This window comes from Podarcis liolepis, assembly GCF_965112155.1.
Source record: "Podarcis liolepis genome assembly, chromosome: 13".
Taxonomy (NCBI): Eukaryota; Metazoa; Chordata; class Lepidosauria; order Squamata; family Lacertidae; genus Podarcis; species Podarcis liolepis.
In genome coordinates this window covers 20,971,422-21,252,905 of record NC_139573.1, presented here as the reverse complement: position 1 = coordinate 21,252,905, position 281,484 = coordinate 20,971,422, and the positions used below count along the sequence as shown (strand labels likewise).

At 47.7% G+C, this 281,484-nt stretch overlaps 11 protein-coding genes across 32 annotated transcripts in view; 6 read left to right on the top strand and 5 right to left on the bottom strand.

The window, feature by feature from the left end:
• LOC310691857 (GTPase KRas-like) overlaps positions 1-2,214 on the bottom strand; it is a 6,955-nt gene extending 4,741 nt beyond the window's left edge. Inside the window, exons 1-2 of the mRNA XM_083472078.1 lie at positions 2,008-2,214; positions 26-158 (exon numbers count right to left, since the gene is read on the bottom strand). Coding sequence (XP_083328204.1) covers positions 26-136 — 111 coding nt within the window. The 5' untranslated portion in view covers positions 137-158; positions 2,008-2,214. The remainder of the gene's footprint in view (positions 1-25; positions 159-2,007) is intronic.
• A 90-nt stretch (positions 2,215-2,304) lies between these two features.
• LOC310691860 (galanin peptides-like) lies at positions 2,305-15,057 on the top strand. Of its 5 annotated transcripts, none has more exons than XM_083472085.1 (7): positions 2,305-2,363; positions 7,023-7,191; positions 8,877-8,960; positions 9,533-9,587; positions 13,010-13,135; positions 14,217-14,291; positions 14,471-15,057. In XM_083472085.1, exons 3-7 carry the CDS (start codon positions 8,877-8,879, stop codon positions 14,530-14,532), a joined length of 402 nt encoding a protein of 133 aa, XP_083328211.1. In that variant the 5' UTR covers positions 2,305-2,363; positions 7,023-7,191; the 3' UTR covers positions 14,533-15,057. The 5 variants fall into 5 exon arrangements, with proteins under 5 accessions (XP_083328211.1, XP_083328210.1, XP_083328212.1 ...); XM_083472084.1 differs by lacking the exon at positions 2,305-2,363 and adding an exon at positions 2,402-2,666; XM_083472086.1 differs by lacking the exon at positions 2,305-2,363 and adding an exon at positions 2,402-3,080 and having other exon boundaries at positions 13,043-13,135.
• Positions 15,058-21,605: 6,548 nt separating this feature from the next.
• PTH2 (parathyroid hormone 2) lies at positions 21,606-25,472 on the bottom strand. The gene is made up of 3 exons (XM_083472079.1): positions 25,438-25,472; positions 25,245-25,359; positions 21,606-22,199 (listed from the first exon to the last, which is right to left on the bottom strand). Exons 2-3 carry the CDS (start codon positions 25,346-25,348, stop codon positions 21,788-21,790), a joined length of 516 nt encoding a protein of 171 aa, XP_083328205.1. The 5' UTR covers positions 25,349-25,359; positions 25,438-25,472; the 3' UTR covers positions 21,606-21,787.
• On the top strand, positions 22,037-34,342 carry LOC310691853 (uncharacterized protein). 3 transcript variants are annotated; one of them, XM_083472074.1, is made up of 5 exons: positions 22,037-22,097; positions 31,547-31,705; positions 32,270-32,435; positions 33,296-33,372; positions 34,070-34,342. In XM_083472074.1, exons 1-5 carry the CDS (start codon positions 22,091-22,093, stop codon positions 34,210-34,212), a joined length of 552 nt encoding a protein of 183 aa, XP_083328200.1. In that variant the 5' UTR covers positions 22,037-22,090; the 3' UTR covers positions 34,213-34,342. The 3 variants fall into 3 exon arrangements, 2 of the variants coding, with proteins under 2 accessions (XP_083328200.1, XP_083328199.1); XR_014518579.1 differs by lacking the exon at positions 22,037-22,097 and adding an exon at positions 30,777-31,009; XM_083472073.1 differs by lacking the exon at positions 22,037-22,097 and adding an exon at positions 30,777-30,977.
• A 2,101-nt stretch (positions 34,343-36,443) lies between these two features.
• Positions 36,444-50,064, top strand: GFY (golgi associated olfactory signaling regulator). Its single transcript, XM_083472045.1, has 4 exons — positions 36,444-36,541; positions 45,852-46,277; positions 48,565-48,741; positions 49,701-50,064. Exons 2-4 carry the CDS (start codon positions 45,878-45,880, stop codon positions 49,964-49,966), a joined length of 843 nt encoding a protein of 280 aa, XP_083328171.1. The 5' UTR covers positions 36,444-36,541; positions 45,852-45,877; the 3' UTR covers positions 49,967-50,064.
• A 3,009-nt stretch (positions 50,065-53,073) lies between these two features.
• On the bottom strand, positions 53,074-82,563 carry LOC310691796 (excitatory amino acid transporter 2-like). Of its 4 annotated transcripts, none has more exons than XM_083471909.1 (12): positions 82,419-82,563; positions 80,016-80,149; positions 73,714-73,876; positions 65,262-65,414; positions 62,706-62,956; positions 62,396-62,573; positions 61,238-61,364; positions 59,176-59,409; positions 58,003-58,197; positions 57,264-57,398; positions 56,150-56,363; positions 53,074-54,181 (listed from the first exon to the last, which is right to left on the bottom strand). In XM_083471909.1, exons 2-12 carry the CDS (start codon positions 80,091-80,093, stop codon positions 54,089-54,091), a joined length of 1,821 nt encoding a protein of 606 aa, XP_083328035.1. In that variant the 5' UTR covers positions 80,094-80,149; positions 82,419-82,563; the 3' UTR covers positions 53,074-54,088. The 4 variants fall into 4 exon arrangements, with proteins under 4 accessions (XP_083328035.1, XP_083328036.1, XP_083328037.1 ...); XM_083471910.1 differs by lacking the exon at positions 80,016-80,149 and adding an exon at positions 79,521-79,787; XM_083471911.1 differs by lacking the exons at positions 73,714-73,876; positions 80,016-80,149; positions 82,419-82,563 and adding an exon at positions 66,065-66,281.
• Positions 82,564-83,121: 558 nt separating this feature from the next.
• On the bottom strand, positions 83,122-92,025 carry FLT3LG (fms related receptor tyrosine kinase 3 ligand). 3 transcript variants are annotated; one of them, XM_083472055.1, is made up of 8 exons: positions 91,855-92,025; positions 90,170-90,292; positions 89,288-89,341; positions 88,425-88,571; positions 86,613-86,766; positions 84,774-84,928; positions 84,012-84,072; positions 83,122-83,478 (listed from the first exon to the last, which is right to left on the bottom strand). In XM_083472055.1, the coding sequence occupies exons 1-7, from the start codon at positions 91,888-91,890 to the stop codon at positions 84,040-84,042; spliced, it is 702 nt and encodes a 233-aa protein (XP_083328181.1). In that variant the 5' UTR covers positions 91,891-92,025; the 3' UTR covers positions 83,122-83,478; positions 84,012-84,039. The 3 variants fall into 3 exon arrangements, with proteins under 3 accessions (XP_083328181.1, XP_083328182.1, XP_083328183.1); XM_083472056.1 differs by having other exon boundaries at positions 84,774-84,910; XM_083472057.1 differs by lacking the exon at positions 84,774-84,928.
• A 30,522-nt stretch (positions 92,026-122,547) lies between these two features.
• ALDH16A1 (aldehyde dehydrogenase 16 family member A1) lies at positions 122,548-170,247 on the bottom strand. Of its 2 annotated transcripts, XM_083471782.1 has the most exons (18): positions 168,985-170,247; positions 165,582-165,967; positions 162,716-162,818; positions 161,142-161,268; positions 160,135-160,313; positions 159,871-159,948; positions 158,488-158,672; positions 157,713-157,865; positions 156,560-156,757; positions 155,724-155,822; positions 153,443-153,579; positions 152,515-152,620; positions 152,218-152,387; positions 150,720-150,887; positions 135,610-135,814; positions 134,621-134,806; positions 126,789-126,914; positions 122,548-122,823 (listed from the first exon to the last, which is right to left on the bottom strand). In XM_083471782.1, exons 1-18 carry the CDS (start codon positions 169,799-169,801, stop codon positions 122,647-122,649), a joined length of 3,600 nt encoding a protein of 1,199 aa, XP_083327908.1. In that variant the 5' UTR covers positions 169,802-170,247; the 3' UTR covers positions 122,548-122,646. The 2 variants fall into 2 exon arrangements, 1 of the variants encoding a protein (XP_083327908.1); XR_014518561.1 differs by lacking the exon at positions 135,610-135,814.
• A 364-nt stretch (positions 170,248-170,611) lies between these two features.
• PIH1D1 (PIH1 domain containing 1) lies at positions 170,612-182,371 on the top strand. 10 transcript variants are annotated; one of them, XM_083472026.1, is made up of 12 exons: positions 170,612-170,760; positions 172,057-172,214; positions 173,307-173,411; positions 174,214-174,280; positions 175,034-175,219; positions 176,250-176,311; positions 177,120-177,204; positions 177,425-177,521; positions 178,267-178,317; positions 178,989-179,079; positions 179,196-179,339; positions 180,474-182,371. In XM_083472026.1, the coding sequence occupies exons 3-12, from the start codon at positions 173,325-173,327 to the stop codon at positions 180,519-180,521; spliced, it is 918 nt and encodes a 305-aa protein (XP_083328152.1). In that variant the 5' UTR covers positions 170,612-170,760; positions 172,057-172,214; positions 173,307-173,324; the 3' UTR covers positions 180,522-182,371. The 10 variants fall into 10 exon arrangements, with proteins under 10 accessions (XP_083328152.1, XP_083328159.1, XP_083328154.1 ...); XM_083472033.1 differs by lacking the exon at positions 170,612-170,760 and adding an exon at positions 171,079-171,324 and having other exon boundaries at positions 173,314-173,411; XM_083472028.1 differs by lacking the exon at positions 170,612-170,760 and adding an exon at positions 171,279-171,324.
• Positions 182,372-196,432: 14,061 nt separating this feature from the next.
• Positions 196,433-255,780, top strand: SLC17A7 (solute carrier family 17 member 7). Its single transcript, XM_083471920.1, has 12 exons — positions 196,433-197,284; positions 237,149-237,401; positions 238,514-238,632; positions 239,358-239,472; positions 239,736-239,823; positions 240,724-240,810; positions 241,337-241,479; positions 242,451-242,600; positions 244,311-244,443; positions 246,375-246,485; positions 248,927-249,054; positions 252,248-255,780. The coding sequence occupies exons 1-12, from the start codon at positions 197,223-197,225 to the stop codon at positions 252,605-252,607; spliced, it is 1,749 nt and encodes a 582-aa protein (XP_083328046.1). The 5' UTR covers positions 196,433-197,222; the 3' UTR covers positions 252,608-255,780.
• Positions 255,781-263,209: 7,429 nt separating this feature from the next.
• On the top strand, positions 263,210-276,094 carry LOC310691833 (trans-1,2-dihydrobenzene-1,2-diol dehydrogenase-like). Its single transcript, XM_083472023.1, has 7 exons — positions 263,210-263,392; positions 267,300-267,411; positions 269,362-269,525; positions 272,048-272,300; positions 274,293-274,417; positions 275,472-275,622; positions 275,859-276,094. The coding sequence occupies exons 1-7, from the start codon at positions 263,300-263,302 to the stop codon at positions 275,966-275,968; spliced, it is 1,008 nt and encodes a 335-aa protein (XP_083328149.1). The 5' UTR covers positions 263,210-263,299; the 3' UTR covers positions 275,969-276,094.
• The last annotated feature ends 5,390 nt before the right edge of the window (positions 276,095-281,484 follow it).

Genomic DNA, 281,484 nt, shown 5'->3' with positions numbered 1-281,484 from the left:
TGCCAATATTATAAAGTTCACATACCTCTATAGTGGGATCATACTCGTCCACAAAGTGATTCTGAATCAACTGTATAGTCAATGCACTCTTCCCAACACCACCAGCACCCACCACCACCAGTTTGTATTCTGTCATCTCTGCTGGGTTCCAGAGCAAGCTGCACAAAGAAAAAGAAAGTAGAATCAATCTCTAGCAGAAGACACAGTGTCAGTTCCCCTCTGTGCTACCAAGAATTTGCATGAGTTTTGGCCACATCTTCCTAGATATTTGCTCCTAGCCAGATTGCTACGTCCATTCTATTTGCAGGAAATCCTTTCAACACTTTCCCCAAAAGCAGCACTCTGAATTGGTCAATCTAACTAGAATTCTTGCTTTTTCTAGGTAGATGAATGTCAGGTCACTTTATCATGAAGCTGGGATTGGTGTTAATTGACTCCTCATACAGCTGCTAGAGAAATCGCAGACAGTAGGACTTCAAGTGTCAGGCATGCTTATGGCTGCCAGCGTTTACCACCACCACCATCACCCTGCAACCAAAAAATCAACAACAACAACCCTGGACGGGGCCACAAAGGAACTGGAAGAGGAGCTACACAGCTCAAAAAATATATGGTGGATCAGAGGATTCAACTTCGCAGGTTTTTATTGTTCATTTATACAGCATCAACTAAGCACACAAGACTTTTAGCAAAGTGTCTCTGTCTCAAAGGGCTTACAAAATAAAACCTGAGAAAGGAGAGGATATGGAAGTAGGGAGGCATATGCATTTGTTTCAGTTACATGTAACCTGGTTACTACAGCAGGATGTGGGAACTAAAGGGTTGCAGTAAAGGCTTCTCAAGGGTCCTGGATTATGGGTGGTGTCTGGTGGAATTGAGAGCTGAGACTCTGGTCACTTGATAGAACACAGCTTCGCTTGCTGCCTGCCTGCCTGCCCCAGTACTTCCTGCAACTTAATGATACAGCATTTGCCTTGCATGCAAAGGGTCCTGGGTTCAATCACTGGCATCTCCAGGTAGAACCCTGTCTGAAGCCTTTGAGAGCTGCTGCCAGTCAATGCTGATAGCTGTAAACCAGACAAAACAGAAGCCAGCTTCCTATGTTCTTAGGCAGGCTGAATCAGTACATCTGATCCACACCAACCACGCAGGATCCCTGCCCATCCCCACAACGACTGTTGCTCGTTTCAACAGAAGTTCGAGAAGTAGCAGGTTCAGTTCAAACTTTGGACTCTCTTTCCCATTTCTGCGGTCTACCAGGGAAGGTACGTCCGGCTAGAGACCTACACCCTGAGATTTCTACTCCTTGCTACAACTCCACACACACACCCCGCCCGCCCGCGCGCAATTTGCTGGCCTCACTGCCAAGCAACCCCAGTTCTGTGGAACGCAACCCAACCCACCCAATCGCTCCATGCAAGCAGAAGTCAAGATTCCTCCGTCAGATGCGGCCCACCTGGGGGAAGAAGCAGGAAGGGATCGCGGACGCTGGCCAAGGAAGAGGGGGGATGCGGGCACAAACCACGCACGTGGGAAACCCGGGACGAGGCAGAAGGCTGGGGCTTGAGGGGAAGAGGCTGCCCGGGAGGAAAGAGGCGGCGGCGGGGATGGGTGGAGCCAGTCCCGGGCTCCCTCGGTCGGTATTGCAACACGCCTCGCGCAGCTGCCAGCCCTCTTTCAGCCCTCGTCCTCCCGCAGGCAGGCAGGCATCTGGCCTCCCGGAGCCCTACCCCGGCTGCGCGCGCAGAAGCAGCCACCTTGCCATGTTTATGCACCGCTTTTGCTAAGCAGGTGCCCCACCCTGGCGCAACCCCACAATGGCTGCGCGCCTCCAGGGGCCGCGGACCCAGCGCCAACCCGGCGGCCCTTGCAGAAGGGAAGCCCCCCCCCGCCGCGCCCTGCCCTCTCGCCCTCCGCTGCCCTTCCAAGCTCTCCCCCCCCCCGCCCTGCATCCCCTTTGGGGGGGGCTGCTGTCAATCACCCGCCCCCTCGCCTCTTGGTACTCACCCGCCCTACGGGGAGGGGGAAGACGGGCTCGGGGTCTCAGGCACCCCCCATGTGGGAGGGAAGGGGGGCCAGCGGCGGCGGCGGCGCGCGCTCTCAGGGCCCTGGGCCGGCAGCGGAAAACCCCTCCCTCCGCAGCCTGACAGCTCCCCTCCGCGCCCCGCCGGGCTGAGCCGCCCGGCCAATAAGAGCGCGCCGCCGCCCCGGATTGGCCAATCGGAGTCGGGTGGCGCCATAGAGTCGAGGGGAATGGGTGCGGCTAGAGAAGCTGCCGGATGGGCTGGAGGACTTGGGCGGCGACGGGAGGGAAGGGCGTCCGCCGGAGGTTGGCATGGACGGGCTTGCGGGAGGCGGGGCGGGTGAGATTTAAAGGGCCAGCGCCTCCCCCCCCCCCGCGCGCGCTCTCTGTTTCTCTCCCTCCCCGGGGAGGCTCTGTGGATTCAGGCAAATTTGACGGCTGGCGCTGCAGGTTGGCTAGGGAGTAGCCCCATGGATTTAACAGAGGCGGCGTTGTGTCGGGATAGCTGGGCGGTGGGCATGTGCAGAATCATAGAACTGTGGCGTCGGAAGGGACCCCGGGGGTCATCTAGTCCAACCCCCTGCAATGCAGGAATCCTTTGGCCACTCATGCTCTAACGACTGAGTTATCCAAAGGGAAGCAGGTTAGACTTTGGAGAGCTTACCTCTGCTTATTTGGGCTTGAATAGAGGCCGTGGGTTCCTTTCCTGCTGCGGATCCTCATTAAAACACCCTTGTTATTTATCCCATCACTGCTCAGGGCTGCTGCAAAAGGGCCGCTTCGCTTATTTCGCCGACACTCCTGCTCCAACTGAATTGTCGTCCCTTCTCTTGCATTTCATTTCCCCTTGAGTCCGCGGCTTAACATACCCACTCTAAAAACTACGTGTCTGTATCCCTGCAACAAAGGATTGTACTTTATGCATCTGATGATGGAAGTGACTCTGAGTCCACAAATAAAGATGTATTGCCTTAGACCAGGAGCAGGCAGGCTGCAGACTTGGCATAACTATGTTTTGTTTTGAACTAGAACATCAGGATCTGCCAGCCAGAACAAGGTGAGGAATGATGGCATAGAGGACTCATGCACACTTTGAACCAAGTGCCAGGGTGCCCCTGGGCACATTTCAGTCCTGGAATTTGTTTTCTGACCCAGAACTGGATCACACAGTCCTTTCAAATGCGAATAGTTCCTGATTCCCCATCCCCAAGTTTTCTTCATTTCAGCGATTTATTTCGGAGAAGGGATGGGAGGAGATGTTTTGCTGCTGCTGTCATTAAACTCTTGGGAGTCAGAAATGCCTGTCGATCATCCTGAGATCTAGCAGTAAATCTTGACCTACCTTCTCCTCATCCCTGCCTCTTGCCTTGCCAGGGCTAGAGGGCAGCCAGGGCTCCCCAAACCAGCATAAGGACCGTTGTTGCCCTAACAGTGCTATCATTTTGACTTGGCACAAAGTATCTAAGACGATTAGATGTAGCCTGCAGTTGCATCCAGATGACCTATTTACTGAGCGTTCATCCTGATTTGTTTGCAGAGTTTATGGAGAGGCTAGGCGACATTGGCTCTTATTGAGCATCGATTCTGATCTGTATGTGAGGACGTTATGCTACGTGTCAGACAATTGTTCTCCCGTACCTTCTGATGAATTTCCTCTTCATTTTTCACAAAAAGTCTGCTCTTTTGGGGGAAGCAGGTATGTTGTTCAAGACCTCCAAATCCACTTCAGTTGGACAACCTGAATTGGTCACTGTGGGATGGAACCCCACTTTGCAAAGAGCAACAGTTCTGAAGTGCCCTAAGAGAACTCCCAGTTTGCATGTCCCACCTCTTCCAGGTTACAGGGGGCCAAACTGAAATCCTGGAGCCAGCACTGGCCTTGGAGATACATGAAGCCATGTGGGAGTGGGGGAGACCAGGGCTTTGGGCTATAGGGCTTATCCTAGCTGCACGGCAGCTGGGAGAACAACATTGTGATCCAGTTATTAAGAGCACAGTCATCTTACTAAGAGCAGGGTGGCACAATGTGTTTGCTTTCACAGTTTGCATGCACAAAGCCCCTACACACACACACACAGACACAGACACACACACACACACACACACAGACACACACACACACCAGTGTGATGTCCATGGGTGTAGGCAGAGAGGGGCAGCTGCCCCCAATCAATAAAAATCAGTAAAACTCATGGCTAACTGAAGTTCTGCCCCCCACAAAGGCCTGTCCCCCAACAAAAATCCTGGCTATGCAATGGTGATGCCTTAGTACACATTGATGCGCTTTGATAGTGCACATTAACAGCAAGAAAGGCTTGGCTGAATCTTTCCCTCCAGCTTTGCATTTTTCAGTTCTATTAGGCCACAAAGGTAATATTCTGGATGGGTGCCAGGAAACTCATTTCTAAGCTCCTTCCCGAAACATGGTTGGCAATCAACAAATGTCCCTGCGAACCCAAGAGTCCTGGATGCCACCCTGAGAATCTTGATAATCTACTTCAGTGCTCCTTTCAAACCACCAGCTGTTACAAACAAGCAGTGAAAAATGGATGTACGCAAATACGCTTTTTACATGTTACAAGAAGAGGCCTCGAGTGCCTCTTTCCATCTTTTGATGACCTATTAGTTTCCGACAAATCAGTTCTATATTGGGTACCACTCCCCTCCCAGAGCAGCCTGGAATCCTGACGTATTGCAGATGCCTCTTCATTCCCGAAAGGTCTTCAAGATCTCTAATGGGGCCATTAGGCTGAAGGGCCCCATGTGCACTTAAAGCAGGCCAGATACAGATGAAAGTCCTTGTCCTAAAGCCCACCAGGGTACCAATTAGATTCAGAGGGCGAACTGTGGAGGGAAAATTACAGGATGCTGTGAAGAAGAGGACTTGGTGCAGGAGTGTCATTTAATGCATTAAATTGTGCTGGAAAGAAATCTTAAGTAGCTGGGGTGGCATTTGCCTCCCATATTCCCCTGCATCAGTTTTTAGATAGGAAACTACAACAGGACACAGGAGTGCTTATTTTTGTTCAAATAATCTGTAAAGCAGCCTTCCCAATCCCCAGCCAGGTGGTGCCCTCTGTATGGCTTGGAGCTGATGGGATTTGTAGTCTAAAGCCTTTGGAGGACACCGGCAGCTTGGGGAAGCCAGCTTGAAGCATCACATATGCCGATAACACTGTTGTTGTTGTTAAGCACATACAATGCTTCAAGCAGGCTTCCCCAACATGCCGGTGTCCTCCAAAGGCTTTAGACTACAAATCCCAATCAAACCCAACCATACAGAGGGCACCACTGGGTCAGGGAAGGCTACTTTACAGTATTATAACAAATACTGGCTAGGAGCAGGATCTCTGAGGTCCCTGGAGATGGAGCAAGGCTCATTTGGAAGCAGGGTTGCCCATTTTTATAATAGGCCGTGTTCCAGGCCTTTAAAAGCAGTCTGAATGTAGAAGTTCAAAGATCAGTCCACCATCTCCCCTAGCAGGAAGCTAACGTAGTGGAGAATTAAAACTTTATTTGTATGTGTCCGACTGCTGCAGAAGGCGGGGAGGCTAGGCCTATTGGGGGAGAAGAAGTTGGACGCCCTCGCTGGGAGTTCCAGCTGCTGGTTTCTTTAGGGGTTCTGGAGTGAAATTTGGCCAGGAGAGCTGGAGAGTTTGGGTCTGGTGCAGTAGAATCTGTCTTGAAGGGACTGTTCCCATATGAGCCTGCCTGAGCCCGTTATTCAGAAGTGAGATGGGTGTGGAGGTGACAAGGGATAGTTTTGGGATCTTTTAAGAACATAAACAGAGCCTGCTGGGACATGCCATGTCTGTGGGAAGGCTGCAAGCAGGAGTGGTATTCAGGGTCACACTGCCTCTGAGGGCCTGTCCACATTTTGGTTTGCCCTGTGGTGTTTTCTTCCACTTGTTCTAGAGTCTAGAACAATCTAGACACTGTTCTGAGAGGCTTTTCATTTGTCCCACTGTTTTCCCCCAGAGAAGCCTCTGTTAACTGCTGAATCGAAACAAATGCCAGTCTGCAAAAACCTGACTGACGTTTGTTCCAATCCTGTGGTAAACTGCGGGTTTCCCCTGGGAATGGGGCAGGACAAACAAAGAACCTCTCAGACTTGTGTCTAGAAAGCCCATGGCAAACCGCAGTGTGGATGAGCCCTGACAGTGGCTGTAGAATATTTTCTGTCATAGGAGCCAACTCCTAGGGGTCGTGGGGGCTTTGGCCCCAACAATAAAATATTTGAGGCCCACAAAGTTGATGGGCATTCCCGTTCAAATGGTGTGTGTGCACTGTATCATGTGACCCATCAAATCCCATATGTGGGGTGGGCCTTACCTGGGCCCCCTCAATATTATATTCAAGTTTGCACCCCTGTTTTCTGTGGTAGCGCCTCGTCTCTTGAACTTCCTCACCAGAACAATTCACCCTGTGCCAATGCTAATAACATTTGGGCCTCAGCTCCAAACTTTGCTTCCCTCCACCCCAGGAATTAATGTTAGATTGACTGAAGCTCGCCCAGCAATCTCTGTTTAATTGTGATATTTTATAGCAACTGATTTTAATGCCTCGTTTTGGAAGCCGACCTTACAGCACAAGGTGGGGTGAACGTGTTTTAAATAAAATCCAGTAATAATGAACGCACACCAACCCTCCAGAGTGGGCCTCCTTGGAGCTAGATCTCCAGATTTCTCTCAAAGATGTGATTGTTTGGAAAAGCACTGCAGGGTGAATAATGTACACAGGTGAAGTGGCTGTAAGGAGGGCAGCGAGATTAGAGAAGAGGCAGCAGGGCACAGAGTTCTCTGGCCTCAAAAACAGGAAGACCTCTTGGCAGGTGTCTACTTCTTGCATGGTTGACCACCCTCCTCCAATTCACTTTGAGGAGTCAATTAGCTCTAATTACCCCCCACCCCAATGTTCCATCAATTTTCTGACAAAGGATGTGAATAAATTGCGCATTAAAAGAGATTAGTACATCTCTCTCTCTCTGTTCCCCATTCAGCTGGGTTTCTGGGGGCCATTACAGTCAATTACACATATGTTCCCGCCGCCCTGTGTCTTTTGTCTGTGGAGTAATGACGCAACCCGACCTGTGCCTTCCCCCTCTATAAATCCTGGGTCCCCTACTTTGTGGGGAATCAGACATCCAGCGGCTCCTGACAGGTTTCAAGGTATGAATTCCTTAAAATCTATGATGGAGGTTTGGGATTTAAGGGTGTTGGTTTGGGGGTGTGGGGGTAGGACACCGGCTGACAGACTGTTAAGAGAGTTTAAATGGAGCAAGCTTGTTTTCTGCTGCTTCAAGAGGGTGGGACTCAGACAGATGGATTCAATTACAAGAAAGGAGATTCCGACTGAACCTTTCTGACAATAAGAGCTGTTCAACAGTGGAGTGGTCTCCCCTTGGGAGGTGATGGACTCTCCTTCCTTGGAGGTTTTTAAGCAGAGGTTGGATGGCCATCTGTCAGGGATGCTTTAGTTGAGATTCCTGCATTGCAGGGCTAGATGACCCAACTCTCCAGTTCCATGAAATGGGGCACAGCAGGGGTGTCACTGTCTTTTGCTCCAACGGGGCAGGCAGAAATTCAACAGGTTCGTTTTTTTGTGGCCTAAAGCAGTGATAGAAATGTCTCCACCTGTTGAATGTATGGCTGTTGTGCAGGTGCCAAGAGGAACAGGAGCCCTGTCAGGGAAGATTTGGCACGCATGTACCACATTTAATGCGCCTGCATCTTAAAAGCACCATGAAGTCGTCGCTGTTTGAGAGGGTTGCGGGTTATTAGGGGCTAGAGGTCACGATGCGGTTGGGCTTTGAGCTGAAGAGAAGAGGCCTGCAGCTCAGTTATCTTTTGGGGAGGTACCATCCAGCACAGTTTCAGAGCGCATGCAGACCATGGGGCGCTGCCTTATTCTGAAACCAGCCTCTTGGGCCCTCTAGCTTAGTGCAGATACTCTGACTTGCATCTGACCCTTCAAATGGCCGTGCTTGTGGAGGGATCGAATCTGGGAACATTGCATACAAAGCATCCCCTCTGGCAATGGCTATTGGCAGTCTTGCTATGAGGATTTGCTGAGAGCATCATCCAGTGAGTGGAGTTGGAAAGAAGATGAGGAGTGTGTGTTTGTGTAAGCAGACAGCGCTCTTTTTCAAAGGCTTGAAATTACACTCAAGGTGCCCTTGGTGCGCACTTGTATCCCACCACAGACCATAGCCGCTATGTGACTAGTGGCTATGGTCTGTGGTCAAACAGGTTTTGAAGACTTCTTAGTGCTTAAAACACTCCCTGCAAAACTGGCAACAGGCAGACAAAAATTGTATACACATCACCAAGGGAACCAATATTACCAGTATATATTTATCGTGCCTCTTGGGGAGCTCTCAAGAAATAATGTCTATCATAATCCTGGTATTCTGGGTGGCTCTGTGGTCTAAACCACTGAGCCTCTTGGGGTTGCCGATCAGAAGGTCGGCGGTTCCAATATCCAGAATGGGGTGAGCTCCTGTTGCTCTGTCCCAGGTCCTGCCAACCTAGCAGTTTGAAGCACGCCAGTGCAAGTAGATAAATAGGTACTGCTGCTGCGGGAAGATAAACGGCATTTCCATGCACTTTGGTGTCCCATTGCACCAGAAACGGTTTAGTCATGTTGGCCACATGACCTGGAAAGCTGTCTGTGGACAAAGGCCGGCTCCCTCTGCCTGAAAGCGAGATGAGCACCACAACCCCATAGTCGCCTTTGGCTGGACTTAACCGTCCAGGCGTCCTTTACTTATTCTGGATTGGGAATGTGATTTAGTGGGGGAAACAGATTCAGACTGGAAACCAGAATGCTTCCTTGATTTCTTTCTTCCCCACAGATGATGTGGAGCTCTCAATCTGTGCTCTGTGCATCTTTGCTCCTCTGCGGGCTACTTGGGGAATGCTGTGGAACCGTTCTGGTGGTGAGTTACACTGCCCCCCCACCCCATCAACCCTACTTGATAGAAAGCTGTCACTGGCCTCCCTGTGTCCCTCCTGATCACCAGCATGGCTGGGCTGGTCCTCACATGCAGCAGAAATGAAGTGGCAAGATGGAACTGCATCGGTTCAGACTGTTGCAGGTGGCGCAGTTTGTTTGTTTTTAATGTATATAGGCTTAATTTCAAAATAGGCTTCTAAGCAACTTGCTAAGCAGGTTCTGCAGACATATCATGCATTTAAAGCACCCCCCCCAAAAGCTTGGGAACTGTAGTTTGTGAATGGTGTTGTGAACTGTAGTTCTGCAATGAGGCCTTCCACCGTTCAGCTTCCGTTCTTAGATGGAGGTAAAATTCGCAAACCGGGACAGTACTTCTGGTTTTGTGGAGTTTATAAACCGAATAGTTCATAAACAGGGCTGTTCTTAAACCGAGGTACCGCTGTACTGGCATGTATCCCTCCATCCACAGAAGTTTTCTCCATAGCAAATGTCACCCTCTGACTCACTGTTGGCAGGCTTAGTTTCAGGGTACTTTTCCTCTTGTTGCATGTGCAGCCCAAGGACAAACGCGGCTGGACCCTGAACAGCGCTGGATACCTCTTGGGACATCGTAAGTCAAGTCAGGATTTGCTTGGCATGAGAAGGATATGGCCACAGACCCTCCAAGTGTCCCTGTCTTCCAGGGACGTCCCTGATTTAGAGAAGCTGTCCCAGTTTCGGATTTGATCCTGGAATGTCCCACTTTCCCTTAGGATGTCCCTATTTTGATTGTGGAAATGTTGGAGGGCCTGGAGTTATCCAACCCCAACAAACCGTCTGAAGGCAATCCTGTATAGGGAAAATTTTCAAAATGTTTAATGATGTTTTTATATAAGTCGGAAGCTGCCCAGAGTGGTTGGGGCAACCGAGTAGGATGTGTGGGGTATGAAATCATCATTATGGAATGGGACGTCCCTATTTTCATCAGAGAAATGTTGGAGGGTATGTGGCTAAAGGGCAAGGGGAAGAATGAAATGATATTGGAAGCTGAAGTTACCTTTCCCTGGGGAATAAATTCCATTGAACTCCATGATTGCACTATAAGGTATCTGCCACCGTATGTGGAAGCAGGTCCAGGAGTTGTCATTGTGTGTGTGTGTGTGTGTGTGTAGTAATTTTATGTTGTGAACTGCCCTGAGATCCTCTGGTATAGGGCAGTATACAAATTTAATAAATAAATAGTTAATAATAAGGAAGAACAGAATAAGAGGCCTGCTGGATCAGCCCAATGGCCCATCTAGTCCAGCATCCTTCACAGTGGCCAACCAGGGAAGCCCGTAAGCAGGACCTGAGTGCGAGAGCAGCTCCCCCCACTTATGATTCCCAGCATCTGATGCTCAGAGGATGCTTGCCGCCTTTGACTGTGACAGCCAAGCAGAAGGCCTGCGAGAGCCACCATTGCTTGCGGAATACGCCCCCTTTTCGTCCATGCCTCTGTCCTCTCTGCTCAAATAAACCTTTGCTGGTTTATTTCCCCGGCGCTTCAGAAAACCTGCAAATCCTGTCGGATTAGAGATGACATAACGATGCCTTTAGCATAACCACTTCAGCTTTCAGGGAAACATTTCTCTTGTTAGGGATGCCACCTTCCAGGCCTGGCATGAGCGTGCAGCACCCATGGGCAGCTGCTGGAATGCCAGCGCAGATGCCTCTCCTGGGAAGGGCTGTAGCTCGGAGGGAGAGCATCTGCTTGGGATGCAGAACGTCCCGGGTTTGATCCCCAGCGTCTCCAAGTAAGGCAGGGAGGGACTGAAACTCTGGAGAGCTGCTGTCAGCTGCTTCAGGCAGCACTGAGGAAGATGGGCCAATGGTCTGATTTTGTAGGGGTGCGGGGAGGAATAAGTTGGGTTTTTAATGCAAAGCTCCTTATTTCACACTTTCTGAAATACCGTATTTTTGCTCTATAAGACTCACTTTTTCCCTCCTAAAAAGTAAGGGGAAATGTGTGTGCATCTTATGGAGCGAATGCAGGCTGCGCAGTTATCCCAGAAGCCAGAAGAGCAAGATTGATTGCTGCTTTCCTTCACAGCGATCCCTCTTGTTGTTCTGACTTCTGAGATTCAGAATATTTCTTTTCTTGTTTTCCTCCTCCAAAAACTAGGTGCGTCTTATGGTCTGGTGCGTCTTATAGAGCGAAAAATACGGTGATCTTTGAACTGAAACACAGCTATTACTCGAAATACGCACTTTTCCAAATTGCAGGATGCGTCTCTCCAATCCAAGCATGCGTATACTGTTATTATGGGATGGGAAAGTGTGCCTAAAAATGCATGTGTCAGTAAAAACTAATGTATAAAAGGCATGATGTCTTGCAGAAATGTGTATATTGGGCAAATTTGCATATAAAAAAATGTGCATTTGAGGCGATACTTGCACCGATACGCTGGCAACTTTCCATGGGGCTCATAAGAAATTGAGAATGGGCAAAATGAATGAATGAATGTGTAGAACTGAGAAAAATGAGAAACTGAGGGAACTCAAAATCATGGACAGCTTTGTCCATTCATATTGGCTAGCTCTAAGGCAACTTCCTTAGGGGAAAGAGTGCTGCTGCAGCCATCTCCTGCCTGCAGCTTCTGTCTGGCCACTGTGAGAACAGGATGCTGGACTAGAAAGGCCCTTGGTCTGATCCAGCCAGGCCTCTTCTTAGACAGCTGCCCAATGGGTCATTCCACATCAAATCAACGCAAAAAACAAGGGTTTTGTCACCCACCATCTCAGATTTTGATGAAACTTGGTGTACACCCTTCCCTTATGGTTGAAAGAAACCCCCTTAATTTTTTCCCCTCTATCTCAAACGGTTTGAATTTTATACCACTTCAAAGTTTCATGAAATCTGCATTTCTGTCCCTCTTTTGATCTTTGGGCTTGTGTACATTTTATTCTTTCCCCCCATAACCAATGATCAGATCTCTTTGAAATTTTACACAGAGCTCAATTACAAGATGAGGACTTGAGGAAAAAATACACCAGCACTCAAAAGATTTTATAAAGGCCTTAAAAATGTATAAATGTAGTTTTTTTGGTGGAAAAACTAGGTTTAGTAAACCTAAATTTTCAGCGTGTGGGCATGATGGAATCAAAAGTTTTTGATGGTGAAAATTATTGCAAAGACATGCTCTTTCTCAACAAAGAATAAAATTTATGGGTCTTTTATGTACACAAGGCCAAGGATCTCAAGAGGGACAGAAACGCAGATTTCACGAAACTTTGAAGTGCTATAAAATTAAAACCATTTGAGATGGGGGGGGAATTAAGGGGGTTTCTTTCAACCATAAGGGAAGGGTGTACACCAAGTTTCATCAAAATCTGAGACGGTGGGTGACATGACAATGTTGAGCTGATGTGGAATGACCCCAACGCTGGTTGTTTGCAACACTGCTGCCATCTGCCACTGCCACTGGTCTTCACCCCGCCCCCCCCGCCCCCCCGGAGTGGGCCCACCAGAAGATGCACATCTGAAGGCCTCCTCAGACTTGGAGCTGGACCAGCCATCTTCTTGTTAGGGTAAAAGAGGCAGGGTGTCAAGGGGCTGCATGTTAAGAGTAACTCGGTGCTATTGATGTACAAGGCCCTTCAAAGAGTCGAAGAGTAAAATTGGACAGGTCTCTGCCCCAAGGAGCTTGCAATAAGTCTTTGGAGGAAAACAAGGAGGGAGGGAAAATACTTCCTATCCGTCAGCCTTATCATCATAAATTCCATCTCCTCGCTCTTTAAATTAGTTTTCTGTAGTGTAATCCAGACAGTCAGGTGTGCAAGTTAAGTCTGCACAAGTTGCTAGTCCTCAGAGATTGCTACTGGTCCACATAACCTCCCGGATCCATGTTACTTCGTTTATAGCCCGTTGATGGCGTAAGAGGAAAGAACAAGTTATATTCCAATGTATGAAAACGTCCTGTCTGGTAGCTAAGGGGTGATTCTTATGTGCCACTAGCCAAAAGGCTGTTCACAAACCTGATGTAATCTGTATTTTTCCCCCTATGTAACCTGCAGCACTTCTCCCCTTGCACTCTCCTCTCCCCAAAGCAGATGCTCACCAGACACTGTCCAACAAAGGGAGCCTGGCGCATAAGCGAGATGCTATGGAGGACTTGTATTCCGTAGGGCAGGATTCCTTGGGTGAGCACCCTTTCACTGACTTCTCTGCCCTCTCCCCGCATGCTCCATTACGCTTGTGTTATAAGAAAAAAAAGCTGCTATTTTTCCCTTATGGGGTATCCAAGAGCCCGTATAGAATCCTTAGGTGGGTTCCCTATCGGAAGGAGAAAATAACTGAGGCCAACCAGAGAATATTGAGAAGCAAAGCAGCCAGTAAGCCTGATCTTTATTAAACTGTTGCAACAGGGTCCCCCGCTCACCCCACGCAGGGAGGGGGGAGAGGAACCACAAACAAGGGTGTGCAAGCCCTTATATAGACTTTTGAAATTGCCCACCTTGTAGTTCAATACCACCCCCCTGAAACATCACTGAAAGGGACGGGAAATCCAGCAGAAATCCTGTCTGGCAGGATACTGATACAGTGGTACCTCGGGTTAAGAACTTAATTCGTTCTGGAGGTCTGTTCTTAACCTGAAACTGTTCTTAACCTGAAGCACCACTTTAGCTAATGGGGCCTTCCGCTGCTGCCGCGCCGCCGGAGCACGATTTATGTTCTCATCTTGAAGCAAAGTTCTTAACCCGTATGTAACCTGAAGCGTATGTAACCTGAAGCGTATGTAACCTGAGGTACCACTGTAATGGTCATGGATTGTTTTACCTGGGCAGCCTGGCCATTCCTTTTGAGATGCTAAATACTTAGTTCCAGATCACAGGCTCACCCTATTCATACACAAATATGCCCTTAAGACAGGATTTGTGAGCAAAGATGCAATGGGGAGAATATTTGAGGTTACTGGAAGAATCAAAATGGCTTCAGGATGGTTCTCCTGTACTATTTCAGGCATGTGATTTATATTAAGGTTACCAGACATCCCCGTTTCCGGGGGACAGTCCCCAGATTTACAAATAAGTCCCCATACAAAATCCATTGAAGTTGAAAAGTGTCCCCGGATTCATTGAAAAAATCTGGTCACCTTAGTTTCTATACTTATGTATGTGTTTGCCTTGTAAATTTATGAACATTTATTTTTTTATATCTAAGACCTTAGAATTCCTATAACACTTGCCTGTCCCCATCAACTCCATTTCACCTGTCTTTCAGCACATGCGCTGCGCTCCTTAGATGACGGCGCCTTTCAAACCCTGATGGATTTTCTAGCCTACCTGAACCCCCAAGGTATGGACAGATGCTGGATTCTCTGGGAGAAGAGGGGCATTTTTTTTTAGGGAGTTGGGAAATCTGGTTCTGAATCTTCTCTGCTTTGGAACAAGGAATGCTGGGAGCTCTGTGTGGAGCAGGGCAGGATAGGGCTGGAAACCTGGAAAATCAAATCTCTTCTCTGTTGTCTTTTACAGATCAAAGAGCTGTTTCACGCCTGCCCTTCTTGCTGTCGGAGGAAGAGTCCTTGCGGCAGTAGTGGCCTGGCCTCCAGCCCGCGCCCTTCGGATTTGCTTGCTGCTGCCACCACCCCTCAGACTCCTCCCCATCCCCCACACATACAGGATTCTGCTTTATTCCTGACACAAAGTCACCTTCATACAATCTGGTGCCCCAAACAACTGTGCCTGTTGCACAGCCATTTCAGAGCTAAGCGCCCCCCTCTTTGAGAGAATCTCCCTCCCTTTGACTAAGCCACCCCAGAGATATAGGCTATAAACACGCCATACAGTTAAAGCACATGACTTCTCCCAAAGAATTCTGGGAACTGTAGTTTACCCACCACACAGTCAACATTCTCAGCATCTGCTTCTCAGCAGTGACGCCCTCCCTGTGGGACGCCCTCCCATCAGATGTCAAGGAGATAAAGAATTACACAACTTTTAGAAGACATCCAAAGGCAGCCCTGTATTGGGAAGATTTTAATGTTTGACATTTTATTATTTTTTATATTTTGCTGGAAGCTGCTCAGATGGGTGGGGAACAACAACAACAACAACAACAAATACTACTACTACTACTACTACTACTACTACTACTACTACTATATTCAACAAACTACAGTTCCCAGGATTCTTTGGGTGGGGGAAGTCACATGCTTCCAATGTGCTTTAAATATATGGTGTGTGCAGAGCTATACACTCAAATTAGCTCAGCCTCCCCCATCAGCACTACACCTTTACGCACTCCTTTCTAGAGACACACATGTATATCCACGCACAATCCTGTATGCATCATTTGTAATGTGTGAGTTTGTATAGGAAGAAATGTTGGAGTGTAGATGAACACATGCCCACATGTGCTCCTTTGGCACCTGCCCAGTGTCGCACCCTTGCCATGCTCGTGAACCTTAGTAGGAATAGCCATAGCTCAGTGGTAGAAGACATGCTCTGCACAGAGAACACACAAATTTAACCTTCTTTTCTAAGCCTAATTGTTGTTGGGTAGCATACAGTGGACGAGAAAACTAGAGATGGGGAGAAAGAGAGAGCTCTGCTTGCTGTTGTGATCAGTTGAATTCTATATATCTATATCATCTATATATCTATATCTATAAGGGGCTCCTGCACCTTTGTGTAGAAGCTCCCTCTTCTGAAATCCCCTCTGCTACACATAACACTTAAAGGGGCAGGAGCCCTGTCCTCTTTTTCACATCAGCACCGTACTGCTATCTTTCACCCCAACCAACTTCCCTATCCCTGGAACCAGTGGCGTAGCGTGGGGGGTGCCAGGGGTGCCGGCCGCACCGGGCGCAACTTCTGGGGGGGGCGCGAGTCCAGAGGGAAGGGGAACGCCCCTCGCTCAGCCCGCGCATCCCTCGCCCGCCGGCAGCTTCCCCTCCTCGCCTCGCTCAGCGCCGCCGCCGCGGATGCCGTCCAGACCCCCCAGCGCCCAGGGCCATTTCCCGGGGAGCCTCCTCTGGCACATGCCCCGCGCAGGAGGAGGAGGAGGCGGCTCCGGGATGCTCCCTCCCGCCCCGGGAGGCAGAACGCAACGCACAACACACACACCCCCTGTCGCCCCCGCGGCAGAGCAAGGCAGCCAGACGCGGAGCAGGGAGAAAGGCTCGGGCTCACCTTGGGGCAGCCTCCGTAGGAGGAGGAGGAGAAGCCGCCGCTGCCGCTGCCGCCGCCTCCGTGCACCCCCAGCACCGGGAGAGAGGCCGCTGGCCGCCCGGCGGGCCGTGGTTCCTTCCTCCGCCGGGCGCCCAAGTTCCTTCGGCTGCCTCGGCCCGCGGGGGCTCCACAAATAATAAATTTAATAAATTCCTTTTTTTAATAAGATATTTATTAAAGTTTTCAATTTTATACAAAGAGAAAAATGCAAAAAAATTAGAAAATATATATATTAAAAACACATAAAATTCACAACTTATTTTTCAATAACATATTTCCCTGACCTCCTCATACCTCCCCTTCTTGTTTTCTAGTTCAAATTATTTGTTCAGCAAATCCTTATCTCATAGCATTACCGCTAAATAACACCTTATTTTCTATCCAAGTTCTTGAAACTTAAACTTTTACTTTAAAAAACCATTTTTTCATAACCTTTTATACCATTACAGCTAGAAACCACTTAATTTCAATCCAACATCATTCAACATTCCTTAATATTGCAGTATTTCTGTAAATAGTCCTTAAATTTCTTCCACTCTTCTTCTGCCGACTCTTCTCCCTGGTTGCGGATTCTGCCAGTCATTTCTGCCAATCCCATGCAGTCAATCAACTTCATCTGCCATTCTTCCCGTGTGGGTAAATCTTGCGTCTTCCAATACTTTGCAATGAGTATTCTTGCTGCTGTTGTAGCATACATAAAAAAAGTTCTATCTTTTTTTAACACCAACTGGCCAACCCAGTGGCGTAGCGTGGGGGGTGCAGGGGGGGCCGGCTGCACCGGGCACAACATCTGGGGTTAGGGCAAATCCATGGGTTAGGGGGCGCAAATCCACAGGTTAGGGGGCGCAAATCCATGGGTTAGGGGGCGCAAATTACTTGCCTTGCCCCGGGTGCTGACAACCCACGCTACGCCACTGCCTGGAACGGAGCCCCTGATAATTTTTAGTCTTTCAATGTTGTTTTGTTTAAAATAGACCCCCCCCCACAGCACTGCAGTAGATGAAACAACTGTGCACACCTACTTTCTACCCCTAGCTGTCCCCTCATCCCTGCTGCTACATTTTCACTCTGAACAAGCGTATTCACCCTGCTTTGAAAATGGAGAGATCAGAATGTGGGGATGTGGTTATGGACAGGAGACCTGGGAACAGGGGAGAAGAAGCCCTGTAAATGAACTGAATGAATAAACATTTCTCTTCTGAATTTGCTGGTCTCTCTAGCGTTGATGTCTTTGATCAGCACAGGTCCATGGGAGACGGGGCTCAGAATCTACAGAGGGAGGTGCTACCAGGCTGTCTCCATTTTGGGGGTGGGATTCAGTCACAGCCCAGTCACAACTTAAGTCAGTTTGGGGAAATAGGAGCTATTCACAAAAACAGGATCTGCACAGGAGTGTCAGACCTAATGATCTCCAGCAGGTCTTGCCCCTAAGAAGCAGGTGCTGAGACTGCTGGCTCGCTCCTGCCAGAACAGGATTTTTGTTACTGGGCCTTTAACAGCAGCCTGACATGCTAAACTAGAGGGAAAGGGATGAGCTCTGCGGTCAGGACATCTGCACTGCATGCAGAAGGGCCCAGCGCTCATTCCTAGCACTTCTAGGCAGGGCTGGGAGAGATCCCTACCTGAAACCTGGAGAGCCAATGCCAGCCAGCCAGTGCTGGGCTAAATGAACCAGCAGTCTGACTTGGCATAGCACAGCTTTCTCTATCCCTAAAAAAAGAACGGAGGCGATGCTTTTTGTGGCAAGGAGCGAAACAGGATCCCCCTGCTAATGTGCCGCAGATCGAATGGCTGCAAAGGGGGCAGCTGCAGTTGTGGGTTTGTGAGAAGGCTAAGAGCTTGGATAGATCTGACCAAAGGTTTATCTAGTCTGGCAGTCTGTCTTGTGTGCATCAACAAACCAGGTGCCCACAAGCAAAACCCAGAGGAAATAGTCCTACCTTGCTGTTCTTCCACAGGTTCTGAGCAGCTTATTGCTTCTGAGTCTGTCTGTGTTGGGCTGGGTACTGCCATTTCTTAATCTTTTAACAACCCATAATGCAGGAAGCCGTTTAGATGGGCTCCACAGCCACCATTCCTGCCCTTTTGTGATGCTGGCGGCTGGAGCTGTTGGTCTGCAGGGTGCCAGAGAGCACAATTTTGCTCTCCGTGCTACTGTTGTTCTCAGCGCTTCGTATCGTGGCTAGCTGAAACCATGGGGGGGGGGGTCCTTAGGTGATTTGGCACAAGGGGTTGCCCAGCTCTGTTCCCTGAAACATCTGAATCAGGAGAGGCTGCACCTGAATGCAGTCTAGTTAACTGGAGCTGAAGGCACTGTACATGGTTCCTCTTCCTCCTCATTTTATCCTCACAACTACTCCATGTGGTAGGTTAGGGCTAGACTGAGAGTGAGTGACTGGCTGGCCTGAGGTGATTCAGGGAGTGCTGTGGCTGAGTGAGGATTTGAACCCCGGTTCAATGCTCTAACCATTGCACCACACTGCCCCATACATAGTACTATCTTTCTGCCTGGCTTGGAAGCTGCAGCTAGTATAAAATTTAGCTACTAGGGTGCTCAGGCGGACACCCAGCTTTACACATATCACAGTGGCGTTGAAAACTCTGTACACTACTGAGCCAAGTTCAGTGTTTTGCTGCCCTAAAAAACTTGGGAACAGGATACCTAATACCAGAACACACCGATTTTTAATATATTGAAGAGATCCTGCTGGACAGTCCACAGCCTGTGGCTTTTCACTTGTTGATAATGGAGAAGTGGGCCTTCTTGGGCCTTTTACATTCCCTCCCTTATGCAGTACATTTTTTTCTAAAAATAATGTTTAGGGGTACTCTCATTTTCCTATTCATTTTGAAATACGGACCCCCTCAATGAGGCCAAACTTAGATTCACAAAATGTTTAGGGGTATGCGTACCCCTGCGTCTCCCCAGAAAAAAGGCACTGCCCTTATGTAATTCATGAAGTGGACACAGAAAACCATAAACGCCTGGACTGAGACTTTTTAATTTTTAGTTTGCCATTTTACACATTGCCCTGTTTCATATAGTTTTGTTGTTTTTACTTAGCTTTTAGGAAATTCTGTTGAATACAACTGTTTGCACTTTTGGTATACATAAAAATATTAGGAGGGATAATTTTTTTAATAAATAACTTGCGAACCCTTTCCCTGGAGAAACCTCGTTGTGCTGTTCGTTCCCACCCCCAACAGAGGAAATACAAAACAAAACAAACTAAAGCTCATATTTTATTAGAACAGGAAAAATAAAACAGCCAAGTGGAGAGTGTGAGATACAAGCACGGAGGCTTTCCTAAACTTTTCTGTATCCTTCCAATTTCAGTACAGATGTTGTTGAAGTGAACATGAGAGTGTGTGAAACAGATGTTCAGCAAAGGGCAGAGGCAACCCTCTTGGTGACCTTCCTGTGACTTCTCTTCTCCCACAACCCTGGCCAACTGGCAACGCAAAGTGACCATCTTTTCTAGGAAACCAAGCACAACTGCTGTCTCAGACAGCCTTTAGTGAGGCTCATGCAGTATTAAATCCGCCTGCTACGCAGTCTCAAGACAGACTTGCTATTTGTCGCTCACAGGACAGGATGAGACCAAGTGGGTGGAATTTGCAGGGAGGCAGATTTTGGCAGAACGTTAGACCCTTCTCAACTGAAAGACGTGTTTTGTATGTGGGATGGTCTGCCTTAGGAGTTAGCGGGCTCTCCTACACTGCAGGTGTTTTAAGAGGCTGGGTGGCTATCAGCCAGGAATGGCATAGTTCAGAGATGGGGAACCTTTGACTGCTGCTCCCATCATCCCTGTCTCTTGGTTGCACTGACTCCAGCTGATGGAAGATGGAGTCTATCAGAATCTCTGGAGGGTCAGAGCTTCCCCTTTCCTGCTGTAGTTGCAGGTTTCCTGCCCTGAGCAAGGGTGGATGAGATGACCTCTAAGGACCCATCCAGCTCTAAATTATCTTATTCAACCCGATTCTCTTTTTCTTCAAGGGTTTTTACTGCAACAGACCTTCTACATTTCACCACCTAAGGGCTGAAGGAGAAAATCCATTATTGGCTCCCCAAGTGTTTCCCCCCGCTTCACTTTAAATCAGCTATGTTATGGAGGCAAGGCTTAATCATTTCCAATGAACCATTTCCCTAATCTAAATCACATGCACCTGCAGCTATTAGACCTGCATATGTGGGGCAGGCAGGGAAGATGCTGGTACCTGCATTTTCACCCACTGTGGACCTAATAGCAGCTCAAAGAGGGTGAAATGACCCAACCCCGCTGTGTTTTAAGCCAGTTATGTGAGCACAGCCATAGTCTACTCAGCACACACAGCTTTGTACAAACAAATGAGGATGAATGTTGAATAAATATATCATCTGGAGGAGCCTAGCAGTGATTATGGGGGTTGGAATCCTACAGGGTCACCAGCTAGCCATCCCAACTGCAGGGGTGAAAGAGATTTCGCCTGGCTCTCAGCTAGGGATAAATCACTGAGCAACTCAACCCTGAATGTGTTTTGGGTGTGTCCGAGTTTCCTGGCATCAGGAGCTGTGCCGGAGCACAAGCGGTAAAAAGCCTTTTAGGGTGGAGGGGTGGTAAAATGCTGCTTCCAGACTTCCAATTGCCTATTCCTGTTCTAAATGATCAGTTGATACACTGCCTACCTCAGAGTGCAGGAAGACCAGAAGCAGAAACCTTATTGTCAGTTAACTCTTGTTTTGTTTTGTTTTTTATTTATGTACCTAAACCTAGATTGGTTATACAGTGGTACCTCGGGTTAAGAACTTAATTCGTCCTGGCAGTCTGTTCTTAACCTGAAACTGTTCTTAACCTGAAGCACCACTTTAGCTAATGGGGCCTCCTGCTGCTGCTGCGCTGCGGCCGCGCGATTTTTGTTCTCATCCTGAAGCAAAGTTCTTAACCCGAGGTAATATTTCTGGGTTAGCAGAGTCTGTAACCTGAAGTGTATGTAACGTGAAGCGTATGTAACCCGAGGTACCATTGTGGGTGTGTGTGGGTGTACCGGTAATTTATTCTGTGTTTGTCTAATTGTTCATTTTTGAATTTACTGACATGCTCTGTATTCCGTACACGGGCAAACCTCGGTTCCCGAATGCCTCCATTTTGGAATTTTTCGGCTTCCGTGTACGGAATACAGAGAGTGTCAGTAAATTCAAAAATTACAAAAATGGACCATTAGACAAACCTCGGTTCCCGAATGCCTCCGTTTTGGAACGTTTCGGCTTCCGAACACCGAAAACCCAGAAGTAACTGCTCTGGTTTTCAAAACGATTTTCAGAAGTCGAATGGCTTCTGAGCCACATTTTCCTCCCCCCCCCCCCTTGACTTTGCAGCCAACCGATTGATCCTTGGTTTTCGAACTTTTCGGAAGCCGAATGGTCTTCCAGAATGGATTGAGTTCGAAAACCGAGGCTCCGCTGTAGTTGTTCTGCTTTGGGCCCCGCTCCTTGTGGAAAAGCAGCACGTAAGTAAACTCAGTCACTCAAGCAATGCCCTGGATTTGGTTCTGAGAGAGGCGAAATGCAGCTGGCTTGACCCTTCTTGCACCTCGCATCTCCCTGCCCACTCTACCTCCTGCCAATTCCCCCACTTCCTCCTACTCAGAGTTCACCACCAAAAGCTTTTGCATGTAGGAGTTGAGCCATTTCTGCCTCTCCATGGCTGTCAGCATCTTGCTTTTCTCCCTGAATGCGGCATCATCCGCTAGCACAATACTTCGCTTCCCGCCCCAACCTGGAACCCAGCTGGCTTGGTACAGCGCCACCTTCTGGCCCCTAGGAGACGGAGCTTCCTGTCTCATTGGGCCCCACAGGCGGGACTTCCTGTTTCGCCCTTCATCTTCATTGTCCTCAGCCCAGGGGGCGGTGACATCTGAGGACATCCATTTGAGCATCCAGTCATGCAAGGTAGTGGATGGGATGCGGAGGCTCCAGGGAACAGGGGCTCCTTTGAGGTCAACGCTGCCCCCTGCTGGAGGATACTGGGACACTTCACGTCTCCAGAGCCTGCTGGGAGAAAAAGTATAGGAAACCTGAGTTCTCCAGAGGAGGGATCAAGTAGATTGGAACCGAGGAGGAGTCCTAATATTGCCTTCTGAAGGAAGCACAGAACAAGTATGGATCCCTCTAAGGTCTTGCCCACACAATATGCAATCTCCAGAAAGCCACCCGTGTTAGCCTGTTGCAGCAAAAACAAGCTTTTGGGCGCCTTAAAAAAGACTAAATATATTTATAAAGATTTAGGCTGCGTATACAGAATACATTTACAGCGCACCCACCCAAAGAGTCCCGGCAGCTGCAGTTCATTACTCACACAGCTACAATTCCCAGCACCCTTCACAAACTACAGTTCTTTGACGAGAGGGGAGTTGGGTGCTTTTAACTCCTGCTGCCCCTGACCATTGGCCCTGCTGGCTGGCGCTGAAGGGAGCTGCAGTGCTTCAAACGTGAGCTCTGCGGGTTCCCCAATCCTGCGCTAGTAATTTGATATAGTGTAACCTGGCGGCTGTTAGTTCGTGGGAAATAATGGAAACTTAATTAATAGGCAGGAAGTGGAGTAAGAAACCCATAGTCTCAAGCCTGATGGAAGACACCTAGGAGCCACCTCCACCAGTAAGGTCCCTTGAGGGGAGAGCTCAGATTCGGGGGGGGGGGCAGCATTGCCGGCTCAGTGTCTGCCTACAGCATTCTGTCCCTACCAGGCAGATGCCTCCGGGATGCTCTCAAGAGAGGCAAGGAGGGGACAGTCATTCCCTGTTATTACCATATGTTTTGCTCTATAAGACTCACTTTTTCCCTTCCCGCATCTTATGGAGCGAATGCAGGCTGCACAGCCATCACAGAAGCCAGAACAGCAAGAGGGATTGCTGTTTTCACTGCACAGCGATCCCTCTTGCTGTTCTGGCTTCTGAGATTCAGAATATTTTTTTACTTGTTTTCCTCCTCCAAAAACTAGGTGCATCTTGTGGTCTGATGCGTCCTATAGAGCGAAAAATACGGTAATACGGAGGAAGGGAAAGGAGATTGTTAGCCGCTTTGAGACTCTTTAAAGGGAGTGAAAGGCGGGATATCAAATCCAAACTCTTCTTCTTCTCTTCTTCTAATTCCCTGTTCTGTTCAACTGTTCAACTAGGCATTTGATAGACTTTGGGCCCCTCCAGACATCTGTTTCATTGTGCATTCTCACTGAAGTACTCTCGAGGCAATAAGGTTGGCCATGCATGGTTCCGCTTTCCATTCAGTGTGCCTGCAAAAGTTTTGGGGCAGTCATATACTGCTTTGTCTACAATCAGTAATAATCCTGTATCCTGTCACTGGGATCCCATAACTTTCTTTATGCCAAACATTCTGGTTTATTTTTGTCCTGCTTTTGTCGTGCTTTAGCCCCTTCAGAAAGCAATAATGTCATAGCATCAAGGAAGCGTTGAATGACAAATAAAGCGCTGAATGACAAATAAAGCGTGAAGAATAAACCCACTACTGACACGTTATGATTGTGTCAGGAACATGTTGCAGAATACACCCGCAATAAAACACCAGTCTGAAGAGGCCCCTGTTCTCTGTGCCTTTTCAGCTCTCTTCTTCAAAACTGTCATTCCCTCCATTACTTATGTCCAGGCTATGAGTTTCATCGTTTATTTAGACAAAAAAAAAGCACCGCCTCGGCAGAAGAGGGAGCTATTGTGGACTCAAGGAAACTGCAAAGTTTGCACAAGTCCGAAAACTACTTTAAGGGGGGAACAAACCTAAGGAGAAGGGAACCTTAAAAACAGCCCAAGCACTGAGCATGCTCAGTGTGGCTACGAAATACTGAGAGGCAGTTGAGGGTGGGAAATGAAAATATGGGGTGTTGGTGGTGGAGAAGATGGCCTCGAATCTTGAATAGAAGCACTCCACAAACACTGCAACATTTTGTTGCAGGCCCCACATGACTAAGAAATTGGCCATTACATTGGAATTCTTGTTGAAGAATTCCATGAGCAAATTACGGACAAAAATGGTGGAGCTAGTTCTTAAATCAATAATAGAATTGTGGATTATTTGAGCACTTCTTCCAGACAACCTGTTTGTTCATCCTGGTTTGTCTGCAGGGAGATTGGACAACCTTGACTATGAACCTTCATTCTGAGCTGTTTGCAGGTTGGTCACATGGCAGTTGTGTCAATGCAAGTGCCGACCCCCCCCCTTCCCGGTGAATTTTCCTGCCACTTTCCTTACTGCAAAACGTCTGATCTTTTGGGTACGGGGTTTCTTGTGCAAGGACTCCCAATCAATTGTAATTGTGAGATACGAGTCTGCGGGTATGTGAGTGAATCTCATCTGAAAATAGCGACAGTCTGGAAGAGCCCTAAATCTTTCCAACTCTAGAACCTCTCATTATACTTTGAAACAAAGCCCCTGCTCCATCCACATTCTGCTTAACCCTTCCCAGCCCCTCTTTCCCCTCTCCTGCAACTACAAACTTATCCCTTTGCACCTTCTTGCAGCCTCTTCTCCCAAAAAAGGGATAAAGAGTCAGTATTAATGTCTTCTTTCCCCAGCCTGGCTTCTTTTGGAAGAGAAAGAAGCAACCAGCAGTTGAAAAAGTGAGAGAGGAGGTTCCCCAAAAGGTATTTCCCCTATTTATCCCACTACCTATATTGGGATAGTCAACTTGGTTCCACCAAGATGTTGTCCAACTACAACTCCCATCATCCCTGACCATCGCTCACATTGACTGGGGCTGATGGGACGACGCTACACTGGCTGCATCTGGATGGCACTGTGTTGGCTGCCCCTGACCAACACATTCTTAAAAACTATGCTGGGTGAAGAACTTTCTCCTTTCCTTTCCCAATCCCCTTCTCTGCCACATTCTCTTTTGCAAGACTTTGGTCATGTTACTAAACTTTAAATGCACGCACCCCCCCCCTGCCATCCCTGCCCAATCTTGTCCACTGTAAATCTGGTTCAGATGGAAAATGACTCGCGTGGTTTTTAACAGATCTAGAATGACCGATGGAAAAGGTGGTCAGGGGAAAAACCCCCCACACACAAAAAACCCCTTCAACTTACCTGCCTGAGTTGTGCACCACAGCCCCTGAAGACAGCAGCAAGCAAGAACTGAGAATGACTAAGGTGGCCCTGGGACTTTTGCAGGCTCCAAGCGCTGCTTCCATGGCTCCTGAGGCTAGGAGGGAAAGACAGGGAAAGGGATTGGCGTGTGAAAAGGGCAACTCCGGCAGGCTCCCGCCCCTGGATTCCTTACCTATGTATGTTGGTGACACGGCACAGGGGTTCTTGTATCCCAGCCCTCTGTTTCCTGCCTCCAGCAATCTCCCTCTGGTGAATTTATACCCCTCTGCCTCTGCTTGTGACATCAGCACAGAGGGCAAGTGGAGGCGTCCAGGCTCCAGATCAATGGGAAGACGATGCTTTGAGGCGGGAAAAGATGGAATGGATCGGATTGGAATGGGTTGCCCCGGGTCACTCTAATAAAAGAAAATAATGAGGCACAGCAAGGAATGGGGTCAGAATATGGACTGTGGAGGGGAAAATACGAGATAGGAGAGTAATTGTGAGAGAGAGAGAGAGAGAGAAAGAGAGAGAGGATTTTTTAAAGTGTGACTGAGAGAAATAAAGGATGGGTGATTAAAGATGATGGAACTAAACAGAAGGATGGAAAATTATTGTGAGGGATAGTGGGGAGACTTTGGTGAGAACACACTGATGTTAAAAGTCCATAGGCACAGACAGAGTGGAATTTTTAGTGCAAAAAAATTGCAGGTTTAATATGCATTTGTGGTGTCTTTGTGGAGGGGGAGGGGCCCTCAGCCACACTTCCCTTTGCCTGCAATTTCTTCCATTTGGTCCGGGGCTTCTATGCACAGGTTCAAGAGGTTTTCTTTTGTCCCGCTGAAAACCTTTTGAACTTGTGCCTAGAAGTCAAGGAGCAAACGGAAGTGTGTGTCTATGGAGATGATGTGAATGTTAACAAGACAGGGAAATTAGGCTGCTTGTGTTCTTCTCATTATCAGAGCAAACGCTATCGGATCCCCTTGACCCCACTTGGAAGGTCTCATTCAGCACCACCGCTAATGAAACCTGCTCCCACACTATGGCGTGACTCACCGCTTGGTTGTCGATGGAGGGTGGGCGGCTGGGTGGTCTCACTTCCCTCCGGGCCTCATTAACACAAGGCTCGCTAATAGGCACGCAAACAAGTTGCAGTTGATGTGACTGAGGGTAGGGCAAGGAGACAGGCCTTTGCGTTGGGCAGTGGAAGAAGTGCATCCTGGGTCACAGCAACTCTTGAGAAGGGACTGTGCATCAAGCTCAAGTTGGAGTGCAGACATGAGCCAAACATGGCCTTTGGTATTTGTCATTAGATCCACCATTTCCATAGTGTTTGCAAGAGGCAATAGTGCTGCCTCTTGCACACATACCTCACAAGTGTCCTGGAAAAACTGGGACACCCCATTTTTTCTTGCAAGAGAATGGCAGCCATTTTGGGTGCCATGATCTTGCATGATTTCGTGCTGTAATTTCCCCTTGAAAAAGAGTGCTTTTTTCAGGGTCGCAATCTTCTTGTGTGGCACCACAAAACACACGCTTTTGGTCTGAAAAAAGCATTGGGGGTGGGGTTTGCAGTGTGAAATCGTGCAGTGATCACATGGTCACTGTCCTCTTGTGACAAAAAATGGGAAGATGGCGTCCCAGTTTTTGCTGTTTGGATGTTGGAGGGTATGTACATATTCACTGAGGTCTGCTCCACCAGCCTGGTTGAAAGCAATTGTTGTTTGGAGTTCCTCTTCCAAGACTGTCTCCATCACCTGCAATTCTACTTGGCTGTGTCTGAGGGAGAAGAAAGACCTGCCTTATCAGTCATGCTAGATGAAGCCTTCTCAAGAAGTGTCCTTTCAAAGGGCCTTCCACCTGGCTTCCCTATATGGGCCTAGCTGAAACCAATGGCCATTTGGCTTCTCTTTTCCCAAAATAGCTTCCATCAGCAGCCATCTAACCAGGATTGTTTAATAACAGGCTACCAGAAGAGAAGGAAGATGGACACACCATGAAAGCACCTGACTTCCCCCAAATAATCCTAGGTACCTCAGTTTACCCTTCACAAAGCTGCAATTCCCAGAACCTTTCACAAACCACAGTTTCCAGGATTCTTTGTATAGTAAAAGAGCAAGGCCTAAAATGGCAAAGTTCTTCCCACCAAGAAGAACTTCGATTTTAGCAGCCCTGCTGAATTGCCAGACTGAAAGCAGCAGTTCTATATTCCTGAAGAGACCCAGCTATGCTCCTCAATTTATGCCATGGGTCCACAAGCAGAACCCATATTTCAATCTTTTGCATTTGTTGTGGAAAGAGGCAGGACCTTCTGGTTCTGGGGGAATACAGGGTCTAATGACAGCAGCTTAATTCACGGCTGCTTCCTATCTACAGATATCTCGATATGGGGTATATCTGGACCAGGCTGCTGAGAGCACGGGACTATACATTTAAAAGGACCTGGTGGATTAAGAGAGGAGAAGGTGTGGGGAAGAGCAGACTCTGGGTTTTGTCAGGGAATATCTTAATCAGACATTCAGATGCCGACTTTGCTGGAGGGAACACAGCGAGGCGTTGTCGTCGCTGAAGTTATCAATAGCGCCTCAGCTGCCAGCACTGACCCCAATGCGGCTAATTGGGCGTCAGGATCAGAGACGCAGAGCTAGATGCTCAATTGCTTTCGTAAATTAACGGAGCCGGGCACCCACCCCCACCCCCGGGTGCACAAGCCTCTCAGGATGTGCGGGCTTCTCAGACGTAGCCAGTGCTCTCAGAGGTGGCACTTGACTTTAATCCCAGCACACACAAACAAACAGAAAGACATAGAACCCTCAGCCTGTTGAGATAAGGGGGTCTAAACCAGGAGTCAGCAAACTTTTTCTGCAGGAGGCCGGTCCACTGTCCCTCAGACCCTGTGGGAGGGGGGCAGACTATATTGTGAGGAAGAAAAAATGAATGAATTCCTATGCCACACAAATAACCCATCGGTCCATTTTAAATAAAAGCACACATTCTACTCATGTAAAAACACACTGATTCCCAGACCATCCACGGGCCGGATTTAGAAGGCGATTGGGCTGGATCCGGCCCCCGGGCCTTAGTTTGCCTACCCATGGTCTAAACATTCCAGTATAAAAGCAACACAGGCCTTTCGCAGATGTGAAGCAGATGCTGGCAACTAGTTTGGTGTGTGTTTTGCGCAAGAGATGTTTGCCTGAACTTGAGAAGGGTTCAGTCATGGGCAGGGAGATTGCCCATGCAATGCCCTGAGGTGGGGGTGGGGTGGGCTTTTTATTTTGCTGCCTGACTGAGGCAAAAGAGCCAATGCCCACCCCACAAGTCAGGCTATGGTGGTTATCTCCTGCCTGCACAGCTGGAGGCAGTGATGTTTCTGAATCTCCGTTGCTGGAAACCACAGGGGGAGGAAAGAAGGCTCTTGTGGTCCTTTCTGAGAGTCCCCCCCCCAAGATCTGTTTGGCCTCTGTGAGTACAGGATGCTGGACTAGATGGGCCATTGGCCTGATCCAGCAGCCTCGTCCTTTGTTCTCATGATGTGTATAGCACCTAAGGTTGGCTAAGTTGTTATTGATGCCCAAGGCAGACAACCCTGCAAATGTACTGTATTTACTTGGCAGCAGGGATGGGGGAGAAATTTGATTCGGTTAACATTTGAAGGGGAACCTACGTAACCGGCTCTTTCTGAAATGATACGGGATTTGTTAAGTTGTGGGTTGACATAGCAGACAACACAGCAATTTCTCCAAAGCAGCTCTTTATTTGTAAGTTGGAACAGAACTGAACTGAAGGCCTCAGTCAGCCTGCTTATATAGAGCTCCAGTACCTTGTTACTGTAACAACTTTCTAAAACTATCCAATCACTGAAAGTCACTTTTGATTCTTCATTTGCATACAAACTATCCAATCACTGAACATCACTTTCGATCCTTCATTTGCATAACTATCTACAGTATCCCCCTGCTGGCCCAGGGTGAGAACTTCAGTACATAACAGGATTCAAAATGCCATCCTTTGAAAACTGTGCTTGTAACTCAGTTCTCCAACCAAGTAATATGTACAAAAAAGAGAGAGGGTAAGGTGTGCTTAGAAATCAATATATTAGGCAAAATTTCACACAAACACATTTCTATTAGGAGCAGTAGGCAGGTCGGAGCCAAAGAACAGTTGAGAGGCGGGAGTCCAAGTAGTATAAGGAAACAGGGTAATGCTGATAAGTTTTAAAGAGAACTTAAACGAAATGCGAACTTGATGCGCAGTACTGAATTTAAGACTGGGAAAATGAGTAAATAGAAATGGACAAATTCACCCATCCCTGCTTGGCAGCAAAAATGCAGTGGATTGTATTCAACATCAGTCATCAAACAGGCCCATTGAAATTAATGGCCACAGCTAATTTAGGCCCAATCATTTCAACACATCTAGAATTCAGCTGGATACAATCCAGTAAGAATAAATTAAATAAGTAACAATTTGCTACCCTTTCATAACACCAAAGATTCAGCCGCCTCACTCTGTCCTATGGTTGGGCTGGCCACGCCTGCAATTCATCTGGAGGACTATCCGCACTGTTTTTACACAAGTTGCATAAGGGTAGGAGGTGGACAGAACACAGAGAGCAAGACGAAGAAAGAAATGCTGTTGAATTCAGTGAAACTTCTGCATGAACAACTTTAGGGTAGGGATTTTCTGCAAGCTCTGTTGGTGAGACGCAACAGTCCTTACCTGGCTGGCATCTAAATTTGTTGCCACTTTCCAGGGCAAGAGAAAAACATTTTTATTCATCAAGGCATTTTAATTCAGTGTATGTGTGTGTTTTATTGCTGCTGTTTTGCACATTTGTTTGAACTTACGTACTTTTTGTTAGCCTAACATTAATTTTCACCCAGGCGGTTTTTATTTCCTGCTCTGCTGTTTATAGATTTGGCAGATTGTTGTTTTTTTAAGTGCATGTGATTTGATTTTGTGGCATTTATAATTCCACCCCCCTCCCGAAAAGCCACGTGGAAGATGCTCGAAGGACACAGGGTTTTCGTTTATCAACCAAAAAAGATAGAAAGAACAGAACAGACTGAAATCTTGTGCTCAATTACCAGAGAGTAAGTCTTCTTGAGTTTAACAGGACTTACTTCTGAGTAGAGAGGTCTAGGATTGTCCTAGAAATATTTTTAGGCGAGATGCATTTACACACACAGCCAATTCAGGTTGCACAATGAAAGCTGATTTGGCACTCTTTGGTAACAAAACCCCCCGAAACTGCATTGAGTTAAGGGTGCTGAGAGAAGTTAGGAGACGCCAATTCTCCTCACAGAGCTACTTTTCATGAAGTGGCTCACAATGAATCCCTGTTCACAGGGAACTCTGTGAACTGTAGCGGGGTGTGTGTGTGTGTGTGTGTGTGTGTGTGGTGGGGTGACTCCTGACAACCCTCAGCACCCTTCACAAACTCCTGCTCCCAGAATTCTTTGTGGAAGAAGCCGTGACTGTTTAAAGTGGTATCATAGTTCTTTAAATTTAAAGTTCTTTAGGAGCTCATGTGGCCTGAGTCTTTTCCCCTTTAAATATCCCTGTCTGCTCCTTCCCCTCTATCTCAGATCAGTTGTAGCTTCAGGAAAGCAATCTTTATAGGCTTTGTGGAGGGTTTCCTTTATCCTGTTTCAAAGATGAAGGGGGCAATGTTATTGTTTGGCATAAGCCTTCTGCTATATGGTGGATCTGCTTCTCTGCTGGTACTAGGTGAGTGACTCAGGCTGCAACCATACTTAAAGGTAAAAGGACCCCAATTGTTAAGTCCAGTCGCAGACGACTCTGGGGTTGTGGTGCTCATCTCACTTTACTGGCTGAGGGAGCCAGTGCTTGTCCGCAGACAGCTTTCTGGGTCATGTGGCCAGCATGACTAAGCCACTTCTGGTGAACCAGAGCAACGCATGGAAACGCCGTTTACCTTCCTGCTGGAGCGGTACCTATTTATCTACTTGCACTTTGACGTGCTTTCGAACTGCTAGGTTGGCAGGAGCAACCTTCAGGTATACTGGGCCGTTTAGGGCTTTAACCTTGAAATGAAACCATGGGAGATTGCTGAATTTTGGAAAGGAGAAGGAGCTTATGCTCATTGGATAAAGGATGCTGGGATTCTGTCCCTCTGGGAATTTGGGGTGGGGGGGGCATAAGGAGGCAATACAGTTAGCTGAGAGAAGTGTGATATAGAAGCTATAACTTCCAAGCACTGTGTCCTTCTTTTCCTCAACTGCTTTCCCATCTGCCTGTATTTGTTCCCTTTCCCTCCTTCCTCCTTTACTCATTAGATTACCCTGTTTCCTTATACTACCCGGACTCCCGCCTCTCAACTGTTCTTTGGCTCCGACCTGCCTACTGCCTGTATGAACAGTGGACCAGAGAGGACTTGGATCCTAGCCAGGCCTCCCGGAAGACAGCTACCATAGAGGTGGAAGTGAAACCAGAAGGTAATGGAAGTGGTGAACAGGTAGAATAAAGCAAAAAGTTGCTCAAGAGTTTTGTTGATTAAGTTGGCACTTCAAAAAAATTCTCCTTCCAGTGCTGTTTTGGAAAGCGCAACATCCCTGACTTGTACAGAAACTGTGGTGCTCCGTTCCGTATAATCCTGAAAGTAATTAGTCCTTTGTTTGTCTCTCTTTATCATTTCCACCTTCTCTAGGAAGAAGCTGGAGGGAAGGTTGGGTCAGTAAACGTTGAGAACATGGACTAATACTTGGGGAGATGTGGGTTAAGATCTCCACTCCATGAAGCTCACTGGCTCAACCTGATCTACCTTATAGGGTTATTGTAAGGGGGGAGGGAAATGGATGTATTATTATCTCTTTCCAAATGTACCTAATAAAACCACCTGTTTGGAGAGGCTTGCCATATTGCTGCTGGGTCTGGCCCTACTGTTGGGCAGTTGGCAGATGCTACACTGTATATCAACATCTATCACTAAGTAATTTGAATCTCCCGCCTCTCCTGGGTTCTTAAGAGAGAATAGATCAGATTCTTCTTTTTCCTTCCAGGACACAACCACACTTATAAGATTGGTAGGAAGTTCCCTATACCCTATTGTGGCCCAGTGACAGAGGAGCCTTTGATCACAAAAGACCTTGCTTATGAGGTGGGGCCCACCTTAGTTTGCCTCCAGGAAAACTGCACAAAAGCGGTCCTTCCTGGGCGAGGGTACAGGTGAGAAGTTTATTTGGTCTCATTGGATAAATATCTTATTTACAGAGGAATGGTGTCATCTGGGTCTCAGTTGCATGCCTTGCCCTCCATGAATTTGTCTAATCCTAGCTGGTAGCCATCACTACCTCCTGAGGGAGCGAGGGAAAGAATGCGCAATAAACAATGCCTGTTGTATAACCTCCCTACAAACTTTGTGCAAACGAATCAGGACGAATGCCTAATAAACAGGTCATCTGGAAGCAACCAATATCTTTCCTGCTCATAGTTCCTCAGGAGAATAATAATAATAATAATAATAATAATAATAATAATAATAATAATAATAAATAATAATAATAAATAATAATAAATAATAAATAATAAATTTATTATTTATACCCCTCCCATCTGGCAGGGTTTCCCCAGCGACTCTGGGCGGCTTCCAACAAAATATTAAAATACAATAGTCTATTAAACATTAAGAGCTTCCCTAAACAGGGCTGCCTTCAGATGTCTTCTAAAAGACTGGTAGTTGTTTTTCTCTTTGACATCTGGTGGGAGGGTGTTTCACAGGGTGGGTGCCACTACCGAGAAGGCCCTCTCCCTGGTTCCCTGTAACTTGGCTTCTTGCAGGGAGGGAACTACTAGAAGGCCCTCGGCACTGGACCTCAGTGTCTGGGCTGAACGATGGGGGTGGAGACGCTCCTTCAGGTATACAGGACCGAGGCCACTTAGGGCTTTAAAGGTCAGCACCAACACCAAGAGAAGGATAATAATCTGAAAAACCTCTGGGGGAAAAGTGGGCTTTATGTGTGTGTCCCATAAAGCATTAACCATGTCATGCCCAAATCTGTTTTTCTTGCCCTTCCCACTTTGGACAGTGCCCGGTACCTTCTCTACAATCAAATCCAGACCCTCCTTGCTGCAACCAACTGGTCCCAGCCTTTCTACACACGAGGTGACATGCGGGGCAGAGGGGTGGTGGTGGTACAAGGGGAACTACAGCTTTCAGGCATCTTGGTAGTCCAGGTCCAAGATTTATAGAGGGTTTTTTTGTGGGGGAGGGGGGATAGAGGACTGGAGAGAGGCTTCCTTCCTAGAAGAATGGTGGGGAAACCTGTTATCCTCCAGAGATACTGCTGCACTACATTTCCCATCATCCCTGACCATTGGCCGTGTTAGCTGGGGATGAAGGGAGTTGGAGTCCTGCATCGTCTGGAGGTCCAAAGGTCCCCCACCCCTTCTTTAGAGTGAGACCAACTTCCTACATTTGTCCTCCAACAGGCGTTTGAGAAACGGTGCGGTGTAACGGCTAGAAGGCTGGACTTCAGAGTCCTGGGTTCAAATCCCAGTTAGCCATAGAGGTTACTGCACGACCTGCTTGGGCTAGCTACTCTTGGCTGCCAGCTTGTTGTTAGGATAAAATGCAGGGAAAGGGGAACCCAGAGTTCTTTGGGGGAAGAGAAAGCGTGAAGCAATTTAAGGAAGCTCTTCTCTCTGGTTGCCTGTTGAGCAACACCTTGTTTCCAAAATATAGTAAAAGCACATGGTTTTGGCTTTAGGTGCAATCCCCAGAACATGACCCCTGTGCGTATTACAGGCTAACTACATATACTAAATGTGTCTCGTCTCTTTTCCCTTTCCTCCCATGGTAGGTCTACCTATCAGTTTCCGTTCCATGGATGTTGCATTCGGAGGCCTCTCAGGAGGGCTGGTGGCTGTCATAGTCCTGCTAAGCATCACCGTGTTCCTACTTTTGGGGGCTGCTTGGTTAATCGTGGCTGGGTGGCAGCAGTGATCTTCCCCAACTTTGTGAACCGGAAGCACTTAATCCTGACCCAGTGTAGGATTCCAAGACCTGCCCACATTCCAGTGTCATCAACGTTCTTATTGCAGCCTAATAAACGTGCCTTGCCTTTCGATCTTCTGAGTGCTTTTGCTGGGGGTGGCAACTCACAACTGTTCTGGGTGAGGCTGATGGAGACGAACATCATCTCGAGACCCCCAACTCTTGAAGTCTAGAGTAGGTCAGACTCAGGATTCAACAGCTTCACATTGTTAAACTTACCCCACCTCTCCCAGCACTGTGAAGTTACATTTCCTTTGGCAGGGGGTCGCTGGGAGCTTGTGGAGTTTTGTAATATTTACAAATATACAGGCTGAACATAGGTGGTGGAAGTAAAAGGTAAAAAGGTAAAGGACCCCTAGATGGTTAAGTCCAGTCAAAGGCGACTATGGGGTTGTGGTGCTCATCTCACTTCCGGCCGAGGGAGCATTTGTCCACAGACAGCTTTTCCAGGTCCTGTGGCCACCATGACTAAACTGCTTCTGGCACAATGGAACACCGTGACGGAAGCCAGAGCGCACGAAAACGCTGTTTACCTTCTCGCTGCAGCGATATCTACTTGCACTGGTGTGCATTCAAACCGCTAGGTTGGCAGAACCTGGGGCATAGCAACGGGAGCTCACCACCACCACTCAGATTCGAACCGCCGACCTTCTGATCGGCAAGCCCAAGAGGCTCAGTGTTTTAGACCACAGCGCCACCTGCGTCTCTAGGTGGTGGAAGTACCATTTTAACAGCTCCCAACAGACAACCGTATCCACCATCCCACATCAAATCTCCAGAGTGAAGTAGCTCAGTGTTCCCTGATGCTGCTACTTGCAGAACCACCCAAAACCAGTACTGATTTTTATGGGTGTGTTCACATTACCACCCTAGAGCACAGTGAAGTTGTGGTCCATCTCACAGCTCTTCCTCCTGCGACTTCCCACCAGCTGTTCATATCAGCGCTGTCAATTTGGCATTGGCAAGGCTGGGGTGTTCTTATGCAGGTGTGTTTTCACACCTTGGCTGGAGAGGAATTGAAAACAGCTCAAGGACTCCCATGGATGTGAAGCTGGTTTGAGAAACAACACCTCAGACAATACTATATTATAACAAAGTACAGGATACATATGCGTTTTGGATAACACTGTGTGAACACGGGTTAGAAACCCAGCACTGTAAATGGAGTGAGGGTACAGGAAATGGGAGTCAGAACACAACCTGTGCCTTTCTAAAAAAACAACAACAAAACACTACTAGCTGTTTATTTTCATAGATACACGGGTTCCCTCCCACTGGTCACTAGTTTGTGGAAGGGATTAAAGTGCATACCATGAAATTTAGGTTTGCACAATTAAAATGTATTAAAAGTGCTCTGTCCCCCAAAACAAATCATTAAAAGAAAGAAAGAAGACAACACAATTTTTTTTTTTGGGGGGGAGCCTGGTGCAACAAAGTTCAAGATAACATTGACCTATATATTTTGTTACTAACTTTATAGAGATAAGTCAGTGCTAGCATAAGGCTGTAAATAATAAATTATAAGCACAGTCCTTTTTTAAAAAATATATAAAAAAGCCTTTTGATTTGATGCGTGCTATATGTAGCACATCATATGATTATGTATTATATACGTGCATATATGCCAATGTGGTATATTGCAGACAATTCTCAATTTGCCTGAAAGACTGCACAAATTTTGACTTCTTCTAAACAGAGTTTTAAGGATAGAGGATGATATGCTATGCAGTGGAAAATGGTTATTAGCAGACTCCACGGGGTGGGGGGGTGGGAAGGAAGTCTGAGAATTCGGAGAATTCTACACTTTTTGATTCTATTTTATGTGTGAATGTAAAATTAAATTGTAAAACCAATAAAAACTTATTACAAAATTTTGACTTCTCCCCCCCCCTTTTTTAAAAAGGAATCAATTTCCCCTTGCTTTCAAAACGTGGGTGTGTGTTTCTAAATCTTCATTTCCGAATAAGGGAGGCCCAACATTAGAGCTAACATTTGACCCTCCAGACTGAACTCTGACAGCTGCTACTTCCAGCCGTTCATAAAAGGGATGCAGTGTTAGCTACAACCGTGTTGCTAAGTCGGCTTCTCCTGGGGCTTGTGTTTTGTTAGCTGTTTCTATCCCTTGTGGGGAGTTAAGATGTTTTGGGTGGGGCCTCTCATTCTGCTCCGATGTTGTTGCATTTAGTGGCAAGCGGTTCCTTTGAGCATCACCGCGCTCTAGTCCCCTTCCTTGGGCGAGTGTCCAAACAGGAGACCCCTCCTTAACCTACACTGGATGGTAGGTAGATCTTAAAGACTTTCCTTCTTGTTTGTTACGCCTTTTGAAAAGCAAACCTAGCAGAAAGAATTCAGGTATCTACAAATCCTCTACCAGGAGGAGCTCAGTAATTTTCAGCTGGTTTCATTTTTCATTTTTTAAAAATACGGTACCTCTTGTAAGTTATTTGTTAGCCTCCTGCTTTTTAGGAAATTCATTTATTTAAATGTTTATCCACCTGAGATTCAGAAAAGGGCAACCAAGATGATGAAGGGAAGGGCGGAATTCCTTTATGCAGAAAGGTTGTAGCTTCGGGGATTTTTTTAGTTTAGAGAAAAGACGAAATTAGGTGACATGATAGAAGTTTGTAAAACACAGCAAACAGTGAAATTGTGGAACTCACCCTCGCAGGACAGCGATGGCTTTAAAAGAGGATTAGGCAGCTTTGTGGAGGAGAAGGCTACTAGTCCTTATTCTGAATATCACTTGCTGGAAACGGCAGGAGGGGGAGGGTCTCTTGTGTTTAGGTCTTGCTGGTTTCCCACAGGCTTCTGCTTGGCTGCTGAAAACAGGATGCTGGACTAGACAGGCCATTGGCCTAATCCAGCAGCCTTTCCTTATCTTATGCCAACTTTTTGATTAAATATCTCCCAATGCATCCTTGTTAAACTCTTCATAAGTGGTGGAATTGCAACTCCTACCAGCCGCAGCCAGCATTGCCAACCTGCTTCCAGCAGCTTTGCCACCTCTGCTGTAAAGCATGGAATAAACCTACATGGATAGATAACATACACACTCTACAGCTTTAGAATGGGGTCCCTTTTCTCATGCTTTCTGTATCGCACAGTAACGTTCCAGTTTTAAATGCAGACTCTGCATTTAGGTTATGTGTGTGTATGTGTTTAGAAATTCACACTGTGCTTTTTCTTTTGGTAAAGCAAACTCAAGCCAGCTTGCAAACAACAACAACAAGAACAGGAAAACAGTCCAAATTTCAAATTATATTAGTCAAGAGCAGGGTAAATCAATCAGGTGGAAACCCTGGGGCCAATGGTTTAATCTGCATTGAAAGCTTGGCAGAATAAAGAAGTCTTGCTGTTTGCCCCGTTGTGTAGTTCACAGTCAGTGGCAGGCTCCCTGAGAACGTCCACAGCATATACTTAACAGAGCTTTCCCCCAAAGAATTCTGGGAACTGTAGTTTGTTAAGGGAGCTGGGTGTTGTCGCTCTGTGAGGGGTCTCTTAACCACTACCAGCACTCTTAACAAACTACAGTTCCCAGGATAAACTGTGAAGGAAGTCATGACTGTGAAAGTGGCATAAAGGTGCTTTAAAATATATGGTGCAGGTGTGAGCTACAATCCTGCAATTCTTTTTGACTGAAGGAATGGCCAAGGAGCAATCGAGGGTGGGCGGCTGCGCCTTCCATCTTCTTTATGCGATATCTCTTTGCTCCCGTCAGAATAGCATCCGCCTTGCAACAAGGTCTCCGAAGTCGCTCTGCTCTGTCGAATGGCTCTTACAAGTAAAATTGTGTTTGCTTGATGATGATGGGGAACGATCAGTATTCAAGAGAGCTGTAAACAAGGGCTTCCCTGTGGACCACGTTGACACACAAGAGAGTTTGACCCGCTGTTGCGTATCTAGGGTTGTGCCACAGCTTTGTCAGAGGCGGCTGTGAAAGGAAAGATTTGTTGCTCATGGTTCTCCTTGAGGGCTTGTGGGCAGCCAGATGTTGGGAAACTGCCAGGGAGATAGTGTCCATCATGAGCCCCCAAGCCGGAGTTCTGGACGATCCATCGGCCTCCCGTAGACAGGCAGATCCAGCAGTTAGCGACACGAAGCCTCTGGAAATTCCTAGCCACATTCCAGGGCTGGGTGTACACTGTTTATCAGCAGAAACACAGCCAAAAGCTTGCACCGCAGAAGAGCATAATTTACAGACTTTATTAGCGTTTAACAGAACAAAAGAAAACGTGACCGTTCTGTGTCAGCATCTTCGGCCAACTGAAAACGAAAGGAAAAAACAGCAAGCATAAACATCCTGTGAATAGGACATGCGCAGACTCTGTTGCTTACAAAAGCCTGCTCCCTTTTAAGGTGGAACGGAAATATCCTAACATCCTCCCCCTTTCCGTGTAACCTGTTGTACCTGTGGTTCACCCAATTGCAACTTTTGTGTGTAAACCTTAAGTTGCTCTTTGTTAACAACCTTAGACAACAGATCAGCAGGAATTTCATTTCCTGCCATGTAGGACACCTGAATCAGTCCTTTCTGAATACACTCTCTTGCACGATGTAGCTTAATCTGCAAGTACTTGGTTCTCTGCTTGCAACTCTCGGAGTTCAGCAAAGCCAAACACGATCTATTGTCTTGATACACTTGTACAGGACATTTCACAGACACCCTGATGTCCTTAAACAGTTGCATCAACCATTCACAATCCATGAGTGAAAATGACAGAGCATTGAGTTCTGCTTCACAGGAACTTAGGCTCACTGTTGTCTGCTTCTTGCACAACCAGTCAAACAGGCAGTGGTTGTACATGTAGCATACTCCAGAAGTGCTTGTACCATCCGTGGTGTCACTTCCAAAACTTGCATCAGCAAAGATTTCAAGACCTCCAGTCTTCTGACTGGTGAACCTCAGCCTGTAGTGCATAGTCCCTTTCAAATAGCGGGCTATGCGCTTCAGAGCTTTCCAATCCTGAACCGTAGGATTGTTGGCATGTCTGCTAAGCAGATTACAGCTTACAGCTATGTCAGGTCTTGAACATCTGGCAATGAAATTCAGCTTGCCTAGAATGCATCTGTATAGCGTTGTGTCAGAAAACGCTTCAGCAGTACTGTCTACCTGGTAACCTGTCACCATCGGTGTGTCTGCTGGGTTTGCATCAACCAAATTCAACCTGGTTAATACATCAGCAATTTTCTGTGTTTGGTGTACCAGAAAATTACCTGCTTGGTCCTTCTCCACCTGCAGAGAAAGATAGTTGGATACCTCACCAAGATCCTTCATGTCAAAGTGCTCCTTCAGCTGAGCTAGGGTGCTTTGATAAAAAGCCTGATTCTTCCAAAACATCAGAAGATCATCAACAAAACATAAACAATACAGTTTGTTTTGCCCCTCCTCCTTGACAAACACACATGGATCAGCTTTGCCCTGGTGAAAACCTAGAGAAAGCAATGTCTCAGTGAGTTTTGTGTTCCAACACCTGGCACTCTGCTTGAGACCATATAAGGATTTCCGCAGTTTACAGACCATACCCTTCTGTATCTCCATCCCATCAGGTGGAAGCATGAACAGCTGTTCATTCAAAATCCCGTACAAAAAAGCTGTATTAATGTCGTGGTGGGAAACATGCAGTTTCTCCTCCGCAGCGATCTTGAGCATCAGCCGAATGCTCTCATATTTGACTGTGGGTGAGTAGGTCTCGTGGTAATCCTGTCCTGGTACCTGTGAAAAACCTCTGGCAACCAATCTGGCTTTGTGTCTGACTACCTTGCCATTCTGGTCTGTCTTGGCCTTGAAGACCCATTTGCTGCCAACCAGTCTCATTCCTGGGACTACCGGTACCAATTCCCAAGTTTGGTTCCTGTTCAAGGAATCAACTTCAGCCTTCATGGCATTAAGCCAAGGCTCAGCATCTTTAGAGGTTAACTCCTGAACCTCTTTGAAGCTTGAAGGTTCCCACACCTTCTCTGAGCTACTAAGTACAGCAGTTGCTGTCTTAGCAAACTCATCAGCATACCTCTTTGGAGGTCTGCCCTTGGTCGCCCTTTCAGATCTGCGTACTAGACGCAAGTCTTCTGGACTCATCTCCTCTTTCTTAGGAGAAAAGTGACCAATGGTGAACAGTGGTTCTTCCAGTTCATTGTCAGACGCATCAGATGGTCTGACTGAGGCTTTTGCGCTCTGGTAGTCTGCCGTGTCGTCACTGTCACTGACACCAGCAGCAGCAGCGCCGCCCACTGAACTGGAATCCGAACTCTGATCATCATCATCATCATCATCATCCTCATCATCATCCTCATCAGCAGCTTCCTCAGCTTTAGCTGTTTGCTTGACATCACCTTCTTCCTCCTCTGGGTAACTCTGGAAAATTCCCACATTTTCCCCCCACTTAGGATTGTACTCAACACTCCTTGTGAACTTTATGGACTTAGAGTCAGTCATCCACACCCTGTATGCACCTTTCTCGTACCCCATGAACAAACCATGTGCCCCACGCTTCCCAAGCTTGTTGGTTTGTTGTGTGCGTACCCACATGTCCGAACCAAAAATTCTCATGTGTTTGGTGTTGGGTTTCTTGCCAAACATCTTCTCATAGGGGGTACAACCAATGGGTGATGACAATCTGCGATTAACGGTATAAACCAAATTCCCCAGAGCCTCCCCCCAAAACTTATCAGGGAGATTGGCATCATGCAACAAGGTCTTGATTCCTTGCAGCAATGTTTGATTTGCTCTCTCCACAAGCCCATTCATCCATGGCGATCTGGGCGTTGACATGTCATGCTGGATTCCCTTCTCAGTCAGGAAAGCTTCAAACTGCTGAGAAGTAAACTCCCCGCCCCGATCAGTAAAAAAACAAGAAATACGTTTACCGTGCACATTTTCCAACCAAGCACAGAATTCCTTAAACTTTGGAAACGCTTGCGATTTCTGTTCGAGCAAATACACATGAATGTACCTAGAAAAAGAATCAATCAGAATCATGAAGTACCTTGCTCCTCCTATAGAGGGCGCTAGTGGACCAACCAGGTCCGCATGCACTAGCTGGTAGGGCTTGGAAGCCTGCCTGCTAGACTCCTTGCCTTTTGGAGCAACCTTCACCTTGTTCTCTGCACAAGATACACATTTCATGTGAAATTTACAAGGTTTGATGTTCAAACCTTCAACCACCTCTGGCATCTTGGCCAGTGCCTTCCAAGAGAGGTGACAAAATCTTCGATGCGCATCGTGAATGCAACCTGCATGAAGAACTTTGTTAGTTTGTGCAACACAACAGGAATCAGCATTAGATACAACAGCAGTGTCCTCATAAGTTATATGGAACAAACCATCCATAAACTTTGCATGCAAATAGTCCTCTTTGCCTTTACTGATGACACAGACGCTCCTCTTGAAGGAAATCTGAAAACCACGCCCAGTAAGCTGTGGGACACTCAACAAGTTGCTCGCCGCTCCTGGAACAAAAAGTACTCCGCTGATGGTTGTGTGCAAACTTGCAAGTTTCACAGTCCCTTCTCCAGCAATTTGCAACGTCCTTCCATCAGCCAGGTGGATCTCACCTTCCTGAGGCTTGAAGGAGATAAAGAGATGCCTGTCCTTGGAAACATGGCGATTCGCACCTGAATCCACAATAAATCTGCCTTTGGCTGTTGGAGCAGTCCTTACAGCAAGCAAACCCTTGTTCTCCAGCGGTTTGGGCTTTTGCAGCTTGCCCCCCTGCTGCTCCTGGCCAGCAGACGTGCCTTTAGCCTTTGGTGAAGCTGTGCCAGCAAACATCGCTTTGCTTTCCACTGGCGTGGGCTTTTGCAGCTCGCCCCCCTGCTTCTGGCCATCTGCAGACGTGCCTTTAGCCTTTGGTGAAGCTGTGCCAGTAAACAACGCTTTGTTTTTCCCTGGCGCCGCGGGCTCTTCACCCTCCCTCTGCTCCTGGCCATCTGTAGGCATCTGTTTACCTTTGCCTTTCCGGCCTCTGCAAAGGCGATGACCTTGGTTCTCACGAGAACCAGAGCTCTCAGCTGCCGACTCCTTGGCTCCCCCTGGAGGCTGGAATGCTGCCTGGGATGACGTGACGGTCAGCTCCCCCTGCAGCTTGCAACTGGTGCCCTCAGCATCCCTGCACTCATTTGCAGTCAAACTCTGGGCTGGGATTATTGGCTTGTGAGCTTCTTTTAAAGCAGACCACATTGCACGTGCAGTGGTGTTGCCAGCCAGCGTCTTAATTTCCTCAAGAGATACGGATAAGACTATTACGTCAATGGCTTTCGAATTCTGGCCTTTCCATCTCTCTGTCAGAGGAACTGGGGGGGGCTCACTCACGACATGCCATACCCCAAACTGACGCAGTAAACTCTCACACCATTTTGCCCAGGGTTCATAATTCTGCCCATGCAACTTAAGGGACTGGGCATCTCCATCAGCTTGAAAAAGCTCCATTCCAGCTTTTACTTTAGCCGCGAGTCTATTTTAAGTTGAAAGACTCCTTATCTTGGCAGCCATTAATCACGAACTCTTTCTGGCTCGGCTCCCAGGCCAATTTATCTGCCGGAGATCAAAGACTCTTTGCCGAGGTAAAACAGGAAAACGTCCCCTCCTTTCGCTTTCCCCACATACCTCAAACGCAGTCTGTTGCAGCTTTACTCTCCTGTAGGTGCCGTGAATCTGGGCCCATAACCTTGTTGTTGGGAAACTGCCAGGGAGATAGTGTCCATCATGAGCCCCCAAGCCGGAGTTCTGGACGATCCATCGGCCTCCCGTAGACAGGCAGATCCAGCAGTTAGCGACACGAAGCCTCTGGAAATTCCTAGCCACATTCCAGGGCTGGGTGTACACTGTTTATCAGCAGAAACACAGCCAAAAGCTTGCACCGCAGAAGAGCATAATTTACAGACTTTATTAGCGTTTAACAGAACAAAAGAAAACGTGACCGTTCTGTGTCAGCATCTTCGGCCAACTGAAAACGAAAGGAAAAAACAGCAAGCATAAACATCCTGTGAATAGGACATGCGCAGACTCTGTTGCTTACAAAAGCCTGCTCCCTTTTAAGGTGGAACGGAAATATCCTAGCATCCGCCTTGCAACAAGGTCTCCGAAGTCGCTCTGCTCTGTCGAATGGCTCTTACAAGTAAAATTGTGTTTGCTTGATGATGATGGGGAACGATCAGTATTCAAGAGAGCTGTAAACAAGGGCTTCCCTGTGGACCACGTTGACACACAAGAGAGTTTGACCCGCTGTTGCGTATCTAGGGTTGTGCCACAGCTTTGTCAGAGGCGGCTGTGAAAGGAAAGATTTGTTGCTCATGGTTCTCCTTGAGGGCTTGTGGGCAGCCAGACTCAATTAGATCCTGCGCTTGGACTGGGGAAGCTGTTTCGATGGCAAATGCTTGGCCAGGAAACATGTCAGTGAAGAGCGCCTCTGAGAATGAGCAGAGTGCATTTCTTTAAGCCCCAAGGAGCTTTGCAGGGCCTTGCAGGTCTGTAGCTAGAGTGCAGGGATATCCAGGTGGCCTGAATCCCCAGCTCCTGTTTTTAAAATACCATGCTGTTTGTGAGATTGCTGAATGTCTGGCAGGACTGGGGGTCTCAGTTCCCAGCTTACCAGAAATGGATTTAGGGCAACATGACCGGTTCCCCTGTGCCAAGGGAGCACCTTCATGCTTCGTTCCTAAAGCCTAGAAATGCTTGCCCAGTTTTGGGAAGGAGCTGGAAGGGCTCTGGGACCCTGCCAGAGCCTGGCACCTCTGTGCTGGTCCCAGGGGGAGGTTACCGTGGGGCGAGGTCCAGGACCTGAGTTGAGGGTTGGCAGACAGTCCTCCACGGGCGAAGCGGGGCCCAGGGCGAGGAGCAGGGCAAGGACAGGAACTCTCGAGGAACAGGACAGGGTGCTGGCCGAAACAGCTCTTCAATGACGTTGCTCCCGCAACCTTGGGACCAGGCTGACTCGCCTTTCTCTTCTCTGAGGCCAGGGGCAGTCCCGGCCCCCAGGAGACCCACCTCTCCTGGCCTTAAGGCGAGCACTCCTCCTGGGAGAAACCAGTTCCCTCCGCCTCTCTGCCCTGAGCCTCTGCAGCTCAGGAGAGGCTGGAGGGTTACTGGACCCAGGGGGAGACTCACCTGTAGGCACTGAGTCCTCAACTACCTCCAGAGCCAGAGTGGATTCACCTGGTGCCTGCTCCTGAGGATCTGGCACAGGTGCAGGTGCTTCAGAATCAAGGCCCTGCCCCAGTTCAGCTGGCCCTGGAGGCGGGGACTCCTGTGCAGGCTGGGGTTCCTCCGGTTCAGCCTCTGAATGGGATTCCCAGGCCATCACAACCTCCTTCCCAAAGCCTGGCACCTCCCTTACCCAGCTTTGGGAAGGGACCATGACGGCTGGGAGGGGGGTGTCAAATTTTGGCCTCCCACAGGACGTCACATTACGAAGGTCCACCCCTGCTATTGCTTCAGATAAACGTCAGACACATTTTGCATATGTGTGACATTGGTGGCAACATATGTATCCAGTACATGGCTTGCTAAGATGCTCAAGTTTCTAGTCCTCATGGAACTGAGAAGAGGTTTTGCGCCTGTGTCGGCTGCATTTGCTAGGGTCTCAACGATCAGGCTTCCTAGCACAAGTAGTGGGAGGCTTGGTGCTCTGCATGGCTACGTGTGCCTCTTCTGTTGCACCTACAACTTTCAGTCTCGCCACCCGCTGGTCCCCCACCATGTGTAAGCTAACGTGTTTTGAGTTTCTTTTGGGATAAACAAGTGCTCAAGCTATACATTACACGACAGGCGCATGCCAAGTCTCCTCTCATGTTGCCTCTGCACAGAGTTTTCTTTTTGGACAATAGGGAGAAAAACTGTTATTTCTTGGTGGATGGGGATATGTTGTTGTTGTTGTTGTTGTTGTTATACATAGAATAAAATCAAGTTATAAACCACAAAATACCTAATAAAAATAAAAACAACAACCCAATAGCCCCCCCCAACACATTTTAAAAGGGCATAGGATGTAAATCAGGTCAACCAAAGGGCTGGTTAAAAAGGACGGTTTTTGCCTTGTGCCTTAAGATGCATAATGAAGGCGCCAGGCGAATTTCCCTGGGGAGAGCATTCCACAGATGGGGAGCCACTGCAGAGAAGGCCCCTTCTCGTGTTGCCACCCTCCTGACCTCTTGAGGAGGAGGCACATGAAGAAAGGCCTCAGAAGATGATCTCAGGGTCCGGGTAGGTTCATATGGACTATATGTACTATGCTACATATAAGGTTTCGATGTTCCCCTTAGCAGCTCGGCAGACCAGACACAATTTCACTCTCCATCATGGGGTCCTGTGCACTGGTGGGGACCATCTGTTTTCTGTTCACTCCTGTGCCGCTTGTATTTTTGTGACCACCAAAGGTTTTCAACAAATAAATCTGACTAAGGCAAACCTACATTTCCGGTCTGCGATTGAGTCTCTTCCACAAAACAGGGATGGTCTGGAGTTGGCCTTGGTCTTTGGGGGTGGTCATGGCTTTCTTTTCCACGGACGTCCCACTTGCACTCCTGGGTTTATGTGTGGAAGGTCTCCTTGGTTTGTATTGTTCCACAGGCCAGCATTTTATCTTCCTCTGCAGAGACTCCCTGGTCTGGCAGTTTGAAAATGGATCTGAACCACCTTCTCGCTTGCCTGCTGCTGCTGTTCCTGGGTGCAAGCCACGCTACCACTGACGAAGCTCCCAGCACGCCCCTTTTCTCCTCTCCTTCCCCTCTCCCCACCACCTGGTCCTCCACCCCACAAACATCTCCCGAATCCACGCAAGGTCCCACATCAGATGCCACTGAATTGACATCTTCGCCCAAACCTTCCCTGACGCAGCAGGACAAGGACCACAAGGAGCCCTTGGTCTCCAGCCCACAGACAGAGAAACCCAGGCTTCCCCAAGAGAAGATGGAGGCTGCTCCTTTCAAGTTTCCTGAGGTTGACATCGAGGAGTCTGGCGGAAGTCAGCAATGGGAGACTGCAGCTCAGGGAGTGGCCATTATGCTGATGAAACCCAAAGGTGAAGGTGCTTCTCCTGGGCTTTCAGAGAGGGGAAGGGCTGTGAATCATGGGTAGAACGTCTGCTTTGCATGCAGAAGGCCTCAGGTGCAATCCAGGTAGGGCTGGAGGATGAGGCATCTTCCTATGCCTGTGTGGGGTTTTGTGGAGGGATTAGGTAAAGGTAAAGGGACCCCTGACCATTAGGTCCAGTTGTGGCCAACTCTGGGGTTGTGGCACTCATCTCGCTTTATTGGCTGAGGGAGCCAGCGTACAGCTTCTGGGTCATGTGGCCAGCATGACTAAGCAGCTTCTGGCGAACCAGAGCAGCGCACGGAAACGCCGTTTACCTTCCCACTGGAGTGGTACCTATTTATCTACTTGCACTTTGATGTGCTCTCGAACTGCTAGGTTGGCAGGAGCAGGGCCCGAGCAACGGGAGCGGGGATTCGAACCGCCGACCTTCTGATTGGCAAGCCCAAGAGGCTTAGTGGTTTAACCCACAGCGCCACCCGCGTCCCTGTTTGTGGAGGGATTAGTTGATTGCAATTCCAATCCTGGATTCTCCAGAAGGGCACTGGGGTCGAGTAGCTCACAGACCAGTATGAAACCATGGACCTGGGAGAACTTGTGGCTATTGAGTGACCCTAAGCAAGCTGGCATCTCTCAGCCTCAGTTGCTATATCTGTAAAATTGGGGTTAGAATGGACTAGACCCAGACTCAGGCCCCATCCGCACTATGCATTTAAAGCTGCATCATACCACTTTAAACAGTCATGGCTTCCTCCAGTGAATCCTGGGAGCTGCAGTTTGTTAAGCACCCTGAGAGGAGACCCCTATTCCCCTTGGAGAGCTACAATTGTATGAGTTCCCTGGGAGGAGGGATTGACTGTTCAACGCTCTGGGAACTGTAGCACTGTAAGGGGAATAGGGGTCTCCTGATAACTCTCAGCAGCCTTAACAAACTACAGTTCCCAGGATTCTCTGGGGGAAGCCATGACTGTTTCAGGCGGCATGATGCTGCTTTAAATGTAGATGAGGCCTAGCTTGGCTGCTCACATGTAGTCCAAATGAAGTGCGTTGTCAAGAAAGTGGACAAACGAGGATACAGGTTTGCATAAAAACTGTACACGCCTGCTGACTTATGTGGATAGACGCAGCATTAGAAATAATTGCTATTATTTATATAGGAATGCAATACATCTGGGTCAGTGCGTCTGGCTGTTAACCAGAAGGTTGGTAGTTTGAGCCGCCCCAGGGATGGCTGTGGGCAGGGTTCCTGCATTGCAGGGGTTGGACTAGATGTCCCTGGGGGGTCCCTTTATGGATCTAGGAATCTCACCATAGTAGAGAAGGTGACCTGGCCTGCTCAGCCTGCTTACAGGGTGCTAACTGTTAACTGGCAATTTCAAGGCAACTTATTGTCTTCCAGTCTTAAACTTGACCTGGATGAGACAACCCTTCAAACAGGCAAAGGGATGGGGAACTTTCTGCTTGTGGGCCTAGCAAGACTCCACATGGGTCTCAGCTTGGCCCATGGGGCCATTTCCATGTCACACCCTCCTGACTGTGCCTTGACAAGGGAGGCTTGCTAGGACTGGCTCCTCTATTTCATAGATGTATTATGTTTGATGTATTATAGTATTTTAATATTTTTTTGGAAGCTGCCCAGATGGGCGGGGTATAAATAATAAATTATTATTATTATTATTATTATTATTATTATTATTATTATTATTACCTTAGAAGGGAGGACTGTGTTTCGTAAAGTAGGAGACATGTCCATGCTTTCCACGAAGCTCTCTGTGTGGGCTAGGGATGAGAAAGATCTTTTTATTCCAGTTTCTCTCCGTTTCTCATTTTCCCAGTCTTAAATTCAGTTCTCCACATTTTGCAGGCATTTGTGTGTGTGTGAGAGTGTTTTTAATGAAAAATCCTTACGAAAATTCATCATCTTTTTAGTGCAATTTTTCTTTCTGAGAAACACATTTTTATATGCAGCTTTGACTAACATACGCGTTTTTGCAAAGCAATTCCCCCAGGTATAATGCATTTTGTGTTTTCCCCGCCCCACTAACACCTTCATTTTCAGGGATGCTACACACACACACACACACACACACTGCTGCAAACTTTGAGGACTGCATTGCAAAACTGCGAGAAGTGCGAACTTCTGAGGAGAGCTGTATTTTGGTTTGTGTATTGTTCCATAAAGTGAGGACTTGATAAGGTTTGGCTTTAAATGCGGATGGGACCTCTCCTTCACCCCTAGTGTGGGCCACATGATATCATTCTTCCTTCTTGCACAGGGCAACTGTCAGCTGGGGAAGCCCACACCGCAGCTAGCCACGCCATGGGGCTGTTTCTCGCTGGCTGCGGCCTGCTGCTCTGCCTCTTCATCGGGGTCTACTGCGCCTACAGCCGAGGATCCAAGAAAGAACCGTTTTCCCACCATCGCTTGTATGAGGACGGGTTTGATGACCCTGGTAAGCGATGGGTGGTCTTTGGGAAGGAGAGTGAGTGGGACCTGGTGGGCTAGGATTGAGGAGAACAGTGCAGGCGGATGGACAATGCTTTGATACCAGCTGCCTGTCTGCGCTGTTGAAAGGGAAAGATCAGGATGGAGAACCCATGATTGGACTGCGGTCCCCATCATCCTTGGCTGTTGGCTGTGCTGGTGGGGGCTGATGGGAGTTGGGGTCCAAGACCATCTCAAGGGCCAAAGGTTCTTCACAGCTGGGGAAGATCATCACTGGTTACCCCTGCATACCCTCCAACATCTTGGAGGCCAAAATTGGGACGCTCCTTTATTTGGTCCCAAGAGACCAAAATACACCCATTTTTTGGTCTCGCAAGGCCAAAAAACAAGTGTCTTCTGGTCCAGTGCTCTGGCAGAAGCCACCAATGGGACATTCCTAGATCCAAACAGAAGCCAGGATTGGCTTCTGTAATTCCGGGATCTCCCGCTTAATTCGGAAGTGTTGCGTGGTCTGCCTATGTATTTTTTCTTAACGTACTGTAATAGGTTACTTGAATGGTACCCTTCAGGGCAAAGATGAGCAGGGTGGTTTAACCTACACACAATTGTAAGGTAAAAGGAAGTAAAAGGAAACAACAAATAGACCACCAGTGACAATAACTGAATAAGATGGTGACCTGAGTAGTAGAAGCCTTGAGAAGTGAAACACGTCGATGTGGGTGTCAAGTGAGCCTCCCTAGGGAGAGAATTGCCTAAATAAGGGGCCACCACTAAAGGGACCCTTTTCCCCCAGCTGCAGCTAACAGGTGTTGAAAAAGATTTTTTTTGCCAGTCAGCCAATACCAGGCAAAACAGATTGACTCAGTGAAAAGCAACTTCAACTGGCACCTGACATGGTCATGTGATGCAATGGTCCATGAATGGGTTAATTTCTTACTCCGCTCCCCCCCCCCATTTTCTTCCCAGCCCTCTTCCTGGACAGCCCAAAGGATTACGACTGGTTCTTCTACGAGACTGACGGTTACGTCTACCCAACGGCTTCCCAAGCCCAGACTCAGCCAATCCAGACCCTCTCGATCCCAGCTCTCAAACAACCCCCCTCTGCTCTCGATGGGTCGTCAGGGAAGCTGGCGTCTTCCGAGGTGGGACAAGACTCCAAGCAGCCCCAAGCAAGCCCTGTGAAGCTGGAGTGCCTGTCCCCAGCCAACCTGCGCACTGGGAACTTCATCTGAGGCTCTGGACCCTTTCCAGAATGAAATATGGGCTACGTGCAAATCCCTCTCCCCACTCCTGCAGACTGAATTCTCTAGGCCAGGGTTAGGCAGAAGGTAGGACAGCCTATTTACTGATAGGCTGCTGCTGGAGAATTTGCGGTAGATTGGCTCCCCAAAAAAGTAATGAGAAAAAACCCACCCCTTTCCCAAATATAGATTTATTTGTTTTTTAGAAGTCCTGATCTGTAGAAATGCAGATGCTGCTTGGAATTTTTGATATATTCTTCCCCTGCATGGGTTACGGGTGCAGGAAGTAGTTGACTCCATCTCCACCCCACACCTCAAGTCACTACTTTGCTCCTTGCTCTGATTGGTGGAGCTCAGCTTCCTAGTAAAGCAAACACCAAGCAGATCTTGCAATCCTGAAGTTTGCCCACATGTGCTATAGAGCGCAGCGTATCTCCAGGTGCCCCCACTTTTGGAAGTGAGGTAGGCATTCTCACAGTAGTGGATCCTCATCTGCATCGCTGGTTTTGAATGCTGCCAGTTATATTTCACTGCATTTTGTCCCCTAAAAAATTATGTGATACGTGTTTTTAATGCGAGGTGTTGTAAGTCAATTTGAGAATATGTATGGAAAGGCGGAAATATTTTAAATAAATAGAGACATGGAAACCCAAACAGGAAGCTCCACTTTCTAAATAAATTTTAAAAAAACCAAATCCCTGTCCAAACCTTGAAAGCATAGAGACTGGCTTTTGGGAAGTGCTTTTGGTAAGTGCACTCTGCACATGCTTAAAGGTACCCTAGCCTCCTGAACTTCATGCATTGATAGGGGGAAGCTTCCAATCTTTAGGAATAGGGCTGCCAACTTTTTAACCAGCTGCTGCAGCTGTGTCTTTCACAGTAGCCTGATCTAATGCATTCTTTAAGGTGCCCCAAGACTTCGTTGCTTCTGCTGCCATCAGCTGCCATGGCAGTTTCTCTGAAATAAGCTTGATTTGTTGACATCAGGCGATATGGCTTATATCCATGATGTGAGAAGTCTCACCAGCTGATTGCGGCACCTCCAGTCTGCTGGTAAAAGCACGTGAGCAGGCCTGTCTAGATCTGCTGTTGCTTTTCTAGTCAGTTGGCAACCTTACCCTGTAACAACCATTTGTGGCGTGTGACCAGTCTTGCCAAAATAAATCCAGGGAAAAGGTGTAACTCTCAAGCTAAACACTAGATGGCAACATGGGGTCAAATATCCCATCCTTGCCTGGTGGGGAAATCTGAGGTCTACTCCTGACAAGGGGTGGGAGAGTTAAACTGCGATGTGTAAAGTTCCTTAACCTTTAACCGTGGGCTAACCAAGTAATTTGAAAGTAAATGTATTGCATGACCTTGCATAACCTCAATCTGATATTTCAAAAATGCACACGCACAAAATATACATCTCGGCCCATCGTGCGTACACACAAAATCTCACTCCCCTTTTCGCCAGACTGCTAGGCAGGGGGAGAGAGCCGCGGCTCAGCCATTGTGCTGGATTAGGCCAGCTAGCTGAATCCATACTGACGAAGCCTCGCTCTGCGTCATCACCTCCTGCCAGTCCCCAGACATTGATTAAATTCCTGGCTTTCGGCTTCTTAAGCCCGACAGACAGACGGCGTCTCCTTCTTTCCCTCCCTCCCCATCTCTCTTCAATCTGTTCTGTCTCTCTATCTCTCTCTTCCACCTCCCCTGAGATAGGTACAGCCCTGCTTCCTGTAGCTCAGATCCAGTGCAGCTGATGTTCCTCCTGCCCCCTGGCCTGAGCATTCCCATTGTGCTTGCTTCCCCCCGACTGCTGTGCAGTAGTGAGATGTGCAAAGGTTAGGCCAGGCTCTCTCCAAAATGCATTTTAGGTTGCTGTAGGGTAGAGGTGGGAACAAGGAGCAAATGTATTCCCTTACCACTGGGACACCTGTCAAAGATTCCCCAGGATTTTTTTTTTAACATTTCATCACCCCCAGTTGGGGTTAATGCTGTAAGAGCCAGAAGGCATTGCAAAATAGTGAATGGCAAAGCCACAGTTATTGGACAGGAAAGGAATTCAGAATTACTCCAGAAACGTTTGGTCGAGTTGGCATTGTTGCATATGCACCAGTTTTTGTACCCTCTTTTTAAGATAAACATGCAGGGCGATTCACAGTGTGCTGTCTGAAGAGCAGTTAAGATGGGGGAGGGATTGCTTACCTTTCAGACTGTGAGCAAAACAGTAAAGCACTTGTGGGAACAAAGTGGGACAGATCCTGGCCAAAACCCACTGAGACGACCGCTCTTTCCACAGATTGACCAGCCTGCCTACTACTTTCAGATACGACCCAACCTTGCCTCTGTTCTGTTCAGTTTCATAATGGGTTAATTAAGGTTTATACACACCTTGGGAGCTGAGCTGAGAACATGGAAACAGAGTTCCGCTCTTCTGCAAGTTAATTAGGATAACCTTGTCGAATCTGAGCTTCTGAATAGCTCAGATCTCTCCAAGGCCTTGCAAGAGCTGCTTGCCCAACCTTAGGTCTCAGTTACATAGCTGTTTGGGATTAGGAAAGCTCTTTAGTTAAAAAACAGCAAACTAGCAGAAGATTCCTAGACTAAAATTTACCCAGTGCGGAGAATAAAGCAACAGATTGTCAATAGATCATTTGGCATTGAGTGTTGTTTTTAACAGAGGCAGGAAGGTTATATAGAGCTCTCACAGTCAATGAAGGAGGTAATGATTGTGAGGCAATGGAGGCCTGAAAAATACCTGAAGAAACTAGAAGAGGATAAGATTTCCTCATTTACGAGGGCAGTTTTGGCAATGACAGAAGTGGCCAAAGCATGTATGAAGTGTTATTTGCTGGAAGTTTTCCAGAGGAGGAAAGACAGGCATTTGGTATTTATGTGAATTTTACCCTGTTGTGGGACAGGGTGGAACTGATCCAATGGGGATATTTCACTCTAGGTTGCTAAATGTCTATGACGCTCTGTGAGAGGGAGTGTGGATATGCATGAAGATAATAATAGTAATAATACTTAGTATTTATATAGTATTTTCCCCCAAAGTGCTCAAAGCGCTTCACTTACATTTTCTGCATAAAGCTCACAATACGACCCTGCAAAATTGGCCCAGAATTATTATTTCCATTTTACAGATGGGAGAAGGGAAACAACAAGGCTTGTCTCGGTTCATGGCAGAGCCTAGAAGCTCCAAATCACACGCTCGGTCTCTGAAGGTGAATGAATAGATAGATGCGCATGAAGGGAATTGAGGTGCAAACCTCAGTGGCAGAGCACATGCTTTGAGTGTAGAAGGTGGAAAGCTTGTCCCTGACCTCTCTAGTTAACATGAACAGGTAGGAAGTGATGGGAAAGACCTTTCTCTGCTGAAGACTCTGGAGGGCTGCTGCTAGATGGACAAAACAGTCTGACCTGGTATAATGCAGATTTCTATATCCTACGAGAATCTCAAAGGTGGAATGTGGCTGTGTAAGAAAAATAGATCCCCTCTTCCCACCCCCAAGCAATCTACAAAAGGTATGTGCAAAAAAATATACAAGTCTATGTATATGTGTACACACACACGTACAAGACAATGTGTAGATACAGCAGCTGTGTCTCTCTGTGTGTGGCTGTTTAAGTTATCCAGGTATCTCTCATTCACAGCTGAGGTTGCTGCAAAAAGCAGGTTCAGGTATGAACTGTGGAACTAGTGCTCCTTGGGACTGGTTGGGCGGAAGGCAGGGAGCCCAACAGTAGGTGGCGCCATAGAGCCAATGGCAGGTGGAGCCAACTAATTCTAGTTTTGTCAACGTCCCCCGTCCTTCTCCTGCTGAGTTATACAAAGGGCAACAGGGAGAAGAAAGAGGAGGAAACGGACAGGCAGTGGCTCCTCCTGGACTGGTTGTTGGGGTAGGGGTAGGGGCAGGCTGAAGGCAGAATGAGGTGGGTGGGGCAGTTGACCCACGCACCTGAATGGACCAGCCTTCCATTGGGTACAATATTCATAAAGATAATAATCAAATCAGTTTGGGGGCCCCTGCCATTCCTCCTGCCCCCATCTGTGTTGCTGATGCTACCAGTGTGTGTGTGTGTGTGTGTTTGTGTGTGGAGTGAGTGGGGGAAAGGTGCTTATTATTCTTCCTTTTTCTTCTCTTCTTCCTCTTCATCAGGCTCCTCCTCATCCTTCTCACTATACTGCGACGCCGCATCCATTTTTTCTGGAAGCTGGAAGCAGAAAAAACGGGGGGGGGTGTTTGGGTTATTATTTATTATCTGGGCATGTGTGAGTGTGTTTGTTTGGTGTCTAGACTTCTGTGCTGAAATCTCTCTAAATCCCTTTGATCAGCAAACAAGGATTCTGGGGGCTTTTCCTTCGCAGAAGCTCCTGTGCTAGTAACATCGGCATGGCAGGGAGCACAGCAAAGCAATACAAGCACAATAATGCGGGGAAGAGCAAAATACCGTATTTTTCGCTCTATAACACGCACCAGACCATAACACGCACGTAGTTTTTAGAGGAGGAAAACAAGAAAAAAATATTCTAAACGAAATAGTGGATATATGATTTTTGTGGTTCATGCTGTGGCCGCAGACATGTGATCTGACAGTGAGTTTGGAGTAGCCCAATGCAAAAATCCTGAGGATCCATGTGGATCCATGCTTTGTAACCATGGAGGAGGGAAGGAAGGGGAACCATGGATCCTCTGCTCACGACTGCAGCAGATTCCCCCCCCCCCCGCCATCCGCAGGCATTCGCTCCATAACACGCACAGACATTTCCCCTTACTTTCTAGGAGGAAAAAAGTGAGTGTTATGGTGCAAAAAATACGGTACCTGTTGAATTCTCTGCCCTGAACTGGCTTGGGCTTCTTAAAATAAGCAGGAGTCTCTGCCAAGCAGCGAGCAAATTCAGATCCTGCCCTCGATATTGCAAATCAGGAAAAGTTTATCTAATTAGCTAGATTTGCATGCAGCAGGACTTTCACGTTTATACTTTTTTTCTGAACAGGTGCTGGAGCTAAAGTCCATTTTGGAACGGAAAGGATTTCCACTGCACATAGCTGTCAACTTTCCCCCTTTTTTAAAGGGAAATTCCCTTATTCTGAATAGGATTCCTTGCAAGAAAAGGGAAAAGCTGACAGCTATGCCATTGTGTGATTTTAGCTTGCAACACAGAAGTGAATTGACTGTGTTTAACCCAGTGATGAGAGAAATTAACTTTGTACATGCCCAGGGGTTCACCTTACTTCACACGCCCCGCAGCTAAATCCAGACAATGTTCCTGATCCCTGGCTCAAATCAAGTCTTGGCTCAGAGTTACAGGGAACAACGGAAAGGTAGGTCACCGGGGCTCAAAGATTATCTTCCTTGTGAATAAAGGCTGACAGCAAACATCTTAGTTTAGAGAAAAAGAGGGTGGAGAAGGCAGGAAACGCAGCACACGAAGAGGTTTGGGAGATCACGTACAGCAGGATTTGGGAACCTGTGGACTTCTGAATGTTGTTGGGTGCCGACTCCCATCAGCAACAACCAACATGATCAGGGAGGATGGGAGTTGGAATGCAACCACGTAGAAAGGGCCACAGAGATACACAGGGATGGAAATAATGAAGAGGAAAAAGTGATTTGCCCCTTCTCAAAAGCAGGTATTCAGGGGCCACCCACTATAATCAAGGCAGTAAGGTAAAGGTAAAGGGACCCCTGACCATTAGGTCCAGTCGTGACCGACTCTGGGGTTGCGGCGCTCATCTCGCTTTATTGGCCGAGGGAGCCGGCGTACAGCTTCCAGGTCATGTGGCCAGCATGACTAAGCCGCTTCTGGCGAACCAGAGCAGTGCACGGAAACGCCGTTTACCTTCCCCCCAGAGCAGTACCTATTTATCTACTTGCACTCTGACGTGCTTTCAAACTGCTAGGTTGGCAGGAGCAGGGACCGAGCAATGGAAGCTCACCCTGTCGCAGGGATTTGAACCGCCGACCTTCTGATCGGCAAGTCCGCAACCTCAGAGTCGGTCACGACTGGACCTAATGGTCAGGGGTCCTTTTACCCTTTACCTTTACCAGTGTGCCTGAAGGAAGACTATCCTGAGCTGTGTGGGCTCAGCTCTCATGTCCAGATGTTCTTATGTCCCCAGTGACTGTTGGCTTCTCCCAGGCCCACTGAACATTCACCGGGAACGTTCTCCTCCTCACCTCTTCCTCATCCTGGCTGGGCAAGACAGTGTAGCCAGACCCGATGGAGCCCTCCTGGTGATTGGCCAGAGCCTGCAGCTTAAGGGTAGTGGGGTCAAGCTCAAGCTCCTCCCCCCTTCCATCAATGAGTGCCAACTCTTTCTGGGAGAGGAAATGGACGATGCCGGCACCAAAGGAGTCGCCTACCACGTTGATGGAGGTCCTCATGCGGTCCCTGAAAGGAGGAGGGAGGAAAACAGGGAGGAGGCGGTTAGAGCAGGCTTCCTCAACCTCGTCCCTCCAGATGTTTTTGGCCTACAACTCCCATCATCCCTAGCTAGCAGGACCACTGGTGAGGGAAGATGGGAATTGTAGTCTCAAAACATCTGGAGGCCTGAGGTTGAGGTGGCCTGGGTTAGAGTGACGTGGTCAAGGCCTACCATTGCCTTCGCTTCCCATCCTGCCATTGTCGTTGCTTCCCACCTATCTGCTTGCATGGGTGGTCATTACGTTTTGCCATCGCTGGAGCTCTCTGTCCGTTGGACAGCCTTCCAGGAAAAGAAGACCTCTCTTGAAGGAGCTGCTTCGCAGAAAAGCCCACATCATATTGCCTCACACTTCCTTGGGCCAGGCCTATGCAAGTTAATGGGACTTTGGCAGAAATAGGCAAGGACTGGAAATGAAGCAGTATGACCACCCTGCAACTTTTGCAGGCGTGAGCGGTACTGAAAGCGGGATTGTGTGTGACCGCCTCTATAGGTATAAATTAACATATGCAAATTCCACACATTTTTCTAAAAATAAACAAATTAATGCCTGAGGAGATAAAAAGGCAATGGATGAGGTTCTTCCCCTTCCCATTTTATTTCCACAACAACCTTGGAAGGTATGTTAGGCTGAGAGGCTGTGAGTGGTTTAAGGTCGCCAAATGAGAGCTTCACAGCTGAGTGGGGATTATGAACCCTGGTCACCCAGGGTCCAGTCCAACACACTAACCGCAATACTGCACTGTCTCTCAGACGTATTGTGGGTTGTTGTTTTTTGAATGACCTTGAAGGGGGACATTGATGTCGTGGTTTGACCACACTCCACTGCTGCTTTCCTAGACCAAACCCCTGCCCTTGACGTCACTCACAGTAGCCAGTCCACAGCAATGAGGAGGCTGATGTCCTGGGTCGGGAGCCCCACGGCTGTCAGGATTAAAAGCATGGTGACCAGCCCCGCACTGGGTATACTGGCTGCCCCTACACTAGCCAATGTGGCTGTTAGGCTGTGGGAACAGAAAGGGAGAGAAATGAGATGTCCATTCACATTTATAGGCCGCAGAGCATCAAAGCAGCTTACAAAATTCAAAACAAGTAAACAAAGCCATTATTAAAATAAGCAACGTAATTGCGGAAGGCAGCTGTAGCTCAGGGCCAGAGCACTTGCTTGGCATGCAGAAGGTCCCAGGTTCAATCCTCTGCATCCACAGGTAGGGCTGGGAGAGACCCCAGTCTGAAACCCTGGAGGACTAAATGGACAAGTGGTCTGACATTTGGGGATGTTTTTGCCCTCCAAAACTGTGGAAAAAGTCTTGGACAAATGCTTTGGAACAGTGCTAGCTTTAATGGCTCAAGTACGAAAGCCCTGTAGCAAAGAAGCTATGCAAATCTTTGCTGGAGGGAATTCTACTACCAAAAAGGCCCTGCACTCTGCCACTACTACTTTTCTGAAGGCTGCAAACAAGGACTGTGACGAACCGCTTAATAAGTGGGCAACTTTGTATGTGAAATGAGATTGACTCTCCCACCCTTGGGGTGAGTTACATCTGACTTGGGCACCAGCCAGCTCATGAGGGGAAAAAACAAACCAGGCCTACCGAGTCACCTCACCTGACTGTTGCGATCTGTCCGCCATCTAAGTGTATGCTGTTCATCTGTGCAATGAAGATGGCTGCCACAGCCTCATAGAGAGCAGTGCCGTCCATGTTTATGGTGGCCCCAATGGGCAGCACAAAGCGGGTCACCCGCTTGTCGATTTTCAAGTTCTCTTCAAGGCAGCGGAAAGTGACAGGCAGCGTCCCGGCGCTGGCGTGCAAAGGAGGCGGCAGGGGTAGCAGGGACGTAGGGAAAAGTCATTTTAAAAGCTGCGTGTCCATACGTAATTTCTCCATAACTCCCCTTCCTCCTCATGCACCCATATCTGGACGCATTGTTTGTACACCCTGTAGCCACCAATCCTAAAGGCCCAATCCATACTTAATTTGAGTAACATGGCTGCTGCTGAGGTTGGCTGCTCCTCTCTCTCCAAAGAGAGGAATTCCATCCTGAGGAATTCCACCCTGAACACTGCCTGGCAAGAAGAGAAACGGGGGAGGCCAGCAAACCCACCCGCCCATCACTACCTGCTGACCTTGAGGCCCATATTTCGTTAAATTGGAACTGCTAACTTACGTTCTTGTAATTCTGCTCGTTTAGCGTATGACAGAATTTCTTAGTTGCCTATGGTCCTGTTTATATGTCTTTTTGAAATCTTTGTATGCTATTTTTCTCTGTTCGTTTGCATTAACTTTGTTCCCTTGCTCTGGGACTGAAAACATTCCATGAGGAGGAATAATAATAATAATAATAATAATAATAATAATAATAATAATAATGTATACCTCGCCCATCTGGCTGGGTTTCCCCAGCTACTCTGGGCGGCACCCAACAGACTATTAAAAATACGATAAAACATCAAACATTAAAAACTTCCCTAAGCTTCCCTATAAAGGCTGTAAATAAATAAATAACAAACAACTATATATACACACGCACCCTGAACATGTTCCATAAACCATGTGCCAACATACACCCAAGTTCATAAATTAACAATATGCTTAACTGGTAAGTATTTTTTTAAAAAAGATAAATACTATTTTATGTAAACCACATAGAGGTTTGTTTTTTAAAAAATAATAATAATTATGTGGTCTATAAATTTTCCCAAGTGAGCAGAAAATGAAATGTCCATCACCACATAAACAGTGTCTGCTAAAAAGGAAGCCACGCGAGAACTGCCCGTACCTGGAGGCTGTGCCAAGAGCCGTAATCCAGGCCTGGAAGATGCCGGCGTAGAAAAGGAAGGGGTTCTGGCGCGTGATGACGAAGAAGATGAGGGGCAGCACCATGGCACCATGGATGACCAGCCCCACAATGACCGTCACCATGTACATGCCCAGCTGACGGGCCACCATCTCCAGGTCTTTGATACCGGCAATCTTGCCACAGATGAGGGAAGCGATGCCAAACGGAGAGTACCTACATTGAGGAAGGGGACGTTCAGAAGACTGTCAGATGCTGCCGCAGCAGCCGAATGAGCAGTGCACAGATAGACTATGGAACTCCCTCCCACAGGAAACAGGTATGGCCATTGTCGTGGACTAGCTAGACACAGAGGAATGGGGGGGAGGCACCAGCTGGGGAGCCCCCTGAGGGAAAAAGGCTCAGAGCCAGAGGATTAGCGGTGGGGGGACGACGAGTGGTCAAAGGGAGAAGACTGGGATGAGTCGGAAACTGAAGAAGCAACAGGGTTTAGTGAGCAGGAAGAGTCTGTGGCAGACAGCAGTCCAGAATCAGAGCAGGGACAGAAGCAGGAGAGGAGGGAAGCCAAGAAGCAGAGATGAGTCAGGCTGGTGAGGAAGCAGTGAGAGAAGCACCATTGCTCAGGTAAAATCCCATCCAGAGTAGGAAGCCTTGATGGCTAGGCTGGACAGGTGGGGCCACTTCAACCCCTGGGAATCCTTTTTGCTTCGCATGTTCCTCTAGTCTACACCCCCCCAGCTCTCACCACACGGGGGAGTTGTACATGGAGATACAGGAGCTCATTTCTACGTCTGGGTGGTGCTCGAATTAATAGGGGTGCAGGAGTCAGAGGGATCTAGGCCTCCCTATCTTTCATGATGGCCCCATTAGTGGAAGGGCACGGGGGGAGAGGGAATTAGTGGTTAGTTTGAGTGTGTTTCGAAAAGGGTCCCCTAATTCCCCCCCCCCCATTATTTGATCACTGCCTTTACAGTGTTTCTCAACCTGTGGGTCCCCAGATGTTGTTGGACTACAACTCCCATCATCCCTGGCCACTGGCCATGCTGGCTAGGAATGATGGGAGTTGTAGTCCAACAACATCTGGGGACCCACAGGTTGAGAAACACTGCTTTAGAAGCTTCCAACACCTGCTTTGAAGACAAGCACTTTCTGGGTGCCTGGCACAGCCTGCTCGACTTGTATGTTTGGAAATAACCAGGTACAAGTGTGACCTGCAACTCAACACTTCTTTGTGGAGGTCTCCTCCTTTAGGGTTCCAGCCAGCCATGCCCTTTGCAGGGCACTCCATTCCAGACTAATCCCTCTCCCACACCCTGGCTGGTATCCACCCAAGCTTTTTTAAATCTGCTATTACCTCCCTCTTAACTATACGGACCACTAGAGTTTTCCCAGTAGTGATGTATGGAAGTGAGAGCTGGACCATGAAGAAGGCTGATCGCCAAAGAATTGATGCTTTTGAATTATGGTGCTGGAGGAGACTCTTGAGAGTCCCATGGACTGCAAGAAGATCAAACCGATCCATTCTTAAAGAAATCAGCCCTGAGTGCTCACTGGAAGGACAGATCCTGAAGCTGAGACTCCAATACTTTGGCCACCTCATGAGAAGAGAAGACTCCTTGGAAGACCCTGATGTTGGGAAAGATGGAGGGCACAAGGAGAAGGGGATGACAGAGGATGAGATGGTTGGACAGTGTTCTCGAAGCTACCAGCGTGAGTTTGACCAAGCTGTGGGAGGCAGTGGAAGACAGGAGTGCCTGGCGTGCTCTGGTCCATGGGGTCACAAAGAGTCAGACACAACTAAACGACTAAACAACAACATTACCTCCCTCTTACACTTAAATAATGCCATTTTGGCTACGTAAGGCTCAGCATTCAAATAATGATTTTGCTGTTGCTATCTCTGATGGCAAAAAACAACAGCAATAAACCCACAAGACTGTAGTTCTTGCTTCCATACTTACAAGGAAACTGGCACTGATTATAATTTTTTAATAAAAAAGAAATTAATCTCTAGGTTGCATATCTGTATATGAGTCTCTCTTACCACATGATCATAGAGACCAGCTTCATGATGATCTCGTTGAGGATGTTGAAGAAGTCGGCCATGGGCTTAGCCTGCTCGCCCATCTTCCCCATGCAAATGCCAAAGGCAATGAAGAAGCCAATCAAACCTGCAAGGGAGGGGGTGAGGAGAGAAAGGGGGAGTCAGGGAGAAGGAGGGATCTCTGGCCAACCCTGTGCTCTGTCTCCCCAATACAGGATGCTGAATGAACAGGCAAAAAAACCACAAACCCACCTACCTCTCGCCTCTTACCTGCACACCAGATGCAGGTAGGAGGAGGAGGAGAGGTGTGCTTAATTTATGTTTATTATTAAAAATGCTAAATTTCAAAATTGAAAATGGAAATATTGAAACAATGTTGAATTTGAAAATTTCAAAATTCAAATCTGAAATACAGAAATAACATTGAGTTTGAAAAACATGTAAAACATGTAAAAATGAGTCTTAACCAATCACTTTTGAAGGCCAAAAAAGAGGAATAAGTATTAATGTGCCAAATTCAATTTCTTCTCTGCTTTTCTACCCCTCCCCTATTTTATTTATTTGTTTTTGAATTAATGTACTGCCCAATTAACAGTGGGGTTTTTGTGGGAAGGGGGAACAGCTTTAAAAACCACACAATTAAAACGCAAATAGCTAAGGCCTTGTCTACAGGTGGAGAGGAAGGTGTCCGAATTCCCAGGTGGTAGACTGGGCAGTACCATTTCAGACAGCAGAGGGGAGATCACAGTTGCGAATGCTCCCATATTATAAAGAAACAACCTAAAGCAGAAAGCACTCACAGCAAAGAGAAGGTTGAGACAAAACCTTTCCTGCTGATGTCCTGGGTCCACCCCGCTCCTCTTGTTTGTGTGGTTTTGGCAGGGAGTTTCCCCCCTGGGGAATAAAATGCCATCCTCTACCTGCAGCCTGCAGTGGTACGGTCCTTAATTCCCACCATCTCAGGCTTCTACCACTTCATTCTGCTGCATGAATAGCATTCATGATGGAGGACATTCTAAAAGCATGCATATATAGTTTTGAAATTTAAAAATGATTCCACGTGGTGTGGCTATGAGTTGTTTGTCCACAGCACCCTCCATATTTGCTCCCAGCCTCTCTGCCGAGCTCTTCCAGTTTTGCTCTTGACCAAAGTCTCACCCAAAACGTTCATTCCAGCCTTGAACTCCAGCTGCTTCTGGGTCACGGTGCTGGGACCCACATTGACCTCCGTGATGGTGGTGTTGAGCACTGACCCACTGGCGTGGACTATCTGACTCACGTTTTCCTTACGGACCACAACTGGGGGCACAGGGATCTTCGTCGAGACGGTTTGGATCTGTGTGAGAAAGAGGCGGCATGGTAGGTGGAGAGGGTGGTTTGGAAGCAACCAACCACTGCCAAACCACTGTCCCATCCCCTGCTGGCCTTTGCCTCCCTGATCCATACATGGATTTGCTACGTGCGTTACCTGCTGGAAACAGGCTTGGACCAGGTTTTCGGGGAACAGGTTCCTGATCAAATCCAGAAAAGCATCCAAACTGGAGACTTCCTCGTTCCTGGTCATCACCGTGGGGGCTTTCTTGAGTTTTGGGTTGCCGGGGTGGATAGACAAGACCAGAATGACGCCCAATATGGCCGCCACCACAGTGGTGGACATGTAATAAACCATGGCGCGAGTGCCCATGCGCCCGCTGGATTTGGCATCGAGGCTGGCCAGACCTGCCCACAAAACACATCACAAGAGGTTACGGGGTCAAGGGATGGAGAGAGGCCACCCTGCCTAAGCCCATCCTCCATGGAAGTACGTAAGAGGTGGACAGACCAAACAGAGAGTCACAAAGAAAATAATAGTTGGAAGGAGGCAGTTGCAGAATGGTGTCTCAGGGAGTGGGACCAGCTTCCTTCTGCTGCTCATGACGAGTCATACACTGGGATAGCTAAAGGTAAAGGACTCCTGATGATTAAGTCCAGTCAAATTTGATTATGGGGTGTGGCGCTCATCCCCGCTTTCAGGCCAAAGGAGCCGGTGTTTGTCCGCAGACAGCTTTCCAGGTCACGTGGCTAGCATGACTAAACTGCTTCTGGCACACGGAACACCGTGACGAGTGCCAGAGCGTATGGAAGCGCCGTTTGCACTGAGATAATGAGCATACAGGGGATGCGGGTGGCGCTGTGGGTTAAATCACAGAGCCTAGGGCTTGCCGATAAGAAGGTCGGCGGTTCGAATCCCCACAACAGAATGAGCTCCCTTTGCTCAGTCCCAGCTCCTGCCAACCTAGCAGTTTGAAAGCACGTCAAGTGCAAATAGATAAGTAGGTACTGCTCTGGCGGGGAGGTGAACAGTGTTTCCGCACGCTGCTCTGGTTCGCCATGCTGGCCACATGACCTGGAAGCTGTACGCCGGCTCCCTCGGCCAATAAAGCGAGATGAACGCCGCAACCCCAGCGTCGGCCACGACTGGACCTAATGATCAGGGGTCCCTTTACCTTTACCTTTACCTAATGCGCATACAATACAATAACAAATCTGCATCTGATGTAGAACAAATTGGGGTTTCTAACACAAATCTCTTATTGGCAAAGAGAGGTGTACAAAGACCTGGTCAAGGAGAGAGCCAGCGTGGTGGTTACAATGTCAGATTAGGATGTGGGAGACCAGGGTTTGAATCTCACTGAGAAACCTTGGGCCAGTCACTCCCTGACACCTTAACCTAGCTCACATGTAGAGCCCCTTCACACACCAGTCAAATGCACAGATCAGGTGGCATGTTCACTGCATGTGTTGATAGTGATAGGGGCTGGTCTCCCACAACTAGGGATGGGGGAGGAGTTTAATTCAGTTCACATTTTAAAGACGTATATTTACGAAATAATATGCAAATCAAAACACAGCTGTCCTACAAAATTCACACTTATTCAGATTTAGCAATGCGGTTCTCCAACCAGTGTCTACAAAAATTCATATATAGGGCAGAGTGTGTGTATAAAAATGAACATATTAGTGATGATGGTGCAGTTGGACATAACTATGCATGAATGCTATTTAGTGCACAACAGGATTAAGACTGGAGAGTTCTGTTCCTATACTCAGCTAAGCCATGCCCCCTCACTTCCACGAGGGAGGAAGTGAAGCAGCTTCTCTTCCTCTCACTCTTTCCATGCCATTTAACTGACCAAGGATGATGTGTCTAAGCAAACTGCAAGCTTAGAACACATATTTTAAGCTTTCTGTATTTTCTACCCAAGAGTATTCTGCCTGTGTTCACCTTGCTGCTACTAGGATAAATGCATGAATCTGGCCTTTGGAGCATTTTGTAAGTAAAACATTTAAAACTTACTTAACAGTGTGTGCTCTGATCATTGCAGAGGAGTAGAAAATGGGTGAAGTGCTGTATGCAACTAAACAGGATAAAAGGGTCTAACAACCTATATTCCTAATGCTATACTGCTGCTTGACTTTTGTGAGCTTAAACTCTACTCCTGGGTGCTCCCGCCTGCTGGAGAGTGACTTTATCCCTGTGTTTTCAATCTGGGCACCCAGCTGATTCTTTTGTTATTTAACTCACACAGGGATCACAGGGACTGATATTTTCCTCCTACAAATATAACATACAAAAATGCATTAAATTAGGGGAAATTGCTTGCAAAAATATGTTTGCCAGTCAAAACTGCTTATAAAAATGTGCTTGTTAGGATAAATTTGCTCTAAATTCCTGATGATTTTTCATTATTGCAGAAGTGTGGAGAACTGAATTTAAGACTGGGAAAAGGAGAAACGGAGAGAAATGAAATCGACCGATCCTTCCAACCTTTCCCACAACCCTCTCTTACATTCTTTCAAGGCATGGGGGGGGGCTCTTATGAACTCACCTTGGATGCCATTTCCCCCACAGTTTCACAATTTGTTCCTTGTTCCTTTCAGCGAAAACCCAATCTCTTGGAAGGCCAGCTAAGCTATACAGAGGCTAGCGCCCCACTTCTCAGGTTTGGGATCTGGAGCCATTTCTCCCCCCTCCCCCTCTCACCTGAAATGAGACTGGATATCACAAGAGGCAAGATCAGCATTTTCAACATGCGCATAAGGATGTCCCCAGGAAAAGAAATCAGCATGATCAGGTCGCTGTCGAGAGGTGGGAGCAACCTCAGGAGACTTCCAAACAGAGATCCCAAAATCACTCCTGAAATGAAGAGGAAAAAGAGAAGGTCCCAGGATACTTCAGAAGTAGCTGACACCAGGTTGAGAGCAGGACTAGGCTCTTTATCGACAGGGGGTCCTTTATCAGTAGTAGCACTAGGGTTGGGCTTTGGGGCAGATGTCCAAGGTCCCATGGAGCCTAATGAAAAGGAGGGTTCTCCCAAAGGACAGAGAAGTAAATAAAGTAATTCCTGTGACCTAATAATAATAATAATAATAATAATAATAATAATTATTATTATTATTATTTATTTATACCCCGCCCATCTGGCTGGGTTTCCCCAGCCACTCTGTGCAGCTTCCAACAGAATATTAAAATACAATAACCTAATAACCTATTAAACATTAAAAGCTTCCCTAAACAGGGCTGCCTTCAGATGTCTTCTAAAAGTCTGGTACATCTGGTGGGAAGGTGTTCCACTGGGCGGGTGCCACTACCGAGAAGGCCCTCTGGCTGGTTCCCTGTAACTTGGCTTCTTGAAGTGAGGGAACCGCCAGAAGGCCCTCAGCGCTGGACCTCAGTGTCTAGGCAGAACGATGGGGGTGGAGATGCTCCTTCAGGTATAATGGACCGAGGCTGTTTAGGGCTTTAAAGGTCAACACCAACACTTTGAATTGTGCTCGGAAACGTACTGGGAGCCAATGTAGGTCTTTCATTTACCACAGACCCCATTTACCACATGTCCGCTCACCCCTCTTGGTGCAGCGGCATTGAGGGATGGCAGAGGCTTCACTGGGGCCCTGATGTGGGAACTGGAACTGCCATGCCCTTCCTGATAGGTGGTGTGTGTGTGTGTCAGAAGCCTCCCCCCCCCCAATCTATCATGAACTGGATCCTAGCTTGTATCCTGATTTGGCAAGAGGGGATACAGGCTGGGACTTGGGCTGTGCCAGGGGGTGGAGCCAATGGAGCGGGGAGGCTTTCCCTCAGAAAGCTAATCATTATTAATAATAATAATCTCTAAAGATGGACACCCTGATAAATCCATTACGTCAGAGTCTAAGACCACTGTCCCATTAAACACTTACCTGGGAGGAATCATAGAATTGTGGAGTTGGAAGGGACACTGAGGATCATCTAGTCCAACCCCAGGAATATGCAGCTGTCCCATATGGGGACCGAATCTGCAACTTTGGCGTTGTCAGCACCACGCTCTAGCCAACTGAGCTATCCAAGTCCCACCAAATTCAGTGAGGTAATTTCCATCTGTTTTAGTGTTTTAACTTTTGTATGTTTAAAAATATAACTGTGATTTGTTTCTTGGTTTTACTGTTTTATCTTTAGTAATCCACTTTGAGGTTGTTGTTGTTGTTTACAATCAAGCAGTGTATAAATTTCATGAAATAAATAATAATAACAATTAGGGCTGAGCGAGCTCAGTTGTCATGGAATGCTGACTGAATGTTGGGTGTGGGGGTGACAACTGTGTGTCTGTGGGGGGGGGGAGGGCATTTAATGGAAATGAGTGCCTGGGTTCCTGAGTGGCCACTTGCCACCTGCTAAAATTGGCACACCGAGATGCCATTAAATGCACAGGACAGAAAGCGGTCCGTTCAGTTTGCAAAACTATCTGAAACTGGATTGTAGTGCACAGATACCGCCCCCCACGCAAAGCCGAACTGCTGCTCTAGATGCTGTGTGGGTGTGCTAAATTCAAGCATTCAGGGCAGGATCATGATGATACCGATTTCTAAACCGTTTGGTGAAAACCGGATCTTTTCATGGGATCTGTTCACAGAGTCAGTGTCCTACTTGGAGTAAAGCCAGGCTACAGGGGTTCACGCCCCCGAATCCTCGCTGGGAAAAGATCCAGGATAAAAATTGCTGGATACTGCCAGGGCAAAGTCAGGACAGCTGGGAGGGAAGGAAGGGCAATAAACCAACCCTCTCCTGATGCTACTTATTATATCCAGTGCTGCAGACACCCCCTTATTAAACTTACTGGAGGTCTTTTCATTGTTGTTGTTGCATTGAAACCCATGGGTTCTCTTGTCCAATGAAACGACGTTCAAAGCGAACTGTATAAATCAGAGAAACTGGTCCAGGTTTTATTTTGAACTACGTCTAGAGGTTTGGCAAGGGTGCATGAAAAATTATTTTAGCCACGGAAAGGAGAGGTGAGGGGCGACAGAGAAATGCAAATAGGGAAGGGTATTATGAATGCATAATGCAAAAGCATTTTGTTCTAGACATTGTTTGCATTTCCCACAAACATTTTTCAACAGCGCTGAGAGCTAGGAACTTGCTCAAATGGCAACAGCAACAGAAGCCGAGATTATCTAGGGTATGCATTTTGAACCATATATGGCACATGGTGTGGTATTATGCACATGCAGGTATCCTGGAAAAAAAATATGAATAAAGGCCAGTGTGTACAATTGCCAGAATCAAGTGATATAAGGCTTCAGCCTCCTGTATAAAGCCATTTATGAGGTTTGGAGCAGCAAATGTTTTATTGTGTTATCAGTCCAGGGCTGGTCATGAGAAGCAGAGCTGGAAATGAAGAACCCCAGCACAGCTGTCAAGCACCTTCCTTTGGTTATTGAGATTGCAGACTGCTCTTAACAGCTTCAGAGGGCAAGACTCATGCCTGAGCCCCCTTCATGGGGGGAAAAACCCCTCTCCTTGGACTCCTCTAAATACCACCTCAGTCAGATGACCTAATCTGCGTGTTTCGGTTTCTCCAGTTTCCAATCTTAAATTCGGCTCTTCAGATTTCCACATCAGTTTTTTAATTTCTACCCCCCCAAAAAAAGTCCTGATGACAATATCAGCATTTTTCTCTTCTAATACACACATTTTTGCAAAAAAAAAAAAAAAAAAAAACCAATTTCCCCCTAATATGATCCATTTTTGCACACATTACCTGCACTGCAATATTTGGAGAAGTGCGACAGTAACTCAAAGCGAGATCTCCCTCTCTTTCACACACACACACGGCCAGCCCTGCTGGCATTTTGCTCTGTGGCACAAAGCTCCCTGTTCCCTTTTGCTCAGCGCATGAGATGCTGGTGTCCTCTGGACCCTTTCGCCCTCTCCTTCAAGCTGATTAGGAGCTGTCAGTGGACGCAGGGAGGGTGGGGTGGGGGCCTTGGGTGAAGCTACAGGGATTAGACCCTGTTTAATTTTCTTTCTCCAGGGCAATGACGTAAAAGAAACAATGAGAGACTAATGAAATCCTGGCCTTTTACCCTGTGCTACGAGACTGGATGGGTAGATGGAGCGTGTGCGTTTTTCCCTGTTTGAATGTGTACGGCGATTTGAGAGAAAGACAAGTTAACCATACAGATATTGGTCACATGCGATGTATAGTTGAACTGTGGAATCATCCCTTTCCACGAGAGCCAGCAATGGCTACCAACTTTGGGGTGGTTTCGAAAGAGGATTAGTCAAATTTGTGGAGGACCAACCTAGCCGTAAAAGGTGGAGCTGTGGGTTAAACCACAGAGCCTAGGACTTGCTGATCAGAAGGTCGGTGGTTCGAATCCCCGTGACAGGGTGAGCTCCCATTGTTTGGTCCCTACTCCTGCCCACCTAGCAGTTTGAAAGCACGTCAAAATGCAAGTAGATAAATAGGTACCACTCCGGCGGGAAGGTAAACGGCGTTTCCGTGCGCTGCTCTGGTTCGCCAGAAGTGGCTTAGTCATGCTGGCCACATGACCCGGAAGCTGTATGCCGGCTCCCTCGGCCAATAAAGCGAGATGAGCGCCGCAACCCCAGAGTCAGTCACGACTGGACCTAACGGTCAGCGGTCCCTTTACCTTTTTAACCTAGCCGTGGCTACTAGCCGTGATGGCTATAGTCTCCCTCCTCTGTCAGTAGCAATGAAGCCTCTGAATACCAGTTGGTGAGGATCACAGGTGAGCAGAGTGCTGCTGTGCTCATGTTCAGCTTGGGCATTTGGTTAGCCACTGTGAGAAGAGTGTGCTGCACATGACGGGCCATTAGCCTGATCCAGCACCGCTCCCCTTATGTGCTTATGTGTTTATTTGAATTTTGAAATACTTTATTGTCACTTGTACAACTTGTATACAGTGAGATTACACAAGCACCCCCCACGCAGCTCTCTTAGTCTTAATTCCCCTCGTTTACTGACGCACACCCACCAAACCCAAAAGCCAGTTGCCCTGTTGTTATCTTTTCACTTAGCAGCCTAACAGCCCATGGATAGAAGCTGTTCTTTACCCTGTTGGTGCGACTAATCAGGCTTCTATATCTTCTGCCTGAGGGCAGGAGATCAAGAAAGTGCCAAAATATTATGAAGATGTCAAGGAAGGAAGGAAGGAAGGAGCCAGAAAGAGAATAACTGTGCGGCTGATAATGTTGATCTTCTCTTCCTTTTTCAAAGCATCTTTCCATCATTGTTTTTCATGGATTTGGACTGCAATAAAGAATTGATTGATTGTATTCCATAGAACCATAGAATCCTAGAGTTGGAAGGGGACCCTGAGGACCATCTAGTCCAACCCCCTGGAATGCAGGAATATGCAGCTGTCCCATACAGGAACCGAACCTGCAACATTGGGGTCGTCAGCACCACGCTCTAACCAGCTGAGCTATGATGTTGTCTGTATTGTTTTATATTGTTAGCTGTCCTGTGCTCATTCGTGAGGAAGGGCAGGGAATGCATCCAGTGGAGGAAATAAACCAGTTATTAAGCTTCTGTTCAAAGGTACACAAGCTTGTGTGTTTGCAGCCAACGAAGAACAGACAAAGAGGTCTGTGGGTGCTTGCGTACTGCTGCACACAACAGAACTTGAACTTGATAGCAATTCCACACCCTTTTCCTCCTCCACGTCTAAGAAATGGGTCCTTTTTCTTTAGCTCCTCTGCCCTCTGCCTATCGCTGAAGAGGTCATCCAGGGCCAAGAAGCCAGCCATGCTGCAGGACGACGAAAGGGTGTGTGTACGGCTGCAAGATATGGCAGCTTGCCCAGAGATAGGAGATTAGATGAGGGGCTATGGAAAGTTACTACCCAGATGGGTATTTTTAAAAGGAGAAAGTAGCCTCATTGACAGACAGCTTGCTTGCTTCATTTATTTATTTATTTATGGATTTATTTATTTATGGATCAGAGAGGTAATTCTAGAACAATCACAAAGTCTTTCTGGAACCATTCATCCCCTACCCCCCCATCAGACTTTTTACAATAAGGAAAATGAGTGTAGGTATAATGGTGACTGAAAGTTTATCTTCATTGGTTTGCACAAATTTTTCAGGGAGTTCAGATGATAGCTACTTATTGAGCATCCCTTCTGATTTGTTTCTGAGAATGTTGTACGACATTGTTCTCCACACCTAAGCTTCAACCCAGACGGGTGTTTCATTGTGGATATAGCCTGCCACATGTTCTTAACACAAGAATATTGCATCAGCAGTGGGTTTATCAGCGGTGGGTTTATGCCAATGCAATTCTGGGCTGCATCAATAGGAGTATAGCATCTAGATCAAGGGAAGTAATAGTGCCACTGTATTCTGCTCTGGTCAGACCTCACCTGGAGTACTGTGTCCAGTTCTGGGCACCACAGTTCAAGAAGGACACTGACAAACTGGAACGTGTCCAGAGGAGGGCAACCAAAATGGTCAAAGGCCTGGAAACGATGCCTTATGAGGAACGGCTAAGGGAGCTGGGCATGTTTAGCCTGGAGAAGAGGAGGTTAAGGGGTGATATGATAGCCATGTTCAAATATATAAAAGGATGCCATATAGAGGAGGGAGAAAGGTTGTTTTCTGCTGCTCCAGAGAAGTGGACACGGAGCAATGGATCCAAACTACAAGAAAGAAGATTCCACCTAAACATTAGGAAGAACTTCCTGACAGTAAGAGCTGTTTGACAGTGGAATTTGCTGCCAAGGAGTGTGGTGGAGTCTCCTACTTTGGAGGTCTTTAAGCAGAGGCTTGACAACCATATGTCGGGAGTGCTCTGATGGTGTTTCCTGCTTGGCAGGGGGTTGGACTCGATGGCCCTTGTGGTCTCTTCCAACTCTATGATTCTATGATTCTTTGATTCTATTCTGCTTTCATTTATTCCGTGATGCTTCTCCAAGGCTACCTCGTTATTGCTATCAGGAGGGGCTGTAGCGGAACCAAAGTGGGGTAAAAATAAAGCAGGATGTTTGTGGTATAAAAAGTTACAGGATTTCAGCAGGAAGTTATGGACTAGAAATGCAGCAGTGTGACCTCTTTAAACCTTTTGAATGGTATTGAAAGCGCAATTGCAAGTGACTGCTCCAATAGCATCCTCCTGAGCACAAATCATAAAAAGGACATCTCTGGAGGGACCCTAAACTAATTGCACTGGCTCAAGTGCCTTGCAGATCAGGTGTGCTGCATATGTAACAAGACAAGGGATCAGCTCACAACCTGCAACACAGGATGGGAGACAGCTCTGAGTGGGGTTGTTACTGTTCGCAGAGAAGAAAGAGACAATTAAGAAGTGATCGGATAGCTATCTTCCAGTACAGTGGTACATCGGGTTACATACGCTTCAGGTTACATACGCTTCAGGTTACACACTCTTCTAACCCAGAAATAGTGCTTCAGAATGAGAACAGAAATTGGGCTCCGGCGGTGCGGCAGCAGCAGGAGGCCCCATTAGCTAAAGTGGTGCTTCAGGTTAAGAACAGTTTCAGGTTAAGAAAGGCCCTCTGGAACGAATTAAGTACTTAACCTGAGGTACCACTGTACTCGAAAGGCTACTGCATAGGACGATGATGCAGCACACTTGTTTTCTGTAGCTCTAGTGAGGGTGAGGCTTTGAACCAAGAGCTTCTAATTATAAGAGAAAGGATTTTAACCGAAGCGTAAGAAGAACTTCAAGATGATACAAGCTGTTTCACAGAGGAACTAGCTGCCTTGGAAGATGGTGGGTTCTCTTTCTTTACATGCTCTGAAGCAAATGCGGTAGTGGTCTTCTAGCAACAGCCAGGGGGTGTTGAGCTAATGACTTTCAAAGGCCCTTCCAGCTTCAATAATCTATGGACTCAGCTACATTAGTCAAGAAACAGCATTTTGAATGCGTTATAAACATGCAACACCACATGGTGCCAGAGAGCAAAACAAATTTCTAAGCAATTTTCCACAGTGTTTTTTCTTTTGTTATAACGATTTAATTTTTGACTGTGTCCCCCCCCCCCATTTGTAGATCCACCCTATGAGCAGTGTAGATCCACCCTAGAGCAGTGGGGCAAGTAGATCAGTTGATGGGTCAAATAAGGATAGAGGCTAGCAAGAGGCCATCCCCTCCTCCTCTGTCATATCACTGTAAACACCATACAGTGGTACCTCACGTTACATACGCTTCAGGTTACATACGTTTCAGGTTACAGACTCCGCTAACCCAGAAATATATATCAGGTTAAGAACTTTGCTTCAGGATGAGAACAGAAATTGTGCTCCAGCGGCGCGGCGGCAGCAGGAGGCCCCATTAGCTAAAGTGGTGCTTCAGGTTAAGAACAGTTTCAGGTTAAGTACAGACCTCCGGAACGAATTAAGTACTTAACCCGAGGTACTACTATATTGGCAGAATTCCAGATCTGGGACAGAGAAGGCAGAGTGCCAAAACTTAAGCATGTGAGCACACACACAGACACACAGACACACAGACACACGTCTGTTTTGGAAACTGCCCCTTCCTATGGGAACATCTGGTTTTGAAGAGAACGGCTACAGTTAGAAAGGTTGTTTTAATCTAATGGGCTAACTGGCAGATATTTCTAGGCCATATTTCGCTCACAGCCCGTCAGTTCCCGACCACTGTTTTGCTGATCTGCCTATCGCACTACTACTATTTGTCATTTGCAGACTGTGCTAGACGCTGCACAAAACCTAGAACAGATGTCACCCCTGCCTAGAAGGACTTAAAGGAAGATGGAAGTTACTTCAGGCATGAAAAACCGCAGAGAGACAGAAAGGGGTAAACAGAGACTAAGGAGGTTGTTCCCAGGCGGAGGCTGTGTGTCATTTTACCAATTAACAGCTTGGGACTAGTTTACTTGAGGGACCGAGCTTGCACTTTCACAAGTGCCAAATAATCTGCATTCCGTACCTATGATAAAGCAATCTCTAAGTGTGTAGCACCTGCAGTTTTACAGTTTCAGCACCAGCAAGTCCATCCCAACACCTAAGCCCATTGTCTATAGTTGCTTTCAAATTCTGTTGATTTTTATCTGTATTTTATGGATAACTATCCTCTTTTATGTGCACTGCTTAGAGATGGATTGATTTTTTTAAAAAAATAAGTGGTTCAGAAGTCATCTTAGATAGATAGATAAATCTTACCAACGATGGTGAGGGTCAGCAGCAGGTTTCGCATCAGCCACCCACAGTATTTATCCAGGCAAGGTTTTGGCAGCTCTTCCAAGCTGATGTGGGGCCCATCCGCCATGGGGACCTCCACATGGTTAGTCATTTCCGGGGCAACTCCCAAAGCCCCTTGTTTCGTCTCAAGAGGAGAGGGGAGAAAACAAAAAGTTAATTTGGATGGAAACAAAACTCTGTTTTTCCACTTCAGAACAGAGAGGGGCTGGGGCACAGGCCACTCTGGAGGGCACCCCCCTTTGACCCAGACGACAACAACAATAACAACAAAAATTAATAGAAGAACCAGGTAGATTAATCAATTAGCAAGACTTTTAATTTACTAAAAATGTGCCCCTGTTTAATCAGGCAGCATTTTTTATTTATTTTAAAAATGCATTATTTTTTAACATGATTACTTAACAATAACAGCAGGCCTCTTCCTTTTTCTCGTAGGTAGGAGCGAAAGCCTCTACAACAGAAGAGCATACATAGAGATGGTTCCATATACCCATCCTACTGAAAGCAGGCCCATTGAAGTCAATGGGAGTACTCTAAGTATGTTGGGAATCTAGATCTGACCCATTATCTGAAAACAAAGTATGTTTTTTTGCTTCAGAAGTATTCCCCCCCCCCCATATACAAATGCATGTGAATTTAATTGACTGGCTAACAGATTAATCTAATTAAATATAAGATTAACTGAGATTTATTTAATCAGGTGAGAGAGAAATGACAATAACAACAATAATAATGGAGTTTCGCCTATGTGGTGCATTTCAAGATTTCAAAACACTTCACAAACATTGGCTCAGGTAATGAATTGGGTTTGCTGCTGGCAGCCCTGGAGCCAAATATGGCCTCTTGAGAGTGCCAGCTAGTCCATCAGTTGCCAACTTGACTTCTTTTCTTCGCCCAGTGCCAGAAATAGACTTCTAAGGAATGAGGGAGGTGCTCAGGGTAAGTTCTGGTATCTCTCATCCTAAAAAAATAGCACTGGCTGTCCCCTTAAGGGCAACATGACCTCCTGATTCCTATCTCTCTTCCCGGGTGACTAGGGGAAACCCAGCCTGAGGCCTGTGTTAAGAACCCTGCTCGTGAGCTGTACGAAACGGCACAACCAACACCTTTGAGGAGCCTGACTCAATAGCAAAGCTCAGCAGGCAGCCTACTTGGCAGGAGTATGGTCCTATAAGGGGATAAATTGGGCCTGACTTCCTCAATACACCCTCCCTTAAAGGAACCCTCTTTTCGTTCTCCGTCCAAATGGAATAAATGCTGAGATACTACTGGGTGGTGGTGGGTTGGCTAGAAAGGTCTTCCTTGAGACTGCCCTGACTTTGATTGCGGGACAATCCTTCTGCTCGAGCGAGGGGCCAAGAAGAATATTTGGCACCGTCTAGCTGGGAAGCGAAGAACTAGCCGGGAATGGGACAGACAATCTGGGCCCCGACTGATGAGCCTTCCTGCCGTTAATCAGCTAGGGGATAATCAAATGGACGTATTGGATTTTGGTCACGGCATCTAACCAGATCACGAAACTCCGTCCCTGTTAAGCGAGTGGGCGTGATCCGCTCTGCAGATTTAAACTGGCTTAACGGTTTTATTGGTTCCTGTGTGAGTCACTGATACAGGCACCATAGGACCAGGCCATTCCTTCTTCTCAAGTAGTTCTCTCGGCTGCCCCCCTCCCCCAATCACATTTCCTGTTATGGTCACAATAATTTCTGGAACACAATCTCAGGCGCAACAAGTAAGGCGAAGGTGTCGGAACAGGTTTGGTGTGCCAGCCATGGAAAATCAAGCACAAAACAGCACAGGTCAGCAACTAAGCACAGATGCAATGCCAGCTGATCAAAGCCTAGAAGGGTTAGGAACAGTATAAGCAGCGGCGGAGGAAGTCTCTTGGGCATCTGGGGCGGTGTGACCAGAGGCAGTGCGAATTGCCCATAGCGGGTAGGGATGGGGTGGAGCTAGCACCCCATTTGCTCCACCTCTGAGTATGTCTTATACTGAGTCAGACCATTGGTCCATCAAGTTTAGTACAGCCTACACTGACTGGCAGAGGCTCTCCAGGATTCGGTGCATGGTTCTCTCACAGCCCTACCTGGAAATGCCAGGGGTGCTACCTGGGACCTTTATCTGGTGCTGTAAAACTGAGCTACGGTCCTCATGGTCCAGGAAAATTAGAGTTGGTCTAATCCAATGCAGTCCCATGGACTGCAAGAAGATCAAACCTCTCCATTCTTAAGGAAATCAGCCCTGAGTGCTCACTGGAAGGACAGATCGTGAAGCTGAGGCTCCAATACTTTGGCCACCTCATGAGAAGAGAAGACTCCCTGGAAAAGACCCTGATGTTGGGAAAGATGGAGGGCACAAGGAGAAGGGGATGACAGAGGACGAGATGGTTGGACAGTGTTCTCGAAGCTACCAGCATGAGTTTGACCAAACTGCGGGAGGCAGTGGAAGACAGGAGTGCCTGGCGTGCTCTGGTCCAGGGGGTCACGAAGAGTCAGACACAACTAAGTGACTAAACAACAACAATCCAATGCAGCACTGCTTATGGTTTTATGTATTCCATGCATGAATTCCCATGTCAATCATTAAGGCAGATTTGGGGGTTCAGAAACATACAGGTTTCTTCCATGACACCTGCCAGTTCTGTGCAAATGGACCTACAGGACTGTCAGAAGGTCAGAGTGTGGCTGCAAATGAAAAAGCACTTCATACCAGGGGAACTGGTCCCCTGCGGTGAGATGGCACCAAGGAGTCCTTTTAACCTGGACTTGGCAGGACACTCAAGTGGAAGCGTCTGCCGTCAGCTGCCTCCCTGGCCATGTTGCGTGCTCTAGGCAAAATCAGAACAGTTCTGCTTTTGGGAAGAAGGGAAACTTCTAGAGACCCGGAAGGTGGGGCGGAAATGACAGCGCTAGCAATTCACATCAACAGGAGTTTAACAAGGCAAAACAACAGGAAATAGGGCAGCGGTCAGGGACAGGTATAAAAAAAAATAGGGGCCTCCTTCCTTCTGAAGGTTGCCTGGACACCTTTCCAGTGAGAAGAGGCTTGTCAGACCAGGTGAGAGGGAGCTGTGTCTCAAAGCACATTTTGGACATACAGGAAGCGTCAAAACGAACAAAATCAAGCGCTAGTTTTCTTTTCTCCTGTGAGATTTCTCTGTTTGTTAAAGACAATTCCCTCTTCCCTTCATTCGATAAAAATCACACTATGCAGAGGGAGATTCTTTTCGTTGACTCATGCGTTTCCCAGGAAGCTGTGGTTTTCTGTCTCTCCTACAACTCCCAGGATTCTCTGGGGGATGCCGTGACCGTTCACTTAGCATGAAACCAGGTATAAATTTGTAATGGTGAGCAGATCAATAAACCCAGTAGTGTAAAGGCCATTTGCAGAGGAGAAACAGATCCCTGCCCTGTACGACAAGCAATGCCATTTGTGCAAAGATATAGACATAGGCCCCAATCTAGCGCCAGCTGTACACGAGTGAATCTGAGTTGCGGGCGTATATCTGTGTTAAAGATGAATCTGGCCAGTTCACTGGGGATAGAGTGAGCACTGGGGCATGGATGCAAATTATTAAAGGAAGGATTGGCATATCACACAATGCAAGGAGATGGTGCAGACAGAGAATTATGGGCCCAAACTTTAGGGATGAATCTCTCAATTAAGGTTTCTCTCTACAGTCGTACTTCAGGTTACGAACACTATGGGTTGCGTGTTTTTGGGTTGCGGACCGCGCCGAACCCGGAAGTACCAGAATGGGTTACTTCTGGGTTTCGGCGCTCACGCAGAACCACAAAATGGCGTCACGCGCATGTGCAGCAGCGCTGAATTGCGTCACGTGCGTGCGCAGATGCAGCGCTTCAGGCTGCGAACTCTGCAGGTTGTGAACATGCCTCCCACACGGATCACATTCGCAACCCGAGGTATGACTGCATTTCTAATGTTTTCCAATCTGAAGTTCAGTTCTCCACATTTCCACATCAGTCTGACTTTTTAAACTCTTCATGAAAACCCACCAGCATTTTAGTGCGAATTACTCCTAATATATGCATTTTTATTGCAATTTTGACTAATATACAAATATTTGCAAAACAAGTTGGCCTCACATCATGCATGTTTGTGTGTTAATTTCACAAGTATATGTATCTTTATGCATCCCACAATATACTTGGCTGGAGAACTGCATTGCAAAATTCAGAGAAGTGTGAATTTCAAAGGCTGGCTAAGTTTCGGTTTGCACACTGTTTCAGAAAGTGTGAATGAGGTTTGCTTAAATAAATGTGAAGTGAATCAAATTTATCCCCTATCACTGGTCCACACATACATTTCCCCCTTCTGCATTTTGTTCGAAATTCTCCTCTCCCCTTCTTCTGTTGACCAGCAGCTGGCTCCCATACGTCGAATCTCCTAATCCATATTAACTTGCAGGATTTGGAACCTCTGGGTGGTTCAACGATTTCAGTCATGAGAATAAATATAGAAAAGGGACACATGCAAAAATTCATCCTTCTCCTCTTAATTAAGTCACAGATTCCTTTCCAACGAGGGGGCAGTGGAACCATTTTAAAAGTTTTTTGGGGGGCTTTTTAAGGATGCAATCGGGTTTAGATTAAACCAAGAAAAGGCAAGGATTCTACATTTCTACTGAGCAAACCAATGCAGGATCAGAGGCAAAATCTCATAAAGGTGAACCCCCCCCCCGCCCCCAGCCATTTCCCAACACACACACACACACCTTTTCTGGCAAAACTTGGCAAATTTGGGGTTGAAAGGAGAAAGCAGATGCAACAATATTTTGCTTTTTAAATATTTTGTTGGAAGCTGCTCAGAGTGGCTGGCGAAACCCAGCCAGATGGACAGGGTATTAATAATAATAATAATAATAATAATAATAATAATAATAATAATATATCAACACCATCATCTTTGATTGATGCAAGTGTATGCAAGAGTTTGTGTCTCACAGGATTCTTCTTCAGGCAGTCCTGATGAAGACAAAGTGTCCCGCGGAACTCAAAAGCTTGCACCATCCCTCAGCACCATGCAATAAAAAGATACAATTTCATCTGCTTTCTAGCTCCTATATTTTGGGATCACCATACTACCAAAGACACTTACAAAAGCATTAACCCCTTAAATGGAAAAAGCTCTATGTCTTCCCATGTTCATACAGAGTACATACAGAAATGACCCCATATTCAACTTATCTTTTAGTAGTCAGTACTTGAGTAGACTCAGGATTCCCCAGAGAGAAAGGAAAGGCCAACAATTTTTTTTGCCCCTACCCCGTCATTTCTCAGAGAACCCTCTAAGTTGTACACGGGTTGCCAAATTCTTTTAGCTGCCCCTGCTCCTGTGCCTTTAACATCCAGAAAATAAGTGGGTGAAGTTTTCTCTTTATGCCTGTGTTCAACACAGCGGCAGGACCTGCTTAGGAAAGCAGCAGATCTACATTGGAAGCATTGTTATTTAGAATTTAACACACATAAATTATCCACTGCCACCTCAGAAATGCTGGCTTATACCCCCCCCCAAAGACTACCCATTTTCCAACTCTCTTCTGGGATGAGTTTATCACAGAAGAGAGGGCAGCTCCCTCTAGAGGGGAAATCTCCCCATGACCTTTTGTTCAATCTTCTCTCCCCCCCCCCCTTGTCCAAAAGAGCCCTTGATGAGGCTGGGCAACATCTGCCCCCTTATCTCTGCCTCCCTGCACCCCTTCTTGTCCCCTGCCCCCCACCATTTCCCCTGGCTGCCTTGCTCCTTACCCCACGTAGGGAGGGGGGGACGGTGCGTCTCGGCGGGAGGCGAAGGGGGATCTGAAGACAGCAGGCGGCAAAGGGGGAGACTCTGGTGGCTTAGTGCCCCCGTCACTCGACGACGTCAAAGAACAAGTGTGGTCAGGCAAGGGGGGGGGAGTAAAGAAAGATTATGAACAGAAAAAGGAGCAGAGCTATGCAAAGGACAGGAAAAATGGACATGAGGATAATACCCCTAACTGGGGGCTGAGCAGACAGCGCCGTTTAATCAGCGGCCTTTAAAAAGAAAAGGGGGGGGCAGGGAGAGTCACCAGAGGTGGCAGGTTGGGGTAGGCTCTCACAGTGAAGAATTTATTTTATGAAATACAGACTTGATCCTACTGCAGTTTCACAGGCAATGTGGGGTGTTTTTTTTGAGGGGGGGTCTGTTAGCAAATGCCATCTGTCCCACAGAGAGAGATTTAGTGTCATTCCAACCACTGACGTTTCGTTGTCCTAACTCACCTTGAACCGCTTGCCACACCAGTAACTTGATTTCGTTTTTAAAACATAGGTATTGTTACCTCCTTGAAGACAGATCATTGCTTGTAATAGGACAGAGAACCTTGGGCCGGCCCCACAATTTAATAGAAGTTAAACTGATGATCAGAGTGTAAAAAAAAAGGGGGGGGAGCTTTAGAGTTACACAGTACCCCAGGCAGAATGGAAAAGTCACTGATGTTCAGAGAGAGGGAGAGAATATGGCGGAACTGTTTTACTAACAGTACTACACTGGTAAACGCAGAACATATATTTAATGCTTATGAAGGCTCTGCAAAGTGACTTTCTCCAAGGAATACAGGAAAGTTGCAAACCATTCTAGAAGCATGGGCACCCATAACCCCATATTCCCAGGTCCTTTCTTCTTCTTCTTTTCAAAGGGGAGAGTTTAGAGCATTTCTAAAACCTGAGATATAAGGCAAAATGTGCAGGCACTGTTCCTTCTTTCTCATTTGTGTGTGCGTTCCCCCCTTTCAGCATTTGCTTTTAAATAAAGATAAGCCACCCTCAGCCAACAGCTCTGTGAGGTAGGCAGGCAGCTAGGCAAGTAGGTAGGCTAGACCAGTGTTTCCCAACCTTTTTTGGGCAAAGGCACACTTGTTTCAAGAAAAAAATCTCGAGGCACACCACCATTACAGCCCCGTGACGTCAGCGCGCAGCGTCACGCCGGGAGGGACATGAATTGCTAGCAAATTACATAATCACCTCCTTGAGGGCTGGCTCATCTTCTCCGAAGGCAGAACCCCATTAATTAACAGCACAGACTCACACCATAGCCAAGACGAGGGGGGAAAACCTCAGTCATGCACAGTCATGCATATGTGGGGGCTAAATGAGGACGAAGACCGGGCAGAGAGCAGGGTTCAAATCACCCCACCTGGCCAGGACAATCCCTGGGTGCTCCCTTGGGCCACTCGCCTGACCCACCTCGCAGGGCTGTTGTTGCGAGGATAACACGGGGAGAACCACACGCGCCCCCGGGAGCTCCTTGGAGGAGAAAGCGGGCGATGAATGCAATGCACAAAATATATGAGAGGCGACCAGGTTTTGCAGGTGAGGGGCCCCCGCCAGCCTCCGCTTCCAACACCCGGCGCAACGACGCCGAAGTTTCCCCCCGGGCTCGGCTTGGGGAGCAGCGCTGCTCCCCCCGGCTCCCCTTCGCCCTCCCGGCTCTCTCTGCCGCCCACTGGGGACCCCCCTCACCTGCCAAGTCCGGAGCGCCGGTGGAAGTTGCATGCATGCATGCAGGGCGCTGCGTTGCCATTGCATTGCACTGCACTCCATGCAACGCCTGCACGCATGCATTGCCTTGCATGCCCGCCAAGGGGTCTCCCCGCGGTCCGATGCGTCCCCTCCGGCGCGGATGCAGCATTGCAAAAATAAAAAACCCCCGCGCCGGGGACGGAGGGGGAGAGGCCAGGTGCAGGGATGGAGGGACGGGTGGGCGAGCGAGTGAGTGGCAGCCGCCAAGCCTTGGCTGAGAGCCAGGAAGGGCCTCCCCGGAGGAGGAGGAGGAGGGAGGCGCAGAGCGGGAGGGAGGGAGGGAACCCCAGGGGTCATCTAGTGACGGCGCCCCAATCGAAAATTTGACTTTAAAAAAAAAAATCTTTCGAATTTTTTAATTTTTCCCGCGGCACACCAGGCAACATCTCGCGGCACACTAGTGTGCCACGGAACAGTGGTTGGGAAACACTGGGCTAGACTGAGAGACAGCGACAGAGAGAGTGACTGGCCCAGGGCCTCTCAGTGAGCTTATGGCCAAGTGGGCTTTGAACCCTAGCCCTACATCTGACCCTCTGGGCCTGATCAATACAGTGGTACCTCGGGTTATAGACGCTTCAGGTTACAGACTCCGCTAACCCAGAAATATTACCTTGGGTTAAGGACTTGGCTTCAGGATGAGAACAGGAAATCTGTGGCAGCGGCGCAGCAGCAGCGGGAGGCCCCATTAGCTAAAGTGGTGCTTCAGGTTAAGAACAGTTTCAGGTTAAGAACGGACCTCCAGAACGAATTAAGTTCTTAACCCGAGGTACCACTGTATGGGTGCTTGCCCCACAGGAAGCTGCAGTCTGGGCACGGGGAATTTGTGGGCCCCACATGTTGTCCCAGCTCCCATCAGTCCCTCCCTGGTAACATGGCGAAAGGTGGTGGATGATGGAAGCGACTTCTGGAGGGCCACAGGCTCATGTAGAGCTCCTTCTTCTGCAGCTCCATCTGGTGCCCAATTCATGTTTCCCCCTCTTCCCTCCCCATCCTTTTTACCTTGCAGGGACTCCACTCTGGGAGCCTTTTTTTGACTGAAGAGCTGGGTACAAAAGCTCAGAATAAATAAATAATACCAGTATGGCACAATTCAGGCCTACTCACACGCAACAGCCGCTGGTGGCCTTTAACTGGGGAACCCTCTTGCCTTTGGGGCGGTTTGGGCATCTACGTCACAACAAAAGAGAAAAAGTTACTGCTCTCTGGCAGAGACGATGTGGCTGAGGTGATTATTGCCCATAACGCTGAGGTGATTATTGCCCATAACGGGAGCAAGCAGATTTTCCTCTTTAGAGAGAACTCTCCCTTCACTCACGCAGATTCCAGAGGTCAAATCTCCAACAGCAAAAATAAATATAGATATAAAATATAAATATATAGCCTTGGTGGCCCTCCACAAAGTCTGAAACATTTATCGTGGTGCCAGGTTTAAATGGGGGCAAGCGCTCACTTCATCAGGGGGTGATATACTCCATGCATTTCCTGAAGCTGGTCCACAAAAGCTTATGCTAAAATAAACCTTTGAAGGGCGAGAAGACTTTATTGTTCAAGTGAGGTAAGGCCATGTAAGCCTAGAGGTTCCTGTTCCAATTTGAGGGGCACCACCTATATCAGTGACCCTCTGGCCACCATTTTAAATTTCCCCCATGAGCCCGAGCAACGCTACATTAAGAACTCTGTGGTACTTTGTGAGGAATTCAAAAAGGCAGGGGGCTGTCAGGTCCAGCTGCCCTTCCCTGAGCAGGCTAGGTACTGAAGCCAAAATTTCTTTTGGTGTCATGCTACTTAAATGATATGTTCACATGGCTACTAAACATTTTTGTTTATTTGTATTTTATTTTTATACAAAATAATATATATACATATATATATTAACAAAAAAAAACCTGTGCATGTCTTTCTCCTCTCATACTTCTCAATATAAAAATGGCGGTGCAGCAACACCCAGTGGCAGAATCCGGAACTGATGCCCCCACAGCTCCTACTCAGAGGGATGCTGCAGATGAGTCTCTCTCCCCACTGCCTGTCTCCCCCCAATAGCTATGGAAGTCCAGTCCTCCAGGGAGAAAACAGTGGGAGCGGGGCATGTGCTGCTGTTGATGGTGTGTGAGCAAAAGGACGCCGTCCCATTCACTGTGGAGGGGGCCATTCATGCCTGAAGATGCTGTGGGAGGAAGATAAGATGACAAAAAAATAAATTAAAAAAAATTGGTTGGGGCCTCGGCAGAAGAGAAGCCAGGAGTGAGGAGGTTGCAAAACACCCCACAAATCATTTGGTCATTTTGCAATATTCCCCACTAGGTAAGACCCTGAAGCTTGCCCTGGAGTCTAATTCTCACTCAGGTGTGCCAGGCAAGTAACGTTTCAGAGTTCAAGCGTGGAGCTTATGTAATTGGTTGTTCCTCCGTAGGAATGGATGAAATCTGTCCATTTGGGGGCTTTTTATCAGTTTCTCATTTTTCTAAACTTACGTTCAGTTCACCACATATCCTCATCGGTTTAGTTTCATTAAAAAAAAAAAAAGTCCTCGTGAAAACTCACCGGCATTTTAGTTCAAATTTAATCTTTGCATGTGATTTTATCGAACGCACGTTTTTGCAAAGCAATTTCCCCCAACAGAAATTATTTTCTGAGAAATTTATTTCTATGCGCCTTTTGCCACAGAAATACGTAAATACAGGAAAGTCTTACCCTTACCTTTATTTCCCAAAGGTGCTCTGAAGGCTCAAATGGGTGTTTCCTGAAACCTTGGGAGCCTCTGGGGGATGAAATATGGATCTATGATTACATCTCAAATTGACGGATGTGGGTGGAGGAGATAATAGTACTACTGGTGATGGTGGAGCCAATGTCACACATAGTGCTGAAAGGTGAGGATTGGGCCCATGCGAGAGTGACAGGATTCCGTGGTTACCTATCCTGGGATGATTGATCAAAGGCAGGGGTGCTGTGCGCCCCCCCCCATGTATACTGCAAGCACAAACATGCGACTCTAGCCTAGATAAAATTGCATTATTAAAACTACCCCCAAATTATCTTTGTCTGAGAAGAGGTAAACTCTCAAAAGGGGCATGCGATTATTGTTAAGTCTGGGAAACACTGCATTTTCGTATGTTATTTTCACCAATATATGCATTTTTAGGGATGGTTTACCCCAGTGTATGGATTTTCGTACACATTTGCTGGGCTGGAGAATTGCAAAATTTGGGGAAGCGCAAATGTCAAAGGGCGGCCATGTTTGGGTTCTCAGATTGCTTCAGAAACAACGAATCGAATAGGTTTGCCTTTAAAGACAAACTGAATCGGAACACCCCCAATCCTTACCTAGGGCAGTATTTCCCAACCTCGTGCCCTTTAGAAACTTGGGACTGCAATTCCCACCAGATCCTTGTCAGCCATGGCTCAGTGAGTGCCCAGAACATAATATCCCAGAGCTCTTTGAAAAGGCTTCTTGCTTACCTGAAATAGGTTCCTTAATGGACGTGTCATGATGAGTAGAAAGCAGGAAATGGGAATGAGAAGCAGAAGTAGAAATGGTCCCCAGTGAGATCTCTGAAGTGGGGTTTGCTGAGACGAGTTTTCGGTGACTGGAGAGTCTGCAGTACAGAGAGAGACTGACCTATAGGGGCAGATTGAATGCCTTCTGGTAACAAGCGAGGGGCAGAGAGCAGATAATATTGAGAGGATACCCACAGAGTCTTGCTGAAACCACCTTTTTATGACAACAGATGCAGAATATTGCATTGGTTTCACAAGAAGCGGATGCTGGCCTGACATCAGGTGATTGCCACTACAATATTTTGTTTTGTTTTTTAAGGGGAGAGTGAGAAAAAGGGGGAGAAAGTCAATGGGGAGAAGAAGGAGAAAGAGCGAGAGCATCTCTACACCACAAATTATTAACAATGGTCCACTGGTTTAATTGTCATGGACTCCCCCACCCGAAGCAATCATGGGAATTGTAGTTTATTGCAGGTGCTGAGAATGCTGTTCAGGGCCTCTAAATTCTCCCTCTGCTAAACTAAAACTCCCATTATTTCCTGGGGGAGAGATAAACCAGTATGGGTCCTCAAGTGTAGATATGCCTTGGGAAAGACAGAAAAGAAAGGGTGGGGGGAAGAGACAAGAGAAAGAGAGATCAAATTGTAAACCACTTAAGAGGTTTTGATACAAACCAGAGGTATATAAAGTTTGTTCAATAATTAAAGTGAGCCCTGTGGTAGAAACTAGGGTTTCATGCAGTCCTGGGGCTGCAGAAGTTGGTGACACTGACAGCTGGGGGTGAGCTGTAAGTTGGGAAGTCCTGAGTTCAAATCAGACCACAGCCACATACTCACTCAGTGGGCTTAGGCAACTGACTTTTCTCTCTGCCTCAGTTCCCCCTTACTGCAAGCTGGGCATGATAATTCCAATTTTGTAAACAGGGGCAGCTTCAGGTCTGAGGGGCTCCCTGGCAAAATGCCCTCTGCTAAGCCTCTGCCCTTGAGCTTACTTACCAACAGCTGTGAGTTGCCATTTTAAACTTCCCACAATGCCCCTGAAGTCATGTTGGTCTGGGAAATTCTGGGAAATTACAGTGGCAGCCACAGGGAAGCCACCAAGGGCAGCTATTTAAATTTACCCAGAGTGGCGCAGTATGCCAAGGACCTATTGCAACCAGGTGGGCCTAGAAGTTGGGAGACGGGCAGAAGTGTTGACGTTGGGCCTGGTTGTCATGGCTACTGGGATAATGTTTGTGAAGCATTCTGAAATCTCCAAAGCACCGTATGGATGCTAAGTATTATTTCTGGCGGAAACGAACCTTCAGAGCATCCATGCAACCACTTGGTAGGCAAAGCATTTGTACCCTCCTGCCAAGAAAGCGAGGCGACTTTCGCTCGTTTTCCCTGCCCCCCCCATATTGTTCACACTGGGGTGAAACCATCCTCTTTGATCAGCTCACCACTTACAGTTTCATACACACCATGGCAAGTTGTTCACCCAGCGGAAAACAGGAGCAGCTGGGGCAGTGGGGCAGGGCTGCGAAGCCACCTTCTTAATACTGTCATCACTGCCACTGACCGGGTTGGGGTGCAGGGAGGTGGTGGGGAGCTCAGGGCTGTGTGGGCACAGATTGGCTCTGCTCCAAGTTTGCCACCCCCCTGCCATGCCAGTGAATCACCTTGATAAGCAGCAGCGATGCCAGTTTTATGAGGGCAGCTCCATGGCATTGCCCCACTGTGTCAGTCCCCCATGGCAGAAATAGGTCCTCTGTATCCCCACAGCCTTGCTCCCCCACACCCTGACTACCTGGAATGTTACCTGGTTGGCACTGAATAATGGTGCAATTACTGTAGTCAGCAGACTCTTTCAGTTCGATGAGTTTCTCCATCTTGTCCGCCAGGTTTCCGATGTGGTAAGGAACTGGATTCAAGAACTGAGTGATGTTTGTCCCCACAAAACGGACACAACTATCCTGTTAAGGCGCAAGAGAAAAATGTCAAGCCCAGCAGCTTCGGCCTGATGTATAGTGAGCCCACAAGCCATGCCACCACACCTTAGGAACTGGGGCCAAATTACACGTGAAGTTGCGGCACTTAAATGGGGCTACTTCTGTTTTGAAGACAAAACAGCCGCAGGCCCCTACTCTGGATCAGGGCCCTGTGGCAGTTTCCTGCTGAAAATCGCCCTCTTCCTCAGCTGTTCTTTACTCCTACTGCTGCTGCTGACTGCAGGCATTAACTCTGGAGCCAAATAGGTTTAAAAAGCTTGGATTAGGTAGTTTTGAATGAAAATGCAAGCAAAACTGGATTTCTCCATCGACCTTAGGGGCCGAAGGTTGAAGAACACCAGTGTCAGGTGAGGGAGCAGTAGGAGGAGAGGCAGAATACGGTGTGAATCTTCCTGTGGACTTACTGTACCCTCTATTGCTAGAAGGGGACCCTCCAACCCCTAAAGTGAAAACCTGAGCATCGTTTTTAAGGCCCCATTCACCAGCGTTTTGGGGGCAATCCTACGGCTGGGATGAACAGCTTAGGATGCAGCAGATCTTTGGTTCAGCTGCAATAATTCTGAGCTCTGGTTCAGTTGAAGAAACACCAGTTTAACTTGCTCACCCTGACTGAGCCAGGGCTTAGTCAGCTGAGCCAAGGTGTAGGTCCCACCCCCCAAGGGGCATTCAAGGGGTCTCGGGGGACGACTTGGGCTGGATCCTAAGCCTGTTCAGTTTGGTCATGTGGCCTGCCAACCCAGCACAGAACACTAGTTTAAAGGCTTGTTTTCATTCTTCCAGAGCAGCAGCAGCAATCCTACTGGTAAATGGGTTTTGGATCTGGTGTAACTTTATGCCAACTGACTTTACACTAGCTTGGTGCCAATGGAATTGCTCCTTCGTTGAAAAGGTCTCCTAATATACACATTTTTTTCTTTGCAATTTTGCCCAAGATACACACTTTTGGAGAATACTTTCCCCTGTAATAAATGCATTTCTGGACATTATTTTCACAAGTTCATGCGTTTTTGGATACATTACAGTCGTACCTTGGTTATCGAACAGAATCCACTCCCGGGAGTGCAGTCGACTCCCAGAACCGTTTGAAAACCAAGACACGGCTTCTGATTGGCCGCAGGAGCGTCCTGCATCCAATCGGAAGCTGCAGAAGCCGTGCCAGACATTCGGCTTCCGAAAACCATTTGAAAACTGGAACACTCACTTCCGGTTTTTGATTGTTCGGGAGCCGAAATGTACGAGTTCCAAAATGTTTTGCAACCAAGGTACGACTGTACTTGGCTGGAGAGCTGCAGAATTTGGAGAAGTGTGAATTCTGAAGGATGGCTGCGTTTCAGCTTGTATTTTGCTTTGGAAGTTAGGTAAGTTCACCTTTCAATGTGAACTTAACTGAAATTCTTCTCCATTCCTAACTGGCATGAGCAGGGGCCTGGCTTAATCTGGAGGGAGGAGCACCTTGTGGTATTTCATTCTGATCCAAATTTTAACTTAATTATTTTTACATATCCTTAACAAATACAAATAATTGCTAGCGTTTAGGACTGGTCAGGTTCAAAACAGCTATTAGATGAATAAATAAGAGGGGGGAATGACCTGTGCTGCCTTCCAAAGCACCCATGACCTACCTCAATGTTACATTCTTTAATAAAGGAGACAAAGTGATCTGTTATACTGAAGAACATTTGCTCCAGTCTTCTCCCGGATACGCTGGCCAGATACTTCAGCTTTTTGTTTATGAGATGAATTTCCCATAATTCCTGGCAGAATCCATCCTGGGGGAATTATTGGGGGGGGGGATATATGGAAGGAATGCATGATTAGGAAAAAGTCAGGGGTGTATTCTTTTTCGAAACCACTAAGAACATACAAAGCTGCCATAGGGCTCATCCAAACTTACCTTTTGACCCACGTTTTCCAGGCTCAGGTCCACACTTTAAAGCTCTGTGTCCAAGCACTCCCCCCCCCCCGATATTTCCCTGTGAAAACCTGCTCTTTGAAGCAGAAGTGCAACAAACAGCAGTTCAGGTTCCGCTCCCCCCCCCATTGCTGTTTGCTCCAATTCAGCTATAAAGAGCAGGGTTTTTTTCCCCCAAGGAAAGCTCCGGAGTGGGGTGGGTGGGAAAGGGCACCTGGATACGAAGTTTTAAAGCATGGACCATTTCCTGGAAAGCACAGAGAAAAGGTAAGTGTAGGTAAGCCTTTATAGTGAGTCAGACTTTTGGTCTATCTAACTCAGCATTGCCCACACAGGCTGGCAGCAGCACAATTGACATAAGAGGAATTGTCTTTCAAATCCTTCCACTCCTGGTGGAACTTCTGCTTTTTGTAACAGGAGAGGCAGCGCACATTTTCATCTCCACGCAAAAATTCGCTCCTGAATTAAAATAATTGCAACTGATCAGCCCTTTCAAGTAACATAACGACATGATGGTAGGTAACATATGTCTAGTTGTTTCCTTAGTTAACAGGTTGTTTTTTAAGACTTTACCGGTTTCAGGTTGGATGGCATATCTACTGGGTAATTGAGGAGCAGGTACTGCTTCTGCGGAGAGAAAGAGACAGGCCTGGGTTGAATGAGGGGAGAGGATGGATTAAACAGAAAGAAAAGTCTATCCACAAAATGTTTCTAAATAGGCTTTAAAGGTCCCTCTAGGTCAGAGGTTGGCAATCTAAGGCCCATGGGCTGGTTCTGGCCCAGGAGCCTCCTCAAACCGGCCCACGGCCGTTCTGTGGATCGGCGTGGGGAGTCCATGCTTTTTTCCACGGCACTATTTTTCTCTCACTGCAGGGATCAACTTCTGTCCCAGAAAAGCGCCAGAAATAGCGTGTGCGCATGCACATGGGTGCTCCTCACCCAGAGGAGCGCCTGTACGCATGAGTACGTGCTATTTCCAGCACACTTCCAGCACAGAGGAGCACCCACGTGTATGTGCACACGCTATTTCCGGCGCTCTTCCAACCTGGAAGAGCACTGGAACTAGCTTCAGCACATATACAGGCGCGCACACGCCGGCCCACCAAGAAGTCTGCCAGGGAGTGGACCAGACCAGCCTCAAAAAAGGTTGCCAACCCCTGATCTAGGTTTATCTAGATGAGCCTTCATCACCCTGGCACAGTTCTCCATGTTTTGGACCACAACTCCCATGAGCGCTGCAATGTTGCATTTCCACCTGCAGGGCCAATTTCAGGTGGTAGCATGGGATGATTGGCTCAGCCCCTTGGCAATTAAACTCGATGGTCCCTACAACACTTTATCACATCCCCAATGCTGTTCAACATCTATTTGAGGGAGGTTCATGGTGAGTTTGGGCACCTATTTTTCTAGAAAAATAGCACTGCCCTGATATAGTCTGCTCGAGGGCACACTCACCAGTTCTTTAATTTTAGATAAAAAAAGCTGAGTGTTGTTCGTTGACTCAAACGGAACATGTTGAAAGACGCAATTCTTGCTTGACTCACATTGGGTGAGAAACAGCAGCAGCAGAACAAAGACCTAGAAGGACAGGAAAAAATTCTTTGGCTTATATAGTAAGTGAAAGCTCAAAAGAACTCTAAAGCATCTCTCAGTTAGCATGCAATGCAGACCCAAACTTCCATCTTCAAATATCTAAAGACCTGTCACATACATGACAGAGCAAATCTGTTACCTGCCTGATCCTCTTTTAAAGCCATCCAAATCTTACCCTCCTTCCTTTACAGTAGAATGGGAATGTTGGCATTGGACTTTCCCGAGAGACAATGGAGTGTGACTCCGGGGGTGAAGTCAAACTACTGGAGAATCATAGCACTTGCTGTGGCTGCAGAGACCACTGAAGTAACTATTTCAGCGTGCAAACCTAGGCAATGGAGTTCCTGGGCTGCCCAGATGACAAGACCCCCTCTCAGCCTCACTGACGTGGCCCAAAGGAAAGCAGAGCAATACGTTTGGCATCAGTTTGGCTGCAGGAGTTGCTGGAAGGAGGTGTACAAGGCAGCATCCAACCGCCTTAGGGACTCCACTCTGAATTTGTGTAGGGCTTAAAGGTAAAGGGACCCCTGACCATTAGGTCCAGTCATGACTGACTCTACGGTTGCGGCGCTCATCTCGCTTTATTGGCCAAGGGAGCCGGCGTACAGCTTCCGGGTCATGTCATAACTAAGCCGCTTCTGGCGAACCAGAGCAGCGCACGGAAACGCCGTTTACCTTCCCGCTGGAGGGGTACCTATTTATCTACTTGCACTTTGACGTGCTTTCGAACTGCTAGGTTGGCAGGAGCTGGGACCGAGCAACGGGAGCTCACCCCGTCACGGGGATTCGAACTGCCGGCCTTCTGATCGGCAAATCCTAGGCTCTGTGGTTTAACCCACAGCGCCACCCACGTCCCTCAGTGTAGGGCTTACTCCATAGCTTTTTCTTCTCCCGAAGATGTTTGCAAGGCCAGGGGTATGGCGGGTTTACTCCCAAAACCTTTCTCACGAATGAGTGTAGCCGCAAGGCAGCAGAGGTTGAGAATCAGAGTTTTCCTTCTCCCAGGTGAGCTACCTTCCCAGGTAGACAAGCCCCATCTGCTCCTCATTTCCCTCTGCAGCATGTCATACTGCAACATTTCTTGCGGGTCCCAGTCATTTGTTGCTAATAGGTAAACTCTACAGCTCAGTGGACTGGCAGCTGGAGAAGCGAAGACTGAAAAGGTGGCGGCGAGGAGAATGGAATAGCCTGGAAGAGGCTGATTGCAGAAACATTCCCCCCGTCTGCAATCACGAGGACAAAAAAAACTTTTAAAAAAGGGAAATCTGCGTTGCTCAAAAAGGCAGTGAATGATAGAAAGGAAATTGCTTTCTGAGTAATTTGCTTTCTGTCATTCACTTTCTTTTTGAGCAATGCAGATTTTGAGTGCTGGAAAGCATGCATTGAACTAAGGCCACCTGGTTCTGGGGAGATAATGGTGATGCAATAAGGAGAGGTCCAAAGAACCTCTCTCTCTCTCTTCCTCTCCGGCCACCATTCCTGGACTAGTATATCAGGAGAAGATGAGGCCTCTTCCTTGATCCTGCCAATTGTTTTTGGAAACTTACCACAAAAGACTCTGGGGTTGCATGGCGCCAAATCATCTCCACATGGTCTGGTGGATGACCAACATGCTGAGGATTACCCCTCTAGAAGGGGGGGGGGAAGCTGTGGGGATAAAAGAAAGGATGGTTAGGGGTTAAGAGGCCAAGGAAACATGGGCTTGGGACGTAGCAAAACCAGCATTTACCAACGTGGGGCCTTCCAGATGTTTTGCGCTACAACTTATGCAAAATAATGAAAAATACCTAACATCAGGGCTTCTTTTGAGCTGGAACTCTCCAGAACTCGCCATAATTATAAGGCAACAAGGGAGGCACTCAGGGTGAGTTTCAGCCCCTCTTTTTCTAGAAAAATAGCACTGGTTCACATGAAACACTGTTTATTCATTTATTCATTGCATTTATCTTCCAAGGATCTCAAGGTGGTGAACATGGGTCTCCTCCTCCCCATTTCATCCTCACAACAACCCTGGGAGGTAGGCCAGGCTATGAGATGGTGACTGGCCCAAGGTCACCCAGCTGAGTGGGGATTCAAACTCTGCTCTCCAGGGTCCTAGTCCAACGCTCTAACCATTACGCCACATTACGCATAATGATTCTTCTGTCATCCACCATTTGACCTGTAGTGGGGGATTTCAACATCCACGCAGGGGCCAACTTGATGGAGCAGCCTGGGGCATCAGAGCCTCCATCACATCCATGGGGCTGTCTCTGTTGCAGTTCCCGTGTGTGTGTAATTCCACAGGTTACGGAGTCAGCTGCGTGGCTGTATCTGTGTGGGAGAAAGGCCGGCTGGAGGACCTGCCTGCGGGCAGTGGAACTCGCTGGTGAAGGAGGAACTCGCTGGTGAAGGACGCCTCTTCAGGACCAGGTGTCAGGATCTACTGAGCATCAGTGGCGTAGCGTGGGGGTGCAGGGGGGGGCGGCCGCACCGGGTGCAACATTTGGGGGTTAGGGTTAGGGGGCACAAATCCACGGGTTAGGGGGCGCAAATCCACGGGTTAGGGGGCGCAAATCCACGGGTTAGGGGGCGCAAATTACTTGCCTTGCCCCGGGTGCTGACAACCCACGCTACGCCACTGCTGAGTGTGAGTAGGCTAAGCCCTGGGGGAGAAGATGACGGAAGTCCAGGAGTCCTACACCGTCCCATTTGAGGCTCAATGGAGGACTGGTCCCGAAGCACGTTGCTCTGGTCACAGTTTTATTGTTTTACAGCAGCAATTACAATCAGCAGCCAATTAATCGGCTGCTGATTAATTGCTGTTGTAAAATAAACGCTTCTTAGATTAGGAAATAAGCTGCGTACAGAGACTTTTCTGCATGCTTGAGTAATCTCTGTTAAGTTGTGGGTGAACATATCAGACGACACAGCGATTCTTCAAACAGCTCTTGTTTATTCACAGGCCAGAACAGAACTGAACTGAAGGGTTCAGCCAGCCTGCTTATATAATAATAATAATAATAATAATAATAATAATAATAATAATAATAATTTTTTATTTATACCCCGCCCTCCCCAGCCAAGGCCGGGCTCAGAGCGGCTTACAAGCAATAATAAAAACAAGATGAATGATTACAACTTAAAAACAAAAATAAAATATAGAGCTCCACTACAACGCAACAGTAACCACACAGAACACAGACCGCTGTGCACAATCTCTGCTAAATGCCGGGACAACACTGAGTTGAAGTGGAAGCGTACCGGACGTTGAATTCCACAGTCTCAGCACAGCACCAGCCTGATGGATGTGGCAGGTCACACTCCCAAGACAGTCTTTTCAACAGGAGGGCTGGATGGTGCGCTGACAGGTTTTTCTAACTCCCATTGTTGTGGATGGACCATTTCTTGGTCAGATTTGGTTAGTCGGCAGCCCCTGGGAATTATGAGACCCGGCCTGTTAGGTTGGCCTGCCCCCAGAGACTTATGGAATCCACTGGATTCCTGAATGCTCTGGGGAATTTTCTGACTGACATGGTGGGCGCTCCTGTTGACGTAAAGCAGGCGAGACCATTATCAGAGTGCTGCCTCCATGGATGGAGACAGTATGCTTCTGAATGCCAGTTGCTGGGAACCGCAAGATAGTCATGTCTTGCCTGAGGGTTTCCCACAGGAATCTGGCTGGCCATTGTGAGAACAGGGTGCATTTATAAAGCTGAATCAATTTTGCAAATTTGCACAGAGAAATTGCAAACTGGGAAACTGCTGTCCTTCAAAATTCACACCTTGCCATGCAGTTGTCCAACCAAACAATGCTTGCAAAAACACATATATTAAGTGTGTGTAACAATGAAGAAGTTTGTGGAAAATAACATATAAAAGGTTATTATGTTAGGGGAAATAATTGCTTGCAAAAATTGCTGCAAAACGTGGAAAACTGAATTTAAGATTGGAAAAAATGTGAACCTGGGGACTGAAATTGGCAGAGCCTTCCATCCGTGCTTCCAATGGAAAGAACAAAGGAGTAGCAGGTTTAATATTTAATCTGAATCATAGCATTCTCCTACTTATTCTCCTAAATAAACCACAATTGGGAACCCAAGCCTGGTGTCTGCGGTTTGTTTCTTGATTGTGGTTGGTTTAACAGCTTGCGCACACCTTAATTTCCGTAACCACAGTTAATTGCTCCCATTAGGTCCAAGCCCTGCCAGTGTAACATCCTGTCCAACATGCGTCTTCCAGGACTAAAACAGGGACTTACCAGCCAAGTAAGAAATTTTATATATGAGTAAGCAAACTGGAGCTTCTTTTCTCCTGCTCTGGAGGGTTGGACTCGAAGCAACAGCTTCAAGTCACAAGAAAGGAGATTCCGACTAAACATTCAGAAAAAAACTTTCTGAAAGTAAGAGCTGTTTGACAGTGGAAGAGGCAGCATTTGAAACTCCCATTGTTCTAGGCGCGTTTTACAACAGGGAATTCCATTAGCACGAGCATTTTCTGAGCTCTGGGCGCAGTACTGAGCCTAAGATTTCAGATTAAAACTGCCACGGCTAGAAGAAAAGGACCTTTTTATTATTGATGCACCATAAAATGTGTTCTTAATGTTGCAAACCGCCCTGAGATCTTTTGATAAAGGGCAGTATATAAATTGAATATAATAATGATGATGATGATGATAACAACAACATCAACAACAACGCTAGAATGTGGATGTTGTGGTCTGTGAGTAACAAGTGGCCCTCAGCCTAAAGATACACTGCTTTACCCTGGCTTTTGACAACTGAGATGAATATTTTTAAGGCCCACCTTACTTCTGTAATTGTAAATGGTTTAAAACTGTTTTTCTTTATTTAACTGTTTTTTTAAATTGTAACCCTCTCTGGGGCTTTTGAATGAATGGCAGGTTGTTGTTGTTAAATAAGTTGCCTACTTTATTTGCACCATTTGTTTTAATAAGACTTTGCTTTCCTTCACTCTGAGATATTTTTTTTTGTATGTGTAGCACATGCATGTTATCCTCATCATAGACTGAGTAAAAGAGATAAAGAAGATCAACACCCAAACAGAATCACAGGTGTCTTTGGAAGTAAAACAGAGACAGGGCTCCTGGATTGCATTGTAAATCTGGAACAGGGACTTATTAGTGGGTTAGAAGACTAGAGCATAGGGTTTTATAGATTGTCCCACTAGCAAGCGATGAGAAGACTCATACAGCAAAGAGAGGAGCATACAATTAATTCATTTATTATAGCCCGGATGTTAATCATTTGCTTTTGCTAACCTTTTGCTAACCTAGATTCCAGTTGAGGAAGCATAGCAGAGGCAGCTGTAATCATCAGTAGATTTGAAAGATTGTTGTTGTTATTATTATTATTATTAGGCCCACAGAGAGAGATATGGAGAGGCACATAGAACAATACATTACAATGCTATGCAATCCTGCATTGTTTCAGACCCCACCCACTTGGGGCTCTGACTCCACCCACCGCTGGCTCTGACTCCACCCACCGCTGGCTCTAACGCCACCCACCATTTTCCACAGCCCCTGGTTGACTTTACTATGGCCTTTAATGGAAAAATAAACGAAGCTTCCTCACCCCTTCCTTAGGAAAGAGCTTTTCTATACGCTGCCATCTGTTCCTTTTTAAACAGAAGATGCCAGAAGTGAACTTGAGACTTTCTGCATACAAAGCTTTTATCAGTGATCTCTGGCCTTTCTTGTAAAGCCGTAATAGCACTTTGCCAGTACACAATGGCAGGATTTTAAGCTGTTTACCTTGCCACAAATTAGGTGTGCGTGTGCGGGGGGGGGGGGGAATGACTGGAATACAATGGGCGGGAAATGACATCATGTGAATTCCCCGTTAAAAAAATTGGGTGAACCAAGGGTGGCAACTCCAAAACCAAATTAAGAAGGATACCAAAAAGCCACAAATGATTCGGGGTGCAGGGCAGGAAAAGAGGATGAAAGCTAAATTAGGATTTGGAAAGGAGAAGAGTGCCTTTCAGTTAAGTCATGCCTGTGCAAGGGGAATGGGTGTCTACCTGACAGGGCCACCAGAGGCAAAAAAGGGGACAAGGTACAGCTACTGAAATTCCTTCTTTAACACAACTATTAATGATACAGGAGCACTGCCTGATCTTTTCCTTACCTGGCCACCTGGTAAACCTCTCTCCAAACTCAGCCAAACAGAATAGCAGATGAAATTTAGCCTGCAGGTTGCTGCAAAATGTTGGCACAATGGGACGAGATTCCATGTGCATTCTGACAGGGTCTATATTAGCTGCTACTATCCGGGAAAGAGGCGTAAGAATGAAGAGACCTGCTGGGTCCAACCAAAGGCCCATCCATCCCAGACTATTGTTGCTCACAGCAAAGACCCAGGTGCCTAACTTCTCTGTGGCCCGGGACCTTCAAGATGTTTTTATTTGAAGACCGTAAGTTTCTCTGTGGGGCATACCAGGAGAGGCGGTCCCATAGGTACGAGGGTCCCAGGCCGTATAGGGCTTTAAAGGTTAATACCAGCACCTTAAACCTGATCCTGTACTCCACCGGGAGCCAGTGCAGCTGGTATAGCACCGGGTGAATGTGATCTCGCAGCGAAGACCTCGTAAGGAGTCTTGCTGCAGCATTCTGCACCCGCTGGAGTTTTTGGGTCAGTCTCAAGGGCAGCCCCACGTAGAGCGAGTTACAATAATCCAGTCTGGAGGTGACCGTCGCGTGGATCACAGTGGCTAGGTCAGGGCGAGAGAGGTAAGGAGCCAACTGCTTAGCTTGGCGGAGATGGAAAAATGCCGCCTTTGTTATAGCTGCAATCTGCGCCTCCATGGAAAGGGAAGTGTCGAAGATTACACCAGGGACGCGGACTTATAAAAAATATTGGGGGGGCCCTGGGAAAGCTCATGAATAATAAATAAGCTCATGAATATGCAAATAAAGTGGTGCCGCCTCCTCGTGAGCGAATAGGGGAGAGCGTGCTGCTCCTATTAATCAGCTCCGAAGGTGGAGCTTTTGCTCGGGAGGGAGGGCAGGAGGCATGCAGCCCGACCCTGTGCATTTTGGGCTGGGGGAGGGGCAGCGATGGCGCTCTGCTGGAGGGGCGCCGGAGATTATTGGGGGGGCAGAGCCCCCCCAAACGAATTTTTGAGGGGGCTCGGGCCCCCTCAAGCCCCATGGAGTCGGCGCCTATGGATTATACCCAAACTCTTAACGGACGGTGCTGGCACTAATTGCGCCCCCGCAAGAGATGGGAGTTGCCCCCCCAATCCCATATCGCCCCGTCCTAGCCACAGGACCTCTGTCTTCGAAGGATTTAGCTTCAACCGGCTCCCACGTAACCATCCAGCCACAGCCTCCAGACATCTGGTCAGTGTGTCTGGGGCCGAGTCAGGATGGCCATCCATCAACAGATAGAGTTGGGTGTCATCGGCATACTGATGGCAACCCAGCCCAAAACTCCGAACAAGCTGGGCGAGGGGGTGCATAAAGATGTTGAAAAGCATCGGGGAGAGTATCGCTGACACTGACAAACAGCCTTGCACTGATCTAATGCTAATATAGCTAGCTGGTTTTGGGTGGTGGTTATTGCTGGGTTTGGGGTTTTTTTTTTGCAAATTTTATTATGCTGACAGGGCTATGGTCTTACAGTATCAGCAATATCAGCAGGACTCTTCTGCTTTTAAGTTCCAGTCCCTTCTTCCATTATTCTAACAGTTTCCCCACTCTCACTTCCTTGCTGCACAGAGAGTAAGCAATCGATGCTTATAAAACCCATTTCTTCAGCTGCCAAGTAGAAGGAAGGCGTTTGGTCCATGGGTTGCACCTAGTTGCAAAAGATCTTGGTGTTTTGCAAAGCTCTCCAAGGCTCAGTGCAAGAGGGATAAACAACTATCTTCTCACATCTTCTCCAACCCCATTAACAGGCTGGTCGTCCACCCCATGAGCTAATGCAATATGCATTTTCTAAACTCCTCCCCTTTATGTTATTTGCTTGTTTAGAAGAATTTATAAACTGTGTATTTTAAAAAATCCATTAAGTGGTGAACACAAAACCAAATAAATGAGTTACTATGAAGTATGGATACAAAGTGTCTCCCGGCAGGAATAAAGGAATCAATTTTAGTTTTTTGTTATTCCAGCCTTAAGTTCAGTCCCCTACGTTTCCGCAATAGTTTTGCTTTTTTAAAAAACAGTGACAATCGGCTTCTAGTGCAAATGTTTCCAAATGTGCAAACGTTTATGTGAAAAGTTGCCCAAAGTTCAAAGTGATTTCCGCCCTTTTGGTTGTGGGTTGGTTTGTTTGTTTGTTTGGCACATTATTTTCATGCACACCTAACCTTAGCACATGCATCTTTCGTACACGTTGCTTAGCTGGATAACGGTACTGCAAGCTTCGGAGAGCTGCAGATTTCAAAAGGCGGTTGGGCGCAGGAAAGCACAAAGGAGGTGTGTTTGCCTTTAAATGTGAAAGAGCTTCAATTCCCCGGTCCTACACACATTCCTAACTCCAGATCAGGTGCAGCTTGGCGCTGAATGACACATAGGGACAGCTCCGAAAGCAGCAGCTCCCTAACTCCTATGAAGAAGAGAAGGGGGTGTATGGAATCCCTCTTGGTTGAGCTGAGCCGCTGAGAGCTCTGCAAACAGTAACAGCGAGACATCTCCACTGTTTTGCAAAGCTTTAGCGCAACAAGGAAGTGGTGGGAGGGGGTGTTTGCTTTATCGGCACCGCCTTCTCCTCAGGTGTCCTGTCAAACCACACACACACACACACACACACACACACACACACACACACACACACACACAGAGGCCCCAATCCACTCTCACCAACCCCGCAGATGTACATCGCTGAATATTTCTGGAGACAGTGTGGAATCACCATTCCAATTTAACACTGACAGCCAGCAGCAGAAAAGGGATTCTCCTTCAACCCCGAAGAGTTTTATAGTCTTATGCCTAGTAAAAGGTAAAGGGACTCCTGACCATTAGGTCCAGTCGTGGCCGACTCTGGGGTTGTGGCGCTCATCTCGCTTTACTGGCCAAGGGAGCCGGCGTACAGCTTCCGGGTCATGTGGCCAGCATGACTAAGCCGCTTCTGGCAAACCAGACCAGCACATGGAAACGCCGTTTACCTTCCCACCGGAGCAGTACCTATTTATCTACTTGCACTTTGACGTGCTTTTGAACTGCTAGGTTGGCAGGAGCAGGGACTGAGCAACGGGAGCTCACCCCGTCGCGGGGATTAGACCCACGACCTTCTGATCGGCAAGCCGTAGGCTCTGTGGTTTAACCCACAGCGCCACCCGTGTCCCTAGTCTTATGCCTATCAATGTTCAATTTTTCAAAAAAAGGTTTTAGTAGTTCTTATTTTTATATGTAAGCCGCCTTGAGTCCAACTGAGGAGAAAAGGCAGGGTATTAATAAACCAAAAACCAATAGTGTGGAAGAAGCACAAGTGCTGTTTGCCCCTCTCACCCCATTTGGTAGCCAGAGCTATACAGTGGTACCTTGGTTCTCACACATAGGCGCCGACTCCATGGGGCCTGAGGGGGCCCGAGCCCCCTCAAAAATTCGTTTGGGGGGGCTCCGCCCCCCAATAATCTCAGGCGCCCCTCCAGCAGAGCACCACCGCCGCCCCTCCCCCAGCCCAAAATGCACAGGGTTGGGCTGCATGCCTCCTGCCCTCCCTCCCGAGCAAAAGCTCCACCCAATTTCCTTCGGAGCTGATTAATAGGCGCAGCACGCTCTCCCCTATTCGCTCACGAGGAGGCGGCGCCACTTTATCTGCATATTCATGAGCTTATTTATTATTCATGAGCTTTCGCGGGCTCCCCCAATATTTTTTATAAGTCGGCGCCCCTGTTCTCACACTTAATCCATTCTGGAAGTCCATTCCAAAACCGAAGCGTTCTAAAACCAAGGCACGCTTTCCCATAGAAAGTAATGCAAAATGGATTAATCTGTTCCAGACTTTTAACAGCAACCCCTAAAACAGCAATTTAACATGAACATTACTATCTAACGAGACCACTGATCCATAAAATGAAAGCAATAAACAATGTACTGCAGTCACACAATCAATCAATCAATCAATCAATCAGTAGCTGAACTGGGTTCCACACAGTCACACACACACAAAAAGAGAGAGTTGCAAAAACAAAAGCACAAAATAAATTGACAAACCTCAGCGTAACACTCAAAACGGAAGCGTAACACTCAAAACGGAGCATGTTTGGCTGCCAAAAAAAGTTCGCAAACTGGAACACTTACTACCAGGTTTGCAGTACAGTATATGGGTTCCAAGTTGTTTGAGAACCACTGTACTGATCCCATCCTCCACGTAAGACCACTGATAGCTCTGGAGGCAGCGGATTTAGGTTTTACCTTTCTGCATGAGACTAGCTTATTCTTTTTAAATTAATTGTTTATAACACATTTAATAAAGAAAAGCAGAGGAAGGAAAGTGGGGGAATCCCATTAGCTCACATTGAGAGTACAATGACCATCCGTCCGTCCATGTGAATGGATTACTATTCCAGTTGAATAGTCAGAAATATTAAGATGACAGTGAATATTTCACCCATATCCATGCACTGAAAAGAATGGGGAAGGATAATTCACCACTCTGCTATATTTTAAGTAGCCAGATGGCTACAAAGCCTGTGTTGTGTAGCAGGAAACATGGTCCTCAACTTCCTGGGGTTCCAAGTCCTCACACATCCATGGAGCTCCCACAACAATTAGCTCAGGCTAGCCTACCTCACAGGGTCGCTAGGAGGATAAAATGGAATAATAACCACCACCCCTATCTAGACTGCTCTACGCTCCCTAGGGGGAGGATGTGGTACACAGCCAACCAAATGAAAAAAGTATAGGTATATCAAATTTCTTCTATTTCTCATGTTCAGGCGTGCATGAGTGCCATTGCTTATGTGGTCAAAGCCGCAAGAAGCAAGAGGAATGTGTTAGGGGAATCCCCAGGTATGCAGAAGTACAAAAAAATACTTGAGGAAATCAAACTGTAAGAGTGGGGAGAAACCCAGTGCACTCCAGGATTAAGCATGCTCAGTGACTACAGAATGCTGACTGACTGCTGGAGGAAGGATGAACTGAAAATGGAGTCAGAGGGGGGACGGAAAATTGGGGGAGATGGCCCCAAACCACAACATTTTATTGCAGGTCCTAGCTGTTTACATGGCATGCAAGTGTTCTGCCCTCCATTCTGCAAGTCTGTGAACCAGCGGCGCCAGGTATATGGGGTGAAGGGGGCTTCAGCTTCCCCAATATTTTTTGGCAGGGCACGGTGCCCCCTAATATTGAGGGGGTCACCACCCCCTGCCACTGCCGGGAGCCCTCAGTGCGTCCCAGCCCCAACCTCTGCCCAGCAGCCCAGGAGCCAGGCGGTGGCTGGGACAAGCGTGTCCCAGCCTGGTGCATGCCAGAGGCATCACGTGACACGTCACATGACTACACCCCCTCAATGTGGGAGGCAAGTCAGCACCCCTGCCGTGAACACACCACACATGTAAAGCACAAGGCTCCCACTCAAGAATCTTGGGGACTGCAGTTTACCCCTCACAGCGCTACGATTCCAAGAATGTTCAGTTCCCAGGATTCCAGGATACGACTGGTCAGGATCCAGCATTATTCTTAATAGGCTCCCAACCCAATAGCTTGACCGTACAACAAATGGCACCTGCAACCCAATCTTGCAGTATGAGTGAGGGCCACTTAACGAGGTATATTCTGCAACATGCCATTGGGTGTTTCCAGACAACCTGTTTGTCGAACATTCATCCGAGTTTGTTCACAGGGAGATCAGACAACATGGGCTGTTTAATGAACATCCATTCTGATTTGTTTGTGGAGAGGCTAGAGGATGTGTCAAAACAAGCTTTATCTCACCCTCCCCAGTGCCATTTCCCTGTGGGTTTCATCATCATCATCATCATCATCATCACCATCATCATCTTATTTCATAGTTAAAACCATGCGCAAGGCAGCTTATAACATAACAAGATTCACATAACTGCAAGCATAACAAAAGTAATAAGCAATAAATGATAGGCATCAAAAAGCACACAAACTGAAACAATCGCCACATAAATTGCCCAGGTATGCAATCACAGTGCATTCTGCATCGTTCTGCAATTGCTTCCCCCCTGTTACTGCCATCTGGAGAGGCACTCTTGCACCCAACAAAAGTGGGGCCACCAAAACAAAACCAGAACGTTTCATAGAACCGCAGAATTACAGAGCTGGAAGGGACCACGAGGGTCATCTTGCGACGCAGGAATCACAGCTAAAGAGCCATCCAGCCTCTGTTTCAAAACCTCCAATGAAGGAGAAGTCAGAAAAGTTGCAGGATTTCAGCAGGAAGCTCTAAGACAGGCATAGGTAACCTTGTCCCTCTAGATGTTTTGGGACTACAACTCCCATCATCCCTAGCTAACAGGGCCAGTGGTCAGGGATGATGGGAGTTGTAGTCCCAAAATATCTGGAGGGCCGAGGTTGCCTATGCCTGAATTAGTGCATGTCCTAGACCATGGGTAGGCAAACTAAGGCAAATATAGTCCGCCCCCCCCCCAAGGTCTGAGGGACAGTGGACCGGCCCCCTGCTGAAAAAGTTTGCTGACCCTGTCCTAGACTCTAGGACATGCACTAATAGGAAACAAAGCAGCATATGTCCACCCCAATACCATTGCAGGTACAAGCTGCATGGAAAGCGAGATGGAGTATAACCAACTGCTGATACTATTGCGAGTACACAACCCACAACACATCTGGAGGGGCCCTGGGCTTCTTCTAGATTCTAGTCAGCCATGCTCACTTCCAGGATACTCCATTCCACCCACATTTTCCTCTCTCCTGCATGAAGACGTACTTCCTTTCATCTGCCCTGGATCTTCCCACATAGAATCACAGAGTTGGAAGGGACTCCAAGAGTAATCTAGTCCAACCCCCTGCCCCCTGGTCATCTCTGTTGAATGTCCACAAGTTACAGTGTTATTGGGGGGGGGGGAATTCCATCCACTTCCTCAAGAGGCATGGATCATTCATTGCTTTTTCTCTGGTTGCACAAAATGGTCAAAGGCCTGGAAATGATGCCTTATGAGGAACGGCTAAGGGAGCTGGGCATGTTTAGCCTGGAGAAGAGGAGGTTAAGGGGTGATATGATAGCCATGTTCAAATATATAAAAGGATGTCACATAGAGGAGGGGGAAAGGTTGTTTTCTGCTGCTCCAGAGAAGCGGACACGGAGCAATGGATCCAAACTACAAGAAAGAAGATTCCACCTAAACATTAGGAAGAACTTCCTGACAGTAAGAGCTGTTCGACAGTGGAATTTGCTGCCAAGGAGTGTGGTGGAGTCTCCTCCTTTGGAGGTCTTTAAGCAGAGGCTTGACAACCATATGTCAGGAGTGCTCTGATGGTGTTTCCTGCTTGGCAGGGGGTTGGACTCGATGGCCCTTGTGGTCTATTCCAACTCTATGATTCTATGATTCTATGCACGCATTTGGTTTAGAGAAAGCACGTTTTGATAAGTCAGCTGGAGGCAGAGGGCGTGTTCTGATATGCATGCGGTTCCCAAGCTTCAGGGCTGCCTGTGTGAATCTGGCATGCTACTGGCAACCCTCTGGTACCTGCTGAGCAGCAACAAAGCTGGACCAGGACCGCATGGCAAAGATGCCGTGGGCTAGACCCCGAGACAGCGCAGAGGCGCTGCTTCAATTGGCAGGATGGTTTTGCGTGTGGATGGGAGAGCGGCAGTGGGCAAAACTGCCTGGGCTGCTTCTGCACCTCTCTATTGAATAAGCAAGAGAGAGCCAATAAAAACAGTAGCCTGGCTTGAGCACATGGGGAGGAGTTGTGGCTCAGTGGGAGAGCATGCAGGGGTCCCGGGTTCAGACCCTGGCATTTCCAGGCAGGGCTGGGAAAGGCTTTATCATAGAATCGTAGTGTTGGAAGGGACCCCAGGGGTCATCCAGTCCACCCCCTGCAACACAGGGATCTCAGCTACAGCATCCCTGACGGATGGCCATCCAGCCTCTGCTTAGAAACCTCCACAACCTCCTGAGGGAGTCAGTTCCACGTCAGTCGGAAACAAGCGGCAGAAGCCGTCCACTTCCAGAGATAGGTCCCATCCACACCGTGCATTTAGAGCACACTCAGGGCGCCTCTGGAAAGATTCTGGGAACTGTAGTTTGCTAAGGGTGCTGACCTCACAGGCCGGACAATTCCCAGCCCTCTGAGCAGACTATGGTTCCCGGGATTCTCCACGACTCTTCAAGTGGGGAGCAGAGGCAACTTCTTAATTTCACCTGTCACTTTTTACCATCCCTTTCAGAACATGCTGCCAGGTCCACTATCCCCATCTACCATAGTGGTGCCTACACTGACCGGCAGCAGCCCTCCAGGATTTCAGGCAGGGGTCTCTCCCCACTGGCTCCTTTACCATCAAGCCCTGCCCCATCGGAGGCCCTTCTCTCTGCACCCCCCCAAACACCTATATAGGCACCTCCTTGATACAAGGGCGGGATATAAATCCAAAAATCATCGTGAAGCTGAGAAAGAACCACAAGGAGTGAGAGAGCAGCTCAGTCGGCAGAGCGTAAGACTCTTCACCTCAGGGCCGCGGGTTCGAGCCCCCCACTGGGCAAAATATTACTTCGCTGCAGGGGGTTGGACTAGATGACCCCAGAGGTCCCTTCCCGCTGTAGAATTCTGTGATTCTATGAAGCCTCCGCGATCTTGGCGCTTGGGGGCTCCCTCTGCAAGCGCGGAAGCCAAGGTTGGAAGCGGCAGGTTCCCCCCCCCCCTCGATTCCCCCCCTGCGCCGATCCCCTTGCCCTGACTGCTGGCGCCACGCACGCGGGAGGCGCCGGGTTCGAATCCTGACATCTGGCCCAGGTAAGGCGCAAGGGATCGGGAAAACGCCCGGAGAGCCTCTGCCAGTCAGTGCCGACCCTTCGCCTAACCGGTCGAAGAGGGGAGCTAGCTTCCTGTATTTCCCATAACGCCCTAACTTACCTATGAATGATCGATGTTTAGAGGGAGGGCGGAGGAAGCGGGGTTTCTCCCCAGCGTTGTTCGGGCTTCTCACATGCTCGCGAACCCCGCGATAAAGCAGTTGCCCAAGGACCCGGCTGTCTGGGTTTTGTTTAGGCGAAAGTGAAAGTCTTTCCGAAGAGGGAGGGCTTGGTCCGGGGTGACGCCCCTCCTCGCTCCCCCGCACCCAAATATTCGCGGTGGGGGGAGATATATTTCCCCGCACGTCGGGACGCCCCCACTCGCCCGCCCCCGGGGCTCCGCAGCCACGAGCCCAAGTCGCGCTCCGGGCTCGGTTCCGCCTCTCCACGTGTCCCAGCAATCGGCCAGAAGGAGAGCGGCTCGTGCGATCTCGGAAAGGGCGAGGGTTAGCGCTGAGCATACAGAAATCTTTTGCCCAACGTGGGGCTCGAACTCACAACCCCGAGATCTACAATCTTATGCTCTACCGACTAAGCTATTCACGCATACATATTGTTTATGTTTCCTTTTGGGAATGAGGCACAGAGGAGCCTGTGATGTCCTTAGGGTATATGGAATATGGACTATTTACCATATACCCTAAAGATATATATGGGTCTTGTTTCTCCCTTGGATTCTTCAAGCAGCCTTGGATTCAAGTTGAAAACAAGCATTGCTCTCTGGCCCTCTGCTTTCAGCTTTGCTTCTAAGTCACATCCCTGCCAAGTTCTGCTAGAAAACTGGCTTTTGTTCTTCTCACTACCTGCAAGTTGAGAGAGGACCCATTTGGTATCTAGCACAGAGCCCCCTTTTGTTCTCTTGATGGCCCATTACCCAAGCGATTACCTCATCAGGAAGCTAACCTGGTTTATATTTTAAAACTTGCCGGATCCAGGGATTTAGGATTTGGCATCTACATAGCTGTCGACTTTTCCCTTTTCTTGTGAGGAATCCAATTCGGAATAAGGGAATTTCCCACAAACTCATAAACACACACAAAAGGGAATTTCCTACAAACTCATAACACACACAACGCTAGACACCACCTAGACAACACTAGACAACACACAACACCACCTCTCAGGCATTTCCCCTTGCCACAGGTTCCAAATGTTCTGCTCTCGCAAATCTCAGGGGTCCTATAACTCCATTGTTCTTGTCACAAAAAAACACACACGCTCTTCCCTCTTAGCCATACCCAATGATCTGCCACTTCCTATTTCCTAGAGTCCATTAATTAAATTGCTTCTTCAAAACCACTAAAATCCCCCTACCTCCTGCCCTATGATTCCCCACACAAGCCCTTTAGGGACACAGGAATCTTCCTCTGCATATCCAGCTTCCACTGGTCTTGAATCGGTGGGTTGTGGCCTGGCCCAAGGCAGGTCCAAACAGGAGCACTGCTGCCATGAAAATATATGGAGGGAGGGGGAAATTAAGAAATGGGTCCCCCAAATGCATGTTTTGGGTTAAAAATGGGCCCAGGGGTCTGAAAATACGTGGTTTACATGGCAGAAGCAGCCTTTCAGGGTTCCTGGCAAGAGATATTCCTGATCCTGACATGAGGGGCTTGAGATGTGGGGTACTGGCATACCACACACAGCCCACTTAAGGGTCGCCTGGGGACGGTTCCCCATCGCCTTCTCCAAGACCTTCCCTGACCCTGGGTACTTCCCATGTCTGGATCCGAGCCTTTTCTAAGAAGCGAGAGAAAGTGACCAAACTCAATACACAGTCCCCCCCCCCAAGGTCAACAGTGGGCCATGTTGCAAAGCTGTGGGCCCCCCCTCCCACTTTCTGGCCTCACCACAGGGTCCCTGTGGGGGTCTGGGGTTAGGAAAAGCATCCGGGAGGTCGAGGAATCTGGGAGAAAGTTGTGGCCAAGGAGTTGGGAGGGAGAGATGGTGGCAAAGGGGGAGCAGGGGGGGGAGGAAGGGGGCTGGTGTTGCTGGCAGAGCGCAGCGTTCAACACAGGTCTGGCCCCCTCATGCATAGATGGACCCCAGGGTGTAGAGGGTGCAGAAAAGCTGAATCTAAACAAGACAGGGTCAGGGATCGGAGGGGGGGCGGCGGCAGCAAGGGCATAGCCACTCATACCCGTGCCAGAAAAAACATGGGTCAAGTGGGGAAACTGCTCAGCCCCCTGCTATCTAGGCATGGGACAAGTGCAAGTCAGAGGCTGCTTTTGCCACAGTCATGTTTGTTCTTTCGGCTGGCCCTTGGAACTCAGCCAAGCCGTAGACCCTGGTAGTCTCCAACTCCAACTTTCCCTTCTATGGGGAAATGGCTGGCGATGGGAGGGGAGTCCTTTCTAGAATTATCTCCTGATAGGGCAATTACCCCCTTCATGGATCACTGCCTTGCTTTTGAATTATGGTGCTGGAGGAGACTCTTGAGAGTCCCATGGACTGCAAGAAGATCAAACATGTCCATTCTTAAGGAAATCAGCCCTGAGCGCTCACTGGAAGGACAGATCCTGAAGCTAAGGCTCCAATACTTTGGCCACCTCATGAGAAGAGAAGACTCCCTAGAAAAGACCCTGATGTTGGGAAAGATGGAGGGCACAAGGAGAAGGGGACGACAGAGGATGAGATGGTTGGACAGTGTTCTTGAAGCTACCAGCATGAGTTTGACCAAACTGCGGGAGGCAGTGGAAGACAGGAGTGCCTGGCATGCTCTGGTCCATGGGGTCACGAAGAGTTGGACACGACTAAATGACTGAACAACAAGGGCAATTACACCTCCATGCAATATTTAAAAAGCAGAGATCTTGTGATCTTTTGCAAGAATAACCTTGTGAAAGAACTCTCTATTCTTTGTTGCTGTTGCTGTTCGAAAGGATGATATATGAAGATCTTTTGGACCTTCCCTTGCTCTGTCCTACATAACTGTTGACTGAACACGTCTGCTAATTTCCATTGGGCAGCAACAGCCTTCGTAAAATGTGACCACTGCCAGATCCAGGGCCGATGGCATTTTTTTTTTTTTAATGCAATCACAAATTGTTGAAAACATAGCATCAAAATTGCATTAAAATTTGTGGCGCAAAAATAGGAAAGGAAACAAGCCAAACATGACAGGATTTATTTGCAAGTCTTAGCAGCAGGGTGAAGAGGGGAAATCTTGCAAATGTTCCTGTTGCTCTTGTTCGTCTCAGACACTAAGTAAGCCAGCCAGAGTTCTTTGGGCTGTCCAGCACAGAAGAGAGTGGAATTCTCAAATTCTCAGGATCTCTGGGAAAGATGCTCTTCTTAATACACTCAGGGTGTGTTTCCTATTTTGGGGTGGGATTCAGCCACAAACTGGCAAATCCAGGTTGCACAGTTATCGTTGATGGGGAGGTTCTGCACAACAGCACTCCCACCCTTTCCAAAATCAGACTTTTTGTGATAAGGGAAAGGATGGGGAAATGTACTGAAAGGTGTGGGATGTGACACTTGCTTTGAGGCAAGGTCATCTAATCTCCCTGCAAACAAATCCAAATGAATGCTCATGAAATAGCTGTTGCCATCTATTCTCCCTTCTGGCAAATGCTCAACAGGACAGGTATTCTGGAATCTCCTGAATAATATAGAATATTTTCTATTACTTAGAGCAGACCAGAGCGCCAATGGCCTAAATTAAACTGAAATACAGTAAGCCCGCAATTTATGCCAAGTTAACTTGTGGGCAATCAGTTTTGCATGTGTAGCCAAAAAAGGGGGGGAAAGAGGATGTGATTCTGGGAAAAATCATGTTGGCGACCCAGGGAAGCCCCGCCCTGCATAATCGATCACATGATATGGCACACACACGCTATTTGAATGGCAATGACCATCAACTGGGGGGAGCAGCCCCCTCAAATATTTTATTGAGGGGGGTGAAGACCCCTCGGCCCCTAGGAATTGGCTCCTATGCTCATCTTAATATAACCACAAGCAGCTGCTTCTCACTGGGGGCTTACGGGGAATTAAGGGACAAGACTTCGGGGTCCGGAGGTTATGTCACAAGGAGAGACTTGACTTCTGACAGACTTCTGACCTCTGTGCATTCTCTCCTCCTCGTAAGGAAAATAAGGGTGCATACTTAAAGGTAAAGGGACCCCTGACCATTAGGTCCAGTTGTGACCGACTCTGGGGTTGCAGCACTCATGTCGCTTTATTGGCCGAGGGAGCCGGTGTACAGCTTCCGGGTCATGTGGCCAGCATGACTAAGCCACTTCTGGCGAACCAGAGCAGTGCACGGAAACGCCATTTACCTTCCCGCCGGAGCGGTACCTATTTATCTACTTGCACTTTGACGTGCTTTCAGACTGCTAGGTTGGCAGGAGCTGGGACCAAACAATGGGAGCTCACTCCGTCGCGGGGATTCGAACCGCCGACCTTCTGATCAGCAAGTCCTAGGCTCTGTGGTTTAACCCACAGCGCCACCCGCATCCCTTACTATACCTTTAAAGCACATTCAAAGCACGTTTCCCACCACAAAGAATTCTGGGCATGGTAGTTTGCCCCTCGCAGAGTTCTTGTTCCCAGCAACCCTTAACAAACCACAGCACCCAGGATTCTTTGAAGGAAAGAATGTGCTCTGAGTGGGCTCTAAAGGGAAATAGTATGTGGGCTGTCAGACAATAAAAGGGCCGTGTGTGGTGGAAATAATGGAAGTGGGGTGGGCAGCCAAGCTTAGGGGCTGAACACGTAGGAGTTCAGGTTAGATGGCTGTCACCACCTCAGGGAATCAATATTTGCTCTGTGTGGGTGTAAGGAGAAAGTATGGACAGGAGAAGGGAACTTTCCCTGGGGAAATCCCTAGAGCCAGATGGGTGGGACTTGACTCTCTGTGTGGGTGCGAAATTGTTTGTCCTTTGTGTTTTCTGATAACCCTTGGGTTGGTTGTTAATGCTACTAGCTGTGGGTGGCGAGAGCACGGAAGTCTCCACATTCTTGCAACCAGCCCTTTACTCTCATATCAAGGATGACTTATGATGCTGGAGCTGGTGGCTTATTTCTTAATCCCACAAAAGTCTGAAACGGAGCAGAACGAGCTGTAAGCTTTGTCTGGGGTCAATGAGCACTAACAGAGCATTGGGTAACCCCCCCCCCCGAACCTCTGCCCCACCAGTTTTGATTAGAATTCTTGCAGTGACAGTCGCTTGGCCATAGAGATATTTCTAGTACAGTGGTACCTCGAGTTAAGTACTTAATTTGTTCTGGAGGTGTGTTCTTAACCCAAAACTGTTCTTAACCTGAAGCACCACTTTAGCTAATGGGGCCTCCTGCTGCCGCTGCACCACTGGAGCACAATTTCTGTTCTCATCCTGAAGCAAAGTTCTTAACCTGAAGCACTATTAGCGGAGTCTGTAACCTGAAGCATCTGTACAGTAACCTGAAGCGTATGTAACCCGAGGTACCACTGTATAGGAACATAGGAAGTTGCCTCTTGTTTCCAGTGAACATACATATAAATGCCAGTGCATTGGCAGGGGGTTGGACTAGATGTCCTCTGATGTCCCCTCCAGATCTGATTCTGTGGCCATGAGAAGCGTGAACCGGATCCTTAAAAACGTTATCTGCTTGCACCAACCATGTTTTAACAGAGCATTTGTCAAAGACAAAAAGAGATCGGAACAGTGATTTACCAGGAACCAGAAGAATAGGGACTGCCTAAGCCTTGATAATTGTAGCTTGTTTAAAGGGTGGCAAAGAAATGACGGCAGGTTTCGCTTTTATAGGCATACAAAAGAGTTTATGTTAGAGAAACAGCTAGTAATACATATGCAACATTTTGCAGATGACTATGGGGACACCCCAATACCAAGGAAAGTTTTGTCCAAACATCCTTCCCCACAAAATTACATATTTGCTGAAGGCTCTGTTGTGCTGTCTATCTGCTTGCTAGGCTCATTTCCTGTGCAACTGCCTATCTTCCACTGATATTAATGGTAGGAGGATATTTGGTTAATGATAGGCTGGAAAAATAATCCTACAAGTCTGCCTACAGGATTTTACAACCTGTTTCTAAAATATATCTTGGCAACCGCAGGTGTGCAAATTTCAGTTCCTAATTTTCCCCATCTTAAATCCAGTTCTCCACATTTCATATGCTCATTTTTGGTATGCAATTTTGCTTAATATGCACAATTTTTTTGCTAAGCAATTTCCCTGGATGCAATGCCTTTTTATATATATTCAGTAATGCGTTCAGTTACAGGCATGCTTTGCACTGGTATATGTGCTTTTTATGTGCATTACTTGGCTGTCTTTCAAGTTTGTATCTCATTTCAGAACGTGCAGCCCACCCTGGGACCTTAGAATGAAGGGCAGATAATAAATCATCATTATAAATTAGGTAAGTTCACCTTTCAGCCTGTGAACATGTGCAAGATAAACATTATCGCTTAAAAACATTACAGCTGTTTGTGCAAAGCAGTTTTTTGCTCTGTCCACATGGCATTGTGCTCAAAATGTCAGACTACCAGAGTTCTCTGAGAAGAGGGATTGAAAGTTCAAGCACTCTGGGAATTGTAGCTCTGTGAGGGAAATAAGTGTCTCCTGGCAACTCTCAGCACCCTTAGCAAACTACAGTTCCCAGATTCTTTAGGGGAAGCTGTGACGGTTGAATGTTGCATCACAGGGCTTGAAATGTGTGGTGTTTCAATGGTCAGACTCAGGAAGCCATGGCTCAAATCCCCATCACAAATCCCAGTCTCCTCCCCCATCGTTCAGCCTGGACACCAAGGTCCTCCTCTGAGGATCTTCTGCTGGTTTCTTACTGTGAGAAGCAAAGTTGCAGGGAAGCAGGCAGAGGGCCTTCTCGGTAGTGGCGCCCTCCCTGTGGAACGCCCTCCCTTCAGATGTCAAGGAGATAAAGAATTACACAACTTTCAGAAGACATCTGAAGGCAGCCCTGTATTGGGTTTTTTAAAAATGTTTCATGTTTTTATTATGTTTTTAGATATGCTGTAAGCCACTCAGAGTGGCTGGGGAATCCCAACCAGATAGGCAGGGTATAATAATAATAATAATAATAATAATAATAATAATAATAATAATTATTATTATTATTATTATTATTACAGTGGAACCTCGGTTTTCAAACTTAATCTGTTTCTGAAGACCGTTCGACTTCCAAAACATTCAAAAACTGAGGAGCATTGGGCAGTCAGCAAAATCAATTGCGAAAAAAGAAGAACACACAGCGGAAACCGTTCGACTTCTGAGGCACGTTCAAAAACGGAAGCAATTACTTCTGGGTTTTCGGCATTCGGCTTCCAAGACGCTAAAAAACCGAGGTTCCACTGTATTATTGAAGCTGCCAGAGTGACGGTGAGCAATCGTTGTCTCTCAACCCAGAATACCTCGCCATGCTGTGTTTTTTTTTTGTGTGAGGTAAAAAGCAGGAAACTAATAAGTATTTTCCAAATTCTTTGGAAGAAGCCTAGAAGAAAAGAAGTGTAACAAACAAAATACTTATGGGAAAATGGAGTTGTTCCAACGAAATGCCAGCACTTCCTGTTCAAGACATTGTACTTTTACTTACTTTTCACTACAACAAAGTAATCACGGGGCCAATCCAGGGTGAAAAGTGGAAAACAAGGTGCTTTTGGGGAAAAAATGGAAATGAGACAATTTTGGGTGAGTCATGACCCTTTGTGGGCTTCCTTTGGTAAACCAATATTGTTTAACCACTCTTACTGTAACTGAGCTGCTGGGAGAATAAAAGGATGGAATAAGATGTTGTTAAGTATTATTGATAGCAATGAGATATAATCGTACTAAATATTGGGTGGGGTTGTTAGTACAGTGGTACCTCAGGTTACAAACTTAATTCGTTCCAGAGGTCCGTTCTTAACCCGAAACCGTTCTTAATCTGAGGTGCACTTTCGCTAATGGGGCCTCCCGCTGCTGCCGCGCCAACGGTGCGTGATTTCCGTTCTTATCGTACCACTGTACAGTGGTACCTCGGGTTACATATGCTTCAGGTTACAGACTCCACTAACCCAGAAATATTACTTCGGGTTAAGAACTTTGCTTCAGGATGAGAACAGCGTGCTCTGGCGGCACGGCAGCAGCAGGAGGCCCCATTAGCTAACGTGGTGCTTCAGGTTAAGAACAGTTTCATGTTAAGAACAGACCTCCAGAACGAATTAAGTATTTAACCCGAGGTACCACTGTTTATGTAATCTTAATAATTCTTACAGTAACCCAGTGGCATGTGCCATTTTTATTATCTTCATCTGGTATTTATTATTTAACAGGTTTAGAAACTGCATCATGGCCAGAGGCCAATTCCTAAAAGCCACAGAAACATCTTTAGAAAACGCAAAAGAACACAAAAACCAGAGTTTATAGAAAACAATAAAATAATCTCTGCTCCGCAAATAGGCAGCTAATATTCCGTAGGTGCTGGGTCACTCCCCACATCCCCCTCGTCACACGTGTGACATCAGGACATTGTGTGATGTCGCATGCACAATGTCAAGACACTGCATCAGGCCGCCCAGCCTTCTTTGCGCCTCTGTTTTCCTTATCTACTGTACGTGTCCCAATCCTCAAAACTGCAGTTTGCACAATGGAAATGGTGGGTGGGGAGTTTGATTAGGGAAATGTGTGGGATGTGATACATAAGTAGCAGTCAAGTACAGCATTCCTTGTTTTCCTAGAGTGGACATGCGGGGGAATGTTTGGTCCAGCCAATCGAAAACTTCTGGTTTCCTCCTGGCTGGGACATACTTCCTTTTGCATGTGACTAGAGGTGGGCGTGACCTTACCTGTCCAGGTAACAAAAGGGCAAGTCACACAGCACGCCCTCCCTCTTTGACCTCCTCCGTTGTTGGAGCAGCTTTTAGCTAGAATAGCTCTTTTGGCTCTCAGCCAACACAGCACACTGTGATTATCTACATATGGGATAGATCAGGGGTCAGCAAACTTTTTCAGCAGGGGGCCGGTCCACTGTCCCTCAGATCTTGTGGGGGCCCGGACTATATTTCAAAAAAATAATAATGAATGAATTCCTATGCCCCACAAATAACCCAGAGATGCATTTTAAATAAAAGGACACATTCCACTCATGTATAAACACCAGGCAGGCCCCACAAATAACCCAGACAGGCATTTTAAATAACAGGACACATTCTACTCATGTAAAAACACCAGGCAGGCCCCACAAATAACCCAGACAGGCATTTTAAATAACAGGACACATTCCACTCATGTAAAAACACCAGGCAGGCCCCACAAATAACCCAAAGAGGCATTTTAAATAACAGGACACATTCTACTCATGTAAAAACACGCTGATTCCCAGACCGTCCACGGGCCGGATTTAGAAGGCGACTGGGCTGCATCTGGCCCCCGGGCCTTAGTTTGCCTACCCATGGGATAGTTCCACATGTATATACTTTGTAACTAAGTCTGCCTTCAGAGATCCAACAGATGATGTGAGTAAACTTCTTTTATATACTTTACACAAGATTGTGGTGTGTTTATTCTTTTAAGAGGGACATAAGGGAAATTACCAGGAACCTAATATTGAGAGGCTTAAACAAGCCTGCAACCAGCTATCTGCTGTGCATTTAAAAGGGAAATGTAAAACTCTGCTAAGTTATAGAACTTGCTAGCGCAAGTGAGGAAGGATATTAATAAACAATATATCCTCTCCTGCCTCCCTGAATATTCCCACAAAATGGTGCTGGGGAAAAAGATTAAGACAATCTTGACCCGATTCACTTTCCACGGGTCGTGGTCCTCTCCTTTGAAGGGCTGTCTGCTTTAAAGCTAAAGAACCCTATCAGGAAGGAAGCAGGAGGGGCTTGAAGCTGCTCATCACTAGTTAGTACATCCAGACAGCAGATGCATCAGGCCTGCAGCAGGTCACCGGTTTACCATCTTACTTGCTCCAGTGAGCTAGGTTGTATTTCTTTGGAAATTCTAGCAATTCCTTCTACATTTGCACCTATTACTAGCACATGCAGACTTTATGCAAACACCTGCCTTCCTTTGGTGATGCATAAGTCGCCACCCTACCCAAAGCTCAGCATCCCCAGAAAATGTCAGCCCCACAACCTGCTGCCTTTAGCCATAGAAGCAGTTGTACTTGATGCCTCGGGCTCAGTCCTGGAAAATAAGAAGCGAGGCAGGAAGAAAGTGTTAGGATATTGATGTTCCGTTCCACCTAAACAGATGTGTGGAGCTGTTGTATGTCACATGTCTGTTTACATTCCAGCACAGCTTGCTGGGAACTTCCGTTTGTGTATAGCTTTTGCTTTATGCCGCTTCTTCGTTGGACATGAAGGAGAGCAGACATGTTTTCTTTGTCCTGAATAAACTGCTTGTAAATATGCTTTACATATGCCTCTGTCTGCCCTTCCGTCGCGAAGAGTTTGTTATCTCTGCTGGCTTGTGTGCTCAGCTTCTGAAAGGCGTCTGAAGCTCTGAGTCACAGTTTTGATGCAGAACCGAGGACTGGAGTTCGACCGGCTGCCGGCTGGTGGGCTGGAGCCAGCTGGGGGTCTGCCAATTGCCCCTGTTCCCTTGGGCGCATCACAACAGAAAGGCCCTCTGGAGATGAGCAGGGGAGCAACCTGTCCCTCCAAGCCTAAGGTTAAAGGAGATGGCTTTTAGGTTATGGGTTGGGATGTGGTTTCCATTCCTGGTAGGCTTCAGCACAACCCCTCTTAGAAATCAACCACAGGTTTCAACACCTCAGCCTCTCTTCCTCCGACTGCGCTCCAGCAGCCAGACACTTCGCGGAACATTCAACTTGGTGGTTTTGAGGTAAAAGGTTTTCTGCGTTTCAGTGCCGGAAGCGCACAGCTCAAAAGAAAAGAGGCAGCAAATAAACACACATTGAAATAGCAGCAACAAAGCGACCCACAGGGCGAGTGTTGAGGCGGAAAAGCTTGGAGGTGGGTGTGTTTCCAAAGGGCAAACCCAAGCCGGGGGGTGGGGGAAGGCTTGTGACAATGGCTTTTGTTAAAACCCATAATCAACAGCTCTGTATGTATCTGTGTGCAAGAGGCAGTGTGGTGCAGTGGTTAGAGCGCTGGACTAGGACCCGAGAAAGCAGGGTTCAAATCCCCACTCAGGCATGAAGTTCACTGGGTGACCTTGAGCCATTCACTCACTCTCAGCTTAATTTACCTCACAGGGCTGAGCAGCCCTTTGGCAGATTCAAGCCAATTATTAACAGAGATTGTGGCTAGATTTCCCTTTCTGGGTGCAAAAAGGTGAAATCTCCCCCCCCCCCAATTAAGCCTACCCAGTCTGGCTACTGTTCTCATACATTACAAATCTAGCTGTGTTATTTCCCCCCTCAACTCATTTTTAGGTACATCAGTTCTAACACCCAGCATTCGGTGACCACTGAGCATTCTCTGCTCGCATTGGTCTGAGTTTTGGGAAGAGAGGGTGACCCTTTGCGTTGTTTGGGGTTTTTTTTAAGAAGAGTTGTTGTACTTCTGAATTTATTTCTTCTGTTATAAGTTGGTTGAATAATGACACTTGCCTTTCTGTTTCCCCCCTTATTCTATTTGATATGAAGGGTTATATTTATTTGATAGATACATGGTCTGCATTCCTTATACTGTAAAGTATTGTTCTTCTGTTAATGCAGGGGTGGGAACAGGGTAGGATATGGGGGACTGAGAGAGTGGGGTGGGTGAAATCGGGGCTTGAATGTGTTCACTGAGACAGGGAATCCCCTGGCATTGTGTTGATTTAGCTGAAGTTCCCACAGTGGTAGAACAATTGGGAAAACCCCATTACTGAGCCTATGAAAGTGCCTTGTCAGATCATCAGTGACCATAACAGCATTTTTTTCAAAAATCCAATAAATAAATAGATCTATTGGCTACAGCCCTTGCAAGCTTCCAGGAACAGATCTTTGCAAGCTATGCAGCCTTTCCATTTATTTAAGGGATTAAGTCAGGGATTGAATTCGCCAGCTGGTATATATAATTCATGTGCTCTCTTGCTGAACTCTCACACGCCTTCCCATTCTGGTAAAATTTCCCCAAACTTAGTCTCAAACCAGGAAACTTCCTTGGTTTCACAGGGCGGGACCTAAACTTGAGAAAAGCGACAAAAGCAGATTCTTAACAGCACATAGGAAGTCACAATATTTCCCAGATTTAACCGTCAATCCCTTTGACCTGGGAACTCTGGGAATCGTATTTTTATACACAGGTGAATAGAAATTCTCCCAGCAACTATCAACACTTCTAAATAAACTACATTTTTATCCATGTAGTATGTGCATTTTTGTACACATTATGCGAATTGAGAACTGTGTTGCAAAATTCGAAGTGCGAATTTCGAAGGCAGGCTGCATCTTCGTTTCTGTATTGTTTAGAGAGCAGGAATTGGGTAGAATTGCCTTTAAAAATTCTGCCCTGTTTAGTAACTCCTTTTTGAGTTTCTTCTGCTTGTCGTGGACTCTGCGTTGCCAACCAGGATTATTGAGCCATGGGCATCATCCTGATAATCATTTATCAAAGCTTATTAAAACCAACTGTCCTGAAATCTGACATAACACTACAAATTCCAGCATCACCTGGTCGCTTTCACTCTCAAGGTTCCCAGTAATTTCGGTCTCATTCACTGCAGAGCCAAGTCTCAGGCTGCTTCTACTCTGTGGAAATAGTCCCATTTTAGTCGCTCTCTCTTCTCACATATGCAAGCTGTGCTCATAAAGATGTTCCTCCCATGCTTTCCCTGTTCAGAATCCCAGCAGTGCTCAAAAAGTCCAGCTTTAAAGAAAGCCCAACACAATGGATATTGATCAGCTGTTCCAGATGGTTATCACCTATGCAGATGGTTCCAACAAATTCCTTCTCTATGGTTCATTTCTCATCGCTATAAATCAGTAATTGTGACCAGCTCTATCTGGCTTCATATGTTGTTCCTCATTCCCTCCAGGGTGAGTGGCATAAACTGCTCTTGCCCTTCAGGACAGGGGGAGGGGGAGGCAGGCTCACATTGCCGTAGGAGCTCCTTGAAAAAAATTGGGGCTGGGGCAAGGCCCCTCAGTTACCCCTCCTCAGCTGCTGCCCCAGGGTGGACATCTGAAAAACCACAAAACTATGTGGGGCCAGCTCCAACAGTCAGAAAATCCCAAACCAAGCCCTGCTTTAAAACCTCCAATGAAAGAGTCCACCGCCTCTTGTGGGAGTCTGTTCCACTGTCTAACAGCTCTTACTGTCAGAAAGTTCTTCCTGATGTTTAGTTGGAATCTCCCTTCTTGTAAACCGATGTCATCGATTTGGGTCCTAGCTTCTGGAGCAGGAGAAAAGAAGCGTGTTCCATCCTCCATGTGACAGTTCTTTAGATATTTGAAGGGGCCCATCATATTTCCTCTCAGTCTCCTTTTCCCCCAGGCTAAACATACCCAATTCTCTCAACCGTTCCTCAACAGGCTTGGTTTCCAGACCCTTTATCATCTTGGTTGCCCAACTTTGCGCACGTCCCAGCTTGTCAACATCCTTCTTAAATTGTGGCACCCAGAACTGGACACAGCACTCCAGGTGTGGTCTGACCAAGGCAGAATAGAGCGGGACTATTATTTCCTTGATATGGACACCTTTGCTGATGCAGCCTAGAAGAACATTAGCTTTTTTTTTTTTTTGCCGCTGCATCACACCACTGAGTCATGTTAAGACCCCCCCTCGATGCTTTTTACATGTACTACTGGCAAACAGGGTGTTGGCCCAGCGCGAGGGCCTTCTGGCGGTTCCCTCCCTGCAAGAAGCAAAGCTACAGGGAACCAGGCAGAGGGCCTTCTCGGTAGTGGCGCCCGCCCTGTGGAATGCCCTCCCAGCAGATGTCAAAGAGATAAACAACTACCTGATATTTAGAAGACATCTGAAGGCAGCCCTGTTTAGGGAAGTTTTTTATGTGTGACATTTTAATGTATTTTTAATCTTTGTTGGAAGCTGCCCAGAGTGGCTGGGGACAAATAATAAATTATTATTATCTATCCAAGTCCCTTCAATGTGTGCTTGTGAAATGAAAACATCTGAATCTTTACATCATGTTATGTTTATCTGCCCTATGTACAGTTCAGCTCGTGCTAGTATATTAAACTCCATAATCCAGCCTATGGCTGACAAACCAGTAGACCTACCGCTTGCCTGGGTTCTTCAAGATGTAGATCCTTATATTACTCTACAGGTTGCTAAATTCCTAACAGCCGTCCTCTCGTACAAGAGACGGAACGGAATGTTAGCTGATTATTGATAGTCATAAGAATTTTTGATATTGTCATCAGATATTGATTTTAGCGTAGTGCCTAAATTTTTAACTTTAATCTTAAATTTTTGTTTTGATTTGCCAATATTTGTCCTCGTGAACTGTGAATTGTGTTATATTACTTGTGGCTTGTACGAGACCGCTGTTTTATTTGATTTGTTTTGTGTGTTGTGCTTTATGATGGGCGTAAAGCCGAATAAACATTTTGACTTTGACTATGCATCTGGTTCTTCCTGATTAAGTGTATAACTTTGCTTTTGTCCATGTTTAAATTCATTTTGATATGTTTTGGCTCAGTTCTCCAATCTATTAAGGTCAGCTGCAGCAACAGTTGTGTGTAGGATCCCTCTGGTCTTCCAAACTGGACGCTTTTCCAACCTTAGGCATCCAAGTTTCTAGCAGTTGTGCTAGATTCAATTACTTATATGACAGTTTGTACCTCACCCTCCCTCGTAGGAGCTCATGGACTGTATCATTGTGTGTCCAGTCTTATCCCCACAAGAACCCCATCATAACAAACATAAGAAGGGGCTGCTGGCTCAGGCCAGTAACCAATCTAGCCCCACATCCTATCCCCACAGTGGCCAACCAGATGTCTGGGGAAACCCGCAAGTGGGACCCAAAAGCACCCTCCCCTCCTGTGGTTTCCAGCAACTGATATTCAGAAGAATTACTGCCTCCCTCCAACCGCAGTAGGTCAGACAACTTGTGTATGATGTTCCATTGAGTTTCATGACTGAGTGGGAGATTTACACCCAGGCCTCTGACCTTTAAGCCCAATGGCCTAACCACTGCACGACGCCTCTCTATTTCTCTCTCTCAACCGCCTCACCAAACCTTTGCATGAGACCTCAACACAGGCTGCAAAAAGGACAAGTGACTTTCCATTTCTGACTAACAGAGAACGCCTCTCAGAACTGTTCCCCCCCAGCTCAACCCACCATCCTTCTGACCTTTATCTCTTCAGAGCAAGTGTTTGAAATACCACAGCCGCTTCTGATTAATATCACATCGCTACCATCTCCCACCCCAAATGGTAAAGCATCAGAAAACCTCAACAGCGGGGTGTTGTTGTTTTTCCCCAGTCAGGCTCCGGAATTGAGCAGGGACTCTGCAAATGAGAACATGAACAGAATGAGCCCCCTGCTGTGAGCAGTTCCATGCCAAAGGAGGAGATAGAGTTGGAGAACAGCTGGCATGGCGGGGGTTTCCCACCCATACCAAGGAACACTTGGCTTGGGGCAAGAATGATCTGGCAATCCCCCCGCCCCTTTTTTCATTTTCCCAGCCCAAGTTTGGTTCTCCATTTTCCTTTTCAGTTGGCAATTTGAAAATATGAAAAAACAATGGGCAGTGGCAGAGTGCCTTGCTCAAGGAGTGGTTGGGTGGGGAGAGCCAGTGTGGTGTAGTGGTTAAGAGCGGTAGCCTCGTAATCTGGGGAACCGGGTTCACGTCTCCGCTCCTCCACATGCAGCTGCTGGGTGACCTTGGGCCAGTCACACTTCTTTGAAGTCTCTCAGCCCCACTCACCTCACAGAGTGTTTGTTGTGGGGGAGGAAGGCAAAGGAGAATGTGAGCCGCTTTGAGACTCCTTAAAGGGAGTGAAAGGCGGGATATCAAATCCAAACTCTTCTTCTTCTTCTATCCAATGCTCTGAAACACCTTTGTACTGCTCCTTTCGACCTCTGAAAAACCAGAAGGTTAAAGGTGCAGTTGTTTGTGAGCTTTGCGACAGCGCTGCTCTCTGCGCTTTGAAGTCCCAGCAAGCGGGGCTTCCAAGTGCAGCATCCCTTGACACCACAATGATGTCAGGTGATGGGAAGATGGGCTGCCCCTGCAAGGTTCCTTGTGAAGAGGGATTGGCCATTAAACCACTCTGGGAACTGTAGCTCTGTGAGGCAAATAAAGGTAAAGGGACACCTGACCATTAGGTCCAGTCGTGGCCGACTCTGGGGTTGCAGCGCTCATCTCGCTTTATTGGCTGAGGGAGCCGGCGTACAGCTTCTGGGTCATGTGACCAGCATGACTAAGCCGCTTCTGGCGAACCAGAGCAGCGCACAGAAACGCCGTTTACATTTCCACAGGAAGGTATCTACTTGCACTTTGACGTGCTTTCAAACTGCTAGGTTGGCAGGACCAGGGACCGAGCAACAGGAGCTCACCCCGTCGCGGGGATTCGAACCGCCGACCTTCTGATCAGCAAGCCCTAGGCTCTGTGGTTTAACCCACAGCGCCACACACCCAGCGGAAATAAAGAGTGATCTGCCTAACTTGGTTGGGGAACCTGTGGCCTTCCAGATGCAGTACTACAACTCCCATCCTCACTGACCTTCAGCCATGCTGGTCTAGCAACATCTGGAGTGCCACAGGTTCCCCATCCTGGTTTAACTAGTGCGGGGGGGGGGGGGAGGGGAGAGACGACCTCTGGCCTGCGAAGCTCTTTTGGCCAAGCCACAACAACCTGCCTGTCACCTGATTGTCAGGGCTTCAGAGAATTACATGGAGCAAAAATGAGTTACCTGACGTCTCTGTGATATTCATGGCTGACAGGTGAGCACCCCTGCCTAGTCTGCAGGGCTTGGCGGAGGGGAGATAAGGATTTGGCCCACATCCAGTTCTGAACCCTTGATCTAATCCCTACATGGCAGGGCAGGGGGCTGGTTTCATTGGAAGGGAGTGGAGCTTTGTGAATGGGACAAGGGAAGATGACAACCATTGATTCTCCTGGATTGGCCAAATTTTGTGTAGCCGCTATTAGGCGTAGGAAACAAGAGCTTTCTAATGTCAATATGCAGGCGAAGGCAAATACTTAATTTTATGTATGTTGTCTAATTTTAAATTGCTGTTCTGGCCTAATCTGTATTGAAATTGTCCTTTGTTTTTTTCCGGTGCTATGCTTCGCTGACTAGTTGTACGAGTTAATCTGGTCTGTGACCATTTAATAAAATTTGATTTGATTTGATTCTCCTGGATAAGGAACAGATTCAACCAGCTATAAATATAGAAACATTTCCACAGCAGAGGGGTTTTCTTATATATAAAAAACTACCAAACGATCTTTATTCTCAATCTCAATGTTTCCCAACCCTGATTGCTTTTCAGTTCAGCCCCACTGATCCAGCGGCTCAGTTGGCAAATATATCGCCCATGGGCATCCAAACGCTTTTACACTGCGTGGCCTGGTAGAGAAACTCTTCCCCAGCCCCCTCTCGTGGGTCAGCCCAGCAATGCTCCCCCGCTCCATAATTCACCCAGGTCCTCTTCAGGTTCCCAGCCGAGGCCCATTCAACAAGTGCAGAACCCTAGGCGGAAGAGGAAATAAAAACAAAATGAAGCAGAGGAATTGGAACTCTTCCAAGTTAAGGGGTACCTTCACTGATCTCGGGCAGAGGTGTGTTTTTTTTTTAAAAAAAGTTCTTGATCTTCAGGGGTCATTTCTGCCCCCAACTGACTTATCTATCATGTGGAACTCATGCCCACTGCAGAGGCTTCTGGGAAATATTCTCATGTATGTGCTCAGTCCCGCTGTCTTGACAGGCTTCAGCATCATGCCCTATGAGCTGAGAGTATGCCCTTGAACAGTGATCTACCTGGTGAGGGTCACAAACCCCTAAATGGGGCCCATCGCATCAGCAGTGTGCCCCATCGCCATCATGGGGGTCGGCAGTTTGTCAAGACTGCCGTGTGCTGCTGGCCTTAGGCCTATTCACATATTATTAAACGTAAATCACTTGGTGACCTTTAAGGTATCAAGCGACTAATAACGTCTAACAAATGATAAAAAATATTTATTAATGTGAAATTTTATAATTTGTGCTTTCATTGTATATATATCAAGGTGGTTCACAGAACATTAAAAAATCCAAAGAATCAGTTCATAAACATCTATAAAACAAAATAGAAACATCAGGAAATACTGGTTGGTCAAAAGAAAAATTCAGATTACGAAGGCCTGTCTAAACAGTACAGTTTTCAGAAAATGTATAAAAGGAGGAAGGGGGTGGTTTCTGCCAAACCAATACAGGCTGGGAGTTCCACAGGACAAGGCCTGCCACACTAAAGCCAAACCTCAGGGGAATGGGGAACCACCACAAGTGCCCCGTCAGAGGATCTCAGTGTAAAACCCGTAGCGGCAGGCATGGTGTCTTTCAGAGACGTTTGTCCGTCACTGTTGGTTTTCTCCCTGAGGAAACCATGACAAACTGTGTTCGGGTGAGGTAAAATGTACTTTTGGCCTCCAGACTGCTCCTGAGAGAATAGGGATGGTTCTGGAGAATACAAAGTTGTTACTGCTCTTAGAGATATTTGGATTCTCCAGAACCATTATCTCACCCAAACACAGTTGATTGCCAGGCTTGAATAATAAAGGCAATGCACTACCTCCCTATAAAGGCCTCACTATTATCAAGGGCTGGGCTTGGGCATTACTCCACAAAAACCTAAAAAAATCATTAAACAATGTTACATAACCTTTTTCTTCACACATGGTTTCTCTTTCATGCGAAGCCTGAAAGCAGTAATCTCTCTCAATCTCTCTCTCGGCTGCACCTTAATTAAACCTAGGTAGCGGCCATTGGGGGACACGGGTGGTGCTGTGGGTTAAACCACAGAGCCTAGGACTTGCTGATCAGAAGGTTGGCGGTTCGAATCCCCGTGACAGGGTGAGCTCCCATTGCTCGGTCCCTGCTCCTGCCAACCTAGCAGTTCGAAAGCACGTCAAAGTGCAAGTAGATAAATAGGTACTGCTTCAGCAGGAAGGTAAACGGCGTTTCCATGCGCTGCTCTGGTTCTCCAGAAGCGGCTTAGTCATGCTGGCCACATGATCCGGAAGCTGTACGCCGGCTCCCTCGGCCAATAAAGCGAGATGAGCGCTGCAACCCCAGAGTCGTCCATGACTGGACCTAATGGTCAGGGGTCCCTTTACCTTTACCTATAGGGGCCATTGGTGGACAGAATAAAATTGCTTTTCAGGTTGAGCCGAGACCACTTAATGGGCTCTGGCTTCAATTTAAAAAACCCCCAATTTCAGAGAGTCCTGTAGCCCTGCTAAATTTTCCCCTGACACACTTCTGTGTATTGAGACAAGAATGCAGAAGCAGCAGATTTCTTGGAAGCAGACAATCCGTTCTCAGACTTTCTACAGATGAGAAACACTGGCTGCATACTAACCATAGATCTGAAGCATATACCCCCACCCAAATCCTGGGAACTGTAGTTTACTTCTCACAGAGCTACAATTCCCAGCACCCTGAACAAACTACAGTTCCTGGAGGGAGGGGAAATGTGCTTTAAATGTATGATGTGCACACAGCTACTGATGGAGGTTGAGATGTGCCAGTATACTAATAGGTAGGAAGAGAAGCTGAAAATTAATCTGCCTGGTAGCTTGGGAGGGACTCCTGGATTCATCCTCATCTAGTGAGTCGCAGGTAGCAGCTATAGGCAGGAACACTTTCTACGAGCTCAAGCTTGTACACCAGTCATAACCCTGTCTGGAGCAGTTGGACTCGCTCTTAGTCATCTGTGCCCTGTTTTTGTTGGCGTATGTCTGTCTCAGAAGACAATGGGGGAGTGAGCCTTTGGGGGGGGGGGTCAGTCAGACCAATGCAGCTGTGCCAGACTGGTTAGTTCCAAAACTAGGCTACTGGAATGGACTTCACCTGGGGCTGGCTCTATTATTATTGTAAGTTTATTAAGTCCACATGCACACAATTTAGTACAAAATATCCTTTTCTAATGCTTAAAAACAAGCAAGGATAAAGAAAGAGGAAGAAAAGGTTTAAAACTTGTGAAAAGGGAAATAAAATAAGGAAATAAAGTATACAAAGCAAAAAAGAATGGGGAAAAGGAAGGGGTAACTTCCAATTCATTGTCTGTCAGCTATATATAGAAAATTATTCAAAACATTCGCTCCAAGATAACCCCTGACTTTTCTACTTTGTATATACCAGTATTTTCACATGGGCTTAGCTCTGAAGGGCTGTAAATTGCAGCTGGCACAAAATTCAGCCTGTTGGATGCTGGGGAAAGCCAGATGTCTGAAGCATAACTCTGAAGCTGTGCCGGCTGTGGGCAAAGCTTCCTTTAAAGGCTCAGAGTCCTAAAGAGCTTGGGGCAAAGTTATTTAAAGGCCCATTTTCACTCATATAGTCCTGCACCAGCCTAAGTTCTGCTTTGGTGGGCCTTGAGTTTCCGCCTCAAAATATCGGTTAGGTTGACCTACACACACAAAGCTGGGCCTTCTCGGTGGCGGCCCCAGAACTTTGGAACTAATTTCTTATTGATTTGCACCTTGCCCCAGTGTTGGTGAGCGCTGGAGACCTTCTTCAATGCTACCATTAATGAAGTTGGTAACCATAGAATCCAAGAGTTTGAAGGGGACCCTGAGGAACATATAGTCCTGAAATGCAGGAATATGCAACTGTTCTATACAGGGATCGAACCTGCAACCTTGGGGTTATCAGCACCACGCTCCAACCAACTGAGCTAACTGGCCAGCTAGGGCATCACTGAGCAGCTGCTCAATTTTTCTGTGTGTTCGCTGCTGTGGCTTTTCTACCTGTATACTTTGCAAAGTCTGGTTTGTGTGTTGCATTGTGAGGCCACAGGATACCAAGTCCCTCTAGCTCAGCAATGTCTACACAGAGTGGCAACAGCTGTGCAAGGTATGGGGTGTTTTCTAACCCAGTAGATGCCAGCGATTGAACATGTGCTAATATGACTCCCATATTGCTCTTTCATACTAAAAATGCAGAGCTTCATGCAACGTGAAAAACCATGCATATGTGCTTTTACACAGGTCACAGAATTCACCTCTTCATGGTGCAGAAATAAGTACATACAGTGGTACCTCGGGTTACAGATGCTTCAGCTTACAGACGCTTCAGGTTACAGACTCCGCTAACCCAGAAATAGTACCTTGGATTAAGAACTTTGCTTCAGGATGAGAACAGAAATCGCACAGCGGCGGCGCAGTGGTAGGCCCCATTAGCTAAAGTGGTACCTCAGGTTAAGAACAGTTTCAGGTTAAGAATGGACCTCCAGAACGAATTAAGTTCTTAACCCGAGGTAACACTGTACAGCCTTGATGATGACTTCATTTCCCTGAGAGAAGAAGGCATATGCAAGGATCTGGAACCTGCTTTATTTATACAGAACGAAAGCAGAGATTCTCAGGAAGCTCAGCTCTGTCCTGGTAGCATATTCTGCATTTTTCCTCCCAGGGCAACTGCATTAGATTGCCGCAGTATTTGCAAGGGATACTCACCTCCTTAGAGCCAAAGTACCACACAGCTTGCACATCTTGGTGTTCGGCTAAGGCCCGGCTCAAATGGTCCCGGTTGCCAGAGATGATGTTCACCACTCCACCAGGGACGTCCGAAGTATCTAGCACCTGACAGAGAAGAGATGGACGCCATTTGTTGCAAAGGTGACTGGCACTTTAAGACAAACTCCTAGAGAATTCTGGTCACATGACTAGAGCCTGGGAGGTTAGTTCATTGTCGCCTGGATGAGACCTGCTAACGCAGTTGTTGCTTTGTTCAATTAATAACTGTACCTTGTATTGCCTCTGCAACTATTTCCTGACTGCACCATTGTACTGGCCGGCACCAAAATAAATATTGGAGGCAAGATTTCAAAGGTCCCATATAGGCTATGAGGCAAACTGGAAACACATTTTAAAATATGGGTTTATTGGTAACACACCAAGGATTATGTAATATCTGGTTTTTGTTTTGTTTTTTAAATAATGCAATAACCCCATTGTCCTTGGGTTCTATACAAAAGTGCCTGAAATTTCTTTTGTTGGCTACAGCTCCAAAATCTTCTGGCTGGTGTTAAGAGTTTGAAGTTCTAAATTGCACACTTTTTTGTCCCATTTGGGTCCCAGAGGACTACTGGGAGAGATCCACAACATGTTGGAATACTTCAGGTGTGCCACGGAAGAGAATGGACTGTGCAGAATGCGCATCGACATTTGAGGGATAATGTAACTTTTCAGATCTTGTGTGGGAAAAAGAGTAGAAAAGGAAGGAATCTGGGGCATTGACTTTCAACTGCATGTTACCAGCTGTCTCCACTTAGCCATCTGTCAGAAAATATACAAAACCGAAAACCCAGACACTGTACTATTGGGCAAACACCATCCACTCCAGAAGCATACAGTCCCACAGATATATTTGTGCTCCTTTTCATTCCATGTAAAACTAGTTGGGGATTCAATGCCTGAACATTGCAGACGGCTCTTGCTTCAGAATAATGACAGCTACATGTTCCTTCATGGGTAAATCATAGCATTTTCCTTACCAGGCAGCAGTAAAGGAAACCTGGGCTAATGCAAACACTTGTATCGTTTTAACAATCATGGCTTTCCGTGAAGAATCGTGGGAACTGTAGTTTGTTCAGGGTGCTCAGAATTGCTAGAATACCCTTCACAAAACTACAGTTCCAGGATTTATTATTGTTTTTTGTAGGGTGGGAAGCCATGATTGTTAAAGTGGGATAAGAGAGAAGAGAGAATCCCAAAGGGTTCCTGCCAGCAATTTTACAAGCTTTTTGTGACAGTGATTTATGAATCAGTCACTGCGTAATTTTGAAATCACTTGTTATTATAAGCCTTTAGTTCTCTCAAGGGGAAAATTATAACTCCCTCCCAGATTTTTGTATAAACACATTTTTTTTATTAGAGTAATAAAAATGAACACCAAACCAGAGAGAACAGAAAGCTGCAAGCCGTTGCTTACAGCAGGCATAGGCAAACTCGGCCCTCCAGATGTTTTGGGACTACAACTCCCATCATCCCTAACTAACAGGACCAGTGGTCAGGGATGATGGGAATTGTAGTCTCAAAACATCTGGAGGGCCAAGTTTTCCTATGCCTGGTTTAGAGGCTTTTACACAGCAATATATAGCAATAGTTTTAAGTTCTGTGTTCATTTCTCTTTCCCATCTTGGCTTTCTCTGACATCCTTTCTGTACAATTTGTGTCCGCACTGTGAAGATAGGCAGTTACTCTTCCAGATGGACTTCCGCACTCAAATAAAGGTTTTAGAAGGGATTTGATAGCCCTTTCTCCCTTGTGTAGGTCAGGTGTGGGGAACATTTGTCCTGCTAGATGTTGAACTACAAATCCCATCACCCCCAGCGAACACGGTCAGTGGACAAGGCTGATGGAAGCAGCAGTTTAGCAACATCTGAGAGGTTCCTCACATTTAGTAGGTTATGAAGCCATGCCAGAACATGTAAAAATCTAAATTATTTGCCACGCCCTTGTTTGAATGAATGCTGTATTCCAATAATTGCTCTTTGCCATAATTCCCAATACCACTGATTTGGGATTAAGCAGCCAGCCATCTTTGAATTCTTCACTATTACCTGTTGAGCTGCTGGTATTATAAACTTGATTAAGTTTGGAGAGTCCTCGTGGCTTACGAGGAGACCCTCTCTGGAGTACAAAAATGTCCTCTTCGGATTCCAGAGAGGGTCTCCTCGCAAGCCACTAGGTGCTTCCCATTTATGCGAATTTCACTGGCACATGTGGAGGCCCAGAATGTAACCTCCGCGTAAATGGGGAGTTGCTTGTAGTACAAATAGATTTTTAAAAAATAAAAATTGAAAGGGAGTCACAGCTTGTTTATTATTCTGAGCACCTGCTGCTTAAGAGGCCCCAAGATCTTGACAAGGAGAAGACTGATTTCCCCCTTAAATTGTTGAACTAATCCTAGTGGCCAGAAACAGATAATTTCAAACTAGATAGTGGTACATTCCTGCATCAGTGATGAAAAGGAGGTTGCATTGCTGGCAGGAACCTCTTGAAGAGTCTGTGCAGGGAATTGGAGAAACGCCCTGTGTCTCCTTGGGATAAGACTTATTTGGTATTTTTGTCTGTTCTCAAACCAGTTGCCATTGCAGCTGTCATCCTCAATGTTTTCAGCTGCACAGCTTTCTATGCTGAAGAGCCACTGGTTGCCCCGGCTACAAAATGTTTTGCAGGATCCTTACTTTCCTGAGGGGGCGCATTCACACATGTGGCAAAGTAAGAAGGTGGACGTGTAGCTCCGCTCTCGCCTCCCGATTTATATATGTGGATTGCGGTACTTTAAAGGCTAATAGTTTTAGGTTTCTCTGACAAATGGACACTAGGCTATATGCATAAGGAACATCATTCCGTGGTGCAGAATCAGGAAGTTACTCTCTTTTCTTTCTCAAGCTGCTAATAGCTATCATTCTTGGTGTTTCTTAATATCAAAGTATACTAAACAATAGGGACACGGGTGGCGCTGTGGGTTAAACCACAGAGCCTAGGACTTGCCGATCAGAAGGCCGGCGGTTTGAATCCCCGTGACGGGGTGAGCTCCCGTTGTTCGGTCCCTGCTCCTGCCAACCTAGCAGTTCGAAAGCACGTCAAAGTCAAGTAGATAAATAGGTACCGCTCCAGCGGGGAAGGTGAACGGCGTTTCTGTGCACTGCTCTGGTTCACCAGAAGCGGCTTAGTCATGCTGGCCACATGACCCGGAAGCTGTACGCTGGCTCCCTTGGCCAATAAAGCGAGATGAGCGCCGCAACCCCAAAGTCGGCCACGACTGGACCTAATGGTCAGAGGTCCCTACTAAACAATGGTGATAAAGCAGAACCACCAACTCACATAGATCAAATGGAGATGGTGTCCTATTTGATGAACTACTTAGGGTTGTTGTTGTTGTTTTAGCTAAAGTTGAACTTTAAAAAAAAAAATTGGCCAAAGTTGTTGAGCTTTTTTGGCAGGATCTGAATAAACAAAGTTTGAGCTATTTTTAAGGTCACACACCAAAATCTAAACTTCCGTTGCCATACATCTGGTGATTTCCGCCCAGGCACTGCTTCCAGCTGCAGCATTCAGGCTACGTCTGGGAAATACCAGGCAGCCCTAGAGTTACTATAGAGGTGGGCTGAGAGTTTTGGGATAGGTAGGGCTGTAGCACATGCTGCTTTCTTTTTGAACTTATTATACAGACAGGGACTCAGTGCTGAGACTTCCAGGTCTTTATTACAGTAGATAGTTTAACAAGTTTACTTTAGAGAAGTATGGTAATATAGTAATATAAGTTTATTTTGCTCTTATGAGTCCTAATCTCAACCTGACTGGTTTCTTGTGTCATCCTCTCCTCTAGATTGAAGTAATAAGGCAGGGGGGTTCACAACATGATGAAGATGAAGAGCCATCATTTTAGCTTCTGCTCTGCCATGCTCCTAGAACCAGCCTGGTGATTCCACTGGGTTGCATTCTTGAGCAGACCCACTGAAGTTCATAAACCTTAGTTAATCATGCCGATTCGTTTCAATGGGTCTGAACAGGACTAGCATTGGATACAACCTTCTCTCTCTCTCTCTCTCTGCTTTGCCTGGTCACATAGATGGAGAGTCTCACAGAAAGGCTCCTCCACATTCCTTGACTAAATTGGGACAAAACACTCTGGGCTCAGCACTGTATTTTGCAATCCTTGGCAAGACAAATTCTGGAAATGCATATACAACATCTGCCAAAGAGAGCGCGGTTTCTGCTTTGGATGCTTTCATAAACGCCACACGAGGTTCTCTCCCGCCCCGCCCCCCCCGAATCCGAAAGTGGGCCATGAAGAAGAAATCGAGAACATAAAAAATGGCAACGAAATTCGAATCCTCACACCGAATCAGACCGGTATCCTGATCCACACACCCATAGGAAAAAGCAGAAGTGGGAAAAGGCCGCCATTGTGGAACGCTATTGTTGCCGGTTCCCTCTCACCCCGCAAGCAACTTGACCACTGCTTAAGTAATCTTGTTATATTGTATTGGAATGTGGTTTCTGTATGTTATTATATTTGCTATTGTTTTGCCATGTTATTATGGAATTGCTACTGTTGTGCTATGTTATGAAACTGCTGCTATGTTTTCCTACGTTCTTGTGAAATTGTTTTCATAGGATTTGCTTGAAATTAATCCCCCGTTTCTTGGTTGTAAGCCTAATTGAGAATGAGTTTCTGGGTGGAAAAAGGGCACACAAGTAAAATGAATGAATGGATGAAATGCAGATAATGGGATGTCTGCCGGTCCAGTTCATTTAATACATGCTCAAGTACAGGTAAACAGACAGAGTACCAATAACAATATTAATTAATTGATTGATCACTAACCATATTGCAGGGGTTTGCATTGCAGGGGCTGGACTAGATGACACTTTGGGTCCCTTCCAACTCGACAAATCTATTATTCTACTATATCCGTCATTTATCCATGAATAACGGGCCAATTCACTGTATGCCCTTGCTACTAAAGTGTTCATGTGTTGGCCGTTTCTTTTTCACGTAACATACGGAGGTAACAGCTTGTTTCCTTTCGTTAATGACTTGTATTCACGTATTTACAGTGTAGTACTGATATTAGTAATAATATTCTCCACCCCAGTTTTAGTAAAAAAACAAAAAAACAAAAAAACCCCTACAACCTCAATGAATGTTGTTAGGATATATTTATTCCTACTTTCAGGAGAGGCTGCTGTGGAAGGCAATGCCCTCTTTTCACTGGAAATATTTAAACAGAGGCTGAGCAGACACCTGTCCCAGATGCTGTAGCTGCTGCAACCTGAACGGTCCCTGGAAAACCACAGATGCACTGACACCCTCCATGAAACTGTCTAATATCCTCCAACAACAACAACAACAACAACAACAAAATGTATACCCCACCCTCCCCAGCCAAAGCCGGGCTGAGAGCGGCTAACAACAGTAAAAATAGCATAGTTTACATAAAATCACAGTCAATTAATTGAAATACATTTTAAAATCAGTTCAGAATCAAATTAATGGCAACCATTGGGCTAGAGTTCTATGAAGATTACAGAAGGAGAGAGAGGGTGGAACAGCTCTGTCTTGCAGGCCCTGCGGAAAGATGTCAAGTCCCGCAGGGCCCTAGTCTCTTGTGACAGAGCGTTCCACCAGATCAGGGCCCAGATCAACAGCTGCCTACGCCTGCAGCCATCACTTTTACCTTCCGACAGAGAATTCCACAAATTAATCCCATAATATGTAAACAAGAGCTTCCTTTTGCCTGCCCTGAACTGTCCCCTTGTCTGTTTCACTGGAGGCTGCTGCTGCTGCCCTCTTGCGGGTCTGAGTCATTCCGAGAGCGGTTTTCCCTAAACCACTTTCTTCACACTGTGCCTACATTTTATAGAAACTTGCATCACATTCCCTCAACTAACACTGCCCCCCCCCCATCCCCTGGGATTATTTCATTGGAGGAGTACATTCCCTGGACAACTATACGTGACACATGCCTAACCTCACCAAGCTGCACTCTTGCGAAGCCAAGTTCTGTATTAATAATAATAATAATAATAATAATAATAATAATAATAATAATTTCATTTCTACACCGCTTTATATTTTTAAGGAAGAAACCTTCAAAAGTTATTATTAAACTATCAAATAAACTATAAAATAAAATTTGCCCGCTCCCAATTTGAAAAAATAAAGAAAGAAAACATTTAGGGTGCATTTTGTACATGGGAGAACAAAAGAACTGCATTAGGAACAGAAGGGATGAAAACAGGAAGCTTTCGTTTCCAGTCTTGAAAATCATGCTTATTCAAGCAGGAAAATGAAGGGTGCCATGACCTCCCAAAACTTCCTCCATTCTGCATCCCCAAAGCACCACCATTTGTGAATGAGGCTGGTGGGGAAGAGAAACTGAGAAAGCTTCTTCTTTCCCCAAAAGAGAAAAATTCATGGGGAGGTGTTATATTCATCTCCTGCCTTCCAGTTAGCAAATCACGTTTGACTGAAGTGGCTAAGCAACACCTTTTTCATCTCCCCCTTCTTATTCATTTCTTTGCAAAACAGGGGGGGGGGAAATGCACCTCTCTGGAAAAGCTGAATTATCCCCCCATATCAGAGCCAAGTACATGTCTGCTACTGTCTTCAGTTATGCAACTTATGGAGCGCAGACTTTGGGTTTCCCCAAGTGAGGGAATCTGCATTCCTTCATGGGGACCACAGAAGCCACACTTGCCTGTGTTCATGCCAGAAGTTCTTTAAAAAGGGAACCGTGCGAGAAATCCCCAGGCAAATGGGTCAAAGAGAAACCTCCATGGTCCAGCTGAATGAAAAAGTGGGTGCCATTGCCCTGAAAATGACATCCCTGGAAGTGCAATGCAGTCTGATTTCCTCCCACCTGCATCTTCTGACTTTGCTCAGGTGTTGCTACTACTGACTGAAGAGGATGGGAGGCTGGTCTCTCCTTTTCTCCCCCTTCCTGCCCTTGACTCCTGGTATCTTGTACTTCAAATGCAGCAAGCCGTGCACCAGAAGCTATGGTTAATATCTGCCAGAACCGCAGCAAGGTGAGAAGCTGGAGGAGGAGGATGGAAGCCAGCTAATGGGACGAGGAGGAGGGGAGATGAATTCTTCCCTGGCTCAGATTAAAATCCAAGTCAGAGAAAAACTGAGGCGTACTGGTGTAAGTGCAGTGAGTTGCTGAGATTCATATTCCAAGTCAAAGTATATGAAATTGAGCAACATGGCCAATCTAAACCCTTCCCCTCTATAGTGGGGATTTGGGATCATTTTAATAACAGGGGAAGGAAAAGGGGTGCATGTAGAAGCTATGCTTACACTGTCCCTTAAAAACTTGGAAAGATCCCAGCTGGAAAGATCCCAGCGATACTCTGGTTTGAATTATCTTGGCATGCACACACATCAAAGGTTCTAAGATCTATACACTGAAATGCTAATGGATCCAATGAGAACAAATGACCGCTGCATAAAAGACCATCTGAATGGATGGAGCGGACACAGAGATACACTTAATTTGATCTACAAATGGGACAAGGAACCTCCTGCATCCCTGAGGGCCACAATTCCGTCCAGGGGTCGCATGGCAGTGGTGAGTGGTGCCAGAGACAAAAGTGGACGGAGCAGCCAGTGCAAAAACATTCAAGGAGGGTACTAAGCAGAGCCAGTAAGGGCTGTGGTCCGGCAAAAGTCACAAGGACCAGGCAGAGAAGCCTGGGGGCTGCATTTGGTCCCTGAGACTCAGACCCCCTGCACTCAGATCTACAAGATAGGCTAGAAAGAATTGTACCTGGTAGAAATCCAGGGCGAGTAACGGGAACCGCTCGCTGGGCACCATCACCACACAGTTGCCGCGGACAACAGCAGGAGCCAGCAAGCTGACGAAAGCGAGGAGAGGCTGTTCATCGGGGCAGGCGATGCCGACGACACCGAGAGGTTCCCGAAAGAGGAGGGAGGCACCGTACAAAGAGGTTTCCTGCAACAGAGAGAGTAATTTCTGTAGATAATATATGTGAAGAAAAAATAGATAGAAGCAGTAATATTCTGTTAATAATAAATCAGACAAGTTTAAGTAACGGATATGGAAGGGAAGGGAAGCCTAATGTTCATGAAGAAACTTACTGTTTGAAAGTTGTTCTATTCTTTATGTGTTTTATGATGTCTTTGATTTGATGATAATAAGATGGTGTTGTAAAGATGTGAGAGGGAACAATAAAGCATAAAGAAAAGAAAAGCAAGCAGAAGGCGTTCAGTGAGTGAGGTTTGGGGGGGGGTTAACATAGACTGTGAAAGGGGATAATAAACCCACCCCCAAATGGAAGCTCCATGTGGACACCCCCACCATCCAGCCCGCTCCCCAAAGTCTGCCTTTCTCTCTAATCTGGCTAAGTGCAGACATCCTATGGTGCTCATTAAAAGATAGAGACTAAAAAACAGGGTCACCCAAACAAAAAATATGTGCAAAACTTCCCATCCAGCTGTTCAGCATCTGGGAGGAACTGCAGCCGACCCTTGGGATATAGGAGGTTTCATGTCTCTTTAATCCAGGATCTCAGCTGAAGGCCTTTCCCATCCTCTGCTGCTGGGTCCTTTTACCGGGACATGCCAGGAACTGAAGCTGGGACCTTCTGCCTGAAAAGCCCATGCTTCCCTGCTGAGTTGTGGCCCTTCTCCCAAACCTTTCCAAGCTTATAGAGCCAAGCCCCCCAAAAGCTATAGGGGTGGGGAATGTCCTACGGCATGTGCTTAGCTCTATGGCCCTGCCTGCCCGGTTCGCACCTGCACAGCTCCTCCGTATTTATCGGAGTACGCCGCCCAGTAGAAGAGCCGCTGCACGCAGAGGTCCACCTCCTGCAGAGCTGCCTCTTTCTTGGCACCGGCCAACGCCTCCAGCCGCGATGCAACCTCTGCTCGGCGGAGTTCCAGGTTCTCAGCCAGGTAGTACAAGATCTGCGCCCGGGCATGAGGCGTCTGCTTCGCCCACCTAGGGAGACCAACTCCGTGTTAGATCGGGGGAAAGGGCAGGCAGAGGAAATGTGGGTTCTGGTGGTCTCGCACCTCCTGGCGATGTGCACTTTGGAGACCACAGAAGGCTTCGTTGCTCTTCCTAAGAATGCCTGAAGAGCCCCTCTCGGACCAGATGGAAGATCCCTACCCAGCCCAACATTCTGCTATTCCCCACAAGAGCCAGGCAAATGCCAGAGGGAGAGATGCAAGAAAGGCAGAGGTGAGTGAAGGCTGCTGAAGAAGCCAAGGAGTCTCCCCCTCCTGCTGTGACCAGCTCCCCTCCCCTCTGGTCTCCCAGTACAGAGAGAGGAATGAAGAGGGTGGAGCCAAGAGAGACAAGGCGAAGGAGCCTTGCTGGGGTAGGACCCAGGGGAGAAGCCTTAGAGAGCGGTGGGAGGGCAGGGACCTTCAGTCCTCGCAACTGCCTCACTGGGGCAAGACCTCCAGGTAAGAGTTGCTGTGATCGCTAGGCCTGTGCTGTTTTGGTTTCTTTGAAAAAAGGGGGGGGGGAGAGTTAACGTCACAGGCCAGCTCCTGACACTACAGTGGAACCTCGGTTCTCGAACCGCTCTGTTCCCAAACGTTTCGGCTCCCAAACGTCGAAAACCTGGAAGTAAGTGTTCCAGTTTTTGAAAGTTCCTCAGAATCTGAACGTCCAATGCAGCTTCCGATCCGCAAAAAAGCCTAGCTATCAGCCTATCGGAAGTTGTGCCTCGGAATTTGAACGTTTTGGAATTCGAACGTCCTTCCGGAACAGATTACGCCCAGCTTCCAAGGTTCCGCTGTACCACTAAGCTATGGCACCTTCTGCTGTGAATCTCCGCCTGCTGTCCTCCCTGCTCCCTTCATCCGGGAGAAACTGTGTTCAGCGAGTCGTGTTCTGTAAGTCAAGTGTGCTCAGGGCGGCACCCTAACGCAACTCAGCACTAATTTTTCCATTGGCGCATTTGACTTAGTTTGGACCCAAGATTTACAACTTGGAACTAAAGGGGGGCAGGACCAAAGTGCCATGACTAGGCCTGGCAGTGGGCAGACACCTCACACTTGCACAGACAACGGACAAACACAGGCAGGCGGGTTGGGGGGGGGAGTAGAGAAGATTGTTCAGAAACGGGAGTTTTAGGGCAGATCCACACATCCAAGGCTCATTTAAAGCACATGACTTTCCTCCCCCCACCGCAAAGAATCCTGGGAACAGTACAGTAGTTTGTTAAAGGTTCTGGGAATTGCAGCTGGGGGGACAGACGGACTGCAGTTCTGAGGATTCTAGAGGGGGTGGCAAATAATGTGTTTTAAATATGAATCGGATGCACTCTATGTTTATGCTGCAGATCTGTCCTTAAAACAGCTGAGCAGTGGCAAGGATGTGGGCTGAATTCCAGGAACCTCCGCCGAAATTTTTTTTTAAAAAAAAGAGGAGAAAGGAGGAAACATGAGCACTGCAGGAACCGAAAAAATTTAAAACGTGAAAAGTCATTCAAAGGAACAGAAACAAGGCAGGAAAACGAGCAACAGACGACACTGGAGGAGTCGCCAGAAATAACTGGTGGCAGAGGGAAGAGAGCATTCCCACAGATGACATAGCAGAAAAGATGGATGTGGACATCTGGCAAAGGTGGAACTGGAAGCCCCCTGAGCTTAATGTCATCGCTCCAACACTGTCAGGAAGCGAAGCTGCCTGTATCTTAGCAGCTGCCTCTACATCTTGTCACTTTGCATCAAATCTCACCCCATTTGTCAAAAGCCAGGCCTTGTTTATCCCTATAGTGTCTTAAAAGGGAGGAGAACTGGATAACCTTCCCCCCCCCCCAACTGGAAATGATATTGCGATCAAGGGCCAGGAGCCAAATATCTACTTGCAACATTGCCTGGTGAAAGTTTTAATGCTTCCCTGTAAAATCAGCAACCCCCACCCCCCAAAAACTACTCTGATTTTGAGAAATCCCTTGGGGATTCAAAAGACGTTTGCTGTGTGGCATGGATGGCCTGATGCTCAGCAAACACAGGCCAAAGGAAGTTGCCTTATCTCAAGAAACACAGGCCATGGGAAGCGGCCTTAAACCAAAAACCAGGCCTGCCCATATTTCTTCATCATCTCCTCTATCACACCCCTTTCCCTTCACCTCACCATCCTGCACAGGCCCATTGACTACCAGCCTCAGCAGTTTCCTAATTCCACTCTTAGATCCTGTGCCTCAAGCCTTTTCGTTGCATCTGAAGATGCCCTTTGTCCCTGCAACCTATCAGGCTGTTGTCAAGGGCTTGTCAGGCGGACTGGATGTAAGACAGCCACAGGTCTCTTGGGAAGGACGGGCTGTTAAGCCACTCTGGAAATCATCACTCTGTGAGGGGAACAGGGGTCTCCTAACAACTCTCAACACCATCAACTAACACTGCCCTCAAGGGACTTACGGAGGGGACAACAGAGGGGGGAACGGAGCCAGGAGGAAATGTTCTGTGCACACCATACATTTAAAGCGCATGGCTTCCTTCATGGAACCATGGGAACTTTAGTCTGCCCCTCACAGATGATGATGATGATAATAATAATAATAATAATAATAATAATAATAATAATAATAATAATAATAGTTTATTATTTATACCCCGCCCATCTGGCTGGGTTTCCCCAGCCACTCTGGGCAGCTCCCAACTGAATATTAAAAACACAATACAGCAGTAAACATTAAAAACTTCCCTAAACAGGGTGGCCTTCACATGTCTTTTAAAAGTAAAATAGTTGTTTATTGCTTTGACATCTGCTGGGAGGGCGTTCCACAGGGCAGGCGCCACTACTGAGAAGGCCCTCTGCCTGGTTCCCTGTAAGCTCACTTCTCGCAGGGAGGGAACCACCAGAAGGCCTCAGCGCTGGATCTCAGTGTCCGGGCAGAACGATGGGGGTGGAGACGCTCCTTCAGGTATACTGGGCCGAGGCCGTTTAGGGCTTTAAAGGTCAGCACCAACACTTTGAATTGTGCTCGGAAATGTACTGGGAGCCAATGCAGGTGCCCTTAGCAAACTACAGTTCCCAGGATCCTTCGTTCCTGTTCCTTGGAGAACGTCACCCACCAGGTGCAACCAAGGAAATGTCCGTGCCAGAATCAGGCCCAGAGACAGATGAATAAGCATCTACCAGGCAAGTGATCATAAAGATTAACAGGCTGTTATGACTCATAATGGAATACAGTAATAGGCATAACAAATGCCTCAGCGTGACTTTTATTGCAGTTACAATCTTTAGATTCTAAGCAAGCCCATTGATTCGGGGTTTTTGTGTGCATAACTTGGCCCAGGAAGCCCTGCGTGATCCTTAGCAGCAGGAGATCCCTCTTCAGCCTCTCACACCCAGACTCTGCATATTTGTTAAGAAGCATTCATGCCAGATTGAGCCCCACGGAGTTCAACACAGCAACTAATCCAACCAACCAAACAAAATATATTTCAGAAACACCCTCAGGCCTGCCCGCCTCCCTGCACTGTGCCAGGCATCTTTTTCACTGTGCATTCATGGTGATCTGCGATTGCGTCTCTATCTGGCTGGCTCTGCAAGAGTCTGGCTTTCAGCAGTGCGCTCTGTGCCTACAAACCAGACAATACGGAGCAACAGGAGAGAAAAGGCTCGAATCGACGGAGGGATTATGCAGCCGCTGCCCACATGAAAAGAACCTGTTGGTTATTATAAGCTGGACTATAGGAAATATCGGAGCTCTTTTGCAATGTTTCCAACAGCAATCTTCTCTGCGGCTTCCAAGATTTCTGCGGATTCAGTTCCAACCGGATGAAGTCGATGCAAAGGCCATTGGGGAGGAAAAGAAAAAGAGCCACACAGCTGTGCATCTGTCAACAAAACTTTGGCTCGCCATCTAAAACTGGACGTCTTGAGACCGTCAGGCACTCTATGGCCGTGCGTGAGGATCTGCTGGAGCTTCCAGAGTGAGTGGGTGTAAATCAAAATCTTCTTCCTTCGCCTCGTTCTAATTCTTCCTCCGTTGAGGGCCTTGCTGAGTAGGGTCAAGGTGAATGTAACCAAAATCTCATACAAACAGCAACTCTTGAGGTTGTTTAGAGGCAGCATCCAGCTGTTTTTATATGTGTTGCAAGCCTCTCAGAGTGGCTGGGGCAACCCAGCCAGATGGGTGGGGTATAAATAATAATAGTAATAAATAATAATAATAATAATAATAATAATAATAATAATAATAATAGCAATGGTTTGGAGCTGGAGAAAGAAACCTGGTGTAAGCCTGCCACCCTCTCCCCCAGCCCCTCAACACATGGAAATTCCTTCCTCCACTTTTTCTGGTCTGAGGCAAATTGCAGTCTCCTATTTCATCCCGCAAATGGCGAACCAATGGAGGATCAAGCTCTATGCCAGGAAACGTGCAAACCATTGTTTGCTGGGTATGGAGAAATGGCAAACCATGGTTGGGCTCAAACTTGGAAAGAAGGGAGCTAATCATTATGGGCAATATTCAACAGTTTTTTTCCTCAGAGTAGACCCACTTGAAATAAAGGAACATGACCAAGTTAGGTCCATTAATTTCCATAGGTCTGCTCTGAATAAAACGTAGCTGAACACCACCTCGTGTGCGAGAGGAGAGGAAGGAGCAGATGAGCCTGAGGCTTCAGCACATCACACCGAACTAGGGACATGACGTGAAATTTGCCCTGGTCCATCAAGTTCTGATTCCAGATTCCCAGTGTGACCACAGCCAGGTGCTTTTGGGAAGCCTGACAGGTATGGCAGGGAGGCAAGCGCTCTCTTGCAGCGTTTGTCTTAAGCACCTGGTTTTCAGAAGCATACGGCGTCTGAGGCTGGACTGCAGGTTCATTGGCTGCAGACTACTAGGGAACAGGCCCATCAATGACTATGGGTGTCACCTTATCCTTATTTTAAGAAAAGGACCAAAACCAGTGGCATATCGTTCCTCGGTTTACTTCCCTCCTTTTCTCTTTGTCTCCTCCATAGGCATCAAATTTTAGGCTGTAAACTCCTCAGGGCAGGGGCCTGTCCACTTGCATCACACCTGGTGATGCTGTTAAAAAAACCTAAACAACAGAAGAGAACACAGGCTGCTAGCCCAGCCTCCTGCGAGAGATGAGATGTTGCGGTTGAGAACGGAGCAGCTCTGGCAAGCCAGCAGGTGTATTTGCCTGCCGTATCTCCTCCCACTTCCCACTTTATTTCATTTCCAGACCACCCCGTTGACCAAAGTCCTCTAGGCAGTTTTCAGACCAATAAAAACCAATGAAAACGCACACCTTATCATGCTAATCATGAAACAAAGCACAATGCAACCTCCTTTTCCCTTTCCCCCCGGTTTCCTCTCGTGCCTTATCTGCAGCTGGCTTACATCACCACCTGGCCGGCTGCCACTTTGGCGCTGCTGGACTTTGAGATTCTCACCTGAGCAAAGTCCCCTGGGCTCAGCATCTTTGAGAAAAAGGCCCTCTGGGGGAAAACGACAAAGGCCCGGGGGTCTGCAACTCCCATTATGCACTGGGGAAGCTGCCTTGCACCAGATCACACCGCTGGTCTGTCTACCTTGGTGCTGACTCTCAGGCCTAGTTGCTCTGAGGCAGAGCAGCTGAAAGAGCCCATCCCCTGCCCAAGGCTCCCAGTACGTTTCCGAGCACAATTCAAAGTGTTGGTGCTGACCTTTAAAGCCCTAAACAGCCGAGGTCCTGTATACCTGAAGGAGCGACTCCACCCCCATCGTCCAGTCCAGACACTGAGATCCAGCGCCGAGGGCCTTCTGGTGGTTCCCTCCCTGCGAGAAGTGAGGTTACAGGGAACCAGGCACAGGGTCTTTTTGGTTAGTGGTGCCTGCCCTGTGGAACGCCCTCCCATCAGATGTCAAGGCAATAAGCAACTATTTTACTTTTAAAAGACAACTGAAGGCGGCCCTATTTAGGGAAGTTTTTCATGTCTGATGCTGTATTATTTTTAATATTCAGTTGGGAGCCGCCCAGAGTGGCTGGGGAAACCCAGCCAGATGGGCAGTGTATTGATATATTGATAGATAAATAAATAAATAAATAAATAAATAAATAATTATTATTATAAGGCGCTCTGCGTAGAACCCAAAGCCAGCCAAGTTACTTTACTAGTATAGGGATTCCCAGGCGTATCTCTCCCCAACCCGTGCCAGTAAATAGAGAAGAATGATGTTGGATTACTGCCTTCATCTCTCCACAAGGCTTTTCAACTGAGTTCGTCTTTTGCCTGCAGCTGCATTGCATTCTCTTACACATAATTTTTTTACTGTTTTATCATCTGTTGTCTGCTGCCCTGGGCTCCTTTGGGAGGAAGGGCGGTGTACCAAACGAATAACCATCCATCCATGAAGCTCCCTGCATCCCTGGCCATTAGTCACACTGGCCGGGGCTGAGTTTTCACCCACCAACTTCCAGAGGCCTACAAGTTTCCCACCCTGTCCTAGATAGGAAAGCCCAGCATAAATAAGGAAAGGCATTCCTTTGGCTATTTGGGCGTTTAGGGCTATGTGCGTCCACATTATGTGGAAGAAATGTTCTGGAGGAAGGAGATGTTTTGGAATTGGATTTTCCTTTGGTTTTTCCTACACTTGCACCCAGGGCCGGCCCAGACATTAGGTGGGATAAAGCCATTGCCTCAGGTAGGGACAGCACCTCCATGGTGCCTCAGTTGCTGCCATCAGCGCTGATTTCTGGCTAGATGTCGCCAAAATCATGCGGCATCAGGAGAAATCTGCGCCAGTGCAGCAGATCAAGTGTCACAGGGCAGGGCGGCAAAACAGGACGCGTCATCCCTGCTTGTATCTCACCTTCCTTGTGCTATGGAACAATGGACCTGCAAATCCCCAGGCCCAGGCACTGTTCAGGCTCAGTTCCACTGCTGCAAGGTGGTACCTTCAGAGGCCTTGCCTCAATGGTAGAGCCCTTGCTTTGCATGCATAAGGTCCGATATGCAAGGCCAATTTAAAGAAGCCTGGAAGTACCTTTCAAAAGCGACCTTGCGGCAAATGCACACTGTCAGGGCTGCCGCCCAGTCCCAGCTCACATAGGACCAAGTCAGCCAGCGTTCAGTTTCAAAGAGTCTTTATTGGATTACAGGTTCCATTTCCAAACTGCAACGTGCAGCCCTACTTCTTCTAGGTCAGAACGACGAAGACCCGTCTGAGTCTCCGCCTCTAGCGCACCAGCTTAATACCCTAGCCTTGCTCCACCTCCTGCGCCTTTCCTTCCGTCTCTGGGTCCTCCTGCCCCCCTGGGTCTCTCCCTTCCTACTCTCTTCTGACGCGGACCCCCCTGACCCTTCCGCCTCCTTCCGGCGGGCTTTGGGACCCGGTTCACTCTCTGGGCTGCTGACTGCGCCAGCTTCCGTTACATTTGAACTTGGCGCGCGCGCCCAACTCTCCACTTTCCTCTTGATCGTTTCCTCGCTCCCCGAGGTGGGCGTGACTACTCCTGACTCATGCCCTCCCTCCTTCTGAAAGTCTCCGGAGCCCGATATCTGGTCCCCTTTCTCCCTGCTGCTCCCGGCTGGGAACGTGGGTCCCGATCTCCAACTGCTGCTTTCTGATCCCTCTCTGGACCCTTCTTCCTGGGGTGTCCCCCTGCTCTCCCCCCTTGCTCTGGCTGCTGGCGCTCCCTTCTGGGAATCCTCGGACTCGCTAGACAGGCTCGGTGATCTCGGGTCGTCATCCCCACTCATCCTTCCTTCGTATTCCTCCCCCTCGCTCTCTGTCTCCTCCCTTCTCTGCGTCTCTGCTCCTGAACCCCTGACATCCATCCCCCCCTCGAAGCCCCCCCTTCCCCCCTCCCCGCTTTCAAGGGTGGTTGGTGGGTGCTCCGTCATCACGGGAGTGAATGTCGGATACAGTTCGCTCCCCGTTGCTGGCCGCCAACTGAAGACCTCCGAGTCTTCCTCCCCGCGTTCGTCAACGGTGGTCTCCTCCGCCTCCATTTCGGTGCCGCCGTGCTCGAAACCAAGGTCCTCCCCGCAAACGTCCATGTCCGTCTCTGCGTCTGTCGCTGGACCTGGTGTCTCCTGCCACTTCCGGCGCCACTGCTCCTCTGGCCGATCGTCCCACCAATACGAGTTGTCGGACGCCGAACCCTCCGGTGACCCCTCTGGGGAACGTGTGCGCGGTGCGGGTTCCCCTTCCGAGTCGAAGCCATGGAACGTGCTGGAGGAAAGCGTGGGCGTGAACAACCAGTCGTCGAAGAAGCCCGGTGGCATAGGTCTGTGTGGGAAAAGGGCATGAAACTCATCCTTGAGCAGGGGTTCCTCCAAGGCGTAGTCCGGCACCCAGCTATTAGTACTGGCCCGGGTGCCCTCCCTTGCTAGTAGATATTCTACTCCGTCTTCCCCCCATCTGGAGTCCAAAATCTCCGTGACTTCGTTGATGGGGTCCTGCTGTGGCAATCTTCCCACCTCCGTCCGCTCCGGAGACTGACTCGGTGCCGTTCCTGGTTCCTGGAACCTGTGCGGTGCCCTGTAGGGAGTGAGCACCGACCTGTGGAACACCGGATGCATCCTGGAACCCTCTGGTAGCACCAGCCGGAAAGCCACCGGGTTGATCTGCGCTTCGACTCGGTATGGACCGAGTTGCTTGTGCCCTAGCTTCCTCTTGGCTAACGATCGGGTCGGCACCGCGTGGGCTGCCAACCAGACCCAGTCTCCCACTCGGATCTCCTCGCCAACTCGCCTGTGCTTGTCAGCTTGGACCTTGTATGCGTGCTTCGCCAGCTCCAGCTGCCGTCTGAGTTGATCGTGGACCTCTTGCAACTCAGATGCGAAAGCGTCCGCCGTCTGTGGTTCCCCTTCCCCCACTCTGTCCAGTCCCGGGAAGGTTCTGGGATTCCTCCCATTGTTGGCGAAGAACGGCGTCACCCCTGTGGATACGTGTTTCGTGTTGTTGTAGGCGAATTCGGCGAGCGGCAGGTAATCCACCCACGTCGCAGGCTGTTGATTGGCATAGCATCTCAGGTACTGCTGCATGATGGCATTGACCCTCTCCGCTTGCCCGTTGGTCTGCGGGTGCCTTGCCGATGTCAGGTTGATCTTGACATTCAGGAAGCCCATCAGCTTTTGCCAGAAATTCGAGATGAACTGGCGTCCGCGGTCGGACAGTATAGACTGCGGCAGCCCGTGCACTTTGAACACGTGATCTATGAACAATTTGGCTGTTTGTTCTGCCGTGGCCACCTTCGCACACGGTATGAAATGTGCCATCTTGGTGAACAAGTCCACCACCACTAGTACAGCTGTCTTGCCTCTCGAGCTGGGTAGATCCGTGACAAAGTCCAGGGCCACTCTCTCCCATGGTTCAAACGGCGTTTGCAGCGGTTCCAGCAGTCCCGCCGGTGGTTTGTGCACCGGCTTGGCCCTCTGGCAGGTGTCGCACCTCGCGACGTAGTCCGCGACTTCCCCCCTCAGTCTGGGCCACCAAAAGTCTCTTGCGACCAATTCCACCGTTTTTTCTGTGCCAAAGTGCCCGGCCGTGGGTGCGTCGTGCAGCTGCTGCAGTACCCGGGCGCGAAGTTCGTCTCCCGGCACGTAGACGGCCCCTTTACGTAAGAGCAAGCCGTCTCGTATCTGGAACTCGTCGCCCTTCGCCGTGCCCTTGTGCACCTCTGCCATCTTCGCCTGCGCGAATGAGTCGTCCGTCAACGCCCGTCGCACCGCATCCAGGTCTACTGTGGCTGAAGCGCACGCCCACGCTGTTGGCGCGAAGATGTGCATGGCCGCCGCTGGCGTCGCCTCTTCGAGGTACTGCGGTTTTCGGGACAGGGCATCCGCCATGATGTTGGTGTCGCCCGGGACGTACTCAATTCGGAAATTGAAGTCAGCAAAGAACTCCGCCCAACGGATCTGCCTCTGGTTCAGGAACCGAGCCGTGCGCCAGTGCTCCAGATTCTTGTGGTCCGTGCAGACCTGCACCGTGTGCTTGGCGCCGATCAGGAAGTGCCTCCACGCCTTGAAAGCTGCATGAATGGCAAGCAGCTCCCTATCCCAGATGGTGTAGTTCTGCTCCGACTTGCTGAGCTTTCTGGAGTAGAACGCCCCCGGCCTCCAGACCCCCTGCGGGTCCTTCTGCAGCAGTACCGCTCCCACTGCTCTATCGGACGCGTCTGTCTCCACCCTCAGCGGTCTGCTGGGGTCGATATGCAGCAGTTGCTCTTCCGACGCGAAGAGACGCTTGAGTGTCTGAAAGGACCGCTCCGCCTGCTCCGTCCAGATGAATTTCTTTTTCTTGGAGCTTAGCGTGTCCGTAATAGCTGCCGTCTGCATCGCGAACCCCTTGATAAACTTGCGATAGAAATTGGCGAATCCGACAAACCTCTGGACCTCTTTCCGGTTGCGCGGGCTCTTCCAATCCAACACCGCACGAACCTTGGCGCTGTCCATGGCTAGCCCCTTGTCCGACAGCTTGTAACCCAAGAAATCCACCTCCGTCATGTCGAACTGGCACTTCTCCAGTTTGGCGTACAGTCTATGCTGCTGCAGCCTCTTCAGCACCTCCCGAACGTCCTGGTCGTGTGCTTGCTGCGAGTCAGAGAATATCAGGATGTCATCCAGAAAGCAGACGCACTTCTTGTAGAGGAGTCCCGCCAACACGTGATGCATAAAAGCTTGAAAACAGTGAGAACCGTTTTGCAAACCAAACGGCATCACTCTGTATTCGTAGGTGCCCAGAGGCGTGAACATGGCTGTCTTCCACTCATCGCCCTCCCTCATGCGGATGAGATTGTACGCTCCTCGCAGGTCCAACTTGGTGAACACGCGTCCCTTGCGCACCGTCGCCAGCAGGTCGTCAATCCTGGGCATAGGGAAATCGGAGGGCTTGGTCATTCTGTTTAAGAGGCGGTAATCCACGACCAATCTTTTTTGGGGCGTGTCCTTTTTCTTCACGAAGAAAACAGGACTGCCCCCTACTGCGCTGGACTCCCGGATGAAACCGCGCTGCAAATTGTGATCGATGAACTGTTTGAGTTCCTGTAGTTCGTCCTCAGACATGGAATATAGCTTCCCCTTCGGCAGCGTCGCCCCTGGCAGGAGGTCAATCTTGCAGTCATATTGCCTGTGCGGTGGTAGCTTGTCTGCCTCTTTCTCGCAGAAGACCTCCAGAAAGTCCGCGTATTTGTGGGGAACTGCTTGCAACGTTCCCAACTGCAGTTGTGAGTCCTCCTCCTCCCCCTCCTGCCTGGGCAGGATGCAGTGTTCTGCGCAGTAAGAGGAGCCGAAGATCAGCTGTCTCTGGTACCAAGCCAGCGTTGGACTGTGCCTGTCCAGCCAACTCATGCCCAACACAATGGGCGTGTCCGACAGTCGGGTGACATTAAAACTGATGACTTCCCTGTGGTTACCAAGTTGCATCACCATTGGTGGCGTCTGCTTCACCACCTGCCCCCCTAGCAACTCTCTGCCATCCACTGTGACGACTTGCAGGGGCAGAGTGGCAGGCAGCAGCTTTATAGCGTGCTGCTCCACAAAATCCTGTGCTATAAAGTCTGCATTGCTTCCAGAATCCACAGAAAGCGGCACTTCGATGGTGACTCCATTGGGTAGCTGGAGAGACGCTGTGAGTTGCACTACTGGTTTGGGTGGGAGGGGGTCCATGGGTTGCAATATCGCTGGGGACTGCTTCACTGATGCGTCTGGCTGGGCCCCAGTGCCTCTGTCTCCAGCCAGACATCGTCGTTTCCCTGCTGGGCTTCGCTGCATTGCGTGGCCACTTTCACCGTTGCGGAGGCTGCAGTGTGCTTGGAGCTCCTCTGGGGACACTCTTTCGCCAAGTGTTGAGGGCTCTCGCATATGTAACACTTCCTGGTCCCTCTAGGAGGTTTAGTCTTGACTGCTGTCGGTGCAGAGGCTCTGCTAGCTGACTGAGCCCTGGCGCCTCCCACTTCCATAGGTTCCACTCCCCCTCCTGGCGGAGGTGTGGATTGCGCACGCGCTGCTTCCCTTGGAACGAAAGAGAAACTTCTCGCTGCTTCGCGCCCTCCACGTCCTTCATCTCTGCACCATGGACGTTCTTCCAGCCTCACCCCCACAGTCAGCGCCCTTTGGACCACCTCCTGCGTGCTTCGGGGCCTCTCCCCCCTCGCAATTTCATCCTTCACAGCAGAGCTGAGACCCTCCCAGAACAGGTCCCTGACTGGGGGCGAGTCCCGGTCCCATTCCAATGCACTGACCAGCGCAAAAAAGCGGGCGTGGTACTGCCGGACGCTCGCCCTCCCTTGTTTCAGTCCATGAATCTCCCGTCGGGCAAGATCCACATCAATGGTAGACAAAAAACATGCATCCATCGCTTTGATAAAGGCATCTGCACTCTGAAGCGCCGGATCTTTATCCCTCCACAAATTGCGCAGCCACGCTTTTGCATCCCCATGCAAATGGGACAGTATAAACCCCACTTTCTCTTCCTCATCTCTAAAGTCTTTTGCCAGCAGTTGCAGTGCGCACATCACATCTGCTCGAAAGTTGGGGTACTGTTGTAAATTCCCATCGAAGTGAGCCACCAGCCCTCCTGCTCTCCGTGCCAACCCAACCCCCTCCGGTCTGGGTCCTGGCTGCCCATGCTTAACCCATGCTTCAAACCTGGCGTGGAAATCTCGGTAGGCGGCTGCCGCATCCTCCTCCCTTTTCTTGGATGCCAGTACCTCCGCATTCAATTGGGTAACTGCCTGTTGCAGCGCTGAAACTTTCTCTGCTTCCGTCATCTTTGCCAACCGTCGTGAGCTTGCTCCCACACACCGATCCCCTCCTCCAGCTGCTTCTGTCTCCGCTGCGAGGTATCAGGTGTCAGAAGCTTGAGGGACGGGTCTTAATGTCAGGGCTGCCGCCCAGTCCCAGCTCACATAGGACCAAGTCAGCCAGCGTTCAGTTTCAAAGAGTCTTTATTGGATTACAGGTTCCATTTCCAAACTGCAACGTGCAGCCCTACTTCTTCTAGGTCAGAACGACGAAGACCCGTCTGAGTCTCCGCCTCTAGCGCACCAGCTTAATACCCTAGCCTTGCTCCACCTCCTGCGCCTTTCCTTCCGTCTCTGGGTCCTCCTGCCCCCCTGGGTCTCTCCCTTCCTACTCTCTTCTGACGCGGACCCCCCTGACCCTTCCGCCTCCTTCCGGCGGGCTTTGGGACCCGGTTCACTCTCTGGGCTGCTGACTGCGCCAGCTTCCGTTACATTTGAACTTGGCGCGCGCGCCCAACTCTCCACTTTCCTCTTGATCGTTTCCTCGCTCCCCGAGGTGGGCGTGACTACTCCTGACTCATGCCCTCCCTCCTTCTGAAAGTCTCCGGAGCCCGATATCTGGTCCCCTTTCTCCCTGCTGCTCCCGGCTGGGAACGTGGGTCCCGATCTCCAACTGCTGCTTTCTGATCCCTCTCTGGACCCTTCTTCCTGGGGTGTCCCCCTGCTCTCCCCCCTTGCTCTGGCTGCTGGCGCTCCCTTCTGGGAATCCTCGGACTCGCTAGACAGGCTCGGTGATCTCGGGTCGTCATCCCCACTCATCCTTCCTTCGTATTCCTCCCCCTCGCTCTCTGTCTCCTCCCTTCTCTGCGTCTCTGCTCCTGAACCCCTGACACACGCGATCAGGAAACAGGCCTTTGCAAGGCTCTCAACTTGCACGTCTGTCAGCACCCTGCAGACATGACTCAGAATGCCTGGAAGGGGAACAGGCCGGAGCCTGCCACACACCTGAGGTTTGGGACAGGTGAAAACATGGCTCAGTTGAAAGGCGACTGCCATCGTCTTTTCGCAGGCACTGCCAATCAGCAAAGCCCCTGCACAAAGCTCTGTGTATGGCAGCTTGGGGATCAGAGAGCTTCGGAAGACCAGTAGCCTCCTGCCCCTGCAGCTTCAAAGCACAGAGGGCTTTGAAAGATCCAAAAGATCACCTGGTTGTGGCATCAGACAACTGGCAATTGGTTGGATTTTGGCCTGCACTGGCAGGGGAGAGAACAATCCCACCCGCTGCATGGATCCAGTTCCCCACCTCTAGATGAACCAATTTATTTGATTCAGCAGGAGGCAGCCAGGCCTATGTACGTTAGGTTAGGGGGGGCAGGGGGGGCAGGAAGCCCTTCTGAAAACCCAGGCCACCCATTGTCAGCCTGGAGGTGGGGAGGAGGCCAGTCCAACTGACTCAAGGGGCAGGATGGCAATCTTTCCCCAATAATATGGCAAAGACTGTTGCCTCTGTTGGTTTGTCAAGATCACGGCGAAGAAAAACTTGTCTCTGACTCAAGAAATGAAACACCTGGCCAAACAAAGGAGCCGCAATGCCACGAGCGATTCGCCTGCCTCTTTTTGTTTGTGTGCATGTGCCAAAATTGTTCACAAGAGCCTAATCACAATTCCGGAGAGTTCTGCCCCCTGGCCTCCCTTGGAAGCACCACAATGCATAATTGCTGTTCTTGTAAACAGAGCAGTTCATAGCAAATCAATCTTGTCACGTCAATTAAGACATTTTAAAGACTTGTTACTCTTGTAGGATATGCTTCGTTATCAGATAATTAATCAAAGTGGGGTTTTCTTGTTTTAAAAAGTGACATACTGTACGCCCATGCGCAGAAGCAGCAAATCACAACCTGCGTGTTGTGCTCTTTTCATGTTGCGAACGGGCCTCTGGAATGGATCCTGTTCGTAACCAGAGGTATAATAACAACAACAACAACAACAACAACAACAACAATAACGTGAAAGAGGCCTTTATGGACTTAATGTGGGCAGTCTTCTTTGAATGGTAAAATGTCTGCGTTTTGGGGTCCCTTTCTGCTGAGTGGGGCCAAACCCTCAAGCCCAACCCTGAAGGCCCCCCTGCTTACCTGACTCCCATTGAGGCACTGGCTCTCCTCTGCCTCCCACCTCCTTCCCCTGCTCAGACTCACCCCGGAGCAGCCTTGTGAGCGGCTTCCACAGCATTACGGATGTCTTTGATGCCCCCATCTGCCACGTAAGCTGCTATCTTGCCAGTGTGGTCAAGGATGGCTCGGGAACTCATGGAGTCTGGCCTCTTCTGCGCACCCCCGTAGTACAGCTTGTAGGTTCGGTCCACACTGCCATCACAGAGGAGAAGGGTAAGGGGTAAAGGCCCAGCATTTTGTGCCGCTAGCTCACTGGGCTGCTTGGTTCAGAGAAAACGCCACACTTCCCGAATGTCGCCTTTTGTCACAAAGTCCAAAACGGCACAGATTTCTTGCTCAGCCCCTACTACACAAACCCCCTAATTCCCGGATTTTTAGTTTGTGAATTAAGATCGCAAGAAAAGGCCTGTGTAACCCTATTCTCACAGTGAATTCTTCCATGGGGGAAAAAAAGACACCTCCTCAATTCATCTCTTCAGGAAGCCACCCATTCCAGTGGTTGTGCTGAGCATAAGCACAAAAGAGAAGGTGGAAGGGCTTGCAAAGGATTAGGGGAAAGAACTGTTGAGGCTGGGCTCAGGGTAGATTTGGTTTAAATCAAACTGATTTAAATCACGATTTAAATCACTAGTCAGTAAGACTTGATTTAAATCATTATTTTTTTCAGAAAGACTGATTCTTGCTAGTATAAACTTAATATTTACAACCAGATGAAGGTTTCATTTTTGGAATAGCAAATTTTCAGAGTAGTTTTTATTGCTATATCAAAAATTACTGATTTGGTTATACTGCTATATTAGAAATACATAGATACTTAAGAAATTATTGTGAGGTTTAATAAGTTAACTATTTATATTTGGACAACTTTTCTTCTCTACTTTATTGGAAGGAGAAAAATAATAATTTCCTTAATAACAATTTGAACAATTTATTTAACTAAAACAATAACATTATAGCATATTTATCCATGTTTGTTAACTGGTGTGCTTAAACAACTAAAAAAAAAACTTAGACTGAGTTTTACCACATATGAAAAACTTAAAACAAATCCTTATTTCCTGATGAATAGCCGTTGGACTACAATGTAACTTAAATAGAAATCTTTAGAAAGATCCCCCCCAAAGCATTTTATTTTTAAAATCTGATTTAAATAAAAAAATCTGATTTAAATAAAAAAAAATGGGTTATTATTATTATTTTTAAAAATCATTTATTTTTATCCACCCTGGTTGGGCTGCATAACTTTACCAAAGCAAATTCTCCTCCCCACCCCAAGTCCCTACATTTAAAGCATAATACTGGAGGGGGGGAGGGGGATACAGTGAAAGCAGGCACATTCTAGGTGGCAGATTTAAAGCACATTTAAAGCCCTAAAGAATCCTGGGAACTGTAGTTACCCTCTCATAGTGCTACAATTCCAAGGACCCACGACAAACTACAGTTCCCAGGGTTATTTCTGGGGGGGAGTGGGGAGTCACATGCTTTGAATGCGAGGTTTGGATCTGGCCCAATGCACCCTTACTTTGGAATGTTTCCTTCCAGGTCAGACGCTGAGGAACGTGGGACTCTACTGTCTGCAGCAACCGAGGGGATTTCAGCCCCTTGTGAGGTAGCAAAGGTCTTGAAGTCCAGATCCACAGCGCCGGGATGCGGGCGAGCCTGCCAGTTTGGTCTCACGTACTCAAAAAGGCCCTGAGCAAAGAAGATAATAAAATTGAAAAGTCAAATTGTTTTATTTTGTATCCCCGCCCCCCAACGAACCAGAGCCAGACCCCAGAGATCCCTCTGCGCCAGCATGAAGCCAGCTTCTCCAGCTAACCTCTTTGCCTCCGTCTCGGCCATAACCGCTTTCCTTGTACCCGCCGAAGGCAGAAGCAGCGTCTAGCATGTTGTGGCCGTTGATCCAGACAGTCCCCACCTGCAAACTGGGGAGGCGGAATGGGAGAGGGTCAGAGAAGGCCAGCTCTGTACAGAGGACTCCTTAAATCTCCTGAGGGAACTCAGGTTCCGAGGCATTTTGGAAAACACCTCACATTGCTCTGCGTGGTCCGTGCAAAGCCTGGCAGAAGAATGAGAAGGAGGCGGCAGAATGGACCGTACCACATCAGAACACAGGGGCGAAGGGCATTTATCTGCAAGGCAAAACTAGGCACAAAATGGAACAGGATAGGCTAGAGTGGGGGTCAGCAATCATTTTCAGCCGTGGGTCAGTCCACTGTCCCTCAGACCATGTGGTGGGCTGGACTATATTTTGAAAAAAAATAATTTAATGAATTCCTATGCCCCACAAATAAACCAGAGATGAAATAAAAGCACACATTCTACTCATGTAAAAACACCAGGCAGGCCCCACAAATAACCCAGAGATGCATTTTAAATAAAAGGACACATTCTACTCATGTAAAAACAGGCTGATTCCCGGACCATCTGCGGGCTGGACTGAGAAGGCGATTGGGCTACATCTGGCCCCCGGGCCTTAGGTTGCCTACCCCTGGGCTAGAGCCTTTCTCCCTGCTTGTTTGTTTTACTTGCAGGGAAGATTTTAAAAATAAAATAAAGCAGAAGACCATTTAAAATATGCTATTCCCCACTTGCATTCTGAAGTTAAACATTTCACTCTACCACCTCATGATTCTACCGCCTTGTTCTACTGTAGACATAGACCAGATCAGAGACAGTCTCCCAGGTGATTTGCAAACTTCTGTGTTAGTGGGGTGGGAAAGCTAGGCTGGAGTGACAAAACCTACCTGTGAGCGACTTCCAGAGCCAGGGGAAGGGTCTCCGTCCACACACTGGCAGCCAACCCATAGGGGGTGCTGTTCCCCAACGCCAACGCCTCCTTGGCTGTCCGGAAAGTCAATGATACCAGAACGGGGCCAAAGATCTGGAACACACGAAACGAATTTTGAACAAGAGGGGGAAGGGTGGAAGAGGATTCTAGGATCTGACATGCAGCATAGTCCAATCCTAGAATGCAGGCACAGGCAAACTTGGACCTCCAGATGTTTTGGGACTACAACTCCCATCATCCCTAGCTAACAGGACCAGTGGTCAGGGATGATGGGAGTTGTAGTTCCAAAACATCAGGAGGGCTGGGTTTGCCTATGCCTGCCTAGAATGTCACAAGAAGAAAAGAAAAAACCTTGTCTCAAAAGCTCTTTCACTAAAATATTGAATATTGAAATACTTTATTGTCACTTGTACAACTTGAATACAGTGAGATTACACGAGCACCCCCCACGCAACTCTCTTAGTCTTAATTCCCCTCGTTTACTGACACAAACCCACCAAACCCAAAAGTCAGTTGCTCTGTTGTTATCTTTTCATTCAGCAGCCTAACAGCCCATGGATAGAAGCTGTTCTTTACCCTGTTGGTGCGACTAATCATGCTTCTATATCTTCTGCCTGAGGGCAGGAGATCAAGAAAGTGCCGGCCAGGGTGTGAATCATCCCTGAGAATTTTCCTCACTCTCTTGAGGCAACATTATTCCGCTGCTTCATCCAGCGGATTCATGGGATAGCCCATAATATCTTGTGCTGTATTCACCACCCTCTGTAGGCACTTCCTATCAGCTGATGTCAAACGAGCGTACCACACCGTGATGCAGTATGAAAGGACACTTTCTATTGTTGACCGGTAGAAGCAGATCATCAAATGTTGATTGACATCATTCTTTCGCAATATTCTGAGGAGATGGAGTTTCTGTTGGGCTTTCTTAACCACCTGGGTGGTATTTATTTTCCAAGTAAGGTCTTGAAAAACTCATGCATGATTCCAGTCCTCCTGGTTTGGGAGGGTAGAGACAGGACTGGAAGCACGAGAGCAGTGCATGCAGAGAGCTCAAAAATTAAAGTCTTCTGTGGTTGCAAGGCAGGAATTCTTTACGCCATTGCTCTGCGTGGGTCTCTTAATTCCTTAGTAAGGTTTTGCTCTGCTGTCAGGAAGAGAGGAGAGGCCATCTCAGGCAGTAGAGCACGAGACTCTTAATCTCAGGGTTGTGGTTTCAAACCCCACATCGAACAAAAGATCCCAGCATTGCAGGGGGTTGGACTAGATGACCCACGTGGTCCCATCCAAATCTACAATCCTATGATTCTATGAACGAGAGCCGTTCACATTGGCCATCACTTAATTTATTGACGTATTTTCACTTGCTGGAGAAAAGGATGGAAAAAGAGCCGGATTCTTAATCAACCAAGTTTTGTAAACAGACATTCCATCAGTTCTCCTGGACCTAGGATCCCAATCTGGTAGAGAGTCAGTAGAACGGGGCGGACACCCACCCACGTCAACATCAAGGAGAAGAAGTTCCCCTTGCTTTGGCTAACTCTAAGGGGTTTTTTATAGCACAGAATATGGGAACAGGCCCTGGTAGTTGAAGGGAGATGCCATACAGGGGTGGACTGCCATGTTAGGGCTTTGCCTACTGGGGTGGGAAGGGAATTCAATATGCCCTCTAACCATTAGGCCACACCACCCAATTTAGTTTCTGTTCACTCCATACCAGGGGTTTCTCCAATGGTGGTCAGTGGTCCACAAGCTTCATTCAGGTGGTTTGTGGCATACTTGTAAAAATAAGACTTAAAGATTACACAACATCCAGCACAGCGCATTGCAATTGCTACATCTGGCGGAAAAACTATTAAGTGGTACATCAAGACCCTCAGAAGCTTTCAAGCAGGGGAAGAGAGGGAGAAAGTTGGGGCAACACCACTCTTTGATTAACTCATCACCTGCAATTAAATCTTCAACCTTCGTAAGGAGTAGCATGGTGGGGCTTTTCTTCTAAAGGTACTATACCATTTCTTTGATAAACAGTATTTTATGTGGTAATACTGATTTCTGCCAAAAGAGGGCTCCCTTCTCCCTTCTCTTATTGGTTAATTGTATTTCCTAGACAGGCTCAACAAGTGAACAATTATGAACAACTAATATGTCCCCTGCTTAATCTTTTTTTTGGGGGGTGGGGGAACTCACACCAACCAGAAAACTATGGGACTAAAGTCTTGGCAGTCACATCCTCCTACCTCTTCCCTGACGCAACGGGAGGTAGGATACACGCCGGTGATTAAGGTCGGAGGGTAGAACAGCCCACTTGAAGGAAGGGATGCCCATGCCTGGAAAACCTAAAAGGGGAGGGAAATGATTTATTTCTATATATCGCATCACTGAGGTGCCCAAGAGCATAACACAGTTTTAAAAGGCAAAACAATCAGGAGGCGACATATTTTACAAACCAAGTGATTTTAAAAAAATAAAAATCCAGGAATAGGCCATGCCAAAAGCGTTCTGAAATTGCACATTTTAAAACGTAAAGCTTCTGCTAATTATTTGCTAAGCAGTGTAAAGAAAAGAAATCACACAGAACAATAAAATCGTCATAAAACCAAACAGAAGCGGAAACGCTACTGTAAAATGCCTGCTGGAATAATGCTCTGTCATGCGCCAGAGCAAGAGCTACAGTTCCCAGAGTGGTTTAACAACTGGCCGCTCTTCACAGGGAATTCTGGGAGTCGTAGCTCTGTGAGGGGAGACAGCTAACAACTCTCAGCACCCTTAAGAAACTACACCCTGCCCCCGCAACGATTATTTGGGGGAAACCATGTCAAGATAGCTCAGGTGGTAATGCATGAGACCCTTAATCTCAGGAACATGGGTTTGAGCCCCATGTTGGGTGAAAGATTCCTGGATTTCAGGAGGGTTGGACTAGATGACCCTCGGGTCCCTTCCAGCTCTACAATTCTGCAATCCTCTGAGCCATGTCTGTTTGAAGTAGCATCGCAACACTTTAAACATATGGTGTGCGTGTGGCCTTAAAGACCACCCCCTTCTCCAGAAGCCCCAAGAGGCCCAAGCCCCTCACCTCAGCGCCTTCCGCTCGAGCTTCCTCCACCAGGCCCTCGATGGCCTGCCGCTGCTTCTCGCTGACCAAGGCTCCCAAGTCCACGGCCTTGTCCAGAGAGTCCCCCGCGCGGAGCTGCCCCATTCGGCGCTTCAGGCGTTGAATGAAGTCTTTGGCAATGGATTCCTGCAGGAGCAGCTGAGACCCAGCACTCTGGGCCTGAGGAAGGGAGGAAAATGCCAGCATCTTGAGGGAATTGATTTAAACCGAATTAATACTCCCCCACCCCCACCCCAAAAAACCCTGTTACACTCTACAGTGGTACCTCGGGTTACATACGCTCCAGGTTACATACGCTTCAGGTTACATACGCTTCAGGTTACATACTCCGCTAACCAGAAATAGTGCTTCAGGTTAAGAACTTTGCTTCAGGATAAGAACAGAAATCGTGCTCCAGTGGTGCGGCGGTAGCAGGAGGCCCCATTAGCTAAAGTGGTGCTTCAGGTTAAGAACAGTTTCAGGTTAAGAACGGACCTCCGGAATAAATTAAGTACTTAACCCGAGGTACCACTGTATGTGGTAACACCTGCCCAGCTTTGGAGAAACATTTTCTCTTCCACATGGTTGAAAACCTGACAGAATTCCTACTACGTCAGGGGTGAGGAAGCTCTTTAAACCCAAGGGCCACATTCCTTTCTGGGCAACCTTCCCAGGGCCACAAGCCAGAGGAAAAAAGGGAGTGGAGCAAACTTCGTAGCGAACAGTTCTTTCTACACAGATCCACACACATCCCTCTCTATCCTCCATCCAGGCAAGGAAGAAGCATTATCCAGAGTTCAAGGACTTCATTCCAGTCAGGCAAAAACACTCAAGGGGTGGGTGGGAAGTAGGGTCAATGTTGCCTGAAGGAGGGAGTGTGGCCTGGAAAGAATCCCGAGGGCCAGACTGAGAGGCTTGGGAGGGCTGCGTTCAGCTCCCACTCCTCAGCATGAGCCAAAACGCCTACCGGAGGCCTGGCAAAATTTAGGGGCTGCCCCAGACCCGCAGGCTACTAGGTGCCAACTCTGTGGTAGAAAGGAAGGGCCCCCAGCGGTATGTTAATTCAATAAATAATAATAATAATTTTAAAATGCCCGTTCTAGGCCTCAGTCTGCCTACCCCCAGTTCAACCTACCTGCCCCCAGTTCTGCCAGACGGCATCTACTAGCCCGTCGACGGCGCTGTCCAGGTCAGCCGAGTCAAAGACGATGAAGGGCGACTTCCCTCCAAGCTGCAGAGACAGCTTCTTGTCAGTCCCAGCGGTGGCCCGGCGTAGGCTGCGGCCCACCTGAAGCGATGGCAAAGGGTCCGTGCACATGAGAACATGGCTTTGTGAGTATTTAAGGCGGCACACTTGTTTTAAAATATTCATGGGCCGCCTTTCGAAGCATCACTTTGTCAAGGCCGAACAATTTAGAATTCGGCATTGGAAATAGCAAGCCCTACATATAACTCTCTATCAACGTTTAATCGGTAACGGGCAGCAAGGTGGGGCTGTGCTGCTCACCCGGCCTCCCACCATCAGAGTCGCTGTAGCATACTGAGGTGGAGAAGGGGAGAGGAGTGGTTAGCGTGGTGAATACCTGCTGGCAGGAGCACCGGATTGGCTCTGCCATGGAATTTGCCCCGCGCCAACCTTGCCGCCCCTCCTCCACTTGGTGTGCAGAAGCAACCCAGCAGGAAAGAAGTCATGTGAACAGTGCCGGCCGCGACCGCATCAAAAACATAGGAAATGGAAAAGCAAAATTTCTGCAAATTCATCAGCTGCAAAGGAGCATGCTAACTGCACTCATGCATAAGCCGCAGGGACAGAATGTTGCAGCTCTCTGAAGGCTAATGGATACCGGAATTGTAAGGCCCCAAACCAGGGCTATTCTAAGCCACTTCCCTGAGGGGAGAGAAGCACTCACCTCGGCAGAGCCAGCAAAGGCCACTTTGTCAACGCCTGGGTGGGAGGCCAAAGCTTCTCCCAGCCCCTGGTCGCCTGTGATGACGTTGAGGACCCCTGGAGGGAGCCCAGCCTGGGCGCAAACCTCAGCCAGGAGCAGAGCCGTCAGCCGGGTAGTGCTGGCTGGTTTCAGGACTATGGTGTTTCCTATATGGCAAGAAACAAGGGACAGGATGAGGGGAAGAGAAGAAGAAGAAGAGTTTGGATTTGATATCCCGCTTTATCACTACCTGAAGGAGTCTCAAAGCGGCTAACATTCTCCTTTCCCTTCCTCCCCCACAACAAACACTCTGTGAGGTGAGTGGGGCTGAGAGACTTCAGAGAAGTGTGACTGGCCCAAAGTCACCCAGCAGCTGCATGTGGAGGAGCGGAGACGCGAACCCGGTTCACCAGATTACAAGTTCACAGCTCTCAACCACTACACCACACTGGCTCCCAGTGTGGGAAGAGAGAGAGAGAGAAAAAAAGGAGAAGATGTGAAGTAGAAAGCAAAGAAAATGTCCAGCTTTGTAGTCTGCACTCTGCCCTGGTCATGCTGTGCTGGCAACCAAGGAAAGAGAGCAAAGACTAGAATCACACATTCCGGTCCCCCGTTTTCTGTTTACAACCTTGCTTGCTAGGGCTGCAAGAAGGCACATTGTTTTCCCTTCAGCTGGAACTAGGAGGTTCACATCCATATGGGGACGCAGGAAGGCGACCAGTCAAAACTGGTGAAAAGCACTCCAGGCCACAGAGGCCACTTGTGCCTCACAGGGGTGTCAATTTGAATAAAAAATTGGGGGGCCCAAGTAAGCCCTGAATAATCGATCACCAGACATGCTGCATGCACACCGCTTGAAAGGCAATGCTCAACAACTTTGTGGGGGGCTGGCCCCCTGAAATATTTTTATTGGGGAGGGGAGCCGAAGGGACCTCGGCCCCTAGGAGTTGGCTCCTATGTTCCAGGAGTTATCCCAATGGAATACACCGTGCCCTGATATTTTACAGCTCCAGTTTCCACATCTCTGGTTTTTTTAATAGTGGAAAAATAAGCCAGCATGTCAATGCAATATAAACCATTTTTATGCCGTTGACTTGGGAGGGCGCCTGCTAAAGGTTTGCAAAAGTATGAAATGGTGGGGAAAAGGTGGGGAAGGTGAGAGATTCTCCCACCCTCCACATCTCCACTTGTCACTAGAGCTCAAGAAAACTGACAGAACCGGGGAGCCGTCTTCCAAGTCGGCCGGCGAGCAGAGCAGAGATTTGTACCCGAGTCCCACCAGCTCTAGTCCAACCGCTGTGCCACTTTTGTCACTTTTCTCAGGGTCAACAGATGCTCCCACTGCCCTCCCTCCATTTCACATACCCATGGCCAGCGCCGGACACACCTTCCAAGTCAGAGTCAGCAGTGGGAAACTCCTGGGAATGAGAGCTGCCACAACACCTATTGGAGGGAAGGTTGGGTTTTTATTGGACCTCTGGGCACAGTTAGAAACCGTAGGGTTAAAAAAACAGGGAGGGGGCAGTGAGCTGAGGTGCTGCCATGTTCAGCGGGGAAAGGCGGGGCAAGGAGGAGGGGGGTGGAGGCCCCACTCTGCCCTGGGAAGACTATCCAGCCCCTCCAACTCACCGAGAGGCTTCCAGCCCTTCATCTCCACCTCCATCAGCTGGGCCCAGCCGGCGTGATGGTAAAAATGGCGGATGACCAAAGGCAGGTCTGCATCTCGGGCTTCCCGGATCAGCTTCCCGCTGTCTAGGCTCTCGAGGAGACCGAGGAGCCGCTGGTGTTTCTGGATGGTCCTGGCCACGCTGGGGAGAGGGGGAAGAAGAGATGGCTGCCAGTCAAGTGAAGGTGGGCCTCAGAGAATACCCAAAGGGCCTTTGTATGTTTCACAGTAAAAAGAGGGAGCCATGACACCTTAAGAGAGGAAGCAGGTCACCTGTTTATGTGAGAGATGAGCATCCAAAATGCTAAGTACAGTGGTACCTTGGGTTAAGAACTTAATTCGTTCTGGAGGTCCATTCTTAACCTGAAACTGCTCTTAACCTGAGGTACCACTTTAGTTAACGGGGCCTCTTGCTGCCGCTGCGCCACCACCACACGATTTCTGTTCTCATCCTGAAGCTAAGTTCTTAACCCGAGGTACTATTTCTGGCTTAGAGGAGTCTGTAACCTGAAGCATCTGTAACCGGAAGCGTCTGTAACCCGAGGTACCACTGTAAAGGGCTGATACTCACAAGGGCTGCAACATTCCAAGAAAGGACCTTGTGAGGTCCGATACCTTGTGCCTGAGGCAGTTGTGTAAATTGACACAGTTATACCTGCTAATAACAGTCTTTTTGTGTTGTTAAGAGCAGCTGAGCAGTAGGCCTGATCTATTCAGCCGCTGCCTGCCTGAGAATTAGTCCGTGTCTGTAAGAATGCTAGTCTTGCCGATAAATCTATATATAACACATTAGTAACGTAGGTAATACCTGCCTGCCTTGTACGTGTATATTGAATCTAACAAGTGCAAAGGGCACTGTGAGTAAAAGTTATTGCTATCCAAACTTTGAAAAAGTGCCTTGCACAGTTTTTATAGGAGGGAACAAAAGAAGCCTAGGAAAAGTTTTCAAGAGTCAGAAAAGGCCACTTACTTGTACAGGTGCCGGGCCCGGACGTGGCCAGGGAGCTGGCTCCAAGTTTTGAACGCTTTGGTGGCAGCATCAACCGCTGCGTCCACGTCTTCTGTGCTGCCCTGAAGGGTGGTGGCCAGTGGATCCCCTGTGGGGTGTGGAAGAAAGGAGAAGAGGTCTCTCTCACCACTCCCAGGGCTGGTTTCATAGCAACTCTGCAAAGGCATCAGCACATTGTGGAAGGAAGGATGCAGAAGCCATTTCAGGGATGGGGAATCTGTAGCCCCTCCAGATGTTGTTGGTCTGCAATTCCCAGTATCCTTGACCAGGCTGGCTGCGACTAATGTGAGCTGGAGCCCAACAACTTCTGGAGGGCCACTGCTCATCCCTGTTTTAAGCTAAGAAGAATCCAGCAGTTGAAGACGACGATGAAGACAAAGAAGAAGGAGAGAGAGAGAAGAAGAAGAAGAAGAAGGTTCTAGTCCTCACTATTTTGGTCAAAGCAGTAACAGCCATTCCAGTTTGGAAACAAGAAGGGCAATGGAGGTGCCACTAGGCCCCTGGAAAAAGACTACACCTGGGTAATATCAATACTCAGCCTTTCAGTCTCAGCTTACCTTGGTTAATAGCTCTGCAATGTGTTCCCTGCCCATCCTAACCTTCCCTGCCCAATCCATGCCAATGAGCTCTCAGAACCAAGATATACAAATATATAAATAAACAGCTTGGATCTAACCATTACTACCTTCAGAAGAGAGGGGTATAGGAGGCTCCTTTGCCAATTCCCCTTCCCCCCCTGCAACACTTTCCGCCATCCAAAAACCTGCTCCAGAGGGTTGTCAGGGTTGGGTGAGGGACCCTCTGGAACAGGGTAGGAGGTGGTGCTGGGGACTGAAGGGGGAGCTTCCCCGCCTCTTTCCACCAGGAAGAGTCCCACTGCTAGATCAAAAGCCTTGTATGGATGGAGGGCAATATCTAGATCCAAGCCACTGCTTGCACAGATAGCTTTTTCATCTCTGAACATCACAGGAACTGAGCTTTAAAATTCACACAAAGAATAACAGACAGCCCCCCCCCCAGCTTTTTGGAACTCTATGTTAAAAAAAAAAAGCAGCGTCAGATTCTGTCTCTTAAAAAACCAGGAATATTAATATGTTTGACAATTTGACTATTTGACAGCATCTGAAACAGGAATGGACAGAAGGCAGTTTGGGATCCACTGGGAGACCCCCTAGATGATCTGCAAGAGACCTTTGGGATATTGTGGTGTTATTGCAATGAATTCTGCCTACATGAGGCTGCTCTTGAAGACGACTCAGGAAAAGATATTTGTCCGAAATGAAGTGGACAGGTTACTAGCTTTTAAAACAGCTGCCTTGGCTGCCACTTTGTTTCTGAGTCAAATTCAAAATGCTCACATTAGTGTTTAGAGCCCTAAAAAATCAGGCCCCACACAGACTGCCTCTTTCCCTACAGAGATCCCATGGGTGTAAAAATCAGTGGAGGAAGCTCTTTTGGTTGTCCGCAGAAGCTTGGGGAGAGGGCATGCTCTGTGGCAACCCCTAAGCTGTGGAGCTCATCTCATCTGCCTCTACCTGTGGTAGGATTCTTGGTGGTGCAGGTCTCCCTTCCGTCTGGCTTCAGCCATTCTCCGCTTATGAAATGCCCGAAACTACGGCCGTGGGATTCCAGCCAGGTCTAAAAAGTAAGGGGGCGGGGAGAGAAAACAAAAAATTAAAGGGACACCCAGGTTTGTGAACTCCATCTTTCTTCTTTTCAAACAGACCTTAAAAACTTGAATGTTTCACCAAAAGCGTGCTGGGCTTTTAAAACCGCTGCCGTATTTAGTGTTGCAATTGGGTGCTTCTACATGTTTTTAAGAAATGAGTTTAACTGTGCCTGTAAGGCTGCATAAGCCCTTCTTAAACAAGCAAATAGAAGATGTCTTCCCCACATTCTTCCTCACATACAAAGCAATTCCAAGATATGGCCACAGACCCTCCAAGTGTCCCTATTTTCCAGGGATGTCCCTGATTTAGAGAAGCCATCCCGGTTTCTGATTTGATCCCAGAATGTCCCCCTTTTCTTTAGGATGTCCCTATTTTCATTGGAGAAATGTTAGAGGGTATGGAGCTATCCGATCCCCGAGCCACCTGAAGGCAATCCTGTATAGGTAAGTTTTGTTAATGTTTAATTATGTTTTTATATGTCGGAAGCTGTCCAGAGCGGCTGGGGGTCCCCAGTAACATGTGTGGGTATAAATGGTAAAATTATCATTGTGGAATGGGGTGTCTCTATTTTCATTGGAGAAATGATGGAGGGTATGTGCTGGTTACAATTCACAGGAAGTATTCATCCACCCCACCCCACAACCCAAAGTACTGCCATATGCAAATCTACACATATCCAAGCTATTAATTAATGGATCCAATCAGCTAAAGCTTAAACGATTAATCAACCAACAGCACAATCCTGTGCAAGCTAATTTGGAACTAAACCAGATCAAAGGAGCTTATTTTTTAGGTTGAGTGAGCAAAGGACAGCAGTGATGGAATTCTTTAATGAAGCGAAGAAGAGGCCATAGCTCAGCGGTAGAGCATCTGCTTTGCATGCAGAAGGCCCCAGGTTTGATTCCCGGCTTCTCCCGTCAGAAAAGAGCCCTGCCTGAAACCACTGCTAGTCAGAGTAGACAATGCTAGATCAGGCAAGAGTCTGAATCAGTGTAATGTGACCAACAATGATGCTAGAATCTGGCAGGAGAGGGACACCCAACCACATGCTTTGGTTCAACCCCTGGTTGAGAGCCAGTGTTGGGAAAGACCACTGACCCCCCCCCCCAGGGTGCTGCCAGACAGAGCAGACAATACTGGGCCAGGTGTAGGGACGGGAGGATGAATTTGTTCAGTCCACACTTCAAGCCTAATTTGCTAAACCTCAACTTAGGCTAGGTACACAACATACATTTAAAGCATGCACACACACAGAGCAAGAATCATGGGAGCTGTAGTGTATCTCTCAATGTGCTACAATTCCCAGCATCCTTAAACTACAGGATTATTGGGTGTGTACGCTTTAAATACAGCCATTTATTTGGATGGAAACACAGCTATCGATAGGATTAAATCTGTGATGTGGTTTTGGTTCAGAAAACGGGCAAAACAAACAAACAAACATATTTTCTGGAAAGGAATACATAGAGAAATGTGTATTTTTTGGAAATGCATATAAAAAGCATGTTTTTAAAATGTGGATTTTTGGGTGCGCTACTTTTTATAAAAAAAGATCCACAAAAACCAGGAAGATGACTGAGCACACGGAAAACTGAACACAGAAGACAGATGGGCTGATGGATAAACAGCCTGGTATTGAGGCAACTTGCAAGGGCCTTGAGACTTGCGCCATCACTGGGTCGGCCAAAGGCTCCCAGCTGACTGCGCCTCAGACCAGCCTCTCGATTTGATGAGGCAGGAGGGAGTTGCAGTGTGTGCTGCTTAGAGACCACGGGTGGAGACGGAAGTCCAGGGGTGTTACCCTGAATGCTCAACTTTTCGTTTACCTATCCAAGGGTCTAGAGTCTGTTCCAGCTATAGGTGGGTGAATGCATGCATGCTCTCTTTCTCACTTGCCCTGCATATTGTGGGCTGTTGTCTGGTCATTATGTGCTTGCTGTATTTTGACAGATCCACCTGCCTCTGCACGCCAGAGACTCAACCACATTGGCAAGGTCACTTCAAGAAGAACACATCTAGAGAAAGAAATAATCTACTGCCACAATGACTGCATGGGTCTCTGCTTTCTTTTTTGTTCACGGTCTCTACTTATATTTTGTTTAAACGATCAAGGGTCTTAAGGCTACAGCCATTCATGGAACTGCCAATCACAAAAGAGGCTGGCCCATTAAAGCCAGTGGGGCACTGCCCCATCAACCTCAATCTGCCCTCTGCCAATCCCCACCTGCCTGCCTTCTTACTGACAACAACCAGTCCAGAGGATGGCCTCCTCCTCCTCCTCCTTAGTCTCAATGCTGGCCCTCAGGAAAGGGAGGGCAAAAGTAGAATTAGCTGGCCTGCCATTGTCTCTGGCGCCACCTACTGACGGACTCCCTGCCTTCCGCCCTACCGACACAATGGGCACCAACCACTGCCGACTTCTCATAACCCTGAGATCACTGGTTAAGAGGCTTTTAGAATGTTTTCAGATTTTTTCCAAAAGCTGTTTTCAGGTTTTATTTTAAAAGGTTTTATTGCTGCTGTGCCTGCTGCTCGGGGCTCCTTCGGGAGGAAGGGCAGGATATCTCTCAAATAAACAATAGCAATAAGATCAGAGAGGCCCTAAGAAAGGGCACTTTGGCGATCCTAAGGAACTGGGAAAAATTGACTTAGGGTGGGGACTGGGGATCTGGACTCCTGGGTTCTCCGAAAAAGGAGCAGAGGTCCGACAGGCTGCTACAGCACAGGCAACCTTTAAGAGGAGGGGCTCTTGAACGCTGGCGTCTTTCCGAGGTCCTCCTTCAGGGTCCTTGCAGAGCTCCCTGCTCCAGCTCTCCTCCTTGACTTGCCGAGGCCCATCTGCCTCCTTGCTGTCTCCCGCTGCCTCTCGCTCCTTCTGGCTCTTGGCCCACATCTGCCGGATCCAGTCCATCTCGGCTGTCCAGAGCCTACGGTCCTTCTCCCGCTGGGCTTTCTCCTCCTCCCACAAGCCCTGGAACAGCTTCTCCCTCTCCCGGAAGTGTGCCCGGATGTCCCGCACAAGATCGTCAAACTTGTCTTCCCGGGGCCTCTTCCTCCTGTTGCGGAGGTGAGCCAGCTTCTCTCGGGTGCTCAGCAGGGTCCGTGGCCTGGAGAAAACTGCAGGGGGAAAGGGAAGGAGTTATGCTTTATGTGGGGCTGCCCTGGTACCTGCTCTAGAAGCTGTAGTTAGTGCAAGGACTGCTCACAGCAGCAAGATACCAGAAACATGTTCCTTATCTGCAGAGGATCGCTGTTGCCAATTTGCCAATGGGCCAGGTCTGAGGTTGTGGTGATGAAAGCCCTAAGGAGCTTGGGCCCAAACTCAAGCAGACAGCTATCTCGAAGCTGGATAGCTCAGTTGGTTAGAGCACATTGCTCACAATGCCAAGGTTGTAGGTTCGATTCCCCGCAAGGGGCAGTTGCATATTGCTGCATTCCAGGAGACTGGACTAAACGATCCTCAGATTCCCTTCCAACTCTATGATTCTATATGCAATATCACATACCCCACCCAGCCCAATGCCACCATTGGAGGAAATAAAGCATCACCGATTCTATATGAAATAGCACCACCATCAGGTCAGCTGATAAAACTACACATAAACCAGGATAAAATCCAACCCATCGCTAAGAGGCAAACTAAGGCCTGGGGGCCAGATCCGGCCCAATCGCCTTCCAAATCTGGCCTGCACACAGTCCGGGAATCAGCGTCTTTTTACATGAGTAGAATGTGTCTGTTTATTTAAAATGGATCTCTGGGTTATTTGTGGGGCATAGTAATTTGGGTCCCCCCCTTCCAAAATATAGTCTGGCCCCCCAACAAGATCTGAGGAACAGTGGACCGTCCCCTGGCTGAAAAAGTTTGCTGACCCCTGGCTAAGAGCCTCAGTGCAGTACGGGCAACTGCCGATCACTTCAACTTGCCTGTTTACCTCTGGCAATTAAAAAATAATAATTGTGTAAAGTTGAGGAGGGTTGGTTTTTTTTCTCTTCCTCTTTTCTCCTGGCCAACAGCTTGCCCACATGGGTTACATATAGCAAGACGGAAAACAGTGGGGCAAGAATGACCTCATAAAGACGCAGTTGGTTCATTCATCCTAAGAGGCCCCTGTGCCTCTTTGCTTCTTAGACCAGCTTTGTACATAAGCCCACTAACATTATTAGCTTGCCTAAAACAAATGTACTAGCCTTGAGGGTGGGGAGGGGAGATACAGAGAACCCCACCCTCCTCCTCCGGAAGCAGAGTGTATTTCTGTGCAGGGGCTTCCCTCATCTGGAAGCCTGTCTTGTTCCTGCACTGGGCACAGAGGATGGATGAGGTTCCATCACTTCTTCACCAACCCACTCACTTGCCTGCCTTCCCATCCTCGTTGCCCACGGCGAATGGGTAACGCCTTAAAATCCAAGGCTCTATTTTGCATTCCAATGCATTCCACTTACTCTGATCATCCAGATATAATACAGTAGCAAAAATAGACCATGGAGTAACAAACTGTTACCATGAACGGGATGCAAAATTGTTGGGTTTTTTTTAAAAAAGAGTGATTTCAGCATATTGGCTGGGATATTAATAGGTTGGTATTTTTTACGTTTCCTGGTTTCTAGCCTGGATCGGCTCCAACACACATAGATATTTTAGGAAAGCTTTCAGGATTTTAAGTTCAGCATCCCTTTGGCCATCAGAGCCCAATAGCCGGCACATGTCTGGGTTCCTATTATGAGAAAAAAGACTAGGCAGAGACCAGTTCGAAGGAAAAGGTTATGGGCCAAATTGCAAAACATTGGAAGACAGAAGATCTACCCACCGTGGAAGACTGGCAGATGCAACTAATTGACTACATGGAGATGGCGGAGATGACTGGCAGAATCCGAGACCAGGGGAGAAGAGCAAGTGGAAGAAGATTGGGGGAAACTTAAAATCTATCTGCAGAAATATTGTAAAATTTCTGAATGTTGATGACATTGAAATGAATTGTGGGGGTTCTAGCAACAAGATAAAATCTAAGATTAAACCAACAACAGGTAAATTAAGGCTATGAATTTGCTGAACTAACTTTGAAAAGGGATACAAGAACGGGGGACGCAAGGAAGTCAGGAGAATATGTGAATTTAGGATCTAAAATTAAGAAAGAAGGAATTTTTGTGTTTTTCTTATATGTGCTTTTTCTTTTTGTTATTAGTCTTTAATGTATGTATTTTGTATTTTTGTGCTTAATGTGTGTATTGTTGTATTTTGTAGTATGCATTTGTGTCTCTATCTTTTTCTTGTTCTTGTCTTTGTATTTTTTCTATATTTTGTAAAATCCAATAAAAACTTCTAAATATATATATATATATACCGAGACTGACCCACTGGATGCGTCTAGCTCAATACTGTCCACACTGACTGACAGTAGCGCTCCAGGTTATCAGGCAGAAATCCTCCCAGCATTACCTGCAGATGCCGGCGACCAAACCTGGGACTTTCTGCTATGCAGAGCGGATGAATGACCACTTAAGCAACTCAGTGCCCACGGAAGGAGGGAGTTTGAAAGCCAGACAGGAATCCTGCGCATTCTGGAAGGTGGTGATGCCTAGCAGTTGTCAGCAGGAAGGTGAAGGAAGGACAGCTTAGGCGCCTTAGGAAAGGGATATAGTGCTTTTGGAATCCTGAGCCTCAAGAAAGGTAGAGGTGGCCAATAGTGTCAAGCCAGACAATCAGGAAGGCGGGTGGGTGATGGGTGGGAAAGAAGCTGCCAAGATTTCCTGGGTTCTCCAGTAGGAAGTGGGTTTAGCAGGGATGCCACGTTGGGAAGGTGGGTGCAGGAAAAGGGAGCGTGGCCAGGTCATCAGGGTTTCCGGGGCCAGGTAGAAAGAAGCCATTTATTGGGGAAACATTTGGAGTGGAATTGTGGGGAAGCTATGAGAGACAGGATTCCTGGCTTCAGTGTCAATAGGAACAGAGTGCAAGGCAATTCTGACAACCTCGGCATCAGGGCTGCAGCACCAGGGGAGGGCTGGATAGAAAAGGGCTGAGGACCAGGACTCCTGGGTTCTCTGGAGAGCAGCCACGGGATATGTATATATAAAATCACGTGTCACATATATTCCTCCTCCCCGTCCCATCCAAAAACTCCACCTCTCGCTCCACTCACCTTTCCGGTTCAGCCCTGGTCTCCAAGGAGCCTCCAAGTGCGCCCGGCTCTCCCGGCGAAGGTGAGGCTGGTCCGCCCCGCCGGGGGTCTCCACGTGGGCGTCCTCCTGGCCGTAGAGGTAGGCTCCCCCTCCGCCCCGGAGGCCGCTCTCTTCTCTCCCGGGACTTTTCTCCTCCTTGATGATCCCGCCTGCCACGTGGTGGTGGAGGGTCGGGTCCTCCGAGTGGAGCAAGCCCCCGACCCCTGCCTGGGAGGAGGAGGACGACGAGGCGGCGGCGGCGGCCGCTACCGCGGAGGAGGAAGGCTCGCCCTGCGGATCCCCGTCGCTGCCGTCGGTCACGGACACCTGGGTCCACGCGTACTCGTCCTCGTGGAGCTCGGGGTCGAGCTCGGGGTCGCTCTCCTCCTTGATCACCACCTGGCACCAGGGCGCCGCGCCTCCGCCCCCTCCGTTGCCGCTGCCGCTCCCGCCGCTGCCCAGGATGGCGTCGAGTTCGTGGAAGAAGCGGCACCTCTGGCGGGCGATGCCGTCCTGCAGCTTGGCTTGCTTGTAACTCTTCTTCAGGTCTTTGCCTTTGGTCCGGCACTGGTCCTCGTCGCGGAAATAGCCTTTCTCCGCCATCCGCTCCGAGATCCACTGGTAGACGTCGGCATTCCGGTGGCAGCGGTTCAGCTGCGTCTGGATCCCTTCCTCCCCCCACAGGGCGAGGAAATCCAGCGTCTCCCGGTGGCTCCAAGTGGCTGCCCGGGTGCGGGGCACTTTGGGGCGATCCGTGCTCTTGGGGCCCAGGAAGGAAGAAGGGGAAGGCGAGGACATGCCCGGGATGGGAAAGGGCCGGCGATTATAATAATAATAATAAAATAATAAAAGCAATCATATAATAAAATGGAATGGAATAGGGGGTCCCCCCAGCTCGGTTTAATGAGGAGCCTAACCCCGGTGCACGCTGGGATACAGCCCCCTCCCTAACCCAGAAGACCGAGCGAGGCGGAGTAAGAGGGGCGGGTACCTCCGCGGTAGCACGTAACCCGAGGTGGGACTTACCACGGGCGCGCTGGCCAATGGGCGCGCAGTATGCATATGACCCTGATTCAAATCGGGCCGCTCGGCCACGCCTGTTGGAAGAGAACCTCTCTTTGCCCCCGCGAAGCAGAGAGCGAGGCGCTGAACCTCCTGGGGAACCCAGGAGTCCGAGCGCAGCTTCGTCTACCTCGCCTCCTTTGGGCGCTCTGCTCTTTCAACGCAGCAGATCCCCGCACGGCACGGACTGGTCTCCCCCGCCCTCCTCCCAAGGATAGCTAGTCTAGCTGCAGCTCAGCAAGAAAAGCATAGTTTGGGGCTTGCATATCCGTAGTAGTTAGTTCATGTGTTCTCTCAAGGGGCGGAGAGGATGTCCTACACGGGGTTTGGATGTAGAGGTGCATTGACATTCAGACGAGACAAGAGAGAGAAAGGAGCGAAGCGGGAGCTTTGCCAGGATTCGAGCACGGGCGAGACTTTGCTTCCCATTCTAAGGGTGTTTTGTGCGCTGCAGCAAGGATCGGCCGGACTCCTGGGTTCTACAGGGGATCCCAGCTCTCTTAGTTAGAGCTGACGTTGCAGCACGCGCAAGTTCTTCCGCGTCCCTTTTCCTAAATGCAGACTTAAATAACAGTAATAGTTGAAACGTGCCGCCGTGAAGAGGGAGACCTTTAGAGCTCGGATGGTCAACGACACCCACGTGAGAGGCGGCGAGTCCAGCCAGCAGAGACCGCTGGCTCAGCAGAGGAGCGAAGGTCAGGGCTGGAGAGCGGCGGGGAAGAGAGGGGCAAAGACCAGGGCAAAGGGCGGCGGGTTCTGGGGAAGGAAGGCAGACCCACCCCTAGACCCTCCTGTTTGCAATCTACTCCTGCTCCCACCCTGCTTACTAAATAGCCTTTGCTTTTGAAGAAAAGAAATCCACACTTTTCTCCTCTTCCAACTTCTCCCTGAATTCCTAACCCCCAATGGATCCCTCTCCCGCGCTCTCCTCTTCGGGGACCCAGGCGTCCGGGGGGCGCCTCCCAGCCTGCTTCCCTTACCTGGGCTGCCCCAGTGCCCTCTGGGACAGGCCCATACTCCATGGAGCTGTAGATATCGGGCACTGCAGGGGCCCCGCGCCTGCTGCCGCCTCCCGCCGCTGCTGCTGAGCCAGCCATGGGCACTAATTGGGCTGCTTCCCCCTTGACAGTTGGACTAAGCACCAGCCAGGCTAAACATTCAGCCACCCGCCCCCTTTAGGGCGGCACTTCCGGACTCCTGGCTTCCATAGAGGTGGAGAGAAGGGACGCATTGGCACCATAGAGATGGAGAGGGAAGAGGTATATTGCTATCACAGAGCTGGGGGGGGGGGGAGAGAAAAAGTCTTTGTAACCTTTTAAGAATTCTTATAAACTTTCATGACTACAGACGAGGCTTCCTGGTTACTTTTTATTTGTTTACCACAAAATGAAATGCATAACAAGGAAAACCCTCCAACATTGAGGTTGCATCTTCTTGGTTACTTTTGAAAGCTGTTTTGTTTGCTAGTTGGGATTATAAATATCAGCTAACCTTCGGAATCAACAGCGAAATCCAGGATTTTGGCGTGAATGGGATTGATTGGCCAGAGGCTATTGCCTTCCCCTTCCCCACCCCCTGCCCCCCACCCCAAGAGAAGAAAAACCAGAGCTCAGCCTTACAGAGCAATCTAAGGTTCCCTGGTAAATGTGTATAGGATTTAACCTTTATTATCTCAACACTGCAGGTTACAGGGGAGGAACTGAGAGATAGAGAGGAGCCTGCAATGTATTCTAAGATTCTTACATACTTAAGAACATATACCAAAGCCTGGCTATTGGTGTAGTTGAAGAATCTGGTTTGTTATATAAATGGTGTTTTATATTAAAATTCTTGCATTGCCCCAACAGCATTTAAGGAAATAACACCCCCCCCTAGTATTAGCATTAAAACAAAAAAAAATTAAACGCAACAACAAATTGCTGCTCTTTCATGACACCAAAAGCTCACTCTCACGTCCTTAACTCTATGGAGTTCCTGCATCCTCGATACAGAGCGCAGAGATAGAAAGCCTATGAGAAAGAGGCAAAGAGAACTCGACTTCCGGTCCCGCTTCTCCGCATACCGAACCTTCTGGCGCCCGCGCGTGTCGTCGCTTCCTTCGCCACGGAGCCGACGACAGACAGATATATAAACTAGCAACGATACCAAGGTAAACATGACCCTGGAAGCTATGATTTTTTAAAATCGTTATTTATAGATCATGTGCATGGGACTTGGGAAGAGGAGTGGCATTAAAGTTCAGGGCGTATAGAGAGGCAAGTATTTCTCTCCCCCCCCCCGCACTTCCAGTCCGTTGCTGTAACCATTAGGCACTATTTCCTCCCGTCCTTTTCTCGGTAGTCAGTACAGCTAAGGTCGGGAGTCGCTGCCATAGCAACAACGGAAGTTTGATCCGTTGACTGGAAAGGAAGTTCGATTTGGCAGAGGCAGGTGCGGGATCTTGATTCCTGGAAGGGGAGATCTTAAAAGGGTCCCCCCTTTTTTATTTTTGGAGACAGCAAAGCGTGAAGCTGAGATATCACGAGCTTGTATTCAAACCCAGCTTCAGCCAAGTAGCCTTGGTAGGCCTACTTCACGGGGTTGTTTTCTTGAGGATAAAGTGGAGAGTTGAGAAAACGTCATCTCCTTGCGCTGGTCTCCTTGGAGGGAGGGTGTAGCAGCAAGTCTGTGGGGGGGAGCAGTGAGTTGGGACCCTTGAGGCTTGATTTTGGTTTAGGGTGTGTGTTAAACTTAAATCTTAAAAGTTAAGTCTTTCAGCAGAGAAAATTTTATTGAATTAGATGCCTGCAATATGGAAATTATCAACAGGACAACGGAAATGGTTTTTCCGTGCCCTAATGGCAGCCAAGAGATTGATATTGAGGGGTTTTTTTTTTGGGGGGGGAATAAAATATATGATACCTTTCAATCAATGGGCTGATGATATGATATCACTGGCAGTTTATGAACGGAACTGCTTACAGCCGCAGACTCTGTATGGATAACCATGATAACATTTGGAATGAGTTTATACAAAATGTAGTAAGCTATTAGCATTTCCATAAGCACTAGGACAATAGCAATAACGCTGTACCAATTTATACAAGCATGTATATCATATATTGCATTTGGGGGTATATTTTCGTTTTTATATGTATCTTTGCTGTTGTTTTTCTCCTCACATTTCCTTCTTTTTTCCTGTATCACTTTATTTCTTTTAACTGAAATCACCTTTATAAAATATAAATATTAACCTCTGCAGGGTCCAGCTAGCACCACCATGGCATCTGTAGCTGACACATCCCTGTTATCAGCCGAGCTGCAGGAGGAGGAGGAAGAGAAGGAGTTCCAACGTCTTCTACTCCAGGTCTGCATGAAGGCCTGTGGTGGGGGTGGGGAGGAAAAATTGGGGATCAGGGACCATGTGTAGCTGATGGACTCTCCTCTAGGCCCCATCTGCACTATGCATTTAAAGCTGTTTCATACCACATTAAACAGCCATGATCCCCCCCCCGCCCGATTCCTGGGAAGTATAGTCTGTTAAGGTTGCTGAGAGTTGTTAGGAGACCTCTGTTCCCCTCATAGAGCTACAATTCTCAGATGATTTAATAACCAGCTCTTATTCCCAGGGAACTCAAAATTGTAGCTTTGTGAGGGGAAGGGGGGTGTCGCCTAACAACTCTCAGCATCCCTTAACAAACTACAGTTCCCAGGATTGTTTTGGGGAAGCCGTGACTGTTTAAAGTGGTATAATACTGCTTCAAATTTATAATGGAGTTCAATGAAGCTGACCTGAGATACACAAAGTGAAAAGACCTTTTGGGTTGAATGTTGATGAATGTGACATGAAGGGTTGGGATCAGGGAAGGACATGGGGCTCTTGGAATGTCTAATTCCAGACGTAAGGGGCTGCAGCCTTTCATCTCGGAAAGAAATGGGATCGGTTTAAGTAATAATAAAATAATAATAATAATAATAATAATAATAAATAAATAAATAATAAATAATAATAATTTATTATTTATAGCCCACCCATCTGGCTGAGTTTCCCCAGCCACTCTGGGTGGCTCCCAAGAGAATATTAAAAGCACAATAAAACATCAAACATAAAAAATTTCTCTAAAGTCTGAGTTGTGTAGCTGTGTCATAAATTTATCTCTGCCTCTTAGGCAACCCAGAAAATCCAGAGCTTCGTGCCCTCTCCGGCAGAATCCAAGCCTATCCGTCCACTCCCAGGTAAAGAACAAAAGGAATTGTGAAGGTTTCTAAATAAACTTTTTTCTAAACTGGGTATATGCTTGGGCAGGCAAATGGCAAATGCCTTTCATTGCAAACAAGGGCAAAGTGATGCAAGCTGGGGCGCAAAATAATAATAATCTAAATTTCACATATAAGCTCATGGGGTGACTAACCAGGATGAGATGTTTGGGTCATAGTGGGTAGCTCGATGGAGAAGCTGATCCATTGTGCAACATCTGTGAAAAAGGCAAATGCCACACTGGGGATCATTAGGAAAGGAATTGAAAATAAAACTGTCAGTATCATAATGCCGTTATACAAATCTGTGGTGTGACCATGCTTGGACTATTATGTACATATGTGCTATTTATCCAGCCATCTCATCTCAAAAAGGATATTGCAGAGCTGGGAAAAGTTCAGAAAAGGCCATCAAAATTATCAAAGGGGTAGACCAACTCCCCTTTAAGGAAAGGGTGCAACATTTGGGGCTTTCTAGTTTAGAGAGAAAGGGTGAGAAAGCAGGGAGATGGTAGAGGTGTATAAAATTATATAAAGAGCAGAAAGAGAAGCTTTTCTCCCTGTCTCATATAACCAGAAAAGCAGAGATCTTGGGATTGCAGGGGAGTGGGGTGGATGTTAGTGGTGCAATGGGGAGACAAGGTGAAAGTGGTCCATGGCCGGCAAAAGCAGATTCCCTAGTTGTTTAGAGAAACCTGCAAATCTATGACTTGCTTCTCTCATCCTTCCCAGGATTCTGCCTTAAAACCCGCACGAGTTCCGGTGAGAAGGTCTTCGTGAACGTCTGCCGGTCTCCCCACATCCCCCCACCTCCTGACCTGACCAACGAAGAGCTTGCCTGCCTCATTGAGTCGGAGAATGCCTCCACCTTCAGGATCCCCATGAGCTTGGGAGAGCCCCACGCGGAAGTGGACAAGAGTGAGCATCCGCCTCATTGATGCTGAGAGGACGGGCTAGCCGTGAAATGAGTTGCTAAATCTTAAGGAAAACCAAGGCGGGAGCACGTGCTTCTACAGAGCCAGCCAGGTCTTGGTGGACTTTTTGGTCCTTCTGCCTAAGAGAGCTGTCTGAGTAGCACAAGGAGTAAGGAACTTGGTCACCTAAATCCCTGGCTCAATCCCTCTCATCATTTGAAGGACATTCCTACTACTACAGTGGGCACTTGGGTTGTGAATGTGAGCCGTGTGGGAGGCACGTTCGCAACCCACAGCGCCACGTCTGCGCACGCACAGGTTGCAATTCGGCGCTTCTGCACACGTGCAAAGCGTGATTTAGCGCTTCTGCACATGCGTGAGCACTGAAACTTGGAAGTAACCCGGGTACTTCTGGGTTCGGCGTGGTGCGCAACCCAAAAACATGCAACCTGAAGCGTCTGTAACCCGAGGTATGACTGTTCTACTACTCTTTATTTATTTATCATTTATATACTCCCCTATACCCACAGATCTCAGGACAGTTTATAGGATAAAAACACAGACTACATAATCAAAATAAAAACAAACACCTGAGTATCCCCCCTCCCCCCCATTTTAAAAGGGCATCGGATGACAATCGACCAAAAAGAGGAACGTTTTTGCCTAGGAATCAATTGGCATCCAAAACACACTTGCTCCCTTTTTATTTTTATACGGATGATCCATTTTTTGCCTAGCTCACAGAAACAGAAACTTGCAGACGAATGCAGCTTTGTGGAGGGGGAAAGTTCAAATGTTTTTAAGAAAGCATTGATTTGTACCCACCCTGGCTCAAGAGAGAGAAACACACCTGATCTCTTTGTTTTTCCTCGTGGGGATGTCTCTGCATAAGAGCGTCTCCCAAGTGAGGTGGTGCAGTGTGGACTCAGCCCTTGAAGGGCAACTGTGAAACCAAGGCTCCTTCTGCCTTGGAGGTTTTAGGAATAGCCCCCTCTTCTGTAGAAGTGGCCTGACCCTTCTTTCTTCTTTCCCAGGTGGCAATGCTTGCACCGTCTATGACGTTTCCATCAGCACCACCTTTTACAACAAGATGGAGGTGAGTTGCCTTTTTGAAAGGGAGCCTTTGCGTCCCAAACGGCTTCTCCTGTTCCGCTCAGGGGCAGAATTCCTGCTGTGTCCATGGCAGGCAGGAACCTCTCTTTCCCAAAACCACCTGGGTGTTGTTTGCTGTGCCAGAGTAGGGGGATGATGTTGGGAGACAGGGGCATAAGGTTACCAGATGTGTCCCCATTTCCTGGGGACAGTCCCTGGGTTTACAAATCAGTCCCCATACCAAATCCATTGAAGTTGCCCAGATTCATTGGAAAAAATCTGGTAACATAATAATAATAATAATTTATTATTTATACCCCGCCCATCTGGCTGGGCTTCCCCAGCCACTCTGGGCAGCTTCCAACAAAATATTAAAATACAGTAATGCATCAAACATTAAAAGCTTCCCTAAGTTTACTCCTGCAAGTTTACACCTGCAAGGTACGCAGGTGAGCCTCTTTAGTGTATCTTCGGCTGCTTATGCCATGAATGGATGCACCCCTTCCTCCGCACCATCTCCCCAAATCGGTATGTGTCTGAATATCAGTTTCCAGCAATCACAAGTGATGAGCTCTGTTATACTTGGCCCTTGCTTGAGGGCTTCCCACAGCTGTCATGAGCTGGACTAGGTGGGCCTGTGGCCCAGTTCAGCTGGACTTCTTCTTTTCATAATCACAAGGCCTTGGGACTTCCTACATATGCATGCAGTTGGGTGGCAGCTACTTCTTCATGGAGTTATCCATGTCCTGAGAGAAGGGAACCTAACCTTCTCCCCACCCCCACCTCTCTCTCTTTTCCCTCGCTGCCTCAAGAACAACGACTTCCTCAAAGAGTTCTTCATCACAATCGCCATGGAAGGATTGTCGGAGAAATACAAGATGGATGTCAACAACCAAGGTACGGGTGTTGCTGCCGGGAGGCAACAGGCCTCCTTCTTGGGGCCAATCCTGAGGTAACATTTCCCCTCCTTGGGGGGGGGGCATGCCCTTGAAAGAAAAGCGACCTTGGTTCGGGAGACTTCTAACATCCGTTCTGGGTGCTTCCATCCCTTTGGGGCTGGGCCAGAGCCTTTTACCCCTGGAGCCAAGCTAACAAGGCTGCTTGCGCCCCATTCCAGAATGGCGGATTCTGAAGAACAGGAAGTTTATGGGCTCCATAGCCGAGCAGACCATCCGCACCAAATCCAAGCCTTTCATCCAAGAGATGGATAGCAGGTACGTTGGCGGAATGCCACAACTTAGGGGAATGCCACACAGAAGGTCCTCTACCAGGAGTCCTCCCACCCAGACCTCTGAGAGTGGTGGGACTACCAAGAGGGGTCCCCCTCTGCTCATCTTAACACCCAAGAGGGTGCTGCTAAATTGGGATGATACATGTCATTCATCTGGTGACGTGGGCTCTAGTGCCCTGCAAGATTGGTTAAATTTTCAGGGGCCTTGAGACACTTCATTTTTCTGCAATGGACTAGTATTGGGGTAAGCTTATCTCCTCCTCCTCTTAGCATGAGAATCACTGGCTGCCATTGGACCATCTGGATGAATTAGGAGAGTCTTCCCCAATCTGGTGCCCTCTAGATGCTGTTAGATTACAGTTCCCATCATCCTTAACTATCGGCCATGTTGGCTGGGGCTGATGGGAGCTGGAGTCCAAGTTGAGGGTAGTGGAGTTAGGAGAGATCTTTCCAGTGAGCGGCTGCTATATGGAAATGTTACATGGGAGGGGCTTGTAACACATGAGGGGCGGCAGAGGGAGAATTAAGTCATTTCAATTGTTAGCATTCTACGGCATCTTGTCAGCTGAAGCAGAAACCAATCTCTGGGGCCTGTTAAAAGTGTTTGGGACTCTGGACAGAGCAGAGAGAGCTGTTGGCCCAGACTTGAATGGGGACTTGGTACAACTGTAGTAGTCAGATCAATATTTCCTTCTTCATTTTTACAAGGCGTTTGTCTCTTTCTGCAGCCAAGTCAAGGAGGAAGGCAGGAACCTTTTGCAGCCATCTGCGTCACAGAGGTACGGTGTGGTTGGGATGGGAGGGACTGTACAATGAGGATGGGGATCAGGGTAATGGAGGAATGGAATGACCCGTGATCTCAGATATGGTCTGCTATGATAGGTTGTACTGGTGCAATGCATTGCTCATGGGGCAGTCCTCTGAAGACTGGCCAGAAACTGCCACTAGCACAAGCCCAAGAAACCCCGCTGGACTGCTCGGTTGTACCAGGCATTTAAGAGCAACCAGGAGTGATGTTTTGAGTATGCTACCTGGGTGTCAAATTGGGTCTGCAAACACACACACAGAGGCATTCTGAATAGCTGCCCTTAAGTGTTAGAGTTTTCTGCCTTTGGAGACTTGGCAAAGCCCTAGCCTTTGCATCTCCCAGAAGTACAATAAAGCAAGTTTATTTAAACTGGCTGATAGTGGCCAGAATAGGACTCTGTCGTCAGCCGCCCATAGTGCAGGTTGTATGTCTAATGAATTAAATAAAGTTCAGTTAGATTGGGCAGGATATTGTGTGTCAGAAGCCCACATTTGCATTTCTGACTTGGCTCTTTAATCTATTAACATGTTGCCTGTCCCTGTTTTTATGAGTTGGCAATATCTGATTCCAACTGAGTGTTTTTATCATGACACTCCCCCCCCCCCTTCTCCCTTGCTGATTCTGTTGTGCTTCATTCCGTAGCTCGGCCACAGTTCCTGAATTCACCATAGTTGCTGAGCCATCTATCAGCCACCCTGACCATCTGGTCGCGAAAATCAGCCTCCCTAAAATGGTAATTTGGCATGCGGTTTGTAGGGTGGTGTCTTGGGTGCTCTGGTCCCCAAGCTGGGGAAATGGCAATAAAATTGTATTTTTTTCAGTGTTTCTTTGTTCTCCCACCCTAATCAGACCTCAGTAAGATCTCTCGAGCTGGACCTGGGAGAGGACCGCATTGTGTTACAGGGACACCCCCAACTCTACCATTTGGACATCTTCCTCCCCTACATCATTGTTCCCGAGGAGAGTAGGGCCCAGTTCCACAGAGGAACAAAGGTGAGTAACTAGGATGAGAGAGAGAGTGAGGCTTGCAGAAATCTTCTCCCTCCTTCCGAGCCACACCTGAGGTCTTTAGCTCCTAAGAAGCTTCCCCTTCCTTTGTAAATGTGTGCCTTTGAAGGAAAGGTCTAAGTTGTTAGTGCCTTTGACAATGTGATGAGGTGCTACAGGCCGGTATCAGATGACCGGCATCACCTTTGTCAGCAGTAGACTGATAACTTAAGAAAGTGGTCGCTCTAGTTCAAAGGAAGCCTTGTTTTGGCTACATCCCAGGCCGCTTAGCCCGTTCTCTCTTAGTACTTGACCCAGTAGCCTCTGAGGCTGCTTTCCAAGGACACTGGTGGTGTTAGAAGAGCACAAGAGCCCAGGCCAAGTGCATTGCAGCCTTTGCTATGGAAAAATTCCAAAAGTGGAGCTGTTTGTTCTTTTGACCATCGTGAGAACCACTTTGAATAAAGGAGGAACAACTCTTTGGAAAGGTAGAAGTGATACAGGTGTAGGTGTTTGTGATGGACACTAGAACACCATAGTCCTTGCCAGGCAACAATAATAAAATACACACACACACACACACACACACACACACGGGGAATGTGTGTCTGGAGATTTCCTAAGGTAGGCAAATTTGCATGGCCCAAACGTTTCCTTTAGGGCTTCCCCAGTTGAAGGGGGCGCATGACGACATGCAGGGCTGCAACGCTGGCCTTTCCAGCACCCCTATGAGACTCAGGGGCCCCCTGTGGCCTTGAGCATGTGATCTGGCTTCCTTTCTTCAGCCACTTGCAGCTATGGTCTGCCGGCCTGATAATCCAGCTAGTGGCTTCTCCTAAATTTTCCTGGTCATTATCAGGACACTGTGCGTTCTGCACTATTTTCAAATAATAATTAAAAAATTATTCACCTTCGGTCATTCCAGATTCTGTGATCTGCGTAAGTCATGCCAAGCTGCGTGCCCTTAAACCACAAATGGCCGATGAGCCGGCAGCTTCCTCTTTGCTTGGCATTGTGCGGTCTGACTCAATTTAGCTTCTGTACCATTTACCGTAAAAACCCCTGTGCAGCTTAACTGCAGCAGCAAGGGGGCGCTGTAGCCTCTGAAACGACCCATTTTCCTCTCTCCTCCCTTTCCAGGTCCTGACTTTACTGATGCCCATCCAGCGCCCCTTACTGTTGCCGTGAGCTCGGAGGAGGAAAAACCATCCTGGAGGCGGAGGCCCTTCTTTGAGATACCAGCCGGCGGAGGAAACAGCAGAGTGAAGAAGGGAGGTGCTGGGCGAGAGGCTGGACTTCCTGTCGAAGGAAGGGGGCTAGGTTTTGGTCAGGGGTGGCAACCTCCACAATGTAGACTCTGCACCTAAATACACACACACACACACACACACACACACACACACACAGCGGAAGAGAAAGAGAGAGCGTGTGTTGTACACGTTGGATGGGACCCAGGACTTGCCTCCATCTCTCCTCCCACGATTTGTGTTCTCAAACTTCCCTTCCACCCGCAACAGCTGCTGTTCTTTTTGGCTTTTCTATTACCTCCTCTTTTTCGGTCTGTACATGCGACCTGCTTGTCTCTGTTGACGCCTGCAGTCAGTTCAGCTCCTCTCTCTGTGTGTGTTTTGAATCGGGACGGGCTCTGGGCTTCCAAACCTCCCCCCTTGACCCCGTTAGCAAAAAGTGGAGGACCTGCTCTGAGTCAAAACATGCTGGGGTGAGAAAGGACAAATGAATCCTGTGGCAGAGGGACGGGTTATATGTACACTTCGGGCTGCAGGTGGGGGACACTTTTTAAAGCTTTAAAAAACAAAACACAAAAAACCACCTACCACATCAGGAAAGTGGGTAGGTCAATATTTTTCTTCCTGTTGTGTTACGTTTGCACATGAGAATGCCGAAGGACCACTCAGAAACAGAATCCTCCCCTGCCATCTGATATGGTACAGTCCAGCCTGCCCTCTGCCACTGCATTCTTGCCAGTCCTTGCCTGACTGCAGCTGGCGATGGTTTGTTTTTTCCTCATGGCTGCTATAAGATGCAGACTTCTCTGGGTCTTTTTAATGAGGAGCCCAGGGTGCAAGTGGTTTCATCTTTACTCCCCCCCCCCCCTTGTTCTGAGCTGCGTGGGTTTTTGAAAGCATCCTTGGGGAGAGCAAGGCAGCCTTCTCTGGAGAGAAGGTGCATTCAGTGATGCTCTATTGGAGTCCCAGCTTCTAACCAAGGCAATGTACTCTAAAGTTCATAGCCTCCCAGTTAACCCAGCCGCCCTCATAGTTCTATGCATGGTTCCGCCTTTTTCATGGATCCTGCAGTAGCACCCTTTATGTAATTCTGCTGCCACTAGCGCATCCCCTGTATTGCATAATGCTCAGAAGAAACGAGATGTCCCCTCTCCTCCTGAGAAGGGTGACCCACAAATTTATTTTCCAGAGATGGTACGTTATGTCCAAAATTCTTTGTGGCATCTCTTCATCGTCACAACAACTCCCAATGCAGTTGTGAAAAACTCATTCTCAGGCGTCTTCTGTTCAAACCATGGTCAAGTTTCCTGGGGGGAAATGCCAAGATTTCTATCTTTAAGTTGAAAAGAGAAGTCTGAAATAAGCCATATAGCTGAAGTGTGTCAGCATAGTCTCTTCTGAGAGCTTTGAGCTAAATCTTCTCTTTGGTAAAAAGTTGAAGGATTCCTTATGATGCTGTTTTTAATTTTTGCCCATCTCTGCCACCTCCCAACATTTTGGTGTGTGGTTTTTTAAGCTTAAATCTCCGTAGGTTTTTGAAGTAAGTGTGAGCCAACATAACACAGGTTTTTGGTACAGGTGTTGGCAGTGCTTCCTTTGCATGCTACCTGCCTGCCTTTTCAGTGGAAGGTGGGATGGTGTTGAGGCAGGGAGAGGCCCCTGCGCCCCCATACTTATGGAGACAAGGGAAGGTGGCCATCTTCTGTGGGGGGAGAGGAGCAGGGGCTGAGCTATTTGTACCCCGGATTGGTTTGGTTTGGCATCCATTAAAACATTTCACGTTTCTGGTTATTTTACGTGTGGACTTGTGTGTATGTATGTGCGTGTAATATTAATGTACAGTGGACGCTTGGGTTGCGAACGTGATCCGTGCGGGATGCACCTTCACAACCCGCAGCGCATGCATGGGTTGCTATTCGGCGCTTCTGCACATGCACAAGTGCCGAAACCCGGAAGTAACCTGTTCCAGTAATTCCGGGTTCGGCGCGGTGCACAACCCGAAGCATCTGTAACCCGTGGTATGACTGTACTGTACTTCAAAAGTGCAAACAAACAGAAAACATGAATAGAAAACATAAAATAGAGAGCAGGTCATGTAGAAAATTAAAAGAAGCATGACACATCATGAAAGCCAAATTCTGTGATTTCATGGGAGAAGAGAGTTTAAAATGTTCCAGGTCTTCTTTACCCCTAGAAACGCCTAATATGTGAGTTACTTTCTCAGCAATGTCTAGAGTCCCCATATCTTTGCACCACAATGTGTAGGCTAACTGCTGCCATGCCTTCCACTTCTGAGCCAAGGAAGTTTTCAGTGCCGCCAGCATACACCGAAGAAGCTCCTTAGATCAAAAAGTTGTTGCTTGCTTGTTGCACAGGTTCAGAAGGGAAAGTTGCAGAGCGGCTCAAATGGGGCATTTAAAATGTTTGGATACTTCTTGTATGACCTTAATAATTAAGAGAAAAAGTTAACGCAAAGTTTCTTAGCCCAGATGCAGGCAGATGTCGTGATTTGTGGGAATAAAATGTGGTGTTCATCTGCACACATCCTCAGCCCAGGGGATTTGTTTTCAGTACCAGAATTGAGGCCCTTCCAGACTGGCGTGATCCCCCCCCCCCCCCCGTGCTGTATTCAACAACATGTCATTGACGGAACAATGGTGCATTTGTGGTGGATTGTTTGGTTGCATTTATATCCCCCCCCCCCTTCTCCCAAGGCCTCAAGGTGGTGTACGTGGTTCTGCCCCTCATTTAATCTCCACAACAACCCTGTGAGGTAGGTTAGGCTGAGAGGCAATGACTGGCTCAAGACCACCCAGTGGGCTTTGTGGCTGAGTGGGGATTTGAACCCCCAACCTACTGTGTCCTAGCCCAGCACTCTTAACCATCACACCACACCAGCTCTTTGATCTTTCAACCAGATAAGTGGGGGATGGAACCTGCAACCTATTGCATGCAAGGCAGGGGCTCTACGACTGAGCTATTGGATTGCCCTACTAACCTTCCCTTCCATTAAGTTTTAAATATGCAAGTTTCTGGTGCGCGCACACACACATCACATGAAGCTGCAAATTCTTCTTCCTCTGTTCCTGTCTCAGCTTGCTCTCCTCTCCCCCCTGCTTGTACAGCCTGTTCCAGAAGCACATGCCCATCACTGCCACCCCCGCCAGCTCCCCCCTCGCTCCTTCTGTCTCTTCCTTTTTTTCCTTCATACAACCTGTTTTCCCTCACATCCACTTTGCTGGAGGAGAGAGATGAAGGGGACTGTAGGATATATGTTTACTACAAAATGCTTTCCACCCCCCTTCTTCAGGGTATCTGGCTACAGGGCAGGGCAGGGCATCTGATGTGGCAGAGTGCCTAGAACAGAGCTAGGGAGCCTGTATCGTTGGACTACAATTCCCATCATCCCTGTCCATTGGCCATTATGTTTACTGGGGCTCATGGGAACCAGAGTCAAATGTCCCTACCCCTGCTGCAAGACTAATGGATGCAGCTGGACTACAGTTCCCATGATCCATGACAATGAGATATAGTGGCCAGGGCTAATAGGAGATGGAATAAAACAACAACCAAGCAGGCCACAGGTTCCCCATCGGTGCTGTACGACACCCAGGTGAAGTTGGACTACAGCTTCCATGATCCACGGCAATTGGATCCCCACTGCCTGGGGCTGATGGCAGCTGGAATCCAGTGTTGGGAGCAAGCAACGAATCACATCGAGTGAAGTCGACTATTATAAAAACAGGCTCTGCACTGGAGCGCCAGGCCTAGTGAGCACAGCAACTCTTCTTTGGTAACTCTTGCCCGCTATGAAGCAGTTGTGGAGTCTGATTGTCCCCGCCTCTCCAGGGCTTTCCCCAAGAAATCTGAGACTTTGCCTGCATGTCTGTCTCTGCTCCTCCCACTTCATGCCTCTCTGGGTTTTGGGAGACATGGGGGCGGGGGAAGCAGAAGCGGGTGGGTTGCAGTGGGTGGGGGACATCTGTGACTCCTCTTGGCCTCCCTCGGCCCCTGCTTCCGCTTCTGCCTCTGGTTTCCTCTCTCCCACAGACTTTCCCAGCTCACTAAGCCCTGTTACCCCTTTAGCTTCCACCACCTCCTCTTCCCCTTCGTCTCTCTTTGGCTGCTCATCGTCATCCCTCCACCAATCCCCAGGCTCTGAGTCTTCTTTCCACCATTCCTTCCACTATTTCAACCAGTCCATGACATCCAACAATGCCTAGTGGGCCACCCTTGCTTTAGTGGGCACTGTGGCCAAGCCTGCTTTGCAGAGCATCTTTGTGTCCCTGTGAACTGCATGGGAATTTCCACACTGAGCTGCATTGCTAGGCCTGTATGGCAGACGTGTGCTCTGCAGAAAATAGATACAGCTTTTAACGTACCGTGTAGACAGGGCTTTTGATTCATGTTAGGTGCCAACTTATATTCCCCAAGGGCTCTTTTGTCTTCCTTTAATGTTGGATTTAGGGACGCGGGTGGCGCTGTGGGTTAAACCACAGAGCTAGGACTTGCCGATCAGAAGGTCGGCGGTTTGAATCCCCGCAATAGAGTGAGCTGCCATTGTTCAGCCCCTGCTCCTGCCCACCTAGCAGTTTGAAAGCACGTCCAAGTGCAAGTAGATAAATAGGTACCGCTCTGGCGGGAAGGTAAACGGCGTTTCCGTGCGCTGCTCTGGTTCGCCAGAAGCGGCTTAGTCATGCTGGCCACATGACCCGGAAGCTGTACACCGGCTACCTCGGCCAATAAAGCGACATGAGTGCTGCAACCCCAGAGTCGGTCATGACTGGACCTAATGGTCAGCAGTCCCTTTACGTTTAATTTTGGATTTGTTTATTTGTTAGTTTAATAAATTTCTATCCCAACTCCAAGGAGCTCGAGGTAATGTATTTTTCGCTCTATAAGACGCACCAGACCACAAGACGCACCTAGTTTTTGGAGGAGGAAAACAAGAAAAAATATATTCTGAATCTCAGAAGCCAGAACAGCAAGAGGGATCGCTGTGCAGTGAAAGCAGCAATCCCTCTTGCTGTTCTGGCTTCTGGGATAGCTGCGCAGCCTGCATTCGCTCCATAAGATGCACACACATTTCCCCTTACTTTTTAGGAGGGGAAAAAGTGAGTCTTATAGAGCAAAAAATATGGTACATAGTTTTCCTCTCCATTCTATCCTAACGCGGGGATTCGAACCACTGACCTTCTGATCAGCAAGCCCAAGAGGCTCAGTGGTTTAGACCACAGCGCCACCCGCATCCCAGTCCTTACAACAACCTTGCGAGGTAGGTTAGGCCAAGAGTGAGTGACCCGAGATCACCACCATAAAGCCATCCGTCGCAGGAAGAATTCTTGCCCTGTCAGAATTAACCTGGCAATGGCACCAGTGTGTGTGTGTGTGTGTGTTTTGTGTGTGTCTTCCCTTCACTGTTTTATTCTCTTCTCCACCCTGCTGCCGCACAGCAGCCTTTGCCAAATAGGGAAAAGGGGGGAGAGGGAAAGGGGTGATGATCTAGCACCGGAGAAATATCCGAGTACCTGCCCCCCTCCATACTGTCCTCTGCTGACACTGCTTCCACTGTGAATATATTTGCATCTTATTAGCACTAACACACACACACACACACACACACAGAGAGAGAGAGAGAACAGCTCTCACTGTGGGGGATTTTCTCTCCCCCCGCTGCGATATCTGTTAATTGCCGCTTGGCAGAGAGCGTGTGGTGGGATCTTTGCAAAGAGCAAAAACGGGCTTGGGTCAAGTGGCTGCCGCTTTCTACTTAAGGGAAATAGGATTGATCTGCTTGCCTCTTTCTCCTCCCCCCTCCGAGAAGCGATTTCGTGGGAAAGAGCAAAGGAAAAGAGGCACCATCTGTTGCATTTGTGCTCTAAGTTGGGGGAGACAGCTGGGGGGGCAGGCTCCCCACTGCCCCCCCCCCGTCCTCCTTCCCATTTTGTGCTTTAATGGAGACAGGAGACTAACGCCACATTCACACCTTGCCCAGCATGAGTTGCTGGAAGAAGAACAAATCACTCTTGCCCCCTCGAGGGCTTGCAGCTCCTCCTCCTGATATGCCACCCATCTATTTCCCCTGCCCCTCTCTCTCCCCTGCCCCCAACCTGCGTGTAATTAAGCCACGGAGGTGCTGGTTCCTCTCCCCTGCCTTACAGGGTTGGCAGTTGCAGGTTCCTGGGCCCAATCCAGCCCGCTGGGGCGTATTCTTTGCCCTCCTCCCTCCCTCCTTTGGCCAACTATGTCCCTATTAACGCCATACGTTTAAAGCACTATGATGCCACTTTAAACAGCCATGGCTTCCCTCAAAGGATTCTGGGAGCTGTAGTTTGTTGTGGGTTCTGAGAATTGTTAGGAGACCACCCCTCCCCATTCCCCTCCCATAGTCCCCCTCCGCTGTGAAGAGGGGTTGATAGTTAAAGCACTGTGGCAATTGTAGGTCTGAGAGGTGACTAGGGGCCTCTTAGCAACTCTCAGCACCCACAACAAACTACAATTCCGAGGATTCTTAGCTACAATATTGCTTTAAATTTATAAATTTATGATCATATGGGGACTTCCGGCAAGGAAAAATGGCGGGCGCCACGGCAGCGAGCAGCTCCTGAAGCCAGCCAGAGCCAACTGCGCTACCAGGCTGGCTCTGGGCTGCTGAGGCTGCCGCTGCCACATTTCCCGGGGACAGATTTGCAAATCTGGGGACATTCCGGGGACAGAATTTGTCCGCGGACAGATTTGCAAATCCGGGAACTGTCCCTGGGAACCGGGGACATCTGGTAACCCTAACATAAAGTAGATTAGGCTGAAGAGTGAGTGACTGGCCCAAGATCACCCTGTGAGCATCATAGCTGAGTGGGGATTTGAACCCCAGCTTCCTAGGGCTTTAGTCTGACACTCTAACCACTATACGACACTGCCTCTTCTCATAAAGGCTTTTTCCAAGCATGTTAAAGAGGAAAGAACCATACTGGAGGTTGCGTACTTTATCCCTCTGGCTGCTTATCAGTTGCAAAGGCATTGCCTCCCTATCCTTCCCTAAGCTGGAGGAAGCAAATATATATTGTGCGAATATTCACTTCTAAAAACTCTTTGACTTCCTGGTTTCACTTGGCTACTACTTATATCCCCGCCTTGAATTAGTCACATGGGTGATCCCACCCAATCAGGTAAGATGTAGCAGCAGGGACACAAACCTCACTGACCTTCCAGATATCACTGGGACGCAACTCCCATCATCATCCTTGACCCACTGGCCATCCTGGCTGGAGCGGAGGCGAGTCGGAGTCAAGCGACATCCAGCTGAAGTGAAGAGGCTGGTGTCATATGTTGGATGGGATGACATAATTGACCACTGTCCAGTATAATGTGGATCCACATCATTAACCAACTTTGGGCAAATGCAGGCAATTGAGAGAGATAGTGAGGGCAAGTGAAGGTATTTTAAACAATCGAGCACTTTCACAAATTCTCCAAGGCCTTTTGCAGGAGCAGAGGGGTGGGGGTGGGACTAAAACCCTGAGATATCCATTTCAGCGTCTAGCAGGTTGTTACACTGCTGGAAAAGCTTATCTGAGGGAGTTAGTTCTTGTGGAAGGAATTCTAGCATTGCAAAAAACAGGCTGCTTAAATATTCTCTCCTCATCGACCCCCCTGCCTCCCCCCCCCGTCCCCAAAAGACAGCAGGGTACTGTCAATTTGCTCAAGTACTTCTCTGCTTGTACTTCATGCAGCCAGTGGTTCATCTCTGGCATTTCCTCTCCCATAGAGTTCACGCTGCTTGCACCACCTTCCACCATCCTCCATCCTCCTGTCCTGCTTGGAGAGCAGCAGGGAAGCTGCGTTAAGGACCGTGCCGGGCTCAGGGCACAGATTGGTGGAGCCTTCTGTCTCCCATAGGCCCTGGGGATCTCCCAAATGTTGCTGCATGGTTGAAACAGCAGTCTTCTTGCACCCTGGACACTTTCTTTAATTTAAAAGAGACAGAGGTTTGAGGCTGCAGTCCTATATACCCATTTCCCTGGGACCAAGCCCTGTTGAAGCTGGTGGGGTTTACCCCAAAGTCAACATGCATAGGATTGTGCAGTTAGTGCAAGGGTTGTAGGATCTTTGGCCCTCCAGATGTGGGTGAACTACAACTCCCATCAGCCTCGGTGGGCATAGCCAAGGGCCAGAGATGGTGGGAATTATCTCATAGCAGCAGAGGTGGATTTAGGGCAGGGCAACCTGTTCCATCACACTGGGTGCCAAGCCCAGGGAGCGCCACAGGGTGGCTCAACTCTGCCCATGCGAATTGAGCAGAATGGAAGGTGGGATGCTGGGAGGGGGATTTTTGCCCCTGAAATTCGAAAGACCAAAGTCCGCCCCTGACAGTATGGAGGACGAAAAACTAACTTAGGCATCATTTATTCTTTCTTCCGGAGAATCCAGGAGTCCCTAGATTCCCACCCAGACATCTTCAAGGGGAGGGACCATAAGAACTTAGTGGTAGTCTAGCTTCGCATGCAGGAAATCCGAGGTTCGGTCCCATGTCTTTCCAGTAGAAAGGGTCAAGGATCAGGTGATGCGAAAGACAACGGCCAATCTAGAAGAGTGTGTCTGCTTCTGTCACATCGCATGTGGAGCTTCTGCAGGGCTGCAGTTATGATGCCCAACAGAAGGTGAGAGGCGGGGACACAAGCCGAATTTTGGCATTGCAAAGGGTGCCACTGAAATTTGAGACGCCAAAGTCCACCACTGAGAAAGGCCTTGGCCTGAGACTCTGGATGAACTAGAAAACACTGGGCAAGTTGGAGGAACTGCCTTTGAGTTTTAACTGTTTTTAATTATCTCATCTGTAAATTGTCTTAGACGCTAGTTTTGCAGATTAACGAATCAATTGTAATAATAGTAATAATAATAATAACAATAGTATCCCGATGTGGTGTAAGATCGCTTCCTTTGCACCCAGAAAGCAGGAGTGGGGAACCTCAGGCCTGGAAGGCTGGATGTGGCTCTCCAGACCTTTCTATATTGGCCCTCAGAACATTCCCCAGGCCACACCTTGTTATGGCCCAGCTGGACATCCCAATTCTGTTTTCCTAGTTGGAATGTGTCCTTGAACTCATGGTTATGCCTCTTGGGTTGCCTGGAGGAGCGTGTGTCAAAACTAGCCTACCGTACAAAGATAAAAACTTACATTCCTTGCTCCGCCCATGTTTGGCTCCACCCACCCGTGTCATGTGACCTCAAAAGTTGCCCGGAAGGGAATGTGACCCTCTGGCTGAAAAAAAAAGGCTTCCCACCCCTGCTATCAGGCTCTTTGGTCTTGAATGTGGTTATGGACCTTCACTGCAGAGACTGAAAGGAACAGCCTGGCCAGACCACAAACCTGGCTGGGTTTGCGTTGCGGTTTTATTCTCTCCCAGCACACAGCAAGCCTTGCGGTATTGCAAGTGGGGAGAGGTGATGGGGAGCAGCGGACAGCCAGAGTGGATGGGAAGAGCCATAGCTCAGTGGTAGAGCATCTGCTTTGCATTCAGGAGGTCGCAGGTTCAAACCCCAGCATCTCTAGGTAAGTCTGAGAGACACCCTGGGACTTCACTGCTGGCCAGACAGTACTGAGCTAGGTGGACCAGACGCCTGAGTCAGTATAAAGCAGTTCCCTGTGTTAGCATGACTTGCTGTAAGGAAGCTTCCTGTCTTCAACTCACCTCCCCTTTGCCCTCAGCGCTACTGGCTCCTTCCCGTACATCAGCCCTTTCTTCATCCCGACACACAGCGCCATCTGGGTCCCGCTGGGTCCCCCCTCCCTCCCTCCTTCCCTTCCAGAGTCACACTCCTCATCCAGAGCAGCCAACTCCCCGGCCGTCTGTGACTCAGCTGACAGCTGGCCTATCCCCAGAGCCTAGTGGAGGCTGAGAGATGAGCCAGCCTCTGACAATCCTGACATCTTCTTGCCTCTGCCTGTTTGCGGGGCCCAGTGCCAGATTTACATAAAAGCTAAACAAGCTATAGTTTAGGGTCCCACTCTCTTGGGGCCCCCCAAAAAAATTAAAGGAAAAAACCCACAATGGATGTACATTTGCAAAATATAAGATACAAAAAACAAATAAAATAAAACCTACATACAGCAAGAGTGTTTTGTGTTGTGTAGGCTCCTATGATGTAAGTAATGGGCCCTGCCTGCTCCCCTGCTCCCTAAAATATCACTGGTTTGCTCATTTCTATATATAGGGTGCCTGCATTCTGCATGGACTGGTTGCAGGGCAACATGTGCAAATGGTTTTAGATACCTATTAGGTCCATAAATTGCCATATAGCATATATTCAACAACAAAAAACCAGTGACAATTTGTTGTTGACAGCTGGACATATAAAGGGCCCCATTACCTTCAGTGGCTGAGGGCCTCATCAAACCTAAATCTGGCCCTGGTGGGGCCCTCCAAGTCCGAAACAGAAGCCCCCGTCTCTCATGAGGGTGGGATGAAGGATGATTGGCTGGGCTTCCTTGAAGCACTGGTTTGCAAAAGTGTAAACTGCAATCCTTAGGTGAAAGGGAGACCCCTGTGCCACAGTGGAAATTGCGCAGATACGATTTAAAGTAGATTTAAAGCACATGGATCCCCCCAAAAAGAATCCTGGGAAGTGTAGTTTTTAAGGATGCTAGGAATTGTAGTTTTTGAGGGGATCCACATGCAGAGGATCAGAGCGCTAGCCTCAGGACTACACTTGTCAACTGATTAAAGAGTTATTTTTAAATCGTCGGTGTGTCCAGCTGTTTCTGACAGTGTATACCTTTGTATATTCTGCCATGTTTCCAACGATTTCATCAAAAGGGCATTCTCTCTCTCTCTCTCTCTCTCTCTCTCTCTCTCTCTGTGTGTGTGTGTGTGTGTGTGTGTGTGTGTGTAGAGGGGGCTTGGAACCTGATGGAGATACCTGAGAACTTGCATATTCAGCAAAGGAAAGCTCCCCACCCATTGGCTGAGTCCTCACTAGGGATGGACAAAGCTGTCCGTTTCGATCCTCTCTGCTTCTCAGTATTCCCAATCTCAAATTCAGTTCTCCACATTTCTGCAATTTGCAGATTTTAGTTAAACTAATACTCATGAAAATTCACCAGTATTTTAGTGCGAATTTCACCTAATAAACACTTTTTTTTGGTATACAGTTTTGAATAACATGCACATATTTGCAAGCAACTTCCCCTGATGTGGTGCATTTTAATGTTTCTTTCATTCGCATACGCATTTATATGCACGCTTTGCAAGAGCATATGGATTTCTGTACACATCACTTGGCTGGAGAATTACGACAGTGTGAATTCTGAAGGATGGTTGTATTGCTCCTTCCAAGGACATGGCTACAAGCCTCAGGCAGCCCAGACACTTCCAGGGGAAGGAAGTCCCCCTTCTAGCCACAGGAGTGGAGCTGGCTAGGGCTAGAGCCAAGTTTTTCCCTTCCTTCCAGGAGGGCCTGGCTTCACAGTACAGTGCAAACATAACTTTTATATGCACTAGGAAACCAATAAAATTGTGTGACTCGCTTTATTGCAATATTCACTCAGGTGGTCTGGAACCAAACCCACAATATCTCTGAGGTATGCCTGTACTGTTTTATATATTTTTTTGTAAAATGCTTTGAAGCATTTGTTGTTGTTGATGTTGTCACAACCAAGTGGTGTATAAATTTTATGAAAGAAAATGGACTAAACCAGGGGTCTGCAACCCGCGGCTCCGGAGCCGCATGTGGCTCTTTTACACCTTTGCCGCGGCTCCGGGGCGGATACTAGCGAGGGGAGGAGGCGCATTGTGCGCCCTGACACTCCCCACTCTGGCGGGCGCTGTACTGGCTGTGACGTCGCATGGGGGCGGTGCGTGCGTTAGTCACGCACCGTCCCGACGTCACCTTCCCACCCGCCCGCTACATTGTAAGGGGCATGTACGCTGGTCACTGCATTGAAAGGGGGCATGCACGCTGGTCACTGTTTTGAAGGGGAGTGAAGAACACACAAACAAAAAAGGTAACTTGTTAATTTAACGTTTATTTCTATGAGGAGCAGTAATTCTGAGGGGTCAAACAAAGAAATAATAAAAAAGGGACAAAAAAGTTATTTTTATAATGACGAGTTTTGCGGCTCCCAGATTTTTTTTCTTCGGAAACGGGTCCAAGTGGCTCTTTTTGTCTTAAAGGTTGCAGACCCCTGGACTAAACTGTCAATATAGCTTTATGCAGAGTCAAACCATTGGTCCATCTAGCTCAGTTCTGCTTACACTGACTGGCAGAGGCTCTCCAGGGTTTCAAAAGGGGAATGTTCCCAGCCTTACCTGGAGACGCTAAGGATTGAACCCGGGACCTTCTGCATGCAAAGCAGACGCTCTATGCCTGTGCTAGGATCCTTCTCTTAAGCTGCTCCTGCTCCTTCTTGCTCTTGTCATTGCAGCCCTACTAAAACCTTGGAAGCAACAGAAGAGAAGCCAGGGTCCCTGGGCAGTAGGTCAGCAGCTGTGGGCCACCTGGTGGGGTGAGGAGCCTTAGCAGGTGCCCAGGGAAGCCAAGGCTGGATGCCATCCCTGCAGGTGTATCTGGTTAGCAGCAGTTGGTCTGGCAACCAGGTTTTCAGAGAGAGAAATTCCTGAGCCAACAAACCAGAGGGAAACAAGAACCTTTGCAGGTTGAATTCTTGACATTTTGCTGCGTCAAGTCCTCCTTTCCTCCCCCTGCTGCTTCCTGTGCTTGGCCTAAGTCCACCCTCCACCGCCTCCTGCCATCAGAATTATGAACAAACCTCATTAGGAAGTCCTTGAGAGCACACACTTTTTAGCTGCTTTGTGCATGGCAAGGTGGGATGGGCAGGACATTCAGGGTGGGGGTGGGGTGTTTGAGGACTCTTGCTTCCCAGCAACCCCCATCCCTGCTCCTTAATCCCCCCTCCCGGCTCATGAAGAACCCAGAAAAGACCTCTCCCCCTCTAGTGTCTTTCTCCTACCTGGACTGACATGTCACAATGCCCGGATTTTCAGAGCCTTTGCTCTAAAACTCTAGTTCCTGCTTGCTTTGCTGGTGTAATGGGACAATTGCAAAGGGGAGGTGTTTTGGTTTTAGAAAACCTGCGGAACCCAGGGATGCAGGCAAAGGAAAATCCCCCTTGTAAGGTTGGCTTTCATGATGCGTTTAAGGGAGAAGGTCTAGAAATAAGCACTAAAATGTGTGGATTCTCCTAGGATATTTATCCACATAATCAATTTCTAATTCAATACCCAATTAACCAGGGAGCAGACTTTCTGAACTCCTATCTTGTGCTACTATTATATTTACTATGCTATAGGCTCTATATAAACTCCAAAACCTGAATTCTATAGTGTGGCTGGGGGGTAGGTGGGTTTTGTGTGCATAGGTGCACTATTACACTAATGTAATAATATGCAGGATGTATAATTTCTGTAAAAGTGTGTGTGTGTAATTCAAAAAGGCAATTCTTAGGTTTTTTTCATAATAGTATATGAAGTTCTTTTTTATAATTTCCTTGAAAATACGCACATGCATATTTAAAAAGTCATTTTTCACTGAACACTTTTATTTTATTAAGAAGAATGCCCCCCAAAATCATCATTGAACTAGTCAACTTAGTTCTAACCCCCTGCCATGAAGCTGGCTGAGGGGGCTTTATACCACTTGTTATCTCTCAGCCTGTGTGGGGTGACATAGCTGTAGCTCTCCAGGGGTTGGATTACAACTTCCATCAGCCCTAGCCAGCATGGCCAGTCATCAGGGGTGATGGGGACTGGAAGGACCACAGGTTCGCCATAGGTTCTCTTGGTGGGCAACTTTGGGAATTAAACTCCAATGCATTCCATGTTGAGCTCCTTGGTGGAAGAGAAGGCTAAACATGTGATCCATCACTCATTCAACCAATCAATAAATAAAATATGCATCTGCCTAACCCAAAAAGCAAACAAACAAAAAAGCCCTCATCAGCTTCTGCTGATGTCAGTGAGGACAAAAGGAAGCCACACAAGCACACTTCTCTCTATAGCACAAAAGGAAAGTATTACTCAAGTGAAACACATGAGTCCCATATTGCACTGCCCAGAATGTGGAGGACAGGACTCCTGAACCTTTAATGCAGGATTTTGCTGCAGAGACAATGTTCAGCAGATGCTGTTTGTCATGCAAGTTCCACCTACTAATATACTCTCAATTAAAGTCCAGGAGCCCTTTTCTGTTTTGCAGTTGGCCACAGTAGAAAACACAGTGGCCACACTGCGTATAATGTATTACGAACACACAAACCAGGGAGTGTTGGGCTGTTCTCTCTCTCTCTCTCTCTCTCTCTCTCTCTCTCTTTCTCTCAGAAGCAACCCCATAAGTGCATGCCAACTGGAAGCCCATGTCACAAGGGGTTGGCCATGCCATTTTCCCTGGAAAGATCCTGTGAATGGGTTGCTTCGTGCCCTTACTACTCATGAAATCATCATGTGCTCACAACAGGAGAACATGGAGAATATCCCTGCTGAATCAGGATAAAGACCCATCTAGTCCAGCATCCTGCTCTCACCGTAGCCAACCAGATACCTGTGAGAAACCCACAAGCAGGACACCTGAGCAAAAGAGTCCTCTCCCACCCAGCCGTTTCTAGCAAACGTAGGGCTACCATATGTCTTACTTTTCCCGGACATTACTGGAAGTTCAAAGGCGGAATTGATGTACAGGAATTTCAAAAAAGTGCTTTGTCCTAGATCTTAGAGAAGTGAACCGAAAAATCATGGTTTCTCGGGTTTTGTCTCAGCAACTTTGCGTTTTGTCTTAGCTCAACAACTTTCGGGGTGTCCTGTTTTTTACTTTTTGAAATATGGCAACCCTGAGCAATCGATACTCAGAAGCATCAGAGCTAGCAGCCATTGATATCCTTAATCTCCACGAATTTGTCTGATCCTCCTTCAAAGCCCCCCAACTTGGTGGCCGTCACTGCCTCTTTGCGGGAGCGAATTCCATCGTCTCCAGAGTCCAACACAATTCCTTAGAAACCCCGAGTCCCATCTTAACATGTTGGGAAAGGCCCCGCGCGGAGATGGAGGAACGGTCGCCTTGCAGAAAAGCTATGGATCAGCAGCACCTCCCCGCCCCCCTTGTTACGCAACCCACCCCGGAGTGCCCGAGTAATCGGGTGCTGCTGGGCTGTATCGTGGGAACGAGCGGAATCCATTCCCAGGTCTGCAGGTGTTCTACTGAGCAGTTTCTCAGGAGACCTCTCTATCTCTCCCCCCGCCCCCAACTGATCTCCCAGCCCCGGGCGCGTCTGAGGTCTCGGGAGGGGAAGCAGGCTCCCTTTGCCTCCGCCAGCAAAGAGGCACCTCCGCGCCGCTGTCTGTTTGACCTGCTGGGTCTGCAGTTGCTCCGCTCCCTAAGCCCTTCCCAGCTTCCTCCTGCCTCTGCTTAGTTAAGTACTTTTGAAAGATTAATGACGGAGCTGTTTGCCTGCCTTCCTCTTGGGACGCGGCCGGGACTTGCAGGGAACTCGCTCGCGCACACGCTCTCCCGTTGCTCGCTCCTCTTTCTCCAGCCCTCGTTCGTATTTATTGTGTCATTATTATTTTTTTTCCTGCAGACGTCCGTCCGTCCTCATTAGAGTGTATTTCTCTTCCCAGCCCTAAAAATAAGAACGGGTCGATACATTTGTCCTCCTCCTCTCTCTTTTCCTAGTTTCCGTTCTTTCTTTTATTCTTTTTCTTTCGTGCATTCTTTCTCTCCCTTTCCTCCTCTCGACCTCTGCTTTCCTCCTAATAAAGCTCTCTGTCCGCGCACTCTTTATCTGTCCGCTCATCCATCCCCCACACCTCTCTAATCTCTTATCTAGATCCCCCCCCCCCCTCACACACACTCGCTCGCTCACACGCGTAGATTGAGTCCCTTAATCCCGCGCCGGAGTCCTGCGCTCTCCGCGCGCGTCGCTGTCCGCGGTGCTGAAATCCCCTCTCCGGGCGCCGCCCAGTTCTCTGGGACGCTCAAAGTTCTCCGCCGGCCCGGAGCAGCGCCGCGCCTCCCCTCGCAGACCCTCTCGGGGCCGGGAGCGAGAGGCGGACCCGAGCCAGGCTGGTGGAAATCTTGCCTGAGGAGAGGGAGGAGTTGTCTAGGTGTGCGTGTGAAAGAGAGAGATCGGATGCCTCTGCAGCGTCCCACGCAGGGCACGGGCATTAGTGCATGTGGGCAAACGCTGCCCCAATGACGCTTCAAGCCCGTGTCGGTGGCGGAACGGGCACGGGGCCAGGCAGGCAGAGCCGGTGATGGTTGCATCCCCACGCACCGTTCATCAAGTTGAGATCGTGGTGCCATAAGAGAGAGGGGGGGGGTAAAAGAAAAGGATTTGCGCTGCAGGAAGAGGGAAGAAGAGGAAGAGGGGGAAAGAAGAAAGAGAGAGAGAGAGCGAGGGAAGGAGAAGAGAGGACGGAGAACGAGAGAAGGAAAGAAGAAAGGGGAAACGGACAAATAAAGAGATCCTATTATCGACCGCACCAGCAGTGACCTCGCGCCCTCCCCAAAGAAGCCTCCGCGATGTTTTGGTGGAGTCTTTAATTTATTTTTAACCTCCGTGTCGCCAAAGGTGATACTGGGACATAGCCCGGGGGGACCTGCCTCTTTCTTTTAGCAGAAGAAGCCAGAAGCCATGGAGATTCGGACAGAAGAATTAAGGAAGTTCGCTGGGAGGACCTTAGGGCAGTTAAACAGGTAAGGTTTGGAGTGTGTGTGTGTGTGTGTGTGTCTGTGAACAAGATTTTCAACGCTGGAAGGAAGTTTAATGCAATGTTGGGAAGACTAGGTGGAGGAGCGCTGGTTCAAAGCTCCAGTTTAGCTTTACCCACAAACAATATTCTGTGTATTTCTACTTCTTGAGCTTATTAATAAATGTCCGTGTGTGTGTGTGTGTGTGTGTGTGTTTGTGGAGTGCCAATGGTTCAGATCTGAAGTGGGAATGCTCACTCCTTGTACACTCATAGCCCCATATGCAGACCCAGATGCTGTGGACTCACATCCCTGTGTGCACGTAGGCTCACAAGTGTGCCCTTGCATTCGCACTAACGCAGCCTATTGCAACAACCCCTTGTGCTCCCTCTCTGTCACCACGGCTCCCTCGTCCCAGCAATATGATCTAGTGCAAATTCTCTTGTTCGCGGTCAGGATAGGAAGTGCGGCATAATGGCTAGAGTGCTGCGATTAGCCAGTGGAGAGGCTTAGGCTCCAAACCCCCACTCAGCCAGAGGCTCGCTGGGTAACCTCAGGCCAATGGCCACCTCTCAGGTCAAACCTACTTTGCAGGACTGTTGTGAGGATAACATGGGGGGGGGGGTGAAGAGAATATGTCACATACAGTCTTGTGCTCAGGGACTGAGGGTCACACCCAATTGTCACAGGCCCACTTTCCAGCTGCAGACACACCAAATGTTTAAAGTGCAGTTCTTCCCCCCACCCACACAAATCCTGGGAACTGTAGCATGTTAAGGGTCCTAGGAATTGTAGCTCCACAAGGAGTAAACTTCAGGATTCTTTGGGTGGGGCAAGTGTGTTTTAAGTGTGCTTTGAATGTATGCTGTGTGCACAGCCTTATTATCTTTTCTGACACTCTTCCACAAGCTCTCTCCCTCAACATACCTCTTCCTTTTCCTCGCAACTTTTGTCCTGCACGTACATCATCTCCACCACAGCCCTATTCACCCCTCCCTCTCCACCAATCCACCTTCCATCCAGTTTATTTTTAAAACTCTCTTCCCTTGCTTTTAGCCAGATGGAGTCTCTCTCTCTCTCTCTCTGCTGCAAACCTGGGCATTTGGGTGTCTTTTGCATCATCCTGTTCTGCTTGTTTGCTTGAACCACATGTGCAAAACAAATTTTTGTTGTTATTGCTTTGGCCTTACCAATTGCATAAAAAACCCACCCTCTCTCCTCCCTCCCTGGCACTTTTGGCTTTACCATGTCACCACTTAACACTTAACTCTTACTAACCATTGCATGTTGGGTCATCAGGAAAGCAGGGAGTGGTGAGGGGGGGTGGAGAAAGAGGTGAATGCAATAAAAACAAGAGGAGGGAAACAAATTTCTATTTTTAACCTTCATCCATTCATCTGCCCCCCCCCCCGTGCGGTAATCTACCCCGCCAACCCCACAACACACACAACTCCCCAATGTATCTAGGTTTATTTATTTATTTTGCCGGGCTGAATGCTCCGTGTTCTTTTTCCCCTTGATTAAATTTGATCTCTCCTCCACCAGCACAGGGGAAATAATAGAGAGGAGAGGAGAGCAGCCCCTGAATGGGCTTAAAAACAGTCAGTTAGGAGGTGGGCGGGAGAGAGCAGTGGCGATTATGAATGTATCAAACCCATATTATCTCCTTAAGCCTACCGGGGGTTGAGTTCGGAGAGGTTGCCAGTTTCTCTAGGGTGGGGAAATGGAGCTGGTGGAAAGGAGAGCAAGCGAGGAATCCTTCAGGAGTTGAACAAGATGAGCTGTGGATCCTCAAGGCTCGGCACAACCAGACCCATCATGGCTCAACACAACCCTAATTTAGGGATCAGTAGGGTCTAGATACTTGGCACAGACCCAACTGAAGAAGCAAACTTTTCAATAAGGAAGGGGCAATGGGGCTTGCCATTTCACCAACCCTCCTCTTCTTCCTCCTCCTCCTCCTCCTCTTCCTCCTCCTCCCAGGTTTCTGTCAAACCAAAGCTCTCCAGGGCTCAGAGAGGTCACGCAAGGTCCTGATTGATGCAGCTAGAGGATGGTTGCTTTCTTTAAAAAAAAAAAAGTTAAGCCAAGCAGGGAAAATAATAATAAATTAAAATTCCCAGCCCACCTTGGAGACGGAAGCAAAGGTTGGCGGCCATAGCAAAATTGCTTTACATAACTGGCATGAGTTCCAGTTCGAAATATGCACCGTCATAGCAGAACTTCATAAAATATTCACCAGAGTTATAAGTGGCTACGCGGAGATCTCTCTTGCCTCTCTCTCCCTATATATAAATATATTTACTCACATATATTCTGTGGCTCTTGACGTGTTTGGCTGAGATGGATAACTGTGCAGATGCAATGGAACGTCCTTCCCCCAAATGTGGATGCCTGGGGACATCAGAAGCATTTATAAAGCATGTTTCTAATAGGGAAATTCTATAACTAGGGCTGCCATATTTTTTAGGAAAACCCCAAAGTTGTTCAATTGACTTGCCTAGATCCAAAGGTTTCTAGACCTTATGGCAGCAGAGTTGAATTTGGAATCAGTCTTAATTATGCAAAATTAAGGGTTTATTTTTCACAATCCATTTGGATGGCAGAATCTGGCTTTTCATCCTGCAGAATTCGGGTTGCATTTGGATGTTTTTAAGGGCTGGGTCGGTCCCTGCACATCAGGGATATGAAACTCTTTCCCACTTCAGGGCCACATTCCCTTCTGGACAACCTTCCAAGGGCCAGATGGTGGGCGGGGCCAGAGACAGATGTGGGTGGAGCAACGCATGCAAATATTGCCTTTGCACAGTAGGCCAGTTTCTACACGCACTCACATGATCCTCACTTGCCCTCCGTCTAGCCAAGCAAGGGGCATGATCAGAGTTCAGGGGCACATTCCAACTAGGCAAAAACTCTTGGGGTGTGATGCTTGGCCAGCGAGACAGTGAGGACTTGAGAGAATATGGAGGGCCAGATAGAGGGCCACATTTGGCCCCCGGCTATAAGGTTCTCCACCTACATTGTATATAATCCCTTTATAAAATGTCTGTTACAAAGGCAATGTGTAGGATGGGGGTCAAAAGGTCTCACTGCAATGGTACTTCCAGGCTGAGGGTCTTTAGACCTGCCCATTCCTTGTTCTCCTACTGACAGCTAAAACCACGTTCCATGCCTCATCAAGTGCTGCCATCTTCTGCCATTCCAATTTCCCCTCACCTTTTCGCAGGGCAAAGAGTGGGAATTCTGCATTTAAATCCCTGGTGTAGAAGTGCCCTTAGTCAGAAACAGCTACCCACAGAATTAGGCTGGATGTTTTGTGGTCCTCTAAGCAGACTGATTTACATAGAATTGAGCCCGGTGCAGAATTAAGCCAAACATTATCATAACTTTCAACTCAAATTTGGACTGATGGAAGGGGAGGAGGGCAATTAGCCCTCCGTCAATTTAAGGGTGGGGTTAGGTGGGTTTTTATTTCATTTGTTGAAGAAAGTTATATACTACTTGATTGTAAAAAAGAAACAACCCTCTAGATGATTTACAGCAATAGAAAATAAAACATTGAAAGCTGTTGTTAAAACAAGTATTAAAATATTTCAAAAGGTGATGAAAATCAACAGTAGCTTAAAAAAGAAGAAGAAAACAGTTCAGCATTCTACAGACTTGCCCAAACAAAATTGTTTTTAAGCAGCTGCTGAAAAGAGCACTGTGAAATCACCAGCCCAATGTCAACAGCAAGTTCCAAAGTGTAGTGGTGCCACACAAAATGTTCAGTTTTTTACAGGCATGAAGCAAGTATTAAGTAGTACTTATAGCAGTGCCGGTTCTGCAGATCAATGTGGTTTAGTGGGCCCAGTATGGGGTGAGGTGATCCTGCAAGTAAACTGGTCCCAAAGTTGGGTGGAAATTCGTCACCGTGGCCTTGTGGTTCCTCTTCCAAAATTGCTACGTTACTTGAGGGCGTAGGGTCAGCTTAAGGGGAGCTCCTTTTTCGAGGGGCAGAATGACACCTTCCAGTGGTGACCATCATTAGTTCCTGGAAGCTCCCACCAGTGTCATTACAGAACATCATTCTGGGGACTTTGGGTGGGTGTTTAGGAAGTGACATCTGCCAACGGCCAGCAGCTGCTTGGAGAACCTCTGGCTTTGGCTGTGACTTCCGCCTCATCCCGCCAAATCGTCCCAAGCCCCCTTCACTTTGCAGCCTGCAACTTGGGAGGCAGGTCTTTTGAGGACCAAGCCTATGAATGCTCACTTGAGTGGGAAGTAAGTCTAAAAGGATGAGGTTCAGGTAGGGCATTCCAAGATGAGCATCCATACTCTAAGGGTGGTGGCAGCCCACTGGAAAGGGGAAAGGATGGCTTAGAAGCACATGACATTGTCAACCCTGGGAGTCTTTGAGAAATGGCCAGGCTAATATTTCAGCCGGATTACTTTAGATGGGTTTGATTCATAAATCAGGAGGAGGAGTTGGATCAGAGGTGGCCAATGAGCCACATGTGCCCCCAAAGCAACTTTATTTCACACACACACACACACACACACACACACACACACTGCCCCTGGTAGCTCTGCTAAATTTTAATCTAGGTGTGACGTCGGGTGATCTGCATTTCATCAGGGAGATGCAATGAGGCTGTCTGTGTATTTCATGCAAGTTTTATTGCATTGCTCTCTCGTGGCCTCTTAAAGGGAACTTTCAGGAAGCACATTCATTCTTCAGCACTGTTCCTTTCATTAATGGTGACCTCGTAATAACCAGGAATATGTGTTCTCTATATGCTGGTGCCTTAAGGACTGTCTCCCCTGCCCCCTGGAACCTGGGATTGGGATTTGGGGCCATCTCCCAAGGCCCACACCCCAGCAGGGTCTCCCCAGCTCCTCTCCATGGCCCTGATCCTTTTGCCTGCTGTAGCTGCCTACTCACTTGCAAGCGGGGCACGAGCAAGGCGAAAGCGTAGCAGCCTGCCTTTGCTTGCCTTCCCTGCTCCTTGTGGATAATGACGCCAATTGGGCTTACGGGAGAATAAATCAACAGGCAGAGCTGACGGTGGCAAGGAGGTGGGGTCATTTAGGAAAGCGGGGAGCCCAAGCCCACCACACAGCTCTGAAGCAGACAGTGTGATCCTGCCTGCTTTAGGGAAATAGATGGATTCTCCTCTAAAACATGCATTTTGAGGTACTGATGGGCATCTTTGAGTCAATAATCAGATGAATTCAAGAGGGAGGGGATAAACGCATTCTGACTGGGGTGGTAGACTTTGCATTTAAAGGTGGACTTAATGGTTCTGTGCTTTCCAAAACAATACCAAAACAGAAATGCAGCCTGCCTTCAAAATTTGCTCTTAAAAAATAAAATAAAAACACTATGCAGTTCTTCAGCCAAGTATTACGTTTTTCAAAAATGCATATACTAGGGGAAAGTGTGTATAAAAATGCACATATTAGTGAAAATAACTTTCAAAACACTTTGCAAAAATGTGTTTTTTTGGGGGGGATCTTACAACAATGTGCATATTAGGAAAAATTAAGCCAAAAATGATCATTAATTTTTATAAGGACTGATTAAACACACACACAAAAACTGTTCCAGAAATGAGCAGAACTGGACTTAGGACTGGGGAGAAAAAGAGAGAAACTGAAATGTACCAATTTGCCCATCCCTAATTCTTATCAAAGTCACTAGTCTGGGAAGTGCAGTTCAGGTGTGTTATCTTTAAAAAATGCAGACTCAGAGAAATCCCTGCTGGGCAGATGGACTTTGGTGTGAGTGACCCAGACAGGCACAATTCCTGTGTTAAGGTTCAAGACACCCTCATCCTGCACCAGCAATGACATCCTGACTAACAGCAAATCATTTCCCAAAGCTAACAAAGCAGCAAGACAAATTTTGTGTGTGAAATGGGTCCCCTAGACAGTCAAAGCTGCCCTGTCTTTGAAAGCCAAGGCTGGGGGGTGAGGTGGAGAAAGGGACAGATTCAAAAGCCTGAAGGTTGTTACAACAGTTTTCGAGTGCATTTTCTGCTAACCTGATCCTCAGTGCACACAGTTGCAGAGGGGGAAAGGGGGACTTTTTCATTAACTGGGGGCGTATTTATGTCACCAGTCTGGAATGACAAGGCAATACAGAGTTTGATGTTTAATTCTAATTTCTTGCATACAAAAGGATGAGCTCCCCACACTCTTCCCATGAACTTTGTCGGTATAAACTCAAACTCCTGAGTCTCCATCACCTATAACATCACCTAAGCCTTTCCATTTCCTTACCCATTTGTTCATGAGGCAAGAGCGTTGGCCTGCGGCGGAGAGCTCCAAGTTCAAATCCTCACTCAGCGCTGATTCTTAATGGGTTAACGCTCGGCCTAGTCTTTCTCTCAGCCCATCCTGTCGCCCAGAGCTGTGGCGAGGATAAAATGCTTAGTGGGGTCTTTGTATGCTACTCAGATCTCCTTGGAGGAAAGGCAGGAAATAAATGAAATTAAAAATAATAAATCTGTTCTCCTGCGGCTCCCTTTACTTTCTCTTTACATATCTTCCCTAATCATAGTTTGATTCCAAAGCAGAGTCAGAAGCCATTGCTGGTTTGGGAGGCAAAAATGGTGAGTGGTAACCATGGTTTGCCAGATTTGGATGTCCCAGTAAACTGTGGTTCCCATGGCCCAATAAGTGCAGGAAGAAAATGAAGCCTGTCTCCTACCCCCCCCCCCACTCAAGTCTTCAGCACTTTCCAGATATCTATCCCATTGTTTATTTCTGCACTATAATTGCTACACATCAAGGCCTGATTAAGACGTGCATATATATATATATATATATGCAGGTTTTGGTGTCCTCGGGTGTCTTCCCGTGTAAAAGTTGGGGTGTCTAGGCGACGTTTCGACGAGGTCTCACTCGTCATCTTCAGGCTGGTGCTTTCGGCTTCTTGTTACTGGAACAGAGCGGGATCTCAGTGTTTGAGTTCCTATAAATACTGTAGAGGGGTGTGGTGTATTGCCTCAAAAGTTCTGGGCAGAGGGGAAGTTCCCAGGCTAGTGTTCTTTTCTTCTTTTGTTCCTTAATTACTTGAGGGATATCTTGAGTGATTTCTTGAGTGATATTCTGAGTACCACTTAGGTGGGTCATTAGGTGTGGATTAGTTGCTAAAGCCTTCGTGTCTTGACCTCTTGAATTTGTGAAGAGTTTTTCTGGGAAGATGGCTGTACTGCACTTAGTTGTGCTTTGGCTTGGCTTCGTGTATAGGGGCGAGCTGTGGTTTTGTGCCCTGTGCCAGCCAGATCTGTGTAGGGATTGCAGGGGGGTGCAGCATCCGGAGGTGCCACTATGGTTTGGTTACTGGATGGTGTCTGTAATTTATCTGTGGAGAGGGTCTGGGTTTGGGTCTGGTGTGGTTGATTGGTGGTGGCGTTCTGTGTGCCTCTGGATCTGGTGTCGGTTTTTGTGGGGAGGGCTAATTTCCAGATGTCTGGCAGGCGGGACGTGTCGTCACGCTTGTTCATGTTGTGAGGGTGTTTCTCTATCTCGATGGCTTCCATGATTATTCTCTTGTGGTGATGTTCCATGTTAAAGAGCAATTTGGAATCTGCAAAATTAATTTCGTGTCCTGTTTCTTTCATGTGTTGGAAAAGAGAGGAAGATTTTTCTTCTTTTTTGACGGCATTCTTGTGTTCTGCGATACGTGCATTTATTCGTCTGTTTGTTTGTCCTCCATAAACACAATATCAAAACAGCCTTTTGCACCAACCAAAAAATAGCCAATATCCTCAGAAACCCCAAAGATAAAATCCAGTTGGAAAACCAAGGGGTCTATGAAATACCCTGCAAAGTCTGCCCAGCCACGTACATTGGACAAACAAACAGACGAATAAATGCACGTATCGCAGAACACAAGAATGCCGTCAAAAAAGAAGAAAAATCTTCCTCTCTTTTCCAACACATGAAAGAAACAGGACACGAAATTAATTTTGCAGATTCCAAATTGCTCTTTAACATGGAACATCACCACAAGAGAATAATCATGGAAGCCATCGAGATAGAGAAACACCCTCACAACATGAACAAGCGTGACGACACGTCCCGCCTGCCAGACATCTGGAAATTAGCCCTCCCCACAAAAACCGACACCAGATCCAGAGGCACACAGAACGCCACCACCAATCAACCACACCAGACCCAAACCCAGACCCTCTCCACAGATAAATTACAGACACCATCCAGTAACCAAACCATAGTGGCACCTCCGGATGCTGCACCCCCCTGCAATCCCTACACAGATCTGGCTGGCACAGGGCACAAAACCACAGCTCGCCCCTATACACGAAGCCAAGCCAAAGCACAACTAAGTGCAGTACAGCCATCTTCCCAGAAAAACTCTTCACAAATTCAAGAGGTCAAGACACGAAGGCTTTAGCAACTAATCCACACCTAATGACCCACCTAAGTGGTACTCAGAATATCACTCAAGAAATCACTCAAGATATCCCTCAAGTAATTAAGGAACAAAAGAAGAAAAGAACACTAGCCTGGGAACTTCCCCTCTGCCCAGAACTTTTGAGGCAATACACCACACCCCTCTACAGTATTTATAGGAACTCAAACACTGAGATCCCGCTCTGTTCCAGTAACAAGAAGCCGAAAGCACCAGCCTGAAGATGACGAGTGAGACCTCGTCGAAACGTCGCCTAGACACCCCAACTTTTACACGGGAAGACACCCGAGGACACCAAAACCTGCATTCCTGTACCCGTGAAAATCTACGAAAACATATATATATATATATATATATATATATATATATGGGACATGAGTGGCGCTGTAGTCTAAACCACAGAGCCTAGGGCTTGCCGATAGGAAGGTCGACAGTCCAACTCCCCGTGATGGGGTGAGCTCCCATTGCTCAGTCCCTGCTCCTGCCAACCTAGCAGTTCGAAAGCACATCAAAGTGCAAGTAGATAAATAGGTACCACTCCGGCGGGAACGTAAACGGCGTTTCTGTGCATTGCTCTGGTTCGCCAGAAGCGGCTTAGTCATGCTGGCCCCATGACCCGGAAGCTGTACGTCGGCTCCCTCGGCCAATAAAGCGAGATGAGCACTGCAACCCCAGAGTCATCTGTGACTGGACCTAATGGTCAGGGGTCCCTTTACCTTTATATATATAATAAGATGACTGCTGTCATCACAGATGACTTGCATGTGTGAATAGGCAATCACAGATCTAGCCGCAGCAACAGAAGTAACACATCACCACACACACGTAGGAATTAGTTAACACATTCACCTGCCAGTCATAAAATGCAGATAAATCAAGTGAGGTCCTTGCATTTAAGAACCTGGTCCTAATACATCACTATCTGCCAGTTTGTTATCCATATGCATACATACATCATCCACCCACTTTGTCTCTTTATAACTCCCATTACAACTAACCGCCCATCCATCTGTGGCCATCCTCTTTCTGCCCACTGTCTCCTTTTCCTTCCCATTCTCTCCTTCTAACTTTTGCTGCTACCACCTACTTCTGAAATTCGCAGCAGACTATGATACATACACAGACACATATATCTATAAAGCCCCCTAACTGGAGAAAATAAGCAATGCATAGGCTCAGTTCAAATGTAAAAAATCTTGGTCCAATAAACCATGGCTTACTGGGCAAAGATTGAGCAGTGTACCCATATCCTCTCTCTGCCTTTCATGCAGCCAGTTTCAGTGCTTATATCCTGTTTTGTTAAACCACAATTTCCCATGACACCTGAATGAGGAAAGAGTGGTTTTGATGGCTCCCAACAAAACGGGATATGAAATCAGGATCTAATTCTGCTGTTGATTTCAGCAGCACTGCAGTGTGTGTGTGTGTGTGTGTGTGTGTGTGTGTGTGTGACTAACTCTCTCTCTCTCCACTGAAGCCAAGGTGTTAAAACCTTTCCTTTCCTCTTCCCCTTTTCCTGGCATTCATTCTTGCCTTACATGCCTTTCATCCTGGTGTTGTGGGTCATTTAGGCCAGACTTTTCCCAAAGGTCCTTCTTCCACTCTTAGCGCTCCCCAGACCAACACCTTTCCCAATCTAGTGCAAAAGGGTGATATCAACCCTACATCAATCAGTACCAGCGGCCAAAGAACTCTGGGAACTGCAGTTTTGTGTGGATTCTGACATTTCCCCAGTCATCTGTCGGTCTAGTTCACCCACCTGCCCATATTACCTCCCAATCTCGCCTTCCACCCATCCAGCCCAGAGTTATGGCTCTGTCACAGTCAAAAATGGAGTTTCCAAGTTGACTTCAGCCAAATATATCTCGGCACCTTCAATGCCTGTAATAGAGGGAGAATCGAAGCCGTATCACTCATTTGCCGGCTCCCTTTTTCTCTGGAGCCGGCCGACGGCTGTAACATTTTGTGTGCGTTTGCAGAGAATAAGACAGCTGGCCCCAGAGCTAATCCTCCGCCTAGCATCCGGCATAAAATCTTTTCATAGATGCTGTTTGGCTTTCCCGCCCCCAATACTCTAACCCTTATATAATGTGACTGTCTCTGGATGTGTGTGTGTGTGTGTGAGAGAGAGAGGGGGGGGGGGTGTGCATTCAGTGGATAGAAGTTCAGTTGCCAGTGCTGTACCTGAAAAACAAAACAGAATTAAAACACACACACACGCACAGTGGGGAAATGTGTGGAAATTCACCCTGTCAGGTTCTCAGCTATGACTGAGACATTTTAGCATGTGGGAAAAGGCTGCACATTCTCAGATGTATAAGCCCACACAATTAGCCTTTGGCAGATGGACCTGTTACATGATTTAAGTTAAGTGGGGCCTAAATCAGCAGTTCTTGTTCTCAGGGCATCTTATTGTGATAATCACTTATCTAAGAAGGGGGAAAAGAATGAAAGAATGCCGTTTCCTTGTTTAATAATAAGTGAGCCAAAGGCTTCCCTATTGACAAACATGCGCTGCAATTATAAATGTGCTTACAAGAGAGTAAGTACCCTGCCGAGTAGACATACAAAATATTGCACCGCTGAGCCTGTTTTGTGACTGTATTACTTGTCATGCAGCTGCCAAAGGAGCCTGGGAATTTGGGAAAACCGCAGGTTAGGGGCTGTGCGTGGCCCTCCACTCCTTTACATGTGGCCCTTCAGATGCTGTGGGCCCACTCTTGCTACCTCTGAAGGCAGCCCTGTTCAGGGAAGTTTTTATTGTGTGACATTTTAATGTATTTTTAATCTTTGTTGGAGTGGCTGGGAGACCCAGCCAGATGGGCATGGTACAATAAATTTTATTTTATTATTTATTATTATTAATTATTATTATTATTGTTATTATTATTGTTGTTATTATTCCTGGATGCACACACACCTCAGGACACACATCATGTGCATGTAAGAAAGAGAGAAAGGGAGGTGGGAATGCTTCACCAAAAAAGAGGTGAGAAAAGAGGACAGATATTTGCATGGAATTTGCACATGTTTATTTACTTATGCAATTTATATACATCTTAGCTATCATATTCTATAAAAACTACAAAATCAAACTTCAGTGAAAATGCCTGCTGAAATAAAAAGGTGCTTTCAGTCAGTGTCAGAAGTTCAGCAGGAAAGGGGGCTTGCCTGACCTCAACTAGGAAGAAGTTCCATAAAATTGGGTCCACAATACTAAACTCATGACTCCAAGTGGATACGAGCTTTGCATCCAAGCCATAGGGGACCACTAACAGTGACTCTCCCCAAGACCTCAGTGATTGGGCATGGATATAAGGGATCAGGTGGACTGTCCTTTGTAAAGTAGGTCACATGGCCATTGCACCATCAACAAGCAAAACTTAGGTTGCATCATTCATTCAACAAATACACCTGCTGCCAAGGAACCTGCAGTGGTTCGAATTGGGTAATGAAGGTTGTGTATACTTGTTGTTAACGCTGTTCATTCATTCATCGCTTGAGCATTCACACTTTTTAATTTTATGATATCAAATAGATATTGTTATAGTCATTAGACTGACTGCCAATCTGCCCTCCTCACCCTGCTGAAGGAAACTCAAGGCACTACCATTGTCCTGATCTGCCTTACCTTCTGTCTCCTTACCTGAACTTCCTAATTTCCCTTCAATTCCACCCCCCCCCGCCTCCGCTCACCCTTCCTGTCTGACCAAAGACCAGTTACTAGAGAGCAGCACTGGAAGAGTCCTAGGGCTCTTGTCTCAAGCTTACGGGCTTTGGTGGGGCATCTGATGAGCCACTGTGAGGAAAGCACAATGCTGGAATGGCTAGACCTATGGGCTTTTATTATGTTCTTAGGATGCTGGTGGCTCTGTGGTCTAAACCACTGAGCTTCTTGGGCTTGCTGATCAGAAGGTTGGCGGTTCAAATCCCCGCAACGGGGTGAGCTCCCGTTGCTCTGTCCCAGCTCCTGCCAACCTAGCAGTTTGAAAGCATGCCAGTGCAAGTAGAAAACTAGGTACCACTGTGGCGGGAAGGGAAATGGCGTTTCCATGCGCTCTGGCTTCCATCACAGTGTTCTGTTGCAGAAGCAATTTAGTCGTGCTGACCACATAACTCGGAAGGCTGTCTGTGGACAAACACCGACTCCCTTGGCCTGAAAGTGAGTTAAGCGCCACAACCCCATAGTCGCCTTTGACTGGACTTAACCATCCAGGGGTCCTTTACCTTTTACCTATTATGTTCTCACTCTTTACACACCCTTAATTGGCTAGAAGCCTGCCCTAGCTTTAAAAAGCAATGGTGTTGAATTTCAGCTTGTGGAATAGATTCAGGCCTGGATTGTGACAATTTAGTCCTGAAATTTACTCAATTGGCTGGGTGGGATTGAGGAGACATTGCAGACATTAAGTGTTCCCAGCTAGCTGCTCAGATTATATTTTAGGTAGAAAAGCAAAGTAGAAATCCTAAGGAGGGAGGATTTTTGAGGCACCAGATCAATATTCAAAGCATTTTCCCTCACTGGGTTCCCACCACTCAGTGATTTCAACCACCCAGTGATTTAATAATAATTTTATTTACACCCCGCCCATCTGGCTGGGTTTCCCCAGCCACTCTGGATGGCTTACAGCATATATTGAAACATAATAAAACATCAAATATTAAAAACTTCCCGATACAGGGCTGCCTTCAGATGTCTTCTAAAAGTTATGTAGTTTTTATCTCCTTGACATCTGAAGGGAGTCAAGGGAGTTCCACAGGGAAGGCGCCACTACAGAGATTAAAGTAAGTCAGGAGCTGGGCATTGGTGGAGGAAGGGGGTGCAGTAGGAGCGGCCTGCCCTGGGTGTCATCCCTGAGGGGGTGTGACATCGCCCCCCATCACCCTGGGACGCTTGCCCCGCCCCGCTCTGGGTGCCAGAGCAGCTAGCTCCGCCTCTGGAGCTGTGTACGCTGATGAAAATTTCTGCAGAGCATCTTCCCTGTTACCGACACCATAACAATAGCCTTACATAGCAAAGGGTGGAGGAGGAAAAAAGGCATCCTTATGCCTCTTGCTCTCGTGATCATGTCCACTTCCTGTTTCTCAGGGAGTGAAATTCATAGAATCATAGAGTTGGAAGAGACCACATGGACTCGATGGCCCTTGTGGTCTCTTCCAACTCTATGATTCTATGATTCTATGATTCTAAGCTACCAGCATGAGTCTGACCAAACTGCGGGAGGCAGTGGAAGACAGGAGTGCCTAGTGTGCTCTGGTCCATGGGGTCATGAAGAGTCGGACACGACTAAACGACTAAACAACAACAACAACATCTGGAGGGACACCAAAAGTGATGTGTTTCTTTCTTTCTTTCTGGAAAATGTTAAATTGACTAGGCCAGGCAGAGGGTGAAACTTATGATGATCCATCCCATCCATTCCACAAACCCTTCCATGGAATTGTTTGGGGGGGAAGTAGTGGAGAATGGAGATCAAGACGAGAATCAACAGGCTTCTGCCAGGCCACACCTCCAGGAAGAAGACACTCTCCCCATATGTTTCCCCCCCATTATCTATAGTATGGCTCTCAAGTTGTACTGGACTCTCAAGTTGTACTGGGGGAAGCACTCCCACACTGCCCTAGTTTTGCTATCTCTGCAGAGCCTCAAAAGCTTATCATCTGTGCAGGGCCCGACTCTTGTCTTATCCCACTGCCTTTCAGGAAGCTGCCTTGTACTTGCTCCATGGTCTCTACGCTGCCTGGCAGTGGCTCTCCAGGTTTTTGGCCAGGAGATCTGTCCCAGCCCTAGCTGGAGATGCCAGGGATCAAACCTGGGACCTTCTGCACGCAAAGCAGACACTCTGCTACTGAGATGCAGCCCTCCCCGCCAATGTCCCACCATACGTCTTTCATACGTGGGTGGGTGTGTCGTGGCTGCTTCCCAGTGCGCCTCTTAAGGCTCTTATCTCCACCCTTTCACCCAACCAGAGAGCCAAGATCATAGCACTAGTGTGGGCATTTTAATATTATTAGCACACCACATTCCTAAAGATACACATGCGCAACAAAAAGCAAAATTGTTATCCTGTTGCCATCTGTTGATGCCTAACAGTAGATTTTAAGGCTTCTTTTGTTTCTTGCTGTTCGTGAGTTCTCGTCTTAATTGACATGCAGCTGGCTGCTTGCCAAGCTTATCTCGCTTATTTCAATTAACTTGCAGAGAATCTCTTGAAAGAACAGTGGATTTGTGCGGTAGCAGCTCAGCTCTCGCTAGTCTTGTCCACCCTAATCGGAGGTGCTCTAATATGGCCTAGCAGCTCAGTTCCAGTCAAAGCTTATCTAAATTTGCAAAGGAGCGCTTTTCAAAGTTTGGTGTTAGGATCCAGTAGCTCCACTCTGGCCATTATTATTGCAGTTATCCTGGTGGCTTCACAGAGGAGGATTTTCAAGGAGCTTTGGTTTGCTACAGCACCTCAGCTTTTGCAAAGTTCATCTTGATTTTATTCTGTGAATCGCCCTGAGATTTTTTTGAAGAAGGGTGGTATATAAATTTAATTCTTAAGTAAACTGCCAATAACATCAGCTAAGATGCTTCAAGAAAGAGACTCTACCTAGATAAGTGTGCCACAATGAAAGCAAGGTAGGAAGTAGACTGTAAGGTGGCGAAACTGTACGGAGAGTGATTGAATCAAACGTTAATTGTATTGCGTGCAGAGATATCAAAAAGCTCGCTTCCTTCCCTCCACCTGAGTGAAACAGCACAGCCCAGATATAACCATCAGAATTCCACCTTAGCAAGTAACACAACTGTCAGGGACTCTGGGCTATAACTTAACTCAGGGTAGTTCACAGGGTTCCCTTCCTGATCATGCGGGACTACAACTCCCAGAATCCCCTGCGAGAATGGCCAATAGTTGGGGATGGTGGAAGCTGTACTCCAACAACATCTGGAGGGAACTATGCATTCTGAGGCTATGGATGCCCAGGCTTCAGAGTCCTGTTTTAGGAACAGAAGGGAATAGGAATGTAGAATAACAGATACTGTGATTGGCAGGTGATAAGAAGAAGCCTCTGGATTGGCCGGGCCTTCTGTAAATTCTTGTAGCCTATCCCTCTTTGCTTTAAAAGCCATCTAAGCTAATTCCCACAGCCATATCACGCAGCTGCAAATCAGCCATGTGTTGTGTGAGAAGTATATTTAGTATGTTCGCCAATCAGTTTCACAGAGTGATCCTGTGATGAGATGGGAAGGAGGGGGAAAAAAAGCTTTATCCACTTTCACTATACCATGGATGGGGAACCCATGGCCCTCTGGGTGTTCTTGGACTACAATTCCCATCAGCTCTAGCCAGCATGGCCAATGGTCAGGGATGATGGGAGTTGTAGTCCATCAATGTCCAGAGGGTCACTGCTTCCCTATCCACGTTCTGCAGTGTGCTTATAGAAGGTTCCTGGTCTTCTGAATCCCCTGTGTGTGTTTGCGTCTCTCTCTGTGTGACTGTTCAAATCAGGGTTCAAATCAAATTTTGCAAATTATCTAGAATTTGATGCAATAACAGAGTTCAAATTAATCTGTCACCATTTCAAAACACATCATATTTTGTTTTGGATTTCCAAATTTGCAGGAGACAGAAAAAGGCAAGAATCTTTCCTCTTGCTGTTAAGTTGCAAAGCAATGAAACCTCAGTACTGTGCCAAATTCACAGGCCCCAGAGTCTTTCTGACATTTGTTTCAGCACATCATTTTGTCAATCCATCCATTGTAAGCAGTGAACTGTTATTTAGAGACACAGATGCCAACGTTAGCCAGTTAAGGCCCTTTCACGCGATTGTATGTTGTGGGATTGGTGCTATTCGTATATGCAAGGTTTTCGCAGAGTCTGTGTGACATTGTTGGCCTCAAAATGCCAACCTGTATTTCCCCTCCCACTGAAGTTGGAAAACACAATAAGTTCAAAACAACAATGATGCGGTTGCCAAATACACAATATCTGAGTGGCCCATTTGAAGCACAGCAGAAGGTCAGAAGACCCCTGCTGGGTCAGGCCAAAGGCCCGTCTTAGTCCAGCATCCTGTTCTCTCAGTAGTCAACCCAGATCTCTCTTTGGAAGACCACGAACAGAACCTCAGCGCAAGATTACTCTCCCCACCTGTGATTCCCATCAACTGGCATTGAGAGCCATACTGCCTTCAGAGGTATACTGCACTTTAGGCATGCTCAGAGGCTGCTCTTCCTTCTGGCTTTGGCCAGGTCTATGTAGTAGAATAAAAACAGAAACCTATACATATGCCATTTTTAATGATAAATTAGTCGATGGTTAAGCATTTCTCTTTCTGACCTGTTGGGCAGAGCTAGTCTCTCTTTTCTTTTTTAAAATTTATTTATTTGGTTTTTCAGATTAAAACTCTACAGTCACATATCCAACATACAACGTAAAAACAAGATTCCAAGGTATCTCTTAGACTTCCCTCCTCCCCTTTGTGGGTCCTACTGTTAATCATTTCCTCCTGCATCTTTTATTATAATCAAAATATTTCACTTCTCCATTGTATGCAAAATTCACCATTAAACTACAAGTGATACTCCAATCCTACTGATGATTTTAACTGTCTACAATGGTCTTTAAGTTATAAAATTTCCCCATTCCTTATTAAAATTTTGGTCTTCCTGATTTCTGATTCTTCTGGTCATTTTAGCCATTTAGGCATAATCCATCAACTTGGTCTGCCATTCTTATCTCTGGTAGGGATTTTTATCTTCTTTCCAGAGCTAGTCTCAGTTGATTGGCAGCTGACTCCTTGGCAAGCTTGATCTTCAATTCTAAGCTTGAATTCTTACAAGGAGATGTGGCCAATGTCACTACTGCTCCTTTGGTGTCGTCACTCAGTGTTTGCAAGCTTTTCCTCACCTACATACCCCATGCTGGATCAGACCAAAGCTCCAGCTTGTTCATGACTCTCTGTCCAACAGTGGCCAAGAGATGCCCTTGGAATGTTTATAAGTAGGGCCCGGTGAATATGTTTCTTCTGTCACCACTGCCACCAAGACACTCGTCCCCATGCGAAAAGAACCCAGGAGACCCAAATGCAAGGCAATGTTAAAAATAATTTTTTTAAGGAAGCAGCGAGGGGGGGCAGAGAAAGCACAAGCAAAGTTTTAATTACATGAAATATAGATGGAGGAGGAAGCACTGAGTGCTAGAGGGGCATGAATTATTCAAGATGGCCTGGAGCAGGTTTAAAAGGCATCCCGCGTGCGCATTCCTGCGGTCCCTGGCCACCTTTGTTGCTCAGCATGACAGGAAAGGTTGCGAGACAAGGCCCTTGCGTCTCCCAGCCAGCGCACCTTCGCTAGAAGCCATTACGTCGCGATGCCTCGGACTCGCTCTGAACTGAAAACAATGGTTGCCTTTGGAGCAATGGATGCTCCGGCCAAAGGGTTAATGTATGTTACCTGCCCATTGCCTACCTGAACACCCAGAATCTCAGCCATTGGCCGGTCCGCTGAGACAACACACGGAACCCTTGGGCACATTCCAACTGCTCTGGGGAAAAGCTTTCTGTGACTGTATGTTGACTGGCTACACTGTTCCTGGGAGGGAAGCTTAGCTTGGCAGCTAAGGCTTCCTGTGGGATCATGGGAGTTTGAGTGCGATTTGCAGGACGGTGGTATGAAGGACGAGAGCTGGGAATGGTGGAGTGATGGACCTCAGGGAAGCTAAGAGAGTTGAGAAACCATTGCGTGGGGTCGTAGTTCTGTCCTGTCTACGCAGAAGGTCCTGGTTTCAGAGATGCCACCAGGACATGTCAGGGAGCAGAGCTCAGGAAATGCCTTTTTTTGAAGATCTCAAGAGCAGGTGCAGTTGCTGACCAGCACAGATGGCTGCTTCACATGGTCCTATGACAGGAAATCCAGAGAAGAGTTGCCACCTAGCTAAGGAACACAGGGAGCTGCCTCACACACCAGGGCAGACTATCTGTCGTCTGCTCCAGATGTGGGGAAATCTCGTTCAGCCTGAGGGCCATGTTTCCTTCTGGGCAACCTTCCAGAGGCCACATGCCAGGGGTGGGCAGAAGTGGGCAGGGCAACAAATGTGGATTGGCAAAGGAGGCTCGTCTCAACACATGTGCACCGACACCCCACTCTGTCCTCCATCCAAGCATGCGAGAAGCATGCATGTTCTGGGTTCAAAAACTAATTCCAACCAGGCAAAAGACCATTGGCTGGGGAGATGAGATTGCCTGAGGGGGGAGTGCAAAGAGCAGACTGAAAATTCTCCTAGGCCACCGTTGACCACTGGGCTGGAAGTTCCCCATCCCTGCCCTGTTCGTACTAGCAGTGGCTTTCCAGGAGCTCCACTAAGGGTCTTTGACACCCCCCTTGCCCCTTTAGCTGGAGATTCCAAGGCTTAAACCTGGGACTTTCTGCATGCCAAGTTTATTTATTTGATTTATATACCACCCTTCAACATAAGATCTCAGGGGGCTCACAGGATAAAATCTTATTCCATCAAGTATGGAATGAAGCCCACTGATTCTTGACCCGATTTGCCTGGTTAGTTAAACGAGACCGAAGGTTTTCAGTTTCTTGAGCAGTGTTCCTAAAGCAAGATGATTTGAAATGTCCAAAAGTCAAATTCAGAGCAAGCTGACAAGGTGGCCAACTAAAGAAGCGAAAGCTCTGGGTGGGAATTCAAGGTAGTGCTAAGGAGATTGCAACCATTTCTGCTTGCCTGGCAGTAAGATCTCCCTTCTCCTCTCCCACCCCACACTGTTTTTTGGGGGGGTCTCCTGTCCCCCTTATAGTGAATTTGGGGGAGGCATATGGGGGGGGGGGAGAGAAAGGCCTGTTGCTCTAGCAGGAGTCCTTGCACTGGCTTCCCCTAGCAGAACAGGGTAAAAAATAAAATTAATGCATTGAAAAAATGCCTTGTAACCTACTGTAAACTCAGGTTGAACTTGCGAATGTACACCTCTTTCAAGAGAATGCAGAATATATCCAGAGCCCTACCTGCTCAGACCAAAGGTGCATTTCCTCCAGCACCTGACTTTACACAGCGGCCAACGAGATGCTCCTGGGAAGCTCATAAGTGGGGCAGGAGGCGAAAACTCCCCCCTGTTGTGTGTCAGAGGTGTGCTGATTTCTGATTTCCACTCATAGAATCATAGAGTTGGAAGGGACCATGAGGGTCACCTCTAGGCCAACCCTCTGCAGATGCAGGAATCTTTTGCCCAACGTGGGGCTCAAACCCACAACCCCAATATTAAGAGTCTCATGCTCTGCGGACAGAGCTGAGCCACTGTCGTCACAACCGAGACATCCCACCTATATATCTCCCCATTCTACATTGAGGCAAGCAGGACTCCAGGGGTCCCAAGTGAAAGGGTCGTCGGGAGGGAATAGAGGCAGGTCTGCTAGCTGGACATAAGGCTGCTGGCCACTGTGACTCTGTTCCGCCTCCACTGTCAAAGCCAGTATTTCTTTGAATGCCAGTCGCTGGGTGTCACAAGTGAGGAGAGTTGCTGCTGCCCTCAAGTTCTGCTTGCAGCCTTCCCTAGACACCTGGTTGGCCAACTGCAAGAACTTGACAGGAATGAACCATTGCCTCTATCCATCAGGGTTCTTCTTGTGGCCATAGGGCCCATGCTGCATCCCTCTTGCTGAAGCTGAGCAGGGCTGCATCTGGTCCAGTAGTCATGTGTGTGGCAGGGCAGGAACTGCTGCTTACCTGGACAGGGATGGGGCAGGGGAGCAGCAAGGTGGGGGCATGCAGTCGCATTGATGTGTTGGGGGAGGCTCTGCGCTCCTTTGTGTCACCTGCCACTTGTGGGAATGTTCAGGGATGCAGGAGAGGATATATTGTCTGATTATAGCCTTTCCAACTTGTGTTAACAAGTTCACAATTTAGCAGAGTAACATTCCCCTTTTTAAACTCAGCGGCTACGTTTGCTCAGGCTCGCTAAAGCCTCTATAATAACTGTTCTGGTGTTTCCCCCTTATTCCCTCATAAAAGATAAGACACGACACAGTCTTCTATAAAAGTATAAAAAGATTTTACCCACATTCTGTTCACAATCGGATCCCAGAAGGCAGACTTAGCTTAGAAAAGTAACATACACTTGGAAACTATCCCATAAGAAGACATCCCCTTTGTCCTCTCTTGGCTGGAAGCCAAGAGGGCATCTTTGGCTAAGCAGATGTTGCTTCTTCTATCATGTAGGCAAAGAGAGAGAGATGGTTGCCTTGCCCTGTACTTTTGTCGTTACCTGCACAGGTGAGGCCACGCCCACCTCTAGTCACATGCAGAAGAAGTCTGTCCCAGCCCAGAAGGAAACAGGAAGTTTACCTGCTGGCTGGACAAACATTCCTCCCCATGTGTAAACATGTTCACTCTAGGAATGTTGTACTTGACTGCTCTTGTGTTTCACATCCCACACCACTAGCCTCACAACAACCCTGTGAGTGCCTTGCCTAAGCTCACCCTGTGGTCTCCATGGCTGAGCGTGGCTTCATTCCTGGGCCTCCCTGGTCCTAGCCCAGCACTCTCCATCACTCCAGCACACTGGGACAGTTAAGAAACATGTGGCTGGCAGAAATCCACAAGGCGTGGCTTCCTCCCGGCATGGAGATGCCATGTTGGGTAAAGCTTAAACTTCTACATGGCAGCCCTCTCTCTCTAAAAAATATAATACTGTATGGAAAAAATGGACAGCTCTGTAATCACAGCCTAAGGAAGCTGTCATATTCAGAGTGAGATCGCAAGCCCATCTAGCCCAGTATTTTCTACACTGGCTGACAGCATCTTTCCAGGGTCTCAGAAATCTTTTCCAGCCCTACCTGGAGATGGCGGGGATGGAACTAGGGACCTTCTGCATGCAAGGCAGTTGCTCTGTCACTGAGCTATTGTCAGAACCCATATATATGCCCACCACCACCCCTTCTTTTTGCTGCCTTTCTCCGCCCTCATTGCCAGGTGTCAAATCTAAGGTTTGACTGCTTCTTGGAAGGGGATCCTTGCGGCTTTCAGACCCCCCACCCTTTGAACCTCCCCGCTGTGCAGTGACCTTCCTGGTAGGGAATTAAACACAGGAGTTAATCCCCCCCAACACAGGTTCAGGTTGCTGCTGCTGCAGGCTACAAATCCCTGTCCCCTTATCTCCCAGAGGAGTGGAATAGGCAAGTCACACACAGCCTGAAATGGAAAACTAACGGGTGGTTGGTCATTTTCTAAGTCTATGGTCAGTGGCACCACCAGGGGGGGACTTTGTGGCAGATGCCCAGGACTCCATGCAGCAGAATGATAAGAGAAACATAGAATAATAGAATTGTAGGGTTGGAAGTGACCACGAGGGTTGCCTAGTCCCACCCCCTGCAACGCAGGAATCAGTGTGGGGCTCAAACCCACAACCCTAAGATTAAGAGTCTCATGCTCCACTGACTGTCCCTGCTAGCTAGCTATGGTGGCCCTGAGTTTAGCAGGGCCAACTTACCACATTTTGAAGTAATGCACAATGCCCTCTAAAGAGGGGGAGGGGTCCCCTTTAAGATGATTAAGTCCAGAGTCTAATGGCCCTCTCTCCATGTCCCAGGTGCCTTATACCCAGTCAGACTATTGGTCCATCTAGCTGAGTATCATCTGTACTGATTGGCAGTGTCTCTTTCAGGGTTTCATAGGTAGCATTTCACCTGAAATCCCGGCGCACCATTGCCAGTCTGTGCTGGAGAGTTCTGAAGCATCACTCCCAGTTTCCCAGCCCTGTTGGCAAAGACCCCAGAGATTGAACCTGAGGTCTTATGCATGCATAACAAGATGCTCTGCTTACTGGGCTACGGCCTCCTTCCCCCCAAAACATAAGCACCATGCTCTTGCGGTCAGGCACACATTGCTCAGCACTGATGTTGCTATTCAGGGTCGTGGCTGATTCTCCATCTCCTTTTGCTGGCACATCACCTACTCTTTGACTTTCTCCCTCCCCTACCCCACCCCACCCAACAATATAGATTATAGATATTGCCCAAATTTCTGAGTCCTCTGTGTGCGCGCATGCATGCGTGCATGTGTAAAACGCCTGCCAGTGACAGCTTGTGAGCAGGATGCTTCTAGGAAGGGGGGAACTGCGTGTGCCCGGATGCCCGTGTGTGTTTGCGCATGTGTTATTCTCGGCTTCCTTGCTGCATATTTCATGAGCAAGGTGACGGAGGAGGGGGGGGGGGAGGCTGGGAGAAGAGGCTTTGGCTGCTGTACAGAAGTGCTGAGCTTTAAAGCTACCTCCATATGTTCCCTGCTGCCTTCTTAGCCAACGCCAACAATCTCTCTCTCTCTCCTTCTCTCTCTCACACGCATGCAGCGACATGCTCAGAATCGCACCAGGTTTTGTCTTCTGGTCCCTGTTCCGCAAGGAGCAGGACACAAAGCGTTCTGTAGGGGGTGCTGTGTTGCAAAGGGAAAAGGTTCAGGGCAGGGCAGGGAGGTGTAGGAAGAGAGACGTGCCTCCCTTGTTCTGCAACCTCCTCGTCTCCACATTCTATTTTGGAACTTCCCTGCACACACAAAAACTGACAAGGTGCCATTTTTGACACCTGTTCCGTTAACACTGCGAAAGGAGGAGAGGGAGGACAAAAATACCAGCAAGATAAGACAGCCACGCAGCGAGGCCGTGCACGTCCCTGTTGCTCCTGTTGATGCGAATCCACAGGGGTTAGCTGAATGGCTGTGCACACACCAAACATCTAAGGCCCAATTAAAGTGCATTGCTTCCCCAACGGATTCCTGGGAGCTGTAGTTTGTTAAGGTTGTCGGGTGTCGTAATTCCGTTTGCAGTAATCAACAGTTCCCAGGGTTCTTGGGCAAATCCATGAGGACAGGAATTACACACCTGGGTTTCTCTCCAGATGTTGCTGCAATCCAACTCCCATTGGCCCCAACCAGCAACCGTCAAGGGCAATGGGAGATCTGGCCCTAGGCCAGACAATGACTGATGGAACATTTGGTCCATCTAGCTCCTCATTGGCTCTGACTGGAAGCAGCTTTCCAAGGCTTCAGACAGAGAGTCTCTCCTGGCCTAATCTGGAGGTGCCAGGGATTGAACCCAGGACTTTTTTTCATGCAAAGCAGATGCTCTACCAGTGAGCTACAGTGCTTTCCCTAAAGTAGCCCTTCTCAACCTGTGGGTCCCCAGATGTTGTTGAACTACAACTCCCATCATCCCTAGCTAGCAAGGCCAGAGCTCAGGGATGATGGGAGCTGTAGTCCAACAACATCTGGGGACCCACAGGTTGAGAACTGCTCTGGCCTAAAGCAAAAGACACTGGTCTGGTGGCTCCCCCAAGACACTGGGATTTATAGTACAGTGGTACCTCGGGTTACAGACGCTTCAAGTTACAGATGCTTCAGGTTACAGACTCCGCTACCCAGAAATATTACCTCGGGTTAAGAACTTTGCTTCAGGATGAGAACAAAAATTGCACGGCGGTAGTGGGAGGCCCCATTAGCTAAAGTGGTACCTCAGGTTAAGAACCGTTTCAGGTTAAGAACTGACCTCCGGAACGAATTAAGTTCTTAACCCAAGGTACCACTGTACATCCCTCCTGCCTGGATAGCAAAACTAAAGAAAACAGTTTTGCTGTTTAGTTAGAGAAAGAAATTTGGTTTTTCGCAGGTGGTTGGCAAGCAAGAGCCATGGGAGCCCTCTGCTTGCTTTGCACTATTCAACTTGTGCATTTGTAATTAAATAATAACAAACTCAGGTGGGCAAGAGCCTGTCAGTTTATAAGCACTTACACAGATCAGATCAGAAGTAATCTTTATTTGCATCAGCCACTAGTCAGAGCAATAAAATAAAATAAAATGTACTGAAGACAGAGGTAAAAACTTAACTATGCAAAATACATTTTGGAGGTTTACATCAAACAATAGATCTTTTTTCTAATTGCCCCTGCTAATAATGTTGCAGTTTTTGCTGTCACCTGATTATCTTGATCTGCTAGAAGAAAGAACACAGTAGCAATGGTTGAGTGACCCGGCATCCGGCACGGACAATAGTAGAGGGGTAATAACCTCACTCCCCAAATCTTTATAAAGAGTGCAAGCCAGAAGCACATGAGTCACTGACTCAATATTGCCATCTCCACATGGACAAAACCGCTTTTCAGCAGAATTTTTCGAAATTGACCCTCAAGTACAGCTGAAGGCAGTATATTCATTATTGCGTAAGTGAAAGTGTATTTTGGAATTGTTAACTTTTGCAAGTAGGGTGCCAACGCGTCAAAATGACTAGGTGGAAAATAATCATACCGTGGACAAAATTTCCTTATTGTGGCCAAATTATTCTGTCGCTCGATATCATATAGGCGCTGTCTAGTTGGCTTTACTGAAGCCCAGTGTTAATAATTGTTGTGGTGATAAACCAGAAAAGTAAAGCTTTTGGTGGAGAATTTTAGTCCAAGCGCTCTCATGACAATCTTGCGGTACTAAGGGTAGTTAGACCAGTGGGGTTTGAATTTAACCGAAGCCAATAATTAAATGTCCTACACCAAATCTGTAATTCAACAGAGGGGAGATTAGCCTCCAAGCACAATGAAACATTTGGAACACAGGATGGAACAGAAAAAAGTTGCCTTAGGAACTTAGATTGAACAGCTTCTGTACATCCAAAGTGAGTGCCTGTCCATATCTGGGCCCCATATAATAACTGCTAGGGGTTTAGCTTTAGACACTTCAAGTGCTGACGGTATGTGATTGCCACCCTTTGTAGCGAAAAAGCATGCCAGAATTTTGGAAGCACTTACATCACACACCACCCCAAACTAAGGTGGCAGTTTCTATATACTTGGCATATTTTCCAGATATGCAGAAGTATCTAAGTTTGCAAGCGAAAAAGAGATTTTATTTTTAAAGAGGAACCCCCCTTCCCACAGACAAGTACCTGTGAGCTATCAGAACTTATGGAATGTTGATGGCTGTTGACCATACAGAAATAAAAAAAAGGGGGGGGAGTAATTCACCCCATTGACTGAGTTCCTAGACAGCACAGTCCTAGATGTGTCCACACCATTTAATTGAATTTCTCCATTGAGAGGAGAAATTCCCCGGTATTGTAGTACTTTTCTCAGTGGCGGGGCTTGCTCTTAGCTTGGACATCTTTCTTGTTGTTTTCCTTCCCACTGTGAATGACAACAGCGCGATGTTAAGCGGAGCAAAGTTAAACTGGAATTTGCTGCCACAAGAGGTAGTGACGGTGACCAGCCTGAATGCGGCTTTAAAAGGGATTCAGACAAATTTAGACAGCTATGAATGGCTGTCAGACATCATAGCTGTGGGCTACCTCCTGTTTTCAAGGCGGCATGTCTCTGAGTACCAACTGCCTGGGAGCACAGGTGGGGAGAATTCCTGTATCACTCAGGGCCTACTTTGGGGTTTCCTATAGGCATCTGGTTCACCCCTGTGAGAACAGAATGCTGGACTGTGATGGGACTTCGGCAGGCCTCTCCTTATGCCCAGACTGGCCACCACTTTGCACCCACCCACCCACAAGGCCCCATCCACACTATAAATTTAAAGACAACTCCATTCCAGCACGCTTTTGACTAACTTTTTCGTCTTTTTTACCTCAGGAACGTTTTTAACTGTTGGTCTCTCCTTGGTGTTGTTGTTGTTTTCTGTTTTACAGCTTTATCTCTTTTTGTTTTGACTGCTTTTAGTCTTATCCCCTGAGCTGCCTTGTTGCAGCAAAGCGGGATAAAAAATGGTGAAATAAGGATGGCGGGGGCAGCATTCATTGAAATAATACGTTTTGAGGACTGGTTTAAAGGAGGAGGCCCACTCTGTGTCATCACCAAAGCCCACCCCTAGATCTCAAGTTTGGGCCCTCAAATCTTGAATTAGAATCATAGAATCATAGAGTTGGAAGAGACCACAAGGGCCATCGAGTCCAACCCCCTGCCAAGCAGGAAACACCACCAGAGCACTCCTGACATATGGTTGTCAAGCCTCTGCTTAAAGACCTCCAAAGGAGGAGACTCCACCACACTCCCTGGCAGCAAATTCCACTGTCGAACAGCTCTTACTGTCAGGAAGTTCTTCCTAATGTTTAGGTGGAATCTTCTTTCTTGTAGTTTGGATCCATTGCTCCGTGTCCGCTTCTCTGGAGCAGCAGAAAACAACCTTTCTCCCTCCTCTATGTGACGTCCTTTTATATATTTGAACATGGCTATCATATCACCCCTTAACCTCCTCTTCTCCAGGCTAAACATGCCCAGCTCCCTTAGCCGTTCCTCATAAGGCATCGTTTCCAGGCCTTTGACCATTTTGGTTGCCCTCCTCTGGACACGTTCCAGTTTGTCAGTGGTATGCCGGTATGTGATTGGATGTTACCCCCAAACAGCAGGAAGCACCCTGAGAATTCCAGGCTTAGCGCTGCTTTCAACTATCAGGGAGCCCATTCTAGGCTGAGCCACCTGCCAGCCTCTCAGTGCTGGTCTTTCTTTGACAGCTTCCAAATCACACACAGCTAAAGCCTTTGCCAGAACTGGAAATCTTTTATGGTCCTTCCAGCTCTGGGGGACCCAATGGCCAGCCTGGGTGGGCAAGTTCTCTCCAGGCATCAGTCATGGTGAGACAGCCACTTCAGGCATCAGATGCACCCTGGAAACTAGGTATGCAGTCCAGATATTAACTCCTCCCAATGGACCTGGTGGCTCATTGCCCAGGGCAGCAGCACACAGATCAGGAGATTCCTAATTCTAGTTCCTGCAATTTCTGTCGTGCAATTTCCTAAGGAACCCACAAAGAGGCTTATGACACCCTTAAAACAGGTTTATTGGACCAAGGACCAAAGTCAACCTGATCAGATATAGATCAGTTGGCAGGTGCAATATATAATTATGTGCACACATATACCATAGGTGGCTCATTGTGTGGCAATGGGATGCAGGGCCTTCTCTGGTTTTCTGTCGTGTCGCCTCGGTTGTGCAGTCTCCTCCATGTTGACAGTTCCAACAGCAAGTGAAGCTTTTTCCTTTAGGCTTTTGGCAATGGATGGATTAAAGAGCTGGTCTATCTGCTGCAGGAATGTACGTTTTGCCGCAAATGGCTTATTGATGCTTATTGGTGTTATGATGATTTTTTAAAAAAAATCTACATGGATAATGTTATATTTTATTGGAATATGTTTGTATGCTGCCCTGGGAATCATTGGGTTGAATGATGGTGTTAAAATGTACAGTGGTGCCCCGCAAGACGAATGCCTCGCAAGACGGAAAACTCGCTAGACGAAAGAGTTTTCCGTTTTGGAGGTGCTTCGCAAAACGAATCTCCTATGGGCTTGCTTCGCAAGACGAAAATGTCTTGCGAGTTCCTGCGGGGTTTTTTTCCTTTCCCCCCTTTTTCTAAGCCGCTAAGCCGCTTATCAGCTGATCCGATAAGCCGATAAGCCGTTAAAAGCCGCTAATAGCGCTAATCCGTCAATGGGCTTGCTTCGCAAGACGAAAAAACCGCTAGACGAAGAGAATCACAGAATGGATTCTTTTCGTCTTGCGAGGCACCACTGTAATACAACAGAATTGTTATGTTAATGGTGTGGTTTCAGGGGATCCAGTGAGTACTCTTAGGTTGGTTTCCTTTGAATAAGAGTGGTTTGTAACTACTGTATTTTTCCATGTATAAGACTAGGGTTCCCCCCCCCCTTAAAAATAATGTCAAAAATTAGGGGGCATCTTATACACGGATAGATTTTCCCCATTTTCTTGAATCTGAGTCCCCCAAAATAGTCTTATACATGGGGGCGTCTTATAGACGGGAAAATACGGCATATGCATTTAATTGCAAATATGCAGGCTGAGCTTAGGTGGAGGTTTCGCAGCTTAAACCTGCTCCAACAAATACTATTCTCCCACCAGGTTTCGGGGTGTGTGTGCTTCTTACTCCAAAGAAACTCCAGAGTTTTGACCTTTTCTTAGACTGACTGTGCTGCCACTTTAATCTGTTTGCATCTTCCCAGACACTGAATTCACTTTATTTGTTAGGGGAGGGAGGCACTCCCAGAGTACAGACTCAGGCAGAGATGCAGTGGGCAGCATCCTTCAAGAATAGGTTGCGTTGCTGCATCTCATCATTGTTGCTGGCAGGCTGGGCTGTGGGTAGCACCTTGAGGGGAGTCGGGAACCAGAAGCTGTAGGACAAATCAGAAGGAGCAATGTATAACCAAGGGTGTTCAAAAAGGCCAAACAGCACCACAGACAAGGAGCATCTTTAGCATCCCCTCAATTTGCTTTGATTTTTGAAAGCCTTTAGGTTTTTGAATTGCATTTGTATCCTGTTTCCCAGCTTGGACGCATGATTTATCCCTGTTATATAAAAATGATAGGTTTACACAGTTGCTCACAATGGTTTTACATAGACACTGTTGAATGAGCACTGGTGATATCAATTTCCCCATGAGTAAAGGGGGAAGGGGAATGTGTGTTAAAACGGCTCTTTGGGAAACCAAAGGAGGGAAGACCCCAATAATATGGGTGGATAGGCAGGGCAGGAGATAGCTCAGTTGGTTAGAGCATGAAGCTGATAGCACCAAGGCTGCAGGTTCAGTCCCCGTATGGGACAGCTGAATATTTCTGCATTGCAGGGCTGGATGTTCCTCAGGGTTTCTTCCAACTCTACAATTATATGATACGATAATCTTTATTGTCATTGTCCCGTACAGAACAACGAAATTGAAAAAATCTACATCAGACATTCAAAAATCCACAAGCCTGTTATCCCAGCCTGGTTAGCCCCTAAAAACTCTGATACCCCATAACTGAATACAATATACTCACATAAAGGCTACCTTACACTGCATTTAAAACCAAAATCGCATTTGGATAGAAACTGTTTCTCAGGCGGCTAGTCCTAGTCTTTGTAACCCTGTACCTTCTTCCAGAAGGCAGAAGCTGAAAGAGATCATTTCCAGGGTGTGCACTATCCTGCACTATCTCTGCAGCTTTCTTATGGCACCTGGAAGCATAGATTTGATCCAAGGTGGGAAGAGTGCACCCAATTATTCTTTACAACCCTGGACAGCATTGTTTTTTCCCTGACCGTGCAGCTCCCAAACCATACACAGAGACCATAGGTTAATATAATTTAAAGTTAAAGTTATATGATTCAAAATGCACAAAAACAAACATTTTGTTGGTCTATTAATGCAACACTTGTCAGCTTTACAGGTGAAGACGAACTGTTTGTTTCAGCTATCGGGCAGACATTTGAGCTGAATCCTGTGACAGGTGCCCCTCCCCAAAGCCCATTGCCCCCTACGCCCAGTTCCTAAGGCAGATGCCTGCCTCTAAATCTAGACCTGCTTACTAGGTAAATTGGTGCTTTTGGGAGGTATTCAGTATTCCACAGTCTAGGAACACTGCCTTCCAAGCCAGTATCCAGGATAAATGTCCAACCTGAGGGACAGGCCCTGATTTTGCAGTTGGGTTAAAAAAAAAAACACCTGCATTGGCTATTTAGGAGATGGTGTCTTCAGTTAACTGGGGGAAATCTGTCCATATAATTAGGAAATGACTGGCAGAATCCGAGACCAGGGAGAAGAGTCGGTGGAAGAAGATTGGAGGAAATTTAAAACTTATTTACAGAAATATTGTAAAATTTTTGAGTGCTGATGACGTTGAAATGAACTGAAGGGGTTCTAGCAACAAGGTTAAATGTAAGATGGGATTGATATTAGACAAACTAATTGAATATGAATTTGCTGAACCAATTTTAAAAGAGGGATACAAAAAAGGGAGGCGTGAGGAAGTCAGGAAAATAAGTTAACTAAAGATGAGAAGTTAAAAGAGGGAGTTTTGTTTTTCTTTTCCCCCCCATGTGTTTCTCTTTTTTTTTCTTCTCCCTTTTCACGTTCTTTTTTTCTGTGTTTAATGTTTGTATTTTTGTATTTTGTGACTTTGTATTTCCTGTTTTTGTATTTTTTGTTGATAAAATTAATAAAATATTATTTAAAAAAAAGAAATCTGTCCATATGTTTGGCACATGCAACGATCTGTCAAGTGGACACATGACAGAAAGGTTAGGTCACTTGCAGCCCGATTGTATACAATGCTAGGTGTGCACGAGCCCATTGTTTATAATAGGCATAGGGGTCCCTTATTTTGCACAGGATATAGCTGTTTGGGTGAAATCCTAAGAACACAACAGAGAGTAAGGTCAGGTTCTCTGGGATCAATGGATTGAGTAAGCAAGCCCAGGATCCAGCAGTTCATGCCTGAGTTTGGGTCACCATTGTGCATGATCCTTATAGCACTCATGTCTTTGGGGCCCTCTCTGTGCTTTCAATGGGTTGATGCCGAGATCTGGTGGTGTGAACGTGAAGCCAGGCAAGAAACCGGAGGCTGATAAGCTTATGGCACCACCCAAGGTCACTGCAAACCTGCTGGTGGTGGGCAGCTTAGCCAGGGATATTTAAAACCTTGCCTCCTAAGCTGCCAACACAGCCGTCTTGAGCTGACGTCAGTGAAAAGGATCATATCCAAAGTCGGGCAAGATCCAGTGCAGGACTGTGTGTGTGTGTGTGTGTGTGTGTGTGTGTGTGTGTGTGTGTGTTTCTGTATTACAGAGAGAAGGGTGTGAAGCCCAACCAGTAGAGGGCGCTCTTCCTCTTTGGAAGGACTTGGGTGTATCTTCTTCCATTTCTCAAGCAAGGAAGCTATTTGGTTGGGTGTGACCAATTCAACTCTTTCAAAAGAAAGGAAGGAAATACTTATTGTTGTTGTTGCTCTTGGAGCTCTTCCATAAGGCCTGTTTATTGAGCCTGGTTTGCTTGCACAAAGCATACGCAGAGGGGTTGACTATGTCTGGTCTTTACTGAGCGTGCCTTCTGCCTAGTTCTCAGGGAGGTTATACAGCAGTGAACATTCACTCTGATTTGCTTGCACCGTGCTGATAAAGTCTGCTTGGTAATGATTTGTTCATCCTACACTTTCCAGTGCATTTCCCTATCAGCTTCCTAACCGGAAGGATCTTCTGCGTTGTGGTGCTTTCATCTGCTTCAATTGTGCAAAAGCTAAATTTCCAGTATGCCCTCGAACCCTCCCCTGGCAGTCTGGAGGTGGCTTTGCTGCATTTTCATTTATTTTTATTTTCGTTGTTCCTGCTGCTTTTATATTTTGCTAATTTCTTTTTTTCGTAATGGCAGTATCATCCTTGCATTTATGTGTGCTTTGATAGCTGAAAGCTGCTTTGAGCAACTCCTTTGAGAAGGGGAAGAGTGGAGTACAATTCCAGCAAAGCAAGGAAGCCATTTTTCCATGTGTGTGCTTTTTTAAAAAACAAAGGTGTCGACAACAACAAAAAACGACAACAACCAACCCTTGGAGCTCCCTGGATCCACAACTCCTTCTCCCCTTCCATGTTATAGTTGCATTCCCTCCCCAGGCAGCAGCAAGAGGACGAAGGCACAGAATCTCCCTCCAAAATGCCCAGATCAGCACTTTGATTTGGGCCTGGAAACTGATTGGTAGCCAACTGGTGTCATGGGCTCAGTTACAGCTGTGTGGCAAACCCAGGAGCTCAGGGCTGGGTATGCTTTTCTCCCCTCCCCCCTTTTTTTATCGGAAACAGCCCTGTGAGGTAAAGGTAAAAGTAAAGGGACCCCTGACCATTAGGTCCAGTCGCGGACGACTCATCTCGCTTTATTGGCTGAGGGAGATGGTGTACAGCTTCCGGGTCATGTGACCAGCATGACTAGGCCATTTCTGGCGAACCAGAGCAGCGCACGGAAATGCTGTTTTACCTTCCTGCCGGAGTGGTACCTATTTATCTACTTGCACTTCGAGGTGCTTTCGAACTGCTAGGTTGGCAGGAGCAGGGACCGAGCAACGGGAGCTCACCCCGTCACGGGGATTTGAACCGCCGACCTTCTGATTGGCAAGCCCTAGACTCTGTGGTTTAACCCACAGTGCCACCCGCGTCCCTAGGTTGGCAGGTAGGCTAGGCTAAATTAATATATGTACATAAGCAGCAGTTATTGAAATGAAATCATGTAGCACAGGAGTGCCCTATAAAATCAGATCAAGGGGCATGTGAGGGGTGCTGGGTCCCCCGAAGTATTTCTCAGAGAGTAGGGAGGGATGGCTTTGCCAGCTGGCCACAAAACAATATTCTCTTTTTTTAGAGAGAGGGTTGAAATCAGCATGTCGCCGCCCGAAGCTTGTCACCTAAAGAGCCCCCCCCCCCACCAACGAGGACTGCTGTTGTAATTCAAGCAATATATATGGTTTAATGTCAGACAAATTGCACCCAAATGCTTAGGGGTGTTTCCAGTGCTGTGTGTTTGTGTGCGCATGTGATTTCAGGAGTCTTTTTTGGTATGTGATAATAGCACATCTTCCTGAGCATTTTGGGTGTTGATGCACGATGTGCTTTAGTCACCGTTTGAAGAAATGGCAGTCTTTCAGAATTTTATTTTTTTTCTGAGGCAGATTGAGTTGTCTGTTAAAGAGACAGTGAAAAGGGCTTTTTATATTTAAAAAATAGTGACCCTATGGAGGCAGTCTGAAATGCTGCCCTCGGGAAGGGTTCCGGATGTGTAGAAATCTAGCAGGCAAAGATTTTCCTGACAAGTTGGTGGGAAACTAGTCACTAGCCAAATTGTTTCTGTATGCTGAGATCCTGTTAAGGTGTAATCCAGGTGGTTGTCTTGCTTGTGGGATCATATTAGGGGGCGGGCTAAGAGGAAACGAGCCTATCCTAGCAACAGCTGCCACCAGTGTCGGAACTCTGGCATAGCCTATCAGATTTCTATATTGATTTTTCATCCAATGAGCTCAGTATTGTTACAACAGTCCTGTGAGGGAGGCCAGGCTTAATATCTGGCCCAAGGTCACTCGGCAAGCTCTGTGCCAAGGATTTTCGCTCGAATGCTCTCACCGCTACATGACAAATGACAGTCACTTGTAGTTTCTGGCTGGATTCGGTTGAACAGTTTTAAACAAGTTTTCGTGGAAATGTGGGGTGTTCAGTGCTCCAGTGATGTGGGGAGAAATGTAGGGGGGAAGCTCTGAGGAAATCCAGAACCCTCTTCCTTCTGACCACCACCACTACTCTGGGCTCTTAAAGAATTCAGCACACAGGCCCATGACACAAATTTGGGGGCAAAATAAGATGGTGTGTGCCTGGAGTCGCACTAGCACAACTAGGGCTTGTGCGCACACCATACATTTAAAGCAATTGGCATCTGCCAAATAACCCTGGGAACTGTAGTTTGCTGCTCACAGAACTGCAATTCTGAGCACCCTTTAACAAACTACAATTCCCAGGATTCCTTAGGGGAAGTCATGTGCTTTCAAATGTAAGGTGCCACTCTGCAGCATGCCAGCAGAGGGTTTAAAAAATAAAAATTGGATGGGGGATGAACCAGAGATCTGGGGCCTGACACAAAGGACCTGGAGCTCAGGACCGCTGGGTCACAACCTCACAATGCCACCTATTTGCAATTTTAGCCAAATTATGATCCATAGTCTCCTGTAACTAGGGGGTTTGGGAAGAGTGTCACCCAATTGTTTTAAGAATCCCTCCTTGCTAAGATATGGACTCTGCATGTACACCATACATTTAAAGCACATTCCGCCACTGCCGCCTCAAAGGACGCTGGGAGCTGTATTTTGTTAAATGCGCTGCTGGGAATTGTAGCTCTGTGAGGGGCAAACGACATCTTCCAGGACTATCCGGAAGCGGGTGGGATGTGCTTTGAACATACAGAATAGGTGCGCAATGTCAGGCGCATATTTGTACTCACTAACACTGGTTGGCTTACGGATCTGGTGGAGGCTGCGTGTGCAGGCAGTGGCGTAGCGTGGGGGTGCAGGGGGGGCCGGCCGCACCGGGCGCAACATCTGGGGGTTAGGGTTAGGGGGCGCAAATCCACGGGTTAGGGGGCGCAAATTACTTGCCTTGCCCCGGGTGCTGACAACCCACGCTACGCCACTGTGTGCAGGAGAGGGCAGGGAGGGAGGAGGGACTGAGGGGAAGGGACGATACGAGGGGGCTCAGAAAGAAGGCCTTTCTGTTGCCTCCGTTGCTAAGGGAAAGGAGTTGTTCTCGGGCCCAGTGCCGAGATTGAGCTCAGAGCCCATCTGCACCAGCTCTGATGGGAACAGCTTCTGCGTGGGCATCCGCCGCCTCCCCACCAGGCTGATGAGACAGTGTGTAAGAGCGGGAAGGGGGCGGTGATGGACGAGGACTTGGGGGTGCTCCAAGCCCCTCTGAAATCTTTGGCAGGGAGGGACCTTCCCCGCGTCTGAGCCCACCCTCTCCGCTCTCAGGTCAGTCTGGCCCGACTGCCTGCATCTACGCAGAGTCACCTGATGCAGTTCCTTACAATGATGCAATGGCGGCTTAGCTAATGCTATAGCTATCCCATTTCTGCTGCTCCTGTCAATCCAAAACAATTCTCCTGCTTTCCTAGGATAAGGACCACCACACTTTTCTTCCATTTTCTGCTCTCTGCCTTACAGCTTTGGCATGTTGAGCTCCAAGAAGCCAGGGGTCGGAGGACCAGCCAGAGGACTGCATTCCCTTCAGGGCAGCCTTCTGAGGGCCGCATGGGCAGTGGGCGGAGCCAGAGGCAAATGTGGGTGGAGCCGTGGAGGTGAATTTTACCTTTGCCCAGGAGGCCAGTTTGTACACATGCTCACACATCCATATCCTCCACGTAGGCAGGCCAGAGGCACCATCAGAGCTCAGAGACACATTCCAGCCAATCATAAACATTTGTGGAAGTGAAGGAAGGCCAGAGAAGGGCGTGGCCTGGGGAGATTTCTGAGGGCCAAGTAGAGGGGCTTGGGGGGCCACACTTTTCCCCAGACTTGAGATTCCCCACTTCTGTAATACACAAGGGGGGGGGGTAGGAGCCTTTTTCTGCAAGTCAACCCACAGATTCTGCACAGGGCCTTGCAGAGCCAGGCAGAGGCCCAGGCCAGGTAGATAATGTGCCCCCCTTTTTTTTACCCTGGGGGTAACTGAAGTCTTAGAAATAAGTAAGTATATAAATAATTTTCACAAAGTTATGCTGACAAATAATTTTATTTCAAGGCTTGAACTGTATCTGCATATTTCGCCCCAGCACATCCCCTGCGATTGTGAATATGATGACCGAGGCCCCCTTTGGAATCAGAGGCCCAGGCCAAGTGGCCCATATGCCCCCCCCTGTCTGGGCCTGATTCTGCACTGGACCCAAACTAACCTCATTAGTCTGCAAGGCTTCCTAAGTCGCCATCTCAAAACTTTTAATCTATTGCCAATGCGCCTTTCCCCATGGCAGGAGGCCTTCCTCAGCCTCTTTCCCCCTTCCTCCACCCAGTTTTCTTCATTTAACACTGAAAATGGAAGAGTTCTGTGAAACTCTAAAGTGAGTGAGATATGATTGGCAAGAGTGGACCCCGGATGCCAGCTGGCCCACCAAATGAAGTTTCCAAGCTCATTTTCAGAGGCAGCCCCACAGAAGGCATGTTAGCGTCACTGGCAGAGGAATGGGAGTGCAGAGGGAGCGGACCGCCCCAGCACCACTATTCCAGTAGGGTGCCATCACGGCAGCCCCCCTAGACATGCACTGCACATCCCACATCCCCCCGTGCTCCGGGCACCACACCCCCCACAGGCAGCATGCCACGCCCCCAGAACGTGTGCCACGCCCCCGGGGTGCCAGCCACGCCCTCACCTGCTCTCCGCCCCCAGTAGCGGAGCATGCAGCTTCACCACTGCTTAGCATGAAGGATGGGGGAGAATTCAGATTCAGATCACATTTAAAGGTGAACCTTCCTCACTCACACTTTCTGAAGCAATACAGTGGTACCTCAGGTTACATACGCTTCAGGTTACATACGCTTCAGGTTCCAGACTCCGCTAACCGAGAAATATTACCTCGGGTTAAGAACTTTGCTTCAGGATGAGAACAGAAATTGTGCTCCGGCGGCGTGGCAGCAGCAGGAGGCCCCATTAGGTAAAGTGGTGCTTCAGGTTAAGAACAGTTTCAGGTTAAGAACGGACCTCTGGAACAAATTAAGTACTTAACCTGAAGTACCACTGTACACAGAATGGAACAATATTGTCCTGTGAAATTTGTGCTTCTCTGAATTTTGCAAGGCAGTTCTCCAGCCAAGCAAATATGTGCAAAAATGCATATGTGTAAAATGTGTGGATAAAAGTAAAAAAATTATAGTGATCAAAGTGTGCAAAAATGCATTATGTTAAGGGAAATCGCTTTGCAACAGGGTGCATTTGAGGCAAAGCTGCATTAAAATGTGTGCTTTAAGAGAAATTCACACTAAAATGCTGGTGAATTTTCATGAGGAGTTAATATATATTTATATATCACAAAACTGATGAACTGATGTGGAAATGTGAAGAACTGGAAAACCACTATGGCGTAGTATTTAGAGTGTCGGATTAGGACCTGGCAGACCAGGGTTCAAATCCTCAGTAGGCCATGAGGCTAACTGAGTGACTTTGGGTCAGTCACTGCCTCTCTCCGCCTCCCCTACCTCACAGGGTTGTTGTGTGAATTAATTGAGGAGGGGAGAAAGAACCATGTACACTGGTACCTCGGGTTAAGAACTTAATTCATTCTGGAGGTCCGTTCTTAACCTGAAACTGTTCTTAACCTGAGGTACCACTTGAGCTAATGGGGCCTCCCGCTGCTGCCGTGCGATTTCTGTTCTCATCCTGAGGTAAAGTTCTTAACCTGAGGTACTATTTCTGGTTAGCGGAGTCTGTAACCTGAAGCGTCTGTAACCTGAAGCGTCTGTAACCCAAGGTACCACTGTACACCACCTTGAGTTTGTTAGAGGAAAAGGTGGGATATGAATGCAATGGATGGATGGATGAATGATTTAAGAATGGAAATATGGGAAACTGAGAAAAACCAAAATGGTCAGATCCACCAATCCCAAATTAACAGTCAACAGTCAACACGGACCAGGGTATGCGTGACGTGTTGTCCATGTTCTAGAGCACGTATGCAAAGTGCTGCCCGAAAAAGATCTTGCCACAACCGCAGATCACATCGATTCTGCCTCCCCTTCCCCCCACTTTTCTTTGGCAGCGTTTTATGTCATAGACAGTTTGGACACAGAGGGATGGTGGGAGGAATCAGCTGGGGAATCCCCAAGGAAGAAGGCTCAGAGCCCAGGGAGTGGTGGTGGGACAACAATGGGTGGTCAGCGGTAGAAGAGGGAGAAGACTGGGAGGAAGAGGTGTCAGAAGCTGAAGGGGTAACCGGGTTTAGTGAGCAGGAAGAGGCAGTGGCAGAGAGCAGTCCAGAATCAGAGGCAGAAGCTAAAGTTTGTGAGTGGGAGGAAGGTGGCCAAGAGGCAGAGTTGAGTCTGGCTCCTTCCAACCTGTCTCCCAGAACCAGGAGATACATGAAAAGAGCAGAGCAGAGATTGGCTGCATGCAGGCGAAGTCTCTGATTGCTTGGAGAAAGCCCTGGAGAGGAGGAGACATACATGGTTGTGGGGAGGTGGGGACCTTTAGTCTTGGCAACTGATTCCATGGAGTAAAACCACCAAGAATGAGATGCCGTGCTCATTAGGCTGACACCCAGCCAAGTCCGTGTAGATTGTGTTTTCACTAATAAAGAGTTAACTCCAACTCTTGTGTGATTGTGTGCACAGTGTGATTTACAGACTGGCTCGCTCTGTGATACTTCAGGTGCTTCGTAAACAGAGAAGTGAGAGGAGGAGGAGAGGGGGGAGACATTAATGAAAATGAAGGAACTGAGAGCTGTGGCAAAGAGGGCATCTTCCAGCTTCAGAATTAGTTTAGAAAACTGTCCCAGTTCAAGCCTCCTTCTGGAGGGCAGGGCGGAGAGTGCGTCCCCAGGGCCATCCCCAAATAATGTGCCCCCTGAAGCAGGGCATCAAACAGGAGGACTCTCCTGCTGAGAGCCTGAGGGTCCCGTTCCTGCCTCTCTCCACCTGGCCCAGGGCAGCACCTGACAGGCTTCATAAGGCCTGCTGCTGCAGTTGTTGCTTAGCAAGGGCTGGGGTATTTGGGGGGAAGCTTTGTTGGGAGGTTTTGCTCTTACTGATATTAACTGATATTACTGATATTAACCTTTTGTATCTTTATTTTTATGCGGCAATTGTTCAGTTTGGTTATGTAGTTTTTAATGTGCTTTCTTTATTTTTATGACTATTTTGCGGTTAGTAATTATGTAAATCTTTTCATATTGTAAGCCACCTTGAACATTGTTTTAACTGTGGAAAGGTGGCATACAAATAAAATGATGATGATGAGGATAATAATAATAATAATAATAATAATAATAATAATAATTATTATTATTATTATTATTATTATTATTATTATTATTATTATTTATTTATACCCCGCCCATCTGGCTGGGTTTCCCCAGCCACGCTGGGCGACTTCCAACAGAACACTAAAATACAATAACCTATTAAACATTAAAAGCTTCCCTAAACAGGGCTGCCTTCAGATGTCTTCTAAAAGTTTGGTAGTTATTTTTCTCTTTGACATCTGGTGGGAGGGCGTTCCACAGGGAGGGCGCCACTACCGAGAAGGCCCTCTGCCTGGTTCCCTGTAACTTGGCTTCTCGTAGCGAGGGAACCGCCAGAAGGCCCTCGGCGTTGGACCTCAGTGTCCGGGCAGAACGATGGAGGTGGAGACGCTCCTTCCTGATGCTGATGTTGATGTTGATGCCCCCTTTCTCACCTGAAGGCAAGGTGCAGAGTGGCCAAAGGTACTCAGGTAATTTTGGCATCTGAGGCAGAAAATCCCACAAGTAGGGATGGAGGAGGAATTTGATTCAGTTCGCGTTGAAAGGCATACCTACCGAATTCTCGCTTTCCAAAAGACTAAACCAACCATAAGAGCGATCTTTCGAAATTTGGACTTCTCCAGGTTGTGCTATTCGGTTTTCCAGCCAATTGATGTATACAAAAATTCATAACTTGGGGTAAAGTGTACACATACTTGTGAAAATATAGTGGGAAAATACATTATTGCTTTGCAAAATTGCATACAGAAATGGGGGTATTAGGAGAAATCCACACCAAAATGCTGGTGGGTTTTGGGGAGAACTTTAAAAACATAAAACGAAGAGGCCACAAACCAATGCAGACATGTGGAAAACTGAATTTAAGATTGGAAAAAATGAGAAACCAAAACTTCCCAATTCACCCGTTCTTTCCCACAAGCACCTCCTTCGCCTCCCTGGCAGGAAAAAATACAACAATAACCACTTAACTGACAACTTGCTGCCCCTTCATGACCGCCTGAGGCAGCTGCCTTCCTTTCCCCAATGTTAGAGACTTCCGTGATCTCAATAAAGTGGAAAGAAGGCAATGAGACAGAATCTGCTCACCTCATGGGAACAGATTTGAACCATTGCTTTTTCTGGGTCGTCAGCTTTCAGTCCTACCCATCCCTTCAAGCCTTCCTCTTATCTCTGACTTCTAGGATCCTTGATAAGAAACAGGCAGGTGGGGAGACCATCGAGCTGACTGAAGAGGGCCGGGCTGTTGAGGTGACCGAGAAGCACCCGCCCATCGTCGATTGCACCTGCTTTGGCCTCCCTCGCCGCTACATCATCGCCATCCTCTGCGGCCTGGGCTTCTGCATCAGCTTTGGCATCCGCTGCAACCTGGGCGTGGCCATCGTCAGCATGGTCAACAACAACACCGTCTACGAAGGGGACAAACTCGTTATGAAGGTGAGACTGTTCTCCCTCTGGAGCAGGGGCAGGCTTTTTTTCTGTTGAGGGCCAAGGGACGCAGGTGGCGCTGTGGTCTAAACCACTGAGCCTCTTGGGCTTGCCGATTGGAAGGTCGGTGGTTCGAATCCCCACGACGGGGTGAGCTCCGGTTGCTCTGTCCCAACTTCTGCTAACCTAGCAGTCTGAAAGCACACCAGTGCAATTAGATAAATAGGTACCGCTGCGGCAGGAAGATAAATGGCGTTTCCGTGCGCTCTGGATTCCGTCACGGTGTCCCGTTGTGCCAGAAGTGGCTTGGAAACCACTTCCATGACCTGGAAAGCTGTCTGTGGACAAACACCGGTTCCCTTGGCCTGTAAGTGAAATGAGTGCCGCATTCCCACAGTCGCTTTTGACTGGACTTAACCGTCCAGGGGTCCTTTACATTTACCTTTAATTCATTGGAGGCCACAGGGCAGTGCTGGGTGGAGCCAGAACCAATTATGGACAGAGCCAGAGACAAAAGTGTTCTGGAATAACTAAACCAGAATGAAGTTTTTTCAGTTTTTCACCATGCCTGATCAGATTAGCACCCCCAGTCCTGCATAGGTCTACTCAGAGATAAGCACTTCTGGATTTAATGAGGCACTCCCTTTTTTTACTATTGCTTCACACATTCCAGAGCCCTGACTGTTTCCCAGGGTCAATCTTCTATAGCAGATGTGGGGACCTCTTGGCCCTCCAGATGTTGCTGAACTACAACTCCCATCAGCCCCAGCAAGCATGCTCGATGGCTAGGGATGCTGGGAGTTGTAGTTCAGCAGCATCTAGAGGGCCGCTGGTTCCCCACACCAGGATGACCACGACAGTGGACTACGATGACCTTCCAACTCTATTATTCTATGGTTGGATACACAACATACACTTAAAGCACAAGCTTCCTCCCAAAGAATTATGGGAAATGTAGTTCGCTCCTGACAGAGCTACAATGCAGAGTACCATTAACATAAACTACAGTTCCCAGGATTCTTGGCCATGAGCGTTGAATGGATGGTGCTGCTGTGACCGAAGTCCTGCTGCTGGCTGTAATCAGGAAACAAATCTTTCCTCTATTCTTCTCACCACTTTAGAAAGCGGAGTTCAACTGGGATCCTGAGACAGTAGGCATGATTCATGGATCCTTCTTCTGGGGTTACATTGTTACCCAGATCCCAGGAGGGTTCATAGCACAGAAATTTGCTGCTAACAGGTAAGATGCAGGTAGGGTTTTTTTTTTTTTTTTAGTGTGTATGTGTAAATCAAAGAGGGGGAACATGCAGATTTTGGCTCACCCCTGGTGATCTCATTCTTTAGAACAGGAATAGAAAGATACCCTGGTCCATTTGGGTTAGCTCACTATCTGGTGAAAGGTGAAGATCATGAAAATTGACTGTACCTTTGTGTAAACCAGATTATCACTACAGCAAAAATTTGGTATTTTGTGTCTTTTTTTTAAGTTTGTGGTTCTTTCCAAGTAAACTTTAGTTGATAATTTAAGAAGTTTAGCGTACAAGAAATTTGCAAGCATGAGGAACATCACTGATCCCACAATAAACACCTATCTCGAAACACACATGCGTACATAGACCCTCGCTAGAGAAAGCAGAGGTTCCTTATGGTGTTTCCTAGGCCTGTCCTCTCGCTGTGCAGGTCTCTAGTCTCTACAGCACTTTGCAGGAAGAGGCAGGGAGCTGTTCAGAGCAATTGGCTGACCATCAGAATGTGGATGTGGGACATGGGTTCAAATCCTCCTTCAGCCATGAAAGTTGCTGGTGATTAGGGCCATTGACTCCCTTATCACTTCACAGGCTCACGTGGAACAAAAAAAACCCCTCTGTAAATATCAAAAGAATAATGGTGAGAGGGAAAGCAAACGGCCTGGGCTTTCTTTCTTTTCCTTTCAGCTCTTCTTAACACCTGCCTTTTGGTCCACAGGGTTTTTGGCTTTGCCATTGTGGCAACATCAACCCTGAACATGCTCATTCCATCGGCCGCAAGGGTCCACTTTGGCTGCGTGATCTTCGTGCGGATCCTGCAAGGCCTTGTGGAGGTAAGGCCTAATCTCCGCGCTTTCGCACCGCCCCGTTATATCGACCTCTCCACCTTCCTCTCCGAAGCCTCAGCTCCCTTCCCTCAAAGCACCGTCGCTGTCCTAGGGGCGCTTAGCCCCTTTGTATAGAACAGAGTCAAGGTGGGACAGAGTTATGGGTCAGAAGCAGAGCTTGTTCCTTGGGCCTGCCTCTTCTCTCCCTCTCTCTCCAGTGGAAAGGTAGCTCTGATCTCTATGTAACTCTCTGTGCCCTCCACCTCCAGGGGGTCACCTACCCAGCATGCCACGGTATCTGGAGCAAATGGGCACCCCCCCTGGAACGCAGCCGCCTGGCGACAACAGCCTTCTGTGGTAAGGTAACATGTTCACCAACCATCGAAGTTAAATGGGCAGGGAGGGCCTCCCATGCAACAAAACCATGGTTGCCCCCTTGAACCTGATGTCCTTTGGCTTCTGGCTTGTTGAAACTTCTTAAACAGAAGCCTAGAAGACCTGTCCCAAAGTCTAGATGACGCATCACATCTTGGTTTGGTTTTACATGTTGGAACAGTGCTTGGTGAGTGACTCACTTTAGCAAAACTCACTAGTAAGTTGCTTTCACACGAGGACTGCTTCGCTTCTGAGGAACTGAAACAGTGGTTCCATACAGAGTTTAACAAAATGCCACGTTGTCTAGCAATTCCTAACTCCACAGCCAGGATCCTTCTGTAGTGTTTATTCAGAAGGAATAAATTCCCAGTTAGCAAAAGTCCCTTGCGACTTTCGCAGTTTCCCCCCTTGCAAATTCTGTCCCTCTTACTGTTCTTGCTGAGCAGGAAACAGCACCGCTGGTGGGTAACTGACGAATTGCCCCCCGAATTGCCCCGTTATTTGACAGTTCCTGTTCCGCAAGGAGAGGGTGTTGAACATTGCTTTCCTCTCGTCCTCCCCCCACCATTTTTTCTTCCTTTTTCATAGCTATAACAAAGGACGGCAGCTAGTCATGGAACGGCGAGTGTGGGAGCAACCTCAGAGGGGTAGCGAGGGCTGCTGGGAGTCAGGCAGTAAAGGCTGGTGCAGTCAGGCAAATGGGGGCACTGCCCCACCAGCTCAGCCTGCCCTCAGCCAGACCCCACGCCTAGCTGCCTTCTTACTTACAGCCAGCTGGCCACCCTGACTTCTGCCCTGCCAGTCCCAATGGGCACCAGTCCCCACTGGAGTTAGGAATCTCAGCTTGTGTCTCTGGCTAACCTTTCCCCTCTGCCTTTACAGGCTCTTACGCAGGGGCTGTGGTGGCTATGCCTCTCGCGGGGATCCTAGTGCAGTATTCCGGGTGGAGCTCAGTATTCTACGTCTACGGTAAGCCAGCCAAGAGGCCATGCCAAGAAGAGTGGAAGAAATTCAAAGGCTATTTAGCTAAATATTGTAACATACGATAAGCAGAAGTTACCTGAAAGGACCAAATGGGCCTAGGACTAGAGTTAGAGTGAATTGTAAAATATTATGGATTTGGATAATTATGAAAAGAGAAGAAGATTGTAAACGAAAGGTGTTAATTTGATTAGAAAGAGGACATTGGAAAGCTGTTAAAAAGTGATTCAATGAAATTCGAGGAAGTCAGTTAACAATGAAAACTAAATTGGGCATTAAAGGATTAGGTATTTATAGGTTGGTTTTTGTTGCCTTTTGTTTTAGTATTGTAATGTTTTCCCCCTTTATTTGTGTGTCTTATTTGTTATAAATTTGGAAAATTAATTTAAAAATTTGGAGGGGGGAAAAGAGGCCAACTCTTTGGCTACCATGCCTTCTCGGTTGCCTAAGCCTCGTTGGATCAGATCGTAGGTCCCTTCCCTCCAACCTCTTCTGCAATTCTGTTCCTTGGCAGGCAGCTTTGGTATCTTCTGGTATATGTTCTGGCTGCTGGTTTCCTACGAGAGTCCTGCCCAGCACCCAACCATCACCGAGGAAGAGAGGAAATACATAGAAGAAAGCATTGGAGAAAGCGCCAGTCTTATGAATCCCCTTCTGGTCAGTGCCTTGCATTGCTCTCTTGCCATTCCTATGGCGCCATCAAGGTGCACGCAACCTTAACAGAGTGTGGCGTAGTGGCTAGAGTGGCGGACTACCACACCGGGAAACAAGGGTTCGAATCCCCCCTTGGCTGCGAAGCCTGGTTACTGCCTCTCGGGCTAACCTACCTCACAGGGTTCTTGTGAGGATAATATGGGGAGGGGGGGAGAACCACGTGCGCTACCTTGAGCTCATTGGATGAAGCGTTGAAAAATGAAAATGAGAAAGAAGGCAGGAGGTCAAAAAGACAGGTCCCAAGCTATGGAGTTCCCTGGGAAGAGGGGCTGACTGCTAAACCACTCTGAGAATGGTAGCTGTGTGAGGGGAATAGGGGCCTCCTAGAAACCCTCGGCACCCTTAACAAATTACAGTTCCCAGGATTCTTTGGGGGAAGCCTAATTGTTCCAAGTGGTAGAATACTGCTTTAAATGCCGAGTGGTGTTATCAGGCGGGTGTCCTGGAAGGCAGCTCCAATCATACTGGGCTGCAGGGCAGGTTCATATGAGGAGGGAAAAGAGACATTTGGACAGGTGAGGTTGGTGAAGGTGGAGGAGCAAAGGGCAAGGATATGAGAGAACAGAGAGAGAAACTGTGCACACGCCATACATTTAAAGCACGACTTCCTCCAAAGAATCTTGGGAACCGTAGTTTAAGGATGCTGAGCGTTAGAACTCTGTGAGCAGGAAACTACAGCTCCCAGGATTTGGGGAGCAGGGAAGCATATGCTTTAAATGTATGGTGGTGAGGCGGCAGGCGTTGAAGATCTCTCTGCAGTAGGGAAGCTCTCAGCACCTTCATGGGGCACCATTTCTGAGGAGGCAAGTGGCTTCTGAAGTCCTGCAACAGCACTGCAGTGGGGATATGCAAGGATGTGAGGCAACTCCGTTAACGTTTTCATCTCTCTCTCTCTCCTCCCTACCTCTTGGCAGAAATTCAAAGCGCCCTGGCGCAAGTTCTTCACTTCCATGCCTGTCTACGCCATTATTGTGGCCAACTTTTGCCGAAGCTGGACCTTCTATTTGCTCTTAATTAGCCAGCCGGCCTATTTTGAAGAAGTCTTTGGCTTTGAAATCAGCAAGGTGAGAAAAATTGCCCTTGGTTTGAGGGGTGGGGGTGGGTGGGTGTGCGCGCTTGCACGTGTCGGGGCAAGTCCATAAGTTTCTCTTTGCTGTTTTTAATACTGAATTTGAAATTGTTCTAACCCGGTCTTGGAGCCTGCCAGTGAAGAGTGGCGAATATTGCTGTCGTCATTAATTAATTAGCAGAGGGCGTTTCATTCTGTGCTGATAAGAGAAAGAAAAGGTGGCCCTAGCCACGTGCCAATTGTTCTTCCATCGTATGCTGGGGCAAGGCTGAGCAGGAATGCACTCTGAGAGAAAACAGGTTCAAAAATCTAAAACAAAGACACACAGAGAGAAAAGGAACGAAGATGTTCCGTTTTTTTTATTCTATGGCTCTATGTGCAGTATAAAACTTCAGAAATTAGCAGGATCAAATTTCAGGATTCCAAAACATACATCTACACAGTCGCAGCGCATGGGCAGGGTGTGTGTGTGTGTGGTTGGAGTGGCAATGGCACCCTCCCACTGGCAATGGCACTTGTAAGGAAAGGATTGGGGTACCATGAGGCTTCAGCAAGACCAGGGGCACTTTGAATTGACATTGGCGGCCCTGCAGGTGCACTTGAGTGGCCACTACCAGCCCAGAGCTCCTCTGACCTCATCACACCTCGCCTTGTCTCTTCCCTCTCTTGGCAAGCTCAGTTCCATCACTCTGCACCCTCACCTGCCACCGCTGCTCCTGCCACAAGTACTACTAGGAAGCAGATGGTGATGGCGAAGAGGAGTACTGGAATTGGGTTTGAAGTCCTTTGACAGAATTATATAATGTTTTCAACATGGGTGTCCGTGGAAGGGCAGTTTCCCCCCACCAGGAACTATAATCCCAAGATTCCAGGCTTTCGTTTTTGTTTTTAAAGAGAGCACAGGTTATATCCAATGGGTGGCTGGCAACTAAATTCCACTCAGACTAGACCTGTTGGAATTAACGGGCCTGACTTAGCCATGTTCATTCATTTCAGTGGGTCTGCTTTGAATAAAACATATTTAAACACCACCCAATGTTATCAGGCTAATTTCTCACCAATTTGTTCCGGAGGTCCGTTCTTAACCTGAAACTGTTCTTAACTTGAGGTACCACTTTAGCTAATGGGGCCTCCCACTGCCGCCGTGCCACCACTGCGCGGTTTCTGTTCTCATCCTGAAGCAAAGTTCTTAACCTAAGGTAATATTTCTGGGTTAGCGGAGTCTGTAACCTGAAGCGTCTGTAACCCAAGCTACCACTGTACATGCACATTTTGTCTTGTACATCAGTTTTACACAACTTAAGAGTTGTCTTCAAGTGAGCCCTACGTATTAGTCAACCCATTGAAATTCATGGTCATGGCAGTATTACTTTCAGTGGCTCTACTCTGAATAAAACTTCAGCTGGATAAAACTCTTAAGTTTGCAGAACCTGCTACATGAGACAAAACATATAGGCACTATTCTCATTTTGTGTGTGAGAAATAACCTTATCCCACCCTTCCAGTGTTCTACTTGGACACACACACACATACACTGCCCTTCTTCCTACTTGAAAATTATTCTGCAGGTGCCCTTGGTCATAAACGTAATGTTCAAACGAAAAAAGACCCCATACGACAGCTGGATTTTCTTAACTGTTTTTAAGCATCCTCCTGTGCCTGGAACTTATGGGCTGCCTCTTCCTTTTTCTCCCTCCCTGTGCAGGTGGGCATGCTTTCTGCTTTGCCTCACCTGGTCATGACGATCATCGTGCCCATTGGGGGCCAAATCGCCGACTACCTGCGGACACGGAGGATCATGTCTACCACAAACGTCCGCAAGATGATGAACTGTGGGGGTGAGAGAGAAAGGCATTGTTGGAGAAAAGGCTCGGGGAGGAGGGTTAAGGCTTGGTTGAGAGATACCCGGACTCCAGTAAGGGGCAGGTGGCTGGCTTGGCGGTGAGAAAGGTTTCTAGAGAAAAGTGCCCAGGCCAGGAGTAGGGGACTTGCTGCCCTCCAGAACCTGCTGCTGGACACAGATGCTGCTGGGCTCCAACTTCCATCATCCCTGGATATTTGCCATGCTAGTTGGGGGCAGATGGGAGTGCCACAATATTTGAAGCAAATGCATTAGAGACAGAATCCAGGAACTTGCACAGGTTTCTGAGAATCTCTGTTTTCACTGAGATGTCTTTCTTTCTTTCGCAGGGACGGGCACACCTCAGTTTTTTAGCACTTGTGGATGCAAAATCCCTTAGAGGTTTCCGTGTCCTGCTTAGAATGCTTTTCTGGGGTTTCTAGTAGGCCTGGGTGATGGCGCCTTCACCCAGCAGTATATCGTGGGTGAAACTGCCGTCGCTCCTGAGTCCCTCGGCCACCAGCGCCTGGTGCAGAGAGGAAGGGAAAAGCTACACTGGAAGCGGAGGCAGTTTCACCCCAGCACCTTGCGGGGCTGAGGACAATGCAGCTTGATCCTCCCTCTGCTTTTCAACGTTGCAATGTGTCATTCTATCACAATGTTTAGCTGGTAACACATTGCAGTGTTGAAAAGCTGATATCTCCCAGCCCTAGTTTCCAGTAGGAGGGCATGAGAAATCACCACATATTCCTGTCCTGTATCCCTATCCTGCAGATTGCAGTGGACTCTGCGCTCTTGCTTTTAGCAAGCTCTCCTCTTGCCAGTTCACTTTTCACAAAGTTGCAACCTCCCCTGACCCTCATTTATTCATGAGTCAGTCTTATACCAAGTCCATATAACCCAGGACCATACTGCTGACAAATACCTTAATGCTGGCCTTCCCCAATTTGCCAAATTCCAGGCGTGGTTGGACTACAACTCCCATCAGCCCATGGTCAAGGATGATGGGAAGTGTAGTCCAGCCCAGGTTGGGGAATCCTGCCTTATGTGAAGAAAGGTCTTTCTCATCACCAGTGGCGTAGCGTGGGTTGTCAGCACCCGGGGCAAGGCAAGTAATTTGCGCCCCCTAACCCTAACCCCCAGATGTTGCGCCCGGTGCGGCCGGCCCCCCCTGCACCCCCCCACGCTACACCACTGCTCATCACTGCCTTTGATCTTTTCCGCTCAAGGCTGGCTTTTTATTCGTTAGCTCATTTGTTACATTTTCATCCTGCACCATCAGTGCATCTCAGCTCTCAGGACAGCTTAAGACGAAAATAAAATAAAGTTACACAATCAACCATAAGATCAAACAGAGTAAAACATCAGCTATAACACAATAGATTTTTTTAAAAGCAACCACACAGTGGATAAATAAAACACAAGCTTCCAGAGTGGCTTAAAAGGATTTTTAACACCTGGGAGAATGAATTGGTGTTGAAATGACACATGCATACCATGTGTTGCAGATGTTGGGGGATTGAGCTTAAGAACATCACACGATCCCTTCTGGACCAGGTCAAAGGCCCTTCTAGTCCAGCGCTCTGTTCTCGCAGCAGCCAGCCAGATACCTGAGGGCAGCCGGCAAGCGGGATCTGGGTGCAACAGCAATTTTTTCCACCTGCAATTGCCAAAAACTGAGGCCTTCTTTATGCAGAGCATATGCTCTATGGCTCATTTGCAGCCCCGCTAAGTTATGACACCCTTCCTCTTCCATTAGCAAAAAAATAAAAATAAAAATTAGCAGCCTGCACAGCCACATGTAAGTTTTATGTACACCCTGCTCTAGTTTCTTATGCAGCGCGATCACAGTCAGAAGTTGAAAATAGACACAGCTGTGCGGGAGCTGTGTGTCTGCACTCACTTTCTCTCGTCTTCCTTCTTCGTCAGGTTTTGGCATGGAAGCCACACTCCTCTTAGTGGTTGGCTATTCCCACAGCAAAGGCGTAGCAATTTCTTTCCTTGTTCTGGCCGTGGGTTTCAGCGGTTTTGCTATTTCAGGTAAGCTCTTAGCACTGGCGGAGGAAGAGGAGCGCGGGGGGAGCGCACTGCCCCCGGCAGCGTGATCCTGGTGGGGTGCCATCGCGGCTGCCGCCTGCCCGCACTGGGTGCCACACCGCCACAGGCGTCATGCCACATCCCCAAGACGCGTACCAGCCCCGCCCCCGCCTGCTCTCCACACCCGCCCCCGGTGCCAGAGCATGAAGCTCTGCCACGGCTCTTAGGGAGCTGGGTTGACCTTCTGAGGAAGGGGAGACCCTCCAGTTGTTGCTGAACTACAACTTCCTATGTCCTCAGCTACTGGTCATGCTTGCTGGGACTGATGGGAACTGTAGTTCAGCCACAAAAGATTCCCCACACCTGTGTCAGGGCCATAGCTGTCAACGTTTCCCTTTTCTTGTGAGGAATCCTATTCGGAATAAGGGAATTTCCCTTAAAAAAAAGGGAAACGTTGACAGCTATGCCCTGACACAGGTGTGGGGAATCTTTTGTTGCTGAACTACAACTTCCTATGTCCTCAGCTACTGGTCATGCTTGCTGGGACTGATGGGAACTGTAGTTCAGCCACAAAAGATTCCCCACACCTGTGTCAGGGCCATAGCTGTCAACGTTTCCCTTTTTTTTAAGGGAAATTCCCTTATTCCGAATAGGATTCCTCACAAGAAAAGGGAAACGTTGACAGCTATGGTTAGGGCATTGTGGCATTCCAAATTAAAGGTCCTCTGCTTCCCCCCAACAAGTAGGGATCAGAGAGAAATTAAGTTTGTGCTCCTACCTAAGTTGTACTTTCTGAAACAACACACAAACCCAAACAGCCATGCTCTGAAGTGCGAAATTCTCTGAAGTTTGCAATGCACTTCTCTAACCAAGTAATGTGTGAAGAAGAACACATACTGGGGTAAAGTGTGCATCAAAATGCATATATTTGTGAAAATAACATTATATCAGGGGGAATTGGCCTGCAAAAATATGTATACAGTTGTACCTTGGAAGTCGAATGGCTTAATTCCTGAACGTTTTGGCTCCTGAACATTGCAAACCTGGAAGTGACTGTTCCAGTTTGCGAACTATTTTTGGAAGCTGAACATCCAGCAGGAGCTTCCTGCAGCCAATCAGAAGCTGCGCTTTGGTTTTCAAGCATTTTGGAAGTTGAACAGACGTCCGGAACGGATTCCGTTCGACTTCCAAGGTACAACTGTATTAGGCAAAATGCTGATGAACTTTCACGAGGACTGTTTTGTTTTTTGTTTTTTTAGCAGACTGAAGAACCGAGTCTAAGATTGGTATTTAAAATTGGAAAAATAAACTGAGAAAACCTGAAATTGCAAGGTTCGCCCATCCTTGCCCACAACTCCCACACAGTGGGACGCCTGACATGGAGGCTTTCTGATACCCATATAGTTCAACCCTGTGAAGGGTTCATCCTCATTAGGTGCACCATTTTTTGCATGGCCCTCAAAGTCTAGTCCATGCCCCGTCTCCTTTGACCACACCCCTAACCCCCCTTGCCCTGTACCCTCTGGGTGCTTTTGCCTGGCCAGCATATGCATTGAGTTGTGATGTCCCCCATGTTCCTGACTGGCCTCAACCGAAGTTGGGCATTTTCAAGCTATGGAAGGAAGACTCTTCCAGCAGAGATTTGGCAGGCATCCCCACTTTTGATTTTTTTGGAAGACTTTTTTTATGTCAACAGAGTTATGGGGGTGTTTACATTTTTGGATGAGTAGCCAGGTGTTTCAATCATTTTGATGATTGTTTTGTACAGCATTTAATGGGTTTTGAAAATCTTTTTTAACCAGAGCACAGGATTGCTCCGTAAGAGGCAATAAGGGTGATAGCTCTTTCAGGAGATCATGATTAGGAAAAACGCAAAGGAGGGCGGAAAATCAAGGCAAGGGGCCCACACGCTTATTCCTTTGAACTTTGTTTCTGTTTATGACTGCAGAAGTAAGAGATCTTTCACACTCTAACTGCAATCTAATACCAAACGACTGTGATCTTGCAGGGGCGGGGAATATCCGTTAGTAGTTCTAGCAGTAAACTGTAACATTTTAGCACATTTGGATGCTTCCAGACAACCTGATATGTTTGCGGAGAGAGTAGATGACATTGGTTATTTAATCAGCATTCATTCTGATTTGTTTGTGGGGAGGTTAGACGATAGTCCTCAAAACAAGTGTCATCCCACTTTTTCCAGTGTGTATTTTCTGTCAGTTCCCTTATTGCAAAACGTCTTATCATTTTAGGGAAGCAGGTTTGTTCAGGACTTCCCAATCATTGCGCTACCTGGATTGGCCTGTATGTAATTGTATACCACTTAAAAATACCGATAATCTGGAAGCAGCCTCACAGTTAGAGGCAATCTGTGGAGTACGTTAGCTCCAAAGTTAGAGGAGAAACTGATGTAAATTCCTTTCTATAACCCGCCTCCTCGCTTCCAGGATTTAACGTCAATCACTTGGACATTGCCCCCCGATATGCCAGCATCCTCATGGGGATCTCCAATGGCGTGGGAACTCTGTCAGGGATGGTGTGTCCACTCATTGTTGGAGCTATGACCAAACACAAGGTAGGAATCAAAGCTCCTGAAAGCAGGGGGGTTGCTTGTCCTGAGAACTTCCTGTCCCCATAATTTCTAACCTTCTGATTTGGTTCTCCAAGTGCCGTTTATGTAGCCAGAATGGCAACAGCCACACATGGAGGGGGTCTGAGCATGCTGCCTAACAATATGCTCTCTTCCTGATGGTTGAGAGCAGTTGGGTGGGGAGGCTGAAAAACTGAAGGGGGGCAATGGAATGGAGCAGCTAGAAAAGGAGGACAGAGGAAGAAATACATTGTTGTTGTTGTTTCGTTTCAGTCATGCGGGGGTTAAGTTTCTGGGAGTGAAATCACGTATAGCGGGAACACCACCTAGAAAGCCTGCAAGCGCTCTCCAAATCCCTGGAAACTCTTGAAAAACCCTTTAAAAAACTGCTTACCAGACTTCCTCCCAGTGCTTTTTTCCTGGGGGGGACGAGATGCAGGGGTACGCATACCCCTAAACATTTTGTGAATCTAAGCTTGACCTCATTGAGGGGCAGTATTTCAATATGTGTAGGAAAATGAGAGTACCCCTAAACATTTGGGGGGGGGGGAGAAGAGCACTGTTTCCTCCAAGCCTCCTTTCTCAAACTCCAATTCTCCACAGGTTTCAAAGGTCGGTGCAATGGCTCCTGGGATTGCTAGCTGCTCTTTTTTGCTATTTCTGTGCTCTTCTCGGGCCGTTGTTGCCCATTTCTTTGTACCACTTCTGGGTTCGAATTGAATTATTTATTTCGCAGCGCCACATATGTACATGGTGGCATGCGAGTTGGTCTCACACAAGTGGGGAGTTTCCTGTAGAAGAAGAAGAAGAAGAGTTTGGATTTGATATCCCGCCTTTCACTCCCTTTAAGGAGTCTCAAAGCGGCTAACAATCTCCTTTCCCTCCCCCCCCCCAACAACACACACTCTGTGAGGTGAGTGGGGCTGAGAGACTTCAGAGAAGTGTGACTGGCCCAAGGTCACCCAGCAGCTGCATGTGGAGGAGCAGAGACGCGAACCCGGTTCCCCAGATTACGAGACTACTGCTCTTAACCACTACACCACACTGGCTCACAGTCATACCTCGGGTTACAGACGCTTCAGGTTGCATTTTTTCGGGTTTCGGTGCTCACGCATGCGCAGAAGCGCCAAATCGCAACCCACGTGTGCACAGACACATTGCTGCAGGTTGCGGATGCTGCGGGTTGCAAACGTACATCCCACATGGATCACGTTCGCAACTCGAGTGTCCACTGTATCCCAGGGCAGGGTGCAATGTTAACATCTAGAATTACAAACGGTTAAAATATTACATGAATACCATGGATATACTACATGTTAGGTATGCTAACGTTGCTTCTGAACATGAATGTTTCACTTAGCTATCATGGCTCTTTCTCCTTCTCAGAAGCTTTGTTAGCATTCCCCCCAGTACTATGTTACATTTTTAGACTGTTATTTCCATATGCAGTGATTCTTGACTGGATTTGTCCTTCCTCAGGTTTCTCATTTATTGCGGTCAATGTCCTCTTTGACCTATAGAGCAGCACCATTACCAGTGCAAACCCCTCGGTCCTTCCTGTATATTTTATATCTGGGGATAATTGTATCCCATTGATTATCCCTGCCCTACCAGATTTCTGATATTCCCACAGTATCTGTGTTCTTTTCTAATAGCAGATACTCTAAACTCACACTTTGGTTGTTGTTTTTTAATTAAAAAAATGTGTATTGAGAACATTTTTACCCTGCCTTTCTGCCACACGCAATATGAGGCACTTAAGAAAATCAATGGAATATATAAACAGGGGTTGGGCAGGGGAGGGAGAAAGATGAAGCGGGATGGAAGCACCAGCAGATAACACCAATTAAATTGTAAGAGAGAATAAGCAAAGAGAAAAAAGGGAAAGAGTGCAAGACTCAGAACTTGGGCATCTTTTGGGCCCAGGACCAAAGGGGGGGGCACTTTATCCAGCAAGGTGGGCAACAAAAGGATTGTCTGGTCAAGCAACAATGGAGAAGAGAAGGTCCTGTCACTGTGGATCATGGAAATGATCCATAATGAATTGGAAAAAAAATGTTTAAAAGAACTCCCCCCCCAAAAAAAAACAACCCCAGAATCCTTTCGGTTGGGGGATAATTCAGACTGAAATTCCCAGGTATCAAAAAAAGTTATTTATATATGCCACTACTGCGGCCCATGTTTTGTTAGCCCAAAAATGGAAAACGAGTAAGGTCCCAACCAAAGACAAATGGCAGCTTAAGTTAATAGAATATGCACAGCTTGCAGACTTAACCTATAAAATAAGAGAACAAGGAGAACATACGTTTAGAGAAGATTGGAAAACGTTTATTGAATATATGGGAAACAACTGTGTACAGCTGAAAACGCCGGCAACACTGATAAATTCAACAATGTAAATAAGTTTTCATGGGTGTAATAATGGAATACTGAATGGTATAGTCTTTGTAAAATACACAGGGAAATGGATGGAACCATGGAAAGAGAAAAAGGGATGTAAAAATTCTTTCATTCTTAAGGATGTAAAAATGAGTATTTTAAATTGTAAAACAGAAAATTTAATTATGAGAGAAGGCCCTATCACATGTCTCTGTTAAACGGGCCTAGTCCATTAGGGCAAATGAGGCACTATGGTCAATGGTGCAAAACCGGAACGCATGTTTTCTGAACTGCACTCCTGTGTGAGTCACATGATCAACATGAGAGTGCAGCACCTAAAAACGTGCCTTTTGGGCCACTGCAGTATTGTGAGTTTTGGCGCGCTGTACTCTCACGTCCCACAAAACAAGATGTCCCGGACAGTTGACGGATACTTGCCATGAACCCTCTGGGTGGCCTACATGGACTCCCTGGGGTCTGAGGACCAACCATTAAGAACTACTGGAATAAATGAATGAAGTACAGTGGTACCTCAGGTTAAGTACTTAATTTGTTCCGGAGGTCCGTTCTTAACCTGAAACTGTTCTTAACCTGAAGCACCACTTTAGCTAATGGGGCCTCCTGCTGCTGCCGCGCTGCCGGAGCACGATTTCTGTTCTCAACCTGAAGCAAAGTTCTTAACCTGAAGCACTATTTCTGGGTTAGTGGAGTCTGTAACCTGAAGCGTATGTAACCCGAGGTACCACTGTACTTCCTTCGGTTATCCACACTGACCTCTTCCCTCTTTCATTCCCCACAGACACGGGAGGAGTGGCAATACGTCTTCCTCATCGCCTCTCTAGTTCATTATGGGGGTGTCATCTTCTATGGGATTTTCGCCTCTGGCGAGAAGCAGCCCTGGGCCGAACCGGAAGAGATCAGCGAGGAGAAGTGCGGCTTCATCAACGAGGACGAACTGGCCGACGAGGAGGACGAAGCGGCTCGCATGGCCGCAGGAGGGGGCGGGGGAGGAGGAGGCGGGGGCTACGGCGCTACCAAGAGCACCAGTTTTGCCAATGGAGGCTGGACGGCTGACTGGGACAAGAAGGAAGAATACGTCCAGGAGCCTGGCAAAGATTCGTATATGTATGGCACGCCAGGAGAGCGGGACTTGTCGTAGAGATGCCCCATCCCTCCTTCCGCCTGGGGTGCTGGGGCCTTGGTTCAGTCCTCTGGAGTGAGGGGGGAAAGGCCTGTGTTTAGGTTGCTTGTCCCCCTCCCCTTTCACTTTACCGTCCTTTCCCACCCACCCCTCAGTTCTGGTACAACTGTCCAGACCCAATGAAAACTGCCTCCCTCTTCAGCCTCATACGCCTTGGTAAAAAAATACCCAAGGGCACCCACACACCCCAAACCGCCCTCCTTCCTTTTCCACAGGCCCCCGTGTGTTGTCATGACAACCGCCATGCCTCACACAGACCCAACGCCACCTACTCTGACCCCTCCAGTTGTGGTACCTCCCCCTATCCTCAGGATATGGGGGCAAGGGGTGGGTGGAGTTAGGTTACACCCACACACCCCTTGAGCCCTAATAAAGACCTTTGGACACAGCGCAATAGCGCTGATTTATGACCTATGGCCTCTGGGTTACCCAGGTGGAGGGAGCCGTAGGTCTGTGGCAGAAAATGCGCTTTGCCTACATCAAGTTCTAGGTTTGATTCCCAGTCTCTTCTAAATAAAGGACGTCAAGGAGTGGCTCTGGGAAAGATGGCTGGCTGAGCCTTGGAAGGCCTCTGCCAGCTAGAGTAGACAGTACTGGCCTAGATGGGCCGATGGTCTGGCTCCATGTGAAGCAGGCACCTCTATTCAGCATCCTCCACTCCCGGGATGGAGCTGTGTTTGGTCGCCTCGCCCCCCACTCTGCCACTCACTGCTTCAGCACCTTAGACCAGCCTGTCGCCAACCTGGTGCCAACCAGGTGTTTTGGACTACATCTCCCATCAGCCTGCAGCCAGCCTGGCCATTGTGGCCGGGGTTGATGGGAGTTGTAGCGCACGACGCCTGGAAGGCACCAGGTTGACGAAGCCTGCCTTAGACTATGCCTCAGGCCCCTCTCTCTTTCTTAGGAACAAATCAAATATTTTCCCCTTCCTGTGAATGTATCTGGGGAGCTTTAACTTGTGAGGGGCAGAGCATCTTATGCCTTCAGCATTCATGCGCCAAAAATGACCCTGCACTGAGGAGGGGGTGGGGAGCAGCTCACCTTGACCCTAAGGCAGACCCCTTGCTCCTATGCTAAGAACCAGTCAAGCCATGCTTCTTCTGTGGCACAAATCCAGCCTCTCCGTTAAAAATGCCCACAGGCCATCATTTCTAAATACTCCACTTGCTTGTCACTGTAAATGTGTGTTTTCCCCACCTCCCCAAGCCACAAAATGCTTTCAGTGCTACACTGGTTGACGTTTTTCTCAATGGACAAGTGAAAATCTGCATAGTGGTTTCAAGTGACACCGCCTCCCCGCCCCCAAATACTTATGGATGGTAGTTTCAAGAGCCCCCCCCCCTTTACTCACTCCAAAAATAACTCTAGGCATGTGTTCACACAGTGTTGTTATAGCGCTTTCAGGATTACAGTGCTTCAAAATTATTTGAAACCTAAATTTTAAAAAATCCCTAAAAAAATAATAATCCAAGCCTTGTCACCAAAGACCTCGGGGGGGGGGGCAAAGGGTGGCTATGCTCCCTTCAAATGTTGTTGGACTCCAACTCCCATCAGCCCCAGCCAGCATGGCCAATGGTCAGGGTGAATGGAAGTTGTAGTCCAGTAACAATGGGAGGGCCACAGGTTTCCCTCCTACTCTAGATTCTTAACTAGAACATGATAAAGGTTCACACTATGCTTAAAACAGTATATATTAAAAGTGTTTCAAGTGCAGTTTTGAGTGGCTGTGAAACATTATGAAGCTGGCCACATCTACATTACAAATTTAAAGCAGTATTGTGTTTTATCTCTTTCGGTTTCTATCAAAGGACCCTGGGGGTTGTTGGTGCCCGAGGGTGCTGATCTGATTATTTTACTTAGCTACTTCACAGATCTCTAGCCCGCTTTTTAGGATACTCTCCTTACAAAGCTGATTATTATTATGAATTGTCTTTTCACCCCTTTTTTACTCCCAGAAGGTGATTGCATCCTTTTGTCCTCACAACCACCCCGTGAGCTAGGCTAAACTTATAGAGAACGACTAGCTCAAGTTCAGCCGGTAGTTGAATGAAGAATTTGAACCCAGGTCTCCCTGGGCAAATTTCAAAATTCCAGCCATTATACCACACTGAACCATTATCAAATCAGCAATTCCCAGAGGGCACAGGGACTGGTTTAAATGTGTAGTACAGACATACTGTGTAAGCGCAAATTAGTTATCCGTGTTGTAAGCATCACAAGCTATTTACAGTGCAATTGTATGCATGTTTACTCGGAAGCAAGCATCGCTGAGTTCAATGGGACATACTCCCATTGCAGCTGCAAGGTGCTTTAACTGCCTTAGTGTGAACACAACGTAGGGTTTTTGCACCATGACAGGAGCCAGCATTACCCAGTGGACACTAGAATGTTCCGTTAGGATGACCACGCCCAACCTGGTGCCCTGTCAGATGTTTCGGACTACAACTCCCATCAGCCCCAGCTAGCACGGCTCCCTGGCTGGAGCTGATGGGAGTTGTAGTCCGAAATATCTTACAGGGCACCAGGTTGGGGAAATACTGCTTTAGGGTCTGAGATGTTTTGAGAGTTTCATCTTAAAATGGCCCTCAGCAATTCAGACGTGTACAAAAAGGACAGTGGCTTACCTTAGAGGATTGTTGGAAGGATGGGCCAAAGAAGATTGTAAAGCACTCTGTTAGGAAATGATTCCTAACGGTGTCAGCAAATTCTGGGGTTGGCGGAGCTGTTGGTTTCTGGTCACCCCAAAACACACCTGCAGCTTTTGCATCGGAAACTGACTTGCTTGAGTTCATTGGAGTGCAAGTCGTTTGCCATGTTCCAGAGGCACCTCCGATAATCCCACAGCTCCTTGTGGCAGTTGATCCAGTCTCACAAAAGCCGGTTCCCAGAATATCAAGGGGCTAACAGCGTTCAGGCCCCATGCTAGGGAAAGGCTCTCTTTCCCCCCCTACCCCATAAGTTCTCCCCCCCTCAGCCCCCTCTGCCCCAAAGTTCCCTCTGTGGGTTGGTTGGTCTGTCTGGCGTTCGCTCTGTACGTGTAACCTCCCTCCCTGGATAACCCCCAAACAGTTGGAATAAATACCCTGTTCTTGTGTAAATATATAAATATAAATATTATATACGAAACCAAACATGGGTTTGGAAAGGAGCGTGCTTGTGTGCGTGGCGCTGGGGGACTGAACTGCCGCTGCCTGACTATCCTTCACCCAGAAATTTCTCCATATATCCACTCTCTATTCAATTATGATCAGTTTGGACCTCTGTCATATAACGCCAGTCACAGTTTCTGCATGCATATCATACATTTAAAGAGGTTTGTTAAGGGTGCTGAGAGTCATGAAAAGACCCCTATTCATAGCTGTCAACGTTTCCCTTTTTTTAAGGGAGATGCCCTTATTCCGAATAGGATTCCTCGCAGGAAAAGTTGACAGCTATGCCCCTATTCCCCTCAGAGGGCTACAATTTCTAGAGTGGTTGGACAATCCCTTTCCCAAACTCTGGGAACTGTAGCTCTGTGGGGGGAGTAGGAGCCTTCTAACAATTCTCAGCACCCTTAAACTACAGCTCCCAGAATTCTTTGGGGGATTTAAAGTAGTATCGCAACGCTTTGAAAGTGGATGCGACTTTTGAGGAGAATATGGCATAAGTCAAGCATGAAAGGAGAAGGGGGAAAGAAATGGCAGGAGATGAGTAAAAACTCTTTCAGGGTTGTGTGTATAACAGAGGGGAGAGAATATATATATATATATATATATATATCCCACCTCCTCCAGTTAGAACCTTTGAGCAAATGGAAAGGTTGATTCATGATACTTTCCAAGCCAACGTCTGTACATAGCTTTAAGAAAGTTTAACTATAGAAGTCGCATCTCCTTACCACAAGAAAGTCACTGTGGCTAAGAATGTGGCCTATTCAAAAAATGTGTTAGATATTAATAGAAAACGATTGCCAGTAATTGCCACCTGATTAGGGAAAACTGCCTTCCCTCCGCCACCATTTTGTTACTGGCTCTGCCCCAACACTGCTATTTTGTGACTGGTGGTCCTCAGTAATTTTCAGCCCTCTCAAGTGGGCCCCGAAGCAGAAAATTTGAGGACCCCTGTTTATAAAATGCTTATTCTACCTTTTGGGCAGCATTTTGACATGGGCAGTGACATAACAGGAGATGGGGATGGGTAAATCTGTCAGTTTCTCTCAAGTTTCTCATTTTTCCAGTCTCAGGTTCACTTCTCTATGGTTCCCCATACGTTAGACTTTTTTATTTTTAATGTCAGATTTCTGCTGGCACACACATTTTTATATGCACTTTTGCCTAATATACACATTTTTGCAATGCAATGTTCTCTTGTCTAAAGCCTTCTGTGTGGTATTTTCACAGATATATACACTTTTAATGCATTCTTTCCCCTAGTATATGTACACATTAGTACACATTTAGTACACATTACTTGGCTTGAGAACTGCTTTGCAAAATTCAGAGAAATGCAAATTTTGTACGATGGCTGCGTTTTAGTTTGCATATTGTTTCGAAAAGTGAAGATTAGGTAAGTGTCCCTTTAGTTCCAAACTGAATCAGATCCCACCCCCCCCACATCCATATCAGGGAAGGGATCCTATCACATCATAGCTCAGCATACATACATTCTAGTCTATCCACACACAAGGAGCTCATCCCTAAAGGACAATCCTACTGAATGTACAGAGGCTGTCCCCAGGACTGGAATCCCTGAGCTAGGGGCATGGAAACAGAGTCTGAACAATATTAATTCCCTCTGTTTCTCAGGGTCAGGCTGAAGATGCCATTGCCATCCATCCACGAGAGGAAGGCTTGTAGGGTGGGGAAACCCCACAAAGTCTGCAGAAGTACTGAGCTTTTTCTAAGGAAGCAGCTTTTAAGTAGGAGAGGGGAGAACTCTTGAAACACCCTAACAAGAGCTGAGCATGCTCTGTGGCTATGGAATTCAGGCTGTTGGGAAGGCAGAGTGGCAATGGAACGGAGTATCCGGGACAGGGGCAGTCTGCTCTGCCGCTTCTTCTCGCTGCCCCCACTTGTAGAACTACAGGGCACAGCTGCAGACAACACAGAGCTGGGATAGATAGTTGGACCCCAAGCACCCATCAGCCCCAGCCAGCATGGCCAACGGTCCGGGATGGAGTCCAATACCATCTGCAGGGATGATAGAGCCAGCTTGGTGTAGTGGTTAAGAGTGGCAGACTCGTAACCTGGTGAACCGGGTTCGCTTCCCCGCTCCTCCACATGCAGCTGCTGGGTGACCTTGGGCTAGTCACACTTCTTGAAGTCTCTCAGCCCCATTCACCTCACATAGTGTTTGTTGTGGAGGAGGAAAGGAAAGGAGAATGTTAGCCGCTTTGAGACTCCTTCGGGTAGTGATAAAGCGGGATATCAAATCCAAACTCTTCTTCTTCTTCAGGGTCACAGGTTCCCATCCTAGTAATCTAGAGAAGCAAGAGATGGGCCAGTATTCAGGCTCCTCAAGGTAAGGTTGCTGATTTCGGAACCAGCAGGCCCAGCAACTGTTCCTTTACAAGCCATTTGATATCAAGCTATGCTTTGCTTTGCTTACGGATTTATTTATTTTTTACATATCAACCACCCCTCTGTTAAAGGGGTAGGAGCAAGTCAGGTTGCTTCCCGCCCCGCCCTGCCTGTTGGCAACTTTATCTGTAGGCGGGAGGGGACAGCTAGGTTGGCACGTGGCTGGCCAGCTGCAGTCGGATTAAACCAGGAATAGACAGTTGGCTCAGGGATTATTAGGCGGAGGAGAGGGGCAGGGTGGGAGCCGAGGGAGAGGTTCAGGCAGGGCAGATCAGAGATGCAAAAGGAACTGTAGAAGAGATAAACTAGCCGGTGTCGTGTCCTTTCAGCCTAGCTTCAGGTTGGCCACTGGGAAACTGCATCGTTTCAGGGTCACTCAGGTTCCTGCTGTGCTTGCTCAGGTATTCACAGCTGCAAAACCCTGCAGTGTGTACTCCTGGGAGCACAGAGGGGAGAGTACACAGAGTCAATTCACCAGGAATCTCTGGGATAGTGGGAGAGAGTCTTGTCCCAGAATGAATCTCACTGAATAGGCCTTGAGGCTGTGGGGAAGATAAAGGAGTCAATTTCAGGTTCTCTGTTTCTTAGTTTAGCAGTCTCCACACTTCAAAATCAGTTCATGAATTTTTTCAAGTCCTCATGAAAATTCGTCACTGTTTTAGCATGCAGTTTTGCAAAGCAGTTTCCCCCTGGAGTAATGTGTTTGATTTTCTCTAACAGGCTTTAGTCTAGTCTGTGCAGTTCTGTGCATGTTACTTTAATGGAGAGCTGCCTGGCAAAATTCAGAAAAGTGCAAATTTGGAAAGATGGCTGTTTGCATATTGTTTTCTGAAAGTGCGGATTAAGCTGGTTCGCCTTTAAACGTGGACTGAATCAAATTTATCCTCCAAACCTACTTTACGTGAACTGAGTTCTATCTCTTCAAGAATGTCATGAAAAATTATATTCTGTCATCACACTTCTCTATTATTATTACTTCATATTTATGAAGCGCCTTATTCGAACATGCCTAGAGGTGGTGTACAATATAAAGTAGCACACATTGAGTAGAAAACCCACATACAAATTCAGAGTTCAATGCACAATAAAACAATCAAATCTGGTGAACACATCGAGAAAATATACCTCAATCTACAAAGCGTGTTCTCTCACAGCCATCAGCACGATTATTACAAAATAATTTAAAGAATGAAATCATCCCCAAGGGTGATAAACGCAACACTCAAATACCTGGTGATAGAAACAAAGTTTTTGTCTGGCTCTGCTACGTTGTCAAAGTTGGCACCAGGTGAGCCTCTCTTGGGAGAGCGTTCCACAAACAGGAACGAAGGCTGGACCACCGAAAGGGCCCTATTCCTTGTTGTCATCCTGTTAAGTTGTGGGTGAACATATCAGACGACACAGCGATTCTTCAAACAACTCTTGTTTATTCACAGGCCAGAACAGAACTGAGCTGAAGGGTTCAGCCAACCTGCTTATATAGAGCTCAGCTACAACGCAACAGTAACAACTTTCCGTAACTATCCAATCACTGAACATCACTTTCAATTCCTTATTTGCATATGTGGACCTGAGTAAAAACTATCTACAGTATCCCCCTGCTAGCCCAGGGTGAGAACTTCAGTACATAACACATCCTTTACTCAATAACCAAGTCCTCAAACGGGCTCAGAGTCAATGCCATTCATTATTTCCATAGTCTTTTCAGGGTTCATGGCCTTTTCTCTCCTTTTTAATAGTACTTAAGGCTGGCCACCTTGGCTGGAATCTTTACAGCTCCCTCAGCCAGGGTGGGGAGCTTTAAGGCTAAAGGCCAAAAGCAACCCTATAGCCCCCCTTCCCCCACCCCCCTTCAGACTCTGCCTCTTTCTTGCCTGGACAGAGGACAGAAGTGTGTGTGAATTTAGAAACCCATGACTTCTTTATGTCTGGGACTTGGCCAAACCAATCAAAATCAATGCTCAATAAAGGGCGCCTCCAGACCCCCTTTTTATTGTTCATTCATCAGGCACTTATACAGTGCTGGGAGCTGATGGGAGGCCCCAATTCCCCTCCCAGAGCTACAACTCGCAGTGTAGTTTAACAATCAAATAATTGTAGGGGATAGGGGGCCTCCTAACACCCCCAGCACCCTTAACAAGCTACAGCTCCCATAATTCTTTGGGGGAAGCCATGACTGCTTAAAGTGGTGTCATGTTGCTTTAAACTGATGGTGTGACTTTAGCCTTAGAGGCAAAGGACTGTGGCCACAGAACCTTGCAAGGAGACCAGTTTCGGGTTGGCAGGCAGCTTCCAGCACTTCCTTCCATAGAACCCAGTGAATGACCCAGCCCCAGACCCTATTATTAATATCATTGGTAAAGCAAATCATGGGTGCCTTAAATTGCACCTGTGTCGTGCACATGGGCTTCAGACTGCAGGCTAGTTTATTTTATTTTTTTGAGAAGCCTGGCACAGGTTGCATCTCCTGCCTTTTTGGTCGCAGCTGGATCCCAATGCACTCGGCTCCAATTTCCCCTGGCTCAGCAGTGCAGCTCTCCATCGCCTTAGATCAGTCTTTGGTGCAGACAGGGAGGGGACAAGGTGACCCCAGCTTGAATTTCACTTGTTCTCATGCCTAAAAAGAAACAGGCCGACTTCTCCCCTACCCCACCCACCCAGCCACACCAGAACCCACCTCTCCTGCCTCCTTAGGTCTATGCCACACGCCTCTCAACAGAGAACCCAGGAGGACCAGCTTCTACCCTGCTCTACTCACTATTGATTATTTTATTGATTTCTAGCTAAACTTTCTGCTAAGGTGCTCAAGGTGACATATATTTTATTTATAGACTATATGTCGCACACTTAAGGAGTATCTAAGCGGTGAACATAGAACAGCCATAAAGCAACGTAAAAATACTTTGCCATCATTTCCACTGTATAATCCCGAGGTAAGGAGCATCAGAAAGTCTGTTTTGGCTTTTGGAAGTCTTCTCAGGCCACGCCACCTATCTCCAGGCCACACCTCCTCACCAGTCCAGCTTCAGCTCCTGAGTGTTTTCGGCTGGCTAGGAGGTGACCTTGAACTCTGATGACGTTTCCTGATTGCCTGGACGGAGGAAAGAATGTTGGTGCAGACATTTGCCTCCTGTCCAGAGATAACGTTGACATTCATTGCTCCACCCACTTTCACCTCTGGCCCCGCCCACCACCATGTGACCCTCCAAAGGTAGGCCAGAATGGAATGCAGATCTTGGGCCAAAAAAGGGTTACCTATCCTTGTTATAGGGATGTGGGTGGTGCTGTGGATTAAACCACAGAGCCTAGGACTTGCCGATCAGAAAGTCAGTGGTTCGAATCCCCATGACGGTGTGAGCTCCCATTGCTCGGTCCCTGCTCCTGCCAACCTAGCAGTTCAAAAACACACAGTGCAAGTAGATAAATAGGTACCGCTCTGGCAGGAAGGTAAACGGCATTTCCATGCGCTCAGGTTTCCGTCACGGTGTTCCGTTGCACCAGAAGCTGTTTAGTCATGCTGGCCACATGACCTGGAAAGCTGTCTTTGGACAAACGCCAGCTCCCCCAGCCTGAAAGCGAGATGAGCGCCGCAACCCCAGAGCCGTCCACGACTGGACCTAACGGTCAGGAGTCCCTTTACCCTTACCCTTGTTATACACAATAACTGATGAACGAGCGATACATCAGAGCTATACATCACCTGTGTAAGCAGAAAGCAGATTTGTGTGTCCTTCCTCATCATCCCTACTGCCGCCCTCCGAGGCAGCCTGTGTTCCACTGCCAAACAGCTAAACGTGCAAGGAGAGCCCTGCTGAATGAGACCCATTGCAAAGGCGGATTTAGGGGAGCAAGACCAGTTTGCCTGCATGGGGCGCCAAGCCAAGGGTGCTACAGGGGGCACCGCAGCAATGAACAGAAGATGAGAGGTGAAGGGGGGATTTTGGCACCACACAACACGCTGCTGAAATTTGAAAGCCCCAAGTCCACCGCTGCCCATGGTCCATCTAGTCCAGCGTTCTGCTCTTGCAGCGGCCAACCAGATGCCCCTTTGGGAAGACCACAAGCAGGACCCAAACACCAGAGCGCTTTCCCCTCCTGAGATTTCCAGCAGCTGGTATTCAGAAGCATTATTACCACCATCTGCAAAGGCAGAGCATAGCTATGGCTGCTAGTAGCCACTGAGAGCCTTTATCTCCATGTGAAAAGGTAAAAAGGTAAAGGACCCCTGGACGTTTAAGTCCAGTCAAAGGCGACTATGGGGTTGTGGCGCTCATCTCGCTTTCAGGCCAAGGAAGCCGGCGTTTGTCCACAGACAGCTTTCCGGGTCATGTGGACAGCATGACTAAACAGCTTCTGGCACAACAGGACACCGTGACAGAAACCAGAGCGCATGGAAACACCATTTACCTTCCCGCCGCAGTGGTACCTATTTATCTACTTGCACTGGCGCGCTTTCAAACTGCTAGGTGGGCAGGAGCTGGGACAGAGCAACGGGAGCTCACTCCGTTGCGGGGATTCAAACCGCCAACCTTCCGATCAGCAACTCCTAGGCTCTGTGGTTTAGACCACAGCGCCACCCGCGTCCCTCCATGTAAGACTGTTTGCTCACTGCATGCCATAGGGAAGTTCTTCCTAACATGGCAGCCCGTGAAGCTCTGAAAGGCGTAGAGCCCTGTTGCCACTGTTGTGGGGCAGTGGGAATTGTTCTCTCCCTAGGGCACAGGGTGGGGAACCTGCTGCCCTCCCAATATTGCTGCCCTCCAGTTCCTATCAACTCAAATCAGTGGGGCTAATTATGAGGCATGATGGGAGTTGTAGTCCAGGAGGGCCACTGGTCCCCCAACCTTGACTTAAAAGAACCCAGGACTTTGAGGCAGTGAGGTTCCCTTTCCCGGATTCAACACCCTGCCATTCCCTTCCCTATCATGAGCTTCTGCTGCCCCCTGCTGGCTCCTCGCCACTCCCGAGAGCTTTTAAAAGCAGCAAACTCTTAAACTGTTACGAAAGTTTCCCTCCTCGGAGCAGCTCGCCGCTCTGCCATTAGCCGTGTGCTTATGCTTCCTAGATCTGCTGCCTCTCGCCCTCTTCTGCCATGGTGGTCACACGCTGGGGGATCTGCTCTGCAGGGAAGATCGCCCACGACTTCCTGGTCGCCCTGAAGACTTTGCCACCCGAGGATCACAAGGTAGCAGGGGTGGTTTTTGAGAGGGAAAGCACTTGGGCAGCAGAAGCCCATTTTCTATCATAGCTTCCTGTCGGAGGAGGTGGCACCCATGTGCTTGGGGTTTTGCCACCATTTCTCGTAAGAAACAAGACCCAGTCCATGTTCCATGGTTGGGAGAACGGCTGTTCTCTTTGAAGCAGCTAGTCAGTCCACAATACAGTGGTACCTCGGGTTGAGAACTTAATTCATTCTGAAACTGTTCTTAACCTGAAGCACCACTTTAGCTAATGGGGCCTCCCGCTGCTGCCATGCTGCCACTGCACAATTTCTGTTCTCATCCTGAAGCAAAGCTCTTAACCTGAAGCACTATTTCTGGGTTAGCGGAGTCTGTAACCTGAGGCATCTGTAACCCGAGGTACCACTGTAATTATTTAAAAATAAAAGGGAATGCTGGAATAGATGGGCTTCTGGCTTGATCTGATGTTCTTAAATGACGGGTTGATCCAGACTCATATGTACTCACAGTTTCCTGTTCCATGAACCTTCTGCCAAATCTGAGACTTTCATCTCCTTGGGGCAACAGCTGTCTCTTGCTTAGGTTGTTAAATACCACATACAGTGCTATTTTTCTAGAAAAAGAGGAGCCAGAACTCACCATGAGCGCCTCTCTTGTTCTCTTATAATGGCAACAGCACCCACATGAGAGATGATAGAACTGAGTTCTGGCAAGTTGTAGCTGAAAGAAAGCCCTGGTGGTGTTTCCTTCCAAAGACTCTTATGAACTGAAAGTGGAGATGCTATTTGTACTTTTCCTTGTTTATTTGTTTGTTTTCACAACAAATTTTTTAATAAAAGCTAATTTGATAATAAAAGGTACTGCATACAGCAGATAGGTGACTTGTGTCAGAGGACCGGGGGCTGGGCAAATGCACAGAACCAGGAGAAGTATTGCTGGAGAGGGCTCTCAATAGCTGACCCCAACCCACCATCCCAGCTAGGAAATGATGAGATTTAGGTGGCTTCATGCAAAGAGAAATGAAACTCTGAGTGTGAGACTAAGTCTGTGTACACACCACACATTTAAAGCAGTTTCCGCCACCCCACACTGAAAAGAGTCATGGGAACTGAAGTTTACCCAAGACAGAATTACAATTGCAGCACTCTTAGCAAACTAAGGTTCCCAGGATTCTTTTCTGGGGGGGGGGGGGGATGTGCTTTAAATGTATGGTGCCTATGCAGTCACAGAAACTAGACTGTCGCCATTTTCTTCTGAAAATGCCGCTTTGACTGATGTGCACATTTTTGCAAGCAATTTCTCCTGATATAATGCGTTCTTATATATATAAAATTTTCGCTGGTATATTCGTTTTCAGGAAGAGTTTCCCCTGATATGTGCATTGCTCTAAGCATTGTTTGGTTGGAGAACTTGCATCGCAAAATTCAGATATGTGCAACTTTTGAAAGATGGCTGTGGTGGAATCTACACACCGCGTGCTAAAAACGTTGTGAAAATGCTTTTTTTAAAAAATCGTTTTGAAAAATGCATTGAATTTGCTATAGCTCACCGCCGCCACCTAGTGCCACAGTTGTATATTGCACTTTACAACACATTCACAACGTTTTATTTGCAGCTGTATAGCCGAGTCCTAAGTTTCCATTCTCATGCTGTTTTGGAAACTGCAAATTTGATATATCTGGCTTTAAATGTGAACCCAATCACATTTCTCTTGCATCCCTACCCGGAAGTGACCAGCGTGGAAGACAGAAAATGAGTGGGATGGGGTTAGGCTCTGTGAACACTTTCAGCAGCTTTCTGTCCCAGAGATCTGAAGGGGGAGTTTGGGGCCTCAGAGGCTGCTTACACACCATCCCTTTAAGGCACACCCACCCATGAATCCTGAGAACTTTAGTTAACCCCCTGACCTACAGTTCCTAGCACCCTTAACAGACTACAGTTCCTGGGATTATTGGGGGGGTGCGCTATACATTTTTGGTGTGTTCACAGCCCAAGTATTTTTTATTTTTGTTTAGTTCGGGATTCTTACATACATAATATTATCTCCTTCCAATTTTTAAATTTCCTGTACAATTTTTTCTTTCCCTCCCTCCCTTCCCACCCACCCATCTCCATTGGAAGGGTTCAAATAATTATCCTCAGCCACGGCCATAGCATCTTTAGTTTCCACCAAATGTCTTTTGTTCCAGTAGTTTCTATCCACTGAAGATAGGGGTTCCATCTGTTCCTTATCGTGGTAGACTTGACCTTCCACGTTTCCTGTGACATGACTGCGACAATGTCCAACTGAATAAATTCAAACAAATAACTATTCCATGCCTCTACTGTCCATTTCTCTCTCTCTTTCCAACCTAAAGCTATCGTTGCCTTTCCCGCTAAAATCATAGCTTTGAAGGTAAGCTGGTCACCTTTCTCCATAGCCGTGTTTCCAGGTATACCCATTGTCATGAAATCAAAGTCTGTTGAAAGCTTCACTTAAAAAAATTCATTAATAACCTTTAGGATTTTATTCCAGAATTCCTTTACTTCTGGGCATTCCCATCCCATCCCTTGGCTAGTTTACAGTGCCAACAGTTAGAATTCAACCCTGCTACCATATTAGCTAGCTGGGCTGGAGTTCTGTACCATTTTAGAAAGAATTTTAATTCCAGCTCTCCACAGCCCAAGTGTTTAACCTGTGAGCCCCACCTATGGCGCAGGTGCTGGATCTGGAGGCATGTTTGCAGACGACTTCTCTTTTTCATTATTGGTTGCCTGCGCTGGAGAGTGTTTGGTTGACTCTGTTTGCAAAGTGCTTCGCTGTGCCTTGTGCGTCGGTGTTTGTCCTAGAAGGAGAGAGGGAGGCAGCTGTGGGACTGAAGCCCAGAGCTTGTGACCTCAATTGGCAGCAGAAACTTCCTCTCAGCTTCGAGAAGACGCCCTTCCTGGATTGCTGCTCCCTTTCTGGCCTCTCTAGGAAACGGCTCGCGCTGGAACGTAGTAACCCTTCTCACTCCTTTGGTGCCAAGGATCCTTCTACACAGGCACTTGACTCTGTAAGCAGCCTGGCAAATATCACAAATGGGTTGTTGGCCACATCTTTAAAACAAAAACAACTCTTCAGGTTTTCTCTGGAAAGGGAATACAATCCTGTTCACAAGAAGCTGGCCTAAAGCTCGCCTGTACAGTGGTACCTCGGGTTACATACGCTTCAGGTTACATACGCTTCAGGTTACATACACTTCAGGTTACAGACTCCGCTAACCCAGAAATAGTACCTTGGGTTAAGAACTTTGTTTCAGGATGAGAACAGAAATCGTGTTCCAGCGGCACAGCGGCAGCAGGAGACCCCATTAGCTAATGTGGTGCTTCAGGTTAAGAACAGTTTCAGGTTAAGTACGGACCTCCGGAATGAATTAAGTACTTCACCTGAGGTACCACTGTATTGCATACCCTCCAAGTGTCCCTATTTTCCAGGACAGTCCCGGATTTACAGAAGCCGCCCTGGTTTCTGATTTGACCCTGGAATGTCCCACTTTTCCTTAGGACGTCCCTGTTTTCACTGGGTAAATCTTGGAGGGTATGGAGTAATGGAACCCCTGAGCCAAGGAGATAAGTAACTATACAACCTTTAAAAGGCATCTGAAGGCAGGTGACTGAAAGCATCGGAAGGTATATGGCTTCGTAAGTTCAGCTGAGCCAAGGTCAAGGGACTTAAGGGCAGCTGAGCCACAAATCAAGCTGTGGAGACAAAGATCCACTGGATCCTAAAATGCTCATCCTGGTGGATCCTAGCCATAGGATTGCCCCCTCAATAAGGGGGTGGAATGGGTTGGCATTTTGATACCTAAGACATAATGCAGGCACTATAAGAAAGTTGGCGGGGGGGGGGGAGGATGAGTTCCTGCCCGTTAACTCTTTCTTCTCCTCCAGGTGGTGGCCATTGCTTCTCGCGACCTCAGCCGGGCTCAGCAATATGCCAAGATCCACGGCATCCCCAAGGCCTACGGCTTGTACGCAGAACTGGCTGAGGATGCTGATGTTGGTGAGCTGCCTTCCCTCCTAAAACAGGGCTGGGAAACTTGTGGCTAGAGAGAGGGCAACTCCCATCGTCCTTGACCTTCCTTGGCACTGCCGGCCGGGACTCATGGGAACAGGAGTCCAGTGACATCCGGCAGGCCCATCCTTGCCCCCAAAACTGAGTTCCCACTTCTGTGAGTTTAAAACTTTCTTCCCAGCCTTCTTCCAAGGGCTGCTGGGGAGACCTGGGTGGTCTTCCAGGGATTCAAGCAGGACAATCCCAGCTCTTTCTGGAGATGTCAGGAATTGAACTCGGGTCCTTCTACCAACGAGCTACTATGGCCTTTCCTTCGAGGCAGCGCTGGGGTCTTTCCAGGTGCTGTGACCTCACTGTCTGTCCAAGGCTGATGCCTGATGCGAAGCGTCTGCAGCCTTTCTCAACCTGTGGGTCCCCAGATGTTGTTGGACTACAACTCCCCTCACCCCTTGCTAGCAAGGCCAGAGCTGAGGGATGATGGGAGTTGTAGTCCAACAACATCTGGGGACCCACAGGTTGAGAACCACTGCCTTAGGGCTTGTGCCTGCCAGCTCTCTTACAGACAATGCCACATGGCTACTACAGGATGATAAAATAGGATCTGTCCCCTGAGGAACACTGATGCCCTTTGTATCCTTTGCTTGCAAGTTTCTGAAGCTTTTTAATTATTATTTTTAGGAACAAAGGATCTATTGAGCTGTTGTAGCGACCCACTTCTTGGAAATATAATTTGTGGCCTTTCTAAACTCTCTCCTCAGAAAGAAATAATCTGTTATCTATGTGCCTCACCACTTTTTGCTACATCTAAGTAAAAGCTTCTGTGCTGGTGAGCAGCTGACTCAGCAAACATGGACATATCAGGCTCATCTGATTCCCTCCCTTCTTTCTGCCGAGGTTATCCAAGGTTATGTTGGGAGCCAGCAGGAGCTTGAGATGTGGGGTATTTAATTGGTTACCATATGCACAATGCATAACGCTTGATTTGATTCCCTGTTGTATGAGGGGCTGGCACTTGTCTGTGCCAGGGGTTCTTTTGTTAGCAGACTGCTTGACAATAATATAGTGTGCAAAACTAAAGCAGACTTGGCTCTGTATACCTGAAGGAGGGTCTCCACCCCCATCGTTCAGCCTGGATGCTGGGGTCCAGCTCTGAGGGCCTTCTGGTGTTTCTCTCATTGTGAGAAGTGAGGTTACAGGGAACGAGGCAGAGGGCCTTCTTGGCAGTGGCACCCTCCCTGTAGAATGCCCTCCCATCAGATGTCAAACAGATAAACAACTATATGACTTTTAGAAGACATCTGAGAGCAGCCCTGTTTCAGGAAGTTTTTAATTTTTGATGTTTTATTGTGTTTTTGTATTTTGTTGGAAGCCACCCAGAGTAGTTGGCGTAACTCAGTCAGATGGGCAAGGTACAATTGTTGTTGCTATTATTTATTTATTTATTTATTTATTTATTTCCAACATGCATTGACCTTCCAAGTAGAGCTGAGACTGGGTCACGAAAAGCAAATCAAAAGAAGCATGGAGACAAGATATTTTACGATAGGCCGTCCTTTCAAGCAATACCTCTATTGTTAGCTTGAGAACAACATTTCAGATTACCCTATGCACCCTGCAAAGTTTGTTTTTTGTTACCCAGTTCTTTCCCGTAGCCATTAGGTGGACTGTGAGTCTGATTCACTTTAGCACACTTTAGTACTGTCAGGTAGTCTGCTAACAAAAGACTTCCCTGCAAGGACTGCCCAAATCGTGGAAATCGCTGCTGCCTCTTGACATTGGCAACAAACACTCAATACTCGTGGGGCATAAAAAAGATTATCTGAACTGCACAGAACTAAGTAGGCGGGTAGAATCAGGGTCTTTTCCACTGTCTCTCGCCCACCCCCCATTTCCTGCTGGTCTTGGCTATGTATTCACTCTCTCAAATCTCTGTTACAGATGTGGTCCACATTGGGGTGGTGAATCCATATCATCTCCCTACCAGCCTCCTCTTCATCCAGGCTGGGAAGAACGTGCTGTGTGAGAAACCGCTGGGCATGAACACCGCAGAAGTGAAGGCCCTGGTGCAGGCAGCTCGGCAAAAGAACGTCTTCTTCATGGAGGTACAAGGCAAAGGCAGTCCCCCTGAAGCAGAGGCAGACTTAGGGGATCACAACCGGCCCACCGGCACTGGGCGCCAAGCCTAGAGGACATTGCAACAATGATGAACAACGGAAAGCAAGAGGTGGAGGGGGCGAGTGTTGGCATCGCACAGCGGCATTCAGCGCCGCTGGAATTTCAAAGCCCAATGTCCACCACAGCCTGTTAGTTCACATATAATAATAACAATAACTTTTATTTATATCCCGCCCTCCCCAGCCGAAGCCGGGCTCAGAGCAGCTAGCAACAGTAAAATGATAAAACATTCTAAAATCATTTCATTATAAAATTAATTCCAATCAAATTAATGGCAACCATTGGGCTAGAAGTTCTGTGAGGATTGCCCAAGGAGGGAGTCAGGCTGTGCCCTGGCCAAAGGACTGGTGGAACAGTTCTGTCTTGGAGGCCCTGCGGAAAGATGTCAAGTCCCGCAGGGCCCTAGTCTCTTGTGACAGAGTGTTCCACCAGATCGGAGCCACAGCCGAAAAAGCCCTGGCTCTGGTTGAGGCCAGCCTAACCTCTCTGTGGCCCGGGACCTTCAAGATGTTTTTGTTTGAAGACCGTAAGTTCCTCTGTGGGGCATACCAGGAGAGGCAGTCCCGTAGGTATGAGGGTCCTAGGCCATATAGGGCTTTGGAGGTTAAAACCAGCACCTTAAACCTGATCCTGTACTCCACTGGGAGCCAGTGCAGCTGGTATAGCACCAGGTGAATGTGATCTCGCAGCAAGGACCCTGTAAGGAGTCTCGCCGCAGCATTCTGCACCCGCTGGAGTTTCACCAAACCATGGCTTAGGGCTTATCCACGCTTACTTTTCTTCTGCTCTTTCCAAGCATAGCCTGCACTTTAAAGTTCCAGGTCCAAGCATCCCTTTTTTTTGGCTTCCCCCACAAAAACCCTCTCTTTAAAGCTGAACCAGAGCAAACAGCAACCCATGAAATACTCAAATTGCCATTTGCTCCAAATGAGCACTAAAGAGTGTGTTTTTCTCAGGGAAAGCTCCAGGGCAGGGGAAAAAAAGGTCCCTTGGACATGGAACTTTTAAAGTGTGGACCTGTGCCTGGAAAGAGCAGAGCAAAAGGTAAGTGAGGATAAGCCTTTAGTGCCAACTAGCAAAGGTGCAACTTCCCGGAGTGGAGATCCCACTCCTTCCTAGATCCTGCTGCTGCCACATTGCTGTGAGCTAAGCTACAATTTGCCTGAGCATTAGAATCAAATCCAGGGTTGTGGTTTGTCTGGGGGAGTGGTAGATAAAGAACAAGCGTTGCAGATCATGCTTTGTCTGGAGCAAACTGTGAGCCTGGGTTTGAACATAATGCTAAATCAAACCATGGATTAGCCCCATGTAACACAGCAGCAGCAGCAGCAAGACCAGGGGAGGAACATAGCAGCTGCGGTCTTTACTGTGGGGTCCTGTATGTTTGCTTCTTTGCGCTAAACCATGGTTTAGCTTAGCATTATGTTCAAACCAAGTCATTGGCTATGTTTGGACGTGATCACAAACCATGGTTTATTGTGGTGTGAACCAGCCTAGCCTCCCCACCCACCAGGCTTAGACATCTTTCCCCCTAGAACATCTGACTTCTGTTTTTGATTAATTGCCGCTCATTGCATCATCTGCACTTATGGTTTGCTTGAAGCAAGCTAGCTCCAAACCATAGGTTACGAAACTGACTTGTTTAAACAAGCCATAGCTATGGTTTAGGGTTCAAATATAAACACTAAACTGTGGGGAATTCAAATGGGAAGCAATGGGGGGGGAGCCCTGCTGGAAACTAGACCCCCAGTGTTTTGGCATTCCTTGTGGAAATGCTGTTTCTTCTGGCCCAGCGCTAGAAGTCCAAAAGGGTTGGCAGCCAGTTGCCAGCATTCAAATCAGCCCTTCTACCTGCTGCCCTAACACAGCCTTCCCTAGCTGGGTGCCTCCCAGATGTTTTGGACTACAACTCCCATCAGGTTGACCAATGGTCAGGGATGATGGGAGTTGCAATCCAGCAACATCTGAAGGTTCAGCCATTCTTGGCATCAAAACCCCCATGTTCTTAAGCAGGGGTAGGCAACCTAAGGCCTGTGGGCCAGATGTGGCCCAAACACCTTCTCAATCTTGCCCATGGATGGTCCGGGAATCAGCGTGTTTTTACATGAGTAGAATGTGTCCTTTTATTTAAAATGCATCTCTGGGTTATTTGTGGGGCATAGGAATTCATTCATTTCCCCCCAAAAAATATTGTCCGCCCGCCCCCCCAAGGTCTGAGGGACAGTGGACCGGCCCCCTGCTGAAAAAGGTTGCCGACCCCTGTTCTTAAGACTATCAAAAATGCAAACTGAGGGTTTTATCACTGTATACACAGCTTGAGGAATATTTTTTTTACCTTGCTCACTTCTTTATGGGGTTTTACGTAGCTTGTCATAATAAAGGACCAGTTCTGGATACCCCCCACAAACACAATGTGCCAACATGGCTACCTGCAATTTTTGTACGCCAGGGTCTGTGGACACGTTTTTTCCCTGCTTCAGAGAAGATCCGTTCCTTGCTCAGCCAGGGTTCTATCGGGGATGTGATGGTGTTACATGCTGAATTTGGGAGCCCGCAACTCTCCATCCCCAGATGTGTGGAGAAAGAGCTGGGGGGAGGTGGCCTTCTGGATATTGGCTGCTATTGCATCCAGTTTGCCTGCATGGTCTTCAATGGAGAGAAGCCGGAGTCCATTCTGGCCTCTGGATTCCTGCACGATACAGGTGAGTACTTGGCTGGTCACTTTCCTTGTCAGGGGAAGAAGTAAGGAGTTTCAGAAACTGTCCATCAAGGAAACCAAATGAAAAAAAGGGCTGGCCCAAGTCATGAGTCAGAAAGTTCCTACAGTATTTAAGGTGCCCTCCTTAAATAAATATCTTCTTCTTCTTCTTCTTCTTCTTCTTCTTCTTCTTCTTCTTCTTCTTCTTCGGTGATCACTCATAGCCAAGTATGATTATCTTCCATGAACACGGTTTTAATAATGAGTCCGTAAATGACTGTGGAGGCCAATTCTGGATCCACATGTCCTTCAACAGTGGGGACATAGGTTTCCAGGTGGGAGTTGATCATGGTGAGGGTTTGCCAAACGTTCCTTCCTCTTAGCATGCTTCTCCCTTTCGTCCTGAGTTCGAGCGTCTTCAAAACCCATGACACCTTTGGTAATGGCTGTTCTCTAGTTGGAGCACTCACAGGCCAGTGTTTCCCAATTGTCAGTGCTTACACTACATTTTTAAAGATTTGCCTTGAGAGAGTCTTTAAACCTCTTTCGTTGACCACCAGCATTACGCTTTCCATTTTTAAGTTCAGAATAGAGTAGTTGCTTTGGAAGACCATAATCAGGCATCCGCACAACATTATGAATCCAACGAAGTTGGTGTTGAAGAATCATTGCTTCAACACCGGTGATCTTTGCTTCTTCCAGTACACTGGTATTAGTTTGCCTGTCTTCCCAAGTGATGTGTAAATTTTTTCAGAATGCGCTCTTACATATGGGGAGAAATTCAGTACAATTCACAATTAAAGTCAAATCTATCAAATCCATATAATATAAGAGCTAAAACACAGTCATGTTTCTAAACTCTCACTTTTCCAGATTTTACAACTGACAGATCCTTCCATCCCTATGTACTCTCTGCTGTCTCAGGGTAGTGCTAGCAGGTTCGATTTTGCTGTGGGTGACAGAACATTGCTTGCTTGTGGGGTTCTTTTAATATGTATTGCCAGTTACAAATCGACAAGCAGACGACAAGTGGGGACAAACTGCAGGACAATAGATCCACTATGTCACATCTGTTCCCCACAGAGGCCACATGCTTTCTGCCATCTCCCTGTCTCTGTCCCTCTTTCTTTCAAACTTCCCTTTGCTACTTCCTGTCTCTGACTGTTCAGCTGGAAGAACGTCTTCTCCAAACTCTCCCAGGGATCTCATTCAGAAGCACACAGAGTGCCTCAGATTTTAAGAGACCATCTCCCAAGCATTAGCTGACAAAACAAGATGACCCTGGAATCTGAGCCAACAATCCAGAAAGGGAAGGAAAAACAAAGGAAAGGTCAGCCAAGAGCTGTAATTACATTTTACTGAATCATTTGCTGCCTTTTTAAAAAATGGTGTCTCATTCTGCTGCCTGAAGTTTCTCACTTCATTTTGCCCAATGGTAGAGCTGGCCCTTCTTACTGGGGAAGGAAGGGGAGCAGTACGGATGTGGAGGTTGGGATACCTTAATTCCCACAAACAGATGAGAAGAACTGAGGAGCTACACTAATGATGAAGATGTGGAAATCCAGAAGATGCACCTCTTTGACACCTGAGATGCGTTCCTTCAGAGTCCATCAAATTCCTGTGACTATAATCTGAGACTATACTGTAAAATGTTTTCAATTTTCAATTGTTGTCACCTGCCTAGGACTTGCTAGTGAAGGGCAAGTAATACAGAGGATGATGATGGTTGTTGTTATTTTGACACACTATAGAAACTTCTTTTTGCTTTGTCAAACTTTAATTTGGTTTTTCTCCACTCTGGTGTGAGCATTTATAATCCCTGCCTCTGCTTTTCAGCCTGAGGGGGGACAGGGTGGCAGGTTTGTGCTGCGATGGTAACATTTAAAAGAAGAAATAAAAACTGCTGAGGTGTGTTTGTGAGTGGGTGCCAAAGAAGACTGAGGGCGGGAGAGGTCGTGTCCCCCCCAGTGACAGGCTTGTGTTTTCTTTTCCTCAGGTGTGGACAAAACCGTGTCAGTCATCCTAAACTACTCGGGAAATCGCCAGGCTGTCCTCACCTGCACCATGACAGCCAGGATGCCAAATCGAGCCAGCATTAACGGCACCAAGGGCATGATCGAGGTAACTCCTAGTTTCCAATCCAGGGGCTAAGGCAGTTTGAGGGGGGAAATTGTACCTGGTTTATTAGAAATGTATTTTTTCAACCCTTCCCCCCTCCCCCGATATTGTTGGACTACAACTCTCATCGTCACTAAGCAGGCTAGAGACGATGGGATTTGTAGTCCAATAACATTAGGGGACCTGGGGTCAAAGAACTGGAGCCCAGGTGTGGAGGCAGCCCTGTGCTGCAATCCAAAATGGAGTCCTTAGCCGAAAAGCAATGTCACATTTACTCCCATATTTAAGGCACTATGATACCACTTTAAACAGGTGTGGCTTCCCACAAAGAATTGTGGGAACTGTAGTTTGTTAAAGGTGTTGATAGGTAACTCCCAGAGCTAGAATTCCTAGAGTGGTTTAACTATCTGTCCCTCTTCCAAGGGAGCAATGGGAAATGTAGCTCTAGGAGGGGAATATGGAGTCTGACAGTTCTCAGCATCCCTAGTTCCTATAATCGTTCGGAGGAAAGCCATGACTGTTTAAAGTTTCCTTACATGTAGGGTGTGTGAATATGGCCCAAATGTTGCAACAGAAATGTTATGTACTGAAGTTATCACCCTGGGCCAGCAGGGGGATACTGTAGATAGTTATGCAAATGAAGGATCGAAAAGTGACGTTCTTTGATTGGATAGTTTCGTAGGCAAATGAAGGATCGAAAAGTGACGTTCTGTGATTGGATAGTTTTAGAATGTTGTTATAATAACAAGGTACTGGAGCCCTATATAAGCAGGCTGACTGAGCCCCTCAGTTTAGTTCTGTTCTGACATCGGAATAAAGAAGAGCTGTTTGAAGAATCGCTGTGTCGTCTGCTATGTTCGCCCACAACCTAACAAGAAACACCTTGTATGTGAAGAAGGGCGTTCTAGGCAGATGAGGAGAAGGAAGCAGGAGGTAGGATAATACAGGGTGGTGTTGTCCGTTTTCTTTGACAGTGGCTGTGTGAAGCCAGTTTTGTGGCATAGGCAGGCGCACACACCTTCCCCAGCTTTCTCTCAGTTCCCTTGCTTCCTGCCAGATTCCATCTCACTTCTGGTGCCCAACCGAGTTGGTGGTCAACGGGGAGAGAGAAGAGTTTCCCCTGCCTCCCCCGTCCCAGAAAATGCACTTCCAGAACAGCACCGGCCTGCGCTACGAAGCGGAGCATGTCCGGCAGTGTCTCCTCAAAGGTAACTGAAACACCGCTGACTCGCTTTTATTAGATTGCCTGGGGAGAAATTCAATAAGCCACGTTTTTAAAAAGGGAGGGAGTAGAGTGAGAGAAGATGGAAAGTTTGCTTCAAAACCAGCCTTTGGGAGTACATCCACTGGTCCAGGTCCCCCAGTGAGCTTCCTGGCCAAGTAGGAATTTGGAAACCTGTTGTTTTGTTTTTAGCCCTCTCTCCTCCCTTCCCACATCTTCTAGGTTTGAAAGAAAGTCCCATCCTGACACATGCGGACAGCGAACTGGTCAATTCCATCCTGGAGGAAGCTCGCCGACAAGTGGGTGTGCTTTACCCACAGGACAAAGTGTGACACACACTCCATTACCACTCCCCCTCCTGCAAGACCCCATATTCAGTTTCAGAAATAAAATTGCACGCAGATGGACTTCAGCTGTGGTACAGACATGTATGGCCAATAAAGCAGCTCTTGCCAATTTTGGACGGTGAGTTAATGTGTCATCCAAGGAGGCCTGGACAGGGAGTGGGAGAAGGGACTGGGAGCATGGGCAAGGGGAGAAATTTGGAACAACAGAGCTGGGTATAAGGGCTGCGGGACATGGGGAGTGGAGGGGTTAAACAACAGGCCAGGTATTCCCCAGCTTAAGGGAGGCAGAAACACAGGATAAAGCTGTCCTAAGAAACCAGTGGTGCTCAAGTTGTCCTTCTGCCGGGTTTGGTGAAAGCCTTCTTTTACAATTAAGTAATGCTTTGGTTTTTGGGACGCGGGTGGCACTGTGGGTTAAACCACAGAGCCTAGGACTTGCCGATATGAAGGTTGGCGGTTTGAATCCCCGCGACGGGGTAAGCTCCTGTTGCTCGGTCCCTGCTCCTGCCAACCTAGCAGTTTGAAAGCACATCAAAGTGCAAGTAGATAAATAGGTAAACGGCGTTTCCGTGCACTGCTCTGGTTCTCCAGAAGCAGCTTAGTCAAGCTGGCCACATGACCCGGAAGCTGTATGCCGGCTCCCTCGGCCAATAAAGCGAGATGAGCGCCGCAACCCCAGAGTTGGTCACAACTGGACCTAATGGTCAGGGGTCTCTTTACCTTTAATACTTTGGTTTAAGCAGAGTGGGATTCCTGAATTTGCATTTAGCCAGAATTCTTTTTTTTTCTTTTTTTTTAAGGTTCATTTCATTCCACTGTTTTAAGACTGAGAGCAGAAGAGGGTAAATAGAGCCATAAAGACTGAGCTTTTTTTTTTTTTTTAGTGTCCAGCAGCAGGCCACACACATTTTTGTTAGGGAAATTTAATTAAAATTAAGGCTAAATGGTTCAAAAATGGACTGGGCTGTTCCCAGATGTCTGTTCACTGGGCATAAATCCTGATTTGTTGGCACAACACATGCACAGAGGTCATACATCACTTGTGTCACCTCACTTGTTCCATTCTGCATTCATCCAAATTAGAACGTTCAATATTTTTACAAAATTATACAGCATATGATGACGTTATATAACTATCTAGTGGTTGCTAGATAGTGCGACTTTACATCACCTTTCCACGATCAAACTTTTTGCAGCAAGTGATACGAGAAATGTACAGGATAACAACCGCTAGATGGAGCTGTCTTATAACCACAGCACAATTATTATTTTTTGAGAAAACGAAATCAAGAGGAACGCTGAATAATACTGAAGCCCATCTGTTGGTCTCCAGAAAGGCAGCTGAGTAGGCACGGGGTGGAAATGTGTCAGGCTGCGAGAGCCTCAACCGCTCCAAACACCACTGTACAAATTCCACACCATGTGGAGAATAGCAATAAGAAACTTCCACACCTGTGGAGTTTGCGCTATTCCATACTTTTCCTTTAGAAAAAAAAGGTTCCTTCCAGTTTGGGAACAACACAGAAAAACTGATGGGAAATGGACAAAAGGACAACTGTGTCATGTGGAAACACACACACACACGTGTAAAATGTTCTCGAATGAGGCATGATCATTCCACATTAAATGCATTGGATTGTGTCCAATTAAGTCATTGTGACTTCCTCTCACACAACAGAGCTTCCTCTCCTCTCACTGGGTGCTCACCAAATCTGCCCTGAGAGAGTGGAAGGGGCCAGCGGGGGGAGCAGAAGGGGGGGGGCATTGCACAAGCAGAAGTTGCTCCATGAGCTCAATTATAGGATGCAAGCTTCCCCTCTGCTGATTGGTTGCCGTAGTGTGCTGTCATCTTTTCAGCCCTGTCAGGGCACATTCCCTCCAGAAGACCAGTCTGCCCAAGAAATATGGAAAGCACTGGCTCCAGTACTGTAGTGGCAAATTCAGACGGGCTGGGTCATGACAATCTGAGCCATGCCCTCTCACAGCCACACACACACTCCCTTTCTAAGCTTATACAGCCTTCTAAGATTATACAATAATCTTATACGATAATACTAACTGAAATATACTCAGAGTCAAGTGTGGATTTCATGCTCTTTATTCAGCTCATAATAGTGAGGAATGGAAGTTCCCCTGAAATGTCTGCTTTATATACATTATTTACACAATGGGCCCCACGTGACTGGCTAGTTCTGGGGTTCTCCTGTAGGCCAATCAGGTTGCAGATTCACTTCCACCTGGAGTTGGATTGGGTGGCTCCTGCGGACCAATCAGACTGCTGCATTCTGGATCCTATTGTTCTAGGACCAATCAGACTGCTGCATTCTGAATCCTATTGTTCTTGGACCAATCAGACTGTTGCAATTTGGATCCTATTCAACTCAGTACATAACACTAATTAAGGATGCATTGCAGTGCTCAGCGCAGGCTTCCATAGGAGCCAGCTCCTAGAGGCTGAGGTCCCTTCGGTCCCCCCAATAAAATACAGTGGTACCTCGGTTTGAGAATAGTCCGGTTTAAGAACGATTTGGTTTACAAACTCTGCAAAACCAGAAATAGTGTCTTGGTTTGAGAACTTTACCTCGGTCTAAGAAAGGAATCCGAACGGTGGAAGGGCACCAGCGGCGGGAGGCCTCATTAGGGAAAACTCGACTCGGTTTAAGAACGGTTTTGGTTTAAGAATGGACTTCTGGAATGGATTAAGTTCGTAAACCAAGGTACCACTGTATTTGAGGTGGCCGCCCACCCTCCCAAGTTAATGTGTAGCCTTATGAGGCTTTGCCCTCGGTTGGGAAAAATATTGCGCCCGGGAAAGGGAGATGGGAGTCAACAGACACTCAAGGAATAGTTTCGGAGAAAAAGCTTTATTTCTACCATCCATGAACTGGTAGAAGGAGCAAGTGTGATAGTCCACAAAAAGCATGCACGAAGTTCACAATCATGTGCACAGAGTATATATTCCCCTTCTAGTTCCCTCCCCTTTCTCCTCCCTCAGGAGTCCTGCCTTGAGTTCCCCTGAGCATAAACAGAAAGCTGTCTTGGGACTCTTGGACTCTTGGCACCCTTCCCAGGAAAGGGGAGTGAGAGCCAAGGGGTCGAGCAGCCCTGGTGGTTCAGCCCGTCCAAGATGTTGCAACCGAATGAGATAAGATTCAGTTCTCAGGCCTGCTCTGACAGAGTCTATTCATTAGCTTTTTGAAGCCTTCTCGTGCTGATAAAAGTAACGGTTTTGCCTTGCAACAGCAGAGCAAATGAGCAGATGCTTAGCTGCTGAGAAAATGATTTTGAAAAGCTTTGAGCCTGCTTTTGGGGGGGGGGTGTTACTTCGGGCCTAGGTGGGGTCACCTGTCCTCACCTTCCTTCAAATGGGCATTGCCATTTAAATGGTGTGTGCCGTGTCATGTGATTGATTATGCAGAGTGTGGCTTACCTGCCCCCCCCCCGCAATATTTTATTCAAGTTGGCACCCCTGCAGGCCTCCAAGTGTTGCCTTGCAGCTTAATCTACTATTTATTTATTTATTTTGCACATCCGTGCGCAAATGATTTGGAGTGCTCCAGTATCTACTTTTGAAGGGGCATAGGGTGTGTTTTTGCTAACGTTCCTGTTATGTATTGAAGTTCTCACCCTGGCCACCAGGAGTATTGTGTATATAGTTTTCACTCAGGTCCACGTCAGTTACTTTAGGCGGGAAACCCTGGGTTGTTGTTGCTACAATGTTGACAGCCGGCTGCCTATAAAAGCAGGCCGGCTGAGCTGTTTGCTGTTCAGTTCTCTTCTGGCCTGTGAATAAACAAGAGCTGTTTGAAGAATCGCTGTGTCGTCTGATATGTTCACCCACAACTTAACAGTTCCATTGCACATAACAGAATTTGTGCACTGTTCCCTTGAAACAGAGGCTCTTTTGTGTTTTCAGTGCTCCTAAATGATTAGCTTTGGAGCAAACAGAACAACTCCTCTGTGTTCTTCTCACACCTCAGTGACTGACTAGTCCAGGAAGCCTTTGTTTCACCAGAAGGGACAGAGGACTGCTAAGAGAAAGGATCTAGTTTAGAGGGGGTAAGGAAGAGGAGGCTTGATTAAGCAGACACTGTGAAAAGGGATCACTAGGAAAAGGACCAAAAATAAAATCACCAGTGTCATAAGGCCTGTATACAAATCTAGTGTGAACCACACTTGGAATGCTGTGTAAAATGATCAAGGGGATGGAGCAACTACCTAATGCAGAAATGTGTTAGGCTTTCTAGCAAAAAAAAGAGAGAGAGATTATGCATAGTTATAATGGGTATGGGGTTGCTCGTGCGTAAGTTGCCGCCTCTCCTGGCTATGTTGCCTTGTTAAACCTTTCTGTCTGGACAGCCCTTCAATTCGTGGCTGCCTCAGTCACTAGCAGAATCCGTCAGTGGGCGTTTCTTAAACCTCTTCCAACATAAAAGTTGTTTGACGCCCAGTCTCCTCCTACTCTCCCTGTGTGGAAGTCTTCTGCGCAGGGAGGGCGTGGGTAGTGGAGGACCCGTGCTCTCCCCGCTGGTGTCCATTTAAGAGTCTTGGAGCCCTCTCGCCGATTCCCCCATCTGGCCCCCTTTATCCCTGGTGTAACGTTGGTTTGCTTCCCCCTCTGCTGAACTGCCTCTCTCCCTGCTTGGCCCTTCTCCAGCATCATTTGAGAGCCTTCCCTCCGCCTCAGGCTCCGATGTCAGTTCCCTGACAATAGTATAGAGAAAGTAGATTCAGGTAGGTAGCTGTGCTGGTCGAAATAAATAAATGAATTGTCCAGTAGCACCTTAAAGACCAACTAAGTTTGTTCTGGGTATAAGCTTTCATGTGCATGTGCCCTTCTTCAGATATTCTTCAGGCCCACAAAAGCTTATATCCAGAACCTACTTAGTTGGTCTCTAAGGTGCTACTGGGCAATTTTTTTTAATTTTTTTGATTTATAGAGAAATTAGATAGACTTTTCCCCCTTCTGTCGTAACATTAGAACTCAGCGGGGTCGTCCAATAAAGATTCAGGACAAAGGGTATTTCCAGATGGGTGTTACTGCTGGAATGGGTGCTCCCCGGATAGGCACCTTTTTCACAGCACCCACACAGCATTGTTGGCATAACAATGCCAGTCTGTATCTCCTGCCACCCTCCAGTTTCATCCAGGAGGTATACCCTTTCTAGGGAAAAAAATCTGAGAAACTAGAACAAAGGAACAAACCACACCCTGTGGCCAATGACCTGTTTGTCTCAATGACCCATTTGCCAATGAAACCCTGAAGCACTCCTTCACAAGGTGCCCAGTTAAACTGTGGAACTCAGTGCCACATGAACACCATTTGGTCTGGATCCCACCAGGCTAATTTTGCAGAGGGGCCATAGCTCAGTGGTGGAACATCTGCTTTGAATGCAGGAGTCCCCACCTTCAATCTTCAGCTTCTCCAGGCAGGCGTGGCCCATCCATGAGGCAAGGTGAAGCCACTTGCCTCAGGTGGCAGATCTTTGCCCTCCCCACTG

What these genes read in the sequence shown, in the direction of transcription:
- LOC310691860 (XM_083472085.1), top strand. Translation starts at nt 8,877, where the DNA reads ATGATGTGGAGCTCTCAATCTGTGCTCTGTGCATCTTTGCTCCTCTGC. An exon ending in TGGATACCTCTTGGGACATC is followed by an intron (nt 9,588 to 13,009) that starts GTAAGTCAAGTC and finishes TGTAACCTGCAG; the next exon opens with CACTTCTCCCCTTGCACTCT. An exon ending in AGCCTACCTGAACCCCCAAG is followed by an intron (nt 14,292 to 14,470) that starts GTATGGACAGAT and finishes TGTCTTTTACAG; the next exon opens with ATCAAAGAGCTGTTTCACGC.
- PTH2 (XM_083472079.1), bottom strand. Translation starts at nt 25,348, where the DNA reads ATGGAAGCAGCGCTTGGAGCCTGCAAAAGTCCCAGGGCCACCTTAGTC. An exon ending in GTGGTGCACAACTCAGGCAG is followed by an intron (nt 22,200 to 25,244) that starts GTAAGTTGAAGG and finishes TTTTTCTCCCAG; the next exon opens with CAGGCTCTGGAGACGTGAAG.
- LOC310691853 (XM_083472073.1), top strand. Translation starts at nt 30,905, where the DNA reads ATGAAGGGGGCAATGTTATTGTTTGGCATAAGCCTTCTGCTATATGGT. An exon ending in TGCTTCTCTGCTGGTACTAG is followed by an intron (nt 30,978 to 31,546) that starts GTGAGTGACTCA and finishes TTTACTCATTAG; the next exon opens with ATTACCCTGTTTCCTTATAC. An exon ending in GGTGGAAGTGAAACCAGAAG is followed by an intron (nt 31,706 to 32,269) that starts GTAATGGAAGTG and finishes TTTTCCTTCCAG; the next exon opens with GACACAACCACACTTATAAG.
- GFY (XM_083472045.1), top strand. Translation starts at nt 45,878, where the DNA reads ATGGATCTGAACCACCTTCTCGCTTGCCTGCTGCTGCTGTTCCTGGGT. An exon ending in TATGCTGATGAAACCCAAAG is followed by an intron (nt 46,278 to 48,564) that starts GTGAAGGTGCTT and finishes CTTCTTGCACAG; the next exon opens with GGCAACTGTCAGCTGGGGAA. An exon ending in GGACGGGTTTGATGACCCTG is followed by an intron (nt 48,742 to 49,700) that starts GTAAGCGATGGG and finishes TTTTCTTCCCAG; the next exon opens with CCCTCTTCCTGGACAGCCCA.
- LOC310691796 (XM_083471909.1), bottom strand. Translation starts at nt 80,093, where the DNA reads ATGATCTGTCTTCAAGGAGGTAACAATACCTATGTTTTAAAAACGAAA. An exon ending in GATATCCAGTCTCATTTCAG is followed by an intron (nt 62,957 to 65,261) that starts GTGAGAGGGGGA and finishes TTTTGTGGGCAG; the next exon opens with GTCTGGCCAGCCTCGATGCC. An exon ending in CCAGCCAGGATGAGGAAGAG is followed by an intron (nt 54,182 to 56,149) that starts GTGAGGAGGAGA and finishes TTCTGCTTCCAG; the next exon opens with CTTCCAGAAAAAATGGATGC.
- FLT3LG (XM_083472055.1), bottom strand. Translation starts at nt 91,890, where the DNA reads ATGATTTGGCGCCATGCAACCCCAGAGTCTTTTGTG. An exon ending in CAACCCCAGAGTCTTTTGTG is followed by an intron (nt 90,293 to 91,854) that starts GTAAGTTTCCAA and finishes CTGTCCTTCTAG; the next exon opens with GTCTTTGTTCTGCTGCTGCT. An exon ending in CATTATTCAGTGCCAACCAG is followed by an intron (nt 84,929 to 86,612) that starts GTAACATTCCAG and finishes CCTATAGGTCAG; the next exon opens with TCTCTCTCTGTACTGCAGAC.
- ALDH16A1 (XM_083471782.1), bottom strand. Translation starts at nt 169,801, where the DNA reads ATGTCCTCGCCTTCCCCTTCTTCCTTCCTGGGCCCCAAGAGCACGGAT. An exon ending in CCCGTTGCGTCAGGGAAGAG is followed by an intron (nt 153,580 to 155,723) that starts GTAGGAGGATGT and finishes CGTGTGTTCCAG; the next exon opens with ATCTTTGGCCCCGTTCTGGT. An exon ending in CTGGAAGGAAACATTCCAAA is followed by an intron (nt 150,888 to 152,217) that starts GTAAGGGTGCAT and finishes CTGTGATGGCAG; the next exon opens with TGTGGACCGAACCTACAAGC.
- PIH1D1 (XM_083472026.1), top strand. Translation starts at nt 173,325, where the DNA reads ATGGCATCTGTAGCTGACACATCCCTGTTATCAGCCGAGCTGCAGGAG. An exon ending in CCACGCGGAAGTGGACAAGA is followed by an intron (nt 175,220 to 176,249) that starts GTGAGCATCCGC and finishes CTTCTTTCCCAG; the next exon opens with GTGGCAATGCTTGCACCGTC. An exon ending in CAGCCATCTGCGTCACAGAG is followed by an intron (nt 178,318 to 178,988) that starts GTACGGTGTGGT and finishes TTCATTCCGTAG; the next exon opens with CTCGGCCACAGTTCCTGAAT.
- SLC17A7 (XM_083471920.1), top strand. Translation starts at nt 197,223, where the DNA reads ATGGAGATTCGGACAGAAGAATTAAGGAAGTTCGCTGGGAGGACCTTA. An exon ending in TCCTGCAAGGCCTTGTGGAG is followed by an intron (nt 239,473 to 239,735) that starts GTAAGGCCTAAT and finishes CTCCACCTCCAG; the next exon opens with GGGGTCACCTACCCAGCATG. An exon ending in GGCGACAACAGCCTTCTGTG is followed by an intron (nt 239,824 to 240,723) that starts GTAAGGTAACAT and finishes CTGCCTTTACAG; the next exon opens with GCTCTTACGCAGGGGCTGTG.
- LOC310691833 (XM_083472023.1), top strand. Translation starts at nt 263,300, where the DNA reads ATGGTGGTCACACGCTGGGGGATCTGCTCTGCAGGGAAGATCGCCCAC. An exon ending in TGGATTCCTGCACGATACAG is followed by an intron (nt 272,301 to 274,292) that starts GTGAGTACTTGG and finishes TCTTTTCCTCAG; the next exon opens with GTGTGGACAAAACCGTGTCA. An exon ending in CCGGCAGTGTCTCCTCAAAG is followed by an intron (nt 275,623 to 275,858) that starts GTAACTGAAACA and finishes CACATCTTCTAG; the next exon opens with GTTTGAAAGAAAGTCCCATC.